The sequence below is a fragment of the Corapipo altera genome, unplaced genomic scaffold (assembly GCF_003945725.1).
Source record: "Corapipo altera isolate COAL_440 unplaced genomic scaffold, ASM394572v1 22b, whole genome shotgun sequence".
Lineage (NCBI taxonomy): Eukaryota > Metazoa > Chordata > Aves > Passeriformes > Pipridae > Corapipo > Corapipo altera.
The window spans coordinates 7,321,663-7,610,020 of NW_020884876.1; the positions used below are offsets into that span (position 1 = coordinate 7,321,663).

The following is a 288,358-nucleotide window of genomic DNA, read 5'->3' on the forward strand; positions in this document are numbered from 1 at the left end:
AGTTGGTGAGAGCAGGGTACTAATAATGCCAAGGTCATAGGTTCAATCCCCATAGAGGCCATTCACTTAAGAGCTGGACTTGATGATCCTTGTGAGTCCCTTCCAACTCAGAACTCTCTGTGACTGTGACTCTGTGAAAAATTCGTTATCCAACAATATGTATCAGATCTCTGGATTTTAGAACAACAGTAATAATTATAATATGGAATGACAGTTTTCATCTTTTAGACAGGTTTTTCCTGAGACTCTGAGAACAAATTCCCTCATTTTTTAAGTACTGTATTTTCTAAAATTACTAAATTTGTTCTTTATTTTCCAGATATTTTGTAGCTGTCTGTCTTACACTTTCTTTGTGCAGTTTTTGTTCAAAATGGGGTTTAGTGTATCAAATAAATTTAATTACATATCTTGTAGAAACTGAAGACTTTTTGAGGGAGTTCAAAGCCAAGTTGGAATTTTGTGATGTTGGTATTCTTTTAGCTCTTCAAATGCAGAGAAGATCATAATACCAAGTCACCTGTTAGGTACTTAAAGGGTAGCCTTTATTGGCATTTTTTCAGCATTGCAGATATCTAGCTTATGCTATCTAATGCTATTCAAAATTTACCTATTTTAAAAAGACATCTGCTGTGTTGTTTTGTTTAATGTTGCCAAGTTTGATTGCTAGCCAAGGCCTGTTTGTCCTTTAGTCACTGACGAATTCATGACTGTGTTCCAGAGATGTGACAGATAATAAGCTGCCTCATGCAGTTGGTAAAAGTTAATCCTGACCTTTCTTACAAATAATTAGTGTCAATTATACTCCCCACCTACATCCTTTTCTCCACTGTGGTGAAAAGAAAAAAAACAACATCATGCTTTTCCTTATTTTGTTCTAGTAATGTGAGTAGAATTTAGCAACCCAGTCCCAGAATTTTCTGCATAACTTGAGTGTTGAATTATATCAATCTGGGAAATTACTGTAGATTTTATTGTTTAAGCTTTCTACATCTTGCATGAATGTTAGGGTACTGATTTCTAAAAGGATAAGGTACTTAAAAGAAATACTATATGAGGCACAAATCAACTGAAGTGGTCTTGTGTAGATGTTGACTTTACCTGTTGATTATTGGTACAACACTTCAAAATTACTATTACACCAAACCAAGTATTTGAAAATAGTTTACTGAACTCATTTTATTTCATAGACGTTACCTGGGTAGCTCTGAAGATCCCAAGAATGTTGTTAACACATTTCTGAAACTTATCTTCAGACTGATGTTTCCATGATGTTTCCTTTTTATGATAAGCAAGAATGTCTTTGCAATCCTATTCTTGAAAAAGTCAGTTGCAAAGGGTAGAAGTCTAAATTCCTTTGGTTTTGTAATTCTAAATTCCTTTGGTTTTGTCCCTTGACATGTATATGAAACTGGATGCGTACAGCTGTGCTAAGTGGCTAATTAACTTGAAATTGGATTTTGCCTCCCAAGTAACTTTCATGCGGTTGAAAAGTCTGAAGTTGTACAATATATTAGATGTAGCCTGACATAGTACAGAAATATAGAGCTCATAAGGTTTTTCTGCCCTTGTTAAAAAAAGCCATTTATTGAACATAGGCTGCACTTAAATTATAAGCTTATGTTCTTTAATTTCTCAGAAATGATGATAAATGGAAGAATTGTATACAGAGTTTAGTCTTTCATGGGGAGGGGTTCAACTGAATATTAAAAACAGTTGGGGTCTTATGCAAGACATTTAGTATTTACTGTGAAAGACACCAATAAAGGCCTTGATCCAGATGATTTATAGTTCTACTTTCTCTGTACCGGGCATTTTTTGAATACTAAATATTATTTTTAGAACTGACATTGTCTTCTTTTGTCTTTCCTAAGCTCAAAATGCATACATTCTCTTTTCTGCCTGTATTCTTTTATGGAAAAGACAGTTATATCAACTGTCTCAATCGCATGGACAAGAAGCTATAAAAACATAAGCATTGCAAACCAATTGAGTCATCCAATTTAGCTTAGTGCAAAGCATGTTGCTTCTCATCTACTGTATCATATCTTTCCTAAGGGTCACGTAGGTCATTTATCCTGATCAAGGACAGAAATAATATTTGACACCACCTTTGACAGAGAGTGGTGAGCGCAAGAGGCACAACTGCATCAGCTGGTGTATTCTGTTCATCTTGGATTTAGCCTGCTAAAGAGTTGGAAGGCAGGCTGTCAAGTACCAGGGTACTTGTTTCCACTCTTTCACTCTTACTTTGTTAGTAGGGTAGTTTCATTAGGTCTTGACTCCTTAGCAAGTGATACTTCATGTGATAAATTGCAAGTTTATCAGTCCAAACCCCAAATCATCAGTTGGTAGGCAGTATCTGCTTTTAATTTCTATGTGATGCTGTCCTTTAAAATCCTCATCCTGGCTTTTTCCCTGCTTTGAAGTATATTAGTTGCTATGGAAACAACATCTGTGTTGTGAGCTTCTAAGTCTTGAATACATTTGAGGTGTCTTGTTTTCTTTCCTCTTGCATATGAATACAGCGATTCTTTTCCTCCCACACTGTATTTGCAGCTTATATCAGAAAGTGATGCTGAACAAACTCTCCACTGCTACTTCTCTAAAGTTAAATGCTAGGAGATCGTAGTATTCAGCTACTTTTATATTGGTGATTCTGTTATTACCTTTAGTGTTTCTGCTGATCTGAGTCTTATTCTATTCAGAGAAATCAAAGATACAATTTTTTTTCCCATAGAGGAATAAATATCTATAGTAATTTAAAAAAATGAAATTGGGACAATTGTTTTTTATTGTATCACAGATTGGTTGAGGTTGGAAGGGATCTCTGGTCCAACCCTTGTGCTTTAGCAGGGCCACCTAGAGCCAATTCTCCAGGATATGCAGAAATCTTTTGAATTTCTCCTATGACAGAGATGCAACACCTGGGCAACCAGTGGCTGTACTCAGTCACCCTCACATTAAAAACTGTTTTCTGATGTTCAGACAGACTCTTCCATGTTTCAGTTTGTGCTCATTATCTCTGGTCCTGTCACTGGGCATCACTGCATGCAACCTGCTTCAGTCAGAGTACACACCCTCCCTTCTGGAATGTACATATAGATGAGATTCTGGTCCCTGCCCTCCCACCAACCTCCTCCCAGCTTTCTCTGGTCTAAATAGTCACAGCTCTCTCAGCCATTCCCCAAAGGATGGACAACTCCCTGTCCATCTGTATGCCTGGTTTGCTGAACTTTCTAGTATGTCAGTGCCTCCTTGTACAGGGAAGCCCAGAACTGGACACAGTACTGCAGCACTACAGGGGTGGCCTCACCAGCACTGCACAGAGAAGAAGGATCACATTCCTATTTGAATGTTTCAGCTTTCCCCTCTCTAGAGCTAAGTCTAGTTGAAGTTTCTATGATAAAGTCTTAATGTAGATAGGGTACTTGATGGAAAGCTGGCAGCAGACATTAAAATAATCGTGTTTCATAATTTTATGCCTATTGCTAGAACACTGTTCAAGACCAAAAATTAAAACAGAGTTGAAAATCACTTCAGGATGAAAGGAAATGAGTGTTACATTAAGTTTAAGAAGCCCAACCATGGCTTAAGCTAGAAAGCAATTGGAATCTATTGTATTGCAATGAGAAAGCTGATTCACTTCCTAGAATAAAGGATATATTTGGCAGGTGATCTGCTAAAGTTCCTAATGTGTTACGTTACACTCTAAAGAAAATAAATAAGCTACCAAAAAAGTACAAGCTGTTAAGCTCTGAGTGGAGGTAGATGCTAATGTTATTTGTTTAAGCAGTTCTGGAATGCTTTGGCATTGTTTCACTTCCTAGCACAAAAGAAGAAATGACCTCTTCATGAAAAGAATGCTGTGGATAAGCTGGTTGGTACCTTATCAACACTGCTATTGTAGTTATGCCAGCCAGACATGTTAGTGTGACTTAGACATAGTCTGCTATGGTATTTATACTTTGTCAGAGGTGTTTTGAGATTGATTTGTGACCTCATCTGGGATAGAGAGATGCTTCCAAGTTCTCAAAATTGATAAAACGTAAGTCCTCTTCACAAGGAGTTTATTTAAAACTTCATGTCTTCAAAGGTGAAAAATATGATGGTTTGCTACCTTTGGCACACCTGTTTCCTGCTGATGCTCTCATTCATCTGCTTGTCCCAAATCTTGCTGCTTTTAACAAATGATGACCTGAAATACCATAGCTGATGGCATTTCTTTCAGATGCTTTTGAACTTAGGCTTTGAATAGTTACTTTTACAGAAGGATTGCACAGGCCATAAATTGCTGCATGCAAGCTGCATGAATTCTAACTAAGAAAGAGCAAACCCTTAAATGTCCTCTGGTTAGCTCTGAGGAGTGTCAGGGCTATCCCAACATGCTCCTTATCACTTAATAAGCCAATCTAATCAGGCAAGAACAATTCTTTTGATTTGAGAGCCACAAGTATGGTCATGTCTAGGGAATTGTTCTCTATTTTTAGTAAGCTGATTCTCAGCATCATGCAATGTTGAAAGTATGGGATGGGGGAACTGTAAAGAGATCATTTGGGGATGATTTTACTTAATTTCTTCTTTGTTTTTGCTATACCAGATTGAACAAAATTAGATTGGTTAGAGAAGTATATTAAGAAGCAGACTTATTGTTTGCTGGGTGGTAGTACAAGGGGTAGAAAAATACAACTTGCACGTGGCTGAAAGCAATTGAGGCTATAGGGGAAAAAGGAATACAGATACGGACAAATGGATTTTTAAAAAAAAAGGCAACAACCCACACTCTAATTACTAGCAAGAACTCAGCTGTGTCTAGATATTTCAAGTTGCACAGAACTAGAACAGTTTGAATTGATTCTTGTTGGTTTGGGTCTTTGTTCCAGGCAGGCCTGAGGTAAGATTAGTACGGGGGTCTGGGTGAGTTGTAAAAGCCTCTTGCTAATTGTGAGAATTTGGGCACCATGTGAAAATCTGCGCTCCTGCCCCACTTTCCCACCAACAAACTCTTCTTTGTGCCGATTTTTTTTCCATTTCTAGCAGTTGATATTCTATAAATGCAGTGATTAAATGTTAAGAATTGTTTCCCAAAATGGAAAAGAGGAGTGCCTGTCCTAATTACTAGAGTATGAAAGAGTAGTCCATAAGCAGTGGTGAGAAGGTGCATGAGAAGTGATATGAAGCAGGGTTTTGAAATGAAGGGACAGCAGTAGATTGCCTAGCTGGGGATACAAGGACCTGACACTTTCAGGCAGCTGCTGTCAAGCAGCTGAAGCAGTGATATAAGCAAGAGGAAGTGTTGCCAGTAGAGAAGACGCAGTTCAGCAGGACACTGGCAATATCACAGAGATGTGGCTTTAGGTTGTAGCCAAAAAGAAGGTGATGAAGAATAACAATAAAGGAGAAGGGGAAAGCTCTGGATTTATAAATTATAAATGGAGAAAAGAGGAGGCTTGGAGACTGAGAGCTCATCTTCTTAAGTACCTAACAGTGATGTTTGAGTACTAATATACTCTAAGTCTACGCTGTTGGTGTCTAAGCAGGAGGAATAACATTTTATCCTGGACATTTGTTTATTAGGAAACACTTACTAAGGAGTTAATAAAATTTTCACTTCAGAATTCTGTTTGCTCTACTCTTGTATAAAAGATGGGAAAACATTTCTTTTTCATCATGTAGCTATCAGTCTCATGTTTATACTTTTATATACAAGTGTAGACTATACAATAAGACTTTACAATGCAACCTGACAAGTTTGATTTTCCAATACATCGGGAAGCAGAAAATTTCTTGTAAAATTCCAGCTTTTTTTGCTGTAAGTTCTTAAAATTCTGGCACTGTTAGCATTTCAGGCCTCTGTGCATTTTGACAGAGCATTACTGCTGACACTGGCATCTGATGTTCACAGGCACTCAGGCTTATAGGGATCTCCAGTTTAGAATGGAGACAAAATTTACTTTTTGGTGGGTGCTGGAAACTAGATCCAATCAGGACTGGAAAAATTCCAAGTACAAATTCACCAGATAACTACTAATTATCTTGACAATATTCTTGGTATACTCTGAAAGCATAGTGCATTTTGGTAGCAGTTTCTCATTTTTCGTTTTGCTTTAGGTTACAGCTGATGTCTTGGTGATACTTCCAAAACTGGGAGGATGACTTTAAGATGCTCATCTGTGTGTTAGTTTCATTTTGAAGGGTTTTTTTTTCTATTAAAACTGGACATTTAAGCATTTATTTTTGGGAGAACCTTGCATATCGTCTCTTCATGAGCTCAAGTTTGCCTTTTTCTCTGAAATACTGTCGTAAAGATCTGAAAACAGAACATTCATCCATACTATGGTTCTCATGAACTGCTCAATGCATCATAAAATTTGATATGTTTTCTTGGAATAAGTGACAATAAAGTATATAGGTGTTATAATATATGGTATGTTAGTTAATCCAATTTCATGGACAAGTAAATAGAAAAGGAAATAATGAGTCTATTTCAGATTCTTTTTCATCTTACTTTAAATGTAGCAAAAAATAATCTAAAACTGTATAGGCAGACAGCTAAAAAGCAGCTTTCTATAATTTTTGTAGTATTTCATATTTGAGATTAGGTAGTGATACCTTCATTATTGCTTTTTTGCTAAATTACATCAGAAAGTAAAATATTAAATATAGGATAGGAAATAGTGTGGAAATTGCTCCAGGAATTCAGTAGCATCTTTAACACTGCTGTAAAACATGAGGGATCTAGTCTTATTAGGTTAAGATTCTTTCATCTCTAATTAATTACACAAAGGCTTCAGGGTTTCCTTTTAAAATTTTTAAATATTTGCTTTTAAGAGAATCAGAGTTACTTTTCTCATCTTTTCTCTCCTATTTTATGGCTGCACTACTTTTGATGAGTAGCATGTCTCAAAGGCTAACTGTGAATAAAAGAATATACTTCCTGTAATAAGACTTTTCCAAATACCCTTCAGAAAATGTTTCTGAAATGCTCATGATTGTTTTATTTAAATACATGACACATCTTAAATACTTAAAGTAACCCATTGCTCTATACAATCTAGATACAGTATTTTTGCCAAGTACCTAGCTGAATCCACAGTACAGAAAATTGATCCGAGTTGTTATTGGTGAGAACTTGAAAATACAAAGCCAACAACTGGGGTTGTACTCAGTGTTCAGTACCCGGAGGAGCTACAAACAAGTTTGACCCTGGATAATAGTAAGTCTTTATTCCAGCTCACTCTTCTACAGGTTGTGTCTCAGGCAGTTGATTATAGCAATGTCTTGGGAATCAGATATCAGAGCTTTTATTCACAGGCTTGTCATCACCTGGATCCTTGGAAATATTATGTTAACTAGTCTATACTTCAGCACATCCGCCTACAAATATTCATTCTATTTACCTACCATTTTGCATTTAAGCAAGTCAACCAACAAATATTAAAAAAAAAAATCATTATTTTTAAATTTGAGACCTTTGCTACATGATGACTTTTTTTTTTTATGATTAGAGCAGTCCAATTTGCTTTCATAATAGTCTTTTTCATTTCAATGTACCACCAAGTGATTACAAAAATTGAATGAGGATCAGAAAGGTCTGTAATTGTTAATGATATTCAGGACGGCTGAACAGTAGGTGTTTTCCTATCTAAATAGTTAATATATGTAGGAACAATTGCAATGCAATGCAATAAATAAAATGTTGATTTTAACATAGTAATTGCTTTCTAACCAGGATCTGGTCTTTTGACATTTCCTGTCCACAGAGGACAATGTCTTTTAATATTTTTTATGGTTCATGCTTTTAGAATGGTCTTAGAATGCAAATTTAATCTTCATTAAAAATGAATTTTAATGAATTGTCTGCAAATAACAATTCTTCAGTTAATTTAAGAATTAAATGTTGCCTTGATGGAGATTCATATTTTATATTCTGTAGAGCTGTTTTGAGACAGCTGGAAACTAGTTCGTGAAGGAAAGTAGGAGGAAGGGCTAAATTACAGTAGTGAATGGTCCGTTGATACAAGCATCTATCTACAGATAAGGCTGAGAATAATGCTTGTTATTTCTGTCTCAAAACAAAAGACTGTTAGTGAAGGTGAAGTATCGGTGAATTCTAGTTTTCTTTCAGCTCTGATGGTTTTGATGTGAGCAACTGTCCTCCAGGTACTACAAGTGAGATCAGGAAGCTCATTTGAATTAACGTGGGAGTAGGATTTGAGCAAAGATACCAAATGATGTGTTCTATTTTCAGCTCTGTTCTAACACAGCAGGCAAGTGGTTATCTTTAACCACTTAAATAGTCCTTGTAGGGTCAGTATGACTCTATGCCTTGCACTTAAATTTTTATATAAGGGGAGCAGGCTAGCAGCCACTATTTCAGCTGCCTGGTTTTGGAGCTTTCCTAGAAACACAGATATACCAGTGTAACTGAGCTTTGGGGGTCTATAAGAGGTTTTTCTGTCTTGCACCTGCACTGTGGGTCCAGTTCACGTCTTTTGATGTTATGATTTCAGTGGGGTTTTCCAGGAGAAATTTTATGACTGCAGAGCATGCATCAGAAACTGTTCCTAGGACTTCTGTGGAGCCTTTAGGTAAACTCAGACAGGTTAGCTTCTCACACTACTTTGTACTTTGTTTGCTGAATTGGAACCATAATCTGCACTTGGTTTAAAGCCTCTTCTAATTTCTGCCTAACCATTTATGAAACTGCAGAGAAGGTGGCATGTGCATGTATATTGTTAAGTCCTATAAGTGTGCTGCATGAAAAAGCTCCATCACCCTTTTCTGGATGGAAGTGTATCTGCATTACAGACAGTTCTAGATCCCTATGAACTTGTGATCTTACAAGAGGTTTTCTGTTAAAAGCAAACTTCAAAAACATTTTTATGAAAATACTGTGCTTCCATTGTACATTAAGATGCCTGTTTATGTATAGATACACAGATATGGGCAAACATCTTGAAACTTTTCCAAGCTCTAACCTATTATTTAAAAACTCTTTACCTTTGCTTTTCTGAAAGCTATTTTAGCCTGCCTGTGGAGAGTATTATGATAGTAACCACAGTTAATGCAATAAAGTGATAGAAAATCTCTTTGTGTTTTCCCTTACTGAAGAGTATTTTTTAATTTATTTTTTTTTTAGAGTCAGTAACTGTATCAATGCATTAAGAAGCAAGAGACTGGATGTGCAGTCTGTTTCATGTTGGTTATTAACAAAAAAAGGTAGTGAACCAATCATAGTGAAATGGTATTCTTGTTTGTAGTGCAGGCTGGTTTTGTTTTAACACCTAGTATGTAAATAATTACTTCAATAGTTTAATGTTTTCCAGAAAAAGGCTACAGAATTGGGTTGCCAAATCAGCGGACATCCTTTTTAGATCAAAAGGTACTGTTGGACAGTAATCACAGCACAGAAAGAATGTGTTTGAGTCGTGAGGGCTGGGGGTTCTTTTACCTCGTGCTAGCACAGACTTTTAGCCCCAGCTGCAGTTTTGAGAGATGTGGACATCTACCCATCTTTTTAAAGAAGCCTAAGTTAGGAAGAAACAAGACTGTAGAAGCACCTTAATTAAATGTACTTAAATGTTTCAGTTCTGACACCTCGGAAATCTTAACAGAATTTATCTACTTGTCTCCTGGTGAACCCCTCCCAGGTCACTTTCATAGAGCTCATTACTCACTTTCAGAGAAACGAGCCCTTACAAAAGAAAAAGAGGGTAAAGATTCTGAAGGAAGAAATGTGTAAAATCCCCCAGAGTGGACCTTAGTTCTCTGCCTGGGACTCAATGGTGAGACCACTGCCATTGCATGCTGAGAGCAGCAAACTTACCTAGAGAGGTGGAGCAGCAGAGCTTTGTCTACAAGCTGTATTCAGAGATGAAAAACCTGCTGTAGTCCTAGAAAAGTATGACACTGAACAAGGAAATGCCATGATTTGATATATGTACTAAGTCAGTCCCTGTTAAGGAATAGTAATTTCTGACCAATACTCAGAACTCTTGTCTATGAAATGCAGTATGCTTGGTTAGATATATTTAATGCTTCTAAACGATTTTCTGACAACTTTAGGTTGAAGAGTGCTGCATGTGCTTTCTGTCTTTTATTCCTGGCTCCTGGCAGTTGAGATACAGGCTAATGACAGCTGTTTAGGAGTGTTTTATAAGCAGTTTTAAATTGCTCACAAATATCTCCTTTTCATTTCTTGTAGTTGAAATGAATAAATGCATTATTCTAAATAGGATAAAATGGGTTTATATGGTGATTGCAATGCACAATCTTTGAAAGTCATCTAATAAACAGCAACCTTTAACCTACTAAAATTAAGCAATGTGTTTATAAACACTAGGAACTGTGATAATGTCAGGGGTTAGCTTTTTGTAAACGAGTGGGGGCTTGTGCTTTGTTGCTGGAAAACCAGCTGACTGTTGTCTAATGGTTATCCCTGATGGTTACTTCCTAAATAAAGACGATTATTTACCCTGAGTGCTTATACTCTGCCCTGTCAAATAATTTCGGCGCCTAAATTTGGCGCATCCCGAAGAGCTTCACTGAACGCATTCACACGGTAATTTGCAACCTCCGGGCCGGGTCGCTCGCAGCGCTGCTCCATCGCTGCTCCGGCCTTTTCGCTGTGCCCACCGTGGCCGGTGCCGCACGACCCGCAGCCGCGGGGGGGGCCAGGGCGCGGCGGCCCCTGGGCGGGCGCGGTGCCGGGTGGCCGAGCCGGGCAGGGCCGGGCCGGGCGGCTGTTGGCTGTTGCCATGGCTCCGGCAAGCCGGGGGAGCCCAATGAGCGCTCTGCGGCGGTGCCGAGGGGACCAGCCATTTTGCTTATGGGAAACAATGTGACATATTATGCTGTGCTGTACCGGGGAATAAACAAAAATCCCGTCGGGGGACACAGCAGGAGCGGGCATATAAGTGAGTAATTCCGGCGCCCCAGCGGGCCGGCGAGCTGCCATTTTGACAGGCTCGCGGCTGCCGCTCCCGCCGCTGATCGGAGGAGGTGGAATGCGGGGCGATAATGCTGCATATCTGCTGTCAGGCAGCGGATCGGGGTTTTGTCTTGTAAAGGCAAGGTTCCTCTGCAGTGCTGTCTCGGCAGCTCGCTAGCTGCTGCTCCGAGCGGGAGCCTGGGATCCAGGAGAAGGGTGTCGCCCTTCCTCCCGCCGCTCTGGTGCGCGGCTGGCGCCGGGGCGCGGGTGCTGCTGAGGAGCAGGTGTGCGAGGGCTCGGCCGGGCTCCCGCTGCGGGCTCCTGGCTGCGCCTTGGCAGGTTGGCGTGGGAGCTGCTGCCGCTGGACTCCTCCACAACAGGGAGCCGCTGTGCGCCTCGGCTGCGGGGAGAGAGGTACGCCTGAGTGCGGTTCTGTGAGACAGCTGAGCGCAACTTCCTGCGAGAAATATGCTCCTCTAGGTATCTGTGCGTTGAAAGGTTGGCTTTGGTCAGTGGCTGGTTCAGAGTGGTTGCTGAATTCATTGATCTGACTGCGTTTTCCTTAAGTGTTTCGATATGGTGTGTTCCATATGGTTGCTGATTCAGAAGGATATTTCCAATAGTTGATACAATTTTATGCCTACACTAAAAGGCAAGGATTATTTTTTTGTTTGGATTTTCATTGTGCTTTTTACCATCAGGATAGCATAGGTGAAATAAAATATCATAGAACTCGTGAGCACGTTCGAAAAGCTGTACATTGCTGGGTTCATCATTAGTGGATTTCCATGCATTGTGTTCAGCCTCAGCGTTAGATTTAAATTGTCCAACTGCTGCTGTGCAGTATGTAGGTCATAATAAAAAGCAGCTTTTTCACCAGCTTTCAATGGACTGCATGCCCCAGTTGTGTGGCTGATTAGTTTGTGGTACTTGTGCTGTTAAGAGTAATGGTATTATAGCTGGCTCACACCTCCTTTTTAAAGATATCGCACGTACTGTGCTAGACAGAGCACAACACACCCATTGTGTCCCTCCGTTTGGCGTTCAGTAAAAGGAAGGAAACGAGCACTCCACATGGAGCACCAGCACTTTAATAGCACAAGACGGTTAAACTTTTATTGAACAATCAGTGATTCTGACATAGTCTATTGAAGGTAGAGAAAATAAAAACATTAGACAAATGTAATGGGAGGGGTCTTCTAATAGGCACTGTATGTTAGTGCTGTAGATTTTCAGTGCAAAATTAATTGTTCTGAATAGTTATTAATCACAACACATCTGCTTTAGAGGTGAAAACTCTAGTTAGACCAAGGTCAATAAACCCACAATCTCTCCGGACCAACGTTTCTATTAAAGGTAGCATTTTCCAGATTACCAACTGTATTCTTATGCAGTAATGCAATTTCAGAATTAGCTAGTGCTGAAATGCATTAAATTATTCTGACAACTGAAACAAATTTTCTGATTCACCTTGCACATATAGAAAATGAGATGATATTTTGGTCTTAAGTCTTCTTTAACAATTATGTGTATTTAAATCACACTGACATGAGCCATTTGTTTGGACAGTTGAGTGGGCATAAAATCAAGAATTTGAAGTCTGATATCTTTATAGTTAAATTAGTAACCAGTGCTGTGTAACTAGGAGCCAAATTCCAATGTGTTGTTTCTGTATATATCCTGCAAAGACACTTGAACTAGCATGTTCAGCAACAATCCCCCAAATGAGACATTGCAGTATATAATTGGATTGCTACTATGCTTTTTTTCCATTAGGAAAACTCCATCTTACTTGAATCATTTCAGGATTTTGATTTTTGGCAAATGCACATCCTGACTTCTTTTTCTATACCTCTGGGTAGGGGTCACACAGTAAGTGGTTTAGAGAACTGCCTTTATCTGTGTTCTATAAAGTGGAATGTGCATTTGCAGTGTGTTACTATATGAATATTTATGATTGAGTCTGTTATTACGATGAAAATTATAAGCAAGCAGAGCTAGTATTTAAGATGTTGGTAAACCTTAAACAAAGAGATAGACAGCTTTTGTTACAACAATAAAAAACGTGAATAAAGCAATGTGCAAAAAGTGAAGGATCTTGTAGTTCAAGGTGGATGTAATCTCACTACGACGAATTTAAGGTGTTATGAAAACAAGTGAGGACTAGCTATGACTAATCATTAAACAGTATGCACCCATTAGGTGCATCCTATTAGTCTCTATTGTTTAAACCAATATTCTGTACTCTTTCCATTCTGCTTTTCTCCTTTTGTTGTTTTTCTCATATCAGTTCCCAGCTTCCCTCTGTTTCCTTACTGTCTCTTTGGCAACATCTGATCCCCTCAGAGCTATTTGTAAATCAAATCGGTGACTGTCAGTAATGGACATGGAGGTGCTGCAATAGAATCTGGTGCAGAGGAAGAATTTAAATGAGTTAGAGGTAAGAAACAGAACTAAGTAATGAGCGTATCCAGTATGAACTAATTCCACATGATGTAAGATATAAAGGCCTAGAATTGGGTCAGTGATGTAGAAATCAAGGGGACATGCAGTGAGAGGGACATTTTTCGTATCATGATGAATTGTAATTATAAACAGAAGGTTTACAAGAAGACCTTGACAATAATATGACATAAGACAAATTGGGTATTTTTGCACTTGAAATGGTAATATTGAGTTCCTGTTGAAGTCTAGAAGTTTTACTGGTTTCAGTGGAGCCACGGTTTCTATCAAGTGATGATTATACATTATTTGAAACCCTTTAGGTTATGCAAAGTCAGGCTCTCTCTTGGTCAGCAGAGATGTAAATAACATTAGCTGTCATGTTTTAAAATTACAGTCACTTCAAATATTTTTTTTGACAGATGACCTTAGAAGGTGACTCTGGGTCCATGTGTCACTATAAAACAGGATACTAACAAAGCAAAAGCAGGCAGTTGAATCCTTAAATGCAGTATCATAGGAGCAGGTGCAAACAGTGATAGAAGTAAGAGACCGGGATGACCAAAGAAGGTAGAATCAAGTGTAACAGCTTTTTTGGTATGTTGTTTGTTTAAAATAATTAGCTTTAAGCACACAGTGATAAGCATCAGCCAACCATGGGGTGTGTGGAGCACAGTAACCTTTATCTACCCACAGCCTATGGACTATTCTCATACTTACATATACAAGCAACCTGTGAGCAAGAATATAGATGGTATGTGCCCAGGGAAGACACTCAGGTATCGAATTAGGGTACACTGTATGATGTTACACTGTGGAATGGCTGAATGTCACTTCTGTACCACAAGGATCAGGTATTGAATATAATGCATCAATTATGAGGTTGCATCTGGAGTGCACATACTGCATCCGTCACATGTGACGTTGGAACAGTATTTCTGCTCCAGTGAAGCTGTCTGCACAAACACAGAAATAGAAGTTGTCAATTTCTGCTTGTTTGTAAACTAGAATTTTGTAAATGTATACTTTGATATTGTGTCCTTCTGCTGTGATATCGATCCTTTCCCATGTCATTATTTCATATTACATTAAGCATGTTAGTGCTGCCAGTCTGACTTTTCTTTTTCTACTATTGTATGTAGTGTCTAACTTCCTATTTGAGAGATGACTGTACCATAGATACTCTGTGTTCATTTTTCTTCAAATAGTCTGGCAAACATGAAAATGTTTTGACAGAAGCTGGCCTTTCTGAAATTATGAAGCTTCTTAACATTCTAGGGCTAAAACAAAAGCGAAAAAGACTTTTGAAGGCACTGATGTAATGGAAAACTTCATGTATGGGAGGAGAAAAAGGAGAGAAGTAAGTACTTAGAAGGGCAGCACATTATCTTTGAGTAAAGGCATGCTGGATAACCAACTTTTAGATCTACTCCTGCTTTTAGTGTTTTTAAAGCATGAAATGTATTTTTCTGTTCAGATGTATTGTTCCATAAGAGTGATACATCATAGCTAATACTGCTGTAAAGTAGGAAATTCCAAAGGTGGACCCTTTTCTTCTGTTATTTCTAACTTCTTTCCCTAAATAGATTGATTTTTTTCAACTTTCTGTACTGAATACAGATAGTGTTCTGACTCATCCACCCTTAAAAACCTCACCAACCACCATCAGGGGGTTGAATAGCACAGATGTGGTTTTGTGTCCTTAAGTAACTCGAGTAGCATAGTGCACTTTTTTAAGAAGTGATGCTGAAGATCCCAAGTCTCAAAGTATGCTGGGAAAAAATAAAAATGACAGGAAAAGCAAAAATTCTTCCTCTCAATCTTTTCTATGATCAAATTATATAGTAAACTTTTTCATTAGCCTTTTCAGAAAATAGCTTTTAAATAACGCTGAGATATAGAATAATGAAAACTTTGCTTCTTTTTAGAGAACTTGTCTTGCATTTTGTGTACAAGTGTTAAAGCAGTGTACAGCTGAACTGTTTTATGGGTAACTAAAAGCTATCCCTAGTTTAACAGCAGTGACCGATTAAATTTGTCTGCAAGCATAGTGGTTTTATTCTTTTGCTTCTTCAGGACCCAAAAAATAGGCAGGGATGAGTGATCAAACCAAATGGAAATGGAATCAGTAACTGCAGCTCTCATAGCTGAAAGTCAAATTCATCGAGGTTTGTAAAAACAGTAAAATGCATTGATTTCTAAAGGTTGCATTTGTTTATAGGATCAAGTTATGCTAATCAGAAATCAGTAGTTGTGGCTGAAGGTCAAAATAGGTGGAAGGATCTTTTTGTTTTTTTCAAATAGTTTAAGAGCAACAGGTCTGGTTCCTTACTGAATTTTTATTTTATTTTTCTGAGAAGTGTCAATAGGTGATGTCCCAGTTCAACTACAGGAAGACTGAAAGGCAGTTCCTAAGAGGCTTAGGGTTGGACAGTGTAGCCTCTGCTGAGAAGAGGTGAGAACTATGTCAGAAGCATGACATCCATAGAGTGTTCTTTTCAGCATAATGCTGTGTTGTCTGAGGACTCTGAATTAACTGTAGCCTGAATGTAAAACTTCAACACCACAGCGCACCTTGAGTGCTACCAAGTCTAACAAAGCCACCTATCTATCAGTGGGAATGACTTCCTGAAAGTTAATATTTTTCAAAGTTTAGTTTTAGCAAATGGTGGGGTGGGGAGTCTGTCCACGATTCAGTTATCTGGATCAATTCTGATGTCTGAAAAATGTATGAATCAGAAATTACATGTTACTACAGAGGGTGTCTGTGCATATCAGTAGTATTTTCACTATTTGAAGTGACCACGAGGAAAAAGTAGTGATTCAGGCAATGGAAGAAAGCATGGGGTAGACTGTTAAACTGCATGCTTTGAATGTTTTCTGCTTTTGAATGTTTTTCTCTTAGTAACAAAAAACGAGACACAGTTATAAAACCAAAAATATTTTCATTTTTGTAAAAGTAAAGGTGATCTAAAATCAAGATATCATTGGCATCAAGTTTTCAAGCAGGTGCAAAACGACATTTTAAGATACTAAACGCCTGTTTCTTGCTGAATTTTGTATTTGTTTGAGAACTTCAAATTTTCCATTCTGTTGAGCAGATAATATGAACTTTTTTAGTACCTTGGACTATGGTAAATAAATGAGAGTAAATAATTGGTATGAAGTGATTCTTGATTGGTGAGAATTATGAAGAGTAGTAGTTCAGAAAGGTTGTTTAGTAAATCTCTAGCAGGGTATGTGTTGCTCTCTGAATGAAGCAGTCATCCTGGGCCATCATAAGGAGTGGGTTAATGAATTAGATGGCCCAAGCTTTGGCTTGGCATTTCAGCTGCTGTTTTTAAACATCATGAGACATCTGTGGAAGGTTTGAATTTCAAACAGACTGTAGCTTCTGAGGCAATCCTAAACTCTAGTGATTGGGCTAGATGAAATATGTAATAAATAATTCCCTTTTGAATACAGAGGTCACACTACTGACTTTTGTGGATTTGGTGCTTTGCACTTCTCAAAATCTTAAGGAGTTATTGTCTGATTTAGGTATCAACACTGGTTTTTTTTCCTACTAATAGTAAGATTTTAGAGACAAACAATAGTAAAGATTTTAGAGACGAGCAAGCGGTAGAAACCCAAAGGGGTGCTAATGCATACATTACATCATACATACTCAGTATGTATAATTTAATTCGTATATTGATCAGGTACATCACGCTGCTCCTTCTAGCCAGTTATGCAGTTTGCATATTTTAATAAGCAAATTATGACAGAAGCCAGCAGTTTCCAGCACAAATTTAATTTAATTTATTTAATTTCTAGTGAATTTCTAATGAATGTCACTGCTTAGAGTTCTAGGGAACTCTAAGCAGTGACATTCTCCCAGATAATCAAATTCATGGTAATTGCACTGTTTTTCTTTTGGAAAAATCTGTATTTGTTAGTAATCTGGAGGAAATAATTATTTCAGTATGACTGATGCAATCAACTGGTTTATTTTGAATAAGTAAAATGTAAAAGAGGCTAATCAAATGAAGTGCTACTGTGTGAGAGTAAAGAGAGAGGCTGACAGGTTTGACAGTAGAATAAAGACCAAACCAAGGGCTTTGTTTTGACATACATGCAGATAATCAGGCAAATTCAAGTCTTTTAAGAGACCTCTTCTGTAAGGGTCACTTTACAGATACGGATCATGTAATCTGAGCCTTGCAGATTATCATTCTACTTTTAAACAAGTACAGGAGAGAGGTTTTTAATTCCTTATTTGCATAGCTGTAGATTTACACGTTCATGTGCTTTTGCCAGTGACATTTGATTCACAGATGACTGATTTACGGTCTTGAGCAAAGGCCAGATTCAGGACACACTTTGTCAGGACTGCAAAGTCTACAAAAATTGTTTGGAAGCCTGCACCTGTTGTATTCAACACATACTATAGTGAAGCAGTAGGAGGATGCCTTCCAGTTTGAGGCAGTACTTTTCTTATGAGCAAGGTAATAGTAATTTCATTATTTCTCTGTGTCATTAGCCAGCAGAAGAGAAATGGCAGATGAATTATTTCCTAATGAATGGATAAAAAGACTGTCATCTGAATTGCTATTTGAAAGAAACTCTTGTGTTTAAGTTATTGTTTTTATCAATATTAGATAATTGCCATGCAGAGAAAGGATTGGGGTCAAGTTCACTTTGCAATAGTTTCTGTACATAAAAAATGGAACACACCTGATGTAAAGGTAAACCGAAGAGCTGGTTTATAAACAGATGGCTTTGACCACTGCTTGACTATCATACCAGTGGTTTCCTCATTTCCTGTAGAAGAAGTGACAATTTAAAAGATGTCTGAGGAAAAAGCAAATAGTAGCTTTGTAGATGAACTTGGGAAATGTCCTTTTAATAAAAGGATACTGCTTCTTATGAATGGATGAAATGTATGTGGGAACATTTTAGCAGATATTGTCTACAGTTGTGTTGAGAGTTTGGGGAGTTGCAAGAGGAGACAGGACCCCTGTTCTGGGGTAAAGACAAGCACGGTGGCTTCAAAGAAAAAAAAAAAATAGACTGGTCTCATGAGGTGCGTCTTGCATAAATCAGAATGCACATTACTTAAAACTGTGGGCTCAGACACTGTAGGTAAATTGTGTGTTGCCAAGAGGCCTAAACAATAGCATTGCTGATGGGAGACCAAAAAAAAATTGCAAATCGGACTTCAGAAATTATGTGAAGTCAGTTCTCTGAGGAAAAGCTACAACACATGCTTAGGAGAGCGAAGGGGGAACAAGTGTGAAGAAACATGAGCCAGGTTCTTGAAGAATTCACGTTTGAGTATCCAAGGTTTTTTGTGTGTTTTTTATTAAGAAAGAAAAAAGAAGGGGCACATTTGCATTCTAGTCAGATTTCTCACCTATACACAGTGTGCCAGGGCAAGCCACAGATTTAATTTTTTTAATTGTTTTTTAGTCTTCATATGGACACTTAGGAGTTCCAATTGAAATTTGCATATTTGAAAAGAAATTGATCTCCTTCTTTTGGTTTTATTCTATGTGTAGTGTTTAGTTCTTGGGAGATGCAAATGGTTGAGTCTTGGCTCTTCATAAGCGCTTTAGATGAAGTGTTAGAAGTTTGGCCCATGGTTTCAATTAGACAGTTATGTGACCACCTGTTATGGAAATGGGATTCACTCTAGCAGTCCTCCACCAGCAATGGAATAGTGCAATTCTGAAGATAGGGGTCAGGCAGTAGGTAGCTTGGTAGGAAGTCTAACACTTCATAGAAGAAGAGGCTATGGTGCTCAATTTAGCTGGCCATTGTAGGAGGGGGAACTTGGTTGTCTGACTCTGAAGTCAGTACCTCAAATTATCTATGAAACTGCTATTTACACTGAGCAGTCTTCTACCTCTGCTGTGTCTGTATATTCATTGACAATTCTCTAGTTGTTGTCCTTTGGTTTTGTAACAAATTTTTTTAACTGGGCCTATTTTGTCCATTAGAATGTTGTTGGGATATCTTGTATGTTTTGCTGTATATACACGTGGATTAGGACTGCAAATCTGTTATGGAAATTGTCCGTTTCTCAGTGCATTACTTGATTTTCAAATTATCACCTGAGCTGGAAGCTTGGAGTGGCTTGATTACATTGCAAGCTTTCTTGTGGGTAGTCCTGTCAAATTAGTGTAGTCCTCTCATCTTCCATATTGTATAAATTGTAGTTAGACTTCTATGGACTTTATCTTCTAGTGCGTTTAGGAACAGCTTCGCTTTATGTTCATTAAAAGTGTGTTTTTCAAACTAATTGCAGATAGTACTCTGAAAGTTTTACATTCAATACCTAAAATTGTAAAAACAAGATAATAATACATGTAAATTAAATCTTAAAAGAAGCCACTGCATTTGAATTTTGGACTTATTTTCTCTAGTGTTGGCATGTGGATAGTTTTTACTGAGAACTTTTTTAAAGAGCTAAAAGGATTTTTAGCTTTTCTTTACCCAAAAGCAAGTAGTTTTCTTAATGAATGTTTTTAGGGATAAGTTTGGAACTATACTCTGAGGCCCCTACTGTTTTTGGGGGTATGGTATACAATTTTAAATTTTTACCCTTATATTTTCAAAACTGTGAAATCTAATTTTTTATTTCTCATAAACCTGAATTATGAGAATTCCTGCTGCAAGTACTGAAATGGTGATTCAAGTCTGAACTTGTAAGAATCTAGTCTGAGTAAGACTTTTATAAGCAAGGTCATGACTTCAAGGTAGTTGTTCTTCTGTAACTTACCTCAGACTTGGGTGTATATAGTATTCTTTAAAAAGATACATTCTAAAAAAGGAACTTAGAATTTATTTCAATGTTTGTGCGAAGAGATAAGTTTAGCAAAATAAAGCCTACAAATGAAATTATTATTTTCTGGTATTTTTGGAAGCTTTTGTTGATCTGTTTTCTCCCTTTGAAGGCAAAGATAGGAATCCTCCCTGAATTTATTAAAAATAGTTACAGTAAATTTGTGTGCTTTTAAAATGCCAGTGAAAAGGCCTTAGCATCCAGCTTTTTGCTATACTAGTTTTATATTCAGCCCAAAATGCCTGTAAATTCGTTTTGAAGAATATTGAAAAGATTTAAATAAAAGATGAAAAAAGTTTTGCACTTGTGTCTATTTTGTGTCACTTGAAAGAAATTATTTTATTATTATTATTATTATTTGCATAGGCATTTAAGTCCTACTATCATTAGTAAGATCTGTGCTGAAAAGGTTGGCAGCATCTTGAATGAATCTGCTAACCTTATTTACAGTATATTTATTGCTGGAAATGGCTTTACATATTTACATGCACACCATATTTTTGGGATGTTCTGATAGATAAATAGTTCTGCCTTTTAAAACTTGATGAACATCAGAAGTTACTTTCAAATTATGCTATGCATTTCAAGCTGGGATCCTACAAATGCTAACCAGATTTTGCAAGTTGAGGTCAATGTTGAATTGGTGTTTCATTATCTAACTTTCTGTTCTGTCTGTATCAGACACACCTGCAAGTTTGAAATGTCACCATCAAAAGCAAGGTAAGGGGTCACCTCTAGCTTCATGAAGAGGAGGAATCAGGAAACAGAGATATTGTGTAGTCATTTCAAAGGCAGCAAGTTTCAATATTGGATCATAAAAATATTGTGTATGTTGACTTCTTTAGGTGTGGATCACATAACAGCTTAGAGGTTTGTTTTGTTTATATTTCAATGCTATTTCTCTTTTTAAAAGTACTGTTAAAATGGTTTGAACTACTCAACTTAGGGACAGTTTAGACTTGTGTCCTTGACTTATGTGTTTTTAGTTCATGCCAACCATCTCTTGTTAGCTAGTTTTATTATAAATAACCAAAAGCTGTGCAGACACTACATAGAACTGTTAGTGATCCCCCTCCCCCCCATTATTGTACTCTGGTTTCAAACTCTAGTCTTCAAAAAAACTGTCAATCATCAGAATGCAAAGACTAAAAAATAACATTAAATGCTTTTCTAATGTTCGGAAGAGCAATTTGTTTAATGGCTGTAGGCATCAAATGTACATGAGCTTAAATTTTAAGTCAGTGGGTTCCTAGCAGAAGGCAAGACAACACAAACAGAGAAACAGTCTAATGTGTTTTGGACGCTAAATTTGTAATAATTAAACTTCTGCTAAAATATATCTGATGTCTACTTTTGATGGTTTTATGTACAAAGCTGTAATTTGACAATTTTTTTACCTCTACCTTCTCTTTCAGGAAGTAAAATAGAAAACTGTGATTAACTATCCTGTGTAAATTCTGTAGAGAAAATTCTCTTTCACTGTCTCAATTTTGGTTTTCGATATATGTAAAGCTTTCAAAGATATTTTAGAAAAAGAGGATACCACAAGTCACTGACTTCATCCTTCAGTTTTCTTAACCTTCGTTAGTCTATTGTTGCTTGTAGTGATCTTTGTCTAAGGGTTAGAATTGAGAATTTCTGTTTTGAACAGTAATTGCATCAAGGTCATGAAAAATTGAACAGCCTTGAGGGCACAAAAGGGTCTTTTGAGCTGTTATTATTAATAGGAGGATGAATTTGAAAAGCAGAGGATGTAAAAGTTCTGAGGAAGTAAACAATTTCTAGGAAGGGAAATCTGCCTTTCCATATGTTTATTTTTCAAAGAGAGGAAACTACCTAATAAGTGAAAAACTTGAGGGATACAAAATAGAATATCTACTTCAGATTATATTACCTTTCGCTTCCAGTTCTCACGTATCTTAAAAACTCCCTAAACGTGACTGTGATGTTTTCATTTCTGCTCTTCAAGTCTTCTTTTGTGTAACTTCAAGTGCCATGAATTTAGGTTTATGGTATGGACACAGGTGCTCCTTCCTTTACCCAATGTGCAAAGTATGTATAGTCATATTGTTCCAACTCTTTGTTGCTGTTTGAGAATATTTTCAAGGACTTTTCTCTCCACCTGTCTAGTTGGCACTGACCTTTGTTACATGAATTGGGATCCTTCAAAAGGCCTGATTTTCTTAAGTATACACTGCATCTCGAAAAAATGTGTGTAGTCATACTACACTGGCTACCAGAAGTGGAGATGGAAAGGAAGTCTTATGTTAGAATCATGTCTGTAGGCTATCTTCCTTGTGGAAGACTTTATCTGTTCAGGAAGAAAACCTTTGGTGGAAAACATGGCTGCAGTTTTGGATTCTTCAGTAATTAATGATGTTCACTGACCAGCAGTGAAAGTGTACTGATTGAGGAGAACTAGGAAATTTCTAAAAATCCTCTAAGTAATGTCACCCACAGCAACTTTGCTCTTCTCGTTGCTGTACTTGCCACTTAAACGAGGATCAAGTTCCACAGGCTGAAAAATTAGTTTTGGCCTACAGATAAGGCAAAACAGAGGAATTAACTGGCAACACAGCTGTAACATCCTGTGTTGCCTTAAACACCACAAACATCAGCTTGGCCTTCTGCAGCTAAGAAAAGCATGAATACAGCTCAAACAAGTGTTTCAGACTAAGAGCTGGCTCTGCAATTAACAGTGCTGTGGAGAACACAAATAGCAAACAAAAACGGTGGAAGAGCTCTCGTTTTCACTTAGCTGAAGCAATACATGATAAATGACTACATGACAATGTACTTCTGTTAACAAGAAGACAAAACAAACACAAGCTCAGCACTGATTTCCTGAGCCTTTCTCCTAGTGGGCTAGGACTAAGTGGGGTATAGAGTATCCAGTGGGGTGTTTTGGCAGCATGCTATAACTTCAACTTTGGAAGCTGAAGAACGTCCTAGAAACCAAGTCCTCCCTTGCCTCCAAGCTACTAGTGTGAGGAATTTCTGGGGAAATTATGATCTTCAGGAATAAAGAGAGTTGAACAGGAGGAGATCAGTTTTCTGCTTTAGGAACTTCCTGTTGAGGATGATACATCATATTACAGAAGAGAAATTGCCCACATGATTTACCATCACAAACAAACAAAACAAAACAAAAAGAAACCTCACTTAACAGCTTCCTCCTGCTATATCATTCCCTTTCTTAACATAATTATGAAACGTACATGTCCTCAGAGTTACAACTGTCTGTATTTGGATTGTCTGAAAATTACCAGTTTCAGTAATACTGCAATTGGGGTGCCAAGATTTTCAAATCCAAAAGTTCAGTTGCAAGTTCTCTGTGGCATATAACTTTCTTGTAGTGATGATACTTCTCTGACCAACTGCACTTGAGCTTACAGGTTGGGTCCTTACATTTATCTACCGATGTGTGAGAGGGAAAGAAAACATGAGGCAGATACTGTCTGCATCTCTGTGGGAATCATCAACAATGATACCTGTTAAAGCCTATTTTTGGCATCATAATTTATTTCATAAAATCTTGAGAACCTTAATGTTTCTAGCTAAGATATATGTTGATGCTGATCACACTCTGATGCCCTGGGTTTTCCATTCTGGCTCTTGCAGTCTTAGCGCTTTTGAACTTCTCTGCAGGAATCAGTTTGTGCTGTGTGTAATTTTTCTTTTGTCTCTCTGTGTAGGCCTAACTTCGTAGCTGTAGTCAGTGCTTGCAGTAGCATGAAGCCACAAGCTTGACAGGCCACTTCTAGCTGATTGGAGGTATAAGGGTGAGATACAGCTTTACTGTGCCTACTGAGCTGATTCGGGCAGTAGAATATGTGTGGTGTGGTCCATGGCAGTAATTCAGCTCTACTCTTGAATAAGGTGATTTCTAAATCTGCAAGAGTTTTTTGATTGGAGTGCCAATTTAATACAGTATTTTCTTTAAGTCATATTGCTTTCTTTGGCATAATCTGTTGGCTAAGCCTCACTGATATCTATGGCTACCTACTTGCAGGCTCTCAAACTTGCTGTGCTGTATGCACAATATAAAAAAGGTGTAGCTTGGCAGTTGGGCTGCTCTAGTTCTGCTTTGACTTGTTGCGTGTGTTTGGAATTTGAGCTTGATTGTGTGTATCTAAATCACCTGAACTGCTACATTTCACACTTAAATTACAGGAAAGGACAATTTGGTCCGAGCTAGAAAAAAACAATTAATGCTAAGGATAACTTAAGTACTAGAGTATCTGCATAAGTTGGGATATCTTTCTTGTTGGATGCCTTTTGAAACAGACTGATCAAATGTCATGACAGACTGATCAAATGTCTATCAGGAATGATACATTTACTGTTGATTTTCCTGTTGAACAAGATGACCTGGAGATCCCTTCTCTTTGATGGTAGAAGGGATCGTAGGAAAGCTGACTCAAATTGTCTGCTGCTTCTAATAGCATTCAAAGTCAGAATAGTTTGTGACTTCCTACAAGCTGATAGGGCTTGGTTTGTAGCCAGCTCTCTATCTCTTTTCACACCCTTCATGAATAATGAGCCTATCACTTCTATCTCATCAAAAATCTCTTCAGAACCAGTTCAGAGAAACAACTCCTGTGAAGGCCTAAGAGTATGTGGTAAAAGCACCAGAGTGGAGCAGAGGTGCAAAATCACCTCCATTAACCTGCTGATCACGATTCTTTTGATGTAGCCCAGGATAAGGCTGGCTTTCTGGGCTGCAAGCACACAATGCCAGCTCGTGTCTAGTCTTTCATTCATCAGTAACTCCAAGGCAAAAGCACATTTTAGGTCTTGGAGCTGCTGTGTTTGTCAGATAGCCTTCATGTCCTTAGACATGGCATGCTTGGGAAGGTCATAGGGAGTGGGAAACTCCACCTCTCGGGAACTGATGGTAAGGGATTCCTTGTGATGTGCCAGATGGCATGTTTTTCCAGTGAAACATTCAGTTATGTCATTGTGTGCATCAAGTGTTCGTGATGCCCATGGCCTTGATTAGGATACTGTTCTTATAATGGATTTGCTTCAGCACCTTGTACTGATGGATGCCGTAACTCTCCTTTCTGCTGTTCTTATGTTACTTGCAGCCCTTCTCTCAGGTTTCAGTGCCGGCATTAGTAGAGTTCTTGTAGAAGCAGGAGCTGGCTTGGTAGGCTCAGGCATTTTGGCAGCACCTTTTCTCACTGCTAAGCAACATGAAGGTGGGCAAAGGTGGAGGCAGCATAACTGCAAGTAACTTGAGTCTGCTGATGGTAGTACCTGAGCTCTTGAAATAATTACCTTCTTTGCACCCTGAAGAACTGATAACTGTCACGATTATGTGAAACTGTGAGCAGCAAACAAAGAGTTTGCCAAAGCAATTGTATCTCAATGAGATTTTGTCTGACTTCAGCTCTTTTTATGATGTCAATATTTATCCTATGTTACTATTAGAGGTAGGAAACCCAAATACAAATGTTGGGTTGTCCTGAAAACCAGATATTGCCTTTGAGATCAGACTCTTGGGGGGAAAAAAGATATCAGAAAAATACTAGACTCTGGCAGTATTACCTGGTATTCTAAAATGCTGAAAACTAATCTACACATAGCTGGATGCCTTCAAGGCTTAGCACAGTTGCTTATGTCTCTAGGTTGTGTTTTCCGTTAGGTGGATTGTACTATTAAAATGAATAAACTGACTAAAGGAATATTTAAGGAAAGATGGTTCTCTACACTGTTGTTTGACTTCTAGTGAGAGGTTTTGTACTCATTTGAGGTGACAATTACCATTCTCTCCATCCTAGGGTTCAGCGCCTGAAAGCTCCAGTTGCAGTAGATCTGTTTTTCCCTATCCTCTATGCTACAAGTAGCAGAAGATGTTAAAATTACTAGATTGGTAAAGCTAAGGACTGTTTTTTATTTAGGTCCCTTACTTTTCCATTACTAAATTGTCAGCTTAGGAAATTGGCAGAACACCATTGTGTTAATTATTGCAAAGCCTAAATTCCTTTGTGGATTTAGTCATGGTAATTGGAATAGAAGCTCAATACAGAGTGCGGAGGTGTAAAGCTGGCCTGGCCATAATCTGGTGGGTTAAGAAAAAGCAGAATGGCATTAGGCCTTATGTGCTCTGTAACATAAATCTTTGTGAAGCGGAAGGAAGGAATTGGGACCTGTGTTTCTTCTGTGGATCTCTTTTTCTTTGCATGGACTGGCTAGCTTGAGAGTGACAGCAGCACACAGGAGCATGCATGGCCCCAGAGCCTTGAGAAGGGAGCAGAGTTTTATCTATGGATAACTCTGGGAAGGTGTTAATATTTCAGAGTATAGTCTTTGGATATAAATATTTCAGAGTAACTGGAGGAGAGGCAGTTGCTTAAGTTTTCTTTTTCCCTTGGTAAATTTTCTTTATTAAACGAAAGAGAGAGCTTCATGAACCTTATTAAGTTATGTGATTACTCTATGAAAGATGGTCCAGTGTCCTCAAAAGACCAGACAATAGCATGACACTTAGTATTCTGTGTCACGGAAGTGGGAGATGTGACTGTAAATCCTTCTGGAAGTTTAATCCAGTTTTTCCATATCCATGGCAGATGTTTTAACGTTCATCAGTACAGTGTTTTTAAAAATAACATCTGGTGTGGTAATAGCATCTTCCATGGTTTTAATAAAGAGGGAAAATAACCTGAGAAAATCTTATGGATATTTGTGCCTCACAAGTTTGTACAGGACACCTGTAACCATGGTGGTTTCACTGTACTGAAGGTGAGACATTGCTTGTTTGGTAACTTAGGTAACTTTACTGTTAAAAGTCATACAGATGCTTAGAAATTTGGGCATATGTAAAACACGTATTTTAAAAATTGTCACTTTGAATTTGGGCTCAAAAGACCCTGTCATTTAAGTTGGTAAGTCACAATGAGCATTGCAGATTGAGAGTCCTAGCTTGTTTATATGTCTGTGATGCCCCCGGTACCCTTGCAGAAAAACCCAGAGTCTTACGCAGTAGTTGAACACATTCAAATAGAAAATGGGCATAAAAGACAAATAACCTTGTACAAAGTTCTTGAAACAATGGACTAGCGGTGTGTATCAGGAGGGAGATTAACAATAAGCTTCTGTTCCCCATTTCCTGAAAAGGCCTTTTCATATTTATTTCCCAGTACGTTTTTAACTGTTTACTCTTGGAACAGAGGATGTTAGTTTTACTAGCAAAATAGGCAGGCATATTATGCTCTTGGTCCAGTTTCAGAGTGATAGCTACAGTGACTGTAGACACTTTTCACATCAGTATTAGAGCAGTTATATGGTTTGCTGCCATTTATATGGAATTGGTTTAAGTGTTGGAATTGATTGTAATAGGTGACTATGAGGCTCTAAATATTTAGGTAATATGCTTTCAATAGTAGACTTTTTTTAAATGCATGGGATTTCACTTCAATGTCGAGACTATCCTTATGTTTTAATGTATTTATTTGGTGCTCAGTCAAAGGCGTTATAAGTTTTAATGGATTCAATATGATATAGTGGTGTTATTAAACACGCTAAAAATTATAGCATAGCTGCTTATTTACAAAATGTCTTTCACAAAAAAAACCCTGGCTAGTGGTTTCAGTCTTACATAATTGCAAAGTCAAAAATGAGAACTGAATATAGCTAAAGACAGTTGGTGACTTTTTAAAGACAATGCGGTGACTTTTTAAAGAGAATGCAGGTCTGCTGTTCTGGAGAACAGCAGCAGAGTCAACGCTTCTGCCATTTTGCACCAAGACCAGTTCATGCTAATAAAGTGAGAGCATGATTCTTTGTACTTTATGTCTTGATCCATGTCTTTCAAATGCATGAGTTATCAGTAAAACACTCCTGTGACAAATTCAGAAGGCTGGTTGGATACCCTGCTGGATCAGAAATTGCCTGATAACTCTTGGCTGGCTCTTGAGTGCTTTTTGAGAAACACAAGTCAGAAAAAATCCCACAATTCCAGGCTTCCTCTCTTCGGTCTTCCCAGTTTTCTAATGAGTTGTATAGGGATGAAACACTACTATACCAAAGCTGGAGAGAAAAATTTAGTAAGTTTATTATTAACCTAATTATGTCAGTGATGTGGGCCATTCACCATTGGTAGTTTGAAGGAAATTATGGAAAAACCCTCTTTAGTCAGGATGGAGCACTCCACTGTTTTCTAATGTGGAGAGTTATTTTGTGAGACACTGAGATACTGGAGAACAGAATTTCTTAGACATAAAACCAATGGGCTAACAGAGCAATAAAAGAAAAAAAAGAAAAGAATTCCAGAGTATGAACTTCAGTAAACTTCACTGTCCTTTGAAAGTTTTGTTAAAGATGAGAATTCTCTAACCATAGTTTCAGTGTGGGAATTCTGAAACCACAAAGCAGTGATAAATGTTGTGGGTGTCACTTCTATACTATTCACGTCGGTTGTAATTTATTGTCCCCAAGGCTTGTAGATAATTTCCCAGTTCTTGAAATGTCTTGACTCTGTTGACTCTAATGCCAGGGATGCTTGGACAGATAGGTTGTAAGAGCAAGACTTTGTAGCCACTTTGGGAGAATATTTGAACTCTTTTAACATAATCACTATTGAGGTAAGTTATTTTCTTTAGGGTTAGGAAAGTGTTAGATGTAACTATCACAGTAACTTGATTACCTACGTATTCTTTGTTGAAATGTTGAATCCTATGTTCTGAAAGCTTAAGTCAGTTTATTTTTCAATAGATGATCCACCTTTTTTGATGTGTAGCTCTAACGAAAATGTAGTAGAGAACAAAATTCAGAATTTGTTGTTTATATGGGGGTTTTAATGTAGAGGATTTTTTAGGAGTTCTGTTTTATATGATGGTCTAGAAAATTTTCAAACTACCTTTTTATACATATCTAACTAAAGAAAACTGCATGTGCATTTGTAGTCATTGTTACATGTGCTGTTGTTCTAATATGACAGTTCTTAAGCTACTACCATAACAGGAGGCTGACATATGCATGACAACATTGGGCATCAAGATGTATTTAGAAGTAACCTGGCTAGGATGCCAAGTGCATTTAATTATAGGGGAAGGGGCAAGAACTACTGATGTAGAAGACAGCTGTCTACAGTCCTTACCTACCTAAAAGTTTAGTATCTCTTAGTCCTCAGTCAAGTCTTGATTATTGTAGTTAATGGAAGTTTATCATGAGTTTTGATCAGTGCATAGTGCTGTAGTGAGAATTTAAGAAGCCATTATGGTTACAAGCCACTAGAAATTTGGGAATAGGAGAAAGAAGCTGACATATTTTTTTATTGTGACTTTTTGAAGAAGTTTATAAATAAAAATGGTGAGAAATTATTGGTGAGAAATTTATACCAGGTTTCCTGTGGTAACACATACTGATTTTTCGTAATATATTAAGTAGGAGAAAAAGTATAAACTGACCATCAATAAATAAGCTTTTAGTAGTTTTATGATAATTATAAATATCTTGTGTCAAATATGAGTGAAATAGACCAGAAATGTTCTAAATGAGATGTTGACTAATGAACCTTAATCCAATTCTCAAGAAACAGACTGTTCAGGTACATGTTCTGGCCAACTTGTGGCCACTGTCACCCTTTAATTCCTGAGCATATTCATACTGAGCATGGGTGAAAGCTGATTACAACTCATTTGATGATGCCAAACTTTAAATGCTAACATCTGTGTGAACTCTAGAAATTAAACTGATGTTGCTGGAGGTTAATCTTTTCCCACTTATTTTCATCCTTTGATTTTATAGGAATATGATGCATTTGTTTGAATATAGGCATTCCTGGCACTAGATTCAGTTAGCACATGCATTCATGTGTGGGTTTTTTTATGTAACATTATGTAGGAACCACCACAAGTAGTGCTGTATATGACATATGTGTAACAAGGTATTCCATCATGTCCAGGAGAATGGTCACACTTTTTCATAGCTACATTGCTTTTCAACAGTGGAAGCTACTGAAAGCACGCATCAGACATTGAAAAAATGTCTTATTTGTAAGATCCTTCAAGTTCATATACATCTAAGACATTTGCAAGACTAGCTGAAGTCTGGGACAAAACATGTGATTGATAACTTTCCTTCTGTATATAGTTTTTATCTGTAATCTCTAAAATACTATTTTCAGAGATCAAAGTGGTCGTCTCAAGAGAGACTTCGGCAAATGCAGAGTGCATGCATTGTACTTCTGTTCTCTTATGTTAAATTCATTTAATGTTATCTGTCCTAGTTCTGTTGAAATTCAAGAAATATGGTTATTTGGGAAAAAAATGAAAGAAATCTTGTCCATACTCCTTGTTTCTTTCTGAGGCAGGTAATGTGCAATTTCATTTAGACATATTGTCGTGTTACTAGAAGGTATTGCCCTACTATTAAAATATATGAATAGAATAATACAAGGAGAAAACAGTCATTACACCAGGCTGTGCGGTATTTATCTTGAAAGGTACAGAGAGACTTCTCAATCAGAGGATTCTTCTTCAGCCATTCCCTCTGAAGCTTCAGTGATTCAACTGTGTTTGAAAGGTTAGGTTTAGAAAAGGTGAGATTTCGTTTATATGAACCTGTGCAGTGAAGCGGGTATGCAACTCTCTTGTCTATCAGTATTTTAAACAATTTATGGTATCTCTTACCTGTGAAGACTTTTTCTTCTGGTTTATGAGAATCTCTGTGCTGTAGTGTGTGGTCATGGAGCTTCTGGAGACCTGCACTAAGTACCTACGTTAGCAGTGTGAACTGTACACTTCTATATCATGTTTGAATTGTTTAATACCAGCAGTTGATTAAATTGCACTGCAGTGGGCCACTAAAGAAATTATATTCTTGATTTTAATGTTGCTGATATCCATAAAATGAAAGAGATTTTTGTCAGTCTCTGAAAAGCATAAGGTGACAATCTTGGTTGTAGTGACATATTAGTTTGTTTTACTAATTAGCATACAGATATATTTCTCTTTGAGACCTAGATGGTATATATGATATTTCTGGCATCTAATGTTTCCTGTAGATAAAGATGATCTGATCCAGTAGTTAAAGTTTATCTTAGTATATACAGAAATAGTGCTATAAATACTAATTGGTAAACAGTAATTTACACAAATAGAGTTGCAGGGAGTGCATGAAGAAACAAGGTACCGAAATGGGTTAAGTGCTGATGTTGAATCAGCTAATGCTAAATCTGCTTTCTGAGAAAAAGCCTCAGAAAAGAAATACTGCACTGCAAAGCATTGTGTGTTATATTATTTCAGTCGTAAATTGGTACTGCTAATAATTATTTTAACACATTCTTCTAGTTTTGTATTTGTGTAGTATTAGTAATTGACATGTGGATATTTGTTGATTTAGCTTGTAACCACCAGATGAAAGCATTATGGATAGCAAGGTAAAGTAACATCTTTACCTTGGTGATCTGATAGATACAGGTTTTTATGTATTTGCAAACTATACTACATGTTTCACCTGTCCATTATAGCTCTCAAGCTAGCTAGAACTCACACATTATCTGAAATTTAAGCTATTGGAGTCCTTAAATCTCTTCGTTCATGAACCTCGAATTAAATATAAACTGAGCTTTTTAACTTCTCTGAACTAGTTTTGCAGTAAAATGGTGGTCTTAAACTAGAGAGTTGGAATGAAGCAGCAATAATGATTAATTTAACAAGTTGGTATTTAGAGTTTGTGGGGTTTGTTGTAGCTGCTCTTAACTGCAATAACACTAAAAATAGCTGAGATCAAATGGAAAGGATGCTTTTGAGCTAACCCAGAAAGAATTTGTGCTATATTTTCACACTCAGCAGCTTTTTCATTATTGTTATAAATGTTTCATAGCTAATGATTTTTTATGGGAGTCTTCAGGAAAAAAAAAAGTATGTTCTTTGTGTTTGTTTGTAACAATGAGCTTTGCTTTACTCTTTTAATAGTTTACTAAATAGCCTATGTGTCTGGCATCCTGTTTGATGTGTCACTGAAACTTCCAAATGTCTACTGTTCACAAATAGAACAGAAAATAGGGTGACCCATACTGTTTTAAAATGTTTTCAAATGAGTGTGCTTAAGTAGAATTGATTGGAAATGTAACAGATATTGAAACACTTTGTAATCTTGTCACACCGGCCTGTTTTAGGTTTTGAGCAGAGAGTAAGTCTAAGTCTCATAATTTTTCCTTGAACAGAAGTAATGAGATTTTCAGTGGCAGTGCCTAACAGTGTGATGACGTATGAGAAGTTTTTCTGATGAAGCAAATGGAAGTTGTGCTTGTCAGAATCGCTGAGATATCTAGTGGAAAGTTATATAGGGGGGATTTCTTGGAAACTTCTTCCTCCACCAGAAGGAGCTGCAAAAAATTAAATAACCGTGGTGATTTTCCACTGACTTATTTTATCTGTGTTGTCTTAAACTGCAAAGTAATTAACCTTTATGTACCCATCAGGATGTTTTGGGTCTTTACCTAGAGTCATTAATTTGTATTGATGCTTTCCGTTTCCCAGTATTTTTACACTATGGGAGGGTAAGCTGATTGGTTAGCGATGTGACAGAGAAGGGCAGGGAGATGCTTATCATGTCACTGAATGGCTCTGGCAGAAAAAAAATGGAGTGACAGCAGCTTCAGGTCACTAAGCTTTCAATATAGCACTGTTGCTGAAACTGAAAACTTAAAATGCAAACTAGAAACAAACTACTGGCTTCAGTCTTGGTAAACTGATTTGTTCTGTCCGTGAGTGATGGACTTAAATGCAAATAGAAGAACTTCTATCTCAGATGAACCCTTGTGTAAAGAAGGCAAAACATCTTCAGATAAAACCAGACTCAAAAGGTGATTTTCACATTAAAAAATATCCATGGTGATTCATTTTCTGAACTAAAGGTAATAGTCTTCAAGGTCCCTGATTTCCTTTTAACAGGTTTTTTTTTTTTGTTCATCAATAGTCATTGTTCCCTGTGCTTTCTGTTTCTTTAAATGAAAATTTGGACAATGAACAAAGTTTTTTTGCTATGGATTTCCTGATTTTCTTTGGCCTGAGTTGGGAGGCTGCTTATTCTGTATTGCATTTTCATTTTGATAGTAGGCAAGTCCGTTGCTGCTGAAAATAGCTCAAATGTTCTTAGAACAAAAACATCAGTCGGCAGCTCAGACTCTTTCTCTTCTTCTTTTCCAGACTCTTGCATGTGAATTAAATTAATTTCTCGAGAGAAACTTTCATAAAGGGCTAAATCAACAAGGTCTACACATACAGAAATTTCTTACTTCCGCTGCATTTGAGACATAGCTAAACTCGTCTGTCTGGTAAGCCATACTTTTTTTAAGGATTTATCTTTCTTCCTCTCCTAATGACTTGCATTCTTGAGTTTCTGGTTAGTGTTCCAAGAAAACCAGCTTCTGTTTGCTAGTAGTTCTGCTGCATGCTCTGTATCAAGTACAAAGACTAATCTCTTAAGGCATTACTGCACTGCTTTTTACAAACTTCAAAACAGTACTTTGGTGTAAGTGGGTGTTTAATTGTTTATGTAGTACTTTGTTTTTGGTTTGCAGTAATGAAGGCATTAAATGTTTTAAAACATAAGTGGTGACTGTTCTGTCTTGAAATTATTTACCTGTTTGAATGTTCTGTATTTAATTAACTTAGGAATTTGTATTGTAAAGTATATTCTGTGTCAAGTCAGAGTTTAAAAATAAGCTTTACCAACAATTCATTCATGTCTCATTGCTTGCTAGTTTCATCTTGTGTAGATAAAATAGGTTGATGTTATCTAATACAATGGTTTCTCTTTCTTGGTGATGTGCCTATTTCATAGGACAGTAAGCATACTTGTCAGTAGTCTTTAATTGATCATATAATTCTGTAGTGGTTCTGTTAAAGATATTTATGGCTTACCATTTCTTTGGGTTTGATTGTACATCTTGAAACAATTTTTTTTCCTTTGATTATGAAATACTGAGTTTGACCCAAACAAAAGAAAGTTTTGTCCTCTACCTTCTATTTTTATTCTTTATTGCAATAAAAATGAAGAAAATCTTGGAAGAGCAAAAGATTTTTTGCTCTATGCTGTGGCTTTTCTAAGCAGTTGGCTGGCATTAGATGGCAGCCTATATATACCTAGTCCATCTGATCACATATGCTGCTATGCTTTGGTTTACCACAATTACTGTGTACTAACATACTGCGTGCCCTGGTTCCTCATAGTTCATTTTGCAGGCTTTGCTATAGCCCAAATATCATATTGTTTCAAAAAATATATCGAAAACCCTATGTAATATTTCAAATTAGTCAAATATTTAATGTAAAACAGTAGTTATACATTATATTTTCATAGGAAAAAAACCCCAAACAAAACAGATCAGCAGTTTTACATTAACAGCTGTTTGGAGGCTTTCCAATTCATTTAAGTTTTAGTAAAAAGCTTTCCAGCGTATTTTTGGATAAAAGGAGGAATACTGAAGTGTATTTATACATTTCACAAAGCATATCTTCTTGTTAAAAAATACAGAAACTTTTGCAAAAAAATTAGGAATTTTCTTTAACAGTTCTTCATAAAACATAAACCCAAGTCTGGTTCAGTTGCAAAGTTTGCCATAATGTTTTATTCTGATATTTGAGAGTATTGATATCTGCTACTGTAATGTAGGTATCCACTTGGAACAATGGGAATTTCAGTACCAGGAATACTTTATTTGAAAAGAGATAGTTTCTGTTCTTCTTCCCCTCTCATTTTTTTATTGAAATTGTATTCCTCTTGGTTTAAGATCATTCCTAGTGTCTTGTCTTACTGTCCCATATAAAGCTGCTTCCCTAGTCCTGTAGGTCAGTCACCCTATCCTTCCTAAGTTCTTTTGACCACAGTTTAGAGAATACTTGTCTTATATTGATGAATTCATCACCTGAGAATTACTTAACTAAAACCTGACGCTTCTGAAGGAACTTAAGTCATTTCAGAGCAATTTAGAAATCTGTGGTACTTTAACATGTCCAAAAACATAACTGGAGGAGAAATTGCACATGATTAGGCTGCGTAATAAACAAAAATATGTACCAAGTATTTTCAATTAAAACAATCCTTGAACTGTTTAAAGTAAGGGCCAGTCATGGTCTATTAGTGATCATTTTTTAATTCTCCTAACACTGAAGTTACTATATACCTGGCACTTAATTTTTGACTGAGTAACAGAGCTGACTAACAGGAACTTGTATCCGGCATGCTAACACAACCCAATCTTTAACTGAGTGACCTTGGCACAAAATTCAGCTAAAGGGAGGAAATCTCAGGAGAGAAGTGGAATTTCTTTCATTGAGTAAGTATACCTCAGCATTCATGGGGAACAAACGGTAACATTTTGTGCAGTTTTCTGCTTTTGACAGTGTGTCTTTGTTCACTTCCCAAAAGGGGTGTCAATTACATTGAAAAAAATAAACTTCTGTATTTGGATTTTTCATTTTACTTAATGATATGGTCCCAAGGAACCTATTAAATTTGAGACTGCCTAACACTATTGTTTTTAATTCTTTGTGTGTGAAGAAAAAAGGCTCAATTAGAACAATTTTCGTTACATAAATGTATTCCTCCTTACTGTCTTTGTGAGCTCAAATAGAGGGGTGGGAGGCAAGTGTATCTGTAAGCATTTTATGATAGAATTTCATCGAAGTGTCTCAGAAAATGTTTTCTTCTTGCCAATATAAGTGTTTTCCAAGCAATATATGCTATTACTGAACTGTTACCTTAGGAAGCAAAAGATCATGATAGCTTAGATATCCTGTCAAAAGCTTTGTGCTTAGAAAGACCTTAAATTAGTATGTGGTTTAGTCACAATGTGTCAATGTTGCTTCCACTGCGTGGTCTTAAGTTCAGTTCTCTTATTGATGACAATGGGGTTTTATGGTGACTGTTCTGTATAGGATATTGATCTTTGATCTGAGTGTATCAGCAGATCATAATATTATGTTGAAACTGCATGGATTTAGTATGTGACAATGCTGGAACAGAAAAAGGTGTTTTGAAAACTGGAAAGCAAGACCTGCTGATACAGGAAGTCAATCTGAGTAAAAGGCCATCGTGCAGTCACCTCTTTTCTTACGTTAACCTCAGACTGGGAATATACCAAATTGGAGATGCTTGAGAGTATGAGTATTCATATGTGAGACCTGTGAGTTGTGTCTGCACTGGACTTAACCTGGCCATGTGACATTCTCAGATGGCAATAGATAGCTCTGGAAAAGTTTGTGATGTGATTCTGTATGTAGCTAGCTACTTTAGAGGGATAGAATTTTTATGACCTTGTGGTTATCTTCTGTCTGCAGTAATGCAAGATGGCAATGCATCTTTGTTGCCTCTGGAGCTTAGGCTGTGCTTAACCTTTTGATATATCCAAATGAAATAGGAACTGGCAGGATTCCTGGGTTCTCACAGTAGCCTCTGCTCATCATCCTTATTCTGTGATTTGGGGGAAGAGAGTAAAATTAATTAGTTTATTAATACTCAAGTACAGCAATGAGCATCTTTTGTCAGAATTAATAATTTTAAATATATTGTCCAAGCTGCTGGTTGCTTAACCTTTCTAAAATACTTACTGTCTTTTAGATAAAAACCCCAGTCTTTTAGATGAACATTTTTCAGATTCTGCAACTTGGAAATCATTCCTTTTCCATCAAAAAAAAGGAAAAGTTCACAGTCAAAAGCAAGTATTTTTTGCATATGAAACAATTAATTGTTTAATTTTCACTTCTCCCTCAAGCTTTGTTACATTTGACTCTAACTTGTGTTAAATCAAGTTTGAAAAATACTGATTTGGTAATAAAGTTGCATGATATATGACAGAGAATTTCCCTGTTTGGCCACAGAACCACAGCATGGGTAAGGTTGGAAGGAAGCACAGTGAGGTCATCTGGTCCAACCTCTCCCACCTGTGTGCTTGTACTTTAAGGAAAAAAGCGTGCTTTTAAGCGCTGTCTCGTCCTCAGTAATCTAATAGGTATGCTGTAATCTGTTTTCGGGTTGGCTCACATAAGGCATTATGAGTTTATGTATGTAAGACTGCATTTATCTCCATATTATTAGTGTCTTGAGAATTGGTGGGTTTCCTTAGTGGCTTATGTCCCTAAATATTTAATGCAATTTAGAAGACTGTGTCATTATTACTGCTGGATGTAACTTGGGCACCTAGGTTGCTTCCACACTTGAGACTGCTAGTGACTTGTTCCCCAGAAAGGTTCCCTGTAACAAAGTCATTTAATACAAATGCATTTAGAAAGGAACTATCCTGGTGCAAATGAGACTGACTCTTAACAGGACTATCTTCCCTAGTCTCTGCAGAAACAAGTGACAAATGTAGTAGCGGCTCCATCTTTTGAAGCTGAAAGTCCAAGCAACAAGTTCCTCTGTGCAAGTAGACTCTCAACTTTGCAAGTGCACCATGAGGCACCTGTATAGGATTCACTTACTTGTGTGATTCATCTTGATAGATCTAAGTGAGCTAAGAGATGAGGTTGCAGCTGGATGTGGTAGAGAACTGTATGTGTGACTCTGAATCTGTAACAGGTCTCTGAACCTTCTGGAAAGCAGTGGATTTCTTCTCCAAAGTCAAAGAAAATTGAAATAAGAACAGCAGAGAGAAACAGTTAATAGATCTAATAATATGCTGTTTTCTTATTTGCTTTCTGTGAGGGAAGGGAGCAGAGGGAGGTGAGAGTGGGAAGGTAAGCTATGTTGCTCATGTAAAGGGACAGTTGATCTGGAGAGCCAGTTCCTCTGTCTTGGTAACACTTAGTCTTTCAGTACAGTTGAGTTCTGACCAGTGAAAGGAATTTTTCAAGAGTTTTCCTAGCCTTCAATGTACAGAATTAGCTAGTTAATCTGTCCACAGTGATGATTAGCCAAATAAAGGCACTTGGAACTTGCTCTCAGAGGTCCATTGAATCTCCAAATGTTTAAAATCACCTTCTGGCTCCCACTTTCCCTCTGTATCCTGCACAGAGCCTTCCAGTGCTGAAAAGGGAAGCTGATTATTTTTGGGATGTTACAGCTCAGGCCCAAAGTAACAGTTTAAAAGTGAGACTAAAACTTCTGTAAGTCTTCGTAAAAACGAGGCTGTGAAATGTAAGTGTGCATTAAACAAAAAACTTAGTTTCTGCGGCTTAAAGTCTGGGGACATTGAAATTTACTGAAAGACACTACTTTTTCCTGTGACAAAAACAGTGATTAAAAATGACCTCTGGAAGCAGAATTTAGATAGTATTTAAAGCTTTTGAAAAATCTTCCTTAAAGTATGTTCTGACTGTATCTATAGACGTGTTTCTAGAAGCCTACCTGTAACTCAAGAAGTGAATGTTTTAAGCTGTATTACCATTTCATAGTGATACCTATTGGAGTAGGTAATAATACATTCATGCAAAGCATTTTACAGTAATGGCTTTGTGTACTATGAAAGAATCTTCATTACAACTGAACAGGTGCACAGTTTAATCTACTGTTTGAACTGGAATTCAGTTTTGACTTGACAGTGATGCTTCTGAAAAGCACCATCATCAATTGCTCTTTTTAAAAATAAACAAACAAAACCCTAACAAAATCCCAGAACCTTGGAATGAAAAAGGCTAAAAACGTATAACTAGGCAAACATCTGAATTCCTAAAAAGCATATAGATGTATTGCAAATGGGCTGTGCTGAATTACTTTGACCATGATGTCTTGTGAAGTTTGTATGTTCTAGGGCAAAGGTTGCTATACACTGGCCTCCCCACCCCATCTGATTTATCTCCTTTATGTAAATAGGATAAACCTAAATCCACTGACTTGGAAATAACTGTGTGGTTTTTTGCTTTGTAGCAGCTGACTGCATGGTGGTTTTCTAGCAAAACACTTAAATGACAGGCGGCAGGTCAGCATGGTGTTGATCTGTCTTCCTGTGATCTAGGAAGCCTCATCCAAATTACTTAAAGTGCCTAGATTTCTGTAGTGAGATGTGCCAAGTGTCTGGTTGTAAAACCAAATGATTACTGAAGAAAATTTACATCTGTCTTGATAGGTATTAAAATATATATAAATAATAAGGGATGTGTAGAACAGCTGAAATCAACTGAGTGCCAACGTCTAATCAGAATTTGAACAAAACCATCCAGCTTACTTCAGATTGAAAATACTGTTATGTGACATGGGTAAGGAGCATGCTTTTTTAAAATTTTTGGATCTTTGTATTCTTTGTGTCCAGGTAGAATGAAAAGCAAAAGTGTGACATCAATGCTCTAATATTTGCTCTTAACAATAATACGTGCTTGACAAAATGTTTACTTAGAGATGGAGTGCTGATTCCAGTCAAAATCTAGGCTACTTTAAGAGAGTCCTTTACAGGCCAGCAAGCACAACGGAGCAAGTTTGAAAGACCTTTTAGTCAGCTGGTTGAACTACTTACTACATGTTTATTCATTGAATTTACTAACTTGTCTGTCAATTATCTGACAAACCAGAGTGGCCTGGACAAAGGTTGTTCATACTCTTAAGGCTTTAAAGATTCATGTATATGTCTGGGCCAATTAAACTGTCACAAACAGCTGCTTCTATGCACTTGCAGAGTAATTGAGTATTCAGTGTTACAAACTCTCTACCTGTGCTAATACTTGATACCAAGTTTGCTAGGAGAACCATGCAAATCAGTGTCCTGCTGTGGGCAAGTGGAAATAAAGAAAACAAGCTCAAAGTTCAGTGTAAGATCATTCAGTTTAGACCATAGTAGCTGGCTTGGCCCTTCAGATATATCCGTGCTGCTGACATGAACTGTGACATGTCAAAGCTTAGGTTTTAAGTCAGTTCTTTGACAGCTATTTCATTTTATGCTGTTATTGGCAAAGTGCCTTTCACACTGGCATTGATAAAAGTCACTACAGAATTACTAACCATAGATTTTTGCATTTTAGTTATTAAATGTTTTGACTGTGAAGAATGTGTGGGGAAGCAATCAGGGCAAAACCCCAGATAATAGCATATGTAGGATGTATAGGTTTAGATTGCTAGTTTCAGTCTCATCCAGATAATTAATGATCACACATGGTTTAGGATAGCATAGCAATTTGGTCTATGTGAAGTCAGTTAAACGTTTTAGTCCATTTGACGCAGACACTTCTCTTCTGGCAAAGCAGTATCTCCTGAGATGAGACCTTGTGGTGTTCCAGTCTGGCCTTTTCTGTGTCTGGAATGAGCAAGAAATTTAAACTGCTCTGTCAGAGTCAGCTGAAGGTGTATTAATTGAAGCTAGGATGGTTTTGTTTTTGCACTTCATTCCAAACATTTTATGTGGCATAAATACAGGACTTTTTTTTTTCTCTAGGCAATCTACAAGGCATAATTTCAATTCAAAATTCAAATATATATTTACAAGATACATGTTGGTTTAATTGTGACAGGTAAAACTTCCCACTGGATTAGCACTCAATTGGAAGACGTGCAGGTAGAGTTAGTGTGAAGAATTATGCTTATATGTCATACCTCAAAATTTGCAGATTTTTTGAACCAGATGTCTTTGGGCTTTTGTAAATAGGCTTATTTCTGAACATAATGATCTGCATGAGAATTATCTGATTTCTGAATTAGAGCATAGATTTAACTATGGATATGGATTTATGGGAAGAGAAAAGGACAACAAGCTATAACAACAATGACAACAGAAATCTTTTTCTCCATAAGAATGGATTTATCTTGATAGTTAATTCAGGCTGCTCATCAAATATCTTTTTAGAATAATTGTGCCTTGATGGCTGTGATAGATATAAAACTGACAAATACTGGGATTTTTTGTTTTTCTTGTTTTCTAATGGACTTCAGAACTTGATGACCTTTGCTGAAAATAACTTAACTAGATAGAGCCATAACAAGGCGCAACTATTTGAGGGCATGTGGTGAAGGCTCAACTGTTTGGACGGTACTTATCATTCCACAGATATCATAGCTAAAAAAATAGAGGAGGTAGAAAATCGGTCATGAGGGTGCAATATAAAACTAAAAAAAATCATCCCTAAATAATTTTTTCTAACTAATGATGAACTTGAGGGATATTTTCACTATTAAAATATTGTTACTCAAATGCATGTTGCATTTTCTCATCTATATTGCAGGTACATATTGCAACTTTGATACTTTATTCTTTGCTTGTGTTCATGCTGAGGGACCAGGAGACGTCAAACTATGTCTCTAGATTCTCCAGTCTAGAGGAAAGTCAGTGCCCTAACTTTAGTGCTGACTTCATCATATTCTCCAGCATTACCATTATTGGTCAATGCTCAGTGACAGTTTTGGTTCTTGGGTTACAATTTCATTGCTTTTTACAGTTCAACTGCCAGTGAGGACATGTTTATTATTCTTTTAATCCTTTAAAAGGTTTCCTTTGCTTTCATATTTGCTATGCCTGCCTACTAAGAGTCCAGTGAAAAAATTTTCTTGGAACCAAGAATAATATACTGTTCTAATCAAGATTTTTATCAGAGACATTACTGCTAGCTGCTTTATTTAAATGTGCCAAACCACCATCATGGTACCATCAAACCACCATCATGGTACTGTCAAACATTCTGCTCGTTAATTGCCAGGATGCAATCTCGTTGCCTCAAAGGCTGGAGAACTTCATTAAGACTTTTGGTACAGTCATCTGTTTTGCTCTGTTGATGTGTTCTGCCTGTCAGCTTGAAAGCTTCCGAGTGGGTTTCCAGAGCTGTGCCTTGGAGAACACTGGTATGCTAGAGGCTGCCCTGCAGATATGAGAAAAGGCCAGCCACTGGTGTGCCTCAGGATACACCTGTATCCTCTAAGGGAACCTTGTAGCAACACCAATAGCAAGTCCTATAAATCCATCAGTAGGTGTAAAGGGTAAAGTTTGTTATGTGTGAGGAAAGCCTAATTGAAGGAAAGGAAGGAAGCAGGAAGTTGTCTTACTTTTTTTAATGGTGCAAATATTTTAGTGATTGTCAAATGGACGTTTAACTCTATGTGAACACAAGCGTTAAGCCAGTTTCAATCTTGATTGAATTTACTTTTCTGAAATTGAGGGCATTTCAGCCTTATGGTAGACATGGTATCATATCTGAAGGAATTTGTCAGATGCTTCAGGGATGCTTGGGTGAATAGGGATGCTGTTACAAAATAGACTTTGTCAGTGTAAGCTTTCAGTTACTTGGTTCTCAGAGGTGCAGCATTACTGTTTTCTGCCTGACCCTGTATTAGAAAATGTTTATTTTTCAACAGTATTCCCTTTCAGATTGACAGGTACATTGCTAATGAAAATAGTCCTTGTGAGGAATTTGTTCTGTTTAGACAGCATACTTGAACTCAATCTCTACTGATAACTTTGCATCTTAATTTCAAATTACCTTTCAAATTTGATCTTATTCCATTAATTATTATGTTTCCTGTTATTGTATTTTAGAGATTGGGAGTAGCTTTGATGAAGCAATGACACATTAGAAGTCAATACCAATGTAAAACTTGTTACTGTTTTGGCTTCCTGGAGAGCTTTTGATACAGAGTGTAGTGTTTGTAACAAATAAGGCAGACCATTCTTTGGAAGTAACAGGTGGATTTTAGTTCCAAGTCCGAATAAGTAATGTAGTTTGTCTGTGTTCTTAATGTCAGAATTTATTTAAATACCTACATTCACCTTTGTGACCATTTCTTAATCTCTTCCTTTTGCTCTTGCATAGCAGTAGGGATATTATTGAAGTTCAGTGTCTAGAGCAGTGTAAAGGTTATGTAGCTAAGAGCAGAATCTTTTTTACTGTTCGTTTAAAACTGAAAGTTGAAGAGCGTTATATTAGAAAAAAATTTAGAATAATCTGGCAGGAGATGGTATGAGGTGAAATATTAAGACAAACTGTCTCTTCAAATTATTCAGTGCTAGATCACCGTGTAAAGCAACTTATGTGTTTAGTCAGTTGTCATTCCTCAGCTTCCTCAGTGTGCCAACTCTTTGAAATGATGAAGTCCTGATCTAGGCAGAAGTACTAGATTGACAGCTGATACCAAGGTCTCAGACCTTGTCTGAGCTTGTCTGACTTGTCTGACTTGTCTGACTAGTTCCTTGTTTTTAAGAGTACAGTTAAGGACATTAGGCTAGAGGCACAGTGAACTGTTAGTCTTTGAACCGCCTTCCACATGAAGAGCATGTGAATTGCAGACCAAATATCCCTCCATTTTCCAAATAATTTTTAAATCAATATAGTACTTACCTAACTGAAAATATATATGCAAAAACAGGTGTTACTTTTTCGTCTTAGTTGGAGTATTAGTTCTTATTTATCCCGCATCAAGTGATCAGGAGAAGCAGAAGTACCAGGGAAAGGAGATGCACCTTTCATGTGGTGAAGGCAGTATCTTGGACTAAGTCGAGCTAACTTCAGAACTGTGTAACTTGTCCTTGGTAGCCTTTGGAGGAAATGGGGAAAAAAAAATTAGTGGTTCGTACATAGCGTTCAGATGTAGTATACACTAGTAGTTTCAGATCAGTAGTCTTACCACTGAATATGCCATTGAGTATAAATGAGTGTTTATTGTAAGAATCCTCAGAGTTGTACAGTTTAACAGAATCTGCTTCCTGAGTAATAAAATTAGATTGCAGTAGCATTTTTATGTAATTCATGCTGTCAGCTTTTATAGCAGAAGATAAGGGTGGTATTAACAAATGATAACTCTAGCCTACTTGGGCCATTCTCCATGAACTTTAAGGGCCCTTGCAACCCAAACCATTTTACATCTCTGAAAAAAAAAAAAAAAGCCTATTACAAGGCTATGTTTTATTTTTCTCTTCTGTCAAAACTGTATCTAAATCTTCCCCTTTCCCCCATATTTTTCGCTTATGTTTCAAAAGTAATCATTCTTAATATTAAAGTTTTGCTTTATCAGGAAAAGCTCATTTTGCACAGGGTAACTGCTTGTGCAGTACTCTGAATGCAGCTCATTTCAATGATAAGCTTATGACTTGATTTCATAGAAAGTTATGTTACATTAGTTGGGAAGGTGATGACTCTAGCACTGGAATTGGAATGACTAGAAAGGCAGACACCTCTTCAGTAGTTCTTCTGCCAAAATGAGTCCATTATTTAACTATATCTTTTTAATTCTACTTGGAGGATTTTTTTCCCAAAGGACTGTATTTAAGGATATATACAGTAAGTTGATTTCAAATAGGGTGCGTTTATCCCTCTGTTCTCTTCAGGTAGGATCTAGTTGGGTGCTGATGACCTCTACCGAGTGACCTACACAAAGATAAAATTGCCAGTGCAACTCCATTCTCCATTTCAGCACAAGCAACAACAAATCAGTCACAAGGTACAGGGTTACAGAAAGTCAATAAAAGCACACTGAAGTAGAGAAATCTCCCAGATAAACCACATCTCCCCATACTCTTGAACTGCCCTGTTCTTAATTCTGCAGCTGTGAATGAAGAATGATCAAAGTGATTGTGTTTAATATGAAGTACCTTTTTTAAGCTGCTCAGGTGAACTGTGAATGAACTAATATGGAAGAAAACCTGGTTTAGACTGTCATCTTACATCACAGCTCCTTAAAAATTAGTAGGGATGTGGTAAGTGACAGGATATTCATCACAGTAGGCAGCTTTCCCAGTCCCCTGAGCAGAAATAAGTATCCATTCATGCTTCTTTTAAGGTAACTGTATATTACCCCATATACTAGGTTAGTTACAAGGCTGCTGTTTAGTCATAAATGAGTGCTTAGGCTGCTTCCTTAACAAAATTTTTGCTGGATTTTATAGCAAATCCTGAACTGAAAGGGATACTAAGCAAGTTTGCAGAGAACGCAAAACTGGGAGGAGCTATTGACTCCCTTGAAGGCAGGGAGGCCCTGCAGAGACCTGGACAAATTAGAGGACTGGGCAATCACCAGCCATATGAAGTTCAACACAGGAAGTGCCAGATTCTGCACATGGGATGGGGCAGCCCCGGATGTTCGTACAGACTGGGGAATGAAATGCTGGAAAGCAGTGCCATGGAAAGAGACCGGGGGGGTCCTCACCAGTGACAAGTTGAACAGGAGTCAGCAGTGCCCTGGCAGCCAGGAGAGGCAGTCTTTAGCTGCATAGTTTCTTGATATATAGCTCTCTAATGCAATGGTAGGTTAGCCATTATTTTATTTTTTAAAAAATCATCACCATGCCTTCTATCACCCTAAAAAACAGAATGGGTTAAGAATGGGTTAAATATGAACTTAAAACCACAGAGATAGTAGTACATTTCAAATGCCAAATTAAATTTTACTGTACAGTAAAACCTGGAGAACAAGCTGCAAATTACTGTTCTGATAATTTTGCCACTAGAGTTTTAAAAATCAAGAGTGTTCATAGAATATAAAATATTCATAGCTTATATGGACTTCTGGGAATCCCTTACACAAATTGGGTACATCTTAAATTTTATTATACCATTTTCATTAAACATAGAAGTGACTTCACACATCATCTTTAAAGTAGTGTCAAATACTGATAATTAAAACTTTTAAAACTTTTACTGTGCATGTGGAATTTGCTTATTGGCATCAATTGTACTGTTTTCTGCTGCAGTCTTAAATGCTGGTGAGTTTAGAAACTTGGGATGCAATAAGTAAGAAAGCTGTTACATTCTGAAGTAGGTGAAAAACTTTACCTGAGCAGTGACACAAAAAAATAAGGACTTAAAATGTATTAATTGTATGAAACATCTGAAAAACAACAAATTAGAAGCAATTTGACGGTGTTGATTATGTTTAACCATAAAGATTGGATATTAGGATAAAATCTTCACAGAAAGGGTGATCAGGTATTGGAATAAGCTGCCCAGGGAAGTGTTAGAATCACCATCCCTGGAAGTATTCAAAAAATGTGTGGATGTGTCACTTTGGGTCTTGGTTTAGTGGTGAACACAGTGGTGCTGGGTTAACAGTTGGACTCAATTATCTTAGAGGTCTTTTCCAATCTTAATGATTCTGTGATTCTAAGATAATGAAGGAGATTCCTCCAACGTTGTTCCTGCTTGTTTTTTTTAGTTCTCCACAGGATAGTATCTAGGATGACTTGTATCCCATCAGGATCTCAAGTGCAAGAGGGTGTAGGCTCGGATTTCATCATAGAAACAAGTCGTTAGTAGTTATTGTGGAGGGCATTTTATTTAGAGAAAGCTAGCTTTAATTTTCAATTTTGTGAAGAAAAAAAAATTGAAACTGGTGTAGACACCTACCTTATCCTAGAGAGTAGGGGTAGGTTTTTCAGATATTCTGGCCTATAAACACTTACACTATTGTCCAAGAGATTGTCTCAACCATTCTCTTAAAAGAAGTCTCACAAAATTAAAGATTTGTCTTTTGATAGTTCCTGTGTCTTACAGGCTAAAAATTAATTACATGCTTCCCTTCCTCATACTGAAAAGGGACTAGTAGTCCTGTGACGTAACATTTTTTAAATGGTACACCTGAAATTCAGTATTGAAGCAAGACTCGAGTTTAGACCCACTGAACTTTAGGCTCTTCACTAATGTGCCAGAATTGAGATTACATATGGACTCAACAGCAGCCAAGTCAAAAAGAAAATTGATCTAGAATAGGTTTAATCACTTCTTGAAAGTACCTGTATGGGTTGCTCAGGTAAATAGGATTTCCTAAGGAAATTATTCAACTTTAGGTAAATGCAGTGAATCTAGCCCTTAGTCTCTGCTACCATCTCTTGTCACTTTGTGCACAAGTATTTATTTGTGTACCGTGAAGTCTCACTTCTGTCTCTCTTGATATTACCTGAGAATTTCAGCTTTGTTTAAATTTGAAATATCTATCCAAAGCTTGGAAAGACATTTCAATTTTCCCCGCATCAGAAGGTAGGTTAATTCCAGGTACAGAAGATACAGTATTTTGTTTTAATTCCTTTTTCATTTTTATTTTGAAGGTTTTAACTACCTTGTCCTAAATGCTGATACTGGCAACATTGCTGAAATGTGCTGTTTCTGCTATTGCTAGATGCACACATTAAAATAAATTAGGATTCCTGCAGGTGTCTGATGAAACAATTTAGAATGTTTCATTTAAACTAGTTTTAAGCACCCATTCCTGCCAGTATTACTTTACATAAGTGATTTAGAATCTAATTTTCATTTATGGGCTCAGCTTGAGTGAGGAATGTTTGCCTCTCATTTCTTCCTTGGTTGGCTGGAGAAATCTGTGTGAAATACACCCTCTTGGAAGAGGATTGAGTTCCCAAAAATAAAAGTTCTCTTGGGCAGCACCAGAGTTCACAGAAGCATATGATACTTTTCTGTTGGCATGAGACCGCTATGGAACATGTCTGAGGGGAAACTTTTTATCTGTGGAACCATGCAAACCCCTTCTGTAGTGGGGCTACCAATTAGTGCCAAATAAGGTGGCAAATCTTTTTTTCTGATAGCTAGTAAATAAGTTATGTACAGACAAATCCATTCCACAATTTGAAAAATTGTCAATACTTTTGAGAGAGGGAAGTATCAGTAATGGTTCAAAAAGAAAAGTTCTGCACCTGAGTGTGAGGTGTAAAATAATAGCAAAGGAATGACTGTGAAATAGTTTCATATATGACAGAATACTTTACTCTTTGGAATATATTTGATTTCAGGGTGCCAGAGCCACTTCCCTGGGAAGTGTTCAAAACAGTATCTTAGCATTTCTTTTCATAGAAAAAAGAGCTTTAGGCCTTGGAATTTCTTTCCCCACTGCTATCTCCAGCAAGCAGTGCTGGCCACCCTAAATCCTGTGTGTCTAGCTTGGTTAAATGAACTTGTTCTTCCTAATGATAACCTCCCTACTCCTAAGGGAAAACAGATGAATTTTGACAAAGGTGGAACAAAGCTTTTAATTTAAAAGACAAACAAGCAAACAAAAATGTTATGGAATGTGATGGATTAAACAAAAATGTTATGGAATGTGATGGATTTAAAGAAAATTAAAAAAACCTTTTTATATGCAATGGTAGAAATCTTTAAAAAGTAAACCTCCCTAATATCCTGATAGAACAGAATACTAAAAATTGCAAGTGAATGCTAAAATAAACTCCAACATTCCTTCCTTATTTAAAGAAAAGCTGGCAAAACAGCTTAAAATAACAAGCTACCTCTTCAGTTATAATTGTGTACTCAAGTATAGAATATGTAGAGAATTTATTTTATGTATAAATACTTAGATTTCAAGTGGCTCTGGGGTGCTAAGTGGCTGGCTCTTGGTTATTGCTTACAGTTTTTTGGTGACAGGGATGTATCTAATGTAGTTGTCTGGAAAGCAACACAGTTTAAATAACTAATGTTCCCTTTTGAGAATCTCTTTGTAGAGAAAACACTTTTTTTTTTCCATGTTCACTTGTCTTTGAACAGAATTCATACTAGGTTTGTTTTTAAATCAAATATTGTGCTAAAAAAAAGTTGATCTGCAGCACCATCTCAGAAGCAGAGAAAATCATTAGATTTAATTAGTATCAAATATTTATTAAGCACTGGTAGATGAATTGAGTCTATTCAGTAATGGAGAAATTGTTTGTGGGTAATTTGCTGTAGTAGTAACACATCGGGCATGCATGATTGAATAAATTTGCACAGAGACTTTTTTCCTTGTGGTTCGTTTTTCATCAAGAGCAGCAGTTTTATTTATGTAGTATATTTTTCCATCATTCTTAGATATTTCAATCAAAATTTATTTTGAAGCCTCTCTTGTTAAATTGATAGATTAAGATACCTGAAGGTATCTTATATTCTCATACATCCTTAAGTATCATTTTTCACCTGTAGTAAACGCAAGTATGGGGAAATTGGTTAGATGATGAGAAATGGGTTAACCTATGAAAGAGTTTGTGCTCTGCATTTTTAGTGTCTGAGTACAGTATTCTGTGATAATGTAACAAACAAGAAGCATCTAAGAATCCAGGTAAGAAAATTAAATAGGAATTATAGCCTAGGCTTTTTGTATTATAGCCAATTGGCTACATTGTGGCCCTAAGGAGATAATTTTCTTTTTGATTTACTGGAAATCAGTCACTATTGAGAATAAAACTTGGTTCTATAACTTCAGGATGAGACCTTGAATGTTTACAAAAAACATTGTTCTCTTCTTACTGAGGGCTAGAACTATGACTTATTCAGAATTGTCTCATTTTGAAGCTACAGTGCTTTATTGTGTCTTTACTGAACACAATTAGATAAAATCAAGTGTAAATGTATAAGATGGTACGGATAAGCTGAAGGGAGGAAATGCTTCAGCCAGCAGTGGTCTGGAGTTACTTATCAGCTGTATGACATTCTCTAGATGGATGCTAAAGTTTTACTTGTGTTACAGGATTTTGGAAGGAAGAATTACAATTAATTTTTTTTGAGTCTTAATTCTAGAATCAAGAATTCGTAACGTGAATCTAGAATCAAGATTCATAGCAGTAAGCACTAATCATAGGGCAATCTGACTTCTTTTTAGAAAGAAATTTTAAAATTAGGGCTGACCTTTTCCAAAGAACAAGAAGCACTGCTCAAAGGAAGTTAATTTCTGTGCTTAGTCTCTAAACCCCCAAAAATTATCTTTGCAAACTAATGAAGATAAAATTAAGCATTGTAGCCTGTGGCTCCTCCTTCAAAGCTTTAAATGTAAATGGAAAAATTGGAATTAGGTCAACCATTTTCTGAATATGTTTTTCTAACAGTGCTTAGTATACTACTGAAGCTACAGAAAGCAGTAATTTCTGCCTCTGTAAATTTGTCAAGGAGCAATGGAAGGAGAAAGCTGTTTGAGAGTGGTCTCATGGCTTTGAGTGCTGCATGTTGATGGCATTTCAGTCCCTTGGTCAGCTTTAAAAATTTAATGGAGTGGTTTCATCCCTGCTAGTAAAGTGATGAGTTCAAAAATGAGGGGATTCACACATGAAAGACACTGAAGTGCTAGCTAAGATCTCTGGGTAACATCTTTGTCAACAGCCCACACTGATCAATGCATCTGATCCCAGCAGTAGCCAGCCCTGTTCAGCATTTAAGTAACAAGTGAGAAGAGACTGCAGTTTTTCATTTTTAATAAGGACACTGTATTGTAACTACTGTCTTTTACTGGACTAATGACAATATGCACAAAGCCTTAGATGCTTTCTCACAAATGCTTTGTGTGGTCTGTGACAGCAGCCTAGCTGTTTGCACTCAGATCCCCAAATGCATGCAGTCTGGTAACTGATTTAACACAAGGACAGGCTTAATATTAGCAGAAGGTTCTTGTAAACAAACCAGACCTAAAGTGCTTTAGCAGTGTTAAGCCACTGAGAATTCTTTCTTAACCGAGTGTTCCCAGTGCTTTTCGTCCTGTTGTGTCTGATTTCTGAATGCTTTCCAGTTAATTGTGTTAACTTTCTCCTAGTGCACCAAGCTATTAAGATGTTCTCAGAACTAAATATGGTCAAATAAGGTACTGGCTAAAAAAAAATGGGTGTGAGAAATTTTTCTGTGGTTGTTGAAAAACGGTATTTCCAAAAAGTGTTCTGTCACGGGATGCAAAAGTTTTTATTAAGTTTTTACAAATATTATTCTACTTGTCAAACTAACTGAGGTAACAGCAGATATGTACTTTGTAACTTAGTAGTGATGCCACTCAAAACAGGGTTTGAGATTTTCTCTAGGAGACAGACTAAGAAAATGCAGAAGCTGCATGAATTCTGGTAGTAAGGGCAGAGATTTGTGTTTGGAAGTTTTTGTTGTGTTTGTGGATAGGATTTGGGTACTAAAAAACAGCAGTTACTCTGAAGCTTGCCACCTCTTCCAAGCCTAGGGAAATACTTAATGGTTCCTGGTGTCATACTCAGGATTTACTTTTACAGCCAAAAGGTAAATGTGTGTGTGGAAACACGAATTTACTGTTAGTCTGTCAATGTTATAAGTTCAATCAAAACAGGTTAGTGTAAAGCCTGTTGCTTTTAATAGTAATGGCAAGGATTTTATTTACTGACCTGTTCTGGATCTGGCAACAGAGGCATAGAAGTTTGGAGTTTCCTGTCGCTTGAAAAGCACCTTTGGTTTTGGCAAGAAGTGCCTATTAGGTGATGCCTCAGATCTTAGAATTTGTTGTGTGCATCTGGAACCTACTCCTCTTGGAATTATTGGCTGCCTAGTGCTGTATACAACGAGGTTTACCTTCCCTTTCATGTTTTCCAAAGTGAATCTAATAAGAGTTTTGTGTCAGTTATGTCTGTTAACAGTTTTCTGATTTCTTCAAGTGAACATTTGGTTATGAGGCCTCCAATTCTGTCAGTGGTTTTGGAAATAGTTCATTTCTAATTAATTTTTCAATTGAAACTTACTGTCTTTGCAGTGGAGTTGCAATTGTTGTGATCAGAGAGATGATCTCTGTGTAGGACAGTAATTCAGAGGGTAACGTAGTTACAGACCTTATACACTTACTATATGGCATCTATAAGTAGCTTTAATTGTATTGACCTTTAAAGAGAATGTGAGTTATCTACAGTTTTTACCAAGGAGAAAAAAAAAAAAAAAAAAAAGAAAACACAAAATAGTGTCCTCAATATGCTTTTAAGTTGAATTATGTACAGATAAATAGCGTTGAGACTGTTATTATGGCGAAAGTGCCCTTTAGTAGATAATAGTAATAAGTATTTGTTTATCAGTAGAAGAATATCAATTACACACTGGAACTGCACAGTCTGTCAAACAAATACTATATGCCTGTGTAAAAAGTTTCTGACATTGTACCAGTGTAGTGGGTTGACCCTGACTGGATACCCACTACAACCAGAAAAATGTGAGAATTAAAACTCCTGTAAAACTGAAAGCAGATGTGTCAATTTTTTTCTGCAAGAATGTCTTTTTCATTAGAAATATGGACTTAGTATCATGGCTACCCAACAGCTGCCGCTTAAAAACTCCGCTCTGAGGACAGCAGCTGAACCACTCACTGTGTAGACTGAATTGGAATAAGTGTGTCTGATGAGCATCTGAGAATGATAGCTGGAAGGCAAAACTCAGGACAGCTGGACCAGTGAATATAGACACTCATGCTTAGTGTTTTGCAAAGACCAGCAGTTGAGGTCCTGATAAGTAGAGAGGGAGCATAGAAGCACACAGAAGACACAGGATGCATTTTCAAACGTAGCCTATAATTATACGCACCATTTCATATATGAGATATTGATTGCATATATAATTTCTGGCATGCTGGTCCTCATGTATACCCAACTGTGGAATTTATATGTGACTTTCCTTTGTGTGTATACAGATTTTATCACTTATTCTTATACATAGTCATCTGAAAAACAATGAGGGCACATTGCTTTAGGCACCAAGGCATACTCATCTGTGGGCTGAGTCAAGGCTATCCCAAAATCATACCCAACCCTTCCAGTCTGGGAAGGATATGTGTTTCACTTATGAAAGAAATTATTGGGCAAAATATTAGTGTGTTCAAACCACAATATTTTAAATTATTATTTTTTCTCAGTTCTTTTTTATTCCAGAAAGAGTATGTCAGATACTGCATTGATTTAAAGCAGATTGTTCATCTAAGTATTGGTAACGTTCTGTACAATTCAATGGGGCTAATGAAGCACTGCATGCTACCTTCAGGGCTATAACTATGGTTTGCCATAAAAATATGACCTTGACATTCTTTGATCTACACAATGAACTGGTCGATAGGAAATGACTACAGTTTGTAATCCTATGTAGTCACAGAGTGAACACACATTATGTTCCCAAACACAAAGAAAAGTAAAAGCTGAAGAGTAAAGTGACATACCACTCTTAAAATGTCCAAGTAAGCTGCACGTTTCCATTTCCTATTGTACAAATACCCTTTGTTCACAAGTTATGTTTAAATTTACATGATTGAACAATCTTTTCAAGTGATTAATGGAACAGACACAATAATATGCTAGGTATTCTAATAAGACATGATTCTGGCAAGATATAGTTCATTGAAATGCCTTTTATCTTTGTGGGATAGCTTCCTGGTCATCTCAAAGGAGGTTGCTTCAAATTTGGGGGAAAAGAACAACTTTGATGTTAAAAATTGAGGCATCTGTATGTTGTAGTTATGTTCATAACTTACAGTAAACCATGGGAGCAACTCTGGAGTAGTGCATTAGCTTTTCATTTCTATTTTTTGTGAGAAATTGCTGACTTGTTCTAACACATTAAATCTGAAACAATCTTTTCACAAGTTCGGTTCTGAGATACTTTAGCAAATCAAATGGATAGTTTTGAAATAAACTAGATGGAACTTTTAGAGTATGCTTTTGTTCCTGAAATGACAGGGATTTAATAAATTAATTTTGGTGGAAATGTGTCATTTCAAACAAAATTCTTAATGCCACACTACAGTTTAGAGCTGAATTAATGTTAAATTCTTAGTGCTCAAGAATGATAGAATTCAAGAAGTTAAAAACAATATAATTTTTTAAAGAAAACTTGCCTCCATTTGCATGCCTCCCTTTAGTTTGTGTCGATGATTTTGATTCTTACCTCCTTTTCAAACTAGTAGATCAGTCAAAAAGACCCAGACACTATCTTCCTCTGTATGTTTCTTGTCCCCATTTTCAGACTTGAATGTGTACTTTGAATCTGTGCTGTTAGTTGAGATATCGGAGCTTGTTACAGTAATAGGAAATGTCTGTGGCTTTTGCTGCTGTTTTAAGTGTGTTATTTCTCACTGCCTTCTGAGTGGAAGCTTTAGGTCTGTGCGTTTTCTTGGCAGACCTTGGCTGTGACTCTTCTGCCCAGCTGGATGCACTTGAGGAGCTCTCAGGGATGACTGTTGAGCATGTGTAGGCTTCTGTTAGTTTCCCAGAGAGTGCTACAGCAGCAGGGCTCTAGCAAGGCTCTTATTATACTACTCTGTTTACGTCCCATGATGTGAAGTTCTTAAATGTTTCCTCTTTCAAAAGGGTGCAGAGGTAGCCCAGAAATATACAGGTCATGCCAAAATGTCTGCAGGTCTGGCCTCTTCATCAACTCTTTCCCCAGTCAACTTTTGTCTTAGGGTTTATGTCTGGCATTGCCCTTTTCTATCTGTCTTTTCCAATTTGTGATTTCTTTTATTCTTTAGCAAACTTCTTATTCCTCCTCTTTCTGAGATCTTGTTTTGTAAAAAAAGCAACTGAAAATGAGTCTCACTCTTTTCACCAGTTCATTAGGTGACCTATAACATTATTCATCACTTTTATCTCTGGGCATTTTGGAGTCAAAGAGAGGTTAATCCTGGGGTTAACCATACCAGGAAATTTGAATGCTCTCAGCTAAATGGAAGCCATCAGGTGCTAGTGACTGAGTGTTGTTCCTGGTCTGGAAGATATGTAACACTTTAGCTCATTCAGTGCTGTAAAAGTGCTAAAAGCTCAATTAGAGTTCATAATTGTATCCAGAGATTTCCTAAAGGCAACTGCAGACTTTCTTTGCTCCAGTACTATGCTACATGTGGCTTTGTCTTCTGAACACCATGTACATCGTAGTAGGTAAATCATGGCCTTGGTCCTGATCTTTCAGGCAAGTCTGAGATTGGTATGCTGTGTTTAGATTTACTGTTTATACTGTTTATATTTTCTATAATGCACGTTTCTTTTTTTAAAATATTTGTAAATGTTTTATATGCTTGTAGTTGCAGGGTTCGTGTAGAGACTGTGGTGAATATTGCATATAGTTGTTAAACACAAACTCGTTTTATTTATACTTTTTAAGGAGTGCAAATTAGAAACTCTAAGATAAAATCTTGCTGTATCAATCCATGGAATCATCCAGTAGAGTTTGTTTACATTCCCACATATTTTGGTATTTCTGCTTTATGCAGACAGGTGCACAGTTTTTACTTGCTTCAAAAAGTCCTGTAGTGTGAGAAGATGGATGAACCGTAGATTTTGATTGTTTTAAAAACACTTGTCCAAGCTCATAGCTTTGCCTTTGATGTTACAATCTTAGTAAATAATTTGTCTAGACATTGAACATCTGCATCATTAGCCTTAACAAAAAATGTAAATGAAGAGAAAAAGGAGCTCTACAATTTAACTATGACGCATTTGCATGCTTTTACCTCTTAGGCTGCTCTGACTGTTTAGGGTAGAGAGGCACTCTTCCCTGAATGACATCAGACAAACTGCTTCCAAAATGGTCTATAGCCAGGATCCAAGTCATAATTTACTTCAGTATAGAAATTCATACTGTTGTATTCCATATGGAACCTAGATAGCACAGTGAGCCTGAAATATCCAAAATTCCTTAAGAACCTGTGGAAGAAAAGTGCATGTGCAGTGAAGATTCAGGTAACCTGAACAAACCGTGTAGAATTGTGCTAGTTCCAGAACAGACAACATGTAAACATGGCACCATACCTGAGCTAATAAGATGTGCATGGGAAAATGTTGGAGCCTTGGTACTCCTAGGATTAAATTATCTTTTGTGCTTTTCTATGCTTTAGAAACCTAGGAGTTCGGAGTGATGCCAGCTTGAGATCTGTAAGCAATGGAAATTGAACGTTACAAATGTACACTTAGAAAGTTGGATGTGCTAAACTCAGCAGTATGATTATTATATGTCTGGGTTCTTCAGGTGATTTGGTATCCTCATGTAAAGATTTTATCCTCATTTTGTGTTTCTGTACTTACATGCTTGACCTCCCTGGGAATTCTGCAAGAAATCAGATAGCGGGTATTGGCACTCACACATATATCTCTTGTTAAGGAGAATTTACTTCTCAATGCTGTCTCATTAACAGACAGCACTGTACCTCTGTTACTATTAGCGAAATCTTAGTCAAATGCTTATCTGTTTACTCTTGTTGGAAAATTCATTTTATTCACCAAGAATTTTTCAGTGGTCTGTGTATTTGTTTCCCTTGGTTTCTCTCTCAAGCATAACTTCTATTTATGACATTGATCAGTTATAGAAAGCAACACCGAAAAAAAGGTACATAAATGCTCAAGTGATCCCCGCATTGTTTCTTAAAACACACAAACTGATACACAAGATAATGCTCAATTCTTAAATGTATAGGTATTTGTTTCCTTTTTTTAAATGAACAGTCCTTTTTGGTTTTATTTCTCTTCCTTGAGTGGCTAGTGAAATACTTGTATGCAATACAAAAATACTAGATATGTAGAAAGAGCTATGTTAATGTGCATTGTTCCCACAAATACTATATGATGCCTTCATCTTGTTCTCTCAAGGGCTTGAGTTTTCCATCATCTATATTTTATTAGTGTTGTTACTTAACCCATTGCAGAGGATAAAGGGAGGGGGGGAATGTCTGTTCTTGTAGCCATCAGGATGCTTGCTCCTCTCATTAAGTATTTTCTGCTAACATTTTGTAATTTGAAATAGCAGTCAGCATAAATGAAGTGTCTACAGAGCTTGGCATTTGAATGTATAATGAGCAATTCCTATATGTAAGATAGGAAGGACAAATTAAGACTCTGGATTAAAGTGAACGTATCAACAAAATCTGGCATTTGAAATTTATCAAAAGCAGAGAATATTAAATGTTAGCAAGCCATGCCTTTTCAGCCCTAAGGTCTTGTCACCTTGTCATTGATGTTTCTTGGTATTGCAGATACTTTGTGTGTGAAATAAGGTGGGGGGACGTTCTGAAGAAAATTATTTTCTTTTTTTGTCAGCTCTTCAAATGAGTCAGGCACCCTTATCTACATCTGCTGTCTTCTTTTCCTATTACCATAAATACAACCTTTAATATTCTTTGTAAAGCAGAAGTGAGGCAAAACCATGCAAACCAGTAACAAAGGAGTTTGGGTTTGAGAGGGTCTGGGAAAAATAATCTAATAAGAGTCTACACAACATGATTTCCCTTTATTTCCTTGTGTATGTTAGATGCTTCCCTTCTAAAACTACTAATAGTAGTTGTTTATCAGTAGAGAATAGCTGTAAACACATAAATAGCCCACAATAATCTGGCTTTAGAAACCATTTATTAGGCTGTACCATGTGTCAAACGTTTAATAGCATTAAAATAAATCACTAATTTTTTAATGTGTAACATTTTTATTACTCTGAAAGACTGTTGCACCCTTCTGAATTCAGATGACTTGTTTTAAATTTTTTAATTGGTCTATTCTGCAGTAGATGCAGTTTTTTAAATATTAAAATAATTTAATCTTTACCATAAGGCGTGATCAGTAATGCAGTGTCAAATGGTAACTGCCAGCTTCTTGAATTATTATTCTTCTTATTTAACTTGACAGCTAATTTGCAAGCTCTCCCTTCCCCCACCACATGTGATGCTACAACTTTTAGTATGGCTGAGTCTCTGACTCCAGCTGGAAATGCAAATTTAATGTGGATTAATTTAATCAGGATTCTTTTGCATAAGCAACCATATTCAGTATATTAGAGGCCAAAGATATACATGACTTCTCATTCAATGCAAACAGGAAAACAGAGAAAATAAGCAAAGGACAAATAATCTTGTGATTTCCACTCAAAATTTCTTAAGTATGACCAATCAGGTAGGCAGGGAAGTCTGACTTTATAGGTTCCCACCCTATAGGGTTTCCCCTTTGTAACCACATACCAGACAAGAAGGCTTTGGATGCTTTTTCTATATAAAGATATGTGCATGTCAAGGAGTTTGACTGACAGTTTTGTAAGCTGAAGTATTGTTTATTCTTAGAAAAGAAACATTTTGTGTCTAGATATGGAAAAATATTTGTAGTGGACATTTTTGGAATGAACTAAAGAAAAGAAATAGAGTGTACAAAATTGTTGACAAAGCAGAAAGTATAAAAATATCCCTGAACTTGCTCCATTGCAAAACTGCAGAGTTAAAGCTGCTTTTCCAGTTCCTACACTAGCCAAAAATTGTTTAGGTTGCTTTAAAGATAAGCTAACCATGTTCAGTTGACTGTGTGCAAGAAGAAAATGTATGCTTTCTAATATGCAAAATCTGGGCTAAAAATCTGTTTCATGTGATGTTTTTTTCTGAGGCCTAAATCTAGCAGATTTCTACAGCACATGGTTACTTATAGCTTGGGAATAATTCCATCCTTATACAGGAAAGCCTGTATTTATATCTTACAGAAGACTATGGATTCTATGATCATATATTAAGGACTTTGAATTAGAGCCCTAATATTTTTAAATGAGAAAGCTAAGAATGAAAACCTGCTACAGACCTGGTATTAGACATAATTACAGTTTCAGATATTTAAATCAGCTTAATTTCTCCACAATATGCACAGATCTATGTCTACTAAATACACCATAGCAATGTCTGTAACATGGAATACATCAACACTGCTGTCAATACAAAAAAATATATCTGATGGCAGTAGTTTTCCTTTGCCTTAATTTTCTTAATTTCTCAACTTCTTGCAGATTTTCTCATGTCAGAAAACTGTTATTATTTGAATTATATAATTCAAGGCTAAAATTGATAAGTAGGCAGTTCTTGGGCTGCTGGTTCTATTTAACATGTTGGGAGCAAAGCTCACCCTTGGCCGCCTTATTCTGTGTGCAGATTCCTCATGTTAAGCCTGAAGAATTGGCAACCACAGTGGGACTGCAAGACACCAAACAGAAGGTGCACAAAGCCCAAGATGGTCCTGCGTTGCTCTTTTTTCACAACTGATGCATCCTCAGTGCTGTAGTGATACTGTAATGTTGTGGCATCAAAATGTAACATAGCAGCATGACATAGGATTAGTACAAAGTATCCTCATTTGAGAGCCTGTGAAAATGAAAGGTTATTCTCGGACCTCTGCATCCTTCAGATATGGTTTCCAAGATGTGTAACAGCCTCATCTGTCTTAAGACAGCAGAGGAAACTTGCTTCAGGCTTTTCTATCATCCAGCTCTCAAGTACCCTTTTTTCCTACCTATCCTATTAGGGAAGGTTGGATTTTCACCAAAGATGACTGTCAGTCATCATCATGACTGGGCTTCACGAACGAAGATTTGGGAAGGACTCTACCCACATTTGCTACAAGCACGCTGGTGGCTAAAGAGGCCAGTGCGAGATAGACAAGTCTGGTTGCAAAAGGCACAGCAGAAAGACTCCTTGGTTGGTGTTGGCAAGACAGATTCTTTCTGCGCTGTCTTTTCTCCTCCAGTGTGATCCTGCGTGCATTCTCAAAAGAAGCAGCAGCGTTATAGATGCTGTGTCTCCAGGCCTCCCAATTGGAGGTCAGAGTAGACCAGTGATGAAGATCAATATGGCCAAGGCTGAGATGTTGTTTCAGGGAGTCCTTGTATCTCCTCTTTGGGGCTCCTCTCTTGTGGCAGCCAGTGGCAAGTTCACCATAAAGCAAGATCTTAGGGAGGCGGTGGTCCTTCATCCTTGAGATGTGTCCTGCCCAGCGCAGCTGTGTTCTCAGCAACATGGCCTCAATACTTGTGACTGCTGCTTGTTCTAGAACAGACGTGTTAGTCAGATAATCTGACCAGTGGATGTTTAGGATTGAATGGAGACAACATTGATGGAAGCGTTCTAGGAGACGCAGGTGGTGGCGGTAGATGACCCATGATTCAGACACATATAAAAAGTAGACAGCACTATGGCTCTGTAAACACTGATCTTTGTACTTTTCTTCAGGTGTTTATTTCACCAAACTCTTTTATGGAGTTTTCCAAAAGCTCTATATGACTTTGCTAACCTGTTGACTGTAGACAAAGCACTAATATCAGCTGAGGCTTCCATGCCTTTGAGAGGAGATAATCTGCCTGGGTACTGTGCTGCCTGAGCCGTGCAGGCTGTAGGCCTTTCCCTTCAGCTTACCTCTCTTTGGCCCGTGTGTCAGAAAGCATTGCATTGCTTATGAAAAATGTCTCATGAAGTGGTTGTATGCCATGAAAGGAAAAATCTGGAAATTGCTTCAATAGTTTTAAGTTATTCCATTATTTGAAGCAAAGTCAGGTGTCACTGTGTAGTTTCTGCAGTACTCAGAATTTAGTACCTTTTCTGTTATTCAGTATTTACCCTGGGAAGGAAAGCAGATTATAAAATAATAAGCATGCATATCTTAGCATGGCTACTAATCTTGCTTCTGGTGCCTTCCTCTACAGTGATTTAGTTTCTTCTTTCATGAGAAAGTAGAAATTCAAAACATGCTTCTCTTTTAAAATTGTGTGGGACTTGTACTTTCTGATATACCTTTCTCAAATATGATCTGAACAGTTCTTCTTAGTACATGCAGGATGAAAAGATTTTAATGAAAGGGTTTAATGAATCTCATGAAACAATTGTTTACATACAAAAAGCTATTTTCATGTATGTGGGCTGGGGATGTTTCTGAATAGGACCCACAGTCATCTAATTAGACACGCATAGTATTAGTATTAGTAGGCATTTAGTACTCACAGGACTAGTCCAAAGACAAGGAATCCCTGCTGAAAATTTTCCATTAAAAAGATAATTGCATAGCACAAGGCCCTTCTAAAAAGCCTGCCTACATTTTTTCTTGTTTTTAATTAAGTGCTGAGATCTAGATCTAAATGGACTGAAAATAGAAAAAGGTTTTATTTTTGTAGTTGGTAGAATTAATCATTCTGACAGAATCATGCAAGATTCAAAACAGAGTGCTTTGCTTGTACTTTTATGATGTGATGATCCTAGTAGATTTGAGTGTCTGATATATACTGATTAATTATTTCATATTTTTCATTGCAGTATGACAGACCTACATCTGGCTAGTTAATAGCTATGGTATCTTGGTGTATACTGCCAGTACCAGGAAGGTCTAAATGTTATTTTTTCTTAACATGAGATTTCTAGGAGTCTTAATTCTCCACCATCATCCTATTGGGTTCAGCTGTCTGAGAAGTTGATGAAGGGAGAGAACACTGTCCACTCTGGTATGCCCCTTAACAGGAGCTGATCAGAAAGGATGGCTGGTTTGTGTGTTAAGTGAGAGTAGTGAGCTCTATAAAAGAAAGAAATTAACCCAACACAGACCAAACATCAGTTACTGTGAAAAGGTCTGTTAAATTAATTAAAATGTTGTTATCACTGTGACTGATAACATCAGTGTGAGTTACTAAAACTGGATAAATAGTTAAAGAGGGGTTTGCACATTTGAGTCAGAATTGGAGAGCAACCAACAGAATGATTACTGAGGTATTTTTACCATGAAATTTAGACAGAACCTAAAAGGAGCACAGTGAATTTCAGCAAAGGCGGAAGGACTCTGTCTGTGTAGGGACTACAGCTATGTTGAATTAATGTGTTATTCTAGGTCAGCGTAATGAAGAAGGACTTAGCTGTAGCCTAATTATGAAAAAATGAGAGAAAGATTGTGTGCACGAGTTAAAGTGTTCTGTTATAAACCTTACATGGTTGTGAGATGGTAATACCACAAAGAAGAAAAAAAATTAGAATGGTTTTAAATATGTTTTGGCTTTTTAGGTTGCCTTTCTGCTGAGTGTGTAGCCTGCTTACTGAAATAATAACTTTCATTTTTTAAAGAGGAAAGCACCTCCAGATTGAGGAATGACAATGGATTTCAAAGTATGTTCAGCAGAATTGTAGGATAGAAACTAAATTTGCATCTCAAGGCCTTAGCAAGGGCTTGAAGATAAAAACAAAATACATTTGTTGTGGTGGTGTAGAGGTTCTCGTTCAAATGGTTATTGCAGGTTGGACCTAGCAAAGATACAGGGTTCTCCCACAAGAATGGCAAGTTACAAACATAGTACTGTTCCTCTTGGGCTGGGTTTGGAGAACTGGAAAGACAGTGTCTGGACTTTGTAAGGTCTGGTTCTTTCACAGGGAATAGCTGACAGCTTGATGATTCCTGCCACATGCTCATCCTTGCACATAGATCAGTGCACTTGTGTCAAACATGAGTTTGTGCTTGTTAGGGAGACCAATTCAGAAGAGAGCCCAAGAACAGAATAAAACTTTTGAGAATTACTAATAGTCTCCTGGGGTATGTTTGTGATTCCACAAAGGTTTATTCTGAAACATTATAAATGCACAGGGACTACTATTTCAAGATCTGTAATTAGCTAAAAATGCAGATAGCCACACACTGGGAAATTCTAAAAGTGCCTGTCCTTCCAGCAGCCATTCATGTCAATTTTCATGAGCTTTTGAAAATCGTAGGAAGGTATTTGTGTAAGCCTTATGCCATAAGAACAAATTAATAAATATATGTATCATTATTACTTCTTGGAATGTAGGTCCTTGCAATAGTTGACTCTTCCACCAATTTTTAGATATCAAAATATAGGTGTAAAAATAGAGATGTCAGGGAGATTTGGGATGGCCTTTGGATGTTAATTTTTCTCTCTCTTAAAAAAGCAGTAATCTTAGTCACAACACAAGAACACAAATGTAAAGACTGAACACACAGCAGCAAATAGGTCCCATAAAAAAAACAAATTAAGTCAGACATTGAGGAGCAAACTGATCCCATCTGGTGGGTAGAGGAACTGTTAGTTAAAGCATTGGACAATTCTGCTGAGGAACAGGAAGAGTAGGTAAACTGTCTATTTTTGTTCAAATGTATGCGATAGCCTCTTCTGTGTTAGGTTGTCCCTTAATCTTAATTGGTACGTTGTTTTAGCAGATTGGAAAAACATTACACACACACATTTCCCATTGAAAACAGGCTCTTTTAAAAGAGAGACAAAATTTGCTTCAGAATTAAGCTTTAGATGTGTTTATGGAAACGAAAGGAACAACTTCAAGCCTGTGTTTTAGTCATGTTTTGCCTTAACTCAAGCCTTGTATCTGTTTTCAGCTACCAGTTTGTGGTTGCGTGATGGGGTTTTTTTGCTACTTATATTAAGAACCTGAGAAAATAGTCACTGCAAAAAATCAATCAAGCTTCTTTCATCACAAATGCTCAGTGAAAATGTATAGTGAGAAGGTAGCTACAGTTTTCATATTCCTGACCATTTGCCTTTCTGTGTGCACTGTGAGTTGTTTACATGATGTGATGGATTTGCTAAGTAATAAATTAGCTATAGCTGTTGAACATGAGTCTCAAAAGCTAATTGCTGATGTGTAAGCATGGCCAATGTATTTTTGTTTCTTTACAGGGAAGAATGAGAATCTTTCTGAATTTACTGACTGGATATGTCTATCTGACCTTTCTGCCAGAAAGGCTAAAATACTAAAATTCCTATAATGCTCAGACTGGTCCAGGTAGGATTGTATGTGGTTGCAGAGGCCAGAAATAATGAATCAAAAGGTTAGTCTCTAATCACAGATCTTGAGTCTTCTATGTCATGATTTTTCATGGGCACCTCTATAGGAGGCCAATGCAAAAACAGCCCCCCCCAAAAATCACCATTTTACCTACAGTAGACTTAAGTTTGTGCCAAAAATGAGCTTGTGCATAATAAAATTGTGTCAACACACTATAAACAGATCCCAGTACAGATGAAACATAGCAGTTTATATGCTAAAGCTGAGCTACAGAAAATGCAAAGCTCCTTTACCTCTGCAAGATTCATTTACTGATGATACACAATGAGAAGTTGTTCAGGGATGCACTCCAGGGAATGGCTAAAACCGTTCCTCTTCCCAGGCTTGTTTGTTTCTGACTGCCATTTTCTTGGTGAGATAATCAAGGTCATTTTCTTAGGACATCTCATTACAGATCTCCCCATGATTTCAAAAGAGTACTCAGAAAATGCCAGTTAAGTTAATTTAATGGCTGGTGAAATAAAAGGTTTTTTTCAAAATGTTTTTTTCTCTGTGAAGAGCTGAAGTATAATTAAAACTGGTCTATACATTTAGGGTACTTGCTTATATTATCATGCACCTAAAATTGAGTAAGAACAAGAGTAAAAAAAAATCACTATCGTACTTTAACAGGTTTTCTTCTATGTATTGAGTAAGATTAAATTCTACTTGGACTCCATGTCTTAAATAACAGATGAAAGATTCAACTGTAGTAGCACATTTCACTAGAACCATGAAGAGAATCACTTCAGTCACAGGATAAATTAGATCATGTGGTACCTCTGGAGATCAGGTAGTCCAATGTCTTGCATAAAGCATGACTCATCTTGAAGTAGGTTTACACAAGACTTTGTGTGGCTCAGCTTTAACTGTCCCTAAGGATAAGGACTGCATGGCTGGTCCTGTTCCCTTGCTTGACTACTTTTGTGAAGCTTGTTTTTGCAAACACAAGATTCATAATCGTATGTGTTGCAACATGTCTCTTGGGCTTTGTCCTTTCACTCGCCTTTCCAAGAAGAAATCTGACCTTACTAGGACATGATATGAGGGAAATGACCAACATCCTTTACCTACCTGTGATACCCTTGCTAGTGTAGCTGATATGCAGGTAGCCATCATTGCTCTAAAGGCATGCAGTCAAGTTACATTCAGCTTGATGTTTGTCATGGTTCACAGGTCCTGTTTTGCAGAGCTTCTCCTTGAACTGTATCTGCTGCCTGGAGTTGTTTCGCCCCTAGTGCAGGACTTTGTGGAATTTCATGAGGTTCCTGTCAGCCTATTCCTCCAGTGTTTGAGGGATCCCTCCATTGTAACAGCAACTTCCCAAGTCTGGTGACCTCCATGCATTTGCATTTGCTTGGCATTAATGAGCTATAAAAGAACACTAAGTTTCAAGGAATGTTAATTTTTTTTAATAAAGAGCCAAACTTTTAAGACTGGTAACCTGTCTTTTTTTGCCAAATGTACATAAAATTCCACAAAGTTCAATACAAAAATTTCTGGCAGGCACTTTTTTCTTGTTCCCTTGCAGAATATTTTGTTTCATGTATTTAACAAAATGACACTGCCAGACTTCATATTCTTTGTTCTCAAATGGAGAACTGGGTCCAGGTACCCTGAGGTGCAGTCCAATACCTAAAACCTTGTGGTTAATTTACTCTTGACATCCTTTATAGATTATTTGTGAAAGGACACCTTATATTAATGTAGCAAAAAGTTCATTAGCATGTGCTCCACATTGTTGCTTGTGGCTGTTGTGAGTTAGTTCATGTCTCAAAATTGCCGCTTTTTGCTCTCAGAAAGAATTTTCCGGGCTCCTCTCAAATGCCTTTTAAAATGTCTCATCAAAAGCAGTGCAGAGAAAATGACTCTTATAAAACCACTGCCTGCCTTCTCTGTTATTAAACTCTTCCCATGTCTGTCTGCCTGGAAGCAGCTACAAGAACTGCAAAGATGAATCAAACACGCAATGGAGTAACACTTCTCAGCTAGTGGGATATTGTGACAGCTCTGACCTCTGAGTGACTTGCTAACTTTGCATCCAGTGGAAGCTCAAAACAATGAGTGCCTGTCCAGCTACACCCAGATTTGTTTCCTGCTGTCATACTTCAAGGAAGTCTGCTCTGTGTGGGACAGAGGTTTGCAAAATGTTCTACAGCAGCCAAACAGTAGCGGCGGAAAACAACGCAACTTGTCAGTGGTAATGCCCATTCTTTTCATGTGTGTGAGTCATACATACAGAACTGTGTGAAATGAAATAGTTGCTAAACATAGTTAGCTGAGACGTGTCGGAGTGTGGCAGCTCACCACTATTTAGGCTTATATTCACCTAGCCTAGCATTCTTGGAGAAAGAAGCAAATGGCTTGATAAACTTTTAGCCACCATGGGGATGAATTACAAATTCAAAGTCCTGTGGTGCATAACTTCTTATAAGAAAAATTTCAAAAGTATTGTTTTGGTAAAGGTAGGACTGCTTTTCTGAATCTCAGCATCTCAAGTTTCTAGCTTGGTAGATAGTGTGTGGAATTTTGACAGCAACTTGCTTGAATAGCATGTCAACTCATATATAGGAAAAAATTTTCACAGGTGAGAAATTGAGATCAGTGGAGAGGAGGTGTCTTCTTTCTCCCATGTCTTAGTTCAAGGCTTGAAAAAAAAAGTGCTTTTTCTTGTGTATGTGGTAATGTTTATGTAACAGGTAACAACATTGGTCTTCGTTGCTTCAGTAAAATAATATTTGTACTAGTGAAGTCCTCAAGGACTTGGTTCAGATAGGCTGGTAATGGTTAGCTCTTAAAAGGAGGTAATTTATATTTTAAACATAACGGTGAAGTTCTTAACATAAGCTGCTATGATTAGGTTTTCAAAGCACAGAAGTTGATGGCGTACAGCAGTGCAAGAATCTTGCTTATTTTATTCAAGTACCTACTTCTGCAACTGTGCTCACTGTGTTCACTCTTTTAGAATATAAATCTTTAGTTGTGGAATTATATATTTACTGGGGGAAAAGGAGTGACAGCTTTTGTTCTTTTGAGATAGCAGAAACAAAAATGCTTTGCCTCTGAATCAGGCTGTCTTCATGAAGTCAGGAAGCCATTAGATATACTTGGTGATATGGAAATAGTATATCTGTGTTGGGAAAAGATTAAAGTAGCATAAGAAATTTGCATGGATTTGATAATTGTTGATATGTACAATGCATTTTGCTCTTGTAAACTGTACTAAAAACTGAAGTGATGCATGGGGAAAAAAGGTGATAGAATTGCTTTTTGATAGTGTTGATAGTTACAGCATTTTTGACACAAGTCACTTGAATTTCATAATAAGGTGATACTTTGGAGACTCTTGCATAAAATTTACTACAGAGCTTGTATTAAATCACTGAACGTGTTCTGTGTATGAAAATTTAAGACAAATGCTGGTCCCTTGTTAAGTGTATTTATCACAAAACAAAATTGTGAATTATCTGAAATGGCAATACCCAAAAATTATTTTAGAGCCACTGAACAGATCTGCTTTGTGATGCTTCTACAAACAAGTCCTCATATGACAGCATTCAAAATATCACATGTACATTCAGCATCGACTTTCTGTAGATAGAAAGGTAAAACTTCTGTATTGTAATATTTGTTCTGTCCTCTTCCATTTACTGAATGGCAATAAAACAATATATATATCATTCTCCATTAATGTTGACAGGCCACTACAATTGTGATTTAGCCAAGAACATTAAGTGTAGCCATGTAGAGATTACCTGTAAGCGACTTGTTAATGCATAGTAGTAGTAGTTTGTAGTTACATAGTCTCTATAGGCTTATATTAAAAACAAAACAAAACAAAAAAAAGCAAGAAAGGCTGTATTATGTTCAATGGCATAAGTGGTGAAAGAAATTCTGTAGTCTGTAATGTCAGTTTACACAGGTCTTTTTTTTTCTGAAACATTTTTTCAGTAAATGTGCGATAATTAAGGGGTTGGATCCTAAACTAGAGTAGAAGGGCATCATTGACCTCAGTTCAACTGCACTGGTTTATAACAGCTGAGGGAATAGCAGGAAGTATTTGCATTCTTCACTATTTCCAAGACTGGAAGATAGAGAAAAGATCTGTGACCAGAGTACAAACAAAAAAAATTACAAGAGTGTTAAAGAAAATGTTACATTTCAGTTTGGAGTAGGACTCTCTTTTATTGCTAATATTATCCGAATAGGCATTTAGTAACTATGATGACTCAGTTTTTACTCTCGGTTCATTTAAGCAGTGCTTTAAATGATGCTGATACCCTACTCTTGTGCAAAACTTTGCAGGTCATCACGTTTAAGCACAGTTTGCTTGCTTTTAGCAGAAAAGTAGAGGACTTGGTGCTGCATGCTTACACTAAGTGCAGAGTTTCTCCTTGGAGCAGTATAACATGCAGCATTTGGTTCCATATGCTTATGGAAATGAAGAGGCTTTATGCATGCATAGGCAGCTTTTGACAGGGGCAGGTATGTAGAAGAGGTTTGACTGATTGTTGCTAGAAATGTGGTACATCACAGCAGCCTTCTACAGCCACTTAATTGTGATGGAGGATATGACTGAGATGCGTATTCATGTTTTTCTTACTCATTAACTAGGTCATAGCTTCATCTGGTGTCAGTATTTTAAAAATCTGCTAAACTGAAGCAAATCATCCAGTCCCTAAAGATGCTGGATAGAGCGGAAGGACGGATTGTGTTTGCCAACCAGCACTGAGGTCATGAGGGACAATAGGATATTCAATATAAAATAGGTATGCCAAGGACACAAAGGAGCAGTTAATCATTTTTGAAACCTACAGTTCTGGTTCACTTAATATTCAGAAGCATTTGCTCTTTCAGAGTTTGTGCACTTCATAAAAACTCAGTGTTTTTTGGATGACATGGCCTTGGTTACTAATTCACTGCTGATATATTCACAGGGTCTTATCTTCCCCTCTACTTTTTGTTTATGCTAATGTCACTCAGCTGAAGACAATGTGGAGCAGTCCTGCTCTAGAGCACAGAGACATCCACAAAGGGAATCTGTCCTCCAGCTGTATTTCACCTAGGATTAAGAGAAGTTAAAAAGAAAGACAAAGTAGGAGAGCATTGAAAAAGACTTGTATGACTCAGTATGACTTGTACAGTCTCCTCTTCCCTCATCTCCAATAAAAAACCAAATTCATCATCTGTTAGCACTGCAGCACAACAGCTTGCTTCCATCCTAGAATACTGAAGGGTGAAATGCAAATGCAAATTTTCCCATTATTTTCATTGTGAGGAAGATGTAAGACAACTCCAAACAAGCATCAGTGTATGCAAAGCAAGAATGCTGGTGCTTCCATCTAATCATATACAGTGTCTGTGACTTCACCTTAGAAGTGTTTTAAAGTAGGTGTAAGACATGGTTGAAGGGGTCCTTTCCCCAGTGTTTCCCCTGGATTCCAAAAAGTAGTAGCTTAGGAGCCTCTTATACCAGGTTTTGCATCTGGACAGCCATTTTTAATAACTGCTGATGGTTTAATTTTCAAATGTGTACTTATTGCATATGTAAATTTGGAAAAAATTATTATCTTCTGCACAGTTTTTACCCTCTTTTCATATTTTTATGCATGTGTGGTCCAATTTAATACACAAAATGTTTGTCTGTAACATAGGTTTGACAATATAGATTTGATTGTACAGTATACTTCTTTACCATCGTGATAACTTTTTGAACAATTGCAAAGTGTTCTTCTCTGTATCTAATGCATGTTCTACTGTCTTTGGTAAGACAGAATCAATGTTTTAAAATACCAAGCCTTCACACCACAGTAGGAATGTTATGCAGCAGTGTCGTTTGCTTTTACTAATGGATCAAATTTGATGGCTGTTGTCAAAGCAAACTATGAATGCATGTTATGGTTTAACTGCAGCTGGCAGCCAAGCAGCGCACAGCTGCTCACTCAGTCCCCCACCAGCAGGATTGAGGAGAGATTTGGAATAGTAAAAGCCCAAGAACTCATGGGTTGAGATAAAGGCAATTTAACAGGGAAAGCAAAAGCCATGCATGCAAAAAAAAAAACCAAGGAATTAATTTACTGCTTTCCATGGACAGGCAGGTGTTCAGCAATCTCCAGAAGAGCAGGGCCCCATCACACATAATGATTACTTGAGGAGACGGAATTACAGAATTACATAGTTCAGAGTATTCAGAATGACAGTGTTGATTTTCAAACTGCTCTCTGTTTTGTGCTATTAGCATTGGCTTACCATGTGATATAAAAATTTCTAGCAAGAATGATTTATCTGTTGTACTGTCTTTCATTATAGTGGTTGTGTTGAGACAGCCAGTTCTGTAAAGTAGTGAGCACATCTCTAGTAAGAAATAATAAAATAATTTTACTGAAAACAGTGTGACAGATACTTAAAAATTAGTTAGAAAATGCATATAAAGCAGCCATATAAACCCTTCCCCAAGCAACTAATGGGGAAGTGCTATATCAAAAAATACTAGACTGAAAACAATTCATCACAGGTGGAAGTCATATAGAAAATTTTTAAAGAGGAGGTATGAACATGAAGCAGCTGGTTTCAAGGAGGTATAAATTATTCTAAATAAGAGCAAAATTTGTATATTATAGATATATAGCAGAAGGGACTAGGAGAAAAATACAAGGCTTATCTTCAGTAGAATCTGGTGGTTGCCTCATTGTTTCTTTAAAGTAAGTAATATTAAATTAAAAGATGCTTGAAGGCAGGGCACTGTTCCTTTGTCAGTAGTGCAGTTGTGAGTGGTGAGTGCAGTTGCATGGAAACCTATTACTTTGCTTTACAGGAATTGTTCTGAATTTTCAGGAAGCATTCCTGACTTACTAAGCAAATCAAAACCTGAATGTCAATGTCAAATTTCTGTGAATGGAAAGACCAGATTAAGATAATTTTTTGAAACACTTAGTTTGTGTTGCTCTTCTGAAACAATTTACTGTAAACTAACTTATTTCTAAATAAAAGCTTAGACTAGCCAAGAAATCAAACATGTAATTTAAAAACAAATAAATAAATAAATTCAAAACACGATCTCTCAGTAATTTTGCAACTTAGGCACAAAATCATCTTCTAGAATTAGTACTCTTTTTTACAATCATTTCTCTATGTAACAGCATTTTTCTACAAAGCATTGGGTTTGGATGATAATTTTGACCTCATCAAGTTTACAAGTTTACAACATAGTGTTGATTAGCAATAATCCTATTAGAAGTGCCCATTCTTCAGCAACAGAGATAAGGGATTTTGAGTATGAGAGGAAGGCTTCCAAGGGATAGGACAGAATAAGATGAAATTATAGCCAAAATACTAGGAAACAGAGAGATGTTCACAGATACAACTTTGAGATTCAGTGACTTTATTTAGGAATGTCTGAACCCATGCCACTGATAGTACTTAGAGCAAATGGAGAAGAGAAAAATTACCTGAGATCATCTTCAGAAGTGAGGATAAGATGTCAGGAAAGTGAGACAGAGTGAGGTTAGAGACATTGTTGAAAACTGAAAATGAAAAGGATTATAGCACAGAAAGAAGGGAAGTAGAGAATTTCAGCAAGAATGTAGAATAGGAAGAAAACAACAGGACGTGCATCAGGTCATTTATTCTCTAAACCTGTTAGTTTCTCAAGAAGTAGATACTTTTTAGTTATTTGAAATAGAAATCAGAACACTAATTTGTCTTGATCAAAAAAATTCCTTTCAAAGGCAGATTGATTTCTACGTACTTTCCTTTGCTTAGCATGGACTTTTAGAATTAGCTCATTTTTTGACTGGAAGTACTCTTATACCATTTGATTTAACTGGGAGAAAGAATATCTTAGTATTTCAAATTTTACTGATCATCAGGTGAAGTACTTACATGCCCTGGGACCAACTGTAAGGTGATGGCTTTGTGGAGATAATAAAATAGCATTTTACATTTTAAAAATGCCTCTTTTTTTTAGGCATCTGGATTCTTGTATGCTGTGTTTAGCAAGCAGCACCAACAACTGCTGTAAGGAATGAAAAAGTAATTGTATTTTCAGTTTGTTGGCTTTATTAATTTGACAGCTTTTCACAGATAGCTATTTTGTGACTTCAGGAAATTTTAAGACTAGATAGTATAATTTCTTTACTGGAGGAAAAGGGTGTGTGTTTAAAAATAAATACAGTGTGAGTTTAAACCTTCTTCCCTTTCCTTCAGAAAGTGCAGGTGAAATTAAAGTCACTGAATTTCTTAGATATGATTTAATGTTTGTCCTTTAAATTTTGAGTTCTTTAAGAAAGAAAAAGCTTACTCCTCTACCCATCTGCCATACAATTTCATGTGACTATTTATGCATTTATGGATTTAAATGATTGTGAAATAGCAAGTTCTACATAATGCTGCTGTAAGGCAGACTATTAAATATAAAAATCATTAAAAAGCAGGTGAGGAATTTACTGATGAGTCCCACAGTTACCATATTTTCATGCCTATAGCCCCTGACTTTTAAAAGATGTTTAAAACTTTACCAGTCTTCTATATAGGACCACCATTTGTGAGATAATTGAAAATTTGCCTAGCGCCTCTGCAGATCTTGGCATTACTCTTCTGTCTACATAAAAATCTGGAAATGTTAACTTTAAAGATGCTGTACTCCTTTGTGAGGATCTCTGGGCTGCTGCCCAGTAACTTACAAGTAACTTAGGAGTGACGAGAAACATCCCAGAAAGTTGCTGTGGAAACCAAGAACTGCCAGAGCACCCTGACACTTCTTACTGAAAAAAATCTTGTGGGTTTTCTTATGGCTAAGCTGAAAGGAGAAGGTGACAGGGTGCCATGACAGTATTGAAACATACACTGTTCCCATCTCTCATCAGTATGTGGAACTTCTAAATCCTGTTTAAAATTTCTGATTTTTATACAGTTGTAAGTGAAAGCAACAGAAAGGTAAGTCTTACCCACGTTTCTCAGTCTCTCTAATTTGTTGATAGTGAGAATTTGTTTGCAGTTAATTTTTCATTTTTCAAGCTATTTGAAATAGCTCTTCAGAGGAAAAATTACTGTAACTTGTTGTGCCACTTAACAGTCAGTGTATTAATTAAAATGATGGAATGTCATTACCTTAATGATATTTTCTTCTTCTGAACACTCCTAAACAAAATTAGCATGCCTCCGTGTTAACTTCTACACATTCACATGAAATACATGTGTTAAAGCTGAAACCTGTCTCCTTGTCATGTGCTTGTGGGTTGGCATACAGTTGAAATCAGTTGTGCTCTACATAGCAGAGGAATTTAATGAGCAAGTAACAGTGGCTTTTGAAATGACACACTGCAATGCGCTGTATGGTAGGTGGCTGTAGTTATAAAACTATAATTAAGTGTGTGGGAACTGAGAACATCTGCTAAGGGAATGCCAGTTTAAAAGAAAAAACCCTAAAAATTCCTAGTGCTGTAAAACTAGCATTAAAATATTACATACACCAGATTAAGCTGAGGACATAATTTTAATAATTATATTAAGTAACCTGGGGAGAGTACGTGAAGGAGAATATTCTGCCATGCTGCATTACATTATCTATCCTCTTTTTGTTATTCACACTGCACTTTTTGAGGTTGAATAGCTGGTATTACAGCAAGGCATGTAACTGATCTACATGTTTTCATGAAACAGATACCATCTCATGTGCTAACACTCCATGAATTAGTTGAGTGACACTTACAATGCAGAACAATGAGCCCTAAATAGCACTTGAGATGGTGTCAGAACTGGGGCTGCCACAGGTACATTTAAATTAATCTGATAACCTCGATGTAACATTGCATTTGGAACCAATACTAAACCCACTCAATCCTGTTGGCATCAGTGCTCCTGGGAACGTACCCTTGGCAAATTTTCACTGGGTGTTTAGAAAGCAAAGCAGGCAATATATTGTGATAGCAATGAAAAAAGCCATGTCTTAAATCTATTCAATCATTTTGTTTAGAACTGCACTTCTGGTCTCTGTTAACTAGCTGGAGCAGACTGATTATCTATTTGACTATTTTCATAATTTCCTGGTTTAAGGTCCTGTTTCTTGCCAAAACTTAGGGTTCATGATTCTACAATATAATAATTTGGCTCTGGTCAAATTATTATATTGTTTAGCAAATTTTGGACTCACTGGGTGGAATACAGTGATAAACTTTAAAACAACTTTGTTAGGAATGTGATTTTCCCCTCCCATTACAAAAATTGTGCACCACTGAAACATCTCTTTGCAGGTGCGCAGTAGAGATTTGGCAAAACCAGAATCTAAAAATCTATTCCCAGTGCACATGAATGGAAAATTAGAACTGATTATTCAAATGCTTCTAAGTGTCAGGGGTAGTATAGGGGACGAGTGACATTATTCATGTAGTTGATACTGCAATGAATGCTACAGCAATCTGAAAATGAGGTGCTGGTATTTGCTATTCTTTCAGACCCACTATAGACCAATCTTTGCAGAGGAAAAGGCTGCGTAGCTTGAAGACTGAGGGAATAAGAGCAGTAGACTGTGACAAATTGCTTTTGGCAGGGGAAGGAGCAGTTTGGTTTGGAGGGTAGTGGCAGAAAAACTGGTTAAGTCAGTTAAACCAATGAAGATAAAACTGTCTAGGAAGGGAGCTGGGGCTGAGAGCTGAAAAGGCAGAGGTTTGTCTAGTGGCTCTAGAATTGGGTATCCCTGTGATGCCAGATGATGAGACTTCAGTATTTCTTCTTCCTTTCAGAAGGAAAGAAAATCTAGAAGGTGACATGAGAAGGAATTACATTAGCATTGTGAAGGCTGATGATAGGAAATGCCAGCTAACTCCACCTTTGCTGCTTCAGTTTGTTCCCTCTTTGCAGATGCAGTTATTTGAATAGTTTTATATTTACTTGTTTCTGCAAATCTGTGGCCTCAACCAGAACACAAACTGGATCTCCTCAGGGGGTGCAGGAATAGGTTTGGATAAGGAACAGAGTAAGCAGTAGACTCTTTAGTATTCTTCTTCCATTTGCTGACACAGCTTGCTGGTAGTAGGAAATTAAGAGACTGAAGACTTGTTCTGGTTTGTGCCCCTGCTGCTTTGTTTCTGTGGTAGTGGGTGTTGTATATTATTGTGGAAGAGCATGGAAAGCTCTCACCTGTGGGTAGCCAGCAGATAGATTCCATCGCACTGCATAGCTGTGCATGATAGGCATGTAGAAAAGAACCATTTTTTTCTCCTTCATGTTCTTAAGTGTATTCTGAGCTGCTTTGTAAATTCACATTTGCCTTCGAGTAATTTGTCAGCCCCTCAGGTATCAGGCAGTATCATTCAGGTTTGTTGTGTGCTTGCTTGTTCTTTTACAGCTGTTTCTGTCAAATACTGTTTTTCCCTAATTTAAAAATTATGTTTTCTTTCAACATTTCTGTAAAGACTGAACCCATTTTGCATGCCATCTCTCCTAATTGTTCCTATACCACTCTGCTTAATCTTTGTGAGTTTTAGTTTTAGACTAAATTTGCTTTTAGACTAAATTTGGGCTGATTTGCTCTAGGATAAGTAAAGGATGTTCTCAGTAGCAGAAATCTTAAATGTGCTGGTGAACAATTAGGAATTGGGAGGGAGAGAGAAAGATAACCCTACAAACTAAAAATTAACTAAATGTCTAGAACTTTTTTAAGTCAGATGGCAGATACAGGTAGTTAGTAATAACACTTCTTAGTTGCATGAGCTAACTGTGCTCAAACCACAGTGGCTAGTAGTTCTTTCTTTGGCTATTTATATTAGGAAGAATTGCAGTTTGTTGGGGTTTTTTGTGGTGCATAGCATTGAGGCAAGTTGGATTTCAGTAGGTCTGAAACCAGCTGACATGTGCATGTATTCATGTTATAAACACTAGAAGTTGCATTATTTTGATGTGTATTATGTGGACGAGTGAAGCTACATGAAATAAAAATTGGTGATTGTGCCCCTTGGGAAAAGGGTAAATATAGTATCAGCAAAACATTCAAATTAAAGGTTGCAAAGCTGATTATTCTGGTTTTCACGTGTTGTACATAAATAGTTTTCCTTTATTTTGAGAGCACATATTATTTATTGCTGCTATTAAATATCTTCTTTCCTGTAAACAGTTAAGTCTAATGGAACTACAGGTATGCAAGGTAGTGCTAAGATTCTTCAGAAATGGCAAAATATGCTAGGAGTTAATGAGACAAACAATATGATATAAGGAGGGCTTTATAGCAAGGAGAGAAAAGAGAAGTTTATAGCAATTGACTTGCTTTGAAGCCTCTCACTGAACAGTCATTTAGGTATGGAGGCATCAAAGCCCTAATTTTAACAGAAGCTGAAAGAACTTACTCTTCTAAAAGACAACCGTGACTCTTAATGAGTCTTACTGGTTCGTATTTAAGTACAGTGCTGCTTAACTGGTGGTCACTAAATTCCAGTATATGTCGGCATGAAGATTGAAAGGCCAGTAGTTCCTTGAGGAGCAGAACTGAAGAAACCAGTATATCTATTCAGATTAACAGTGAATAAATCTGCTCTAGCTTTTGCTTCATAACTCCTTAATCTAAACAAAATTCTTACTATCTTTCCCCACTTTCTTGCTCTTTAGTTCATGTCATCTTGGGTTCACAGGGTAGATCTGCAAATGCACCAACAAAGCTAAACTGGAAGATGGCACCCAAGGAAGAAGCCTGACATGCCTCCTCTGCTGAGAGGACATTGAAGTAGGTGTGGCATTAGTATTCTGGTCTGCAGGGCCAGAGTAGAGCTGATCTGAAGTTAAGACCCTCTATGGATGTCAGGCTTTGATACCTACCCTTTTACTGTAGAAAGTTATTCCTACTTGCTAATGCTGAAACACACTTTGGAACTGAATTACACCAAGGCTGTTCAGTGACTTCCAACTGTATTAGTCATCAGTGCATCCAGAGCTTGGAATGAATATAATGGGAAAAGCTTGAGTTAAGTTCTGCACCTTTTTAGACAGCAGAAATATTTTGGTTATTTTTGTTGTCTGTCTGGTATCTAACAAGGCAAATTAAGCTGGGGTCAGTGTGGAAGGGAGTTTTGTGGCTGGGATTATAAGCTATGTGCATTTATCCACAAAGAGCTCCTAATTCTTCCTTCCTGCATGAATTCACTTTCATCTGATAATGCTAAAATATATTGCCCATTTGACTTTGATAAGGTCTGTATTCTCCGTGGGAATTCCTCATGGAACTTGTAAGCTTTCAGTGTTATCAAGACCTCTGCATGTCTGCCAAATTTAGCCAAAATTGGCCACAAGTTTTAGGTACTCAGTAGGGGTACTGAAAGGTTTCCTGTGCAATCCCTTCCAATTATTATCTTAGCAAATAATAAGGATTGAAATGTTTCAGTTAGTATCTTCTTAGTTAGTCTTTTAAGTTATAGGTATTCTTTCTGGTTTTATGAGCATGTTACAAAAAGTTTCAAGTCAAATGCTGCTGCTTCAGCATACTTATAAGAATATATTAAGGAGTCTTACTTATATCACCCCACACACTAGTCTGACTCTGTTAGCTAGGTGTAACATTACCTAGTAGTTCAGGGAGGCATACTTTAATATGCCAGCAGAGGGAAACAGAAATGGATTTTTCTTTCATGAATTAACACTATTTCCACAGATTCTGTTGGGAATGACTTATGGGGGAAAAAAAAAAAACCCATTGGAAGGAATTCTCTTTAGGTAAGGATTTATGCATGTTTAGTCTCAAATTGATGCATATTATATACCTGGTAGAAAAGAGCAAGAATGCATTGTTGGTCATACTGTATAAAAACGGAAAATTAGATAATACTTGAAGTATTCAAGTGACCAGTAATATGCAAAGTGCTGGAAACAAGTGATGGAACTAAAATTTTCTTATGTTCCTAATACCTTTGGTAGCTACTGCAGTCTGATGAACCCAAATTTAACCCTCGAGTGATGTATTTTTAACAGAAACATAGTTCTAATTATATTTGTTGTTTGTTTTGAGAAAGATGAAGAAATAATTGGATAGTCTGGGAATATTTGGATCTTCTGGGAAATAAAATTTTAAAATAAAATTTTAAAGAATGCCTAAAAGATTTGACAGGTGAACTCTGGATACCATTGTTAAATATTGTATTTGTTAAAAGACAGATATTTCACCATGATGAAATGATTGGCACTTCCTAATGAGGCTTCTTTTCTTTCTAGAGAGCTAGTGTATTCCCATTAAGGAGAAAATTGGACAGACTGTGTATACCAGAATACTAAGCTAAGGGCCACAATGACCCCTATCTTCTGAGGTTCTAGATGCTGAAATCTTTTCCCGAACAGCTGTGCCTGAGCAGAACTACCTTGCTACACATCCCAAATGAAATAATATGTAAATGAATGCAACAGGCATCCATCTCCTATATGGGTTCTGGCTACCTGTCAGGGGCTCATTGGTGTGTCTGTGGCATCTAACTGTACCTGACAAGGGAACTTTCAGAAGGGCTAAGAAGATGCATAATGTGTTTTAGGCACTCTGTCTTATGGTGGAGTTTTTTGTAATTATGGGTGGGGACACTAATCTACTACGTATCTGCTTCAGTGACATGGTCTCATACGGTAGTCTTAAATCATTTCCAGCCTATGAAATGAGTTCATTTGAACAAACACAGTTCCTGTAAAACAAGAGCTAAAGAGGAAGCCAAAAGCAGGGAATGAAAATAACCACCACTAAAGGCTAGACATTTATGAGTTTATATTATTAAAAGCAGTAATAGATGCATGGGAAAAAGGGTAAGAAACGTGAATTGCAGTCAGCAAGTTAATGGAAATTTTCTTTTAACCTTTAGTCAGTTAAAGGAACTTTTCTCTTTTTTTGTTTACATTTAAGCAGTAAAAATAATTAAAAAATCACAAACACCACAAGCATGACTGGAATTATTAACAAAATTTTCTCTAGTGGTAGCGGAGGAGACGCAGAGTATAAAAGCAGTAGTTTGTCCTCCTCCTTCCTTTTGCAGCTGTAAAAATAACCAGTAAAATGTACAGAATGTTGTCAGCTTGAATAACTTTCTTGGTATCCTCTTATACTTGCAGTTACATTTTAGGAAAATGTTCTGCTATTGAAGCATCTGAGAAGTATTTTGAGATGACAGCAAGTACCTATTTAGAACCAAGTGCAGAAATTTGACTTAAGTTTGCTTTTCAGTTTGTAGCAAGTCAAAATATGTATCCAGTAAAAATCCTGCTACCAACAGGCAAAATTTTAAGCTTCAAGTCTTTTCTCTAGGGAGAAAGACTTAAGTTGTTAACAATTTAAATGCAAATGTTAGACCTTTTTCTACTGATGCTGTATGCAGGAACGAAGATTGCTGTAAGGAACAGTTTAGAAACTTAGTCTTTGCTTTTCTTTCAGAAATATAGTTAACTTTCTCTGTTTCGTGAAGAAACACGAGAAACGAAAGGATTATACCAGTTTCTCTTACTCTTGCATTTATAGCATTCTCAGAAAAATCACATTAGGAAAAGCATGTAAGGAAAGAAGTTCCTTATCGTTAGATTTATTCCCCTGCCTTCAGACAGTCACACTTTTCACATACGCTTGTCAAGTTCTGGATCTTAAGTCTGACCACAGCGCTCCCAGTAAGTGCTTCAGACTTCAACAATTGTCATAAATAGAAACTACCTTATGATTTGCAGCTTACATTTAAGATTACATTAAATGGTTAATAGGGCCTTTATTCCTCCCACTTACATTCAATCCCTTTATGTTCTTGTAGAGAATGATGATCCTGTGATGGGTTCTCCTGTATCTGATGCTCTTTGAACATTTGCTCATAGAAAGTAGAACCACTTCTGATTTTCGAAAACAAAATCTTAGCAGTACATTAAATAACAATGTTAGTATTGTATATACTGAGGAAATAGGCTCATATATGTGATATACTGGAAGTTAGATATCAACTTAAAATTGTTTGTTAGTAATAGTGTAGGCAGATGATCCAGAAAACAGAGCTTTTGAAAGGTTCTTGAAGAACAAAGTGATAAGTTACCTTGTCTGGTATGTTTCCAAATTTTTACAAATTTCCCTGGTCATGCATGTACTGCTGCTGAGTACAATGTGACTTACCTATTGCATTCCAGTAGAAGTTTATGGCCATGTACAAATTATTCGGGAATCCTAATTGTTTAATGACCTGATCAGTACATTTGCAGATAATGTGTGTAAGTAACATGTGTACAATAACACCACACTTAACATGAGGATGTCTTCACAATCCTGTAAGCAAAATTTAAAATGACAGAAACTATGATATCAGTTGTCTGTCTGTTTTTCTCTTTGATTACCTATCTGAAAACAATTTAATTAGAACTGGAGTATCCAGCTCCTGAGTATTCAGCTTCATATAGGGTGAGGCAATGTGATCTGGGACAAACAGTATTTCTGCTTATGTTTAAGTGCAGAAATAGTTCTGTGGGGCCTTCATAAAGCATATGCTTAAGCATGTGCTCAGCATATGCCTTGCTGGGTTGGATCTTAGTACAGACACCCTGCCATTTTGTTGTCTTCTTGTTGCATGGTAATGAAATTGAAACATGGAGGAACCATTTCCATACTTTCCCCATTTTTCATTATAGACACTGTCTACCTATGCTCCATCAAACATTTTTTCATAGAAACAATATATTGGCATATAAGCCTTCCTTCTGCTTAGGGGCTGGCAGCTTCAAGACAGTTGGTTTTTTGTGTGAGTTCTTGTTGCCACAGCCTAAACATTGTGGTGTTTATCAAGTTCTTATTGCATTCTCATTGCCCTAGTCATCCTGCTAACAGTAAACATCTGAAAAAATTGCTTTTAAAAACTGAGAGAAATAAAATAATCAGCTTCACTGTCCTTTCAGAACTAATGCTTCATAGTTTTTTTTACCTGCTTCACTGAACGTATGAGTTGGCATATGAAGTATACTGATCTATTGCAGAGGTAAGAGCAGGAGTGCTGTGTAGAGTCTTAATGATGTGGGGTAAAATAATTTACTGCCACATGCATATTTGGATATAGAATACTGCCTGCTAACAAATATGTGTTTGTAGATCACCTGCAATGTTTAAACTGAATAATCACAGACTGATTTGGCCTCTTAACTTTGCAGATATTTTCTCAGATAACTCTCTCTAGGTCAACCTGTGAAACTGGCAAACAACATTAATGAAAGTCTGACACTCCTTTTCACACAAGTCTGGAAAGCTCCTGCCTTCTCCAAATATCTGGGCATTGTTCTCTACCTAAGACAATGAAAATGTATCATTTTCCAGCCAGTCACACACATCTATCCTGCTGTTGATCCATCTGCACTCTGTGTTATAAGCCAATTGCTCCTCTCACCAAAGGTCCTTGGAGTAGAATTTATTACAAAAGATGGTAGCTATAAAGAGTACATGCTAGAATTAACTTTAGGATTAATATAAATCCTGTATCAAAAATACATCTTAATCCTGCTTTTTGTAATATCTTGTGTGAAATGGCAAGGAGTAAATATCAGGTAACTTAGAATCACAGAATGGGTAAGGTTGGAAGGGACCACGGTGGGTCATCTGGTCCAACCTCCCTGCTCAAGCAGGGTTGTCCTAGAGCAGATTGCACAGGATTGTGTCCATATCATTCTTGAATATCTCCAGTGAGGGAGACTCCATGACCTCTCTGGGCAATCTCTTCCAGTACACGGTCACCTACATGGTGAAGAAGTTCTTCCTTATATTCAGTGGAACTTCTGTGCATCAGTTTCTGCCCATTGCCTCTTTTCCTATTGCTTGGCACCACCAAGAAGAGCCTGGATCGATCCTCTTGTTACCCTCCCTTCAGATACTTACAGACATTGATGAGGTCCTTTCTGAGTCATCTCTTCTCAAGGCTGAACAGGCCCAGCTCCCTCAGCCTTTCCTCATAAGAGATGCTTCAGTCCTTTGTCAGCCTGTCTTTTATGTTCTGATTCAAAACAAACCAGACAAGGTAACTTATCACCTTGTTCTTTAAGAATCTTTCAAAACCTATGTAAGCAAGGAGGCAACTAGCATTCTAGACTGTGCCCCCTGTTGTTACACAGCTAGCAAGCCTGGGATTTCAAAGGGGTCTAGACTTCATGGCTACAGAGCAGGAGGGAGAAAGACCCTGAAAGTTATTCGTGAGCTTGGATGCCTTTGTGATGTGGCATTTAAGATTTCATAATATGTTGAGTTATTAATAAAGTTTTAAGTATTTTATTTTTTGGAGTTTCTACATGTCCTAAAAAAAAAAAAAAAAAGAAAAAGAAAAAAACCCACAATCTCCTTTTCTTTACTTCCCAGTTCTTTCCAAAATTTTACATAGAAAGAATATTCTAACTTCTGATGGCCCTCTATCCTTAGGTAGCTCTGGACTGTGGTTATCAACAATGATTAACAATTATTTGAATGAGGTGCAAGCAGGTAATAGCATGTTACTCCTTGTTTAGGCTTTGATTCCCAAAGTGCTTTCTCACATTTACTTAGTTGTTGATTTATTGGGTGTTAGAGATCCTGCATTAATGGCTGTAGGTGCTCTAACTTCTGATCAAGAAGGGAATTAAAACCCTAACAATAAAGACATGCATCTTGATTCATGAATAAACTGAGGGTGGGGAAACCTTCCTTGACTTCTCACTAACCCTTTTTATAGCTCTGTCTGAATGTGGAACAGAAGGGGTGACAGAATGCTTTCCTGCAGCACACCACACTGCAGAACTTACAGGAACAGAAGCAGCGACTACAAGCAGATATCAGGGTCTCTTGGAGAAAATAGACCAGGTGTCGGTGAGATTCCCATGAGTCTTTTCAGTAGTCTCTTGTAATGCAAAGTATTGCTGAGCTGAGGTAATCATTGTAGTGTTATCAAGAAATAGCACAGGGATATATATTATGTATTTAGCAAAACCAAATGTAGCAATGGTAACCTAATGCGACTGTGGTTAAACTCAGTGTTCTTTTACTTCAGCATGTAAGATCAGGTGTGAGCTGAGTAGAAAAATTGCCTGATGTATGTGACTGAATAGCAGTCTCTGATTTTGAAAACTCATGCACTTCAGTAGTGCTTTGTGTCTGCACAGTCATTATGGGCATTCCGTCGCAGCATTAGCTGTCTGAGAGCTGAGTATCTTAGCTGATCATTGGGCATCCATTTTGTCAGTGAAGTGTCTGATGCTTCCAGTGGAACGTTCATCTCACCTCTGTCAGGTGTCTATACGGCAAACCCATTCACAAAGAACAATTTTCAGAGGGCAATGAAGAAGGAATATAAGTACAAAACAAAACCAGCCCTTTGTTCCCACCCCCTCTCCCCCTTCTTGAAGTAAGGATCTTAAAGACTGATGGAAACAATGCTGAATAAAATAATTTCAGGCATATGGCTGTTAATTTCATTGCATTCCTTTGGCTCCTACTGCTGGTATCATTAAGTATTTGAATGGTACTTTGGCTCTTTAGAAGCAAGGAATTCAAAATAATTTTAGTATTAAATACAAGACCTGCTGTTTGCATGAGTGCAGTTTGGGTTGCCTTATTTACATGCTTACTTTTCAGGTGTGCAAGACTAATTTGTTCTGCAGCAAAATTAGATTAATGTGGAAATGTTAGTCTTTGTGTGCAGTTCCTCATTGAGAGTCAGCAATGCAGCCTAAGCTGTACAGAGGGAAACTCTTAGGAGGACAAAGCTGGGGTGCTAAAACTGAGTTTTGTCTTTCAAAACTTGAGTAAGAGTTAAGCATGCTTTAGGTAAATATGTCAAGCCACCTGCTGGAAATCATTTTGGCTTTGCAATGTTCCAAGTACTTGTTGGATCTGAAAATAAATACCATGTTGCAATTTGTAGCTTGTGGTACCATCAGTGATTCAGTTTCAAGCTAAAAGAAGGCTTGAAAATGGTGTCTCCTCTAGAAGACTGAAAACACTGTGGGAATTTGAGGCTGTAAGAATATTCTGTGGCTATGAAAAAAAATCCAGAATTTCAGTCAAAAACCATTTATCAAAAAATAAAATAGAATTTGCCTTAATTTTTAAGAGATCTTTTGGAAACTCTCAGAGGTAGTTTACTGATAGCTGCAGCATAAAAATAATTTAATAACACTTTATTCACTGCCAGTTGTCTATTTCCATAGTTCTCAAGAAGTTTGACATGCTTTTTTTTTTTTTTTCCACAAAAGTGACTGCATAATAGCAGCAGAATTCAGATAGTTTCTGAAGAACACTAAGTTTTTCAAGCAGTGGAATGTCTGACTTGTTATAAATACAAGAGAATACAGCAATATATGTGTTACCTCAGAGGTACAGTTCTTCAGACTTCTTGTAGAGTTTAACTGGAATTCTGTTTTGGTATTTTGTTTACTTGTATTAATTAGTACCTTGAGTCTCCCATTATGAAAACAGTCCCTCGTGCATACCTTCCAACTAACTTCAACATAGACAGGCAGTTTGTATTTTTAATTTATTTTTTGAAGCTGTATTACATTACAAATTCTGATTTTTCCCTTTGTTTTATCCTGGGCCTGATGTGGGAATAGTGCAGAGGGAGAATGACTTTTTTTAGCCTTCAGTATTTTGGTCTCCAGCGTGTCTGGCCACTTACCGAAGTAAATTATAGTGGGCAGTGTATATGTAACGATACAGCTGAGACTGGCTAATATACAGAATGCCATTGGAAACATTTTCTGTATCTATCTTTTTCTCTCTAAAAGAGCCTGAAAAGAAGAGGTATTAAAGCTTCTAATCCTAAAATAAAGCTATACCATAAACCAGTAGTAGATAGAAAATAGTGTCTAGTTTATCCTGTGACATCCATAGGTTAAAGTCGGCTCTTAATGTAGGATGTTGTGCTTTTTCTACAGTTGTAGTTTTGTTTATAGTGTTTTACTATTTGTTTGTTTGTAAGTACTGTATAGAGTTAGGATATCTAAATAAATTCAACCTTTGTGTGCACTTTACATAGTTTTGGTGCAAACCATTAAAAAACGTGTTGATGTATAGTGACTTGATTCACTACTTCTTGATTCCATTGGGAGTTTTGATATGGATTCCTGTGGATGCCAAGACACATGCCCTGATTCTGTGCATAGAAATACAGATAGTAACATTATGAATGTCATTGTTGTCTCTAGAGACACATTAAATCACTGGATGAAGACAGCATCTGCTTATAAACCATTGAAAAAGACCTGCTAACTTTGGCTGCTTAGAAAATACTTGTAGAGACCTACTCTTTACATTTTTCTGTTTGCACAAAGGAGTGAATAAACCTTATAAGCAGCTTTTAAAAATATTTCCACGTTCCTGTATGGGAATAATTTTTATTTTATAATTTCAAGACCGAAAGTTAATCACTAGTTTTTTATCCCAGAGCATATGTTTACAACAGAGATACTAAACAGTTGAAAATAGAGTGGCTTATAATGGAAGTGACAGCTCATCTTTAACTTTGGAAGGACAAGCAGTACCAGTTTAATTAAAGCTGTGTTAAAATAGGACTGCCATTTGTATCACAGTGGTTCTCTCTCCACGCCTCCAAAAGCCTTGCTGCCATTTTGTACCAGACATTCCTATCTTGTGCAAATTAATAGATCATTTTATTTCCCGCAGGAAATCTGAAGACTTTTATAGCAAAACCTCCAGTGTCAAAATGAACACAGGTATGCTGCATCTGTGAGATTTTTCTTTTATATGTTGTTTTGTGAGCAGAAAATCCCAAATTTATTCAAATTTTCATGAACAAATTGTATTTTAGTTGTGCTGTACTCAAATTAAGCAGGATATTTTAATAGTGTGCCTGCTTATGTGCATTTGTATTCCATATATAAAATTTACATACATGTTTTTCTATGTATGGATATATATGGATACGTGAAATATAAATGCATGTTTAGCCTTCTGTGCTTAAGTTAATATCAGTTTTGTGTCTTTATGTTTTATGTGAAAATACATAGTATAAGGACATAACATCTATGAAAAAATGGTGTTAAAGCATCACATTTTCCTAAGAAAATGCACATGCTTTAAAAATGCTTTATTTTCATTCTGTACTGTCACTTAATTAAGGGACATATAAACACTGCCCTTATTATTAGCTACACTTGTATATCAGGTGAGGATAACTATTTTGTACTTACAGAGGTTTGTATTTTCTCTCAAGTTGATGTGACAGATGTATTGACCAAATTAAGTACTCTATAGGAAGTTATCTTCATGATCTATGACAGCATACTAATATTTGCTCCTGAATTATTGAAGTCAATAGATAATGCTGCTGTTTGTGCTGAAAGTGGGAATAGGCCTCTTGAAAACAGACTGCTGAAATCCTGACCTCACTCATGTCAGGTGTAAATTTTCAGTTGCAGTCAGCTCTTTAGGGTCCATAGGTGAACTGTCTGGTTTGCAGATTAACTGTGATGCAAGGATAGACGTATCCATCCTTTCCAGACCAGTGGTTTTATCATTGACGATAGTGCTACACCATGACAGCTGACATGATAAGTGGGACTTGAGGACCTGAACTACTTTGAAGTCTGAATTTCAGCAGCATGCTCTAAATCACAGGGATTACCTTTTCCATGGTATAGGTTACCATTATACGGATCACTGAATTAATCAGGCTTCGTGGCTTCCTGTTGTCGCAGACAACTGGAACTCTGTAGGACCCTTTGTTTTAACAGATCTGTTAGTACGAAGTTAAAATGTATTGGCTTACTTGAAACCATGACATTTGTAAGTATAATAAGACAGAGAAAATAATTTTCTCAGTTGAGTTTGTGCATTTTTAACCCAAGGTTGTGGTTGTTCTTAATTATTTTTCAAATGCTAACCAGGGTGGTTAGAAATAGATGTAAGATTTAAATAATCTGTGGCTGAATGTCTTCTGTTGAGGATTGGGAGTCTTCTGATCACACAGGAGCCTTGAAAACAGACTTTAAAGACCTGAACACACCTGAAATCCTTTCCAGTTACTTAAGGATATCATGACTGTAAGCTGAACTTTAGTCTGCTCTGCACTTACACAGTGAAAATATTTTTCATTTTATGTATGCTTGATATTAATGTGCATGTTACCAGCTGCACTAAAAGAACATGTTGAGAAAAAATGTGGTATTTCCTCTCAGTTCTGTTGATGTAGATTGTTTCCTGACTGTAACAAAAAAAGAAAATAAAATAACCTATGAGTAGGTACAAAAGTGAACATCTTGCACCTATCTTTGCACCTATCTACAGCATCACTTTATTAAGGAAGAGAGTGACTCAGGTGGAAGCTGTTTTGCATGGTGTTCTGGTCTAGTTGTTTCTCTTTTTCTTTTTTTTTTCTTTTTACACTATGCTGTTTTTGAACATGAGTGCTACAGTTTTGGTGTGGTTTTTTTTTTTATTTCACTGCTTCATAACAGGAATTTGTGCGTGATGCAATTGGAGGTTATCAGATACTATTGATTTGCCACTAGTTTGTTTTAAAAATATGCATTTCATTAATGACTCCTGCAGATAAATGAGCACTCTGATGCCAGTAACTGGTGGAGTGGCAAAGCTAGTGTATATGCAGCTTTAAAAAGAAAAAGTAAATCTACTGCTTAGACTGGGTTCCTCTAATCCTGTGTTCCCTGTGGCTGCAGACTTGGCAGTCTGTCTCAGCAAACCCTGTGGAAGATATTTTTGTCTACAGAGAAAATGTTTTGAAGAGCTTTGGTTTTCAATACTCTACCATATATGGGAGGCATTTCTTACCATTTGATGTTAATTCTGTACCACATGTTAGGAAGGAATATTCAACAGCATAAGACAACGAAGCATTTTTGCAAAAGCAAAGAAATTAGAGGTAAGAAGAGGTTTTCAGAAGTATCAAAGGTACTTTGGGCTCATGCTTCCTTTTGGTGTTCAAATGCTGTCATAATTTAAAAATAGTAGTGTAGTAGAATGTGTACCTTTTTAAACCGAGACTAAGCAATCATCAACAGAATAGTATTTTAAACTATTCATAGGGGTTTTCTTCAGTAAATCTTCAGGTATTTTACAGGTTGATGAGCATCATTACTGTGGTAACTTGACTGACTAAATGACAGAAAACATGAGCCAGCCATGAAGCTCACATCTGATTAAAATGCAGGATAAATGTGCTTACTGTTCATTATACATATGTGCATGCATAGCTGACGTTGGGGAAGAGGTAATTGCAACAAAGTATAATAAATGGATACAAGTTAATAGGCTAAAATAGATTCTTACTGTCCATCTGTAAATATTTTGGCTGAATTTCACACAGATCATTCTTGATAAATGCATCTAATTTTAAAGGTATTAAACAAGATCACTGTTTGCATTAGATAAAGTACACAAAGAGCAGCCAAGAGTGAAAAGTATGCAATTCTGGAAGACTGCAAATATTTTCTGTTTGTTAAAATTATTAGTGGAAGTCATCACATGGACTAATCTCTTACATTTTGTCTGGGAGACAAGAACAGAATCTCTTGGATCCATGCAGAGTTCCTGAATAGATTGCAAAAGCACTTTTAGGTCGCTCAACCAAATTAGGTTGGCTTCAGTGTTCCAGGCATTCTACAAAACATTTAGTTTTTAGCAGCACCAGAGAACCAAATAATAGCAGGTTCACCTGTCAGTGTAGATCATACGATAAAAGTTTGTCCGCACACCCACAAAGGAGTTCAGAGAAACAGTGGCAGGAGGGGAAGCCCAAGTAATAGCCTGCCTTGCCAGGCTACTCCCAGGCCCCTCATAGGAGCCATCAAAGGCCTATTTCCACAAGCCTAGAGAAGCACAGGAACACAAGGGCAGGCAGGAACACAAATTAAGGAGACCCAGGGAAGAGAGGGCCTCCCTTGTCCAGGGCCCTCTCAGGGCTGTCCCAGGAGAGTCTGTGCCCTGTGGTCCAGGCATGGAATGAGTGGCAGACTCAGTGTCTGAGCCCCACTGCTGGAAGGATCCACCCTGTATATGTGTGCTATTCTCCCTAGTGGACCTTCATCCTGCTCAGCCAGAGAAGGGAGGGGGATGAGGCCATTGTGCCATCTGTGTTAGTGTGAGTGCTCGGAGCTGTGTGTCCAGCCATGTATGTATGTGGTGTATACATGTGTCTGCTGGGAGCACATCTCCAGTCTCCCTGCTGGTTGGACCTGGGGACACAGAGAGGCAGCGGCCTTGTCTATCTTGGACTTTTGGATTCAGTGCTATATATTTGCCTCAGGTCAAAATGCAAATAGGGAGTAAGAAGTGCTGGTCTAAAGACTTCTAAACTTGAATACACTGTGCAGAAAATGGGAAAGATGATACCATTTGCAAGTACAGTGAATAGAATAATAATCAGCAAACATTATGTTTGGATGCCATTTTTCTTTTCTTTGAGCTGTAAGAGCTTATTAAAAACTTCCTGCCCCAGCTCCTCTCTTTCACCTCTTCACACAAGATCACCATCCTTTCATTTTTGCCAACTTTGTTTATGCCACTGTTTTTACTGACTCTCTGAAACAGTCTTTTCAAGAAACCCACCACTTGTTCTTAAATGAAAGTGGTGTTGTTTTGAATTGGCTCCATCCTACTTTGGAGCAGGACCAACGAATAGACTATTTGTCAAATGGAGATACAGCTCATTTAGGGTGATGCTGTCTGTAGTGGGAGCAGTTGCTGGAATTATGAATTCAGGGGAAAATGTTTAAATGTGGAAAGAAGCAGAATTAAGGGAGAGAGAGAAAAAGAAGCTGGAATTGCATTTTAGGCAGCTGTTTTGATTGTGAGTTATTGCCCAACTTCATATTCTAGTATTGCTTGCAGACATTAGCTGGTTCAAGTCTCCTTTGCTTCTATATTAAAGAAGTACTTAGTAAGACAGGGCTCGTACCTGAACAATTTTTCAGGCTAGAAGAATTGTGAATATGTGTATACATATTTTCCCACATTTTTTTATATATGCATACATTTTATATAGATTGCCTCACCCTCATATTTTCCGTAAGTAACAGCTGTGCAGTATTAATTGCTTATAGTTTGCAAGTGAAATGAGCAGAACATCAGTCTCTCGTACTGTTTCTTAACACTCTGTACCCCAGACGTAGGGCTTTTTGGCGTTATTTGGACTTCAAGAATTTGGGTGAATATAGCTAGTATTTACTGGCAATTTGATGTACTGTGAAAAAGGAATACAGGCTTGAATAAGCCTCTTGAAGTTAAATGTGTAAGGCCATGCAGATAAGGGAAGCAGTTTGTAAACTGCTTCATTTGAGGCAGCATGCAGGTTCTTCTGATTCTTACTCTGATACAATGTCCTTGACTTAACAGGAGCCTGGCCTGAACAAAGATAGGAAGGTGAAGTCCATCATGCATAAAAATGTGCTTGGCCACACACATTCATATTCTATTAGAAATTTTGCACAACTCAATCTGGTATCAGTGTACGGTTATATCTAAATTGAGTACTAACTGGCTCTCATTCTTTTGTACAGCTACGGATAATTAATGGAGGTACAGACTTGCATATAGGCTTCTATATATGAATAAATATTGTATGCATCTATCTATATAGTAAGTTACAACATCTGTTTTATTTAACTTGTATGAAGCCACTTCAAACACTTTGCTAGATTATGGATCCAATCAGTATAAAACTCTGACTCATTTCAGTTACATTAAAAATTAAATTGAAGTAGAATTTCGTGAAGTTACCATAATTAAATATTCATTGTCAGCTTTCTTGTTGTGCTCCTTTCTTCCCACTTCAGTTTTTCTATCGTGAAATTCAGGAAGGTAGCTCTTGAAAAATTACAAAAAAGTATAACTTTGTTTTAATAAAAAATGTGACAGTATAACAGAATTGTTTGCTTGTTAGCTTGTATTAAATACAGTATGCTGTCAAAGTCTACCAATATTCAAGTTAGAACAGAACTTCAGTATCAACACATCATCAAATCTCCTTGGAATTACCTCTAGTATATGTAGATGGTAGGGGAAAGGGAATGCAAGAATGGAAACTGTGAATTTGATTACCATTGCCATTCTATATTTATGTAAGCAAACCAAAACAAATGGGCGAGATTTGATAGCCATTAACTGTTTCACTTGTACCAGGCTAGTAATTGATGGCAGGCAGTGTATTGTATTCAACTACTGCTGACTGAAATCATTTGGCCTTTTGCCTCAATCCTTGGAGTTGGCAATTGGTCTTTGATACTGCTTCTACCTGAGGCAGTGGCTCTGATGTTTGCCAATATTAACAACTACTTAATGTGTATCCTGCAGGACTGGTGGCCAGAGGGCTCTGCTATTTCAGGGGAATATTGGAATGAGCAAAGGAATGTCAGGAGCTTGCTTCTTTTGCAGATGTGGGTTAAAGATGGCTCTGTGGCTCACGTCATCATAGGAAATAGGTTGTAGGTCTTCTTTAAGCATAATTTAATAAACTTTCGTGTCATAGGTCACAGGAATAAAAAAGGCCTTTATAATACTTGTATTTCTTGATTACATACGGGGCCCTATATGAAATTTCAGTAATATCAAATATGAAAATTAAAATAATTATTATAGTGAAGAGCAAAAAAAATTCTTGTTAAAGGTAATATATAAATAGAGTAATATTTATTAACTTGCTTGTACAACTATGATAGAGTTGCTAAACTGCTAAGTTGTGGGAAAGGTGTCTTCTTATAATAACAGAGTATTTCTAAAATGCAATGACAGCTCCAGTGAGAGAGGAGCAGAGTAAGGAAAAAAAGACATGCAAGATCCAGAAGAAAGGGGTTTTTTTCATTCCTCAAACACAAGCTTAGTTTTTGAGTGATGTCTTCCTAATGCATACAATGAAATTATTTTGCAGTGCAGATTATTGATTAATATTACTCTGGAATGCTTAATCCTTTATCTTCATTACTTTGTTTTTACTAATTATCTGTAATTAAGCAGTCTTCAGGTAACAGAATGTGTATATTTCCCTAGTGGATTAAGTATTAAATATTACTTTCTTTGCTTATTTTCTGTGAGGTTTATTGTTGTTTAAAGCTTGTGAAATTTTATGTATTCTGCTAATCTGCCAAACTTGCAAATACACGCATTTCTGCAGCAGTTCCCTAACTGCATGCTTATTTTCATATACGTTTGGCATATCTCACACTGTGATTTGTTGCATGTGCTTGCTCCCTTTGTCTGGGGCTGCTGTCTGTATTGTTTTGTGCTTCCAGATAGCGGTGGGTGTGCTCGCAAACGTGCTGCAATGTCTGTCACATTAACAGCTGTGAAGAGAGTTCAGAGTTCTCCAAACCTATTGGCCTCAGGTATAACCACTAACCAGCGAGAGACTACTTCTAAATGGCTTTTTTTATAGTGTTATGTATTTCTGCCATGTTACTTTGAAAGGAGGAGAAGGGTAACCCTATTTTCTATTCCTCTGACAGATCTATTACTTCTACAATGCTCTTTAAAACTGGTCTTAATTTTCCTCTGTCAACGCTTAGTAGTCACTAATGAAAAAAAAATAGGAAGACTGAGAAAAAATCAGTTATTATAAATTAATTTTTCCCTTGATACGTATTTTGGGTCTCACGTCACTTGTTTTTTATTCAAGATAATATAGCATGAAAGAGAGGTTTTTTTTATTACAGACTTTTGATATTGAAATTTGATTTTAAAGCACTTCTCTAAGGAAAAGAATCTGAATGTTGTTGTAAAATGATTTTCAGAAGCCAGATTAACTTTTAAAGAATCATTTATCAAGCATGTTTTCCTAGAAATATTCAAAACAATAAAAATACAGAATATTCAGTAGACAGGCAGAACTGCTTCTTATCAATTCCCCTGTATGGTTTTGCAAAATTAATTTATTTCTAACACAAATTAGTATTGGATATTTCTTTTCCAGGGTCTGATTCTCAGTCTCCAGATTCAGGTAAATAAAACACTGTGTTATTTATGCATCAGTGCAATACCAGTTACAACAATCTTCTATTTATTTGATTTCATTACTCCATACTTCCTCATTCTTTAAGGAAAGCGCTGCTGAAACTGTAATCATAATTGCTAGTGGTTAAGACTTCAAATTCAGGTCTCATTTGAAAGCAGTTATTTCCTATAACACAGAATATGTTGTCAGGAAAATGAATCGTGTGGGAGAAAACAGCCTGCTAATTTGCCACCTTTAGCTTTATCACTGTGACACCATTCAGTGGTACTTGCTATTTCCTTTTTAGTGTCTTACTCAGGATTGCAAGTTCTGCCCACCTCATTTAGCAGCCTGCTCACATAATGTGTTAATCTTCCCAGCTTCTTACAGTATTTTGTCTTCAGCATCTCCCTCTATGTTTGGATGACGTCTTGAGGGCATCGCAGGTCTGAGAATAGAGAAAAAAACCTGGTTGGTTGGTTGGTTGATTGGCTGGAAAATTGAGGTGTCATTTGGATTTTGCAATAAGATACATTAGTGGAACAACTAATTGGGTATTGTGGTGAAATTTTGTGAAAATGCCATGACCAACTAAGTTTATATGAGCTGGGATATTTTTCAAAATCCAACACAGCTGTGAAGTTTGAGAACCTAGTCTGTGAAAGTATTTCAGCCTGCTTTGTACAGGGGCTGAAGCACCAGCATCCCAAAAGGACTCCCAAGGTTAAAATCTATAGTCCTATGAAAGTTGTGGGGAGCTCTCAAACTGCCATTACCCGCAGAATTTTCAGTTCTTGAATTTTCTAAATTTTAAAGACCAATATTTTGTAGAGTGGTAGCTTTTCTGTGTTCTTTTAACTTCCATGGTAATAACAGCAGCCGTGTCAATTGTGTAGTAGCTAAAGTTTTCCAGTTTGTTTAGTAGCTGAGTTGCTGTGTTGAGAGCAATATAGACATCTACTAATCACACACCAAAAAAATGGTTTGATTCTTTTTTTCTTTACAAAAGCTTGGAGATCTTACAATAATGGAAGTAGAGAGACACTGAATGGAGACGCTAGCAGTTCATCTCTTTCAGCAAAAGGTTTTAGGAGTGTGCGGCCAAATCTACAGGATAAAAAATCACCAACTCAGGTAAAACTGAACACACTGAGTTTCATGCTATGCCATTTGTGTGTGGGTTTTTCTGGGGGGACAGCAAATATAGATGGGATACCTCTATGGAACATTGTCCTGAAGCCTTCCAGATATGGGTCATTACAGACTAGTTTACTGCATAAATAAAGCATTCTCCACACAGGCTGTATGCCTCTAGGTTAATTACCAGAAATTGCTTTCAATGAGCAAGACAAACATCTAAATAAAAGTAGGTCATACACAAGTAAAAGCTTTCTAGGAGTATTCCCAGACTTCAAAGAGTATTTATTAATAGTTTACACTTGGAAAAATGCACCAGTCGCCAAAATATCTGAGAATAAGGGTTTATTAATTATAAGGTAGAAAATGCTTCTGCCTGTTTTGCAGAACGATGTAATTGGAGCATGCTTAAGTGAAAACCAGACTTGGAAACATATTTATCTGTCAAAAAAATATCAACTTACCAATTTTAATATTGTCTCTGTTACTACTTTAATTGAAAGGTTTAAGAGGCTCGGTGTGTTTTATATATGTGTCTTACCTGTGAATAATAGCTTGCAATTTAATATCATGGAGTACTTACCTACCTGAACAATTTCACAGTAATAACTCTTATGCAGTGTAATGATTTTTTAAAAGAAAATAGATGATTGTGGGCTCCCTTCTGATCCCAGTTTACCCTGAACAAATGGAACATCTGGCTTTCTAAACAGAAGCTGTACAGCACTGCACAGGAAAAGGTGGTGGGAATCTGACCATTTTATTGTCCATTGAATTGAGCAATGTTGAGATGAAGGCCCATAAGTTCCCAATTCCTTTATTTAAAGATAAAAGTCAAACTGCGTTGTATCTCCTGCTAACATTTACTTTCTTTCTGTTTCTTCTTCAATGTTATTTTGCTGTGTGTGGATGCTTTTGGCAACTAAGGCACCTCTGCCACCCCCTAGAAAAGCAAGAGTAACTAATCACAAGAATGAAATTAATCTCCAGGCAGTAACAGCTGGTCCAGCTAAATACCATCCCACAGATACTGCCTATTACACTAATGAGAAGTCTGTTCAGGAGACAATGTCATTTCAGATATCTAACACAAGTGTGTCCTATGCACAAAAAATCATTAAACCACTGACCTCAAACTCCAGTGCAGGCACAAACACAGTAGCTGGTATAAGTACTACTCTCCATCAAGGCCAGAGGCAACAGTCTCAAAAACGTAAGGTATCTACCCTGAAATTAACCCGGACACGTGACCCAGCAAGTAGCATTCATTGTAATTCACAGCAACAGCTCGAGCCTGTTGAAGAGCCAGTATTTCCACAAAGGCCTGTCTCACCTGCCTGTAACCCCATGCCTGAGATACACACAGCATCTCTTTCCATTCAGATAGCTTCCTCCCCTGACAATAAAGCAGAGCCTGAAATCCAAGAACATCCACCTAGTATTTCTCCAGACACTTCAAAGATGTCTTCAAAGGATTTGGGACAAAAGTCTACAGTTCTTCCTTCTTCACAGGCTGCAGAATGCCATGTGGTATATTTAATTTTTCCATCTTTTATTTTAGATCTTCGTGAATCACTTAATAACCATCTGTTTAGTTATACTTATATTATCAAAGTTAGATCTTATGTTTTCTGGGTAAAACTACCTGTCACATGGATCCAAACAGAAATGAACAAAACCTGAAGTTTTTGGAAGATTATTTTTAAAGGATTAATTATCTAGCTGAGCTGGGTGGCAGACTTTGTTCCTCTGTGAGTACTTTATGGAGGTCAAATGCACTATAGGAAATGAGTGCACTGTAGACAATGCATCTGCTTAAATGGCTCTTCCTAGAGAGGGTCTCATTAGAGCATTATGCTGCCATAGATGCTGGAAGGATCGAGTATGGATAGAAAAGGGTTAGGTTGGTTGTGGGGTGGAGTTCTACAAGTGCAGTTCTGCCAGTTTGCTAGGCCCACAAAAAATAAATTGTGTCAGTGGGTGCTTTCTGCAAGGCTAGGCACTGCCATGTGTCCTGTGCAGTTGTGCTCTTAAAAGAAAATGGGCTGATAAAATCTTTTTGTCAACCACCTCCATATGAAACATCACAGGGCACTGAACTTTTAAGTCCCTCTGTTTCCCCTTATGCCTACTGAGATGAAAAATCTTTGTTAGCTGTACTGACCTCATATAGGAGAAATGGGAGCATCAGGCACACAGCATAGGACCAGAGGAGTCTGAGCAGTGTTTATCACCATTCGGAAAGTCACTGAGTCAAATAAAATAAGCCTGGGACCAATAAAACAACAGTGAATACATACTAGTCAAAAGGAGAGCTCTGAATAAAATTTGTCATTTCTACTTTGCTTTACTTAGTCACGTTAAGATTTTGCTATTTAAAAAGTTAATTATTCTAGTATATCTACTAATATACCAGCTTATCTATGTTGGAAAGCCTTTAGCTGGAGGTAGAGATTGCTGTAGATCTAAGCATATGTGCCTCAAAGCTTTATTGAGTGAGGATCCCGTCATGGCATATTTGTGTTCATCTAGTTCTGCTGGAAGCAGTGAGGCTACTCTGAATTAAATATGGCACTGTTTTGCAATCTGAAAAGTCCATTGACAGCCCTGTTCTCAACAGTAGTAACACATCTGCTTTCCCAGACTGTTGTTCTTTCAGAGCATCACATTCGACCAGGTCTCTATTCTAGAAGCCTCAAGTATCTGCATTAGCAACAAGATAGTTTTAAAGTTGTAATATATCTGTCTTCCCCTTCAAGTCCCAAGTAAAAATTTTGATCAGAACAAAGCTCTGTGAAAATATATGGCAGCAGTCTGCAATACTCCTTTTGAATTGACTCCATTAAAAAGTGGGAGCACAGAAGGATTAATCACATTTGTCTTTTTCAAGACTAGACACAAAACTATCATTTTAAACCCTTCTTTTAGGCTGCATAAAATTTAGAACATTTTGAGAAAAACAAGTTGCTTTACCCTTTAGAAGAACCAGTGTGCTACTCAGTGATTTTTGTCGGGTAGAACAAGTCAGTTCAAGCAAGAGCCACAGTAAAGAAATCATGTCAGAAACAGTAAAGAAAGCAGAGCAACAGCTTTTTCTAGTAGATAGGAAGATTATAAAGGACAGGCTTGCAAGTCTTTTAAATATGGGCATCAGGGGATACTGACAGACAGTAGAACAGGTGTAGGTGTGTAGGTGGGGTCAATGCAACTTCTATGTCTGTTATGTCCTCATTTAAAAATAGTTTTTCAGTCTGTCAGAATATGATGCATTATAAATGCTCAGATAAATCAAGTTATCTCTCAAACAGAAAGTAGTTGTATGACAGCTAACAAGGATTAGGGGAAATACTTTTTATAAACAAGAGTAATTTCAAATATTCAAAGTCTAATCAGAAGGACTAAAAATTTATCTTCTATATACTTTTATTTAGGATTTTAAAAGTCAAAACATATTTTGCAGTTTCTTTTTAATTTAGAATCTGGTATGAGCTGAAAAAAATCAGAGAAGTAGCTGTGGCTTGTTTGGCAATTCTGCACTTATTTTTCTGCCTTCTTGGTTTCATTGTGTGAGAGGAACTATCAGAAATTTGGCAACTGGGTTGCTTTGAATAAAATGATAAAAAATTCAGTTATCACAAAGATCATTAAGGAATGTAGCCAACTTTTCAAGCTGTATCCCTTTATTGGTCTCTTGTCTGCAAAATTCAGCTGACATCCTCCATGATGTTCAACTTTGGAATAAATTCTAACAAAGACATATATTTGGCATCACAGTTGAGTCATGGAGCCAGTAGGTTTTGCTGACTGTGTTAAAATACCTATCTAAAACTAGAGTACAAATCAGCATATGAGGTGTGTAAAATTTTGCATCAGGGGAGGTTCCAAAATGAAGATGCTGTGAGCTAAAGTTAGAAATAAAGGCTGAAGCTGTATGTGTAAAAATGTTTCTTTTCTGACTCAAATCTTGGTTTGAAACCTTGAAAGTATTCTAACTAATGCCAAAAATTATGATTCCCTTTAGTGCTGTATATCATGGTATATCATATATATATATATCATGATATCAATTCACAATTTTTCCTCACATAGAAAACTTTCAGTATGCTATGCATGATAGTACTTTCATTTTTAAGATCGTTTTAGATTTGCAAGCTCTGCAGGACTTCGTACATGCTTTAAAATACTTTTGTACTTGCAGATCATATGTTTTATATATCCTCGAGGGATGCTCTCGAGTGTAAATTAGGCCTACCAGCAACGTTCAAAGCTGTCACAGAAACTTTCAAAAAACAAGTACACTCAGAAAGTTGCATTTCTCCTTCTGCATCTGGGTTTATGTATGTGGAGGAGAATGAGGCAAGATCAGCTAATCATCACTTCTTAAGAGATGGCAAATGAGAAATACTGTTCATCTGTGGATATCTGTGTGTAGTGAACATACACGTTTCTGTTATGTTACAAAGTTTGGAAATATACAGTCAAAAGAGAGCTTATATGGTCCAAGTCAATGTATCTTGTGCTCCTATTTGCACTTCATTTCAGAGCTTATCTGTTGAAACTTTAGGAGCAAGCAGAAGTGTGGTATGACTCACTGAATGACATTTTATAAACACTCCTACTCAGAGAAAGGTTAAACCCCTTAAAAGTATATATCAAAATAGAAGCATTCAAGTTACTCAATAATAGGGGTTTTTTTACATTATTACAGTCTCAAGAGATGCTGCTGCTTTGTACTGTACTGCAGATACAGGAGAAATAAGCAAATCTGTTTTAACAGAGAAATTAGTGTTTGTTAGTATGAGATGATCTCCATTCTTTCTTACAAGAAGTTTTAAACTAATGAAGAATTCTGAGCTGCATCTTCAGAAATAATCACTTGATATTTTTATGTTTATTTTGTTCCTGGGTTCCTAAGTTGCCTGTTGTTCTAAATACTGCTCTCTGAAATTGAGGATGCAAAACATTTGTCCTGTTATTTGAATTCCTCAGATGAGTGAACACTTGTTTTAGTCCTGATGTCCTGGAGGAATAAAAACTACTATAGCAGTGTTTCTTTTCCTAGCCTTATAGCTGTAGAAAAGTAGATCAAGGAAAATAAGCCTGGAATAAAAAAAATTCTGAATCACTTTATTTAGTACATTACTTTTTATTAGGTATTGACAATACATAGAGTGATATAGAGGATAGAGAAGACAGGTTTCAATATTGGGGACAGATGTGAAGTAAAGAAAATCAAGCACATAATTTTCATTTTAAGCTCTGCATCAGTATTCTGGTTTTAATCAAGGACTGAACTCCACCTCCATATAGTGAGTTTTGAATAAGAGGGCTAGGTATAAAAATGGGCATAGAAATAGAAATTGCAGTGTCAGTTTGGAGATTTGACATCAGCTTTTAACAATTAAAAATAGAGGTATTTTTACCCATTTGTGCAGATGTATGGGTGTAATTTGATTGTTGACTACTAAACTCTGCTATGTATTAACAAAATGGGTTTATTCACTTATCTCTGAGTCTCCTTATCTGTGTCTTGACTGTTGAAGCAAGGCCAGTACTTTGGTGTCATTAGTATTCTCATACCACTCTCCACAGATCTTGCATTAAAACGATAGATGACTGGTTTTGAAACCCATATTAGGGTCACCTGTCTACTTCATGTGAATTGGGTAGCAACTGTGTTCTTCAGGCCTAACATTTTACTATTTGAAGGAAGGGAAGCATTGCTAAGGACCATCAGAAAGCTGCACTTGAGGCCTTCAATTTACTTCAAGACTGATGGCATTAGTCTGTTTCTCAAGTGTCACTTCACAACCCAAGATAGTTACATAATCTAACTAGTTTTTCATCAATCTCATTAAATCCTTGTCTGGCATTTAATCTGTGTGACTGCTGCTAGCATTTCTTGTGCTATATCAATAACAAACCTAATCTGAAGCTTGCTGAATGGAACCAGTATTAAAAGTTTTCTGAAATGCATTCAGCCTTGTCCTTCTCATATTTTTTCACTGTGATATATATGAGATTTCATTCACAGTGAAAAATATGGATTAGTAGTAGCCAGTTACAATTTACCAAGACTGCATATTTTTTAAATGGTGTAAATCAGGTTTCAAAAACAATGCTGTTTTAAACAACAATTTAAACCACTTTTTTCCCAGAGTAATGGTTATACCTACAACAGAATTCTATAACCAGGCCGAGTAGAAGTTTTACTCTACAGAGCTGAGAAGCTTCATGTTGGAAATTAGTACCTAGAATTTCTGCATTCCTTCTACCCATATTGTAAGAATAATAACTTTATATTAAAGAATTTGGCTTGATGAAATCAGCTATTATTTGCCAAACACAGTGAATTAAATTCTTTAAAAACTCAATTTCACTAGCTCTCTGGATGCACCCTGAATATCTGTTCTTGTGTTGTCCATCCCTTCTTTTCTCAAGCATGCAAGCAATCTTCTCAGTTCAAAGCCAGAAGGTTTACTAGATTTCTCAACTCTTCAAAAATTCCTGTTATTTTAACAATATGAGATGAATTCACGTATTTTGGCTCAGTCATATATAACTTTTCTTCTGGGAGTGCTGAGAGGATATCCTGTCTCAGGAACTTCAAAGCTTCTTATTGACTCTGACTCATAATTGCAGCGTGATCTCCTGGTTTGTGTATTTTGCTGGAGATCTTGAATTATTACATAGATTTTGAAATTCATCATGAATATGATTCTGCCTTCCCTTTAGGTACCTGTGAAGTGAAATTACTGTCTCTTATATGTGTATGTAAATGCACACATCTGAAACTCCTGATATATTATGCTGTCTAACCATCTTAATTTCTCATTAAATTAATTTTAATAGTATTCCATTGTTCTTTTGATGTCTCCATTGGTAAATTAGATCTCTCTAAAAATTCTGTGCCCTTTTATAATCTATACACTCAATTATTCATATTTTTGATTAAGAATTAATCTGTTCAGATTTCCTCTATGAAAAGATCAAGTTTGAAGCGGTTTGTTCAACTGTAGATTTGAAATATTGCTGTGAATAAGATTTGGATTTTAAGCTGTTTGACTAAGTTTCTTCACTGTTTTAACTGCTGATTTTAACAGCAGCTTTTGGCTATTTTTGTGTACCCTAGAGATCCACTAATGCCAAAGATTTCTTTTGAATCAATTGGAACAAGTGATGGATATCTGTTCACATACTTAAGATTCTTTTCTGAAATGCTTATTCATAGGGATGGTCCCACTGACCTCATCAAGGTTATTTGTGTAAATTCTAGTTGATCTCAGCAAGAATTATGCAACTGGACCCCCAGTGACCTCTCATAAGTAGCATAATCTGGGTCGTGTTCCAAGTCTTCCATAAGGGCTTTAGAAGATATTTTCAGATTTTGGATTAAAATACCAAAATGGCATTTTAATCTGATGGTTTGAAACATTTTTTGAATGATTAAAGACATCTGCCTAGTCTAAGCATAGGAAATAACTATATTACTGGTAACAATGTGATATCTATGACTAAATGTTGCTTTTCAAGTAGTAATTACTACACATGGTATCTTATTGTCCTCTATTTTACATAAATTTAAATTCCCAAACACTCTTTCGCAGCAGCTATTCCAGACTTCCTCAGCCCTATCAAAAGTGAAACCATTAGTGCTGAAGTAGGCAGTATTTTGACATAATTCAGGAATTGATTGAAAGCTTGTAGTTAATAGGCAGTATAGAAGGATTTGTGCAGCTGTTTAACAAATATTAGATGCCAACATGCTTTTCATGTATCTTTAATTCAAAAAAGAGTTGCAGATGCAAAAACCCAGTTGCAGGGCTAGTTTAAACTCAGTGCGCTGTGGCTCATTTGAAATAACAGAAGAGAAAACTCACACGTTGTGTGGCAGCTCTCAGAAGCACTCATGAGGCTGTTCCCTTACATTTTTAAGGAACTATGCTGAATCCAAACAACTAGCGTGTTTTGTGCCAGTATGAAGTCATCCCTGTCCTTCTGCTCCCAGTCTTTGTTGTTTCTCAGATTTATACCAGTTACCCTAACAATCCTTGTGTCCTCTTATGTTGAAAAGTCTCCTATGCATACACCCTATAGAGTAGGTTGACAGGGTGCTTCCAGGGCGCTTGGAAATTCTAAAATCATCCAAATATTTTTATTAGAGAGGCAGTGGAGAAGATGTATTCAGTCACAAGAGGAAAAAAATTCCACCACCTATTGCTTTCAGATCATAGGAACATTCATTAGTAGTGTTTCTTTTAGCTTGCAGTCCTGCTTATCTTTATATTATGGTTAATTTCAAAATAATACCTGTCTTAGACAAAAAAAACCCAACAGAGTAACATTTATGGAAATCAGACTTCCAGATACATTTTTCCTTTTGAAAACAAAATGGACGTGACATTCTCTAGCCTCATATTTATGTGAAGTATAAAATAGTGTGAACCTTTTCTATACACAATGGAGATCATTAATATTTGCAGTACATTATGATTATTCATACTCAGCACACTATGGTTTCTGGCATTGCTTCCACTATTATCTTATGCATTCATTTCTTTTATGTTTTCCTAATCTAATATAGAGCGTGGTTGATTTATTTCCTAATCCATGTGAATGTGAACTTCCTCGGGTGGCTGAAAAACTTACACTTTTGTAATTCTCCTACACCCAGCAAGAGCCAAAGGGAAAAGGTTTTTGTTCATTTAGTAATCTGTTTCTTTTCTTATTTTTTTTTCCTCGAATCTCAGCTTGGAAACCAGAAAGTAACTGCCCCCGTGATGGAGGTAAATGCTTCACAGACACACAGACAAACAGCAACAGAAGCTTCTCCACTGCCTCTTCCTTCTCCTGTGGTACCAGTTAACAGAGCCTCTTTCTCACCAGACAGTAGCACCCATCTAGTACCATGTTCTTTGCCAACGCTTGATGATTTTTTGCCTTCACATTTTTATAAAACCCCAGCCCTTTCACAATTTTCGTATAAATGCCCATACCTAGCTTCTGAAAGTATTATCCACAGGAATGAAACAGCCTCTGTAAGCACAGATTCTGCCATGAGTGAGTGCTCCTCCCGCACAGTGAGTGAGTCCTCCACAGCCATTCTAGATGAGCTGCAGACTTGTAGCTATGATACTACTGACTGCTCTGAAACACCTTCCCCAACCTTGAGCCAGATGTCTGCTGTGTCAGATGGCACCACCTTAACCAACACTGCTGCCACTTCTCATGTAATTATGCTTCCTTTTTTCCTCATCCATTTTGTTCAAACAGGTTGTCAAAGGGGAACAAAATTCGAACTTGTCTGTTATCCTGTTACACATACAAGTATTTTGTTAGTAGTTTTCCATGTATGCAGTCTGACAGTGTTTTGCAACAGTTGTTTAAAAAAAATTATTGGCATATCAGATTTGGTAGTAGGAAATTATATTAAGTTGTCACACACTTGTGTGGTCAGCTAAGGTGTATCAAGCACATTGCTTAAAGTAAAAGAAGATAAGTTCAATAAATATCTGTTCCAAATGCATCAAAAGCAAGCAAGTACAGTTTGAAGAGATTTATTTAAAATACTGTTAGCAATATACTGACTTGCATATTTGTATATGTTTGTAGCCTTTGGGCTACCACCATTTTTGGTTTATACTGAGATACAGATATCAGTAATGTAATTTGTAAATTCACAGTAAATGTTGGCAACATTTAATGCAGTTTTTTCCCCAGCTGTGACCACTGATTGCATGAAACTGATTTTCTCTCCCCTAACTAACCTTTTATTCTCCTAAGCACATTTTCTTATAGGACTGAACTTCATAAATAGTCTTGTATTACCCAGTTGTCCTCTTCTCTTTGTTAAGTCAAGGAGAAAAACCAGTATGCAGTTAAACACTTCATGTACATTCCCTTTTCTGTATCTCGGTACACTCTTATATGTGTAGAAAGAAGATATGGAATTTGGGTCAAATCCAGATCACTTCTGATTTCTTTTGAGATTATCCACATGATTAAAATGAGTCAGAACAAAGCCTTCATTTAAATTGAGCAATTTGTTGCTGAATTGCAAAACAGAGAGATGTTCTGAATCCAAAGTTTTATTGGGTCACACCAGTCTTCAAACTTTGTACAAATGCTTCAGCATACTGTAATTTTCAAGTCTGAAAAGAACAAACAGTGCATATATTTTTAAAGCTTCATATTTATTTTACAAAAAGTATTTTGAGCCCAACCTTTCACGTAGTCACCTGGAAAGTCAATGATCTGTTGTCAGTGCTCTGGATGCTGCTAAAAAAGTAATATTAATAGGAGACATGTAAAAACTGTAATTCCCAACTCTTGTAATACAGCTCTGAAACCATTTTATTTTTTTTAGAATCAGTATACAACCCAGTAGTTGTAACCAAAGATACCATTATTAGTACAGACTGGTCAGACACAGTCACTGCATGACCATTTACGAGCTATGGGAAGCATGGAACATTTATATTTTCTTCTAGCCTACTTCTAAAATAACTACCTCTATTTGTTTTCTTTGAGCACCATTTTTTGCAAGCTAAAGCAAATGCTTGGTCCTTCTTTCCTTTTTTGTGTAGTCTCCCTGTAGAAGGTTATTTAATAATCAGATCTGACTACCACTTTGTCTTGTAGACATGGCAGGGATGAGCATAACAGTTGTTCACCACTGATAAACTGAAAGGATGAATCTCCCACCAAATCCACAAAAAGCCCTACGTCCGAAGAGCCCCACAGAAATTAAACTGCTGGCAAGACCCAACTCTGCAGTATAGAAAGTCTTCATCTCCCACCCTCTGTAGAGGAGGGCCAGATGGCTATAAATGCATTCATGAAATGACAAAATGGTGGGGAAGCTGGTAGCACACACATATATGTTGCTAGTGGCTCTGCTCCTGTAATGATCTTCATTCTCAAAGGAGATTGTTGTTGATTTTTTAGATGAAAACCACTGAGAGAATGATAAAAGTAATATAGGATTGGACCATCCAGCACTGTACCCACTTTCAAAGACTTTTCTGTCCACACTGGGGATGTTTCTTTACTGTTGAGTTTCTTAATGAGAGCTTAGGCAAAAAAGTTTTAAACCAACTCTTCTAAGAAGAAGCAGCAGTATCAGGAAGAGCTGAATCAGCAAAATTGCAAAATATTCCAAGCAAAAGGCAGAGCCAAACATAAATCTGTGGTTAATTTGCAATACCTTTAGTCACAGATCACAGATTCTTTGAAAACCTGAAGTATGAGAATTGTGATTCTTATTTGGACTTGTGCTTAGAATTGGAGTTAAAACGAGAGAACAGCTGGTTTTGGAAACTATTTTTTCTGATTCTATTCCAGTTACAGACGTTTTCCCTGTACTTTTCATGGGTTCTTTTTGTTTATGTAGTTTGAAATTATGGAATCTAATGGAAACTTGTACACATTAGATTTTTACCTCTTCCAAAGTTCTGCAACTGTTTTGATGTTCAAGAATTGATCCTGAAGATTTTAGCCTAATTCAGTGTCTTGAAGTCAGTGGTGTGCTGTGTAGCATTCTTGCACAGAACTGCTCAGACATCCGTAATGGGACCTCTTTCTCCTCGTTACCTGTCTCAACAGAGGGAAAGTTAGAAAGCAGATCCAGTCCCAGATGGATGCTTTTCTCTGTTCTAATTCAGAAATCCAGAGAGCTGCTCTTTCTAATGCTCAGGCAACCTACAGAAATTTTAAACCTGATACCTAAGAGGAATCTTTACAAGAGCTTGATTATCTAGCAGCAGAAGTAGGTGGCTCTCTACTAGCAGTGAAGGACAGGTTATGTATACTGGAGAAAAAAATTAATGGAGGTGCCTAGGGAAAGGAACATCATGAAACATTAGGATTATCTTCCCAGAAAGTTGGAAAATAGGTGCATTTTGGTGAAGTAGGTTTTTTTCTGTATTGTCTTATTTTCCCACAAAGTAGATTACCTAGGAAAGTAAAAGGTCTAATTCATGAATAGGCATCTTAAAGGATTTCACTTCCTTTCAAGATCTGGGAATAAGCTCTGTCACCTGGAACTAAAGCGTCACATTCTCAGACTGAAATGTCAGTAACTTCCAAATTATTCCAACAGAAGGAAAAGCCTTTGAAACTTTGCAGAACTATCTTTTGCAGCTAACCCTATCAACAGTGCAAGATGCATCAGATAAACAAATTGAATAGCCACCTTCACAGAAACTTTCCTCAGAGAGAAAGTCCTTAGGAACTAAGAAGTCATAGCTGAACTGAGATCCTCTCTAAAGCCTTTAGAAGCAAACCCAAAAATATTATATATGAACATGCCACATTTATGACTCTTGTCCGTCAACTGCTTTTATGGGTCCTGTTTTCGTAATGTTGTGTACTACTTAGTGAGCCTTACTATCTAACTGAGCTATTTGGTAAAGTCCTTCACAGGAATATCTCGAATTTTAATTACAGAAATTCATAGGAGTGATTTTCCAATCTATAAAGAACTTGCACTAGTTATGCTCAGAAAAACAAAAACCATAGTAAATGATTGAGAAGGCATAAGGCTCTGCACATAGTTGTTCCCTGCCTTTCCTAGAAACAAGCTTTCTCAAAAACACAATATATAGGAAAAGAAAATGGGTGAACCCCTGCAGCAGGGGAGAGATGACTGGCCTCATCTTGAAACCTGGTCTGAAAACATGCCTTCATACCTCTTGAAATGCTATGTTTGAGGTTATGTAGCTTTTCTAACAGCTTCAAGGGTTTTTTTTGAGGGGAGAATCGTGTGAGAAAAGACAACTTAGTTTACATTTTGGTTCTAGACTTCATTAAGAGAAGAAACATGTAAACACAAAAGTTTCAATGGAGACATCACCACAGCAGAAACTTTCCAGGTCACTTCTGAAAAAAGGCATCCTTAAAACCCCTGAATGTATCTAGGAGTTCACATGATGTCTGCATATGACCCAGAAATTGTTTTACTTTCTTTGCTATGGGAGGCCAAGATGTTAAAAATTTCAAATCAGTAATCTCCAAAATACAAATGTATACAAAAGGTCATGAACCATTTTATTTTCATATTTAAAAAAAAAATGCCTTTTGATACATTTTTTCCTTATACTTTGCTGCTTCAGATAGTCTCTTGTTTACATTTTCAGTTCTTTTGTTATATAAAATTGAGCAGAGTTTGGCTGCTGGCTGCTACATTGTTCTAAATTTATTCAGATTTAAATAAGAGTTCTACATTAACAGAGATGTTACAGAGAGCTTTCGTCCTTCTTCTGCTGAAATATTCACTACCCTCTTATTTCATTCAGTGCTTTCTCAATATCTCAGTTTTAATTCTTGCAATACTCCTCATAAAAGTGCTACAGACCAGATGCAGGGATTCTGAGGTACCTCTTGTGACTAAAGCCTAAATGGCTTTTGGTGCTTGCTGCTTTATTGCCAGTTTACTTAGCTTTCCCATTTTATGTATTTGATTTTGTTCTGTTGTTTTGTGGTTGTGGGTTGCTTCATTTTTTTATTGTTGTTGTTTATTTTTTTTGTGATAGGTTACATATCAGCATCCCATAGTCACTCCAGCTGACTTCCATTGTTTAAAGTAACTTTCACTCTTTTTAGCTAGTCCTAATGGGCCTTTTCCCTTCAGTCTACACAGAAGTTCCCATAAATATCAATAGTGCTTGAGCATGTGCATTAAGGATCACTGGCAGACAGCCTTTGTTCACACAAGAGGAACTTTTACTGCCATCTTCATTTTATATTGCTCTCAGACCTCTGCAAACTTTGTTTGTGCCATCTTCATTGCCCTGACTGTGATCTTTCTGTCACCTTCCTATGACAGCATGTGTCAGAGACAGCACATACAAGGAGAGGAGAGGGGTGGTACAAGGTATATAAGGAACACATTCTGCTCCCTTTGTGATAAGTTTTGTGTTTCAGTGAATGCAGATACCATTATGGCTATGTACCTGACAACTGGTAATTGTTGCGTGGACGACAGTCTTGCATCACTCTTTCTTTGGGATGGCAGTCAGAGGGCTTTGTGTGTAGTTTAATGGGTTATTATTTTGTCTCTCTCAGGCTCAGATCACAGTGAATGGGAATTCTGGCACTGCTGCCAGCCCAGTGAGTCACTTTCAAAGGCCTTTTTCCCCTTCTTCAGCTTACTCTCCACCAGCTTCGCTCAATTCCAACATTGTTATCATGCAGCATGGCAGGATGATGGGTAAGCCTCACACAGAATATTTGCTTTATACATTACACAGCATATTCCAATTCATGTGGCAAAGACTGCAAACAGTTGTGGAGTGCTTCACATCCATAATGAAGGTATTGTCTATTCATCTACCTTGGGAAATAAATGCAAAAAATAATAGCATTTATTGTTAGATACAGTAGTGATCCTGAACTGGAGTTGCTATTAGGTGTGTGAGTGTAACCTCTTGCCAACTTTCTGCTAGCTTTACTGAGAAAAGGGAATCTATCAAAATAGCTCAGCCTGTACAGCCCCTTCAGATTTTGCCTTAAGAAACCCAAGGACCAGCTTTGTACATTGGTCCTCCCCACAACTTCCATAATCTCCAGTAGAAATACTGCCAATAAAGGCGGGGCTCTGGGCTTTTGAATACCTAAAACCATGTCAATCTAAAATTTGTTTGTGTATTTTTTTAGGACATTGTTATTTTAAAAAAAGACTAAACAAAAAAAACCAAACCAAACATTATCAGCCTTAGAAAGGCTTAAAGGCTCTTTGCCAGTATAATCGAGTTTTGCCAGAAGAGTCATTTGCTTGCTGCTTTTTCTACCAGTGTTTTGCATATTCAGATAAGATTATACATGCAAAATAATTTGAATGTGATCCTAGAGGTTTTTTTTTTGTTGTGCTTGCAGGACAATTAGGTGACAGTTCTCACTCTGAAATTTACAGCTTAGACAAATGCTGCTATCATCATCATGATAAGTACAAAAACTGTATACGTGGATTTCTCCACATCCCAGAATTCTAGATTTTTTGACTGCTCCCAGTCTGACGATATAAGGCCTTATCAGTATGGTTGGATACACATGAAATGTGTATTTTCCCATAACTTTCACTCTTGCACGATGCTGAAGTTCAGTGTTGCACAGTAACAGCCTGATTTAATTCTCCTTACTCATGTAAAAATCCCCCTGATGGCCTCAGTTTGAGACCTATGAAGAATGAAGGATCAAATCCAAAATGTTTTCTAAATTTAACATCATGCTTTTTGGGAAAAAGTTCTGAATATCTAGACATTTGCCACACAGAGTTGCCCCTCGCCATATATGTGGAGCACTGGATTATTTACAGGATTTCAGACTTGAGTAAGTAGCTGAAACAGCCATGCCAAATCCAGCTCTGCAGTGGTAGTGAGCAGAAATACTGAATTTAAAATTAGAGCTTTCAGTCACCAGACCTCCTTTTGTTGATTCATATTACAATTAATTTATTTTTCTTTAGAATAATCAGTGGATGTTAATGTCACGTGAAAGGCAATTGTAGTTGTTACCACTGGTGTTAGAATGTATATTTTTACTCCGTGCATTCATTTATCCTGCAGTGGAAATGTCTCATTGTACCTGCTCTTGCAGAGTAGAGGCTTTGTCACAGCAGCCCACTAATTTACTGAAACCTGCTGCCTGAGGAGTAGGGCTCTTCTTGCTGTATACAGGAAAGAAGTGCATAATCTGCAGCAGTACAAATTTTCATGTCACATCCCAGCACTGAGGTGTTTTTTTGTCAAATAAATTACTCTGAATTTTAGAAGGACATGGTAATAGTGAGATATTAATTTCATTAATTATAAGGGTAGATATGAAGGAGAAGGGTAGAAATATTGCAAGTCACTACAAACCAGTAGCAGCCTGCACAGTTCACCTGAATCACTGTAGGTGGATCATCAGATTGCTCTACAGGTGCCAAGTTATTCAAGTCCATTTTTATGGATTATATGTAGAGGCACATAAACATATCAACATAAATTTATTTCTTACAAATATTCATACATCAAAACTTAATGTTTCTAAGCACATATCGCATAACTTCTTGTGCAGGGCTGTTTGATATACTTGCAGGGCAGCTATTTTCTATAGTTTGCTAAACGTGGGGGAGTGGAAGTTTTGAAATTATGTCACTAGTTTCCAAGGAAAGGTGCAAGAGTTTGATTTATAAGAGAAAGGCTGCTGCGCCTTTCTCAATAGATTCTGCTGCCTTTTGGGGGGGGGGGGTTTCTCTTTTTTGTGAGCAAGATGTTGTGAAAAAGTACTTCTAATCTAATAAGATCTGAGTTGAATAGCCTGTCTGGTCATTGTATAAATTTATAATTTTATTAATGGAATACTAAGTAGGGCAAAGCCCTAGTTAAGATGATATTTCTTTTAAAAATGTTGTATATGTATGTGATAAAGGTTGTCAGCCTTTGTACAGCATACTGAAATGGGGAAGTGTGTTTTAACTACCAAATATGATTATTGTGTCATCACATGATATTCTGTCATGTTATCTTTACAGAGTCCACAGAGACATACTCACAGCATGTTCAGAATGTTGGCAGCAGCACCACCACCAGTACAATACCAATCTGTAGAACCTCAGAAGAAGAAAAAAAAATCACAGTAATTAAAGCTCCACATTATGCAGGGATTGGCCCGGTAGATGAATCTGGAATCCCTACAGCAATTAGAACGGTAGGAAATTCTGGGAAATCTGTGTATGAACTCATACAATGAACTGATTGTTGGTAATGGGTTTTTCACATTCTTTCACTCTTATATAATGTGGAATACAGTGTGCGTAATCAGCGAGCTCATGAATATAATATTGTGTGTTGACAGAAAAGGAGAATGCTGATGGGAGCATAATTAGACAACCTCATGTTTCTAGTTTTAATTAGAAGTAGCCAAAATTTTGTGTCTTTCTTCTGTTTTAGTTCTTGCCTTTTGGAGATACATAATGATTGCATTTGTTTTGTTATTTCTAACATAAAGTTTATACATACTGTATATATGTATGTGTGTGTGTATGCAAGTATTCATATATTCATATGTGTGTGTGTGTGTGTATGTAAAAATATTATGCTTCTGCATTTCTTGGGCAGTGGTTCTTGTGTCATCAGGGTAGCACGGAAATGAACAGTTTTGTTCTGAAAGTAATCTGAGTAGCATTTTCGTGGGAGTGCAATAAATAATCATTGTACCCTTGAGTGGCACATAAACGAATAGCGTGGAAGCCCTTTCATTGTAACTAGCCCAATTTGATCATCTGCCGCTAGTCACTGCTTGAGTGGTCCCAGGATGTCAAACTGAAGAGTTTTGTTTTCACTATGCTGAAGCATTCTTTCCACTCTGCTGTCAGGGCAGCCTCTTCTGGCTGCTCCAGAGAGCACAGTGGCAGCTGCACTAGGTCTGTGAAGGAAGTGCTTACTGGCCTTCCCAGCCAGAGAGGAACTGCTGTACGGAGAAAGAGTAAGAAGAGTGGGAGCCAGGATGAAAGCAGCAGAGCCCTTGCAGGTGAAGTCTTTGTGAGGTGCAAGGATGTAGCAGCTGTTGGATATGTACTCTCTGCCAATACTGACATATGGGGCTGTGTTGTATTGCCAAGAACTGCTTCACTGGATTGAAAAATTAGGGGGAAAATCAGAAATTGATGGAGAAAAGCAATAGGAAAAAATCAGAATAAGTGGTAAGATCGGGACAATTTTTTTAAGAATGTGGGGGAAATTCTGGCATTTCTTGCTTTATTTTGGCGTAAAATGTAATAAGATCAGAATCTTTTAAAAATGAAGAAATTTCTTTGCAAAATGCTCTAGCTTCCTGCCCCCTTTTTAAGTAAATGGTCCCTATGATTTATAATGGATATAGTAATTGGTTTTGTACTTTTTAAATAGTAGATTTTTCTAAAAGAGTGGGTACTGATTATGTGAGATTATAACAGAAGTCCCCCTTAAGTGTGCCTAACCGAGTCAGCAATCTTCCAACCTATATTTAACTTTCAGGTTGTATGATCTGAGTCTCTCAGCTTTTCTCCTGAAAATATAATGCAATTTGAAGTACGTCATTTTTCCACTGGATTTGCTGGGTTTTGTTATGTTTCAGTTTTGAAATATCTTATAGCCTGTAATCTCAGTGTTACAGAAATAATTCTCACAGTGAGATATAAGTTAAAAGATTATGGTAGCATGTGTGTGTGTGTGTGTCTGATATGGCATTTTGTGTCCTTATTCTACTTCCTTAAGACTTAGCTGGTAGTAAAATTGTTTTCAAGATACTGATTTGAGATTACTTTTTAAATGTATCCAAGTGTATTTGACCCTGTGTACCCCAATCGTGCAAGAACAAACTTGGTATAGCTGTCAGCAAAAGACTCAAATATGCTGTGCCTTGCAAAATGCTAAAACTGCGTTTTCCATGAATAGGAGAAGGTAGGATAAATCACCCTCTCTTTCTCCAAGGTCAGTGAGTAATCCAAATAGGAATCTTCTCCCAGAAAGTTTAACCTCACTCCATCTGGAGAGAGAAATAAGTTTTCAAATTAGTTGAATTTATCATTTCATGCGGTTTAAAAGTTTCTTATTCTTCGATCCTTGCAAAAAATGGCAACAGTGTATCAAAAAAGGCAGTAAATGCAGATTCATGGTGATAGGTAACACACACACAGTGTGTTCCAAAATGCTATGCTGCTCAAAGTTAAACATGTAAATAAGAACTCAAGAGAATCTGTATTCCAGACTTTGATGGCTTTTCAGAAGCAGAGCAGTTTTTCAAGCTGTGGTTATCTCCTACAAGTCTGTTTCTACTCTCAGAACATAGTCTGTGACAGCTGTTTAGCCAAGGAAAACAGAGTGATCTCCTCTCCGAACCTCTCCGAACCTCCAAAGCTGCTGAGAGAGAAATGACTCCTATAAAGCTTTCCATTCTCTCAGAATGCTCATCCCATGTTAGCATGTTCCTTCTATACCACTTCAGCTCCTGCCAGGTCTGGGAAGTGCAAATCTGAAAATTCAGATCATTGTTAAGTTCTGCCGCTGTGCCAAGCCCTGCCCCAGAGAAGGTAAAATTAAAAATGAAGTCTTCAGAAAAGAGAGGGTAAGATGCTCTTCGCTCAGAAAAGCATTCAGTCAAATGACACCATGTTATGATCCAATTAATGAGAGATGCCTCTGCATGAATTAAGGTGCAAACAAGACCATGTGCTGATATCAATGTTACGGATTATATGTGACAGTAAATGTGAGGTAGAGAGATAGAAAGAAATAGAAAAGAGTGGGAGGGGGGAGGGAATAAGAGAGAGAAGAGAGAGAGAGATCAAGCACAGCAGAGTCACCACCCATGGATCCAGCAGCATCCCGTTGGTCCTTCTTCACCCTGGGCTTCTTGGTGGTGGAGGTCCCAGAGTTGTTCTTCTGGGGGTACCTCCTTTATACAGTCCAAGTTCCGGGTTATCCACAGGATGGTCACACATGCTATTCTCATAACTTGAGGTGATATGTGTATGAGCTGTTGCTTCCTTTCCCCCAGTTTGCCACAGTGGGAATTTTTCTCCTGATGGGTTAACTAGGATGTGCTAACCAGACCTCACCTCTGCCGGGCCTGGAATTAGCACTTCCTTTCTGTGTTTGTCTCAAGTTCCTACTGTGGTGTCTTATCTTATGGCAAGTTCCTTCTGTGGCCTTGGCAGTGTTTGAGACAGGCAACTGTGCTCTTTAGGACCTTACACACCACCAGAGTTTACTACCAACACGGTCCTAGGTTAAGGGAAAAACAGATTCAAGGAAAGCAGTAAGACTGTGCTGTTTTAGTTTATCCAAAATGATTGCTTTGTGGGTCCCTTCCAGCTCAACATATTCTGTCCTGTGATTCTGTGAACTGTCAAAATTAATCTGTAGACTGAAAAGGCCTCTATTTACTAAGAATGAAAAAAAAAATAATAAAGTCCTACCACGTTTCTTTTTTATACTTAGTGATGTAGTATTTCAGCTTGGGAAAAAGCCAAACCAAACCAAACCAAACAAAACCACCAAAGTTGCAGTGAAAGTCATAAATGCCTCCTTTAATTGCATATTTTCTGATGGATAATTACAATACCACAGTAATTACAGACTCTCCTAAGAACCAACTGCAGTTACTCCGTATCTCCTCTTCATGCTATTTGGCTGATTGTTTTTTCATATATGATGGTACCATGTTCCAATATTTAATTGCATCAGCTATAATGTATGCAAAGCAGGATGGCATCTGAATGGCTTGGTGCATTGTGAATACTGTTAATTTCTCAAACAATGCTGGTGTGTGGGATTAGTGAATATAAATTGAGAAAATGTACTTCAAAATTAATGTATTTCTTAAGTAATCCTATCTGCCTTATAATTTAAAGACAAATTATTGGCTGAGGCTTGAAACCCCAAGGAGAGGGATGGGAGGGAGATGATGAGAGAAAGAAATATTCAAATGTCCAGAAAGGTGCTGGGACACCTTCTTCTCTGGTCATGTGGGAGCTTCTCCATACCTGATCGCTATGTGGGAGCCTCTTGTATATTTGACAAGGATCCAACAAAGAGATATCGATGCACCTTTGTGACTTGACAAACAGTAGGGGCATAGTAGTAGTATTTATGCACTGTTTGCTATCTATTCACCTTCTGCTGATTGAAAGACTCTTCTTGGCCCAATACAATCAGAAAGGCAGTTGCAATGTCGTGGGACTATTTGTTGCAGGTTTCTGTTGCTGTGGGAAATGAGGAGTAGCATGGAGGTTGCACCCATCAGTGTGAATTCCTTCAGACCTCCTGGACTTCCTTGTAAACTTTTGAGTATATATGATCCTGGAGCACCAAACAGTATACTTGTTTCAAATCCAGCTAAATTACTCTTACCAGAGTTCCACTAGTATAGATGTTTAATACCTTTAGGGAAACAAGTTAAAATGGTCCAAATCCACTTCTGAATATCTTACTCTTGGCAGAACTCAGCAATATTGGTGAGGAAGGGACCTATCTTGAGACAAAGCTGTATCTCCTTCATCTCTATCTTGCAAGCAGGTCTATAAAAAGCATAATCCCGCTTAAATTTTTTTCTTACCCAGCAGATTTCCCAGTTCTTCAACTGACTGTCAGCTCTTGTTTTATACACTTCTAAAATGTTATTTAATAGCAATTTTATGAGAACTTATATTGAGTCCTCAAAATATGGGAGCATTTTTGCCTAGTCCCTTAATAGTAAGAGCTCACCACTGTTAACAAAACAGATGCATTATGTATAGTAGCTGTAACAAGTATTTAGGGTAAAAGTGTGATTTAGTAAAGATGACATGGAGCCAGGTGATCACTTTCAGATCTGTCCAGTATTCTGTAGGAAAGAATTTGTAGATTTTCACTTTTCAAGGTAAAGAGGAGTGGGCAAAGTGATTGCAGATTTAGTGTTAGCTGCTGCAAGATAATGCACTCTGAGAGGGGTCTTTTGAATTATCCCTGTGCACCATGAGGTTTGAAAATAATTTTGTATTTTTTGTTTGGTTGGCTTTGGGGGGGAGTTGAGGATTTTTGTTGCCCAGAGAAGCTGCGAATGCCCCATCCCTGAAGGTGTTCAAGGCCAGGCTGGATGGAGCTCTGACCAACCTGGTCTAGTGAATGGTGTCCCTGCCCATGGCAGGGGGGTTGGAACTAGATGACCTTTAAGGTCCTGTCCAACCCAAAGCATTCTCTGATTCTCTGCATTAAAGTACTTGCTTTTCTGGCTACTGAGAGACAAGTAAAATTTAAGGAGAAAAATACTGAAAACATATTTGCCTTTGAGTTAATTCTTTTCTGAAATATTATCATCCTACCTCAAAGAAAATGACTGCAAAACAGAAAATGCAGAAGGGTGAGAGATGAAAAGAAGCACAAGCAGATGTTGATATGAACAGAATTTGGGAATTTCGGAATTACTTAGTTTGCAAAAGTAAGGATAAGTATCATTTAATGAGTGATTATTGAAACAGAAAAATAAATAAAAAATAAGTTGTCTGGAAAGGGCATTTAAAACCGATAAAAGGACTACTCTTCGTTTACAATCCAAACATTAACTCTTAAATATAGTGTGATCTTAATTCTTTTTTCAGTAGCATTCCAGAGTCTTTCTGCATTATTTAACAATTAGATTTTGAAGGTGATTTAAGCTGAAAATTGCCAGGAGTTCAAAAGAAGCCCTTCTTACGTGCTTGTAATCATAATTGCTGAGGTGTTTTTATTTTCCTGTAAAGAATCTAGCATTCATCCTTGTCATATAGGGCACTAAGACTGTTGATGTTGATATTAATTCCTATGTTCCTAACCATTGTACCCTCCCAAGGTCAGAGTCCAAGACTGACTCGGTCTTCAGTGTCTTCCAGAATTTGTTACAGGAATTCCTAGATGAAAAGCATAAATACACCATTTGAAATACATAGTGTGAAAATTATTATAATAAACAGAGAACAAAATATAATAGACTTTCTGTCCAGAATAGCATTAAATGTCTGCTCATATCTGTACACACAGGTATTTTGATTTTGTTGTTAATTGTTAAAACTGTATTTTCTTTAGACAGTTGACAGGCCAAAGGATTGGTACAAGACAATGTTCAAGCAAATCCATATGGTTCATAAACCTGGTGAGTATGTTTTTGTTTTGTCTAGATGATTTTTCATTCATACTAAAATATGCATTTTTCTGCATTTTGATTGTCTGCTATGTGAAAATACAAGAGTTCACCAAGCGTCAGATAATGAATCAAATCTAATTCATAAATTCAGTGATAGTTTTTACTGTGGAGAGAGCTATTTTCCTCTGGTGTAGGCTGACAATTTCTAATGGGTTTATTTTATTCCTAGAACTAAATAAAATTAAAGTTATTAGGATAGGTATGCAACCAGCATGATTACCATCTCACTGGGGAGCTCAGTGAAGTGATCCTCATGTCCAGTTTTAGGGATGAGAAGTTGGCCAGTGTAAATCTCCTTTTGGAGAGCTCCAGTGCTAGAACAGCACAGGCTGGTTTGGGGATAAATTTTGGGCTTGAATTTAATTGTTTTCCTAGAATATCTTACTTGGTTTTGCTGAAATGGAACTTTGGTGACATTGGTATCTTTAAAGTTAATGTCCTTTATCATGGTTGTCACCAAGGATGTCAAGAAACTCTATAAATGCCAACTATGCTTATTACACCTCCAGAAGGAAGAAGACTTCGTTTGTCTGAGGCAGAATTAACATTCAGTATGGTTACACAGACTGTTAGTGGGAGAATAAGAAATGTAGGCAGGAAAATGTTGGCTTACAAGACCTATTTTGAACACTAGTCACATCGTAGATATTTGGGCTTGATTTTTGTGATAGGAACGACAATTAACAGTCTCTAGCAGAGGAAAGCTGACAAAACGAAGAAATTGAGCTTGGGGAAGGGAAAAGAACAAAAAAAAAATCTATAACTTGCAATTTGGTTTTAACTTAGTAAGTATGCAATGTGGGTAACATGACCAGAAGATGCCATTCTAGCAATAAGATGGTAAAAACAACCTATGGTAAGTATAATGGGGAGAGAGAGAGTCTTCCGAAAACACTTATGAGATGAGGAAAAGAAATACAGTGCTTCAGTGCCTCTGATCTTCTGTCTGTTTTTGCAAAAACAAAACTGCATTTCTGGGATAGACTGACGTGTGTGGCACTACTGTAATGTATGTATTTCTTTTTGTAGATGACGACGCAGACTTTTATAATACTGCATATGCATACGGTACTGGTAGGAATTATTCCCTGTTCAAAATTAGTCTTTTGTTAATGTCAGCAAGTAATGGGATAGATAACTCTTCATGCTTGCTTTTATAATGCTTATAGAAACACATTTTATTGTCTTGTTTGATCTCAGTTGTTCATGCCTTTTTCCCGCAAATGAAACAAGTTTAATTTTAGTTTAATTCTTACCACAGAAATTAATTGCAGCTGTGGGCCTCTCACTGCAGATGGAAAACACTGTAATACTGTAGTTTCTTGATTACATTGCATTTATTTTTCACTAGTGATTGTGAGTAACACAGCCTTTCCTTGTGAAAATGGAAAGGGAACTACTGTGTGAAAATGCAAATGCTAATTACTGACATGAAAGGATAAAAAGGACATAATGGAAACACCTTAAAAATATGCAGTAAGAATGCCTAATAAAACTGATTCTCTTTTATGATCTTGACCATTTTTGCTATTGGCACTGGCGTGAATGTTATTTAGCTTCAAGAAAAGACATTCATCTAAGATATAAAATCATTGTGTCTTTCAGAGGATTATAACCATATGGTAAAATTACTTACAAAAATAAACAAAAATGAAAGCATGAATAGACTATGTGCAAAAAATCCATAGTGCCTTCTGCAAAAATGCCATTCAGAATTTTTCCAGTTCGATTTTTGACATGCTCTCTGTAGTGCCTTTTTCCGTGCTGTTGAGAGCACTTGTTGTGAGTCAGTGGTTTGACATCTCTTTGTACTCTTGTGTTCCTCTTCAAGATATGCTATTGCCTCATTGTCCCAGACTAACTAATCATTAAAACAATGAAAAAAAGGTGTGTTTCCTGCCACTTCTCTTCCTGACAGGATGAGCCTGGGGCTTAATTACAGGCTGTCATTAACAGTTGTGGAGGATGGATATATACACCCATTAACTTCTCTTCCAGTCAAATTAATAATGAATTTATTTTAACTATACTGCACTTTGTCTGTGTGTTTGTAGTTTTATATAGAAATACGTACAGAGTTTTCTAATGGGCTACATAGTACACAACAATATACTTTTGAAGGTGCATTTACACATTTTGTAACCTTGCAGCTTTACTGAGTTACTGTGGGTTCTTATAACACATTCTGTGTTGCATTTTTTTAGAACACATTCTCATGCTATGACTGTTCTGGGTTTGTTTTATATTAGGTAGCTACAGTCCATCCTTCTCTGCTCAGGCACATCCAGCTGCAAAGACACAGACGTACAGACCCTTGTCTAAAAGCGCTTCTGACAGTAGCTCCGATGCCTTTAAGGTCTCGTCCCCTTTACCACCCCCACATGTGCCACCTCCAGTACCACCACATCGTCTGAGGCAAAGGTCTACACCAGAAAAGTAAGTTAGCATATTTTCAAAATGTGTTCTTGGTATGTATGGTATTCCAATTACAGAATGTAACAAAGGATAAAATAGCAGCTGTAGAATAATATGACTTCAAGAGCTTTATTCAAGGGACAGTCACGTGATGAGGCGTAATCTTCACCTGTAGTCTGGGCATCATGCATGGTGCTGTCATTTCTTCAGTGTGCTGAAGAAGTACTTATTCTTACAAGTGGTATGACCATGAGCATTTAACACTTTTGTTATTATTAGTGGGATTGTCTTGTTTGTTGTGTTTTAGTCTGTGCTCTAGCAGTTGTCTTCAATAGTTAGTTTCTGAGTAGGAGATGCCATTTAGTGTATCCAGCAGCGAAAACAAAGGATTGAAAAGATGATATAAATTGAAAGTCAAGGAAGAGCAAAACTGTAAAAGTGTAGCAGTCAACACACATTTCCCCACAGCTCAGAAGTATTTTATATCTGCATTTTTTTCAACCTCCATTTTGGTAGACCAAGATAGTGTAGACAGATTAAAAGTGTATTTCAGGCCTCTCATGGCTTTCCAGCTCCAAATGTGTTGCACAAAGCCAGATCCCTGTGGTTAGAGTCCAGTCTGGAAAAAGTTAATAATTAATAATTCAGGAAATAAGTGCTTATCCTTTTGATAAAACCGTGCAAGTGACCTGCACACAAACTCTGTAGATTTCAGCATATCTCTGGATACTAGCTCAAGCAAAAACCTTTTTCTTTAGTATTTACATTCATTAATACTGAATGTTAATACAACATTGTTATTATACATTTATGTGTGTATGTGCATGTGTGTGTATATATATATATATATATAAAATATATTAAAAGGGTCATTTTTTTTCTTTAATTTGTGCCTACAAGCCCACCTGTCTTGGTTACACTCAAGCAACAAAACAGAATTTGCCCATTTTTTTCAGCTCAAACATTATAAACGTATTTATATGTAGAAATTTAATTATATTAAGCAGCTTCAAATAGTAAGTAGTTTGAATAAAATATTATGAGGGAAGACCATACTAGGTGTTTAAAATTAAGACCATAACTATGACTTTTTGAAAACTTTGTAGGTAGTGGCAATTCAAAATGTAATTCAGCAGATATATTGCAGAGGAAGATGAGATTGCTTGATGGTTACTGATTTTGGCTACCCTGTTGCCAAGGAAAGATCGTCAAGAGGAAATGCTAAAGGTTAGAGTTGAGCTGCCTTCCAAAGGCTGTGACGTTTGAATTTTCTTAGCAGTTCATAAGAGAAGTGTAGATTTTTTAGCAAGGCACCAAAATGTGAATCTACTTAACTTCGAACTCTGAAGTTATATAAGTCATCGTCCTGTGCTAGGCCAAGTGCCTTGCTCACAGAAACAGAGGCCTGTTGCAGTTCCTTTTGTCGAGATTGAAAATAACTACTCAGCATTGAATTTTGCTCTTTAGCCTTCCTTTGGTCTTTCCCTGCATGATAAGAAAGGCAGTGGAAATCTGTGTTCTCCAGGCAAGAGGATACCAAACACGTTAGTTATGCTTTGCCCACTGTCAAAAGCTGTAGCTCATCACTCTTTTCCTGCCGTTGGTAGATTCAGTTTTTAATTGCCTATAAAGCCCGAGTATTTGAAATCTCACATAAGAGGCTTAGGTCCATATGTATCGCATATGTATAGCTGAGAGCAAAGATATGGTTTGCATTAACATTTGGGCTCAAAAATACAATCTATTCGGGATTACAGGCTGAACACTGTAAATTAGGTGAACTGAGTTTCAATTAATTTCAGTAGCATCCTTTTTTCTTCAGTGACTTGCAGTACATTGCAACTTGATCAGAACATTTCCATTTTCCTGTTCATTCTCAAAAAATACCTTTTCTGCTCTGAAAGTAATTTTTTTCCTCAGTGAATATAAACAATAGAGCCATGTAGAACTACTTCCCTTGAAATGTAGGGTGCTTTATAAATAGAGGTGTCCATGTCCCAGAAATTGCACTTGCATGTATGCTATAAACAAAAGCTACCCCATAGATTTTTTTAAGGCAGGTCACATTATGTCAGGTCACATCAGAAAGGCCAGTAGAACTGATAAAATTTAATCAGTGTGTACTCTGTCTTACAGTAAATAAGACAATAGCTGGTAATTTTTCCCCTTCCTTTTGCTCCATCCTTTGAGTTACTAGTGGGTCATTTTACTCAGAGCTAAATAAAAGTACGTGTAAGCTACAGTTTTCCAAATACAATGTAGGCAGGTATGACAAAAACTGCTATGAAAAGGTAGCTCTCACTGTAATTAGCTAACTACTCCCCAAAAATGTATAGGTATCTAGTAATATAAGATAGTAAATGATTGAAAAAAATATCGGAGCATGGGTTACTTTTTATTCTTTGCCTAGCACTATTAAATTGAAAGCAAATTTGTAATTATAGAGAAAATGGATACATTTCTGTTCCAAAGTCAACTGCCAAATTCTTCCTCATGCTTATCTATTCAAGTTTCTAGGGAAACAGTACACTGCTTGCAAGGATATTCAGGAGCAGTTCTACTACAGATCAGGATAATGAGCATCTAATAGATTTTCACACTGTCTTTTGGTCTCAGAAAATGTTATATTTTTTTCAATATGGAATTATTATCATATTATGTGATGCCAAAAATATCTACCACTTGCCTATATTAGTATAGTGCATAAAACAAGTATAGCTATTTGCAGTGGTATGCAATGCTGTGATATTTTGTTACAGTATGTCAGGGAAGTTTTTAAACTGATCTACTAGTTATAACAAAAATGTGAGTGATCACAAAGGCTAGACATCTCTGATATTTTTCCTCCTGTACTGAGTATACCTGCTGTAAACTGGTTAAGATGATTGGGATACTAGACTAGACATTTCACAAGTGAAATCTGGAAAGAGTAACCATTCTGAAGCTCATTGGGCTTTGCAGGTGTCTGTTGCACAAACTTGTAAAGTAGATGGTGATGACAGTAAATTAGCTCAATTGCTTGTGTTTATTGTTTAGAAATGACTGGGATCCTCCTGACAGAAAGGTAGATACTCGCAAGTTCCGTTCTGAACCAAGAAGTATTTTTGAATATGAGCCAGGAAAGTCATCAATCCTTGAACATGAAAGACCGGTAAGACATATAAGAGAAACGGGTAATTAAGTAAGAGATTTGGTGAGAGGTTATGTTTTCATTGCTTACTACTAATAATAACTACTTAGAGGAATATTGAAGGTCCTTTTTCAAATACAGTTTTGCAGCAATTTATCTTTGCTGTTATCTGATGGTTGTGTTGAAAATGTGGGTTTGGCTTAGTTGCTAAACTTAAATCTTCTGGTGTTTCCAAGAAAACAAACCACCACTGTGCAAATCGCATGGATGATGAGCAGAAGTATGAATTAATGGAAACTGCTTTTTTGAATTGGTATGCATCTCCAGCACTTATTTTCAGTAGTATTATCTGCTCTTATTACTGATTAATTAATGCATAGAAATAAAGTGTTTGCATTTTCAGGGTATGCTTAATTGTACATCTAAGGAGATTTTGGTCAAATACTGGTCAAGGTTGCCCAGAGAGGACTCACCTGAACACAGCCCTGAGCAACCTGATCTGATCAGACCTACTTTTGACAGCAGGTTGGGCTAGATGACCTCTGAAGGTCCTTTCCAACCTCAATTACTCTGTGATTACTGAGTGTACATTAACATATAATTAGAAGCCTTTATTCCTGCTTTCTGAATAATGATTGCAATTACAGAATTTTTCACAGGCATGTCTGATAAAGCTATGCTTAATGCTTGCAAAATAACAATGGAGGTTTTCATTTCCTGAAAGATACATTCACCCAGCCCTTCCAATTTACCTTTATTCTATCTTAAGACTTTCTTATTTTAGGAAAACTGTTATGTATCAATGGCAATAGTTTCTTTTCTTTGTCTTTTACTCTGAGGTTGAGGTGGTTGAGAGAGTCCAGTTTTAAAAAAGAGGTTTATGTAATCGGCACTGGATTATTATTTGCTTAGGTATTACATGCTTGTTCACTGAATTTATTTTGCCAGTTTAAATTAAATTAGGGAAATAATTGAATTTCAGAATATGTAGTATGTCAACAGTGAGAAACACCTTTTCCTCTGTTTTTGTGGTCTTTGCAGTAGTCTGATTTTTGTTAGCTAGAAAAACACCAAACTCTTTTTCTGTGAAATTAAGTTCTCGAAGAACTGATACATTTTTCAAAGAGAAAATTGGAATTTCTATAGGAACTGCTAATGAATCAATATAATTAAATGGAGTTTAATATCTGTTGTGCAGATGAATGTAACAAATAATTTTATTTAAAAGGCATTTTATCAGGCAGTTTTATCAATATGGAATTTCCACTGTTGATAAAGATGCTCTTTAGCTTTATGTATTTCGATACTTTCTTTGAACCATGTTACAAAAACAAAATACTTGGTTTCACTAAAGCACTTGCTTCCCCTGTGTTCATTGAATGGGATATAGAAAGCAAAACTAATAACTTACAGAATGATCAGCAGAGCAGGTCAGAAGATTTTTCTCTGTGTGTGTAGGAAAAGCTAACATCTCAAAACAGTACATTGGTTCCAAATTCAGATGAAAAGTCCAAATTCTCAACTGTGTCAGTGTTGCTTAAGTCTTCCATCTTGATAATCTCAAAAGATTTGATTTCTAATGTCTGAAAATTTGTTCTGATGTTACTGAAAGTATTAAAACATGGAATGTCAAATAAATACTGTTCATTAGTATTGCACAAGATGGACATTTATAGTATCTGAACTGAATTAGTTACTTTATTAGTTTTGTCAAAAACACAAAATCAAAGGGAGTTTTTATAACACTCCAAATCCTAAGTTTTTTTCTGAAATAAGTTAATTTCCACGTCCACAACATTTCAGTTTTGATGTCAAAATAATCTATTGAAATATAAAATATTTACAGCTAGCTTATATCATAATAAACAAGACGGTGAGGTTTGAAAGATCAGCACTATCTTTTTTGATGTAGGTACTAGATTGGAATCAGTTGTAATTAATGTGGAGATTAGAAACATGGGAACAATATAAGAAATTGAGATTCAATGCGAAATTTAGTGGGAAATATTATTCAGCAGATCCTCATTGATCAAAAGAATGTGAGAAATAATAAATCTAAAAAATTGACCTAGTAATAAACATTAAATGGATAGATTGATTAGAGATAACTGACTAATTTTGTTATGGGTAAAAAAGGATGAGTGTAATTTCAAACTGCTGTACCATGTAGCAACCTTCTGCCATGAAACAGGGAGTTAATGTGTTTTCTTCCATAATTTGAACTTTTATACTTGTGTATGTAAGAGTATAAAACAGCAACAAAAAGTAAAAGCTTGGGATTAGTCTTTTGAGATTACAGGTAAAAGTAAGTGATATTAAGGCATTAAATAGTCTTACAAGACATGGTGACGAAGTTCCTTTTTTTCCTATTTCAATAAGCCCAGAAAACATTACTATTTCTTCTAATATTATAACACTGGTAAGGTGGTACATAACTTGTTTTGATGTATATTTCCATCTCCAATGTCTGCAATTCAATTAAATGTTATTTTTCTCTAATGTCATCCAAACCATGGATTTGTTTCCTAAAATGCATGTTTAACTTCTGTAAATAAGTGTATGGTGGTGTAATAACTTAATTCTACTCCCATGAACATGAAGTTAAATTTTATTATTTATTAGTTTTTACCTTGTATCTGAGAAGAATTCCTTCATATATGTACATTTCTCTATTTCCACGGTAGAGCATGTAAGGAAGAATCATAGTGTTGCTGTAAAAAAAGACTTCATAAAATTGATACAAGCAATAGTTGCCTCTGTTTCATCAGGTGTTTTAGTCTAAGCATAGAAGTACACATGCTAGTCTGATAAAACCGAAAGGTTAAATTTTAGTTCTAGATTTTTTAATGTTTGTTCAGTATACAAATTTTCTACTGATCAGAATAAATTAAAAAAATTAATGTTTTGTCAAAGACCAAAAAATAGACTTGGCTTGTACTTCTGTTGGGTTTTAGTTTGGTTTGGTTTTTCCAATAGTGAAAAATTCAACATTTTCTTTATAATATGTGAGTTTGATTGCTTTTGACATCTTAAGCTGATTATCAGAATATTCTGCTTGGTAAGTTTTAATATGTCATTAAAAAAATACTTCTTTTCATAAAAATATGGAGAGACTAAGTCAATCCAGTAGTAGACTTGGAGCTATTTAAAAGTAGTCCAAAAAAAAAAGGCAAAAGCAAACTCTTTAGAGGTAATAAAATGACAAAATCAAATTGACAATAAGCATCTCAGCCCATTGTTCTAAATAGGCTTCAGTGTGGTGTCTGAATTTGCAAATGCAAAATATTGATTTGACCATTCATATAAGAACCATTTAACTCACAAGTTTAAATGCACACTTTCAGTTGTTACCTGTGAATGTCTATTTGTGCGTATCAAATCAAGCACAAGCAAAGCTTCATGTGACACTGCAGATGTAATGTTTTTCAAGGACCATGTTCTTCTATGTTCGAGTATGCTGATGCAGTGTTGTGTTGACCATCTCATGCAAAAGGAGTGAAGTTACTTGGTGGTCTTAGGTAGCATATTTTCAACAAGTAATCAAAATATTACTAAATGACTAGATGAAGGATAGTGTTGGAACATGACTTGGTTTGACTGACAAGTCATAAAAACGAATTTTCCTTTGTTGCTTTTGCCTCCTATTCCAGTAGTTTGGGAGATATTTTGTGAGACTAAGCCAACTGCAGTTTTTAAGGCAAAGGGATTCAAGTCTCTTAGAAGAGGAGATAATAGAAAAAGGTCCATCAGCAAAACAGAATCCGAAAACCAAACAAAATCAATTGCCTGTGTATTGATCTGAGTAGAACAGGGAATGCAGAGTCCTTTCTAGAACTGCCAGGCAGCAGGGAATTTGCGGACTTTAGTGCTCAGTTTCTTTTTGTTTGCTGCCCTCTGCGGTTTAAGCTGTGAATTAAATTAGGACTTGTGTGCATGGAGTAAGTTTTACGCACTTCCTTACAGTCTCATTTTATTTGCTGAATACCACACGAGAAGAACTGAAAAACTTAGAAACTAGTTAAAATACACTATTTCTAGCTTTATACAAGGCTTTTAAAGCTTGCAGTTAATTGTGAGAGTATTTGAATATGAAAAGGGAGCCAACTCCCATACTGGTTTTTGTCTCCTTGGCTAGCTGGGTGGAAGCCCAACAGATCTGACAGTCCGTTCTGCCTCCCTGCAAGGAGAGACACCGGTTCAGCAATGTGTGGGTGTGGGGCTGCTGCTCTTCTGGGCACCTTGAGGCTCACAGGGCTTATGCTCGCTATCCAAGAAAGTAATGTCAATAGGCCTGGATTTGTAGTGCCAAAAGCTCCACAATTTCAACCCTGTATGTATTTGAAGGGATTTTTTTATTTATTTAATGTAGATGCACCCATTTGTTGATATTAACATTTCTGTGAAAATTAATTTATTGATAAAATAGAAAGATAAAAGCATGCCATATTTCAACATACTGTAACTTAGATTGGAGAATGGATGAAAAAGAATTGTTTAGTACTGTTTTCTCAGGTTATTCAGATCTAAATTGTGGACTTTTTTTTTCTTTTAACGTAAGCGAAAAACCTTTGAATACACCGAGTGTTCTCTGTAATGGGAATCAAATTCATATATAACAAAATTATCTTCTGCATTGTGAATCTGTCATGTTTTGCTCTCATGCCTTTATATTTCTGTAGAAGAGAATCATGGTGTTTTTCTTAAAGTAATCATAGTCTCTATTAAATTCACAAATTTTTAGTGGTCAGTTCATGGAACTAATTTCAGTGGTGTTTCTCCACTAAAGACTTAGGTGTCTATAGTTGAGTTCAAACAGTTGTCATTAATACTGCTGAGTTACAGCTGTGGATGGTGGAAATAAAAGGGCGAAACTCCAGAGGAGCTTCACTTCCTAACCCTGCTGTGGAGCACAGCAAGTTTTTCATCAGCTTCATTCCCTTCCCACTCCATTCACACTCCCACAACTTCCCTTTCTTGAAAGGATATTTTGAAGATAAGTGTGTAGAACAACAGTTGGGGTCCAGATATTGCATAAACAGCTCATAGATATGTAAGCACCAAGGTAGTTCTGAAGGGTTGTTGGCCTTTCAATAGAGCAGAGTGGAGAGTCTGTCCCAGTAACATCAAAGTCAGCAAGTAAAGTGCTGTAAGATATTTAATTGTCTGAAATGATCAAGAGCACAATGTTATCTGTTGCAGAAAACAGAAATAGCTGTATGTGATTGTTTTAGCGTGTTGGTGACAGCTTGACTCCGGAGGAAAAAGTGTTACAGATTTGATTACCAGTGTTATTCTGTATGCTGCGCCCTGTCTTCTTTGATGACTGCCTTCTAGGTCACACAATAATTAGTGTCTGAGTTCTGATAATTACAGTTATGGAGAATCCAACTTTAAATTCAGAAATGTCTTTAACAAGAGGATTTCTCTGTTTCAGAGATCTTTAAGCCAACAGTTCACTGTAATTCTGTGCTGCATGAAAGCCTACATCGGTTCCTGCGAAGAAACTGGAGCTATTTAGAAAGTAATTAATGCAGCCAAGTTTACAGTTGATTAGATATCCCATTGAGAGCTGAACTGTTTTGCACTGTCATGTTTTCAAGCTACTTGAATAAATCTGTCAATTATTGTTCTGTTCACTGAAGACTTTCCTTAATGCTATCAATTGCTACTTTATCCCTTAACTGGGAGAATTTTCAGATGAAAACAATCTTTTTCACTGTGGGAAAAAAATGCTTCATTGCATCAACAAGGCTATACAAGATAAAGTATTACATAGTACTGCTGCAACAAATAGTATGGAATGCATAATTTTTTTGTTCCCTAAGTTTTGACTATAGAATTTAAAATATACAAGTTCCTTTTTCATATGCTGAAGTGGCTTTTTAACATAGTGATGCTTGCTTGATGCATATTCCTTATCTCTGCTCAGCGCTTGCTTCAAGACAGCAAGATCCAGAATTAACATGCTTTGTGAGAAGACGAGGAATGGCCAAAAGCAATACAGATAAAGTTATGTCTTTATTGCTGATTGGATGGGCAATTTCTTGCCTATACTGGAGATGAAAATCACTTAAACCATCTTCTTAACTAGGAATCTTTAGTAGAATTAAATCTATTTAACTAATACAATGATGTTTAAAGAAAAGTCAAAGAGTCCTCTTAGCTTAAAAAGTGTAATTTTAAAATGTTTAACAAGTTCCAGCCCTTGGAAGAACATCAACAAAAATAGAAGTTTTAAAGCTACCGGTCAATGTCAGCTCTTGAACAAGAATATTCTCTGTCTTAAATACCATCTTCATTCTTTGATTTTATTCCATTTCTTTCCCCATATTTGTTTTGTCTTTGTCTGTTTGTTGTTAAAGTGACATGGCATTTCTGGCACTTTGCTCAGTGTGTACCTTTTCCTTCCCTTTTCCTTCACAACTGCTCCAGACTGATCGCATAAACCCTGATGACATAGATTTAGAAAACGAACCCTGGTATAAATTCTTTTCAGAACTGGAGTTTGGACGTCCGGTAAGTGAGGACAGAATATTAATGTTTACACATTAGGAAAAAATATTTTTATGATGAGGAATTCAAATTACCAAATTCAGCAAATATATGGTAGTAAAATTAATATGAGAATTTTTTTTAGAAAGGGCGATAAATTCATCCCGTTTATTTTTTGAAATAATATTTTTTTCAAATAGACTCTTAATTTGCCAGAGCAGTGGCATTAGTAGCTTTAATATGGAGTATGTGTAAATATGTAATAACAAGATAAATTGCATGATAAACAGGGGTGCTTTCTAGTCTAGACTTTTCTAGTCTCCCTAAATCTTTTGCATTTGGCTGGATTATTTTTGAACAATCTTTTAGAACAGAAAAACATGTCAGTTTGCTCTAGGGATACTAAGTTACAAATAATGTATTTTACTTGAAGGAATGTATCTACATTTAAATGTAGGAAGCCATATACAAATTTCTTATGGCAGTAAATGCTGATATTTTTTTCCCTATTTTCCTCTCTTATATGCATATGTGCAGAATATGTATTTTATACTTGAACACAGAGATACTGGTTTCCTCTGTTTTCAGGCTGGACACCTGCTTGTACTGACAGACTTCAGTTCTGCTCCAATTTTCACAAGTAGCTGGTATCGATTAAAGGACTTGGGCAAACAGATGCTGCCTTAGTCCTACTGCAAACATTTATGTTTAAAATTATAAACCTGAAGAGTTCCATCTGGTTGAAACACCTAAAAATCAGAAATATCTCCATTTTTCACCTTTGATTTCTTAGGCACTTGCAAATCTGCAAATACCACAGGCTTAATTGTATCTAAGTACCAAAGGCTGTTTGTGTATTTTTTACAAGGGTAAAACAGTAGCATTGCCTTGAAGCAAGACTGAGAACTAGGTTTCACTTCCTCCCTGCACAGTGCCTCAAGAACTAGATTGAAGATGCACCTGCTCTTCCTTTTGCACACACCCTCTCTCACTCCACAAAGCTCAAATTCTTTCCTGTACACTCTAACATCTTTAGGAAAAGGATAGCAAATGCCTTCATCCCAGAAGAATGTCTAAGGGGATGGTTAGAGTATCTAGACAGGTGGAAAACAGGAGTTCAAATCCCCTTAGAAGAAGGAGGGAAGTAAACCCAATCATTCGCTCAGTCTTTTTAAGTATTCTGTTAGCTCCTCAGGATTCTCACTGTGATTTTTTACTTAAAAAAACAAAAGCATCTGCCCACAGGCAGAAAATTCCAAATAGACATGAACTTGAGAGTGTCAGAATTTAAAATATTCCCATTCTTTTCTTTCCCTGTTAGCCAACAATTCTCTGGAGGCCCCTCAGAATTCTAATTAGTGACATGCCAGGCTACATGAGGAGCCTGAGCAGTTGACACAGGGCCATGGAGGGCACTCTGGAACCAGATACCTTAGTCACTCTTTGTAGCTAACCATAAGCCAAAATCAGAACTCCCAGCTACTTCAGTGAGACCAGAATAGAAAGCAAAACTATATACACTCTTTTAAAAATTTAATTTTTTGACTGTAACATTTAAAAAAATTACCAATTGAATACCATCTGAAAATTTAAAAAAAAAACTTAAATGTACCTGGGTTTACTTTGTTGTCTAGTGGTCTATAATGTATCACATTTTCACTGATTACTTTTTATCTCCCTTTATCCAGCCATTCAAGCCCTATTGTCATTCCTCCCTCTAGGTGGGCAGAAACAGTGCAGATACATTCTTCTGATGAACAATATGTCAACAATAATTTATTGATAATGATAACTGTTAAGATAAAATAGATTGAGATTTCTCCAGCAGAACGTAACTCTAGTGCTTTACACTCTTCTGTCTCATCAGTATTAAAAACTGCTGGTATTTATTCAACTATCCCAGTTGTAAATTTTACCACCTAATGTTACTAACATTTATTAAGATAATTTAAAAAATATAATACGTTCATCCTTCCATTCTCCCTGTGTGTGTCACTCTTTGTATCTGATGCTGTCAACACTTAGTTTCTAACTGTGTCACCTTTTCCATATGTTTCATTCCTTGCTGCCATTGTTTCTACTCCATTTCATCTCTACACTTCTGCTTTTATGATGCAGCCACCTAAAAAGATTTTGGACTATTTTCAAGAGAGTTCTTCTGGTGTTTCCAATGAGGTAAATGAATGATTCTTTTTCGGATGATTCTCTTGGGAAGAAGGGTTGGAATGCTCACCATTTATGTCTTAAGTCTGTTCAAATTTAGTGGTTTCCTTCTGATAGCTATGAGACATTTTTAATTCACAATCATTGTATCTTTGTCTTCATATCTTTCCAGATCACTAGTGCAGTTGGATGTTGATCTTATTATCCTAGGAACTGTGAGTTCTTATCCCCAAAACTTCTCAGAGATTAACACTCAGAATTACACAACAGTCCATACGTCTCTAACTCTTTGACAAATTCCCACTTTTCAGAGTTGGGCAGGTGCATTGCACAATTAATCCATCACTACAGTAATATTTTTTAATTAAAATATCTGACTTCAAATTCTATATGTCAAGTGAAAGCCTTTGTGGCTAAGCTGTCATTTCTCCAATTAAGTATTTATGGCTACGGAGCTAATCAGATAAAAACCGCAATTAATAATCCTCTTGTAATTTAGAACTGTTGCTACTCCAAATAAAATTCATCAAGATCAGGTAGTGGGCTGTCGTTGCCCTACTCTGAGTGGGAGAGATTCAGGCTTTCATTCCTTTCCACTCCCTCCCCATTTTTACAGCATTAGGGCAAAAGTCAGTGACTCCTATAATGGCAACTTTGCTTCATATGGTGGCTTGTATTCGCGATTCACTCTCATCTTCTGTAGTCTCTCCAAAACTTTAACTCAAATTGTGGTCTTAAATTGTTAATTGTTTGCAAATTACTCTGGTTTGGTTTTAAGCTCTCTATATATTTAGAAAAGCCTCATAGTTAGGAAATTTGGGTTCAGTTCTCTGAAACAATAAGCTTCTAGGCCTTTGCTAGTTCTTTTTAGTCCTCTGTATATCAAGAAAGACAATTTAAAAGCCCTAACACGACTGTTTGAAATATTCCCATGTTCAGTAGGTCTGGGTAAAATGGCTATTAAGTAATATTGGTTTTCTCTTTAATTAACTTACAAAAACTTCTGTCTTTAATTTTGAAACTTTAATAATCTTTGAATATGATAAATCATGTTCAAAGTCTACAGCAACTTAGTATTTCTCAGGGAGGGTAGGACGGGAGGACAATATTCAAAATAACTTGATAAAGTATTAGAGCCATTAGGCAAACAAGCATGTTTTTTATTTACAACTTTTGGCTTCTTTTCCTAACTTTATTTTCGGTCATTGTTAAAGCCTTGATGCATGAAATTGCTAAAATATAGGCTTACTTTTAAATGTATATCTCATTTTTTTAGTAAAACCAAATCAAGCTACTAAGAAAAGTCTGTATTTGGTAGTTTGGAGTTGTCATCTCCAATATTAAATTATTTTTGTCAGATGGCTTTTATTCATGTAGGGCAGTGTTGAATATTCTGGGAGATGACTAATTAGCTTTGGAGATGGGGGATTAGGGGAGATGTGTTCAGTTGAACCACCTGAAAGTGGGTCAGTAAATACCTAAGAGCTGATAGGACAGCTACAGGCAGTAAAACAAGCAGTAAAAACCAATCATATCCACTGTTTACTTTCACCTTTCCCTACATGCCGTATCCATGAAGCTCTACCTGGGGGTAGAACCTATAAACTCCACACACTCTGTAAAGAAATAACATATGCCTGTGGTAAAAATTAGTATTGTAGAATGTGCAACATACAGTGTCTTTCATATAGTAAAAGCTTCAAAGGTGGCGTCAAATAAGGGTAAAAGGGCAAGTTACATTCAAGGTGATAGGAGAGTTAAAGGATGAAAATCAAAAGCCATACAGTAACCCAGCAGTCAATTTTGGCGTGACACACATTTCTAGACATCTTAGGCTGATCACTAACACACTGTTTATGGCCTGGAGAATGCTGTGGATAAAGAAGTTCCTTCTGGTGTGTTTTCCATTGTGTGATTTACCCACTGCCTTCCATAGGAGGCAGTGGGGATCTGTTCCACCCCTCTGAGTTACATCATGGTCTGTATAGCCCTGGAGCCACTACAAATGGTGGAAAGTAATCCCTGCCTCATGGCCATTTGGCCATCATGTCACAGATGGTTGCTAGTGGAAGTGGTTGGCACCTGCGCAAAAAAAACCCACAATGACAATCTACCTGAAATGTTTATGCCACTTCACACAACAGTCCTAACAGAGATCACCTGTGATCCCGAGTTTCCTTCCTCTGCTGGTTCCAGACCATAGCAGTGACTGATCAAAATGAAGATAGTTGTGGCCAGTTTTGAAATAAGACTCTGACGTTTTCCAGAACAGGCTCAATGTTTTATGGGAAGCATAATGTTTTATAGGGAAGCACACTGGCCTGAGGCCTTTGCTTCACTGTGGTTATACTGGCTGTTGGTGTGAGCAACTCTGTATCTGGCTTCTATGGTTCTATAGTAGACAGACCTCAAAATTGGCTATATATCTTAAAATTATTGAATTTCGATAGTGGTGGGAGAGTTGCCACAAAGTACTTTTCAGATTTCAGAGGATGTAAAGAAAAACTTGAAAATATGAACTATATGATCACTAAAGACTTGGGAATAAATACCTTCCTCAGAATGTATTTGAAAAAAACCAAATAGCATGATAGTTTGGACAGAAGAGGTGATCAGTAGTGCACTTGTCATGAACCCCATACACATTCCAAATATTGAGAAATAAAATAGGAAGTCTTTGAATTATTAACATCTTTTAACTGTTTACACCTCAGCTGCCATTCTTTCCAAAAGTCGAAAGGTTTCTTACCTGGTTTGGATGTGATTTAAATTAGAGTTAAAAAGTACTGAGAAAATTGGAATTATCTTAGCTCCAGTTTTAGATAACATTTGTTTCATATTGTGCTGTGTTCGTGTGGTTCTCCCCGTCCCACAGTGTAATAAATTTTAGTGTAATACAGAAATTAAAGCTTCAGTTAGTGTCTTAATGGGATCACTTGATATGTGATGCAGGTCTTAAATAACAAAGCCGACTGACAACTCTAACTGAACAACCGTATTGTTTTTATAGTCTCTCACCTGTAAAAGTAGTTTAAACAGTTACTCTTGAATGTCATTTAAGTATACAGTCTTATGAAATCTGTTCCCAAGTATCCTTAGACTACAGGTGACTTCTAGAGGTATACCAAAGTGTCAGTCAGCAAGTCTGGGTGAAGTTACAATTCATGAACTTGCAATTCAAATCACCGAGGGAAAAAAAAACATACTAACAAAAGAAAGCACTTGTACAGGCCATGAGTGCTATTACCTCTGCAGTCCTTGAATACGAAGTTTTTTCCATACAGAGTAAAAGTCAAGAAGGCTCTTTATAAAGGGAAAAACATTTCCTGCAGCTTAGAAATCTATATGATAGTTCTGTTTTAGTCCATTGGGTTATGTCTGAAATGACATGCCAGGAACTTGAAACAAGTTTAACTCTTGAACCTCACTGCTTGAAAAAATACCTCAGGGATTGTGCAGTTTGTTCTAGATTCATACCTAGTTACCAGAGTGTAGTATTCTGACTGAAGGCTTGAAATGGTTGATTTAAAATTTTTAATCATGTATGGTTGACTTTATACCGATTATAAAATTATGGAGCAGTACTCCATTCCATCTTGCACGGTTCGTGCAGTAGCTACTTCTGTAACTCCATGACTAATGACTAATGTTCTATGATAAGAACTGTTTTTACCAGGATTATAAGATGTGACTACAAACATCATAGGAATTACAAGTTTCTGGCTATAATTGATTGTGAGATTTTGGTGAGTAACTTTGCAAGGGGAGGAGAAGCTTTGCAGACCTCACTTGCACATGAAGGAATTATTTTCAGATTTTTATGTTTCTATAGTAGAGGTTTGTTTCAGCTGTTCTGTATCTGTTTTTGAAAAGTGCATGGAAAACTATGATTTTGGATCACTATTTAGCGGTGCTTTAACGGAAAAAACATTACTGAAGTAGAATAGGAAATGAAATCTAACAGTGCTTTTTAAAAACTGCATAACTGTTCTCATGAATATCGCTGTATCTATGCCAAAGTGCCCAGGATGTTAATCATCATGGTCCATTTTTATAGGATTTGTCACAGAGTAACAAAGAGTAATCAAACATGATAAGCAAAACTTGCCGCTCTTTTTTTCAAATACAAACATATAACAGGTCCATGTATTTGTTTTCACAGGCTTCCTTATATCATCACTATTCAACAGACAGAGGCCTGGACAGGCCCTGTAGGTAAGAAATACTATACATTATTTCAGCAATCACAGATTATCCAGCCTTAAGGGTCTTCTCTGGGCCCTGAAATCAGCAGATGTGAAGAGTCAGATTGTTAACACTCACCTTGTGAGAAAAGTGTTCATATTTTGACACTGATATGTAGATTTTTAGTTTTGCAAGGACTTACTCTTTACATTCAGAGTAAACTATACTGTGTTCCGGGTCTTTCCACTAACATTCCTGAGCTTCTGTCTCAACAGCAGTTTATCATTTAACCTTACTGCCTGCAGGACCCTCAGTGCTGTTTCCCTGAGCATGCTGCCCCAACTGTTCTCAGTCTCTTTTCCCTATCTTTGCACTAAAGTTCTAGTTCCAACAAATAGTCTAAAAAAACTTGATGCATTTATTTCAAAGAAAATGGCATAGTAATTTTGCATAAAACTTTAAAACAGTCAGGTGATGAACAAATTATCTTTTCTCTGTGAAATATGCTCTAAGATGTGTGAGACCAGTGTTTCATCACTTTACGTGGTTTTGATGTATTTGTTCTGGCATTTTTTAATTTATGAACCAATAATATAATTATGAGCTTCCTTTTTAAAATCCTAAATTCTAATCTCAGAATTAGACTGCTACTTATACTGCTTTTTTCTGTAGTTCTGCAAGTACTGCGAGTGACTTCAGAAAGCGAAGGAAGTCAGAACCTGCTGTAAGTCATCAGAGGGCACACAGTGATCAGAACGCAAACAGATCTAACCTGGGCCGTACAGACATACAAGGCCCATGTGGCACCCTTAGAAAGCCCTTAACTAGCTCGTCTCCTTCTTCCCCGTCAAGAGCAAAAGGTAAGAGGAGGCTGTGTTTGTCAGCAGAAAACTTCTGGTGATGTGTTGTACAATACATTGGTAGCAAATGAAACTGCCTGCTGTCGTTCAGTACATTTCCTCAGGAGATGTGATATGAAGCAACAGCTTTGGGCCTTTCATGAAAGGCTAACTTGTTTATTCTTATGTGTGTAATTTTAAGATGAAAAGCTGGATTTGTAACAAGTAACAGTTTCAACTGCTTATTCTAACAAAAGAAAATTGAGTAAATGAAGACTATGAATTCTACCAAAATATATAAACCGATAAATTTTTATTAACTCCACTACTGTCTTATTAGGTTATTGTGATTTTAAAACTGGTTTTAGTACATTGAGAAAGTACAAGAGAAATGACCTTGAAGACTAAAGATGTGTTTCCAGGATAGTAGGCGTTTTAAATCTATAGCTGATGTCTTAGACATTGTCAGTTATCAGGACCTAAGTTAATCAAGCAAACATCCATAGTCTGATTTTTTGTTTTGTAAATCCTTGGAAGTACTTAGTACAGCTGATACAACCTAATTAGCTTCTTTTTTTGCAAGTAACTTACCATTCTATTACTGTTTTTCACATCTCTTCAGAAAAGAGATCACAGAATCAGTTGTTCATTTGGGTTTGGTGGTTTCGGTAGATTTTTTTAGAAAGACAAAAGGCTTCCAGTAAAACATATGATGGAAGTAATATATAGAGTAACACTGAATACAATGTGTCTCCTTCTGCTGAAATTATTATCATTATTATTATTATTCACTTAATTGCTCTATTTTATAGCTATATTAATCAGCAAATCTCTGTAAAAGTAAACTCCCATTGAAAAGAACATAATATCCGGTCTGCAACAGAATGAGACAAAGAAAAGCAGTGAGGAATAGTAAGAGTGAAGTGGTGGAAAGCAAATGTATTTTAAACCTGGTGTTACAGTAGTAATTTTAGAAGTGGATAAACTTATCCATTTTGGTTACCAGGCCAGGGAGTAGAAAGTTTATAAACTCCATTTACCTGCATGTACGTTTGACTCCACCACCAATAATAAGCACTTACGAACACCTAAACACTTTCTGTGTTTGAAAATCCTTCGGTTCAGAATATCTACCATAGCTAATTAACTTTCAGAAGGTGTCCTAACTGTGTCACTCCATTGTCTCCCAGCATTATGACACCTGTAGAATGTTATTTTTTCTTGAAATTAACCAATTTTTTAAAGAAGGAGCACACTATAAACTGTTTGATCGGCATGAATTTTGAAGTCAAGTGTTTTGATTTCTGATCCAGATTCAGTTTTCTCTAGAAAGCAGATTGAGCTGTTTGAAGCATCCTTCCTGAACTGAATGTCATTTGAGACTGTGTTTGAAAGTTCAGTGCAATTATGAAAGACCACAGTTCCAAATTTGTCTCATCATGATTTCTGCATCTAGCATGCGCATAAAAATATATCTTAAAACTTGCTTGAAAACTCGGGCTTTGTTATGGAAGTCCATCTAAGGGTTATTGTTTTTTCTACATGCTGGTTAGGCTAAGTAAACTGATACATCTTCCTTTACACCTGTATAGCAATTCCTGAGCTGCCTTGTTCTGCCCTCCATAAGCTGTAGAAAGCACCACTCCCTTCAGTGCTATCACACAGGGAAAGAGTGGGCTATGAAAAACTGGGAGCAATTTCCTATTTGATCTTATATAAAGATTTATCTTTATCTTAACTATGTTAGAATACAGATGCTGCAAACTCTCTGAGCATTATAGAGCTTAAAAATTCTGAGCAGCTTCTTTCAGAATGCTGGAAAAGTCAATATTTGACTGAGGTCTATATTTGTTGTTTGGCTTCATCTTTAAAGCCTTTGCAGCTTTTATTTTCTGTTGACCTGCTTAAAAATTGGTATTAGTGCTTGTTTTCTTATGTTGCTTTGGTAGGGGGTGGTGCAGAGGGGATAACATCACCATAATTCATGAGGAATTCTTTTTATTGTTCAGATTGTCATGAGTGCATTTTTACAGCTGTAAAGTAACTTAATTATTAGCTCTGCTGTCCCAGGCTGTAGGAGACTATGTACTGACCTAAATTGATAGATGCACTAATTGCTATTTCTTTTCTAGTCTTTCTAATGCTTACTGATGCTAATTCCAACTTTCTGAATCTTTTAATTTCTGGCAATGTCTCTTTTTTACCATGCTGCTCTGTGGATTATAAAGGTGGGGATATTAGCAAAGTATATCCATCCCTTTTAAGTTATTCAGTGCACAACCACAACACCTCAAATGAATTAGATTACTGTAGCACTTACAGGCAACATTTAGCTGTTCCAAATGATTCAAGAAGGGCAATTAGCTACAAGAATGGCTGGCAAATGACTCGCCAAAATGCAGAAGTCTGGAGCAGCACAGAAGAAAATGCTTCTCCAAAGAGAAAATCCCGTAGCTGTGATGATCTGTTAACAGATGATCGTGATAGCTTTCCTGATGCACAGGCCAAGGCTGAAAGCATGGGCTCTCTGTTATGTGAGGAGGATTCCAAAGAAGTTTGCTCAATGAACTGGAACTCCCCATATGTTGAGGGCCGTGGTAGTGGTAGGTCAAGAGTTCGTCACAGATCTGCACATGATGCTCCAGGTTTCCTGAAAATGTACAAAAAGATGCACCGCATCAATCGCAAGGACTTGATGAATTCTGAGGTGATTTGTTCTGTGAAGTCCAGAATACTGCAGTATGAAAAAGAACAGCACAAAGGTATTCTTCAAGGCTGGAGAGAGTCTTCTACTGAAGAGGTGCCCAGAGACATGGTGCCAACCAGAATATCTGAATTTGAAAAATTAATTCAGAAGTCAAAATCAATGCCGAACCTTGGTGATGAAATGTTGTCAACTGCTACATTAGAGCCTCCTAAAAATGGCTTGTGTCCAAAGAGGCGATTTTCTATTGAGTCCTTGCTGGAAGAAGAAACTCCAGTCAGACATCCCTCTCAGGTACAACAGAGCTACAAGTCTAAAACCCTGGTGCCAATTCATATTGAAGTGACCAGTGATGAGCCACAACGATCACATATAGATTTTTCAGACAGTGATCAAGACGGAGTGGTTTCTGATCTCAGTGACTTTATCCAGATAGAGGGTTCATCCTTTTGTAGTGAAAGTGACTTCGATCACTTTTCCTTCACATCATCTGAAAGTTTTTATGGATCAGGCCATCACCACCACCACCATCACCACCACCACAGGCATCTCATTAGCTCCTGCAAAGGGCGATGCCCAGCATCCTACACCCGCTTCACTACCATGCTAAAACATGAAAGGGCTAAGCAAGAAACCACTGAAGATCCAAGGAGACAGGAAGCAGAATCTGGCCTCTCTAAGATAGCATTCCTGGTCAGTCCAGTGCCTTTCCGGAGGAAAAAAAGTGCAGCTCCTAAAAAACAAACCGAAAAGAAAAAATGCAAGTCATCTGTATTTGAAGCACTAGATTCTGCACTTAAAGACATCTGTGACCAAATTAAAGCTGAAAAAAGACGGGGAAGCTTGCCCGACAACAGTATATTGCACAGACTTATTACTGAGCTGCTTCCAGACATTCCAGAAAGGAATTCATCTCTTAAAGCTCTGAAAAAGAGTCCCATGCACCAGCCTTTTCATCCACTGCCTCAAGATGGTGCTATCCATTGTCCACTGTACCAGAATGATTGTGGAAGATTACCTCTTAGTGCCTCTTTTCCAGACATGGATGCAACTAACAACAACGATAGTGCACTGTGTTTCCAAGGTGGATTAACTTTCTTCCTCTATCCTTGTGATTGACTTATCCAGCCTTACTCCCTGTGTTTCCCACCCTTTCTCATTCCGTTTTTGTGTTGTCTGTAAGAAGCTTTCATCCCACAAAATTCTTAATGAAGAATGTCATTTTCACATAGGTGTTGAGGATAGACAAATTTGCTATCTATTCACAAACTACAGCAATCAGAACAACTGAAGTAACAGTGCATTTCAACTAATTGATTATTAGTTCTATAAATTACAATAATGTTATTAAGTATTGTGGGGGGGTTTCCCCAAGAAAAATATCCTACAGAAAGGGAATTCATGCATCATAAGATGGTGGTCAAACTGAAAACAATATGGAGATAATCCTTCCTTTATTAATTAAGAAAAAAATTTGCATCTAAAATGTGTTGTTATTTTGTTAAATGTAAGCAATTAAAATGGTGTTAATTTTGCCAGTATCACAGAAAGTTGATTCTGTTTTCTTATGAATCCAATGCTTTATATTACTTTTTGTGAATAGATGTTAAGGTCATTTTAGGAAGTTTCCATTTCCACTGTTCAAACAATAAATTTCCAATTTCTGTGGCAGCAAAACTAGTTCTTTTCATAGAATTTTAATGTATCTGTGAAGTTTTGAGACATTTCCTATCCTCTTAAAAGGGAAGTTCTCAATAATCAAAACTTGAATGAAATTGTCAGGGTGAGTATGACCAGTCTGTAGTTTAAGTTATTGCTTTGAGCTGTTTGTTGCTGTGCTGCATCTTTTTTTTCTCAAAAACATTTGCTTGAGCCTAAAGTGTTTTTAAAGTTTAACCTTTTAATATTAAAAGAAACAAACTAGATCCACAGCAGGAACTGTATGCTAGATGATTTAGATTAATATCTTGCAAGTCTGTAGTTTGTTTCTCTTTTTCAGTGGTACCATTTCTTAGTTTAAGAATTCTGCTTCTAGACAGAGTCCTTTGACAGAGTGTCTTTGAGAATTTAATGCAATTACAAAGCTATTCTTAAAATCACAAATGGATGTAAGAGAAAATGTCTTTAATATATTAAGCAATATTTGATCAGACCCATCTTACCTTTATTCTCACATCTTTTGTGTAACTTTTGCAAGTAGCACAGTAGTAAATATGTATTTCAAGAGAACTCAGAATTCAAGCTGTTACCGTCTCTTCTTAATTAGTTATAACAGATATATTTAGAATAGAAGATTTGGTAAAAAAAGGGCTACAAAACGCAATTGAGGATTGAATTAATCATACATGAGGCCTGGTCATGATTAACCCTGGCTGACAGTACTACATGATGAGAGTAAAGTTGTTGGAAATTGCACTGGTCACATATTACAGTGGACTTCTGATAGCTTCTTCAGCTGTGAAGGAGCCTGACATAAGGAAAGCGATGCACTCTGCCAACATTAATATCCTTAAAGTGGCGTGGAGAATGAGTAAAGCAGAATATTCCGTTGATTTCCATCAGCACCAGTCATGGCTGAGCTCTACTTCAAATCAAGTTTCCTGTTTGTTGGATCTGTGTGTGTCTCTTACAACCACCATCACACAGAGACCCCAAGGTCATAGCAAAAAACCACTAAAAACTACCAATATTGGCTGCATAAAGAGCTGTAGAGAAATAAAGGAAATTGTTTTTCCTAAAGCTTCTGCATTTTCACTCTTTTTCCATGTCCTTCTCTTTTTGCTAGAGAATAAAGAAAAAAAATAATAGATATGTTTGGAGGCATTGTATCTTTAGGTTTGTGCAGTGAGTATAGATCCTCATTCAGGAACACATGCCATATCAAGAAACCTGTCCAGAACTGGGACTGTGATATACTTGCTGGGAGTGACATGCTTGCAACCAATGGCATAAATAATACAATGATCTCATTTCTTTGCCTCCAGTATATTTATCAATAGCTTCAATTTTTTTGGTTTAGCCTATAGCCCACTAGAGACCATTTACATCTTTTTTCTGTAAGACCCCAACATAATGGATGACCTGCTTTCAGTTCCTTTCTTTTTAACCACTTATACTCCTTCGGAAATGTATGAACTTGGTAAGAACAGATTGTGGGAATGAAGTCAAAGAAGACAAACATTTATCACATTTTCACTAGCAAATATCACTGTGACAGTAGGAGACTAAAACAATAGTTCTCAGAAGTTGAGAGGCAATTCATTTCATCCTCTGATCTGAAATAGTTCTATTATATTTTCATTTCACATTGGCAACTTGCAGAGCTATAGAATGTGTAAGATTTTCATTTTATTCTTATTAAAACATGAAAAGATACCATCCTGTAATAAACATTGGTAAACTGTATTTTAGAGAAGCCTGCCACATAGATTGGTGAGTAATGATTTGTATTCCATCTCTTAAAACAGAGTTGTTTTTATGAAATAACTTCTTTTTAAATTCCCTTGTGCTGCCTAACATGTGCCCCTGGTAAAGTAGAAATGCATCTTAGATCACTTAGGAGGAAACAATGTTACTTCACTATTTCTCATTGAAGCATGCTTGAATCATGTTTTGTGCATGTAAATATGTGTTTATATTGTTGGCATTCTGAAACAGTGTCATGCAACCTGATGAAGTCCCAGTACTGCTGTCATGTCTTCCACTTGGCCCGGTAGGGGTCCATCCCTTTGTACAGTGAGGCATAATTTTGCTCTCTTGATCCTCTCTCATATCTTTTCTTCTGCTGTGGATCAGAGGACAGCCATTGCCTTTGCTTAAGAGTTAGTATCTTTTTTTTTTTCTTTGAAGGTGCACTTAACCATCATATCATGTGCTTTTCTTTCTATTAAAGGTAAAATAATAGATTTCAATATCTTTTCACCTCCCTAATGAAACCAAGAAGCATTACACATTTTAATGGTTTTGTTTACCGTAATTTCACATAATTTCTGTTTTCAGTAGACCAGGAGTCTCCTGGAAGCTATTCTTCTACTTTCACTGATGTGGGCCGATTTACTCCAAGGGAGAGAAGAGGAACTACAGACAAAGAGGTAGTGAAACAACAATGAATAACACAGCAATATCCATATGGGAGATCGGTAACATATTTGAGACAAGATTTGTGTTGGTTTTAAGACACTAATAATGCAGACCAAAGGAACAGTTACTTATCACATCATCAGATGGGACAGCATCTTCCTTTTTCATTAAGGAGGATTGGTACTTCGAGAAATTAAAATAATATCAAGCTTTGTAAAATAAACTGTGGACTTCCATTTACTATTAAATAGATATGAACATAAATTTACTAGTTATTGATAGATTCTGTCTAAGTTGACCAGAGAGGGTGTTTGGAACAGAGAAGAGCAGATGTGACTGGGGAAAGGCTCTTTTGAGATCCAAAGCATCACACAAAGAAACTGCCTTGGTAGTTTAAAACTGATACAAAACATCTTTATTTCACCATTATTTTTGTTTGGGAAAGGAAAACTACTGTCGTTGGTGTGTTAGACAAAACCACTTCTCCTAAGAGCAAACACTAATGTTTGTAACAGTTGGTGATGGTAATTATATACTGATTACTCATATTAGTGCTTTGGAAAAGGTTGTGGAAGCAGGCATACCACCATTAAAGTAACACAAAGTATCACTGAAAAGTACACTTTGAAAAATGAAGTGTATTATTTAGTATCTTAAGAATACTTATAGATGTAACTGTAAATGCACTCCAAACAGGCTTCAGGGATTTTATTCAATCATAAAGTACATTTAAATTAACCAACATCTACAGACCATGGATTGTTAACATTTTTGATTGGTTTTTATTAAAATATTGCACAAAATAATGGCAGCATAAGAGGGTACTATATTTTAATTGCTAATATTTAAGGGTTTACTCTGGGTTATCTACCTTGCTAAATGGTGGTACAGTTAGAACTGAATTCAGATCCGTTTACAGTCCACTGACATGTTTATATTGCTGCAATTTGATTAAGAGTCTGATTTCAACAAAAAAAAAAAAAGAAAAAAAAAGACTGCTTATTACAAAATAGAGCTAAAAAATGTTCCAGGAGCTGAGTTATGTGTTCCTTTTAAAGAATCTCATGACATAGAAAGTAATTTTTCAATTTGAAAATACATAAAATACTTAAATTACAAGCCATTTTTAAGATCACTGTAATTTAAAAAGATGAAAGAAAGGCTTCTCTATTTCCGGTATGTTTTGTAAAGTGCAAAGTATTTTGTATTTAATCAACTCCACTGTTCTTTTAATATTATCCTCTTTCTTCTGTTATTTGCTTTAGTAGTTACAGCACCAGCTGTACCAAAATCAAGGAAGAGTGAAAAGGGCTTAGCTACAGTTGATATGAATCACCTCCTGTCTAAAAGACTGTTTTTAACAACAGCAAGGAACAGGATAATGCTTTTAAATGTAGGCTTAGACCTGTAATGGAAAATTGTATTAGTATTACAAAATTCAAATAGACAGGACCCTTGCAATAACTTTAGGGACTTTTTTGTTATGGTGAAGACAATGCTCTAGGTATGCTAAATTTGCTAGCCTTTAAATTACAAGTACAGAGAGAACTCAGTCAAGAACATGTGGAATAAAAGTAAAATGCAAAATTTTCAAGTGTCCCTTTTTATTCCTCTCATAAAAAGATGCACACCTTTACATCCTTACAAGTAGCATCTCTCAGAAATAGCATAATCAGCTCATGCTAGTCGCTAGTATATCCTAGAGAGAAATTTTTTTAAATGTAGCAATCTTATCTGTGCAAGTACTTGCAGAGAAACACTGAAGAATTTCACCAAATACCCTCATGTAATACTGTTTATCGCTTCTGGCACCTTCCTCTGAAGTATCTGGTGACGGTTACTTGTCAACTGCAGACACTAGATGAGGGAGGCTGTTGGGCCGGATCACAGTTCGTGTTTTCAGCAGAGCTTTGAAAACAGTGAAAGTTTAAGTTTCAGCTGCACAGGTGAGGAGAGGTAGGGCTGTTTAACAGCTTTATTTTTGAAACAATATTGAGCTTGCATGTACTTTGTGATAGAACTTGATAAATATATGATAGGAGTGATATAATGTGATTGCCTGTAATAGCAAGAGAGCTGCACAGATGACTCAGGAGATCAACTCCAGTCCTGTGTTTCTCAGACTTTCTTAAAACTATGAATGTGATTATAGAAATTCAAAATATTCCCAGTAATTTCCAGCTGTCAGAGTAATTTCTCATATATACGTATATATAAGTGATACAGTATTTGCAATTGAAATTAGCCTAAAGGTAACAAGTTTAACAGAGAAAGCATCTAGAATACTACAGAATATTAGGTATGTGAATTTACATTGTGCCTAAAAAGCTAGTTGCCTACAAGTTACATTGGCGTTGTTAACTTTTTTATTTACTTTGGTATTTTTGTTACACATAAAATTGAAAAACAGTCTGTATTAAAATTTAGCTGCTATTTCTGTTTTTAGAAAACTAAGTCTCAAACACTTAACTACCTTAAAAAAAAATAAAAACCATATATTTAATGGACTATTTCTGCAAGAACCACTGTAAAGCACATCCTTTTCACTTTGAGTCTTGGTCGCCTTTTTAAAAGTTGAAACATGTTTATTATATAGTAATACTACCTGAATGTATTAATCACTTTACCTGCTTTTCAGAAACTGCCAGCTAGAGCTGTATATGACTTTAAAGCTCAGACTTCTAAGTAAGTACTAGACTTTTGTTCATTTAAGAATTCACGATTCAAGCAAACTCTTTCTGGAACTTGTAGCAGCTTAACTGCTGTTTAAGCCAGTTTCAACAGCAAATGCCATGCAAATGATGACCCTGCTTGCACAGATAGTCCCTGCATTAGCAAACTGTGTGAGAAGTTGCATCGTAATAAAAGTGTCTTAAATTATTATATCCTCCATTGTATCTGTTTGAACACATGAATGGCTGTGCATCTTCAGCCTTCTAGAGCACAGGTCCTGAGGGTCACCCACTGAATGCTTTTCATTTGTTGTGAATTCTATTAAGGTTACACAAGGTAAAGTGCTTACAATACTGACACAGATAATGGGGTTATAAAAATTCTGTATAATGCTTCAACACCTTCCTGTCTGTCTTAACATACATAGGCTCTCTGCAGGATGTAAGAAGTCCCATACCAAGACAACAGTGGTCCATAAGAAAGACAAGATCAGGAACCACTAATTTAGGATATGAGAGTGTTGAAGTAGAGTGCCCGTATTTCATTCCTGCTGTTGTTCCAATGATCCAGGGCATTTAAACAATATTCAGATATGGCCCAACATTGACACTAGAATTACATTAGCTGTGTCTGGGAGAAAACTCAGAACCTGAATTATCCAAACAGCAGCTTAGCTGTTGAAAAACCAAATGGATGATGCAGCAAAGATCTCCCAGGCCAGGATCTGAAAATATTTTTAGTGATTTCAATTATTCCCCTTTTTTGTTATTCAACATCAAACAGACTCTGAATATGAGAAATGGTGAGAGCATGATCCTGTGTTCTTCAGGCTTCTGAATAGCTGTCTTGAAAGAAAAATGTGTAGAGCAGAAGCTCACCATGCTCTGCTATGAAAAGGTAGTGATAGGCCATAGAGACATGGGATATCATGGCTGGGCTTCGCGAATGAAGATTTGGGAAGGCTCTATCCACGTCTGTTACAGGCACATTGGTGACTTATGAAGCCAATACGAGACAGACATGTCCGATTGCAAAAGGCACAGCAGAAAGACTCCTTAGATGGTAGACATGGGATATACTTTCTGGTTTTCCCTACTGATTTCATAAAGAACATCCCTCTGATGCCTGTCATAAAAGCAATACTTAAACAGGTGATCCAAAAGACATCATACTTGCATGCAGACGCTATACTAAGTGCTCTGGTAGTAACTAGCAATACTTCCTTGGAATCAAAGTGTAAAACAGGCCTGTATAACTTACAGATACTAAATGTAAAGCTATAAATGTGAATCACTTGATTTTATATGGTATGATCAACTGGTAAATGATCACAGCCATGATACTTTTTCTTCAAATGTTTGTTACATTCTGTTTCAGTTCCAAACTGTAAAGATCTCAGGAACTATGCAGGTAGAAGAATTAAATGTAAAGCTATAAACATCTGATATAAATAAATTTGTTACAGAGAGCTGTCCTTTAAGAAAGGAGATACTGTCTATATCCTCAGGAAAATTGATCAAAACTGGTATGAGGGTGAGCACCATGGAAGAGTTGGAATATTCCCTATTTCTTATGTTGAGGTTTGTTTTCTGTTTTAATTCCTTTAATTAATTTGGGTAATAAGTCCACAAACCACATGAAAATGATAAAAATCTGTGGGTTTTCTTTTTCCTTAGAAACTTTCTCCTCCAGAAAAAGCACAGCCTGCCAGGCCACCTCCCCCTGCACAGATTGGAGAGATTGGAGAAGCTGTTGCCAAATACAATTTCAGTGCAGACACAAATGTGGAGTTATCACTTAGAAAGGTACAGTTTAGAACTATCTTCCATCAAAACACCATGAAAGTGTCTACTGCTATACCAAATCAATACTGTGCTTTGGTGCACTCAGCATTCATAATTTGCCATGCACAAAGCAATGTCATGGTAAGAGACTACTAACATAATAGCTTGTTGGCTAGCAGTCTTTCTCAGCTACCTGAAAATAGCATAAATATGTTGTGCATGTAAATTGGATTGTGGTAGATTAGCATATGCAATCATCTGTTAACTGCCCACGTAAATATCAAGTTTTCTCCTTAGTTATCTATTCCTTTTTTTTAATAATTATTCCTAGCTGTCACTATTATTATGAATCTAGAATAAATAGAAAATTACAGAAGATAAAAGATACAGAAAAAAGGCTCAGAGATTTTTTTGTGAATGTATCAGTTCTTGCAAATATTTCTTTTAATAACAGTCTGCTTTTTATAACATTTTATTGCCATTCCTATGCACATCCTGGTAGTTATACTGTATTGCACATAAGCAAAATAACTGTTTAATTTCTGAAGTTTGTGAGACACTGGAATATCACCACTATAGAGAAACTTTATTATTGCAGATATTAAATACTCACGTGTAAGTAGTATGTACTTCTTATCTACTGGGAAGTTCTGCCTCATACATTTGGGTTTTTTAAAGAATTAGAGTTCATAAAAGCTTTTCAGTGGTTTATTTTTCTTTTGAAATAAAAGTAAGAATATGGTTAGCTGTTGCTGACCTAGAGCTTAATCCAGCATTACTGAAAATAATTAGTGTTTTTTACACATTAGAAATTAGTAAATGTCAAAGAGGTCTAAAAAACAATCGGGAATTGGAACTTAGAGAAATTATGGGTTGAGGGTAATTTAGTGATTTATTTCTTTTTGAAATTACCTTCCATGTTTATTGTGGTGGTCATAATCTTGACAGCCAAACCTGTTTTTTTTTTAAAAAGTGAACTTGCACTGGTTTTCTTTTGTTCTATCTCACTAAAGATAGTTTTAGTGAATTCCACCTATCAGCTACAGAAACAAATTTAAAGAAACCCAAAAGAATGCAAAATTAATAGGGAAGGATTTGTTACGAAAAGGCACGTGATAAAAAGCACATCATGTGAAACAAAGAAGGGGGTAGCTCATGAAGTTTCACTACAGAGAAAGATTGAGTAGAAAGTTGATGTTTTCCATTTCAATTGCTGAGCTTTCTAAAACCAGTAACTGAGCCACTGCCCAGGAAAAGCCCTTCTTTCTCTAATATTTCCCATGGACTCATTTTTTAGCTTTCTACCTCCACTTATTTCAGTTTTACTGATAACAGAGCGCTTGTATGGGTTTTATTGTTTAACTTTTATCACTTGGAAGGAAAAATGGACATAACAGTCACTGTTACCTATTATAGTTAGGGTGTTAGCTGGTAGTTTTGTCAGGAATTAAAATAGGTTATGCTCCAAAGAAAAGTGTTAATGTTATTCTCCCAACCAAGAGTAGGAGACTACATGAGATTCCCCTATGATAAAAGAATAGCGTTTTAGTCCGTGACTAGCCCCTCATTTTGCTGGAATTTTGCTGGTAGTTTTATACGTGGTTATTATAAATGGGAGTAGAAATGTGGAAATGGAGATGATGCTCAAGACTGATGGGAAACTGCACTGCAGGGAAAATGATACTATGCATTAAAATAATACCTGCTATTCACAAAATATACTTACAGTGTATGTGCTGATAACTCATTTTCATAATGCGTTTCAGGGAGACAGAGTAATTCTTCTCAAGCGAGTTGATCAAAACTGGTATGAAGGTAAAATACCAGGAACCAACAGACAAGGCATCTTCCCTGTTTCCTATGTAGAAGTCATCAAAAAGAATGCATCAAAAAGTGTTGATGACTATCCTGATCCTCCGATCCCCCAAAGCTATTCTAGTGACAGAATACACCATTTAAGTTCAACTAAGGTAAGGATTTCTTTTCTTTGCTCTCACCCCTAGAGTGGGTTTAAAAGGACTTGTAATTTTTTTTTAATACAATACATAACTTAGGCATTAAACATAGTATATTTTCTTTCCTGCATAGGTAGAATTGCATTACTATCTTATTAATAAAGTATTTTATTAGCCAAGTGTGTGTCTTACATTCTGCCATGATTTATGGTCTTTTCTTCATTAGCTATTATGTTACTGAGAGTAGGGCTAGGCAAAATTTAGGAAGAAAAATCAAGTCAACAGAAAAAATTTATTTGGGAATCTTAGCAAGAATTTGAGCATTAAGTATATATCTGGTAGACTTTTCCTAGTGCAGTGTGAAGACATTCCCATAAAACAGCTGTACTAAAAGCCTACGGTCACATAAGCATGCAGGACACAGCTTGCCAAGATCAGTTCTGTGCCTTTCAAAGTCAAAAAAATTATTAGTGATTCTGTACTAAAACCTTCCTCCTTTCACCATTTACAGTCAACAAGGAGGCTGTTGTTACATTCTTTGAGGTGGGACAACAGTGACAGTATTGTTTCATTTAGGAGTAAGGTGATTGTCATCACATTGTCAATGAATTTGGATTCAGACCTTTAAAGCTTTAATTTTTCACACCAAATGTGTGTCATAGGTTCTGAATTGTTTTCCTTCCTAGTCTAGATAACCACCACAAGTTGTACTGCAGAATGTTGCAGAGAGATTCCTGTGTTACTGTTTGTCATTCACTTGTGAGATTTCACAGTCACCTGTGCAGGGAGCATAACATCTTTGGCAGTGACAGAAACTAAGACAGTTTCTGCATACAAACCGTGATTAGCATTAACATAGTATTGATGATTTTGAAAGCTCAAGATGGAAAATTTTCTAAATCTTCCTCTTTACCTTTGTTCTTTATCTCTTCAGCATTGGACAGTGGGTTTTGTGTGTAATTATAAACATCTTATCCTGCTATTAATCTCTGTTTCAGTTGATTTTGTCCCCTTTTCTACTTTCCTATATTTGAATACTGGCGCTCATTTACATGCTTCAACTTTGAAATAAGTTCCACACTTATTTACAACTTTGGGGTTGTAAAAAGCTACCAGAAATGTCATTTATAGGCAACAGTGGCCTCTGAAAATATTGCTTATGACTAAACAATATTAGCTGGTTTGGGACAGTTGCTAGAACAGGTCTCTTCTGGTTTTCCAGAACATCTCACAACAGAGAACTAGATCCTCTCTCTTCCTTTCCAACAAAACTGCTGAAGTACCATAAAATTCTGTACCTGCCAGCTGAGGTATTGATAAGCTAGGGCCCCTTATTGTTATAGGAACCCAGAGGTACCTGAGGGCAAATCGAGAGTAGGAGGCAGCTTAGGTGCTCCATATTCCGGAGATGTCTCTCTGTGTTCAGAGGTGCTTCTCCCCGTTTTCTATGGAGCAGGCTTGTCTCTAAGGTGTCCTGCAGCTAAAGCTGGTGTTTGTGTAACCCACATAACCCTTGTTGAGCACAGGTGATGCTTTAGAGCATTTATATCCATATTACAAAACCATACTGCCACTATTATTTAGTTATTACTAAATTAGTTCTGTACGGGACTAAGTTGGAAGAAGCCTTTCTTGTAACATGCCATCATTGGGTTCTAGCAGAAGTTTAAAAAAAACCTCCAAGCTTCTACTGAAACTCTTAGACAGACATCTTGTTTCTGAATTAAACTGTATTCAGAAATGGCAATACCATATAATAAGACATGTTGTTCCTGACTACCTAGAAGAACTACAGGAGCCCTGAAGGTGTTCTAGAGTTCACTACACTTACTGATACCACTTTTGCTATTCCTTTGGAGTTTCTTACCACATATCACTAGATTGCTAGAGCAATTGCACTAAAGTTCTCTGGCCTAATGGCAATAAAATAAATAAGCAATACAAGTCAGGAGCAAGTTTTGCTGTCCTTGGCTTTGCCTGGTCCATCTGTATCTTTAGACCTAGTGCAGCTTGTAGCCATGGGAAACTAAAAAATCGCAATGTCTCTTGTGCATTATTATTGACCTTAATACCATGTTAGAGGCTCTTGTTTGAGAGGAAAGATGAGGTAAAGAGACTGAGTATTGCTTGTAACAGCCTAGCTCTGTTTTAGCAGGCTGTGTTGTATCAGTCTATACTGTTTACTTTGTTACAGAAGACTCTGTAACAAAGGTTGTCTGACTATAAAATAAAGCTATTTGCCTCAAGAAAACTCAAGCAGAAGGTAAGTAAATTAACCTTCCTATTCTGCCACATTAATTTAGACTTTTGAAATAGCACATTAATACTTAAAGTCTCCAGTAGTGCAGATAACTTGGAGATTACATCTAATTATTCTGGATAGTTGTAACAATGAGATCAAAATATTTTTCACTCAGTTTTAATTTTGAGGGTTAATAGTAACAAAAATGCATTTTCAGTATTTACTGAAGCAATGGATATCTACTGATGCTGTGTACGTATGACTCACCAGTCTCTCATTCTTAGAAAAGGACGTTTCTTTTACCAGAAGGATACTTCAATCAATATTGTGTAAAGATACTCAAAATATACTGCTGCATACTGTGCTGTCACTATTTTAAAAGCATTGTTGACTGCCTACATTCAGTTTGAATTGAATGTACCTTTCACAAATGTTAATGTCATTTTTCAACTAAGGTTACTTTTGAAAAAAATGCATTGTAGCTGTTCATGCCTTAATAAAAGTATGCAATATATTAAAGATGTTTCTTAAACATTTACCTGGAAGTATTAAGAAAAAGTAGAAGTATTAAATTTGAATAATTGGAAATCACCTCAGTTTTTATACTTTAAAATAAATACTTAATGACACCTGAAATGTACTTCTGCAAGTGCTATTCTCAAAATAATAGTAATAGTTCAGGGAAAATTTTGTTAATATTAATTGTATGATTTAATAACCTGTGACAGGCTCACTAACAGAGCACCATAAATAACATAACTTTAGCAGATCAAATGCAAGTTGCCTTCATGAATGTAATGATTCAGTTCTGTCTTAATGCCTGACATTTATGCCTCAAGCCAAAACCTGATACAGTTTCATGTTTCAAATGTCTTTCCTGCTGTTCTGATTCATGTAGTAGTGATTTCAGACACCCATGGTCACTGAAATTGTACCCTGTAATCCAGATGATCACACAGACATTTTTCTTTTTCAGTTTACATATATCCTAATTCTCTGTCATACTATTTATTTGAGTTCCCATGTTGTTCTTATTTTTGAAGTTGCCTTCCCAAGCACTGTCCCCACTTTCCAGACAACTTTCCTCCTCTTGGTCACACACTGATCAAAAGATTCTCCAGGCTGCCACTAGTGACTTGTTTTCAAGGACTGTTGGTGTTTCGCCTTCAAGCACATGCAACTTAACTTCTCCATCAGTTCCAGACAGTTTTCTTTGTGACTTAGAAGAACTCAATTCTTTGGCATTGTCAGCTTCTCAAACTGTAGCAATATCCCCAGGTAATAGCATTCACCAAGTTAAGGATGGTCATGTTATTCCAAATACAGAAGTGTCTCTCAGCTCTTCTACAGCTCTTCCTCTGTCCTTTCTTGTATCTGCCTCTGTATCATCTTCAGCCAGCTCATCTCATGACATAGCATATAAGCATGTCAGCAACAATACCAAATCAGGAAAAGATAAAGACTTGAGAGGTATAATTGACCCTTTAGTTATTGAAGTACCTAGAGACTTGTTAGATACTACAAGAGAAGGTGAACCTGTTGGTGCTATCCGTAACATCCCTTCACCATATGAAGGTGGTTCCATGTCCAGAGTGCTAGCTACAAATGCTGAAAATGAAGAGGAAATCTTTACTGCAGATCTGTCACTTAATGTAGAGGATCAGTCAAAGCCTCAAGAATCAGATTTCTACGAAGGAGAACAAGACACAACAGAAGAACTGACAAGACTCTATATAGAGGAGGATCTGGATCTGGTACATGACAGTTTAGAATTCCCAGTAGCAAGTGGAGGAGGCTCTATGGATTATTATGAAGGATACAATTCACCAAATATTGATAAGGTATTTTAATTTCTGAAATACCTGGGTTCTCTATTCAGATAACTTAGTATAAATATTCTCTGCCTTTTCTTATATTTACATGTTTGTATTGTGCACAGGCACAGCTTTATGCAATTGCATTCGATAAAATTTGAGCTCTGAGCAACGTGGTCTGGTGGAAGATGTCTCGGCCCATGGCAGGGAGGTTGGAACTAGACACTAAGGTCCCTTTGAACCCAAACCATTCTATGATTAAAAATTGTCAGTGTTAAGGGATAGTCCCTTCTCAGAAGCAAGCATATGCACTGCTGTAAATTCTGTAGTGTATCAGTTGTGCTGGTCCTTCTGTCCTTGTTGGTTGCCATTGAGCTTCTGATGTAAAAAGCCAGTGAACAGTTTTCCTCACTGTCCCATTACATGCTGCCCCTTTTGAGCCAGAAGCCCCCAGTTCTCCAGAGGGAGGGACATGCCTCCTGCGGAGACCCTGCGGTTTGTGCTTCACATGTGTCACTTCACCAGCTGATATATTTATAGCAGGCTCTGTTACGAGAACATGACTAATAATAACGGATCAGATTATGTTTGGCAGTTAGACAAATGCTTCCTCCTGAAACCCTCCCCAGTTCCTCTCTGGGACAGCACATCACTGAACTATCCCAAATGTGTGCTGGCCATTAAATGCCACAATACCGCTATTTGTGTGGTTTCTAGGCAAAGTTTTAGAACAGACTTTTTTTCTGTCCAGCACTTCAACAGACTGTTCAGGCAGTTGCTTTGGCTGTCAAGATGCAAATCAGATGCTTAAGACAGTATGTTTTTGGCCAAGTGTAAAACTAGTTAATTAGAAAGATTTTGCAGGCTACCTCTACCCTTATTTGACCTGAAAAACACAGGAGAAAAATGTAAGAATAGAGATGAAATCCATGGCCACAAATGGCAACATTTTTGTGATTTCTGAGAAAAGAAATCTCTTCCAGAAATGTAGACTGACTAATAATAAAATTAGCATGACATTTGTGATTGTTCAGATTAGTTACATGTCTCCTTATTGAGCATTTGACATCCTTTACAGCTGGTTTTATAGCACAACTTCTCATTTTTCTTAAACATTTAAGCCAGCTCTACTTTTTGTGGGAACATCAGAAGACTCTGATTCTCCTTTCAACCTTTCTTCTAATCTTCCACTTCACTCTGCCAAGGCACCTACTTTCCACTCCGTTCCTACAACATACCTGTCTGTTGCTTCCCTCCCACCTCCCCTCCTCTCTAAACCGTTACATCAGCAGGAGAAAGACTCACCACAGTTAAAGGTAACTGCACCTCTTGATTATGGATTGTTGCAAATCTTCATGTATATTAAATAACTGCAAGGCTAACACCGAGTTTGATCTTTTCAGATGTACTGTTTTGTTTACTAATATTAAATAACATAACACATGGAGTATTAAAATAAGCCTTCTTCAAATGAAACAAGGTAAAACTGTAACTATTATGATACAATGAAATGGCTTAAGGAGATACCACTGACAGGGAAGCAGAAAGCTTCAACTCAATTTCCAGTCAATACCAGGACAACAGATTAACTCATTTAATTGAACGGAACAGAATTGTATTCAAGTATGCAGAAACTAGGTAACATTTGTGTTTGTGTTTTCAATTTCAAGCCAATGCCTGGAAGAACAGTCATAAATTTCACAGGAAAGCATCACTGCAGAGTCATGTTCTAAATACCAATTCTGTTAGTCAAGGACTGGACAAAGATTATTCCCTCTTCAGGATTACAGCTTGTATCAGCATTGCAGCTCTGTGGCAGAAATATGAAAACTGAAGAGTTGCTCTAGGTAGACAAAGTTAATTTCCAGTGCTGACTTCCAGGGAATTCATTTGCTCATGAAAAGGGGAAAACGTCATGCAAAAAGAAACTATCCTAGAAGGCTGATCATTACATCTGTGCCAGAAATCCTGCCTTTTTTTTCTTTTTTTTTACTCTGTCCTGTCTTACAACGTGTATTCACAGAAAACACAGACATAATGGACTTAAGGAAATCTTAAGATCCACCAGATCTGTTGGGATTTTTTGGATATAGGAGAGACATAAGGCTTCTTTCCTGGGCATGAATCTGTCATGGGCTTAGGTACATTCCGCCTCAAATAAAAAGTAAAACAGAATACTGCACTTGTTTTTGCAACTTTTAATAATTTATCAGTTGGCGCAGTGCTTTTGATGCTTTTGCTTAGCCTAAGGAGCAAAATTCAGAAAATTTCTCACCTACACTGAAATTCTTTTTAGGTGACCCTCATATTCTTTGCTCTTGTTTGAGCAAGGTATGTTAATCCCATCTGAAAATGAACAGAAGGAATATCTGATTTGAGAGTTAAAATATCTGCCCCAGGGAACCTCCTAGGCAGTGTATTGCTCTTAAATGGACAAGGCAGGAGGCAAGACATTAATTAACCAAGGGGGATGATTCCATCTTACAGACACAAGAGCCCGAGTACCCAGAAGAACGGAAGGTCTGGGGTCTTGTTAGAGAGTTCTCAGCCTTAATTATTGTTTTCAAACCATTTCAAATCTGGATTTTTTTTTAAATCTCAGGAACAGATTCCTTTATAAACTTAATCAGTATATACTTACCTATTTGAAAATCTTCAAAATTATTAGATGCACTCTTACCAATGACAGATTTTTTTGTACAGTATTTCTAAAATGAGATAAATCTTTTCCTCCTGCTTAGTTGCCAGGCTGGGCTTGAGAAGACAGGACAGTTCCTATCCTCTTCTCTTTATGCATGTTGCCCATCATTAAGGTCTGCTCTCTACTGACACAGCAGAAAGAACATGAGATATTTTGAGGACTCAAATTTCATAAGTGAAGGGAGGTTCTTCAGAGAGTTCTTGAAGCTGTATACTGATACTTTTGTAATTTTTGTTGATGTAAAAATGCATACGTATACATACATATATGTGTGTACATAAATATATTTGGAATGTGGCTCAAATCTAAAGCATGACCAGGGATTTGGACAGTGGAATACAAGGAGCTATGGGTGGGAAATGTCACTTTGCACCATGTTGGTGGGAGGGTGTCCTCCAAAAGAAGAATTCTGAAAACATGTCCCAAGGAGAAATGCTGACATTTTTCTAGCTCCTTGGTCTCTCTTGGTATCCTTTTTTGTTGTTGTTGTTGTTGTTGGTATTGTTATTCACCCCTCTCCTAAGAGGAGGCTGTTTTTCTATCTTGTCACACTCTACTGACAAACAGTCACAAATACCAGAGAAGAGGTTTTCAGTATCATCACTCCACTCCCCTCACGTTCCCCCCAGCTGACCCCTGCCCCTGAGAATTCACATTTGCTGAACACACACCCCTTAAGAACTGAATTCTGACAAATATTTTTCTGATTTATAGTGATGCTAACAAAACGAGGATATTTTCTTGAAGTACCTTCCACCAAGTATTTACTTGCTTTCTCCATGCAAATTTAAGGGAAGCGTTCTGTTTAACAGTAAGGAATTACAACATTTGTTGTATACTGTTGAGCTTTTCTGTGTTACCAACTGAGCTGTTTCAGGGGTACACATGGAGTAACTGTTACATGTAAGGGCATGTGCCAGAGCAGCAAAACTTGGAAAACAGATACAGTGACAACAATAGAAATACTGTGTACTAGTAGTACTTATTTCTACCTGTAACTCATTGCTTTTTGTTATCAAGAAAAGCATGTTGGATTTGCATGTATGAATGAAGGAACAAAAATCCCATGATGCTTCATTCTTAAACTCTCACTTGACACAGTTTTTGTGGTTCTTCTAGGCTAATTTAAAGAGAGAGAGATTTGTTATGGGTAAACCTCCTCGTAGCCCAGTGATGACTAAGAGATCCTGCAGCTCACCTGTAAGAGGTCACAGCTATTCACACAGGGTATGGTGCTGGATGCCCAGTGTGCAATAACAGCATTTCCATGGACAAGGAGCTCAGTGTCTAGCAGTATTTTGCTTTTGCCCAAGTGTCTCAGTACTATCAGTATGCTCTGTTTTCTTCCTGTTGTGCTTCTATGCTATGTCTGAGTAAAGGCAACAGGTCTGTGTGTGCCAAAACTCATTATATAAATCCATTAGTGTATTGTATCTCTGCGGTACTGCATGGTATTTCCAGTGCTACAAGATGTAAGAGATCAAAGCTCTTTATATTTAGTCTGGTTTTATTAAAATTACTCCTCTCTTTCAAAGCATTTCTAGTTTATTAAAATTACAGCTTCCAAGAGTCGAAAATTTATACTCATTGCATATATATGGACTGAATTCTTAGGTTTGAATCCATGTCCTTATTTTTCAAAACGCTTTTTTGCTGTGGTATGATGTTCACTCAATACTGTTCTCTTTATCCAAGCAGTGTCATTCCAGCCTTTTATACCCTTTAACCTTTCCCTTCCTATCTGTAACATAACTGTAACATTTTTACCTAGTTAGAAAGTCAGGTTGTTTAGAGTTTGCATGGACTTTCCTCAAAAAGGTGATCTGTACTATGGAAAGGAAAAAAAAAAACCTCACACAACCTAAAATTTTGTGAGAATGAGAATTTATGGATTATATTTTACTTTCATTTTAGGACTGAATTATTCTTTGCATTGGTTTCTTAACATATGGCTCTTAAAGCAGTTAATAGGATGAGCTGTTTTCCACACTGTTCCTGCTGATTTTAGGTGATCATCTTTCTGGTGGCTCCCTTTTTAAAATTTGAATTTTAGTTTAACATATGTAGGATTGTGTAACTTTCAAAGCTTGGCTTTTTGGCAAGCCTATGTTTACTACCAGGTATGAAGGGATAGTACTTTCCTCATCAATGAAGAAAGACAGTTCAATCACAGATAGGAAGGCCAGGATTCTTGTAGTAGTGGACCAACACCATCTCACAGAAAGTCCAACTAGGAGTGAGATCCATAAAAAAGGGATTAAGCCCTATATTAATTTTGCATGTTCCTCCAGATTAATGACATGTAACCAGTATGTTAAGAGAAGTGTATTGGTCAATGCGTAATGTATTTATTACTTTAATTCCAAGACTACAAGAGCACAAATCATGCACCTAATTTGCATGCTCAGGAATGTACAGAACTATTATATGCAAGAGCGTATTAATCATGCATGAAAATCAGGGATACAACTGGGGACCATTGACTTGATTGCACATTTAATGTTTTTGGGATTAGATGCTGCAGTATTTTCCAGGAAACAGGATATTCTAGTAAACTGAGGATTAGTTGAAAACTAGAAACAGTCTTTGCAACAGTCCCCTATCTAGCTAATGTAACTGCATATGGGAATGAGAGCTTAGGGAAAGAAAACAGGAGAAAGCTTCTGGGTGTCGGCTGGGGTATTATTGTGGAATGTATTCAAATAGCGAGTGAGCTCCAAGGTCCCCCTCTTCAGACATAACTTCACCCTATTTTCACAAGATTGTAATCTTGTCAAAGTTTTCTCAGTGGCAATAACATACAGTTGAAAATCTTTAGTCACCTTGATTTTTATTATCTGTTTCTGCAGTAGTTAATTCATTTTATGAAGTATATGGAGAAAAAGAAGATAATACTGACCTACCCAGTTTCTTCCTGTCTTGGTATTATATTCAAAGCATTGTATCATTTTTAGCATTCTTTAGGATATTGACTTTCATTTTAGGAAAAATCCTTAACCTTAGTTGAGTTCTTTTGCATCTCTGACTATCTGTGGCAGTCAGCTCAGTTACAGACCTGATGAAAGATAGCAGAAAGTAAGGTCAGATTCCAGTCTAAATACAAAGCATTCTGCCAAATGGACTGTTTTCTTCTTGTTTGATGAGCCAACCATTGAAAGAGGTTTACTAAGAACTGTTTAATTTACAATCTTTACTGTTGGATTCTTTGGTAAAAATTGCACAACTTTTTGTACACCAGCAGAGGAGAGTTACATGAAGAAGAGAAGACAGTAAAGCGTATAGAAAATTCTTTTTTTTTACTTTGAAAACCTCTTTCCCACTTAGCATTCAATAATACAAATTAAAAGTCTGTAATCCTCCTGCTTGCATCTTTAGGAACCTTTTAAAAGTTACATTCCATAGACTGTAAAGATAAAGTGTAGACTGTTCACAATACTTTCTGCCTGTACACATACAAACTGATGAAAAGAAATTTAACTTCTTTAATGTCTTCTGGAGATGTTGAAAGGGAAAAGGGAGAAAAACAAACAAACAAAAACCAAACTACATAGAGTGTTCTTCTATTCAGTTTCTTTTATCAGACTCTGGGCTGTTTACTGCTGCCTTCTCTCATTGAAGACTCTATCATCTTCAAGAGTGAACTGAAATAAGCAAATCAAGAGAGAATCATGGGGCAATAAGACAAATTCCATGGCTTAAAGATCGGGTTACAGTTTGCTCAATTCATGAAAGAAAGTGCTATGAAAAATATTTGATATCCACACTTCTAAAACAGATATGGTTCCCAGACTTGTCTCTACATCATGACCTTAAGGCATCCTCAGTCATCAGCAAATCTGATCCCCGCTCACATCAAGAGCTTTCCCAAGCACCTGCTCCTGTGTTGTTTCTGGCCCCAGCCAGATTCTGATCAGTATAAGTCAATGACTTTCTGAGCAGGATATGGTTTCTGTAGGAGGTTTATATTTTTCATTTCCATTGCATCCAGATTTATTGAATATTAGTGGTGGGTAATGCTCCATTAAGAAGGGACATAGTTCCTTTCATAAAGCTTTGCACTGGAAATACAAACTACTTTTTCTGCTGAAGTAAAAGTGTTAATTGTTATTTTCACACAATTAAATGTGTTTTTTTTTTTGTTCTTCGACTCCCAACAGCCTGCATGGCTTGAGATGAAACAGAAGTAATTAAAGCATAGCATGTTATGCCTGCCAAGTTAGTACTCTGTGTGTGTGTAATGTAAATTGGTATGGTTTTTCTCTATCAATATTCTGGATTTTGCCATTAAGTATAGGAGATTTTCTTACTTCACGCAAAGAATGTACGATGTTCAGCCATTGCATCTGATTTTTCTAATGTTATTTCTGTTTCACAGTGAAGAGGCTGAAGGGTTCTATTCCAACTTTATACTGTACTATAAATAGAATGGACTGATAAAGTTCACAGTTTGTTTAGTTATTATTATGGCCTCCAAAAATCAGATCTTTAAACCTACCAAGATTTAGTTGTTTGTCATGTCTCTTAGGAATTTATTGGAGGGGGAACAGAATGGGCCGTTGTTTTACACAAGGTAGAATATGAACTCTTGAGCAACTGTGTGTCACACCTCTATCCAATTATTTGGACCTTAAACTGCAAATCTTTATTACATTTCAAATCATTTCATTTCAGCCACAGCGCCCTGTGCTTTCTCATGAAAACATACACAGTGGGGGGGAACCGTAAGTATACTTATTGTCTATTAAACCAAAACCTAGCATTTAAGCAATAGCCAGAACATCATCAGATAATTTGTTAACTTGCCAAGTACAATTATGAAGAGATTTCAGAGATTATTTACAGAAAAATGCATGAGGTAGGAAGATATCGAAGAAGGTCTCAGAGGGCAAAGCCTTAATTGTTTAATTTACATCAAATGCAGACAGACATGACAATTTACAGTTTCCCATCATCTATACTTAAAAGGAGTAATAATTTTGTAAAAGTAAAATTTGACTCTTCTTTATTCTCTCCATTTTTACATCTCAGCAGAATGACAGTTTAAGATTTAACATTGATTCAACTCATCTGCTTTACTGACTTGAAGCAAATTATTCAGAAACAGTTCTGGATGTGAATAGAGAAAAAAAAACCTCAATATGTTGATCACAGGAACACAGGCTCACACTTTTTGGTGTGATTTATAAGTGCAATTCAAATATGAGATACAGGAAAGTGTTTCTGAAAACTGAAGAACCTAGATCTCAAGTCTTATTTTCATAAACAGTTTAAATGCTTGGGATACTTCAGTGCTGACTGTTAAAATGCAAGTTCAGTGCAAGATTGTTTCAAGATATTTTTTTTTCCTCAAGTCTTGCATTTGGGTCCTGTTTCGAGGATCATTGAAACCAGGAGCCATTCTTCCTCTAGCATCAGAGCACTTCAGCATATGCTGAAGTTAGATAATTTCTCAGAAATGTAGCTAAGGCGTAACATCTAAAAATATTTTGAAGTTTACCTATTAGTCACTTGAAGACAGAAGAGAGTGGCAAAAAGTTACCAAACAGCTATGCCACAGATAATACATAATTAAAATAGGATGTTTTAGTTTTAATCTCACTGAAACTACAAGCTCCTGTTGGTATTGTTGAGCACACTGAAGCACCTAACTCAGTTTTGTAAGCAATAATTTTCTATTTCATTTTGTTAGATATTGTTTAAGTAGTTCATGACTGAAGTTATTTATTCCTAAAATTAAAAATAGAAATATATTTCAATTGCCAACCAACCATTCTTTGCTTTGAATATGTATTCTGTCAGTGTTGTTAATGACAGTAGAGTTTTCATACTTAAGAAAGTCTTAGATTAGCACAGAGAGAATGAAGTTAATACACTGGAGTTATTAAAATGGATTATCTGGAAATTACTAAGATTCAATTTCAAAAGTACAAAGAGTGCTAATTGGGACATCCTCGTTACTGTACTTGAGTAAGTAATTGTCTTGAATCCTATTCATGATACATTACATCTGCAACCGCTGTCCCCTTGAAAGCTGCATTTAATAATTTTTTGGAGTATCATAATAGCTCTGCTTTCCTGGAATGATGATAAGCATAATAGAAACTGTTATTGCCACTTAGGTTTTTGCACAGACTGTTGGTACTCCTGCTGCACAAATTACCAGAGGTAACTGCTTAAACAACCAGTTTTGTTCCATTTTGTTAGTGGGATTAAAATATAAAAATAGACTTTTCAGACTTGGGGAGATAACTGCCAGTCACAAGATATTAAGTTAAAATCTTTATTTTCTTGGAACAGTATCTTCATTTTTTGTCCAAAGCAGCAATGTGAAAAATAAGTGTAGTTTAGTCAAGACTATCATTAAACTAAACCTAGCACCACTCTATATGTAGGATTTTCAAGTTGGACTTTCAGGAACATCAATTTTTTACTAAAATAAACATCTCATTTAAGCCATGAAAACTGCTGGAATGATACAGAGCTAAATGAAATACTCAGTACCAACACATCAACTGGCAAGCTGTTTTGTTTTTATTGGGGAAGTGTAATGGCATTAAGGTTTAAAACTCAGTGAACTGTTGTTAAGAGGGAAGGAATGGATATGATTACGTTTTGCTTCAGTATTTTGAAATTAAAACTATTTCCTTTGTACAATTTCTGCAGTTGTACCCTGCTTCTTTATATGCAGTCACTCGTATGTGGGGCACAGTTGCTTACAAAAAAAAAGCAGATTCTGACTCTGCAGGACTCAGGGGCTTATGCAGCAATCTTTCTGTGGGCTATCAGCCCACGTGCCTTCAGTTCCCCCTAGTGAGAGTTTATTGCCATTCTTTCAATTCAAAAAACCTCAATTAAAAGCTGTCAAGGAATCTCACACCTCTTTCCATTTATCCACTAACATCTGCAAACTGCAGCTCCTGGCCAGGGGTGAAGACACAGGTCGGTGTCTGAATACCATTTAAGTTTCCATGCATTTGTCCCCTGATTTGATTCAAACCTCTTTAACCAGGGAACCAGGTTACCCCTGTATGTTTCCAAATAGCGATTATGCTCCACCTTCTCCATAGAGGAGGGCACCTCTTTTATATCAGAGCAAAGGCTTGCCACACCACTTGCAGCTGAGGAGCTCAGGGAGGTCCCTCAGTTACAATGACAGTGTGTGTGAACTGCTGTCCTGGGCACCCTCCTCCACAGACACCTCACTTATGCTGTTGGTACTTGCTTCAGAGAGCTTAAGTTTCAGATGCTGATCATGGAGGGTTACAGTGCCAATACGTCTGTAGGCTCCCCTCCCGTAGTCCTCAGTTTAGGTGACTCAACTATAAAATAATGCTAAAAAAATACATCTATTTTCAAAGCCACTGGTCGAGGAGCAAAACCAGTCTTTAGTGTCAGATCTTTCCAATGAAGTTTTTTTTAATTTACTGTAAATTCTTAACTCTCAAATCCATCAAGCAAAATAAATCCTTTTCCCGTCTATTAGCAAGAAGTGTTACTTGTTAATGTTTAAGCCAGCTCCTTTACTTCAGCAAAGGTGCAAGGAACTCTTACTTCTTTTTAAAATGCATCATTTGTCCTATTTAAGGTTTCAGGCTCTATATAACTATACTCCTAGGAATGAAGATGAATTGGAGCTCAGAGAGGGAGATGTCATTGATGTGATGGAAAAATGTGATGATGGATGGTTTGTGGGTATGTTTTAATTTGGTTGCTTTTTTTCTTTTTTTCCCCCCCTAACCTTTGCTACCCTCTTTGTTTAGTGTCTTTTAAACAACTAAATTTTTGTTATTCAGTGTAATAAACCTAAACCTGGCTTTATCAGGAGAAATCCCAACCAAAATCCACTGAAATTAGTGGGTGATTTTGTCCTTTCATCTTTTGAAGTTGGTGGACACAAATTGACACGTCTGCAGTTTGTTGTACAGCATTGTTGTCATTTGTGACACAAAATGGCCTATGTATTACTGTTCTCCTCATAAAGACCAGGTAATTTAAATCTTACTCACATGAATACATCTAAAGAATTGACTACTTGTGAGAACCAAGCATTACTGAACAAAGATTTCATAACCAGGCCTAGATAAAGTAGCTTAATCATTTCATAAACGCTCATATACATGTAGCTAACTTAATCATCTCACTAGTCCTTTGCATTTAAAAAAATTCAAATTATTTAAATAGACTTGATGTTGTTGAAATTAAATTATTTCTGTGTACCAAGAATTTTAGAACAGCTTTTAATCAAGACCTAACGATTTAATCAAATATGCCTCTTCATTTGCTTGTCACTTCCTGCATTTATACTTGGTTAAAACTCACAACTCACAAATTAAATTAAAAATATTTTTTTGAAGTTATAATATAAGAAACTGTAGATATTTCTGTTTGTGCAATATTAAACATAAAAATTTTAAGGCCATGCTTACATAGTGAATTTCTGTTGTTATTCCCATCTTTCATTTATTGCTTCTAATTTCAGGAACCTCGAGAAGAACCAAATTCTTTGGTACTTTCCCTGGAAACTATGTCAAGAGGCTGTGAAATTTTTTTTTCTACTTATTTATGCTGCATCTCTGCAACACATCTGCATAAAGCTGCTAGAAAACATGCTACGCTGGCCTTCTGTTTTCTTGCTTGCAGTCTCAAATAGAGGCCATCTAGTTCATCCTCATCCCATCCCACCCGCCAAACCGTTCCAGCAGTATTACAGCAACGACCACAGAGTGAATAACTAAGCTTTTCTGAGACAAGAAGAATCATTTCAGCATTTAAACACTCCCTGCTTTAAAGTCTTTTTATGTGAAACACAATAGGAAAAGCCTGATGACAGGTACACAGAGGAATTGCCATGGGGGGTGGGAGGAAGGGGCGAAAAACTATGCTTGGTTAGAACATTTGTGGTACTACCGTGAAGTCTGGTGGGATTTTTTCAGCATGCATGTAATACAGGGGAAAGTTGCTGTTTACTATTTTTTAAAAAATTGTTTGAGTTTCCACATTCTTACTAGCTTGGCAGCATTTTTTGCTTCCACTTGCTGTATCACGGGTTTGCCTATTGTACTGGTTTACAATGTATGACAAACTATAATATAGATTGTTTGCCTGCACTTGTATGCTGTAACATATGCACAGTGATTGTAAAATCTCAAGCAAGCATAGTGAAAAATGGAAGAACTGCAAGTGTTCTGAACGGGTGCAATGGTATTGGCTAAATCTTTTTTTTTCCCCCTAACAAACCTGTAGTGTTTTCTGTTAAAAGGTGAGAAGTGAAAAAGGCAATAAGACTTGGGAAAGAGGATTTAAGGAAGAGACAGACAGTGGTATAAGCATAGACAATAATAACCTGCTACTGATGTCTGATACTAAATGGTTGCAATCAAAATGTTGTGATAGTAAGCAACATGAAATGTGAGAGGTTAGTGTTTTTACATATCAGGAATTTTAATAAGCAGAAAGTAAACAGTGTTAGTGCAATGAGTTGTTGGGTTTGGGGTTTTTTTCCTAACATAGCCACCTGAAAAATATTCACAAGTATCATGTACTGATTTACTTCACTATATTTGTATATATATATTAATGAAACCCAAGTTACACATTCTTTTTAGGAATTTAGACAGAAAAAAAAAAGTCACAAGTATTAAAACTGATACATTTTAGAGGTGTTTTTTTTCTTTTTTTTTCCTGAATGAAACAAAGTATTTGAAAACATACATTTTCCATAAGCAAAGGTAAGCATAAAATTAGCAAATAAAATTAAGGCACAGGATGATAATGGCTATGGCTTTATAAAAATAAAAATTCAGATTTGGTTTCTTCAGCACCTTATAGATGGCAAAAGCTTCTGCTGCATTTCTCATGGGTAAAGGATCGAAATTATCAAAATGTATGTAGTCTCTGTAGCATTTTGTACATATGTTTGCTTTTTTTGTACAGAGCCATTTGGTTGTTGATTTTTAAAAAGAATAAGTTCCTTATTTGATCTTTGCCCTCTTTACATACAGAACATTTCAATGCATTTTTCTTTTCTTGCTCTGTTTACCATAAGTACATCTGGATAGTGCAATTCTGTAAGATAGCATTTTATGCAAAATTTTATTAATTAAAATATGGTTTACCAGCCAAATCTAAATGTACATATGTCTTTATTACTGAGAAATGTCATTAAGACAAAGGTAAAGAAACATCTTTGTGCAGCATACCTTTATTATTGCAGATTTCATGGCAAAAGCTTTATATTCAAAGGCTTTCAATTTTAAACTAGATCTGCATGCAGCTTTGCTGTGAAATTAATACCTATCTTTGATGCCATTTATGATTGAAGACTTAAATATCTGTTGCCTGTGATATTTAAAAAGTACTGTTTCTACTCTGTATCTGATTTTAGAAAAATGCAGGTTTTTCATACCTGACTTTCAGGTAACTGACTTTGAATTCCTACAAGCAAAAGGTCTCTGTGTTTTTTTTTTCTTCAATAGACTTCTAATAAATTTTGCTTGGAGTACACAACTGTTTCCCCCATCATTTCTCAAAGTACATGTAATATATTACTTAAGTATTGCAAAGTGCTTAACTCTTCAAGTTTGTATGCAAATAGTTTCTTGTTGTATTTTTTTTTCACCCCACCATCAAGCATACACCAGTTATATATATGGGCAACTAGCATTGGCCTCAGGGCTCTCAGCTGGTCCACTTCTATGTCATTATCCCCAAGGCAACTTGAGTGCAAAAGCATCATTATGGACTGTCTACATGGAGTGTGATAATTTGAGATAATTCTTCTGTTGCCAGAACAACCCTTCACTCCAGAGGCACAAAGGTAAAATACACAATGGTAACCCATTATGTTAAACTCATTATGCCTGGTGAAAGTTCCCACATCCTAATCCTTCAACAAAAGCAAAACAAGAACTCCCATGTAAAGTGACAGCATAGGAACAAGATTTAAGGAAAACACTGATATTGGGGGAACATCTTACACTTGGAATATCCGTCTGTCAAGGAACAATTGTCAAAAAAAAAGCTCAACAAGAGGCAAAATATGCAAGCAGCAGCTTCTAGGGATTGGGGGGGGGGAGGAATGGTGGTGTGGTGTTGTTTGGGTTTTGTTGGGTTTTTTTTTCACTGACTGGTAACACAGTTACTGCCAGTGCCTCAGAGTAGCTCTTTGGTCCTGCTTCACCACGCCACACTGGCTGCCATTGCCAGGCCGTCCCCTCCAAAATGCTGTGTGTGGTGTGTTTCTACCACTGATGAATCCAGTACAACAGCAACCTGCATTTGGACAGGAATAACCCATTTCCTTGAGTCCAATTCATGCTCAGTTTTGTCTTTACGATTGCTGAGCTGGAAAATGGAAAACAGGCAACACCTCTAAATAAATTGTAAGCGTGTAGCTGAAAGTGGGACTGCTGTTAAAACTCCAGCAGGAACTCCTTCGTCAGTATAAGAAGCGTCAATGTTGAGAGCGCTTTCAATCTGGACGAGTCCTAATTTAGTATCATTGAAGTAAATGTGTTCTTCCTATGCTAAGTTTGCTTAAAGTCACCACATGCATCTCCTCTTGCAGCCTGACAAGCAAATACAGGAATACACAATCAAATGTGTGGTTTGTCCTTTCTGTTTGCTGGGTGACCCAGCATGGGCTTCAGGACACCACTGAAGTACTGCTTTGTGCCAATACCTGTGAGAATTGTCAGAAATAGGAAGTACTGTGCTTTAATAGCCTTTTTTCTATAAAAACTAGCCTAATAACACCTGCTGGTTAATGTAGTCTCACTAATATAAATAAATTCTGGGTAGTTAAGGGTCTGAGTGTTTAAGGGGTAAAATAGAATCCTCTGCTAATTGCAAAAAGTGGATCAAAAAAGCAAAAATATAGACCATTGCAGTGAAAATAGCAAGTCATTGACACTTAAGGAAAAGAATGCAGTCAATGTTTAAATCAAAAAGTAGAGAAATATTTAAGTTATATCCATACAAACCAAATATATTCAATTCTACTGTGTCTGCTGAAATCCCAACTACACTATTTAAGGAACAAACTGAAGGATTTTTGAGTTTCCTTGTATAGGCCCTTATAAACTCATGAAGGAGACCCTACAGGACTACGTGGTGCTTTGTCCTTAAGGCCAGAGGAAGAGAGACCTGGGGAATTAGAGGCCACCCAGTTTAATATTTAGGAAGAGACCAGAATAAATGAATTAAAAGTCTCAGATATTCACAGATTTTTTTTGAAAATTAGAGATCAAACCAATTTCCTTTTCTCTTGTCAGCCCACATAGCCTGCATCTTAATTTCTATTAGGATTCTTTTTTTTAATGCTATGACTTAGCAGCTGTGCTAGCAGCCTAAGAAAAGTCAGTGCCAGTCCAATAAAATCAAGTCTGTTACAGAGTTGTGCTATATGACAGATGAATAGGTAACAAAACCACAGCATCCCTACGTCTCAGTGCCTACTCTGCAGTGAGCTGTGTATTTGCTGTTGAGGTAAAGGCTTCTTAAAACAAGAAAGCCCATAACATACCAACGAGCCAGGGAGACTAATGCATGAGCAGTTCAGGGTAGTGAGGTAGTATGTCTCAAACTAAGCAAAGGGTCACCCGAGCGGGTCTCACATTCTGTCACCCACAGAAGCAAAGCATGTTGTCATTCTGCAATGTCTGGCATTTACTAGTTGCCTTTTAAATGCTGATATACAGAACCAGGACAGGAACACGAGGTGCTTCCTGTGCATTTGAAAAAGCAGTGCGTGAGCCCATGGGGAAGCTGGAAACATGAAGTCAGTAGCTCTAGAAGGACCTTAGGTCATTGCTAAGTATAATCCCTTACAGCATTAATAGTTACATGGTGAAATCCTGCCTTCGCTCCAGTTAACAGCAAACTCCTTTGAAGTCAACAGATCCCACAGTAGTGCTAATAGTTTCTGTGTTAGCTTGAAACTAAAGTTGCACAAGAGAGAAGCCCTGAGCCAACTGAATGTTCAGTTTGGGTTGGTTTTGTTATATTGAAAAGTATGAGTGCAGGCAGAGAGCAGAAACTACTTCTTTAACTGCTCTCATGACAGAGCAGAGCAGATAGTTCCATTCTCTAGTACCTAACTGGCGAGTGCTGGTTGGTTACACTGTGCACCTGCACCTGGGACTCCCAGCTCCTGTTTCATTTGCATCAATGCAAATCCCATATGTAATGTATTAAGAATTATGCCTTTGAGTATTTAACTTCTGTTTCCTCAGGGGTCAAAAAGGAGCAAAGTTTTGTGGTAAGAGACTATTTTACATTTCCAGAAAGTAGAAAGCATTCTCACTAAAATAGCTTTAATGCCTATAACAACTATCCTATAGCAATTTTTTTAAGCAGCCTTTGTATAGTGACATCACAGTTAATTACAGATCAGGAGCACAGAGGGTTCCGCTACAGCAGGATGACATTACATCACAAGTGACACCAGGGTAGGGGAGGGAAGTGTTGACTGACAACCAGAAATGCGTTGCTAGGTTTATCCTCAGTACAGACACTCACATCTCAACAATTTATCTTTCCTGCTGCCAACACAAATAACAAACTTGGAAGCCATTATTTCATCACCCCCATAAACGAATAGCAAAGTAATCCTCCTACATTTTCCATTCATCAGATAAATCAGTAAACCACTTTAAAAACATCCCAAGAATAATGTAATTATTTATTTCTACCAGTGAAGAATTACCAGAGAGTTACACACAGTGACTCTTTATACTCCCCTCAGAAAAGGAGGGGATTCGCCTTTCTGTCACGAGCCACTGTTTCCCTTTGCAAGAGGGTCCTGTATTCATGTGTGTCCACTTTAGGTGCAGAGCTCTAGCTCCAAGTGACTGGAACACTAGTTTGTTATTTAAATAGCAATACTTTTTGGCTGTCTTACATTAAAATAAAATGGAGTAGTTTTATTTCAAGACTTTCTACAAGTGCCACTTAAGAACCAAAGATATAGACTGCTATATTAAAATAATCAAACCTTCACAGTCACTCACATCGAGATTTTTTTTCTCAACACTGTGCTAAGCATACAACTGGAACCAACACTGCAGATGGGGAACACTGAAGAGATTGAACATGTCATTCTAAGTGGGTCATCACACTGCTTCTGTCGCTGTGATTTGCTAGATAAACCCCAAGCATGCAATGACCCAACTCATGCTTCCCCGGGTTGATACTTCAAACTGTAATGTGAAACATGTACAAATACCAGCTGGTTTAATACCCACCAGAGGCTTTCCTTACACTACCACAATTTCATCTGTTATAGATAGGGATTTTTTTCACACGTAACTAGAAGTATTTGAACAGGTGAGAATGAACCCCTCCCTCCTTACACCATAAAAGAAGACAAATTAATGTGCCCAATATGTCTGGGGTAGTAAAGAGCAATACTTATGCCATGGAAGAGTTCAAGAAACTATTTATAGATTCACTTAGTCTGCTCCTACAGCCAATTCTAAGGTACAAGACACAAAGCAGCACTACACACCATCTGAAGCAGAAAGTATGAAAGCCATATGCCATCAAAACCACAGGGAATCATCTAGGACACATATAAAAACTTGCTTCTAGCCACCAATCCATACTTATGTTCTCAAGCAAGCATACTGCTACAGAGGGATGCATAATTTTTTTACCTACCATTTAAGTCAAAAGGAGTTTTAAAGAAGAGTGGTCAGAGAAAGAAATTGAGCCAAACTTATGTCAGCATCAGATAATAATTTCTGATCGTCACAGCTTTAATTACAAAACTGCTGGTATTTAAACTGTTACAGAAAACTGACTTTTCAGTTGCATACATCACTGATAAATTCCATGCACAGCATCCTGAAATTACTGCTAGCTGTCTAAACTTTTTTCTTTTTTTGCAGCATACGCTTTCTTTGTTTATCTGTTTCATTTCAGGGACACAAACAGTGCAGGCTTTGAGACAGGAATCTTCAAGACAGAAAGCCTTGTGCTGAGAGATCCTTGATCCTTTAAGGTCTTAACCATTGCTTTAGTGCAGGGGGAAAAAACTCCACTAGATTAAAATAAATTATGTCACTTATAAACACACATTATAGGCACATCCTGTACCTCAGATACAGAAATAGCAGATGTTTCAACCACGTCCTCTCAAAAAAAAAAAAAATCAAAAAACTCAAACCAAAAAAAAAAAAAAAAAAAAAAAAAAAAAAACACCAAACCACCCAAACACCTAAACCAGAGAGGTGAGGTGGTTACTAGAGGAAAAAGAGGGGAGACATTTGGGATGTCAGAGGCAGACAAGACCAGGGATAGCTGTTTCAGACCCCGGGAAAAGGATACCTGGCCTATTTTGTGGAGTCAACCTTGTCAACCTTCTTCCTCTGTCACACACATCCTGTGCTTCCACAAATGATAACTCCCCAGGAAAGCCTTAGAAAAGCAACTATTGCAGACCGGACTAGGAAAAGAGTAAGATCAACAGGGGAAGATACAAACATCTATGGCAAGCCTGACAGAAGTCAAGTAATTTCTGAAATCCTCCAAGCTGTATGGGCCTCCTAATGCCCTCCCTGAAGGGCGACCTATCCTACTTTTCCCTCCTGTTCTACCACCTTCTCTCCCTGTCAGCCCCAGAGGCAAACAAGCAAGAAAGGAAAAAAAACCACCAGCCTTCAGGGAGACTTATTTTGCATTTCTGAATGGCTTTTAGTTTTCAGCTTTTTTGGTGTTTGGTTTGTTGGGCGTTTTTTGGCTGGAGAGAGCTGGTAGTAAGGATTGTAAGCAAGACAGTTTCCAGGTCTTTATTTCCAGCGATATTTCATTAGGAGAATTTACTTACATTTCAAAACATTACCTGTAAATACCATGATTTACCTGTCTTCACCTTCTAGAGTGAGGATTACCCTTTGAAAAGCCGTGGAGGAATTACACTCAAATTCTGGCCTGGATTTCTACAATACCAGCAAACTTCAAAAGCAAAAATTCTCAGCTACATTATGAATTATATTAACTCCCCACATTCTGGATTATAGCAATAGGGGATGCAGGAATACCAGTTTTAAGACTAGATATGCATATCTGACAGTTGTCACATCTACCATTTCAGATCCACTAATTACATGTTGATAAAATGTGAAGTTTGCCCTAGTTAAGCTTTTGCTGGTTTTGTCCCTGCTGCACTTTATCCTTTCTCATGATACAGCCACTCTTTGTAAATGTTTTCTTAATCTTGTGCACTTACCCCAACATTCACTGAACAAAAGCAAGCAAAAACTCTAATGAGGACAAAGTGTGAAACACATAATTATTTGCTTCCATTTGGTATTTTCTTTTGCTGTTAAGAAACTAATTCATGGACTTGGACAAGCCACCAGTGTCCTTTCAACAAGCAGAAAGAAATCAAAATTTTAATGCAGAAATACTTACAGTATGAGCTACATTTAAGCCTTATGCCTGAGTAACTACAGTGTGTGTCAGGACCAAGGATCCAGCTTTGTGGCTGTCTACATTCTGAAGCTGCTAATCTCTGGCTCAGGGCCCACCTTATACTTAAAACAGAATACAATATTTGTCTTTCAGCTGTTGCTGTTTGTCATTACCCAATAAACATGGCTAACTCTTCCATAGCAACTGCTGTTAAAATGCTAAACCCCAGCCATAAGGTGAAAGAAAAATAGATGTTGAACACAGTACTTTATGGAATGTAAGACAACAATTGTATATTTAAAAAAATTCTGATACCTGTTTTTAAAAGAAAATTACTCAGGAGGCTTAGCACTTGAACTACGAAGTGACTGTGGCCTTACATGTGATCTCACATGTGATCTCCTCATTTGTTTGTGTATGAAGTCTCATCTCTTGGGAACCACAAAATAGGTCAAGGTATTGATCTAAAAGTTTGACACATGCTTTGAAGAAACACTTGACTGCTCTGTATTTAGAAAAAAGAATCCATGGATTCTTTCAGGCTTAAGGCAGAATGACCTTTTTTTTGTTTTCCCTTCCTTCTAAGCTTCCCAGATAGAGGTCTTGGGTCAGTAGACTGATATGGAAAAATTGTAAATACTTATTACTAAAGATATCTTTCTCTCACACGCACAAATGCACACAAGCTCACAGTGTTTGATGGAAAATCCTGTTAACTACAGTGATACAGGATGAACCACCATGGACCATAGTCCAAATCCTTACAGTCTTCTGTTGCCTACATCCCTCCAAAAACCTGTAGCAAGCCCAAGGGAAACACCAGACACATTCTCAACAGCATTCACACTGTTGGAGTACAGCTGCATATAAGCACTTTGCTCTGCTCTCTTATATCCGAGGAGCCCTATCAAAGAGCTCTATTTTACAGCCCAGGATAAAGACGTGGACTAAAAAGAACTGTTCAAAATGAAAACTGGGCAAAACTTCAGAAGAAGCCCCAGACATGATGAGCAGCTTTGCCTCCCACCTTTCTTCCCCCTTCCATAAGGGTACTTTGTAGATAGTTACAGCATTCCCAGACTTTTATTATATCTGTTATATACAATGTAAGGCATTTTCAATAAGTCAGAAGATAATAATTTAAAAATATAGACAGGAAAAAAAGTTTTAAAGTCTTAGAACAGGAGTAAAGTGCAAATCACACCTGTACAGGCATATGCATTTTCTTTTTAACCAAGAAATCACTATTATTTTCTTGACACTTCAATTCCAATCTTTTTCCAGATAAACTTGAATTGACAAAAATAAACTAGAAGAAGGGAGAAAACATACACACAAGTATTTCCATGGGGAGGGACACAGATACACTACAGATAGGATCTTGAGCTGACAGTTCTACCACTCCAAGAACAAGCTTTCTCTTGTCACCCAATAATTATTAGATAAAACGCTAATCTATTCAAAAAGCACTGCTACTACCTCCTGCCCAATGGGTTGCTCTAGTCACACAGGTTATACTATGGATCTGTTCTTAAAATCTTGAGGTTTTCAAAATTCTCTGAAATTTTTGTCACAATAAGTGCTACTGAATAGAATCAGCTCCTGCTACAGTAGCAGCATAGGTAATCTCAATACATTTATTTTCCTGTAACCTTTTATCTTGGTTAGTTGAGGAGTAGAAAAAGGTTAATTGTAACTAAATTTAGAAGGGATATACCACAGCATTTTGGGTCAGCTTTAGTCTCTGAATAGTGTGGATGCAGTAATTCACATCCCACAAATGGGACTTGAATAGCAATTACAAAATACATGTCTGAAAAGAAAGAATGCAATGTCTAAACAAAATGTACACAGCAGAAGCTGAGTGGGTCATACCTGAAACACAGTCAGCCAACAGCTTCTAAGTATCTGAAATTACTGCTCTTTCTGAATTACAATATAACATATTGCTTCGAAAGAGCTGATGTTATCTCCATCACTTCCACTACCCATTTCCCTGATCCTCATCACCTTACTTCCTCCAGAAAGATTGTCAGATAGCCTCTTCTCTTCTGTGCATTGCTAATACTTGACTTGGATCATGCAATCCAGCACAAGAAAAGATGTATGGTTAGCTACCACTGGTACACTGAAAGCTTTCATACGTGTATTTTGACGTACACGGACAAAAGCACACCTCCCATTTTCAGCTCACACACCAAGAAAAGCATAACAGTAGTCAATGCTCTACAGTCTCTGCCCTCCCAGGATGCCTGGGGTGGAGAAACAACCCCAACTGGTGCAAAGCATCTCAGACAAACTACTAAAACCACCAAAAAGCATTCCTATCTGCTTCTAACAGGGCTGAAAAGCAAGGTAGCAACATCTGCTTGTCAGTGGTATATGGGGCAATAAGCTGTCAGAACACACATTCATGCCTGTTCATAGCCACTACCAGAGAAAAGCTCATTTCACAAAATTACCACCAGCCATTGATAATAATCTAGTGGTAAATGGCTACCTTTTACCTCTAAAATTTAGAAAGGACAAGTGTCTTGATCCCACTTGATCTCTTCACTATTCCTTTAGTAAATATGATAAGCTTTTCTTCTGAAAAGACAAGGTTAAAGTTTCCATGTAGCATTAAAGATTAAACAGTTAAGTGCATAAAATCAGATGGGATCAAGAAATAGGACTAATTATTGTAGAAATACAAAATAAGACTTTACTGGGTGTCTGAAGAAGTATATTTTCATTCTTGTAGGTACATGTCATTACACATCTAATGAAGTATTTTGACTCTTTCCTGAATGTCGCTCTATAATATGCATCATGAAAGAGATTTTAGAAATCTAACAACTTCTGTGCATTATTTGTCCAGGTAATGTTGAATGGCAAGTACATCAGAGAGCTTATATTGTTAAAAAAAATATGTAAGTGCCAGCTTATTAATTTATGAAGCATACTGGACTTACCTGCTGGCACAGAGCCTTGCTAACTTCATTCCAACTTTACTCCTTTGGAATGAGCTTACTTCATTTCCAGTGCCAAAATGAGCTTTAACTTTAAATTCAAAAAGGCATCAGCTTGCCAAATTTGGAGGTGATGTTTGACTGTAGCTATTAAAAGGAGCAGGACCACTGATGAGTGAATGAGCTGAAAAGAAAAACAACTCCTTCCTCAGTCACCTTTAAGATTCTCCATCAGAACTTCTACAGGCTGTCAGAACAAAAGGGAAAACCCTTTTTCATACACAGCAGGAAAATATATCCTCTCAGAAAACATTCAACTCTCATAAAATTAATTGTAAAATTAGATAAGTGCATCAATAAAGCACAAAATCTGAGAAGCGCTTTACACCTTTTTTGCCAGGAACCATAATTAAAATATGAGCTGACATTACATCAGGCTCACAAGCAAACCAATGAAGGACAACAAATTTCATCCCTAGTCACAATAATATCTAATCACCTGTAAAAATTGGCAAAGTAGAATTAGTATGGCAGAAGTAACACTTCAGGAAACCAGTGCAGTTATCAGAATCTTAGCAACATAGACTGAAAGTCAGTACATGTATATGTCAGTTTGCAAACACAGAGTTGCAAATATAGATTATAGACATGAGTTTTCAAAATTAAGGTGAACAGTACTTCAATGCCTTAATATGAGATCAGCATCTCATTCCATTCAACATATTCTTTGGATTTTTTTTTTAACACTATTCATTATTTTATGTAGGTCCTCCACTGCTCCTTTTGGTTTTTTGAAAATTAAAAGGAAAACAAGAAAAAAAAAATCACACATGTAATGCACAAATAACAGAGAAGATGAAAGCAGAAATGAAAACCAAGCACATCTGTAATTAAACAAGTTGTGAAATTTGCTTAGAAGTTTATGAAACAGTTCTGAAATGGCACATTTCAGAAATATTTACTTTCCACTTACTGGTTTGTTATTTAGAACAGATCCTTAATGTAGGCTTCAAAGGGCTCTAAGACAACTACTTCCCATTTGTCAAGTAGGAAGCTTCTTGAAAAAAAGTGAGGTTTAAGTCTTAGTTTCTACAGTATTCTCAGAACAAATGAACCTTTGACAGATAAAAAATTGGGGGGGTGGGACAAAAACAAACAAACAACCCCAAAAACAAACAAACAGGACATTACTGGCTTCTTGACCTGCATATAGAAAAGTTTAAGAAAATACCTATCAGTTGCAGTTTGCTACTCAGAACCTAAATAGCAGAAAAAAGTACCAGAGCCATGTGAACATGATAACCAAATGTTATCAACAAGAGGGCAGTTGACCTAAATTACTGCTTCAAAGCTGGGGCAGGTGGGAAGGATTTGTAAGAATGTCCTCCACCTCACATGTATTTACAGCCTGGAAATTTCTAATGCCTGGGAGAGGAGTACAGTACCAGAGTCCCACTTCTCCTTTCTTTGCCAGATGCAAGAGAAGAATAACACAGCTGCTTGTCATACGACTTACAAGAAAAAGGAGAGAGGATTTCTTCTTTGCCAGGAAAAACTATGGGTACTGCTAATTTATCAGGCATCCAACCAAAAGCTGACATGAAAATTCACTGGGATCCAAATTATTAACCATTCCTGCTCCCTAACAATGCGATTAGGAAAAACTACAGTCTGTACATAAACAGTCTTATTGCTTTGGGAAACTGTTTTAAAATAAGTAGTGTTTATTATAAGAAAACGTCCTATATACCCATGAGTTTTGAAATAGAAAACAGGCTGTGCAGTTTGGAACACTGACCTTTCACCTCTGGAAATCCAGTTTCAGTACATGTTGTTCCACATGTGCAAGTGATTTTCAGGCTCCATTTAGTATCCTAGGCTGTTACTGTGTAATCTTCCCAAACAATGGCCTAGACCAATATTTTATTATGTTATAGATTACTAGTCCAATAGTTTACTGTCCTGAAATAAGACAGGAGGTTTATGGCTTAAAATACAGACATTGAAGAGGGTTTGCTTGTTTGTTTGTTTGTTTCTTTCTGTACCAGGGTTTATTCTAATTCTGCAGCCTGAAACAGAGCACTCCGTAAGCTTATACGAGGATGAATTGGTTTAAAACATTTGCCCCTTACAACGTTTTTTTCAACTCTTGGTCTGCCAAATTGACAGGAAAACAACATTTCCTTCCATCAAGGCAGGGCAATACTGGGAGAGAAAATAGGAAACTGACATCCAAAAATAATCTGATGTGAATTAGGAAGAATGCCTTTTGCTAGCGACATGGAAAACGATGGCATGCCATGGGCACAGGAGTTTGATTGTCCAAAGATAATGAGATGGCATCATATGCAATGATGGATTTGTGCACCGTGCTGCTATTCCAATGCCTAATTTGTGACCCCAGCTCCCAAATCTCAAAAAGTTTAACGACACAGCTTCCCTCCCTGCCCCCAGTCTTCAGGGGAGGAGGGAGGATGGAAAACAGTGGTTGTACTCTTTCACATTGCATTGGATAGAAAGATAATATTTGGCACAAAAGTCAAACAAAATATCAACCTAAAGAGCAGGTTGGGTGGGTAGTCATACTACAAACCAAAAGACTCCATTACGATTCTGAGGAAGCTACTTTATACATACATTTATAGCATGGCCGTTAAATTCAGAGGATGTATATTTGCAGGTAAAAAAGTTGTAACACCAGTGATCCTACAGTACAGCAAAATAAATACTTGTTTTCTTATATGGAAGCTTCAATGGCACACAAAAAAAAAAAAAAGGAAAAGAAAAATGTCACACTGCTACATATTTACAAAAAATCTATTTTCATACCTACAACTATTATGAAAGAAGATATGATGCCCTAAAACCAGGCAGAGGAAAAGAAAATAGCTTTTATTTTACTGAAAGTAATATGCTTTTAAGTGGATAAAAGACTCTGGCTTCAGTCCAGCTCAGCTGATCATTTTGGTACAATATGAAAGAACAGAAGTGCTCTAGGTAGATAAACCAAAAAAATGTACACATACTATGTAAATTGGTAAAGGGACTTTCTTAAAGGCAGTCACTGAAAAGAAACCAGGAAACAGCCCTATGTCAGAAGCATCAATTCAGTATTGCCTTTCAAATCTTTTATTTTTCTTCCCCTCGGTAATTTTAAAAAGAAGGAAAAAAAAAAAAGCTGAATCTGTGAAACATCAATAAAACAAGATCTAACAATTCCCCTCCAGAGCAACAGCACCTTGGAGAGCAAGTCACCCTTCCATTAAACCAGGCAGGGGGAAAAAAAAAAAGAAATTGAGCAAGAGCTCAGTTTCATATATGCGTAGTATTTCCATTGAAGAGCAGAAAAAGGTTAAACATGTCCTCCTCTCACATGTATCTAACAAGTTTAAAAGGGACATATGAACAAATCTCAATATAGTAAAGAAACATGAACAAACTTTACAGACACTTAAGCAACCCCAAACTTGAGTTTCTTAAAATAAAAATAAAAAAACCAAACCCAAAAAATAAGTCTGCATATTAAGAAAGAAATCATTAACTTAATCATGGGAACTTGAAAGGAATCTCTGCCAGTGAACAAGTTATTATACAATTATAATTTTTGACACTGGAAACTCAGAGCCTGATTATGATCTGAGTTTGACCTGATACTGAAATTCTTATATTTCCAATCATTTTCTACTGAAGTGCATTGCAGGATTGACTATTTGAAATTGCCAATACTCAAAGAAAAAGAAAATGCAAATTACACACAAAAGAACTCTTTAAATGAAAACATCTAACATGTTCTTCATTCCCAGCTACAAATCAAAACACATTACAGGATTTACTAGTAAAAGAGGAATAAAAAAAGGAGTAGCAAATATGAAAGGGATTTTCACTTGAAACAGATATCAAGGAGGAGGAGAAAAGAAACTGAAGTACTACTTGGTAATAAATTCTGACCTTGAACACATACAATGTAATCCATCAGGATAAACCGCATAGTGTCAATATATTAAAGGCATATACTGAACCAATCTCAAAACATGTTAGGACATACCAGAGTTTATACAGTACTCACAAGGAATTAGTGGATTTTTTTCCTGAACTTCAAAATATACAAAAATATTTGAGCTACCGAGACTGAGATACCAGTGACTGAAACACCTGCCTTCTTTCTTTAAATGTGCCTATCTGCCTTCACATTCCTAATGCAGGCCGTACCCCCACAAGCTGACGACAACTGTCACACGGCAAACTTTTTGTGACACAGATATCCTTTCTGATAGTTTACTTTGGAACAGTCACTACCACTGGTTTTGTTCTGATCCGGAAATGAAATAATACACTCTGAAAATAGAGAAGATCTTTGAAATATTCTGGACAAGAACACAATTACAAAAACCCACGATGAACACTACTATCTACTAACAAGCCACAAGTAAAGGACAACTACCTTAAAAAGCTAACATTTCTCCAAAGCAAAAAAGACATCATCACCTAATACTGCGTTTCTCTTCCTCAGTATGAGAAATATGTATGACATCAGTCCAGATTTTTCAAGGCATTAGAACTGGTGCATGCCATGGTCTCAAGTGACTATCTAAAAAAATGCAGCTGGAGGGCTGGAAGGACTTTTTAGTGCAACAAACTACTATATTACAAAGAAGATGTAAAACAAGACTTTGAAAGGGAAATTTCCTTATCAGAATTTCTGTTTACATGAAACAGAGTCACGTACAAAGTCAAAGCACTGCATTGCATGGCTGAATCAAGCACCAGCAACGTAATCAGCATGATATCAAATGAGCAACAGGGTAGCTTTAAGAAACCAGAAAGACTCTGCATCCTGAAGCTTACTGATTGTCTGGCTGAGGGGGACGTTGAAACAGCAGATAAAGCTGATGTATTTGCTGTAAACTTTCCAGCACTCAAACTGTATTTGTCTGAGTGTGATACTCCCCTCTGTGGGTGGAGAAGCAGAGGGACTGGCTGACGTCATCCGAAGGGATAAAGTGCAGTGCCCACAGCTTTGGAATGAGTAAAACTTCTTAAGAAGTATAAAAGGTCGGCTGCCCCGTACGCAGGTGCTCTGCTGACAGCAACCTTCCTCCTACAGCTCAGCTCCTCACACAGACCTAAGGAAAAAAGAAGAGTAGCCAAGAAAAAACTGTCCACAATGCCACAAAACGTTATTCTCCAAGGACCGTCACCCTGGGGATTCAGGCTCTCCGGAGGAATAGATTTTAATCAACCTTTAATCATAACCAGGGTATGTACTCTTTCCATTTCCTTTCTATTAATTCCATTTAATAGTTGCTGTAGATTTTTGCCCTTTCCTGGAGTTCAGACAAAACTGTGAGTAGATTAACGAGTGGCTGCTAATTCTGAAGAGAGCCAGCTGAAATGCTAACAGTTTTTACAAGTTTTGTGCGACAGGCTTCTGTAATTCACCTAAGATACTTTAACTGCACTTCTATTTATGCCTCAAAAATTAAATTCAAGTGCCTTGGCAGCAGAAAAAGGTTGGCATGATTTCCCAGGCATTCAAAGCTGTGTAAAGACAAGACCTCACTTTTATCCTTTTCACGACTAGCCTTTCAGATCACTGGAGGTGAAGACTGCTTGGCAGCAGCTCCTCATGTCTGGAAGTTTGTGCTTTGCAAATTAATCTGACTCTTATCTAATTAAATCAAGTTCTGATTATTGCCAGCAAAGGCAATAGCACCTGTTTTTACATATGTGAAGGTTTTCACTTCCATAAACATTAAATCAGTGAATTATGAGAAAGTTGTCCAGTCCTGAATATGAAAGAGGTAGTTATTTGGTGTTTTCTGTCATAGTTAGAAAACGAAAGTTTACCTACCTCTCTCACTCCCCCCCCAGTTAAGAGCAAGAATCTGAGCCTTCATTTTTTTCATGGATTTCAATATATTAACTAATATCTCAAATTTAAGAAACCAATTACTCAATGAATGTAGCATACAACACACTGTCAGCTGCCCTACATCTACAGACATGGATCTACTCAAAAGACAGGATACATATTTTGATAATTTTGAAAATTGTGTTTAGTGCACATCAGACCAGAATTAGTTCTCCCTATATTTTGCTGCTTTTCAGGACCTTAGACACACCAAGTATGTGTTCCACGAGCATCCAAATTGCCTTTTTTTTTTTTTTTAAATAAATCCCTGCACTATGACTCACTATATACACTATGCCTGGTATTGAGCAAGTGTCAAGAACCTTGAAGATGGATGGATACTACTGGTGATGCCTTGCAGTAAAAATGCTTCCAAACAATAGTCTGTAGAAAGTTTAAGGATCCACTTCTCACACATTAACTAGTAAAAATTTATAAATCTGGAATAAACGATTAAATTAAGTTAAAGCATAAAAAAAGTAAATCAGAATGCTATTATATTTGACTGAATGTAGTTACATGAAAAATATTCATAGGACATAGCAAAGCCTTTGGAGAAAAATGAGATTAAAACATTGATAAATAAAAAAAAAAATCTCTGAATGTTTTGAGGCCTTCATTGCCTTTTATGGTCCTCTAAAAGAAAAATAGTTTCCATTATCTCCAATGAAAAATATTTTAGCTGTGTCTGGTTTGTATTTTCTTTGTGTTTAGATTAAGTACAATGAAGTTTAAAACTGCAATAACAAAGGATGTTACTATAAATGTCACTTTCTAAGGAATAAATTACTTTGCAGTTGACTCATACCTACCAAATGCCTTACAAGACAAAAGCCATTGATTTCTGGCATACTACAGAAATGTTCAAAATCACATTTCAAGTAGAACAGTGAAATTATGTAGAGGAAAAAACTGACATGGTTAAGTTTACTTAGCTCAAATTCAAGTATATTAATGGCAGAATTGTTTCAAGTTAATATTTTTGTTCCCACAGCATACATTTAAAAGAGTACCTAAATAAGTATTCATACAATACCCCTTAAGAAATAGAGAACATTTCATAAGATTCATAAGTCTTGCTTCTTGGCTCATAAGTGTTCTTTTTGTAAAAGGTATCACCAGCAACCTGTTCACATTTGGCTTAACTGTCCTGACAAGAAAAAAAATTAAAAATATTTGCCATTAAACAATAAATAGAAATTATTTTCAAATACATTTTGAATAAAATAATTGGACAGGTGTTATGTTTGGTTGGCTATAGTCCTTGTTCAACAAGGAAAGCTTTTAGCAGGACTTGTCGAGAGAGACAGACAACATAAGAGACTATCCACCTGTCTAAAGAACAGATGTCACCTCAATAGCTCATCTGCAAATTGTTCTGCTGTTTTGACTGTTTCAAGCAAATGCAAAAACCACAGACCATGATCACTCGGAAAGAGAAAGAACAAGAGGGGACTATAATAGACATATTTAAATTCTATTATGGTCAGAAACAACAAATGAACTACGAATAGTGGAAACATTTATTGAAATACTTGGAACTTTGCACAGATGCAAAGAAATTGCATTATTGAAACTGATCAAAACCTTAGCTTAATCAAACTGAACAGTTTTGGTTTATTCTAACCAGAATAATGTAACATTTTGGATTAAACATTTAGAGGAATGCAATTCTAGAATTTAAGTTCTATTGAATAAAGCATTGCAAGAACAACTGACACTTTTAAAATTTGGAGGGAATGGTGAAATATTATCAACTCTAGATTTAAGTTCTATTTTAATATAGACCTTTACCAATCACAATGCTAGTATTCATATTAACTCAATTTTATATTTATTCACTCTGCAGACATTCATAGCTCTCTTCAGAAAACACAAAGCCTGAAAATTTATGATGCTGTAACACGATAAGTTTTGCAAGTCTATTATCAGATGCAGAGAGGTTGTCTTCAGTTTCATAGGAGACATTGACCCATATGTGGTTAAATGGTCTGTGACAACATCTGAATGATCAACACATATCCTTATACGTATCCAAATCCAAGCTACCTAAGATACAAGAGTAACAGGCATGCCATACAGGCATGTCCTGAAGAGCAAGACAAAAATTTTCCCAAAGCAACAGTAGAATCTACCTCACCTGCCCAGGTGAGCAAGAAACAAACACTAGTCATAACACAATTCTAAGTGTTCACAATACACGCTTAATATGTAACTAATAAGCCCTTAAGAAACAACAACACTTACGTTATTGGAGTACCCACAATATCAATATTATACCCATGATATGGTGGAATCTTGCAATGAATAACATGGTCTCTTTCTATAAAATGTAGGCCACTGTACTTTTGTCAGTCCCGCTTCCCTACGAGCAACAGTCAAGATTCCCCCCCCTCAACATATTGAGTGACACCCAGCCATATTCCTCCTGCTCCATTCTAGCAGCAGAACGCTGGCTCTTTCTGCCAAACCCAGGAAGATCAGATAAGGGAAAAGATCATATGAGGGCAGGTAGCTCTGCACCCAAGCAGGCTTGGGCACATAATGCTCAGCACCCCCATCAAGGTGTTAAGGCCCAAGAGACACAATTCAGCCAAATAATAGGAAATACAGACTCCTGGCCCTTTTCCTCCTTGCTCCCACCAACTGGTAATCCCATTCAAACATATAAATGGTATATATGCAGCTAGTGACAACTTATAAAATCCAGGGGATTTACCATCAACACAGAGTAGGTTAGGTCCTACTAGCAGCACAGCTGCTACAGATATACTGCTTTATAAGGCAGGATCATTATCTCGGTACATTGCTGCAGCATGTCACAGATACAGCAGATGATTTGTTGTGACATGTAAAAAGCATAATCTACTGAGTAACCTATATAAGGGTTATACAAGTTACCTTACCCTTGAGAGGGAACCAAGAACAGCTGGGTTTGCCCATTTTGGGTATTAGAGCATCAAAAGTCACATTGGAACACTAGGAATTCTGCTGCAGTTTGTCATTGCAGACATTTTCACAACATGCCAAGCAAAGTCAGGAACAATTCCCAGTGGAAGGGAGAAGCATGATCATTCTTCTAAATCCCCTGCCTTATTACAGTGATGTAAGGGGTCTTGATGCCGTTCATTTACACTTACAGCTGTTGAAGCTTGAGAAACAGACAATTTTGGAGATTTCAGACTTAGAATTTATAAGCAACTTCCTTGATCCATACTCAAACAGATTATTCAGGCACCTTAACACTTTGTTAAGCCCACAATACATTAGTCCGTTCTTTTGAAGGGTGAGGGTGGAAAAGCCTCCAGCTGGCCACAAATACCCATTTGGAAAGTCTGCCTGACTTGATAATAACATATGCATTGCAGTTTGTTACAGTGACGTCAAAAATAAGTTTACCTGCTGGAATGCAGAAAAAGAGCCCACAAAGCAAACTCTCATCAAAAAGAATGTTTCTACTTGGCTTTTATGTTGATAGTACTGTCACCTTCAGAGACAAGTCTGCCAGTTTCTCCAAAGCTGGGGTTCAGAAAATGCTGGAGCTACACTGGGCAGCTTAATCTCCTCGTTTCCTGGAAAACTGTGAAACACCAGAACTACAGAATGTCTCCATAGCATGTTTTCCAGTCCTCCTTAATCACTTTTAATAATTGAGATAACACTTGCTTTTGCTGTAGCAGAACCTACAGTGAGAAAAATTCTCTCCAATAGCTTTTTTACTTAATATGTGTTACAGATAAAAGAACTGCTCTTGTAAGTCACACTGTGTTGACATTTTTGTCCTTCACATTGGGATTCATTTACTTACAAATAAGCAACTAATGTTACTTTGGATGAATCAGTCTGTCCCCTTTGTTCTGCTATTTCAGAAGAGTTATGTGCTACATCCATCGATTTCATGTTGTTGTCTAGGTAATCAAAAGTCACCTAAAATGGCAATACACAACTAAGGGACCTAAATCCCACTCAGTGACCTAAGACCTGTTGTGTACGTGGTATGTGTAAGTGTTGTGGTGGTATGAGAAGTCACCTTTTGCATATAGAAACCTGCAACTCTAGAACAAGCTTCAGTAATGTCTAAGGTCATAGCCTCTCTACAAGAGTTATTTTAAAGCAAAATTATGTTGCATTTCAACTATTTTAACAGTCATGTAGAAGATTATCAAGTAGATTAAAAAAAAAAAAGGCAAGCATAGAAAGATAAGCTTAGGGCTATTTCTACAAATGGTGGTACATTTACATGAGATATGAATTGCACCACATGGATCACCTTGGAGGATCAGGGACACTGTTACTTAAATGTAATGGGACTTAAAGATAAGCACTTTAAGGAGTTCATGGACTGAATTAGACATGAATAAAGAGAAAAACATTATTTTAATATTATTAGCATATTTCTGATTATTTGGCAATACAACGTGAAAGGCCAGGCTAACAGAAACCATGAACTGCTGTACTTGTCCTTAAACACTGCTTTCTATATTATTCAGTCCAATGGCACATCATACCCATGAACATTAAGTAACACAATTTCTTAATGGCTCTTTTCTTCTGCTAGTGGCGTTAAGGGGAAAATACAACTTTTTTTTCCAAGCAAATTATATATGGCAGTTAAGAAAGAAGATTCAAAGACGAGTTACAGTAACTACAGAAGTCAGAGTGGAAACTTATGCAGAAGTGTAAAGATAAATGTTTTATTTATCATAACTTCAAATTAGATGGAAATTATTTGATGATCTTTCAAAAGAACTAGAGAGGGTCTGGTAAAATTAAGAATTTACTGTCTTTGTAGGCAATCATATAGTTGTTTACAGGCCCGCTCCCTGCCTTCCCCATCCAACAGAAAATAGGGAAGCATGGTGAAGTTTGTTTTCTCTATCATTTTTCAGGCATGCCTGGTGATTAAGCAGTTACATTTTGGTCTTTTCAGATTACACCTGGAAGCAAGGCTTCAGCCGCCAACCTGTGCCCTGGTGATGTTATTATAGCTATTGATGGTCTAGGCACAGAGAACATGACACATAATGATGCCCAGGAGAGAATTAAAGCAGCTACACATCAGCTTTGTTTGAAAATAGAGAGGTATGTGTACATGTCTGCTTATTTCTGAAAGAATATACTACTCAACCAACTGATTATACATTACAATTATTATATGGTGTAACTATTTAAAATAGTTTGAAGAATTTCATGATATCTTTAAAATTACAAGCAACCAGACTCACCCCACAAGGCTCCCCAGAACTCATCTTCATAGGTACAAAAAAAGTTGTTTCTCTCAGGTTACTTGCCACATGACTCTGCTGACTCCATAAATCCTATGTTTACCATCAGTAAGCAAGCAGTTCCTCATGTTTTGGGGAAATAATAAAATCCTCATCTAGCTGTCACTTGTTCAGTGACCACCCTACTCCAACACTTCCTCAGCCACAGGTGCTTATCATTGCCTCCTGCTCCCAAGCACAGACAAAGCTGCTATTATATCCTCCCAGTTAGGGAAAACATCACGTCAGGCATTCGTAAAGGGTGACAAAAGAGCAAGTTTAAAGCAAATCCTTTTGGTCACTACATATTAACCCAGATACAGGATTCTCAAATCAACATTCAAAACAAAACTAAGAAACACTCTCCTACCTAAACTGCAGGAGTCCAGAAACTTTTGTGTTCATTTCTCTCAGCTAGAGCCAGGAAGAGAAACAACCTGCAACTTCACATCTCCAGCTGAGTTTGCTCAGCCTTTAATCAGAATCATTTAGCACACTCTTTCAGCTCTCCCTAAAATTAGGACGGCCCTGATTGACCTGAGGCCTTCAAGGAAGCACAGCTCTTTATTACAGCTGAGCACAATATTTGTTTCCAAATACAGAAGGTGGAGTTGTTTTTGAAAGGATCATTGTCTAATTACTAGAGCACACACCATGGTTAAAAGCTCCCACAGCTAATTCTAGGTTCTGTTACAGACTGATATATGCCATTTAACAATTATCTTGGGAAGTCATTTTCAAGATGTGATAAGTGTATATATTACAAACAGTACTAGATTAGTATTTAACATTACTATTATGCTACTGTAAAATTAGTTGCCATATTTCACTTTGTCAATGAAAACAGAATTGTAACTGGTATTTTTGTGTTTGTTATCCCTGCCTACATGACTGAAAGAATCTTCTGTGCCACTTTGATTTACATTTGCACATACTTTGCATACTTAGATTGCACTTCTACATTTAAAAGCAGGCTTTGCATGGATATTGTTATCACAAAAAAAAAACCCTGAAGTTCCTGGTTTAGGATTATTGCTATCATATTCACTCACTTGTGTAAAATATTCTGAGGACCCAACATTCATTCTATCAACCATTAAAAAAGTAAAACTTTAAGAAGTTTGGTCAGCCCAGGTCAGAAAGGCAGTATTTTCCCTTTCCTTTTGCATTTGGAAACTATTAACAATTTGCTTCCCATTGTTCATAGCATACATAATTTTTTAAAAAATAAATACTCTTTATATATATTGATTACATATCATCAAAGGTTTTTTATGTCAAAACATTAAAAAAAGCATAGAAAAACCTGCATATTTCCAAGCTGCATTATATTTCATAGGGACATATACAACCCTATAGGAATTCAAAATATTTAAATTCGGTATTTCTCTCTTTCTAGGGCAGGAACTAAATTATGGTCCCCACAAGTTTCAGAAGATGGCAGAGCACATCCCTTCAAGATAAATTTGGAAGCTGAACCACAGGTATGAATTGTGAAAAGTTACCTAACCATTTCCATTTCCCTTTTTACATTATAAATTATCTCCCTTGTGGTCATTAAAATAATAAATAATAAATAATAAATAATAAAAATCCATTATCAGTTTAAGCTAATACGGACCACCATGAATATGACATATATGAACACCACTTTATCTGACAGAATGTTTTTGATTTTTCAGCTATAACTGAAACAAAACATTAACAATCTACAATACATTATCATATTTCTTTAAGACTGTACTTATCACCATCATTCTATTATGGAAATGACATATGTTCTTTTATTCTGATACAGTTTAAGTTGCTTTAACTCTTTTAGATATTCTTCATCATTTGAGGAAATGCTTCAATCAGGAATAAATGCCAAGTACTTAAGCGATAAACTCATCAGACCACATAATTCAATTTGATATAATGGTTAAATAGAGAGATCCATTAATGCTGGATCTCTTTATTTCCATACATTTTCATACTACACCACAGAACTGAAGTTTATGAATCTGTACAAGATCCATGCACAGGTCTTGTACAAGCAAATTCACCACTTCTGACCAGCAAAGTCTTGATCCTTGTATATGACCAAAGCAAATCCACTCAATTGACTCTCTCTTCAAGCTCTCTTCAAGCTTAAAAAGAAGAGCTACTATGAGTCAGTCTCTGTACCATTCATAGCTAATTAGCTAGCTACTGCCTACACCTAGTCCTTTATTTATTTGTCATTCCTTTTTAACATACACGAACATCTGGTGTTCTCCCAAGAGGGGGGAGGGAAGAGCATTCCACTGATCCTAAAACTCCAGGTTCAAAGCAACTATGTATTCAAAGTATTTATTCTGTGTTATCCTAGAAAATGTAAGTGCAGACTCCATGTCAATTAATCCTGTGCAATAAGTACTCCCACCAATCCAAAGTTTTCCCAGAGACACTTCCAAACATGGCATTTCAGTGTTTCATTTCTCTCTCTTCTTTCCAATCTAAAAACTTGTATTACGTGATACAGCAAACTTATTCAGAAATAACATAGCCTCTTCAGCAGCAGGAGATACTATAATGAAGAAATAAAACTATTTTAAATACGTATTTTTGTGGAATAGTAGGATACACATTAAATGAATAGCAATGGAACAAATTCACTAAAAAAACTATAGAGAAAACCATGCAGGCATGTATGACAGAAGAGTAATCCCTCTGCATGAAAGCTGCATTCCTAAAAAGGACAGTTACTTTAAAATAGATCACAAGATTTCACTGAGTGCTACTTGGCAGACTATTGAAAAGCAGTTTCCATTTGGCAATTAGAAAAACTGTTTCTCCTAGATTAAACCCAGCCTTTTCATTTTAGTATATCTCTCTTTCCTTCCTAGAAAAATCAGGAGCACTGAGTATATTTAATAAATAGTACACACCAGACAAGTAGAAATGCTTGCAAGCAAATATGCTATACCATTCCTGGGATGATTTCCATTTTAGATTAAATTCTTCCATCCAGGAGCATCCATCAGTCTGACCTCCCTGTGGAAAAAAAATAAATATAGCCTTTTGTTCTACAATTGCTGTAATTTTAAATTAAATTTTATCACATATTTTGTCACAACAGGAGTCCCAGCAGCACCGTATATCAGTAAGGAAAACAGTACAAAGTTTCTTTAATTCCAGATGACAAATATTTGCACAACCTGTGCTGTCTAGGTCATGTAAGAGTAAAGCCTTTGACACCTTCTCCATAACATACTCCTGGAAAAGCTGCAGCCCATGGCTTGGAGAGGGGCACTCTCTGCTGGGTTAAGAACTGGCTGGAAGACCAGACCAGGCTCAGAGAGTGGTGGTGAATGGTGCTGCATCCAGTTGGCAGCCGGTCACTCGTGGTGTCCCCCAGGGATCAGTGTTGGGCCCAGTCCTGTTTAATATCTTCACTGAGGATCCGGATGAGGGGATCGAGTCTTACATTAGCAAATTTGCAGATGACACCAAGTTGGAGAGAGTGTCTATCTGCTGGAGGGTAGGAGGGCTCTACAGAGGGACCTGGACAGGCTGGATATATGGGCTGAATCCAATGGGATGATGTTCAACAAGGCCAAGTGCTGGGTCCTGCACTTTGGCCACGACAACCCCCTGCAGCGCTACAGGCTGGGGACAGAGTGGCTGGAGAGCAGCCAGACAGAGAGGGACCTGGGGGTTCTAATGAACAGAAAGCTGAACATGAGCCAGCAGTGTGCCTAGGTGGCCAAGAAGGCCAATGGCATCCTGGCCTGTATCAGGAACAGTGTGGCCAACAGGACCACAGTGATTATGCCTCTGTATTCAGCACTAGTGAAGCCACACGTTGAGTATTGCGTCCAGTTCTGGGCCCTTCAGTTTAGAAAGGATGTTGAGGTGCTGGAGCATGTCCAGAAAGAGCAACAAGTGAAGGGCCTGGAGCACAAGTCCTATGAGGAGCAGCTGAGGGAGCTGGGATTGTTTAGCCTGGAGTGTAGGAGGTTCAGGGGAGACCTCATCACTCTCTACAACTACCTGTAAGGAGGCTGTAGGCGGTTGGGGGTCAGTCTCTTTTCCCAGACAACCAGCAATAGGGCAAGAGGGCACAGTCTTAAGTTGTGCTGAGGGAGATTTATGTTGGTCATCAGGAAGAAGTTCTTCACAGAAAGAGTGATTGGGCATTGGAATGAGCTGCCCAGGGAGGTGGTGAAGTCACCATCCCTGGAGGTGTTTAGGAAAAGACTGGATGTGGCACTTAGTACCATGGTCTAGTTGACAAGGTGGTGTTAGATCATAGGTTGGATCAGAGGTCTTTTCCAACCTAGTTGATTCTGTGATTCTGTGACTGATGTGCAGAAATGGAAAACCACTGAATTACATTTCCTCCATTTCTATAAAAATTAAAATTGCTCAAAAGGTCATAGATCTTATAAATGTAATTAGATTTTTTAACTCTTGCCAGATAGACTTTTTAAAATTCACCAAGAAAGTTAAGAGATGTCAGTCATTTAAAATGCAATATAAGCCAACTAAATAGCAAAAGCAGATGAAGACTTAACCAATATTCTTAATAAGTATCTAGTTTCTGTTTGTAGGCTAATAAAAGATAGTTAAAATGAGTGTAAAACCTATTTTAAATTTTTCATAATTTGGGCAACTATTTGGCCAAAGAACACTTACTGTATCTTCAGTGGATGAAAATTTTTCTACAGATGCTTGGAGACGGTTTTGTGAAAACTGATAGACAACTAAAAATCGTTCCTACTTACAGCTATGGAACAAGGAACCTTTATACAGTAGCAAACTTCTGTATCACGCTGAACATCTCCCAAGAGTCATTTGGAGACTGACAGAGGCAATTGTCAGAGCCCAATGAAAGCTCTCACTATTTTTAAACCCTTGGAAGAGGAAACTGAGGCAACAATTCCAACTTACAGCAATAAGTGGCTGATAAAAGTGACTCTTGAAAGCTACACATTCCCACATAAAAACCAGCCACATTAACTTTGTTAGTCTGGAGCAACCTATAGTGTGATGGATAAATAATAAGAAATAACAGACCACTTGATGAATTACTAATACAATCACATTGTATTCTGTATAAAAGTGACTTAGTACATGCAGTTCTCAATGAATATAATTAGAAAGATAATCTTTCACAAATGGCAAATTATAAAATTATTTTTAAAATCCTTTCTGCTATATTGTCAATGTAAAATAATGATGACCTGTAAATGTTTTATGTTATAATCCCTTTAACCTGATTGAAAATTATTTTATATTCATTACCACAATATCTTGAATTGTTTTTATTTGAGCTTTTCTCATTTGCATCTATCTTTGCCTTTGAACATTTTATTCAGTGAGACTAGACTTTTGGCCCTGAAGGATATTATACATTCCTGTGAGACACACGATGCACATAGATAAAAATCTAAGAAAAACACAAGCCACCCTTCTAAAAAGTAACTTTATAGTCTATTACCACTGAAAATCAACTTTTGAAACAATATAATTGTCCTAGCTAGTTTTGAGGACCTACCCCCTCTTTTTAACAGCATTTAAAAGATCAAGGGTTTAGCCACATGATACCTCCAAAATGTACACATTTTTGTTCTGTCACAGCAATTACCCCAACGAATGCCATCATATGGTCTGTGTTGGATGCCTTTCTACAGACTTTGGGAGCTACATTAATTCTATTCCTGATACCTATATCAATGCAAAACTGTAGCTAACCCTGCAAAAAGGACATCAGTCAGTTGGAAAAAAATTTAAGAAATTAAGTACTGTAAATCTCAAACATTCCTGATTAGGAATTTCAACAACTTTCAGTTCTCATTTAGCTTTTGAACTAAAAGAGGACTTTTTGCAGATTCGATGAGAAATAGTAAACACAAGAGCTGGACTATTTTTGCTGCTGTATGTTCTGTCACTGACCTTTTATGTGATTAGATGAGCTATAAAGAAAACAGTATGTAAGTCTGACTAACTGCAAATACTTGTTTCACAACTGTTACATTGTTAATATGCTATTACAGTACCTCATCTTCTATTCATTTCTCAATAGGAAATGAAAAAGGGGGATGAAATTACAATGTTCTCAGTTGGTTTTGTTCATTTTGAATCATATACGGATTTAAATCAATTTTAAGTACTTTGACATTAATATCTTTCATTAAGTAGCCATGATCCTAAACACTATTAGATTATTTCCATTTACTAATACATTTTGTTAACTGCAACTCAGTTCTATCAGACAGAAAGAAGGAATTGCAAGTAAAATCTTTGTGGTCATTTATCTGATTGCTGCTTTCAGTAGCCTCTTATAGTGCAATGCTGCTAAACATTTTCATTTAATAAAACTGCTTTTTACTGTTTGCATCTTCTGGTTGCACATTCTATATATCCATGACTTTTCCTTATTCTGATCCTAAATCTATTTCTGAAACTTCTGTACAACAGTTACACTCAAAACCAGAGAACCAGCAGAGATTTCAATGGAAATTGAAGTATTAATGACCCGTGCTATCTTAACATTGTAAGGTCCAGAAAATATCAATTCAGGTTGTAGACACCTATTTGTTAGTAACAAAAGCTTTTTATTCCATATGGATGGAAGTTCAAGTGCTCTCACAGCACTGTTTCCAAAGAGTGCTGCAGGACATCAGGGCCACAGCAGCTGGATAGGCTGCAGCAGCTAATGTTCTTCACCCACTAGGGTAGTACAAAAATAACCTCTCAGATGACAAGGCTAATTTTTTTGAAGTCTACTTCTGAGGCTTAGGGGTGGACCTGAGCCGAAAGGGACTCAAAAGAGACTGTACTAAATATGCACAATACAAATAAGTGAATTTTCACACAGTCAGTAGCCTTTATCATTCCTGGCCAACCACTACAGAAGAAGATTTTAAGTATCTGAAAGGTCATCAGAGATTTTACTTCCAGATCTTATCCCTTATGGATTCCACAACCGAAGAAAATTATCCTGGCCAACAATTAAAAATAAAATAATACTCCAGAAATAAACAAACATAGGAAGAAGGATTTCAAATTTATCCATTTCTGGGTTTTACTTATTTATGATGATTTCACATTATGTTTAAATTATACCAGCATCACAATTTTTGATGCACAAGTATGCTTCAAAGATTAAATATGTTCAGAAAAACATTCTCAGTCTGAGCTACATTCAAGACTATTTCTGTTAAAAGAAGTTGTTTAAAATCATGTGTTTTCTAGGTAAGACACTTAAATTAAAGTCATACTTTTGGGAATCCCTCTATCAGTATGTGATGAAAATGCAGAATCTAGAGATTAGCACTAAAGCAAAGCAGTCAAGCTAACTATCCATGAAATGTTTCTGAAAGAATGTAAACAGTGAAAAATCTCAAGAACAATACGAAAAGTCACTATAATATTCATTCCTCCCATTTTTTCTAAGCCTTCTGTTTGCCCGGAGGCAGGAAAATAACGCGTATAGCTTAAGTAGAATATACAAAATTCATGGAAAAATATAGGATGCTTGCACCAGTTAAAAAATCACAGAGTTGCAAAAGTAAAAAATGCAGATTAACAATACTGGTGTTGTCAGTTTTACTCATTACTAGCTTTGGTGTGCATTGTAGCTCTGTGTATTTTGTCTGCCTATCATGTACAGGAATTCAAGCCTATTGGTACAGCTCACAACAGAAGGGCCCAGCCTTTTGTTGCAGCAGCAAATATTGATGACAAAAGACAGGTAGTGAGCTCCTCCTATAATTCTCCAATTGGGCTCTATTCATCTGGCAATATTCAAGACGCGCTTCATGGACAACTGAGGGGTCTCATTCCTAACTCATCACAAAAGTGAGTACTAATATTTACTTATAATACGTGGTCATTTGTGGTATTTCATTATCTGTTCCATTTTCAATTTAAAAGTCCAGCTCTTGCTGTTTTTTCTGGGAATCAGGAGTTTATTCATTAATTTAAAAAATGGTGATCAGTAAAACAACTTTTTCCAACACAGAGAACTATCCATTCAGCTCTAGTAGCAGTGTTTGCAGGTAGCTAGCATTTGGACTCTACGTTGGGCTGCAACACTACCCCCTGACCTTCTCTCTTGTAACTGCACTTTACTCTGAATGTTCCTGAACACTATAGCGTTTGCATTTTGAGCACCAGGAATGAACAAACTAAACATGGCTATTTCATGGTTAAAATTTTAAAATGTTTTTAGCTTCATTTTAACTAGAAATAGGCATTTGTAGGCCAAAGAAAGTTATTTTAACCCTTTTTTCCTTACAGGATATGAACTACTTCGAACACAAGCATAATATTCGGCCCAAACCTTTCATAATCTCAGGCCGAAGCAGGTTATAAACTTTGAGTGCTGTGCTGGATTTGATGCATGGTGTTATTTTTTTTTAATGGATAGATACTCACCTTGACATTAATAAAGCATATGGATACATTTGAATTTATTTATAGTACTAGATAAGCTAATACCAGAACTAAAAACAAACAGACAAAAAAAATGAAATGGTTGACTCATAGAGCTCAGGCTTAGCATTCAAATTTCTATTTCCAAAAGAAAGCTGGTCTACACTTCCATCTCAGTTATACTGATAAGAGTCTGAAGTAAATGTATCCATGAACCTGATTCAGTTTACAGCATACCACCAGATATTGTATATTTACAGATCTTTGGCACTGTGAACTTTTTCTGTCCAAATGCAAATACATATAATTTGTTAGCTTGCTAAATAAAAGATAGCTACTTATACAGATTATAATCTAGGCCATTCAGAGATTTTAAGTTTGCATTTCAGCAGATCTCTTTCCAGAAAACAATCTAATGCTGAGCTAAAACAGGAAAACTGATGTCACAGACATGTAAAACTCCAATGCAGAAAATCTTACACATTTACATCCATCATTTTGATTTAATAATCCTCTGTCATAAGTGGCAATGAAATTTCCCACTATTATTTACGTTATTAAATACAGAGGAGGAAAAGCCAATTCAAACTGTGTGGCTAAAAACACAAGGAAGCTCATAAGGGCATGAGGGCTGCAATATATTGCAATATGACCCTTTATCCTTGCTAGCAGTAGCAGTTTTTACTAGTGGAATTAGTGTTCTACCTTTAATTCTGAAAAATTATAATGCCCGCATTTTAATTACACTAATTTAAGTCTGACAAACTACACCAGAAGAACAGGATGACAAATGATTCCAGTGTACAAAGGGCAATCTCATATTGATCATCAGTTTTGAGAGATGTCTTAAATTTTTCAGTCACCTGACTGTAGGAGATGGTCCCATCCTGCTAACAAGAACTATCAATGTAGAACACCACCACAGTGGAGAAAAGGTTCCCAAGGACAAAACAGTCCTTAGCAAACATCCATGGCTTCTCACTGTAGGTAGCGCTTACAGACTGTACCAAAACAGACTTTGGGACCACTAGGTCCCAAAAGGTTTTACATGTGCCTACTGGATTTATGAAAATTCAAATGAATGTATCAAGAGCCTAATCTCTTAATTCAGAAACCTCAATTACACACTGTTTTCCATGAAAATACTGAAGTAAACAGACATTTTCCAGCATGTCAGATGAGGAAAATAAAAAACTACCCTGCAAAAACTACCCTGATAGCGACGCAATAGGTTTCAGAACTGCAGTTGGGCAAGGTCTGTCAGCACTGGAGAGGTCTGCACTTGCAAACTGCAGAATCTCTGACACAGGGTGTTACATCTATGAAACCTTGTTGTCACAATGTTTGGGTGCTACTATTTCATCAGTTTGGCTCAATACATACCCAATGCTAAACACAGCAAAAAGCCACTACCTTGACTGTAACTATGCTTTTAGGACAGATAGCTGAGGCTAAATAGGACTTTGATTAAAAAAAAACCTGATTGTGGACTGGGGTTTGAACTAATGGGTTGGACATTGGCCAAAATTTTGGACTTTATTCTGGCAAAACTAACTGGAGATTACATTTAATACATAACTATATTTTATTTATTATTTACCTATAATTTATTGTAGTTTAACATTACTTTGGCTGCTCATAGCAAGAGTTGTGGTTTTTCTAGTCTTTCCCCACTGCTTTCCATTTATTAACACTATCAGCACTGACAAAACTTACCCTACTGCAGAATCTAAAGGTGGTCCTAATTCTTCTAAAAGAAAATACTGTAAATTCGTATGTTGCCCTGTGTGGATTTTTTGGCTGGCTCATGCTAGGTGATGATGCACAGTTTGCTTTAAGGCTTGCCTACCATTTCTAGAATAAACTATTTTTTTACTTGTCTTTGATAGTAAAGTGTGTATTTCCCTTTAAAATTTTAAGAAAGTGGCCCTGCACAAATTGCCCTCTGAATCAAAGGCAGAATTTTGGTTTGTCTTCTCCACCCAAGAGAAGCTACTGAGCAAGAGTACTGTACTATCAAACTGGGAAATAGAGCATTCTTCCAGGTTTACACAGAATCATCAGCTTGGAAAAACTAACCACAACTCTGACAGGAAGGTTGGAGGATGTATTTGAAGCATTTACTGTCTCACAGTTCTGAATATCACAGAAATTATAACCAATGACTGTGTAAAAGCCTTTGTTATGTGCTGTTACATAGCAACAGCAAAGAAATACCCCGTAACAAACAAAGCCTCTGAGGTACTATGGAGAGAAGACTGAACTGTATAAAACAGCGACACTCAGAAAGACTTCAGGCCTAATTTTTTTTGCTAATTTTTTTTGCTAATATTTTTCAAGGTATGTTGAATTGCACAGTAACTTCACTTCAGTAATGTCAAGCGAAATTAATATTTCTAAAAATGTACATCTCATTTTTTATATATAAATTTTAAAAAAGTCTACTTCGAAAGTAGGAAAAATTAATTCTCTGAATACATACCCATTGTTCTTGTGAAGGACCACTTTACATTTTACTGGAAACACTGTAATTTAGAAAAGCAAAAGTAAGCCTGGATGCTTTAGTATCTCTTCTTCTTTTTTTAATTGTTAAATTGTTTAATCTTTTTTTTTAATTGTTAAAGTAATTTAAAAATATTAATAAATATCTTATTGTAGAATTCAAGGAAATCTAGAAAATGTCACACCCATTATTTTACACTAATTTATAGTACTCTTTTCAGCTGTGGAATGAGATAGTTGTGAGGTATAGAACTGAAATGATATGCCTGGGATTTCAGTGCTGCAGGTGTTTATTCTATCACTGCATGGACAACTCACACAACCTTTGTATGCTACCGTTTTATAGATGTTAAGAATTACTCACCTAAAACAAAGCATTTTAGGGAGGCTTAATTAATTCTCAATAAAACCTAGCATTACAAATGTAAAGTGATATTACGTTCTGAATTATTCAATCTATCAATGGATTTTTACTATCTTTAAAGAACATATGCATGCCAGAATTTCAAGGACTGCTTTATAACTGGCATTGATAATTTTTGCAGGAAAACTCTTTTCAATGACTACGCGTACTTTTGCTTTTCTCTACTTTCTATACTTTTGCTTTTCTGTGTCTCTTCCATTTATGCTTTTCAGGCCTGTTAACATCACTGTATTTCTGTACTTTTGTCTTTATTCTCTATAATCCAATGCACACTGCACACTCTTCTGTAATGTGCCTATTAACACAGTGGATGCAGCACTCCTTCAGGGATGGACTGTGGCAGTGGACGCAGTACCCCCTCTTCAATTAGCACGGTTAGCTCTATCTGCCCCACAGAGCTGAAAGCAGTGTCTAAGATGGCCCCTAACATTCCCTTGGAAATGGAGCTTCCTGGTGTCAAGATTGTACATGCTCAGTTTAACACACCTATGCAGTTGTACTCAGATGACAATATCCTGGAAACACTGCAAGGCCAAGTTTCTACAGCTCTGGGGGAAACACCTGTCATAAGGTAATTAGAGTAGTATCTTTCATATTTATGAATATACAAATTTAAAATATGCCAAAAATCACAAGGTTTAATAATATCACTCTTTCTATGAAAAAGGGTGAAAGGGTTAGAGAGAAACTAAGTTATTTAAAAACATACAATATTTTCATTAAAATATTAGTAATTTCTATTTTCTAACCCAAAGTATTAGAGGACTCCTTCAGGATTTACAAATAAATATTTCATAGGTAATAATCTTCGAATTGTGGCTAATAAATAAAAACAGATTATACTACCTGGACTATTAGCTGGCTGACCACTCCAAATCAAGATTTCGATTCCCTCAAAAAATCAAAACTATTTATTACTATTATAATTACTTATCTGATAACAATTTAACAATTTTCTCTTATTAATAAGTAATAAAATATAATTAAATAAAATTTATTTCAACTGTTTAATTTCAGGTTAGGAAGATTAGGACATCTTGTAGATGTTTATACTGATCCAGATATTTAATTCTCATTCAGGACAACTCATTCAGTACAACTAGCTCTCGCACAAAAAGAGACAGAATTTACTGTAGGCCTACTAATCCATGTCCGACTTACGAATTTTATGCATTGCATGACTAAAAGTCAGGTAGGAACCTTATGTATATGGATAACAATTATGATTATACAATACAAGGTTTAAGGCACTATTCATTTTTTTCCAAGGGATCATTCACCAGTCACATTGCTTTATCTTTACTTTTGCATAATAGTAAATAATTTTTCTGTTTTACAACGGTACTTAAGTTAATAATTCATAATATGTATGGTGTAAACTAAAGCTAGTTACTAATATTTTAAATAAGCAATTATCATTGGCACCAATGAGCCTTCTTTCACACCTCGAAGAATTTGGCTGCTACTAACCAAAAAAGCCATATTTATATAGAAGTATTTAAGTTCACCCTATCTGATGAAAATAAAACTATAGTTTTCATGAAGTCTTTGCAGAGTGAAGTTACTCTAGTGCCTGAATATTTATCCTCAATCAGAACAATTAGAGAACAATAAAAGAAAAATTTGCTGCTTTTTTATTCTGAAATAATGGATTAAACCCAAAGTAACCAGATTTCACACTGCCTGTGACATTGACAGTTTGAGAACTGACTCTCTACACTTTTGAAATGTCTCTTTTGTTGTGGGATTGGTTTTCACTATGTACGCATTTAGAAATGTAATCTCACACATTTGTGTTCGGGGTTTTTTTGTTTGCCTTCTGTATGTAATTGCATTATCACTTGTTTGATGTTTAGAAATATTTTAGTTAAGAGGAGACAATTCAAGAGTTTAATTAACCATTGCCAAGAATTGTAAAAACGAAACTACTTTTATTCATTAAAAGCATCTGGCAAGAAAAGAAAATTGTAGTTTCTTCAACAGTTTAAAGACAACTCAAAGAAATCTACTGATGGATGAAGATGCAAACAATTCACATAAGCAACAGGGGGGTCACTACCCAACTGCTGCTGCTCTTACTGGGCCATTTGGCAGCTTGGATGCTACCCTGGTAAACAAATAAACTATTTAAAGCAAAACTCAGTCTAATTCTTTGTGGAATTAGTTGCTTAGTTCCAGTAGCAACTTACCTAAGATTTGACAGTGGAAGGCCAGTTGCAAAAGAAAATTTAAACCAGACATTTGTGTGTGTAGCAGTAAGATAATAGACTTCATCAAAGTAAATTTGGACCTTCCTAATTAGCCCCCGTATTAGTTTGAAATTTACAGATGCCGCACATTCAGTCTAATTCCTGCCAGTGCATATAGTCATCTACCTTTTCTCTCAACTACTTAGGATGTCATTTATCATGAACAATTCAAGACATTCAGCACAGTTTAAAATCACATGAAGTATTCTTAGTAAAATCTTCATCTTGCAGGTCATTTGAGATTTAACCACCAACTATTGTTTGGACAATAAATTACTTTATCTTTTCAGCATAAAATTGTCATTACTAAAGTAAACCATGTCTCATTTTTATTAAATCAAGAAATGGAACTTCCATTTGTCAGTATTCACCTTACAATGCTTCCTACTATACAATACCTATTTCTCTCTTTTATGTCATCTCCATAAGTTAAATAAATAACAATTTTCTTAACAAAATAATCACTGTATTATCTAGTGATCGAGCCAACTTAGAAGTCATATCTTCCCAAAAGATTTGTCTGCTTAGGTTTTGGCTGATCTTATGTAAAGGTATAAGCTGTGATTTTAACAACATTCTTGAGGCCAGGTGATGTGAAAAGGGAACTTCTGGCTACCCTACCAAAGAGCACCTGGTAATACAGCAGATGACTACAGGAACGAAACTATTTTAAAGTTAAATGGCCTATTTCCAAATGTCAGTAGAGCCAGAACCATAATTACGGAAATACTTTCATGACTTTGTAGATTTATTTTTGTAACAATTGCACTGTTTTTTTTCCTTTAGATAAGAGGGAGGCTATATAAATCAATGTTACCAGGAAGAAAGTCCTTCAGTAGTTGTTGAAACACGGTCTTTATGTTTGTTTCCTGAATCAGACTCTGTGCCTGGTAGAATCATTGCTTTAAAATTATATTTGTTAAACTGCTTTATCTGCTCTTCCTCCCTTTGCTACAGTGACCCATCTCCCAACTCAGTGACTCAGTCTGACGTGTACAAGATGCTCCATGCCAACCAGGAGGAGCCCAGTCAGCCGCGCCAATCTGGCTCCTTTAAGGTGCTCCAGAATTTAGTCTCCGAGGAAGGTGGTTAATAATGACATATTTACCTGTTCAAATAGTTTTAAAATGTTTGTGGGAAGGGGGAATCTAAGAATAAAGTAAGAGAGATCAGAGATATAAGCATTGCTGAAAGCCTAAATCATTCTGTATACACAGGTCTCCTGTCATTTCGCCTCCTTGCTTGTATAGCTAGCAGTCTCCTCTGTGAATACAATGGAGGTGTTAATCACCTTTTTCAGAATCTTTTCTCAGGTTTTAAGATCATTAATGTACAGTTGACTTTAACTGAATGATAAAAAGTTTTATATGAGAGGATTTTTGGGACAAGCTCCTTATACGCATGACACCAAGAAAGAAAACGCTCTCTTCCACATCCAGGAAAAGAGGAATTAAAACAAACTCTTAAAATCCCCTTAAAACCAATTCTGTCTTCATTCCAAATAAAAATTGAAGAAGATACTATAATTTACAGTCATATTTCCTTCAAATGAAGACATTTTGAAAATAAAATCCCTAAAATCTGCAAGTTTGTTATATTTACAATAAGCATAAAGATTAAAATAAAATCATAATTAACCTAAGAGATAAATATATAAAATTTTAATGTTTATGTCTCAATATTTACCAGAGAAGGGATAAATAAGTCTAATTGTCTATATATATCATTGTGGGATTTTGCTTGGCATTCTCTTGTATTTTGTTATTATTTTGTATTCATATCATGCTATTAATCATTCTTATTTTTTGTATGGTGATTTATATAAATAAGAAACTTTCTAACAACAGGTCTTGATTTTGTTATGTTGCTATGTAAAGCCTCCTCCCTCTCCTGCTATATTCAAGACCTACTACCAGAGAATTACATGATGTCCATGAGACTGAGAGCACTGCATATACGATCTCTTTTGTACTTGCTTTTTGGCTACGGCTACACAACACTTTTTCTGATTCCAGGGAGGTGGAATGTGGCCCACGAAAGTTCTATAGTGAAACAGCATTGTTTGTTGATATAAGTGAAAGCCCGTAAATACATCCAGTAGTATATTTACAGGAAAAGTACTTACTGCATCAGATGCTTTTATATCAGCCTATACATAACTGGGTTGTTTTGTTTCTCAGATGGGCGCCCTGTGGGTACAAGGAGTGTGAAAGCCCCTGTAACAAAGGCACCTACTGCCATGCCTGGTGTCCAGAAAGTGCCACTGTGTGACAAGTGTGGGAATGGGATTCTGTAAGTTGTTTCTTTTTAGTTTTAGAAATCTCTAGCTCAATAAATTTCTAAATCTCTAATTATTAACCTATACCTTCAACAATTTTGATACAGATTATTTCAGTTTTGAAAATGTACTGTCAAGGTTTTAATTGAGATTTCCCAGGACCTTTTGCAAGTCAACCATTAACACACACATAATCTAACTAGCAGTTTTCTGTGCTGTGTTATCTCACGCTGTGAATTCTCAAAAGTTTCTTGGTAGTGCAAAGCACCCTTCTCCCAACCCAGTGGGAGTATCCAGAAAGCTCTGTGAACTTATTTTAAAAATATGAGATTTCTACCTGAAAGTTCTAACTTCAGCAAAGAAGACAGATAATTATGAACTCAGAGAACACAATCACTAAAGAAGGGAATGTGGTTTTGAAACTCATTTTGTCACTATTTTGATAGGTTAGGGTGTACTTTCTGTCTTGTAACCAAACTAACATGTTTTTTAAACTCCTAATTTTCCAATGCACTAATGAACTATGCGATCAGCTCTACAGCATTTTATGTCACTTACTCAAACTCAGCATCCAAACTTAAATAATATAGTAGTTTCCAAAACCATCAGATGAACAACCTTAAATACATAGAACATTCTTTGTGTCATACTGTATCACAATCATAGTCATAGAATGGTTTGAGTTGGAAGGGACCTTAAAGATCATCTAGTTCCAACCTCCCTGCCATGGGCAGGGATGCCTTCCCTTGACCAGATAGCTTCAGTTTCTTCTCACTTTAAAATTCATATGAATTAATTTGCTTTTTTTTCTTTTCATTGTTTTCATACAGAGGAACAGTGGTGAAGGCACGTGATAAATACCGGCACCCAGAATGTTTTGTGTGCTCTGACTGCAATCTCAACCTGAAACAAAAAGGTTACTTCTTTGTGGAGGGCCAACTGTACTGTGAAGCTCATGCCCGAGCTCGCATGAGGCCACCAGAGGGATATGAAACAGTCACCGTTTACCCAAAATGCTAGTCTTAGGCTAACACACAATTATATGCATGCACACAAAAAGCCATTTCCAGCTTAGAACTGCAGTACAAGTGTCAGGACTTCTGACTAAATCCAAAGTAGCAGCTTTTAAACCTTCCCTTGAGGGATTCTGGGGGAGGTGGAAGCCACTATTAGCCAGCAGTAGCATATTATACCAGAAAAATTCTGCTAAGATATTGTCTTTGAAGTTGTCAATGTAAGTCAAGGAAGTATAAAATAAAACAGCTGTCCTGGACTACAAAAAATGAAACACGAATGCTACAACATACACATAAATGCTGTAAACGAGACATTATTTCTAACATAAATTAAGTATCTATGCAAACACCAACACCATCAAAGTCTTAGAGTCTGCAAATGTAAAGGCTTGACAGGTCATTAAAAAAGCAGCTATTTTACATGGATAGTACAAAACAAGCAGTTGTTCATGTCTGCTTCATGTCTATTATTCAACCAGCATTAATGTGCACCCCAGATAGATTTTGCTTACTTTGCTTTGAATTTGGGGTTATAGTGCCTTAATTTTCTGATTCAGCAACTGTGATAAAGAATAAATGTCAAGTCACATAATAAAATGGCTAGTATAATAAAGACTGGTTAGTATGAAGCAAAACAAAAATTCTATGTTGTCTTAATGATTTGCAATGGCATCATCTTTCACATAACTTAGTAAAAAATTGTTCTGAGGTATGAACACACATACATTGTTTTCTGGAAAAAAACCCCCGCACTCTAAGAGAAACTCACTGCAAATTGAGTTTGAAAGTAAATTTTAAAATATTTCTGCAGAAAATTATACTGGATTTTTGCATCTCCATCTTTTAATTTCCATAATAGAAAAAAAGGGGAAACATCATCATAATATCTTTGTTGCTGGAAAATTAAAGCTTGGACAACTTTAAAAACAATTGTTAATTAAAATATACAAAGGAAAGATCTCTTACAAAAAAACTAGTGAAGTCCTAAAGAAAGAAAAGGCTGAAAGAATACATTTTTGTCATCAATTCCTGGAATTTGTCAAGGGCTACACTGCTTTCAGGTAGCTGCCAGCTACATAAACACACCTAACTGGCAAACCAAACCTTAGCATTTACAGATAATACCAACACAAGTCAGAAATTATTTATTGGGGTATTTTGAACCCAATTTAATGTAGAATAATCTACAAAATTTTTTATCAAGTCTACAAGACTAACAAAAATAACATCATATACTTTTCCCATTCTACAATATAAGAAGTTTAAAATGTAAGTAGAATATGAAATCAAAATAAGAAGCTGTACATACTTAAAATTTATTTTAAAAATTCACAAGTCCCAAAGATTGAAATATAACGTCCATGTATTCAAAGACTTTTCAAAATGTCTTAATGTATTATTTCAGAGTTTAGAAGTTTTAAAAATGAGTGTGTCCCTGACTTTATTATTTACATTTGTATATCATAAGCAGACAAAAAAGTGTTGCACCCTTGCCAAAGTTAGTTCCTGAAATATTTTTGGGCACAAAACATAATTCTGCTCTTCAGGTATCATGGAGGCTATGTATAGTATTAATATTTTCCCACTAATAAAGGACATAAATCTGAAAATCCTTTTGGAAGTGAGAGTGCACATAATGTCTATTTTTACAAACTTAAAGTGTCATTGGTGTTTTAAAATGTTTGTTTAATGTTTCTGTCTTTGTATGTAACTAAAGGTAAAAATAAATCTATTACATATGATAAATATTCCGTGTTTCTTTTCAAATGGTATGGAAAATGAGAAACTGTGAGTGTCAAGTGACTTGACAATACCAGAAGTTTGGCATTTCACCCTGACAGAGCAGTTTGCTTCAGACTTATCAAAACCCTGGCAAGAACAAAAGGCAATTTTTGTATTAGGCATTTGAGTATATTACCTGGGCTTTCTAAAACAGAATGAGACCACGTGCCTTCAAAACTAAACACCTAAAACTGCTCTAACACGCCAAACACGCCAGTTACAAATGTGGGAAAACTCTTGGAAATGCAGATACAAGGACTGTTATGTTACAAGGAAGTCACAGAATGTGACCTGATCCTAAAACTTTGGGGGAAGTTCAGTGGTATTGCATCATGATGTAGTGCTATTTCGAGATGTTTGAGGTTGGATGTGACTTTGATAGAATCAGAAGGTAAGCCTATCTAATTGCAAGTACCGACCTATAAGAAAACCTTTACACCAATGTAACATAAAGGAAACTACAATTTTCAGTTAATGCAGATTCTGAAATTCTTGATCCTGATAGAGGAGAAAAATAGGAAATCTCATCCTACAGTCACCTCAGTCTGGGAGAACTGAATATAGAGTTTTAAATGTGAGAGGAAGATACAATTCTTTCTACGACGTGCTCAAGGCCAAATTCTTTATCTCAGTAGGATTTCAGAGATTCATGGCACAAATCCTTAACAAAGTGTCCAGCTGAAGAACAACCCACTTTATCCTCTGGCTTCAGAATGACACAGCCATTCAATCACGACAGCTCAGTGCTACCATGCCTCTCAGCTGCATCTAGACTTTTCTTATATATATTACAAGTCAAAGGCAAATATGGTATTTATTTTTAGATGGAGAGAGAGGTAAGAAGTGTGACCTCATATGCTTGTTATCTCGACTTTTCAGATATTGATCAACAGATGTGAAAAGCTTTCCTCAGTTATGCTACTGCTGCATAAACAGCAGGGCTGTTCTGGGAGATGCTAAAAACTTATATGAAACTGTAATACTCCACACGAAAAAGCCGAGAATTGCCTCTGAAAACACACATATTAATTTATATGGTACTTTTGTATCACTTGTTACATGACAAATTTGGTTTTTTGGTCTTTCAAGTAATTCAGTGTTGCCAACGATCTGGATCCTAAAAAAGTTCTCTAAAGCAGTTAAAAGAAACTACACTGTTTCCACCAACTAAATAGCTTCTTTCATTTTTTTCAACCACATTTCATCACTTAAAAAATTAGACTAGCACTTTTGTTCAGTTCAGAAGTATGCTATTGAAATAAACTCTGTGTTATTCCCACTGACTGTGTTTTGGTTCACATCACACAACAACTTCAGAGTGCACAAAGTGGTTTCCTTTAGGATGAAATTCTACCAGAATTTGTTTTCTGGGAGCACTGCTAATGCATATCAACCAGTAATGGGAACTCAATCCATAGAATCAAAATAGAACTGAACAGACCATCCCTGAAACATGTACAAACAAAGATGTCAGGTCCTCAGTACCAACTGATCTCCTCCTACTGCATCACGATGCCTTCTAAAGCACACAAAGCTTGAAGCATTGCTTGCAAGTGTTATAGAGTAAAGGTTTCTTAACAGAAATTAAATTACCAATTGCTTATCCAGTCTCAGAATTCGAACCAGTTTCAGAGGTTTCAGTGTTCAGAGTTGTTTGATCAAGACTTCTGGTTCAAATTTCTATAAACCATATCAAAGGGAACAACTGTGCAGCTGTGCAGATCTGACTTGCTTGTAAAACACATGCACTTGATTTAAACTCCATTTTAGGGAGCTTTTACACAAGTACAAGACCATTATTTACCTAGTGCATTCATACATTTATAAATAAAATGGTGGGAAATAAAACACGTGTTGGCCTGTATCCAGCAAATTTTATCTGTAAAGGCAACGTACTCTGCAGATTTGCCTGTTTCTGTTTCTTTTTTTAACTTCTGTCATCCAAGAAAGCTATTCAGATAGCTTCTTTTGAAATTTCCACAGATTATTCCTTTTTTTTTTTTAATGCATGAAGTTTTGAAATAAAATGCATACAAGTCTTCAGTTTATGGTCAGTGGCACCAACTAAAATCTTTGCCTCCAGAGCATATGCTGGATAAATAATATGATTTACACAATGTCTGAGTTCACAAAGGATTTTGTTTCTATATATGGTAAAGAACACATTCGTTTCAGCACACTCAGTGAGCGGTTTTAGTTACACGCACCCTACCTAATCCTCTCTCTCTTGGCACACCAGGGCAAAGACCAGTAAAGGTTTTAGGAGAGTCTAGAAAGACTATATTATATTACTCTGGAAAAAAATGCTCTCTTTGGCACAGGCTAGAACAGTTGTCCAAAATAAAACTTGAAAGAAACACTGTTTCATACAGTTCACGTGCTGACAAAATTACAGGAGTGTTAGAGTGACAAATCACAAAACACAGAAACTGTAGAATAGTTAAAGATTACTATTTATTACTCAGAAAAAAAAAAAATTCACTAAATACCAATAGGATTCTGAGGGGGAAAATATTTTGCAAGGTTTTCACAGTTTTTCTTTTCATGACACTGTTCAAAACCAGATTTATACAGATGTCTCATTCTCTGGTTTGTTGTTGGGGTTTTTTTTTAATCTTTTTAGTATATATTTGATTTAAGAGGTTTTTAATTATCCTGCAGTTATATAAAGTTAAATAGTTAAAGAATAGTTAGACCAGATATACTGAAGAGATATGACTGGAACAATATGTTCAGTGGCAAAAAAAAAAAAAAAAAAAGAAAAACAACAGGTAATACATGCAGCCAAATTGTCTCCACACATTCAGGCCAAAATCAAGTTTCTGTATCACAGAAAAGAGAAATGTTCTGATTTTATGCAAAGCCTATAGGGCATCAGTATTTGACAAGCAGCACGAGGCACAGAAATATTCAGTCACAAGGCACAAAAATATTCAGTCTGTTTGCATAGAGAAAGGAATCTAAGTGCCCCAGCACTAGCTTTGCAGCCAGGGTAATTACAAGGTGCTTGCAGACTGTGCAGATACAGAAAGCACAAGCATAGGTAGTTTTCTGTGAGGAGGAATAGATCCCAAAGAGAATCTGTGATTGCACAAATCACAGTCTTTTGCTCCACTTATGGGCAAAATAACCTTTTTATATATTGAACTCATTCAATTCAGCAATTATAAATGAATGCTATCTATTTACTAATCATATTTTGGAATGAAATTTCTCTCATTAGCAGTGTCACAAATAATTCTCACTACTGCTCTATTCTGTGGAGTTTGGACTTCTAACATTTTTGCTTCTACATTTTGCAGATTTAAGAAAGTTGAGAGTGGGATAAAACTGCCAAATATGAGACAGTTAAGTAAGACACTTCTATTTTGGCTTTCTAATATTTTCCAAGAATTGCATTAATTTCTGCTGTTTTACTGTTGCAAATTGCTTCAATTTAATTTTCCTTTTACTGCAAGAATACCCCTACCTTCCAAATCATGGTCAGTTTTACAGAGAGCCCCTGTTCACTGCTCTGGACCTCTTGTACCTGTTCAAGTAAGCCAGTTCAAAACCTTACACAAATAGGATGTAGGAGGTGAAAACTATATTTGTTTCAAAATTAAATTCTCCCACTGTCTACCTTAACTCATCCTATAAGAAAAGCATATCTTACAAGAACACTCAGAAGCAGGGGTGGTACAACTATACCAGCCACTATACTGAGAATAAAAAAATAATTGGTAGCATACAGTCTAAAATTCAGACTCAGCAGGCAAGGCAGTTACAGTATGAAAGGGAAAGTGGCATGATGCCTTATAAACATTTTTCCACACAAAGTTGATGGAGGTTGAAATAAAGAAGCTCTAAGAATCACAAAGTGAAAGAAAATGCATAAATAACCAATCATCAGAAAGAAAGAACACAGAGCAAGACTTGTGAAAACTAGTTACACACCAAGACACCAGCAAAATCTTTTATCAGCTCATCTACTTGCTGGCTCATAACAATTTCTCTCTTCCCTAAACTCAAATGAATTGGAAAAATGAGAAACCAGGTAAGGATCCTGCACTGTGTTAACGGGGCTAGTTCTTTAAACTTCTGCTTGACTACACAATCTCAGGGATGTTGAGAGATTCTTTGATCTTAATACAGGATTATAATTCTAAAAATGATCAGTTGTTTCTTCTCTGGCTCATAATTCATCTAACCTTTTCCATTCTCACTCTGGCTCATTATGAGATTCTTCTCTACGAGCACATATACCACCTGGCTCTGATAATTGCCTTCTCGACATACTTCCTCTTCTTTGCTTACTAACTACTGGCCTTTTTGAATCCAAAGCTACTTTCACCCTTGACAGAGTATGGAAGTGTAGTGCTTCAGAAATGGTGCACTGATGCATAGTGCTGTTTTTCCTTACAAGTCCACAAAAATGCCGAAGAGGTCAGTTCCCTTATTAAACGTGGAGTTTTAATGACCTTGTTGACATTGTTCTTTGAAAAACACACCTAAACACAGATGGGGATTTTGATATCTGTTAGCAAAATTTGTAACAGTTATTGTCCTGCTCTAGGCAGAAGTAAGGATTGAGTAAAATATGCTTTACACTGGTAGCATCTGGGCCAATAACAGGCTGTCAAATCAATCACGGCTCTACTCTGGCATGTAAGGAAAAAAGGCAAAACCTTCGAGGCATTCAGAACGCAGTGTTGCACTGGATCTCACTGCTTATTGCCAAAAGGCTTTTCATGGCAATTAAATTTCCTGGAAACAAGGCCACCTCCTGAATGCTGAAAGGGCTCAAACTCATGTTCTCACCACAATACAAAAGATAATACAGTGATCTGAAAGTAGGACAATCTCTTTTTTCCCAACATTCCAAGGTCAGACAAAAACGCTAAATGTCTGACTTTATATTTAACTCACCAATAACAGAGGACACTGGATACATGGTAAAAATTCATTCACAGAGTAGAACAATATGAATAGTTACACTCATACAGATTCCTACATGAAAGAGGGTAAGTTTGCAGCAGTTGTGATAACAGAATCCTCTTTTGAATTTATATCTTAAATGCCCTTGCCCTTGATACTTCAGACATCCCCAAAAAGGTCAGTTTACTTAAACTGACAGCTCTGACTCATATGTTGCTTTTCAAGTTAGAAACCAAACTGACATTTCCAAATATTTAACAGATTTTGTCTCTATGATCACGCAGTCAGATCCCAATGTCCCACATACTTGTATAATCATGGTTATCATGTTTCAATAAACTTGTCTAGTTTGCACCTGTTCAAAGGTTAGGAACATGTCTACTCGTCGCCTCACAATAATCAAGAAGTGACAGCTGTCCCTGTAGCTGATGCTAACATTTCTATCATAATGAGGGACACAGACAAATTCCATTTGCTGTTCATATTTAGCCCATATTTTCATAAGAAAATTCATGGGGCTATAAAGACCTGAGTCATGTACTCTCAAGACAGATTGACATCTGATATCAAAGATATGAGAATGACGGACTGTTTCCGGATACATCTCTTCTTTCTTTTTCCTTTTTTTAAAACCAGTTAGTGAATAACTGTTGCTGACTCCTTTTGTGAAAGTTATTTTTAGGGAAGAAAAAATCAGTGTCAAACACCAGTTAAGGAAAATACTAGTAATCCTTGGCACTTCTTGCACCTTCATACTGAAAGAGTAATGCCTGCCATTTTCCTAAAGCTTCGCATTAGATTATGTTGAAGTGTTTTGTAAAATAAATAGTAGCTTCGTAATATTTATAAGGGTAGAGAATGTATTCAGTGTCTTTTTAAACAGATGCCAGTTCTGATTTTATTAAAACTATTAGCCTCTAATCATATCAGCTTATTGGAATCATCATAAAAAAGAAAATTAAAAAAAAAAAGAAAAGAAGCAGGGAAAGGACAATTTTCTTCCGATCTTCAAGAAAAAAACAATTTACTTTCATCTTCAGAGAATGTCTCTTCCCCTTTAAAATGACTATTTGTAAGAAGTAAGGGAAAGTATTAACTTATAGATTTACAAAAAAAAAATACATTGAAATTTCTCTTTTATCAGAACTTGTTCTACAATTTATATATTCTTGCTGAGGCCAGGAATAAATAATCTTTATTAAAAAAAAAAAAAGTTACTGACTTTATCTATTCAAGTTTTAGCTCCACATCCAATTCACTTATCCACAAAGCAGAAATTATTTTCTATGAAGTGACCAAGAAATTATACACTTTCATCCCACAACTTTTTCTTTTTTTCACCAAAACCTTTAACATTAGGTTCCACACTCACTTGCTACAGCACTTCCCAGCTTAGAAGTGATCCGGCAGCCCTCAGCTCTTAAGGCAAATGGTGGGGAATGAGACAAGTGGGACACTAGGTACACACAAGCACAATGGCCTCTGCGTTGTCCCATTCAGAAACTAACATTGAAACCATCTCCTGGGGCACACATGGGATATCCACCACTTGTATACAAAGCCTGGGATTATGTCACAAGGGTTCTGTTGAGAAATTTCTTCCTTGTTCTGGCCTTGGTGGCCAGAAACGTCCTGGTCCAGCAAGCTCTCTTAAAGTCTTTAAACTGCTAGTACACAACAGGATTAACTCTCTCTCTCTGACTGAGATTCACACACATACTTCCAGTAATACTAACTTGATGTGATACTAACAGTTCCTGCATGTATCAGTGGCAGAACTCACTGGTTGAAATGGTTGTATCTTCACTAAAAAAGAAGATGCAATATTCTGAGAAATTTCCACGATTTGGATGGCTTATAATAGGCACTGATAAATTAATTTTACATTTATTCAATTCAAATGGTGAATCTTTCTTGCATCACTAGTTCATTCTTCTTCCTACTGCACTGCTTGGAAGCAAAGTAAAGCCTTCTGCTGTCTCCCAGATCTTTCATGGTATTGTATGGTTTTTTACAACTTAGCAAACATTTTGTAAGCTATTTTTGACTAAACAGCCCAATGTAAAAGAAAAAAAAATCCTACTTGATTTGCTAGCATAGCTTAATGACAATTTGAAATGCCTGAAACAAAGATCAAAACCATTAACTGTTAAATAGCCATTCCTAAAACTGTTCATGGAAAAGCACTGAAAAAAAACCTCTGGAGACAATGTCGCCACTAATCTTAGAATAGGATCCATAAAACTCTCTGAAATTGTAAACAGGACCTATTACAGCGACAGATTTTATGCTCTATTAATTATGGATTGCACACATAACCCAAAATTTGTTTTTCCCCTTATGATGCCACAAAAATTAAAAACAAAAATAAATTTATTTCTCAGTTGGTAAGTAGCTAAATATAAGATTTGTGTTTCTTGGTGTTGTGTAATACTGCTGGCCTAATTCCAGACACTAAACTCCTCAGCTGTCCTTGACAGGTGTAAAGTGGTTTCACTAACTTTGTACTTCTGCAAAAACACGTTAGAACTATTCAGAGATCCTGGAGACCTTGAGTATTACAGCTATGCCATTTTTACAGACTGAGAGTCATGACCACACCTTAACTTTCTTACCTACATAACTGCAAACTACCTACCAAAAATGATGTTTAAATAGGCAATTATCAATGCCTTTGTCAGTCTGCAGAACTGTGGTCCTCTGATGCTATAAACACATGTGTAAACTTTCAGCATAAGCACTGAATGACAAGTCCCATGACTGAATATTAAAAAGGTCAAATTTCTTCAACATGTCTCATCACTAAACATGTTAATGAATTATATTACAGAAGCCCGAGACTGTGCAACAAGGGTTCTCCTGAGAGATCTCTTCCCTGTTCCTGCCTTGGTGGAAGCAGGAACGTCCCAAGTCATTATGTTACAGAACTTTAATTTGAATGTGAAATAAAAAGGTTGAGTTTGAATTTGTTCTTCCACCAACAAATCCTGCCAGATCTTTAGCTTTTATGCAATATAGGGTTCAAAAAATATCTCTAATGTCAACCAATCAACTGTCATACAAGCTTTAAGAAGGAAGGAAGGAAGGGAGAGAGAGAAAGAAAGAAAGAGAGAGAAAGAGAGAGAAAGAGAGAGAGAAAGAGAGAAAGAAAGAAAGAGAGAAAGAAAGGAAGGAAGAAGGAAAGAAAGAGAAGGAAAGAAAGAGAAAGAAAGAAAGAGAGAGAGAAAGAAAGAAAAAAGAAAGAAAGAAAGAAAGAAAGCTAGATAAGGCCCTCAGAGGGCAGAGCGGGACACGTTCAGGGGCTGCCTCCAGCACTGACGGCGGCGGGGCAGCAAAGCCTTTCCGTGCCTTCCCTTCCCGGCCTTCCTCCGCCACCCTGCGGGCTCTCGGGCTAGTGATCCACAACAGGCTCCGGGGGAAACCGGCCTCGATGGGAAGAAAAGATGACAGAGAAGGGCTGTCCCGCCTTCCTCAGGGACCTTCCCAACACTAATGCTTCTCTTGATGATCCTGTCCCGTGCCAGGAACTGCAGCAGGACTCAATCCAGAGCAGCAGAAAGAAGCAATTATGTGCTTCCTCAGGCAGAACAGCAAGGCTGAATTCATAGGATATCCTCTTGGAGAACATGGCAGCAGTTATGGCTGTCAGGAAACTGGGGAAGAGGGGTAAATAGAGATGACGTGCTGGTAAATACAGGTGACTCACTTCCTAACAGTCTGCTTGTGGTCTGGCTTTGAACAGTGCTTGATATTGGTCATTTTGAGGTCAACAAAATCAAAAATTACATATTTTTAAAACTGTTCTTGGACAACATAGATGAAATAAAGCACAAGTTGTAATTCTACTAAACGGAAACAATCACAGTAGTTTCACTGTTGGCCATATGTGGCATAACTTGGATAACACATACACTGACATTCACTTTAGAGCAGATGCACTTCCTACCACTGCAATACATAGTCAATTTGCAAGCCAAATTGCCCATTAGAAGGTATGCTTTCTAAACATACCTTTTAAAATTCCAGCTAAGCAATAAGATGAAAATGTAAATAAAAATACAACATCAGACTCAATAAACAAACTATTTATTATAGCTTTATATTTAGAAACAAAATATTGACATTTCAAAAATTAAAGAGATTGGATTGCCCTTTATAGTTGAATTTCACTTTTCATATTTTATTTGCTTTGTTAACAGTTTAGAATCTAAAAAAGTATACCCTTCATTTCACCTTTTGCACCCAAGAAGATGTCAGCTCTATAGTCTTGGGGTTCTTTACATTCAATGATGTGAAATGAAAATTAGGAGAAACTTACTGGATTTTTGTAGAATATCACTGTAAAAATTACCAGAGTTTTTGCAAAAATAAAAAAAAATGTGGTACACCCTGTCCAGTTTAAATTTAAAAACTTGCATCCTTGTAAAGTCAAATTGATTTCAATAGAGCTCTGGGTGAGAGCAAGAATCTACACTAGCAAATCCAATTATAGGATTACGGTCCAAATATCAGAAGATAAGCTTTCCATTGGAAGCTACATAAAGAACTGTAATTCAGCGGGGAAGTAGATGCTTTGCAAAATGTCTTACCACGTTTCTTAAAATCTATGACCTATGAGCTTCATATTTGTAATAAATTCAGTTTACAATTCCCATTCTGTTAACCCTAGGAATAATGAACCAAAAATGAATATATTCTTTAAAATTCTTAGGAGGGAAATAGTAGTGGAGAATTTTACATACTAGTTCTAATTTCTCTCCATGGAATTTATGTTGGATATTTTTAACGAATCCATCGTAACTGCATTTGTGAGCACAGAGTGATAACGCACAATCAGTACCACCCTTTCAATTTTGAAACCTACTTCCCACACAGTTGTGGGTTTTTTCCTAATAAAAGTATTTAGTCTGGAACATGAATTTTTATTCTGTTGATAAAACAATAATACAAACAATTACACTGATAAGAAGGTTGCTCAGACCAATATACCATTCTTTTTCCCTTTTACACAAGTGTATAAATGGCAAGTCATACTTCCTTCCATCAGTGCTGGTAGTTTTGGTGTACCAAAAAATTACTTTTAGTTCTTTCTTACTTTCCATTAGTAATGATGTATTGGATTTACATGATTAGGCTTTGGTGGAGGAGGGGGCAACAAGTGATGGCTTCTGTGAAAGCTGCCAGAAGCTTCCCCTATATCTAATGGAGCCAATGCCAGCCAGCTCCAAGACTGAGCCCATCAGCAACAGCAGTAAGGCCTGAGGGCTAACATAGTTAAGAGGGGAAAAAAGTTATTGTGCAGAACCAATTTCAGCAAGTGGAGAGAGAAGTGAGAATATGTGAGAGCAACAGCTCTGCAGACACCAAGGTCAGTGCAGAAGGAGGAGGAGGAGGCACTCCAAGTGCCAGAGCAGAGGTTCCCCTGCAGCCCATGGAGGTCCATGCTGTACCAGGTATTGACCTGCAGCCTATGAAGGATCCCACATTTGAACGGGTGGATGCCCAAAGGAGGCTGTGACCCTGTGGAAAGCCCACACTGGAGCAGGCTCCTGGCAGGGACCTGTGGACGCATGGAGAGAGGAGCCCATGCTGGAGCAGGTTTGCTGGCAGGACTTGTGACCCCATGGGGGACCCACACTGGAGCAGTCTGTTCCCGAAGGACTGCATCCCATGGGAAGGGTCCCATGCCAGAACAGTTCATGAAGAACCGTAGCCTCTGGGAAGGTTCATGGAGGACAAGAATGACAGAGAGGCTTTGGTGGACACTCAGTGTCCAGCCAAGGTGCACCCACCACAAGTGTAAAGCAATGTGCTTATCTCCTATATACATGCACTGTGTTCTACAAATCTCTCCTAACATTGCACAGTGACATGTTCATAGTTCAGGATCCTTTTTGAGTGCCATTGTTCAAAAGCTTCACAGGCTTAAATTACCTCATGTTATGTCTGCCAGTAGAGGGAGCCAATCTTACTCCATAAACATAAGGGAAAACCAGATGTTTTTTAAGAGGAACACTCCTGGTCTTTTTACATTTTTCAAGTCAGAAACTAATAAAACCCAATAATTTTTCAGTGACATCTGTATAGCATGATTTCAAAGGTCTCTGTGATCCATATAGCCCTATAAAGTAACCTGAATTTGCAGAAGAGAGTAGGAATGAATTTGAAAGCCAGGTTCCTCATACAGGTTCTTACCCTTTTTTCAATTATTCATTTATTCATTTATTCAATTATTTTATACAGCAATAAACAGCTATGCTAATCACTTTTGATAGACAGCACACATAAAACAAGAACTCCAATTAAAGCAGCTTACTTTGTCACATTCAAAGTTATGCTTGTAGTAGATCTGCTTTTAGATCCAGAAAGATGATGAAAAATCACTTGTTCTTAATTTTTTATGACATCTTTAGATTTTGATCAGCAAAGATCAGCAGAATGCCTTAGGTTAGGATCAAATGTGCCTCCTTTCACACCACCTGATTGAAAAAAAGACCTTTTTGAACTGCCCATTTATAATATAACTGAGTTAATCAAAATATTTTTCATGCAAAAGCAAGAAGAATACTTAATAGCAGACTGCATTATATTATATATATTAAAAAAAACCAACAACAACAACAAACAAATATTCCTTAAATTTGCAATGTAAAAGTTTAGGAAAATTTTAGTTGCTATTTTGATGAATCACTAGTTTTAAATGTTCTTTTCTTTTGAGGAAAGGATCTTAAAAATGTGACAGAAAAAGTAAAAACATCACTCTCTAAAATGAGATGCGTTGAGGAAAAAAAAAAAAAAGAAAAAAAGGAAATTCCTGTGTTAGTTTACTAGTACACCTCTATATCCAGTACCGGTATAGGGATTGTTACAGACAGCGGAATTTCAGCATTATTATCAATAAGCTTCCTGACATACAGGATTGAATGCAGCTTTGGCTTTTCCTGAAATAGTGTGTCCACTAATACTACAAGAGTGGCAAGCTTTAGTTAAAAACCATGCAGAGACCTAATTAATTCTTTGCAATCCCAAGTACAGCTAGATCCCCTAGTCTGCTGAGGCTGCATTCCTGAATAGTGCAGCAGTAAGCAATTCAATCAACAATAAAGCAGTTTTTCTTGTAATAACTCACATGGTAGAGAAGGAAAGTGCGCAGTATCTTAGGAAGTACATGTAATTTAAATATTCAGAAAAGGCATATATGGTGTGAAGGACAGGGATCCTGGTGCTTCCCATGGGAGCCATGGGATCACCAGTACTTCAGCCAGACAAGGTGCTGACTTACTAGCAGCTAACTTTTCTGAGCAGATTTCCATTCTGAAAGATCTCAGCTGCCTCATCTACGAGGCCAACCACCCAACACCATTATTAGTGTGTAAGTATTTTTGCTTTCTCTTTCAGAATAGTTATATTTTTCTTGCTATCATCATCTTCCTCAGATGAATCAGTGTCAGCCAAATAAGTCAAGGGTGAAGGACATAATAAAAGGAAAATAGTGGTTAGCACTGCACGGTATTAAATGAATAATGACAGAACTCCAAACTGAAGAGCTGAAAAGTGACAGATTAAAGGGTGTCACTGTATTACTTACCAGGAATCACTTAATAGAGAGATATTTATACATTGTAAATCCACTTCAAAGTGAAATTAAAGTTTAGTCTAAGGACAATGGCATCCATTTAGTATCTCGTCTCAAAAAAACTGTATCAAGATGGAATGCTTTGTGGAATGGAAAAATATTCATTTAGATTTTAAGAAATAATGACACTAAGCAACTAATGGACTGCATTGTTATATATACCTAATACTAATTCCAGGCTTTATTTCTTATGCCCTCTAAGCCTATCCACACATATTTATTCCTATCCTTCTCATCCTTGTCTTCCTTTTCTCCTAAACACTGATGAATTGGCAAATTCTAAAGCAGCGTGTCTGCTGAAGGACAAGCAACAAATAACTCCTGTTTATTCTGTTTATTCTGCAACCTTTCCCTGAGCAGAGGGATTAACAAGGGTGCCTACAGGGAAAGGGATAGGGACAAGGGACAAGGGATGCTGCTTTTAGAGTCTACCTATAAAACTTACAAGGCTTACCAATATTAGAAAAATAAAAAAACCATTAGGGGCTTAAGGCATCACTACCCATGGGAAGCAGTGAATTAATTCCTTGTTTTGCTTTGCCTCTGTGTGTATCTTTTGCTTTGCCTAATAAACTGTCTTTAACTCAACCCACAAGTTTTCACTTCTCTGATTCTCCCTAGTTTTGCTGGTGGGAGGGTGAGCAAGTGGCTGTGTGGGCCTTGGCTGCTGGCTGGGATTAAACCGCATGAATATCCAACAGAAAGCTCCAAGAGATTCATATCACACATTAGCCATGTCAGTCGTGGGTGCAGAGCAGAAAAGCCGCAGCATCACAGCGGTGGAAATACATCTAATAAAATAGATTTTATACATTTTATTGTAACATGTTGGAATACTGTGTACAGTGGAAGGTCTAGGCACATTTTGCTTGTGCTAAGCACCCGAGATAGACAGTATGCAGAAGTTTTAAAAAGCTTGAAGTTTTGGGGTTTGTTTTTGTTTTGGAGTTTGTTGTTTTGGGTTTTTTGGGGGTTGGTTTGTTTGTTTGTTTGGGGTTGGTTTGGGGTTTTTTTTTGTTTGGTTTGTTTTTTTGCAATGTGTGGAGGTTCACACAGTGAAGCTTCATTGGGTAACCTCAGTGCTGTTCTTCGAATGCTGGTAGTTAGAGATGCTGGGTGAGGAACCCAAGGGCAGGTGACAGCAGAGAAAGAAACAACCACAGATGACAGAAAACTGACCTCTGCAGACCAGCTGAAGGGTTCTGTTAAGAAGCTAGTTGGCATTTCTGAGGAGGAGGATAGGAATAATTTATCGAAAATAAACAGACCTGGAATTAAATTCTACAGCGTAACACATAGAGCACTGATGGAGGGATTAATGGGGAGGATTTCTGGACCTCAGCAGCTTGATGCGACCGAGAAGGTGGATGCGGACAAGCCTGGCCTGGAAGCAGCAGTAATGCAAAGCAGAAGGCGGGCAAGAGGGATTTTGGAGCGTCTTCCAAGGAATGTGCAGAAATAGTGAGGAGGTACCACAATCTTCCCGCAGACGCACTGGGCTCAGTGCCCGAGCTAAAGAAGGCTCAGCTGTAGGCACTCTGTCGCAGTGCCGGGAAGCCGGGCAGGAGCGCAGGGAAGGGAAGGGAAGGCGGGTGACTCCATAGGGAACCGTGCAGCACCGCGGCCCGTCCTGCCCGGCTGTACGAGGCAGGGCCTGTGCCGACAGCCGCAGCACGGCGAGGGCACTGCCCCGTAGGGCGGGGGCGGGGGCGCGGCCGGGGAGGCGGGGACGCGCCGGCAGCGGGAGCTGCTCCCCGCCCCTTACAGGCGGGAGCGCGCGTGCGCCACGAGGATGCGCCCGCGCCCGGGCCCGGCCCCCGCGGCGGCTCTGACGGACGTGGTGAGTCCGCCCCTCCCCTCATCTCCCCTTCCCTGGGGGTAGGGATGGGTGGGTGGATGGGTTAGTGTTTGTCCGTCCGTCCGTCCTCGGCGGGGATGGGAGTGCTCCCGCCGGGGCTGCCCGCCCTGTGCTCTGGCGGGCTGGGAGCTGTGTCCCCACTGCCAGCTGGGTTTGGCGGCGGCGTTTGGGCCTCCAGCCCCAGGGGCACCTCGGAGAGAGGTGTCGAGGCCCCTCGGACCCCTCTCCGCAGGGCCTGGCTTGTGTCAAACGGGGGCAGCGGCGCCTCCCGCGCTGCCGCCTCCTCCTCCCCGCTGGCAGCTGCTGTTCCTCATCGCCCTGGGGGTCTCGGTCTGCGTGGCTTTGGTCAGGGATTTGGCGGAAGACATCATCATGAGAGAGCCAGGCTCTTTTCGGTGGTGCCAAGCAATAGGACAAGAGGCAACGGGCAGAAACTGATGCACAGGATGTTCCACCTGAGCACGAGGAAGAACTTCTTTGCTGTACAGGTGACTGTGCACTGGAATAGGTTGCCCAGAGAGGCTGTGGAGTCTCCCTCACTGGAGATGTTCGAGAACTGTCTGCAGGCAATTCTGTGCAATGTCCTCTAGGACGACCCTGCTTGAGCAGGGAGATTGGACCACGTGACCCACTGTGGTCCCTTCCAACCTGACCCATTCTGTGATCATCCATGAGGAACCACTACCAAAAGGCCAGATCCTCTCTTCCTCCTTTTGCAAAGCTCTGCTTCTTATTCGTGAATGTTATTCTTGCATAATAATACTTCAAATAGAAAGGTCTTTCACGTCAACCATGCAAACATTCTTTCAGGCACTTGTGGATCCCACACTCCAAGACCCTATTAATGTAGATAACTATATTATCTAAAATACTTCACAGTTAGGCTTCAGGAACCTGAAAATCCTTTGCCCACAACTAAAAGTGTAGTAGATGATTATATTTTCATCAGGTATGCATATCTTGCATATTTCTCTTTAGAATACTTTTAATGGAAAGAAAGTCCTATGTTTTGTTTCTTTCATGAATAACACTAACATTGCACCTGGAAGTCTCTCATACTTTGTAAGTAAACAGTTATGTGATAAGGCTTTCCAAAGGGTCATAGTGTAATTATTGTTATAGGTGCTTGGTGGGGGGGTTTAGAGCAATTAAGGCTGTGAAGCATTTCTTTTTGGACTTAGATTGAAGAATACCCACACTCATCTGGGCTGTCACCTTTTGTTCCTCTCTGCACTGCCACAGCTGGTTTTGTACCACTGTGTTGAACGTGACTGGGAATTGATCTGTCTTCTGCCAATAAGAGGATGGGTTTCCATCTGCATGAGTTCTCTGATGAAGTTCATGTTAAAATGTCTGCAATGAGCAGTCCTGAGGACACAAAGTGGGGACTTTGGAAGGGGGCAAACAGCTGGGTGATCTCTATGCTGGCATAAGTGGCTCTCCTGTCAAATGTGAAACTTGGCCGTAGTTCTACAGGTTGTGTATGTGTCTGCCCCCCTTTTTTTTCTCCTTCTAAAGCTGTGATTTCCTAACCAAGATGAATGCATACTTACAGATGTGCCTAATTACCTTTCTGCTTAGAGCAGTCCTTGGTTTACTTGAGCTAGAAGAAGACATATTATGGGAAATACATTTGGATTGAAAAAAAGACATTTTACCCAAAGTATTTCTAAATGGTAGAAGTATAGAATTACAATTTTTTTGTTTAGGCAGGAAATGTGTTCTAAGGACTGTGTTTGTAGCAGTACTCATGTAATTCAGGTACTGACTCCAGCAACTGTGTGTTGCTGTGCCACACACTTCCCTGTTTATTCACTGGCCTCTTGTAACCGGAGCAGTTGCAATAATTGCTGGTGTGCTGGCATACTGTGGTAAAACAGCAGTCAGTTGTGGCTCGAGAGAAGACATGTTGAAGTGGCTATTCATTTTCATTGCTTCTTTTTTCTCCTTAGGTAATTCTAGAAGCTATGGATATACTCTTCAGAATAAGAGGAGGCTTGGATCTTGCATTTCAGCTAGCAACTACTGATGGTGTGTCTATTAGACTAATAGATTTCTTAGTATTTATATAAACTTCTATTAATAAACTGGTTAAGATATTTATTTTGTTTGCATTTCACCAGCTGTTAAGTGCTTCTTCCAAAACCTGTAACAATTAAGTACGCAAAATGTTATTCTTTATCTCCATAAATTTTCTGACAATCTTTTTCCATCATGTGTTTTTTATTTTCAGCTTGACTCCAAAGTTGACCCTGAAATTCTAAGCAGACAAAGAATAATTTAATGACAATGAATTTGGTTATAACAAGATTGTATTAATACAGTTTTGGGACTGTGGTCCAGTCTTCCTAGAGAAATAGAGAAGGGGAATAAATCAACTAGTCAGCCTAGTGAATTTAGGTGGGATTGGCTCTGGCAGTTCCAAGTGATAACAAGGGACTAGTCCATATGGTGTTAAGGGGCTCCTCTAGTCCCACACTGTTACAGTAATGTGACATCCTCTTCAGAAAGTCAGCTCAAAGCTGTCAGCGACCTATTGAGCTGTCATAGGGCAGAATGTGGAAGGAGGTTGTCTTTAGTTCAAATGTCCCTCATTCTGCATTTTAAAAGACAAGTCTCTACTAGAGACACTGAATTCCATGTTAGTGAACCTTGAAAAGGAATTTGGGCTTATTTGAGGTCATGATGTGCAGCAGAAGTGTGGAATAGATTGGCCTAATGCAAAGCAACATTTTGTGAGTTGCATCCTCAAAGAAGGGCTGTTTATTTGGCTTAATTTACAGTGTAATGAACTTTAACCGCAGTGCAGCGGAGTGGTATTTGAATTGTCCAGATGCATGGTATTCACAGCTCTTAATGTGTAAATATGACACACCATTCTTTTTGAAGGCAGTAGGTTTTTCTTTTGGAGCAGTTTTCCTTTGACTTTTCTAATACTGTAGTTTTTACATACTTCTAGTGCAAAAGTTATCTAATGCTTACCAAATTGAAGTTAAAGGATTAAAGATATACAGTATAGTCTTTGGTGACTTCTTAGGCTTTTTTAACTTTTTGTATTCTAAGCAAAGGTCAGTGAAGAAAAAATGTGGATAATGTGCAAAAGTTGCTCTGTCATGTGCAGTATTGGTTCAGGTTGTAAGGTGTGGATAAAAGTTAAATAGTCAAGTCAAGCTCTGAAAGCCAACTGTCTATACCAGTAATAAAGTTTAAGGCAGACCAGGGTTACAGCTGCAGGTTTATTTTGGCCAGAACTTGGTCTTCAGTTGGACTATAGGCTCTGCTTTTCCAAACATTTAGTCTGTTTGTATTTCTGAACAATGATATGAAATCAGAAACATGTGACTCAGGTTGAATCTTTCCAGGATTTAGTTCAAAGTTTGTCTGTACGTAGAAGTTTGTTTGCAACTGTAGGCTTGGTTAAGAATTATAGATGTGAGAATTGACTGCAGAATAGGTTATTCTGTAATTCATTCAGCTCTTCGTATATGACATCTGAGAGAAAAGAGAACTTTTGTTCAGGGAGGTATGAGTATGAATGTTTGAGGCAGACCTGCTAAGGGAAATCTTACATCAGTTTTTGTTCACCTAGTCATTTTTCTCATCCTAACGGCATTTAGGTTTTTATTCCAAGTTAAAACTTTTTTTTTAATGTATGCCCAGCAGCTATAAAAAAAAGAGCAAGGGAATTTTCTAGTCTAATTGTATCCTTATTGTGTTTCAGAGGCATCAACAAAAAAGGCATTAGGATATGTTTTCAGTGATCTTGCAAACAAATTGTCCTCAGAGGTTCTTGTATTAAGAATTTGCCACAGTTCAGTGTATGTGTGGCCTAACAATGGTATGACCACAGTTCCAGATCTGACTGATGAGTCTGCGTGTAAGGAGATAACACGATTTATCCAGTAAGTATATTAAAAATTGGGGGGAATAGCAGATTAATTTCTTATTATAGTAATTTCTCTTTCTGTTGATACTTCAGATTTGATCAAGATGATGAGACCAAACGAAAGCTTGGCAAAAAGAAGGATAAGAAGTTACAAGATACGGTATGTCTCTCACCCCAGTAAAAAATTATGTCAGAAAATTTATCATTTAAACATTTTCAGACTTGCCCTCCCTGGGCTTTTTTGTGCACAAATAGACATTGACATGAGTTAAAAGAATCATTTTAAAGTCATTGAGACTCAATGTGAGTGCAGAGGTCCACCTATGGTAGATCAGCACATAGAAGTTTGATGTTACTAGCTTTTTTTTAACCCAGGTATTTCATTACTGAGTTTGATACCAAATATCTACAATCTTTCTTTTGCCTACTTGATGCATGTGTAGTTGCAGATGTCCTATTGGTGTCTTTATTCTCTGCAGCAGCAGATAGTCAATGTAGACCTCATGTTGGAAATGACATCTTCTTTAGCTGCTTTGGCTCCAGTCATTGAAAGGGAAAATAAGGAACACCACTACATAAATATGACATTACCAGTTGATGTTGTTGTATCTGTTTCTCCAGAAGAAACGTGGGGAAAGTAAGTGTTATCCTGAACTTGCAATTTTCAGCTTAATTTCTGCTTTTTCTTGAAATAATGAAGTAAAACTATATCATTCGTAATTTTAATGAAAAGTATATAGTATTTTTAGAGTGGAATTTTAACTGTGTAAATAATAAAAGCTCATGTAGACAGCTGTTAGCTTTACTAATCTTGAGAACAATCCTTTTGCTGCCTGCATCAATGTCTGATAGATTTGATAACTCATAACTATTACTTAGCAATGAGAAAGGCAGGGAAATGTTCTAAAAATTCTTGTAAGTATGTGAGGTGTATAAAAGTGAGAGTTGGGGTTTATTTGATGAGTCTTTCTAATCTCAGCCCTACACTAGGGACTGCAGCTGGGTAGGTGCCCATGGAAAACGTTTGAAGCTGCCTCTGTATTTTTAACTTGTATTTTTCCCATAGGATTTGACTCTGAACAATACTAAATGGGGTGGATAAAATGGAAAAAAAAAAAAAGAGAGAAAAAAAAATCCCAAACCAAACCAACCAAACAAAAAAACCCCCATGTAGTCATATATGTAATTTTTATTTTGGCAAATGCTCATAATGGTCGTGTTTCTGATAAAAAACAGCATACCTGCACTTTGGAGGATTGAATCACTAGGGACTGGTTTCTGTGTGCAGACATGCCTTGACTAAAGCATGGTGAGGCTCTGCCTTTGCCTGTGGGAGCAGAAGCAGGAAAGTAGTACATTCATCTGACCAGGTGCAGATATGCATATAAGTATTGCATAACTGCCAGAGCTATGAGAGAAAATGATCCACCATCGCTGCTCTGCTTTTTTAATATTCTCCTTTGGACTTTGCAGGGTACAAAATCTCCTCGTGAAAGCAATTCATGGGCAATTAGATGACATGGAAAGATGTATCATGAAATACGTGAAAGGAACATCAATTGTGGTACCAGAACAATTTCATTTCATGTTACCAGGAAAAAATCATCTTGTAACAGTCTCATATCCTACAGGTATTTCAGATGATCAACTGGAAAGTTACAGAAAGGTAAAGCCAACAAACAGTTTTAATTTTATTTTTAATTGTTGTAATTGAAGCAGTGGTAAAGCTTTTCATTTAGTCAATGTAGAATAAATACTAACAGATAATGTTATTTTTTTAAAATTTATTTTTATTGTAACCAAAGCACCATACTGAATGTGGAAGCTTGATTTATTAGAAGTTATTTTATAAAATATGTGCCAGATCTCATTTTGGTAAGAGAACAATAGAAACTTTAAAAGTACATAAAATTTGGTTTAGATAGATTTTATCTATCCCGTACAATATTCTTTGAGTTTCTCCAGTTCCATGATAGAATATCAGATTATGTGTAGCGTTTTTCTACATTCAGGCTTTAATTACACATGTCCTGAAAGGGTTAATGCTGGGAGGGTTTGTTTGTTTTGGTTTCTTTCTTGGTGTTTGGTGGGGTTTTTGTCTGTTTGTTTGGAGGGGGCTGCTTTTTGTGGCTTACAGCTGACCAGGCTTAGCTAGCTTTTGTTTTGTTTTTGCCTTCTGGGTTGGCACATGTAGAAAAAGGAGGATGAGGTGGAAGAATGTTGTGATGCGGCAGAACCTTCAGATTGAGACTGAGTTCAACCAGGTCACACATACTGAGAGCAGCTTAGAGATGTAGAAGCTGTGGTGATTTTTCATTTTCTTCTGTGTGAAGCATTACTGGGTCTTTAAAACCTAATCTAGCCTTGCATTTGCAGAGGCCTCAGGCACTGGTGCCACACTGTCTGTCCTGCTCTCTGTCTGCTGTTCACTCTTACCCACTGATGGAAAGTGTTACCTCTGCCTAAAATGTATTACCTGTGTTACACACATTATCCTAGATGATCTCATCATTCCTTTCACTTTTAAGCTCTGTGAAATAAGACAGTATATCTCTTTAATTGTGGCTGCTGTGTTATAAACAGGGCTTAAGAGATTTAAAAATAGACCGAATCTGCTTGAGCCATAAGCTCAGTATCTTTAGTTTGTCTCAATACAAGGTATTTGTGTGTCTTCAGTATCAGTTAAGATTATAATTCAGTGTGTGTATCTATCTACACTACTACATAGATAAAACTGTAATTCTTTTCTGTGATGTATTTTATCATACTTCCATAACAAACTTGTCACTCGTGGTATCTTCAGTGGGGCTCCAGTGGCAGGCATTATGTAACAGGACTACATAAAACAGTGGGCCCTTTAGACAGGAGGTAAGCCTGCATGAACTTCCTTTGAGACGTGAGATCTAGTAGTAAACGTACATGCTGAATGTTTTGTTAAGCATATTTTAATAATTTGCTAAGCTATGCTGTTAAAATTATATATATGTCTTTATTGCTGCTTACAATTTGATCTTTCTTGTAATCCAAAGTTTGAATTGTGCTCTTTATTTTTATTCGAACTTGCATGTAGGAATTGCATGGGTTATACAATCTGCCTTGTGACAGACCATATTTCAAGAGAGCAAATGCTTATCATTTTCCAGATGAACCATATAAAGATGGATATCTCAGAAATCCACACTTACATCTTAATTCACCTGGTATGGAGCCTGGTATGGTAAGTTTAAGTTGAACATTTGTCAGAAAGTACTTTTTCTTTTACTTGAGTTTGTTATTAAAAGCAGTAACTTAGATCGTCAGTGTTGTGTAGATGAGAAAGTGAAATAATTGGCCCAGCCTTTTAAATCAAAGGGCTTCTCTGCGCAAAATGGCATTGCTTTAGGTTGCTATATTTGTCCCAAAGAAATTGGATTTTCTTGGAAAAGGATGTGCACATTTTTAGCATGTACTTTAAAAGTTTCTTAGAACCCGGACAAGAAACTAAAACCATGAACAGAGATGTTTACGAGACAAAACCAGGAGGAGTGATCATGTGTGAATAATGGCCCTTTGATTCTTCCAAAGATTTGCAGCTGAAAACTTTTACAGTGCAAGTGACAGGTCATATGACTTCTCTGAAAACTGATGCAAGTGTGATCAGATTCTTTTGTGTTATCTCTTTCTGTGCAGGTTTATTTAGTACATGGTGTGTATAGTTATCACCACTATATGCAGGATCGGACTGATGACAGTGGTTGGGGCTGTGCCTATAGGTCTTTGCAGACAATCTGCTCTTGGTTCAAGCACCAAGGTTACATTGATAGACCTATACCAACACACAAGGAAATCCAACAGGTATAGACCATTTAAGGAGATTCATTATTTTATGCATATTTGTCTAAAGTATTTGTGTAGATTATTTTTTAAAGATCCAATCCATATATTTTGATTTGTGTGATATTTTTAATTTATCTCTTAAATTGAAGTAGTGGTTCTGAGTTACTGTTTTTAACAAGTTTTATTATAGGAGATCTGTCTCCAAATGTTTATCACTGTTGAATGACATTATCTGTACAAATAAGACTCCTTAAAATAGTCTTTTAAATGTTTCCTTGGATTAATGTTCTTTTAGAAGCTGAGATTATGACATTTTCAGTGTTTTTGCCAAATGAAAAGAGAACAAAGAACCCAGTGTGTCATACTAAAATCAGTTTTAAAACTGACTTTTGTATTCAGTGACAGTTGGATTAGTCCCCAGATGCTATGCATGAATTTATTGACGCCTTTTGCAAATTTGCCTTTGAGAACAGCATGCTTTTCCTGATTTTTTAACTCTCCTTCACTTCTTTTTCTGTTTTGAATCCAACTACATACCTGAATGTGTTCATTTCTCTTAAGAGCACTGAAGAAAAACTGTAGGCTTGGGTAACTAATACTCTGTGCCTATCCAGAAATACTGCAATTACCTTCCATCTTCTAAAAATAGTTCTTTGTGTTCTATTAGTTAACCGAACATCTTTAGCAAAGTTTAATCCAGTTCATAAAACAACTTTCATCCTACCTAGCAAGGATGTGAACACTAAAGGTAAAACTGCATTTCCTGAACATTGCTCAGACCAGATCTAAAGCTAAAAGCTCCTGAAGTCTCTGCACTCCTGTAATATTTTTAGGCATCTAGAAGAGAGCAGTAGCCTGCAGGAGACTTTGTGGGCTTTGTATCCTGAGCAGAAAAGGACCCTCTCAAGTGCTGCATGTAGCATATAAGCCTCAGAACAGAGAAGAGTTTAAAATAAACCACAACTTTTGGTGTATTTCAGTGGCCTCTTTCTCAGAGCACTATTTTATGGATCCTTTTCTGAGATGCTTTGAATCGGCATCCAAGCCCTTCAGTCTATGAAGTGGCTTCTGCAGTGTCCAAATGATGCATTATTAGACAGCTCAGTGTTCACCATCCCAGCTTGAAGTCTGCCTGTGGACCTGGGTTTGTAGTCTGTGCTTATGGACACTGTTCTGTGTTACTGCTTAAAGGGACATTTCTAAAACAGAACCCCAGTGAATGTATTTGATACTTATTTTCTGCTTTTGACTGGCTAGGTTCAAAACACATTTCCATAAATATAAAACAACTTTATTCACAAAAATGTGGTGGAATTCCCTACTATATGTTGTTGCTGTTTGTTTTTCTTCTTCATCATGATGTTGCAAAGGCACTGGTTGATGCTGGAGACAAGCCTGCAGCATTTGTTGGATCACGGCAATGGATTGGTTCAATTGAGGTACAGCTTGTTCTGAATCAGCTTTTTGGAATAACATCCAAGATATTATTTGTCAGGTAAGAATCATTAACTGTTTAGTAGCTCAGTAATTGTTAAAAAGACTGAATGCCATAAAAAGCAAATTATGATTACAGTGGTTGGGAGAATGGGAATAATTAAAGAGATAAATCCTTTAAGGGTTCTTTGTTTATAAGTCTTATATTCCCCCTTTATTTTTTGCTAAATGCTTACAGATAAAGGTGGTGTTGAATTTCTTGCAGGCTTGGGGTTTCAGTTTCCAGTTGCTATAAATTGCTTAAGGATATGCCAACTGCCCAGTTTCATAAAGCTACAAATGCGGCTCCCATTGGATGTGCTTAATCCTATAAATTGCCTAATGATATGCAAACTGATATGGAACTCAGCCTGTTCCTTTGCATCACATTTTTGAAGCAGACAAACAGTCCAGTGGCCACAGGGAACTGAATGCACACTGATAAATTATTGCTGTGTCCACAGAGCTAACTCCTGAGGGTTGAGGCGAATTGCTGAGCAGCCTGGAAATAATGTTCTCTTTTTTTGGGTTTGTGTGACAAATAAAACAAGGAATCTGTTTTCATTCTGACAATCTGATCATCTTATAGACAATGAACGACCCTACAAAGATATTTTTGGACAAAAAGAATAATGTTCAGCATTTATCAGAAGTAAAATTACCAGATTTTTATCACAGAGGCAACACCAAGCAGACTAACAAATCCCTGAACATGTTGTGATAAATAGAGTCATGAAATAAAGAACATATACCAACACAGTGCGTATGAAAATTCAAGTCAAAATACTATTCGTGTATTTAGAGTAAATTCCACTGTAAATATTCTAAATAAGCATGGTGATGGGGATTCTTAATCTTAGGAAAATAGCTCAGTTCTTAAATATCTTAATCTTTGTTTCTGTTCCAGAGCTTGTATTTGCAGATGATCCAGCTATTATTTATGATAGCTGTGACAGACCCTGCCATTAGGAAGATTTTTATTCCTGTATATAAGAATATAGAATAAATTCTTTTGTGAACTGAGTAGAATTGCCTATAGTGTTGCCCCAAGGGAACACCAATTTTTTTCAGGATTATGAAAAACCAACATCAATACCGTGCTGGGAAGAAGAAAATATTATGCATCTTTTTTAGCTGGTCACTGGCAGTGGATGACATTTTTGTCTTGGGTTTATTTCACATAGCACCTCTAACCTTTAATGGAAATAAGACTTCACAGCTGCGCCAGCAACACTAGTACTGGGTCCTGGATCCACTATCATAAATGCACCATTTCCCAGTTTTGTATTCTATCTGCATTTAATCCATCTCTCCAGGAACTTGGGAAGTAGGTGTGCAGGCTTTCTTTGGGTTTTAAAGAAGTTAACCACTCTATGAAGAACTATAATGACAAGATATTAAATATATCTGTATTAATTTCCTTGCCTAGCTTTTGTCACCACTTTTGGGAGTACTGTCAGTCTTCTAAGAGGAATATAAGTCTCCATCAGACATATGTCTTCAGCTCCAAATCCTAGAGTATGTGCATGCATTGTGTGCACACCTTTCTCTTACATCTAGATTTCTTTTGTTAGTGGCTGGTCTACATAGTTGAAAAAGAAAGCAGGGAGAATGTAACAAAGCTAAGTTCAGTGTTGCTTTTGAACAGATTACTAATGTTATTTGAGATTTGGTTTTCAAAGCCAACGTGGGTATGAATATTGCAATTGCTTGTGCAATTACAGTAGAAACTTACCTTAAGAGAGGTAATTATACGCATCTTTATCAAGTCCTTATTTTTTTGTTACTTCAGACTTCCCCTTGTTGACAGATATGGCCAACCTCTTTTTCAGCCACTTGGAGGGACCTCTTGGGGTTTACCAGCTGTCCCCACTGTGAGAGATGAGCAGCAGACACTTTCATAGAGGCTGGGTGACTCCAGATGCTCCACAGTGGCAATGAGGCTTACAGCAGATTCATTGGTCCAACCAGGATCTCTGAGATGCATTAGAAAATGTTTTTCACATTGTCTCAGGAAGTTTACACAGTAATAATCCAAGTGACCCTCTAATCGGTTACCTATGCAATTAACAAGTATAATGGATAATTAGAGAATTAAGCCTAGTGAGAATGACAAATCTATTGTTGTTTTTCTTACCTAGCCAGGGTTCTGAACTAGCATTGCAGGGAAGAGAGCTTGCTAATCATTTCAAGACTGAGGGAACTCCAATTATGATTGGTAAGTGCTTGAATATTGAAGAAAGCCAGTGAAAGTTCATGGCCTCCCTGTGCTGAATTGTATTTCAATTAGAACCCGTTCAATTTACTGTACAAGAGTTAATCAAAACTGTAGATGAATTAAAAATTATGGTTTCCCCAAGGTAGCTTCAAAAATGATACAATTTAGTCTGTCTGGTATCTTTTAATTCAGTATTACTCCCAAGCTCAGTATTAAACATGGTAACAAAAGTCAATCTAAATGGTGTTTTTGTAAATGGCTGTTAAATCATAACTTGAGAGCTGACTTCTGCTCTCTAGAGGAACAGAAGATCATACAGTTCCCCAAAACTTCCCCTCACAGAAGCGTAGTGTTTCTCTTGCTTGGAAGAGAAGTTTTTATCCAAATTTTTTTTAAGACCAGTTTTAATAATCTGAGATGTTGTTAAGGTAAGTGCCACTCCTAAGAATACTGTAACTTTAATTGAACTATTTCCAAGCTGTGGTTTATAAAATTAGTAATATTGATATTATTATGTTCAGCTTTAATAAAATTAATTTTAGCAGTTTTTACAATCCATATTTGATACTCCACAATATAGTGTTACTTTCTCAAATTAGAGGTCCCAAAAGTCCAGGCTTTAGTATGATGATGGTTTAGATTATATATTAGAAAGAAGTGAGGGTGGTGAGGCACTGGCACAGGTTGACCAGAGAAGCTGTGGATGCCCCATCCCTGGGAGCGTTCAAGGCCGGGCTGGGTGGAGCTTTGAGCAAGCTGGTGTAGAAGATGTCCCTGCCCATGGCAGCAGGGTTAGAACTAGGAGATATTTACGGTCCCTTCCAACCCAAAGCATTTTATGATTCTATGAAATATTCTTTGTCTTTCAGCAGCCTTTTTGTCTGAATTTCAAGAATTTAGAATCCTGTATTGAAAAATCTTTTAGGCTGTAACTTATTTTTCCCTGTAATGCTCTCTTGTAGGTTGGTTTAATTTTTTTTGTTGTTGGAGGTATGGAGATTGGCTGTTTGGGGGTTGTTTTTAGTTGTGTTCTTTTGCAGATTTTGCAATTCCTGTCTGTTGTGTGGAGTCATTACTACAGTATTGCAGGGGCATAAACTTCTCATGTTACCTGAAAGAAACGTGCAAGAGTTGATCTGTGCCCATCTCATCAAAATATCCCTTTTTCCTGTTTGCAAGCTAGAGAAAGTCAGAAGTTACTACTCTGCCCCTAATATCCATTGATGTAAATTAGTAGAAAACAGCAGATAAACCTTATCCAGCAATTCTGATTTCTGTTCTAACTTTAGTCATTTTACAACCAGGAAGTTTTCCAGATTTCTTTTATACAGTTAAGTTTCTTTAAAGAAAAACTGCAAAACAGATGTTTGAAATACTCTTGACTTCATCTGGTGAAAGTTTTGAGGATTTAACCTGCCTTGCTGACTTGCAAGAAATTTGAAAAGTAAATTCTTTACTTACTACAACTAATCTTCCCTAGTTGCAGTAAAGATATGTTATTTAATAATGTGTAGAATCTTATGTAGGTCAGCTTCAGAATCATCTTGATAACTAAGCTAATCTGTTAGTAGAAAGTGTTGATGTATTTTTATTTAAGCCTTGCCCATTTGCCAATCTCAGTAAAATAAACGTAGCAATTTGTGTTTCTCCTGTTTTAGGTGGAGGTGTTTTAGCTCACACGATATTAGGAGTGGCTTGGAATGAGATTACAGGGCAAATAAAATATTTGATTCTAGACCCACATTACACCGGAGGAGAAGATCTGCATGCTGTTTTGGAAAAGGTGAGGCTTCATGCCTATATATACACACATATTTATGTACATACATAGATCAGGTAACGTACGGCCAAATACGAATTAGCCATTATACGGCTTCTCGGTTCCTTATGGAGGAAGTGCTGATCCCAGTTAACCTGCATACTACTGTATGGTACTTATTGGCAGTTTCTGAAACTTAGTGTCTTTGGAGATGTATCAGATCAGCAACTGTTCTTCATTTTATCTGAAGTAACCCATCTCCCTCTTCTACTCTGTAGTGTATACAATAACTGTGTTTGGTATTTTGAATGAAACAGAAAAATCTGTTCAGCCTGTAAAATGCTGAAAATGAAGCAGAGAAGATAGCAATTTATTTTAAATTTTAAAAATTATTTTAAAAATCCAACACTAAGCATTCTCAGATCAGGCCTTGAACTATGTTTAAAGGTCAGGTACTGAACTGTTTTAAAAATGTGGGAGAACTGTAAAGAAAAAACCTCCGAAGAGCTAAAGGGTATGTAATATTATTTCCACATTTAAAGCCACTAGAAGGGATGACACAGCGCATTACAAAACAGTAAATGTAGTGTCAGAAATGTAAACTGTGAAAAGTGGATAAAATCTCCTGTAGGTGTTACATAATCAATTTCTTCTCTGTTCTTCATATTAAGTTGCAAATAGTAACTTTTATTTTGAATCTCTGATATCCATGTGTGGGGCCCAACAGAAAAAGCTGTTTTAAGAAACATTCTGCTGGACTGTAATTATCAAAGCTTGACATGAAAACAGAAGCAGTTTCCAAAGAATGTGTAGGACCAAAGGCTGTTACAGCTACAGTTGTTAAGAATGGTCCAGGAGGATAGAATACATGCAGAACCTACTTTCCTCATCAAAAGTGGATGGGGAGGAACTGAGGTGGAGTGGACTGGCATTCTGTAGCTGTTTTCTTCAAAAACATCTCCAATAATTCTGTGGTACTCTGCAAACTTAAGAGCTTTGTTAGACTGCTTTTTTTTCTGCAGAATCAGGATGAACAGCACAGTTTCTGATATTGAAAGCTCTGCTTGGGGCTGAAATATCAGCTATTACCAAAGAAGGCAAGGATTCAGGATGAGAAATGGGAACCGCAAGAATGATTTTAGAATAATACTAATCTCTCTGTAGCAGCAGAAGAGGTAGCGGGAAGGGGGCATGGAGTGCAGGAGATGATACTTCTAGGAACTAAGCTGGGGAGATAGGAACAGGGAGAGAGAGTCTGCTATAAATTTTCCATTCATGTGTTTCCAGGCATGTAGGCAACTTTCTGAAAATTGTCATTGCATTCCATAGGTATCTGAAAAGAATTCATACAGCTTAGTAAAATGATTAGTAAAATAAATCCAATAGAAGTAGGTAAGAATACTAGAATTCATAGTAGATTTAAAAGCTATCTTGCTTTTCTTGGACAGGGCTGCTGTGGATGGAAGGGCCCGGAGTTTTGGAACAAGGACGCCTATTATAATCTGTGCCTACCTCAACGACCAAAAGCTATTTAAATTCCTCTCTTGTGCTGGAACATGCCACGCCAGACTACTAGCTGATCTAGATAAAACTGTCCTGTTATTTATCAAAAGAATGCTTTAAGTCAATCAAAATTCAGTTGAAATAGAAACGTTGCTGGCGTAATTTAAATTAAGAAACTTTTTTTTTAAATGAAACCTCTAGAAATAAGAGTTATCTGCTGTGAACTGCATTCCTTACAAATGCATTTATTAGGCAACTAATATCTGTTCTTTTCCCTAAGGCAACTTTATGTTTATATAGCATTTTTTGCCACGCTAAAATCTTTACAGATTAAATGCCCAATCCTTTTATTTTATGGATTTCTTTCATGACGAAAAGATGAACTGTCCCCTGCCTTTCAGATTCTACACAGCCAGCTGTCTTGTGCACTGTGAATCTGTTCAAAGGCATCGTTTGCTGCTGGTACTGTCAATGACGGCCTTTTGGGAGTGGGAAAAAAGTGGCTATATATTGAATTTTATGAATTCTGCTCTCATATTTACACAGAAAAAAAAAATCAAGATAATTAATTGTCACATGCTCATTTATTTATAGCTGTATGAATACAACTATTGGGGGGGGAACCACAACATTCTTCTGTAAGAAGTAACAATAAACAAGCTTTCCTCCTTCTCAGAAGGAGACAATGTCCCAGCATACACATCTGGCTGCTCAATGTATCATCCAGTCATGTTTCTTCAGACTTTGGATTCCCCATATTTCATGTTGGGATTACAGGCTGTTTCTTCTGGCAGCAAGGAAACAAGATCTGTCATCTGAATAAACAACAATAAGTCTGTAGCTTCTACATCAGTACAAGTAAGAGTACCTATTTTTTTCCCCTTTGTTAAAGTAGTCGTTCCACTGGCATTCCCCATGCACTGTCCGTTTCCAAGAAGACCATAACCTTAACTACCTATGCAAGTTCATCCTTACTAGCAGGCTTCTATATCTAACTGCTGTGTGTCTAAAACCATTTCCTTGGACGCTAAAAACATTTAGAAAAATATTCTGAATTGTATTAAACTTAACTGTGTTACACACCATCTGATCTTCTCCTCTTCCTGCTTATGGATCTGCTGGTTTTACTTTCTTGTTTCTGTGCAGTTGGATCCTCTCTCAGCAAGCCATGTTTGTCACTTAGCAAGTAGCCACACCGTCCTTTCAGTTTCATTGTCTGAGTGTGCTGAATTGTGGTGAGGAACTTGGCACATTCCAGAAAGCCATAAGCAAGTGCAAGATCTGCTGCTGTCTGTCCACTGTTGTTGCACAAGCTGAAACACAGAGTTAACAATAACCAATTACACTGGCATATATATTATGAGCAACCACTGATTAAGGGGTATATTTAGACAGATGTATAAAAATAACTACAGAAAATCAATATCAAGAAGGTTTGTCAAGGATAGCATGGGGCTCATACAGAGGGCTGGCATTAAATACAACAATAATTATTTTAAAATAAATTTGTCATCAGACTAGGATTGGCTTCTCATATCAGAAAGGCAAGAAGAAGATGAGCACAGCATTGGAATGGAAAACTAACAACGAGAGATTATGATCAGGAATATTCTCTCAGCAGTTATTACAGAGGTATTTAACATATAACAAAATAACAGGATATGGTCCATGCTACTTTGGTGCTTATCTCAGTTTTTAATACTCTTATGCTGTAGTCATGCTATATTTGCAGCCTTAGCATGCACATCATGAACAAGCAGAAGTACTGTGTAAAATACACATCCTTTGATGCTGTTACTGAAATTAATAAATGTAACTCAACTTACTCAATTTTGGCATCACCAGCAACAAGGAGAGCGAGACATTCCAAACTTCCAGCTTTTGCTGCTTTATGAATTGGGGCTTCTCCAAGGCAATCCTAAAAACACAATTTACATATAGCAGTCATTTGAAGAAGGGGAATGGGATAAACCTATCTTGTTCCTCAAAATGACTGTGTATATCAGCCTGTTGAGAGCGAGCGTACTTGATAACTGCCATTAAATGTTTAGTGTATTCGTCACCACAAAGTAAAAACGCTGTCCCCTGCAATACTAATTTTTTAACCTTTGCCTTCTAAAAGATAATTTACACAGAATACACTCTGTACACTGATTAACAGCATTTTTGAGCATCATTCAGGGATTGCTGTGACCAACAGCTTTCTACCAGCTCAGAGGTATAAGTAAATTAAACTTTGCAGCTAGAATCCTTATGTGTACTGGAAGTACAAAGGACAAAATTTTGGAGGAAAAATAAATAATCATTTGTGTAAAAGAATTAAGTTCTCTAGAAATCTGCATGCAGCACTGTGTGAAAATTGCATTATTATAGCAAATGAAATTGCTAACACAATATAGACAGGATTTCTGGTTCATGCTAGAGCTTACTCTAAAATAAGTGACCCTAGGTACCTCATGCCATACAACTGTTTATAAAACCTCTCTTAGATAAAAAGTATGTAAATAATATTAACTGGAATTACTAACATACCAGATTAGAAGTGGAAGAAATGAAACTTATGTATTTTTACCTGTTGGTTCAAATTTGCTCCTGTCTGTAGTTGCCAAAGTAGGAAAAAAGCTTCACCACCACAAGCAGCCAAGTGAGCTGGAGACTGACCAAAGGCATCTGCAGGTGCGTTCACACCGGTTCCTGCCTCAAACAGATTGCTGAAACTACCAGACTGAAATAAACAATAAATCAAAAGACAAAGAAAAAAAGGAAAAGAAAAGAATGTTACTGCCAGTTTAAGCCACAGCAGATCTAAGCACACTGCATTATGGCAGGAAACATCCCCCTCGCAAATCGTCGGACCTTCGTGTTCCTTGAAACTTCCCTTTAAAAAAAAAATAAACAGCTCCAAGCATGACTTTTTTGGCTTTTAATCTCATAATCGGAAATACCGATCGACGGCGGCAGCGCCCCAACATTCCGAACAGTTCCAGGTAAAGTACACTTCACCCTGTTCCGTGTCTGGGCTCCCGGTAAGACAAAGGAACAGACCCACCTTCCCCAAACCTCACCTCTAAACTGCAGTCCAGCATCAACATCGCCTCCCTTTGCTGAGCGCGGCGGGCTGGCGGGGCTGTGGCGGCTCCGCGGCTTTCGGAGCTCCGGGGCTGTGGCGGCTCCGGGGCTGTGGCCGCCCACCCCCCTCACCAGCCGCGCGCGCAGGCAGCTCCGGCCGCAGCCCCCGCCCCCCGCGGCCGCGTCACGTAGGCAGCGGCAGCGCCCGCCCGGCCGCCATTGGCCGCCCCGGGGGCGCCGCGGGGCCGGGGCGGGCTGCCGGTGGCTGTGCGGGCAGCGGCGGGGGCGGCCATGTGGCGCGGGGCGGCTCGGCACGTCCCGCACACACTCGCAGCCGCGGGAGCGCCGTCCCGCCCGCCATCCCACCGGTGTCCGCCATCCCACCGGTGTCCGCCATCCCGCCGCTGCCACTCCCGAGGAGCCTGACACCGGCTGCGGCACTGGTCGGGAGCGGGGGTCTCCGGAAACCCCTCCTGCCGCTGGCAGCCGGGAGCCCACCGAACCATGTACGCGTCATACTGGTTTGCTTGGTTTTGCTGTTGCTAAGCACAGCCTCCTGTGAGGTTCTGCCATCTTACCTTGGGGTACTGCTGGATTGGGAAGGCAAAACCAAGGCAGACTTGGATCTAGGAAAGAAAGCAATAGAGGATTAATTTAGAATTTCCCCCGAAAAAAGTTGAAGTCAGTATAAAGAAATCCCCTACGCAAGCTCTGCCACTAGGCCAGGGAGACTGACCAGACCTGCCACGGTCTATGAAACCCCAGGCTCCCTTTCAGTGTACACACAGCAAGTTCATCACCAGTCTCAGCAGGACTAGAACTGGTGATGGTGGAGGTGGACGCAGCTACCTGTTACATCTCTGCTCAAAACACATTTGCAAGAAGCACAGATTTGATTGTCACTGACCTGAGTTCAAAATGTCCTAGACAGGGTCAGACCACGTGAGCCAAGGTCGCAAACAGGCTTTCCACCCATAGACTTGTCTGTGCTGGAAACCAGAACCTGCCACAGCCATACTCAAAGGCTGTTTCCATCAAAAAGAAGTGCTTGGAATCTGTTTTGACCATGGTGCAGTGGCATTTCATGGTGCAACCTGCCTTCCCCTCACAGAGCTGTAGTACTCGGTGCCCATGGCAGCCAGGAAAGGCAAGGGTGGAAGGGCTTAATGCCTCTGCGCAGAGAAACCACAGTCGCCATCAGTGACTGCTTTGAGTTTCCAAAAACAGTTGCATAACTTCATTTTGCATGGACAGCCTTTGCAATGATTATGTTTGAAAGCAACTGCCCTTCCTTTCCATGCTGTAAAATCCAATTTGACAGAAGATTCAGTTAGTACTAATCATGCTTCACAATTAAAAGACTGAAGACCAGAGCATACTAACCCAGTGTCCAAAGGTAAACGATTCTGTTTCCTTAACACTATTTTTTTTTTTTACTTTTTAATACCCTAAAATGTTTTTTATAAAATTTAAAATAACTAAAAAAAAAAAAAAAAGTAATGTATTAAAAAAATATTATTTATTGCATGGTTTTGATAAACAGAATTAGAGGAAAAGAAGCCTAACAGGCTTCTACCCTTTAGGGTACATGTAGTTCTGAAATGAATGCAGAAACGTGATGACAATTACCTCTTGTTTTGCCTTTGGAAAAGAAAATATAAATTACTTAAGTAGTGGAACATAAGCATATACAGTATCACTTTTAAAGGTGCAGAATTCAGGTAGATAGGCGACGTATCAATTCAGCAGAATTATTTCAGTACTGACAGATTTTACCTCTCCTTTCATATGGAAAGAAATACACCTGTGTAATTACAAAATGTTGTGGGATTTTTTTCCCCTGAACAGCTAGCCAAGAAAATTAGTGAACAAACAAAGAAAATCCCTACACTTCTAACTATTCATTGTTAGGGAATAATATGCCTCTGCACAGATGCCCAAAATCCACAGTAATTTTTTATGCAATTACAAAGACTCTTCTGAAAACACACATATCCAGAATTAGTTTAAGACTAAATAGTCTTGGATTGCCCAAGAGGTTTGGACTTTTTTTTTTTTTTAAGATCTTTCCTCCCCTACATTACCTCCACAATTTAGAGGCTTCAAGCTGCACCCAAAGAATCCTATCTTTCCAGCCTAACCACCTACACAAACTTTTTTATCCAGTCAGGCACAATTCTCTTCAAATTGCTGCTATTAATTAGTTCTTGAGCTTCAGGTCACATTTTGCACACTGCATTAGTGCCTACAGAACTCTTCTGCCTCTGAATAACTGGTATGTGTATTGATTATAAACACAGAAGCAACAATTCTCATCTATTTTGTATAGCCCAATCCAAGTGCCACTTAAGAACAAGACTTCCTGGCTACAGGAAAAAAACTTGCTAAAAATTCCTCTGCACTTTGTATCTCAAACCACACATCTGGCTCAGGTATCAAGTAAATGAAGTTGGAAAAATCGGTTCTAATGAATGTATGTAAGCATTGGATAAACCAAGGTGTACTGGTGAATCTCAAACCCTTCAGCATTACAAGCAGCTGCGCAGCTCAATGTTAATTATTTTTGCTGAAGGGCAGTGTTGCTTTCACAAACTGTTCTTCACTCTGCCTGTTAAATCAAGTAATTTGTTGGTGCTTTAAAAGAAAAAGTTTGTTTTCCTGTAGGTCTCTTAGGCTGTATCATATACGTAAAATTAATCAGGATGAATTTTAGGTATTTTTTGGTACTTAAAGTCAGTTGGGACTGTTGGAAAATGTGATGCAGAGCCTACAGGTTTAACCACACAAATCTGGAAGCATCACTCTCCTGTTTTGACTGTTATCTCTGTCCCTGTTGCTATAGAAACAGATTGCACTGCCAAAAATGGAAGAATGATAATCATCTGGAAAAAAAAAGGGAAAAAAAAAAAAAGATGGGAAAGCAGCTAAAGATTATTTTGAAAGCACTCTTGCAACATTTTGGTATTATTTCCCTTTCTTTAAGAGAGGCAGCCAGAAGTGATCAACAGAAGTGAAAGCAACGCCTTACATTTCAGGAGAAATAGCGTCAAACAGCATTTTCCCTCAATTATCCTTTTACGTTTTTTAGTATCTATATAGGGAAAACAAAGTACATTACAACAGTTTCTGATCCCTGGAAGTGCTGAAGTCCCGTTTGCTAGACTGAAGTTTCGTGTCCTGGTGCCTTTTTCACGAAATTGAATTCAGAGTTTCTGCTCCTTTTGCCTGTAGCCCCATTCTGCAGAGCAGTTTGAGCTTCTGCGTTTAATTTCGGACAGGATGGGCAGGAAGAAGGAAAGGTCCGGTGTGTGCCCAAACCGCAGCGTGTCCTGTCACTTATTCCCACGGTTTGGCATTGGACAACGGCCGGAGGTGGAGCAAAGACCAAACGGAAAGTGCCATCGTTACAGTCCCTGCTTTCCTCTTTCTGCCTCAAAGGCCGTGGGACCCCAGCCCCAGCCATGGAGCGGTGCCAGGTGCCGCCACAGGCCGGGCTGGGCCGCGGGGGGCCCCGGGTCCGCAGCGGGGGACGCTCCGGCGGCGCGGGGAGCTCGGACCCAGCGAGGGCCGCGGCGGCGCCCCTGAGACACCGTGCCCCGGCCGGGCGGCACCGGGCTCCCCCCGCCCGGCGGGATCGGCCCCAGCCCCCTTCGGGCGCGGGGCTCCCCGGAGGCTTCGACCGCCGCTGCTGGATGGCGCTGCACAGCGAGCGGCTGCCGCCGGACTGCAGCGCCCAGCCCGCCCCCGGCACGCCAGGTACCGCTCCCAGCCCGCCCCGGGGTACCAGGTACTGCTCCCACTGCTCCCAGCGCGCCCCCGCCATGCCAAGTACTGCTTCACCTTCGCCGCTTCCACCTGTTCAGGTTCGCTTTTAAGCTCTTCCAGGACAAACTTCAAGGTCACAAGTTTGTGAACAGGCTCTATTCACTGAATGCTTCCTTCAGGCTTTTAGTGAATTTTTGCTTTTTATAACACATCCCTCTCTTCTAATCTTAGTCTTTTAAAGAATGTATTAAAAAGGGGTCCCGGCCAACTTCAGACCTTAGGTGTGCTCACTGATGCTGTTCCATCTCTTTGGGGACAAAACCAAATGCGCGTCTGTTTTTAAGGAGATGACCGCATCTACGCTGCACTGTTTGCAAAACTGAAGGAGTTGCTTGTGAGGAGGGCATCAGATGGAGATCCTCCAGCACCTTTTCAGGACGGACAACGGTACTATGAACAGGTTGTGCTTTCCTTCTCTTAAGTAAATATTACAAAGTTGACAATTTTCAATACCATTTCAGTGGGAAAAGAGACATCTTAAAAAAAAACCTACAAGAGGTTCTTATGCCTGTTTGTATCCCATTAAAATCCCACCAGATTTTCCCCCTACGTTTTTTCTGCACTTTCCCCAAGCATCTAGTGATGTCTTCCAGTTCCCTCTCAGGTTTCCTTAGGACCAGATGAAAAAGAAGCAGCCTATCCTTACAGTTAACTTTCAAGCCAAGTTGTTTTTTTTGGCCAGCTGACTGGCCAAACACAATGCACTGTGTTTTCAGTTACCAGGGGTACCAGTCCCTGACCCAGACACAGTTTTTGATCATTGTTCCCCACCTAGCCACCAGTTTTGATGAAACTTGTTGAAGCATGTTGTCTTTGAGATTCCTGTCCTTGCTTGCTTCAGCTAAAATTGGTCGTCCATATCTTTGAAAGCAAATGCTCTGGGAACAGTGTAAGACTGGCTGGCAGGGGAACTTAAACCTCAGCTTCTTGTGAAAATTAGAACTTATTTCAGGAGCATGAAAAAGAATGTAGTGCAAGTACTGATTCAGGTATTTTCCAGTGTGATGTGCATGGATTCGGTACTGTTTACACTGCAGCAGTGGCACAATGTAAATCAGTCAGGGTTTGCAGCAAGAAGATAATTAACTCACTCAGGGTTTCTGCTTTCTGGGCCCTGTCCTTAATGTTTTCATTAATGAATTACCTGATTTTGGCATGATCAAGACTAACTCCACGGAGCATAAGACCTGTCTGTTTCTTGACAAGCTGGCTTGGATGTCCATGATATATATATATATATATATCCCTAAATTTATTCTTTGAGCCAGTTTTAATGTTCAGATTTTTTTAAATATATGTCTGCAGTGCCTAAAAATGGACGTGCTTATAGTACTGCACTTTTATATGTTAGAAAAAAACACTGCCTAATCAGAGCCATATGTCTCCTTCTTATAGCACTAAATTCTCAGGAAATGTAAGAATAAGTGTACCTCCAGTACTTCTTTTTCTGATATTCACAACAGCTAGTTGTGAGAAGGAACTGTCTTTTTTTTCCTCCCAAGTTCTTTAAAAAAACAAAGCCCACACAGTCATAATGGGTAGGTCCCAAGACAATCAGTGGTTTAGACAACAGCTTGGACAGTATTAACAAGGGACAATTTGTCATTGTGATGACATTTGACTTACTGTTGAACTATTGTTTGGTTTTAAGCTTTTGCAGTCTGACACTGTTTTATCAAAACATACCGAAAATTTGAAGGAAAAATATAGAGAAGAACATTTTAATTTCAATATTGTTTTTACTTAGTATGCATGCATAAAAATATTTTAGAAAGGACATAAGGCTTAGTTAACTGTTACACTGCAGTTGTTTAACAGTATTTTTAGTTTCTTCTTAATGCAGAAGCAAATACTCCCTGATTCTTTCTTAGAAATGAAAGTATCTCTGCTGCTGCAGTTGATGCCTTCGTAAGAAATGTGGGGCAGACAGATGGGTCCGTAAAAGTCTTAGACATCTGAGTTTATTAGTCTTTGTGAAACCAACCCTTAGTTGAGATGTAAAAGCAGACCTAAGTTAAGGGATGTCAGATAGATAGGGCAGGGACTCTGAATTAGATTTTATCTCCTTAAACTAAAAAGATGGTGTTTTGGACGAGGGCAGGAAAATTTTTCAGAATGTCTTTTGGTTATCCAACTTTCTTGTGGCTGCTGACTTACTCTGTTTCTGTTTTCTGCCAGTTCTATGGTTCAAATTTTTTGTTTTTCGTTCATGAGAGAAATGCTACAGGTTGAAAAATTGTAAGGCTGTATATATTGGAGAGTTAAGCTGCTGTATTAGTCTTCATTCTGTGTAGTTCGTTGTTTGATTTGTCTTTCCCAGGGGTTGTATGAAGAAGCATTAACGCAATTTAAAAAAATTGAGGATACAGATTTTCAAGCCATGTATCAGCTTGGTGTAATGTATTATGATGGACTAGGCACTGAAAAAGACCCTGTGAGTAATCTAGCTGCACACTTTTTACTTTTCTTCTAATATTAGCTGATAATTACTAAGAGCTTCTTTGTAAGCATGATTATTTAGTTTAAACAGCTTTTTGATTTAGAATTAGTTTCATTAAGTATAGATGTTTACAGAGCATCATTAAAAAGAGAGGGTTCTGGGTTGAGGAAGTTCTCAAAAATGGCTATAATAAAATAGATGTATCTGAAAAATATGGTAATTTGTATTTTAAAATGTAACTTCTAAGGGCTTGATTGTACATTGTGTAGAAGCTACATTTAAGGATTGCTATTTGTTACTTTTTAATAAGCAGTTCATATAAATGAAAACAAAGTCCGCAAAAATGGAAATCAAACAATTATATTTCAAAATGTAAAACATCTGTTCCATAAAGACTTTTTTAAAGTACTTTCTATTCTTTTAGCACAGATGCTAAAGATGATTGTGCTTCTGTCAGTGGTTGACAGTAATATTTTTAAATTAGACAAATGAAAAACTACATTTGCAAGAAGTTAAGGAATTCAAACTGAATAATTATATTACAATAATTATATTACAAAAGAATGATTTGCTACATTAAGAGTTAATTTATCAGTAAAGGTTAAAGAGTGGCATGAGGAAAGAATACAAGCAGGATGAAAGAAAGGGTAAATTACAAGAGAGGAGGCCAAAAAAAAAAATTAACCAAACAGTACATTAACAAATGGGACTCTTGTCTGGTGCTTACAGGATAGTCAGCAGAATGGAAAATATTCTGCTGGGGTTCAGAGGTGGTTCATTTGTTCTGTATGCCTGCATAATTACCACATGTATTTACTTGCAAATAAACATTTTAGCAGAGTTTCTTCCTTTTTTGTGTATTACAATATGGAAGTTGAATAACTGAGAAACCTTTTATAACGCACTGTTTCTAGTGTATTTAAACAGGGTGTCCATGCTAAATCCTAGCAGTGTAAATCTTGTTTCGAAAATACTTTTGAGGTGCAGTTGCTCATATGCAATGTTCTCCATTTGTTTATTTAAGGGTATCAGGTTTTGTCCTTTATGAATCTAAGGTATTTTAAATGAAGGGACTTGAAAGTGTACTACGTATCACTTTACCTTCTGTTAAGACTGTTTTATGATTTCAGATACATTATGCAATATGAAAAAGTTCACAGAATTCTGAAATTGGAAGCGTTGCAAGTTTAGGATGCAACATGCATTTATGTAAGCAAAATAATATTTTTTAGAAAAATTTTATCAGTGAAGAAGAGTAATATAATACCAGATGAACATTTATGAGGAAATATTTCACATTAAAAATATGTTGGGGTCAAAGATCTAGGGGCTATTAACCAAAGATCAGTTCTGCTTTGGTATGAACTATTTTCCTACCAGTATGCCTCAGCCTTTCTTCAGAGTGGAAAAATTACCTTTCTTGCAGAAGTTAGTGTGTTCTCAGATTCTTTGTTTCATCCTCTTCACAGTCTGAACATAATAACTTCAATGGCTCAATTTTAGGAAAGGGCAGTGGAATACATGAATAAAATACTCAACTCTGATTCTCCAAAAGCAAGACACCTGAAGGTTGCAGCTGCATACAATCTTGGCAGGGCGTATTATGAAGGATGTGGTGTTAAGCATTCAACCGAAGAGGCTGAAAGGTAAGGGCAGTCAGTGATTTTCCTGACAAATTATAAGCTTCTGTGTTACTTAAACTTTGTTGTCCCCATTTTCTTAGGTTGTGGCTTATTGCTGCAGACAATGGAAATCCAAAAGCAAGTGTAAAGGCCCAGAGTACTTTAGGAATGCTTTATTCTATGCCAGTTCTAAAAGATCTGAAGAAGGTAAAGTCCACTTGTACCTTTTGAAATGAGTCCAAATTAATTTTTAATTTTATGGAAATATTACAGTGATATATTTGATTCTGAAAGATGTATTTTAAGTAATTAAGCAACATTTAGCATTATCCATTTAAGCCTGTATGAACAGATGGCCAGAATCCCTCATTTTGACTCACTTGACGCTGCTAGCCAAGATTTATTTATATTTTTTTTTAGTGAGAGTATCAGGAAGAATGATAGAATGGATTAAAGTTTTGTCACCTTTGGTAACCTTCAGCGATCAAGCAGGTGTCACTGATTGACAGCTCTGACAGTAAATGGAGCAAGTTTAAAAGCCTTACAAGGATTCTGCTTTCTTTTATGTATAAGCACTTCTTACAGGATGTTTGGTATAAAAGATTTTATGGAAACAGTATACAAGGAAAGCAGCTAAAGTAAATATATACTGCAACTTTGTGTCTCATTTAGGCCTTTTTCTGGCATTCAGAAGCATGTGACAATGGAAATCTGGAATCACAGGGAGCACTTGGCATTATGTATCTCTATGGACAAGGTATACGTCAAAACACTAAAGCTGCTTTGAAGTGCTTGAGAGAAGCAGCAGAACGTGGAAACATCTATGCTCAAGGCCATCTTGTAGAATATTATTACACTAAAAAATTTTACTCAAAAGCTGCTGACCTAGCCAAAAGGTGAAGTTAATTTTGCTTTATTTTTCATTATGGTTCATGCAAGACCACATAATCCAGATTAAAATTATTAGTAAATTAATGCTCGTCTTTCAAACTCAAGAGATCTTTGAGATAATGAGTTGCAAAATCTCACCTTTAAAGATGGAATAGCCAATCACAAAATGAATACTATAAGGTTCTCAATTACTCAGTATGGTTAAAATTTTTTTCCTCTAAAGCAAAACAGCCTTGAACTAGAATCCAAAGTAGATGTCCACACACAAGCCTGCCTTTCTTGTCTCTTCAGTCCATGATCTCCTCTAGGCTCCTGCCTTCACCATTCCCTTTAAACGCCTACACTTATAGAATCCTCAGGTTGGAAGGGACCTCACAGATCACCTGGTCCAACGTTTCTTGGCAAAAGCACGGTCTAGACAAGATGGCCCAGCGCCCTGTTCAGCTGAATCTTAAAAGTGTCCAATGTTGGGAAATCTACCACTTCCCTTTACCTGCTTTTCCATTTCTGCTATGCTCTCTCTTGGTTTTGAGCAGTCTCAGAAGCTCACAGTTTAGCCAAGGGGGTCTCTTGCCCCACATACTTTCCTTACCCTTAAAGGGAATGAATGATTTTTGTGCTTCCAGGAGAGCATTCTTGAAAACCTTGTCTTAGTACTAACTCTCAGTGAGCTCAGCAGGATCCCAGATCCACATTATTGTCATCACTGCAGCCAAAGCTATCACTAACTGAGATATTACAAAGCAGATTTTCTTGGTTTGTCAGGAACAAATCCAGCAGTGCCTCATTCCTAGTTGGCGCATCTGACATTCGTACAAGGAAGCAGTCCTCTACTGCTCCATGCCAGGAACTGGATGGATGTTTTGGGAGTTGCTGTATTCTTCCGTCTAATGTCTGGGTAGTTAAAGTCACCCATAAGAACCAGGTTCTGTTACCCAAAATTTATTAAGTGACCCAAATGTTGCCTTGTTGGTCTCATTGTCTTGGTTTGGAGGTTGGTAGCAGATGCCTGATGCAAGATGCCTCTTGGAAATGACCCCCCTGATCTTGACCCAGAAACATTTGATAAGGCTTCTAAAATTGTCATAGTTCTCCTTAACACAGAGCATGATTTCTCCTCCTCCTCTTCTTCCCTTCCTGTCTTTACAAAGCAGCTTAGAGCCATCCATTGTGATGCTCCTGCCAGTGAGTTGTTCCATTACGTTTCAGTTATTCCTGATTGCATAGCTTTCTGACTGGGTGCAGAACTCCAGTTCCTCCTGTTTGTTCCCCAGGCTGTGTGCACTGTATACATACACTTGAGGTGGTTGGTCTTCTGGTTCACGTCTTAGGAGGCAACTAAAGAATATTTGTTGCTGCTCTGGTTGGCTTAATTTATTCCCCATTTGGTTGGAATGGCACAGGTGCTACCACTTTGAGTCCAAAGTGCCCCCAAGTCCTTCTCTTTAAAGCTTGCCTCACCAGGTTAGCTAAAGATTCCCTTGCCTCTTTAGCCAAGCAGATCCCATCCCTCCCTAATGGGCTGCAGTCAAAGAATGCCCTGTTGTCATAAAATCCAAAACAGTCATGACAGCACCAGCCAGAAAGCCAGAAGTTTATTTGTATTATATGTCTGGTTTTGGCCGCATCCTTCCACCTAACTGGTAAAATGGAAGAAAAGGTAACCTGGCACAAATACTTTTTGTGTACACCTCCAGACCTTTGTAGTTTTCCTTGATTCTGTGGTGTCCCTTGTGCCCACATGAGAGAGTAGCAAAGGGTCTGTGGCACCCTCTTGAAAGCTGTGGCACCCTCCCAGCAACATCTCGGACCTCAGCTCCTAGACAGCCACATACCCCTCGTGAATCCCCCTCAGGCTGGCAGATGGGAGCCTCAGTGCCCCTTCATAGAGAGTCACCCAAGCACTCCACAGTGATTTTTGTGGTATCCACTGTGAACTCCTGGTAGAGTTTCTCCTTGCAGACTTTGCTTTCGGGTATCTAGAGCATTTAAAGCTTCAGATCTGACTTTGGTTGCAATGCTGCAGGGTGGTAAAGTCCTGCTTTTGTAGATCACCAGGGTCCAAGGTGTCTCATTCTCTGTGGTGTCCGCCACAGGAGCATGATTCCGAAACCACTTATCTGTCTCAGCATTTCTAATACAAAGAACACAAGTATTCTTCCACTCTCCACCTACCCCATCTCAATATAATTTCTATCCACTGCCTCCCATCCATCATTTCCTTGCTCTGTGGCTCAGTGTGCTTTGGTCTCATTCAGGAAATGCAAGCATTGATACTGGTGGGATCCTGCAGTAAGCACTCTCAGCAGCACTGCCTGGGACTTAGAAGCAGCCGCTGCACACAGTGCCAAGTTATCACCCTTGAGCTCTTCATCAGTTGCTGCTTACGAGGATGCATACTGTACAGGCACTTTTAAGCCTGTACCACAAAACAGACATCTGCAGGCAAATGGTTTCTGATGATTATCTTCTTACCTAAAGGTACTGGTCTGAGCCCCAGTTAGGCAGCACTGACTGGCCTTTTCACAGGCAGTCACTGTGGGACTCACTGCTCTACCTACACGTTCCACAGTGGCTTGTGTATTGAAGAAATAGCGGCTTTTGTGATAGGCTGCAGTATTTAAAATAGTCTGTGTCATGTTTCTGTATCTTGAACTAGTCAGGGAGAACAAGAGCAATGTTGGTGCCAGTTCTACAGCTGATAAACAGCACATTTCTGTGACAAACCTGCAGAGCTCAGTGTATAAATTCAATCTGTCAATCAGATTATTGATTTGCTGGAAATAAGCTGCAGATAGACAGACTACTTGCACAAGCTGCACACAATAGCATTCACGCCTCTTGGGGTATGTTTATGAAACTGCTGCTGCCTGGCAATAAACAAATCACAACTTACCATCTTAAAGGAGCTGCACCCTGTATATGCCACCACATATACAGCTCTGGTAATTCATAAGTTCAGCTATGAATGCTGTTTGCTATACTCTTTGCTGGAAGGGATTGTTTCTCTCTGAATTGCTGCTTTTCTTTCTTTTGCACTGTAAGTAGACTGATAGCTATTCAGTCTGGTCTAGCCTGTCTCGCTTGGAATGAATCCCCTCCAGTCAGTACTGCACAGTAGATTATTCAGACAAGTAAACTGTGCATTTCATCAGCTGCAATTGTGATTGCACAAAATAGCAATGAAATCCTACAGTACAGTCAGAAGTGACAATTTCTGAACCAAAAGATACTGCCACCATTAGAATTGCAGTTGGCCTCGAGGCAAAAATCTCAGCAGTTCAACCAGTAGTATCAAGTACCAATACCTTTTCTGCTAAAATTTGTCCTTCTATGTTCATACCAACTACATAGTTTGTTACATTATGTACAAGCATACAAACATTATGTTATTATGTACAGTATAACCTTGCCTAATATTTGAAGTCTGGATTAGCTACTGATACTTCACTTCAAACAATTTAGTTATCCCATATGGTTCTACTTACCCATTTCTGCGGTATGTTCTTGAAGTCAGCTGTGATGAAAGTGTCTTTGCCTGACTTGAGTGATATTGTTATCTGCATCAGCATCCTGTGCTGTATCTTTTGGAAAGGAAGCAAAAATGCTGTGCATCAGGAAAGATGAGATAATTGGTTACTGTTGTCATATTTGAATGTTCTGGCTACTATGAACAGTTGTGTTACTGTATTTGTTAATAGGACCAAATTAGGTGGGAGAATGTTGCTCTCAACACATTCAAGTGATTTAGCAGGCACTGGCTTGAAGAGGGCTAACTGGGAACAATATCCTAGTAAGGACTTGGAATTTTAGAATCGTTGAATCATGGAATGATTTGGGTTGACCCTTTATAGATCATCTGGTGGCAGCCCCCTTGCTGTGGGCAGGGACATCTACCAGATGAAGTTGCTGAATTACAACTGCCTTTCTTCCACATATAATTTCCATGAAATAATTTAATAGGAACAATTAGTGTAAAATACACTGCCTTTTATAACCAGTATGACTATAATGAATGTGACTTCAAAAGTTATATACTTGTTTGCTGTTTAATATCACCATATTCAAATAAGACTAAATCAAATACCGAATAGAAAAAATCCTCATAAGAGGCCGAATACATGTAAATTTCAGCTTATTTTGGATAATACCAGAAATGGAAAGGAAGCATTGTCAAGGTTATATATGGTCAACTTTAATTATAGTTTGAACTAGCATTATCTAACCTAATGCTCTAAATTCCACAATAGGACTACAGAAAACAATGACATCAATATGCTAGCCAAGAAAGCTGATTGCCATCCAACATATGTAGCCAAGGGGGTTGCTATGGCTGCTTTCTACTTGGCTAGATGCCTCCAGCTTGGCCGAGGCATAAAGCAAGATCAAGATGCTGCTAAAAAATACTATTCTAAGGTAAGTTGAGAAAGTCTTACAGACTAATTTATTTATATCTCATGACCTTGGATTTGAGTCTTTCAACTTGCTGTTCTGTTAAAAACTCCAGCATTATTTGTATTAAAAAAAAATCTGTGCAAGAAAAGGTATAGTGATAAAGTATATTGAAAACTACTAAAAATTGTCTTGAAAGGATGCTATCTGGCCACTTGCTTAAGGAAACAAAGCATTCTACAAAACCAACAAAAAAAATCCATGGTAATCACCACAGCAAAGAGCTTGGTAACTTGAAAGATAAATTAGCTATAAAAATTTGAATAATTCTATCCCAAATCAATTTGCTTTCTGTCATTCTCTAAAACTGAAACATCATTACTTTTCCTCTACTTTAGATTCTCTAACAATTATAACCTTCATTAACAATACTTAAATTGGCCATAACTGGTTCTCATGCTTATTTTTATAATTACATTTTTAGCAATAACTGAGGATCTACTGCTTTCTCTGTTCCCTATACACAGGGAAAAAAAAACAGTCACATTTTTTCAACGTTTAATCTTGGAGTAAAATTTATTGCTTGAGGAAAAATATCAGTAATTGCCTCTAGAAGATGAATCTGCTAAGTAATATCTGTGATGCCTAAACGTACATCAGGGCTAGGTGATTATATCAACTGAAGGGAGCATAGAAAGTTTGCATCTGTGCTTTAGAGAGACTATGATTTCTGTGCATGTAGTGACCATTTGTTTCTGCAAGTAGAATACTTTGATTTCCAGCTTGATGCAATCTAAACAAATGGAGAGTTATGTAAATGATAAATTATCAAATAATTTTTGTGGCTCCTGACTCAGGGAAGCCACTGGTATGAGGGTCTTAGCAAGGCAGGTGATCTTCTGAATACAGACCTTTTAAACATTTTTGTTCTTCTGCTGTGAAAAGTGTTATAGAGGATAGGATAAGGAAAGGAATCTAAGCTGAGGTGTTATGAACACTGTAGTATTCCTAGCTACATCTTAAGGCATCAAAGAGGTCCATCAGGATTAAATTGCAGCATGGCTTTGTGGGAGCCATTGTCTCCTTAAGTCTAGCAAAACCATCACTACTGAAAGAAGTAGTAAGCAGATTTATGTTTCTGACTGAAGCCAGCACAGGCCATGCCAACAGAATTTAAAAAAATAAACCCAAGATTAACACTATAGTCAAGTATGCTAATTTTAAATTTTATTGTAGCTATAAACCAGAACACTTGTATTCTTTGTTTTCAAAGGCATGCCACCTGGATCCTGCTGTTGCCTCTGACCTTGAAGTGGCAGCTAATCTTGGGAGAATTTAGCACTTCCTTTAACTATGACTGGTATATAAAAGTATTTCCTACAGTAAATCATCATTAATCTCCAGCAATTACAGACTGTGCCTTACTTACTGCTTGTTTTCAACTTTCTCTAAATTCTTATTTAAAGCTATTTCCTGATTCATTTCATCTAAAATAAAGAAAAAAGCTAACACTCTTTCTTTAACTGAGATGAAGCCAAGGCAGACTTTTTAAAATAGTATTAAAGACTTAAAGTTTTATTAAGGACATTTATCTGGGAACAGATATATTTTCTTTATATCATACTGCTATATAGCACATGAATCAAATCAAAACCAAATAAAAATACTTTTTTCCTTTCTGCATATGTAGTGTTTCTTTTAATATTCTGAAAAGTTTCAACCCAAACTGGTCTAGTTTTCACATACAATCCATTCCCAGGCTATGGCCATTTTTAAACCTTATCTTTGTTAGCGGTATGTATACTTTCTTTCACGTGCTTTCTAATGCATCCAGATCTACTTAAATGTCTTTACACATTTTACTCTTAGATTGCAGAGATTTGAAGTTGGAAACTGGCCTGTAAGACACTAAGGTTTACAGTTCAAGCCATGCCAGCTTGTAAAACTAGAAAATACTACTTACAGAACTATGGGGAAAAAACCTCCAAACATGAGTAAGGAAATATTCTATATACATTCTCAGCATGAAGCCTGTTTTCCTTTATCCTTCATATTGCATTTACATTGCCTCTGTTTGTGTTAGAAATTGTTGAAAACCTTTTGGCTAGGAGTATGTCTGAGCAATGTCATGCTCAATCTTTTATCGAAAGATACTTTGATTAACCACTAGTAAAACTTAATTGCTATGGTAAGCTTGCACATTTCTAAATACCCACTTACTTATAAAACGTTTTAAGTGCTGAATTTGGCTTGCTTCTTAGGACTGCCATGACCTGAAAACTTTCCTGAATCTGTTGGAACAGAAAGCTAGATGTTACTAAATTGTTGATTAAATATAGAATACAGATAGTGTGTACCTTACAATACAGCCAATTTTAACTGCAAGTAGTTTTTCTAAGAGCACAACTGTACTGAATTGAAAAGACAGTAATGAGTGTCACCTTGGGATTTCTGATGATGTTTAATTATTTAGATGTGCATTAAGACCATATTTACATATTTTTACATAAATAAAAAAAAAAAATAACCAAAAGTAAAAAACCACTGAAGACAGTTTCCTCTCCTGGTATAAAATAAGGGAAATATCTGAAGGTTGTTTGAAAGTGGGGTATTTGAATAAAAGAGCCCTGAGTAATATCAGGGAAGTTATTAGAATGGTTTAATTAAATGTCTGCTTGATCATTCATAGAAGCAATTCATAAGCAGTGATCTCTGAACTAACATTTAACACAGGCATTCTGTTAGGACATACCAGTTTACAATACATAATTTTGACACAGACTTCAAAGCAATGTAGATATTTCTTATGAAACTAGTGCTGTCAAACTCATTCATTAGTTGTCAGTACAGCCTCACTATCAAATACTGCAATCCAGTTGTGATATTTATTGCTTACAAATGCTTCAAACTACAGAAAATCTTTGGTAAAAACAAAATTGATACAATTTTCACAATAGCTTTACATGTAGTATTGCACAACAAGGCTTTTTCAATACACAAGAAAAAAAAGAGGAATGCTCAGATCCTCAGTGAGGAGATTAGAACTGTACAACATTCATTAGTTTTCCACTATAAGCAAAATTTCTTTTCATAAATGTTTAAAATATTTTCTGGTTTCTTTCAGCATATATGAACATTTATTTTTCAATCTATATTTGAAACAGAAGAGTAGTCAAATAGAACAATTTAAATAAAAATTGGCAGCTATACAGCATTGTTTTGTCTACCCTACTACAGCATCAGATCTTTTCAAGTCTGTTTACTTCACAAAAAACTCAAGAGGAAAGAAAAATGCTAAAAATAATCATAGTCCTCAGCCCTCTATGGAAAAGAGGAAAATAAGTTTCATGTCTATTATCGAACATAGACATTTCTCTAGTGGTCCAGTTGTGCAGATTCAAACCTAAGTGGCATTAAGCTGCTCTAAATGAGCTCTCAGCTCAGGACACAGTTCAGTTAGCAGCAGTTCCAGCAAAACCTGAAAAAGAGAAACAAGTTAAGATGATGTAGGTGCCAACCAAATGAGAATTTGTGCTTCCCTTCTGTCATGTTTAGAGCATCACAGATAACAGAAGCATGTACATTCCATTCTATTCATCATTCATGCAACTACTTTCCTTTTATCCTGAAGTTAGCACTTGCCCTAGAGAAAACATGGGAAATGTCTTAAGGCTGAAAGGAGGCAAGTGCAAAGGGCAGCTGCTTTCAGATGGCGATTTCCCACCCAGTATAAACTGTTGCTGTTCTGCCAAAGACTCTGCAGCATGATCAGCAAGCACCAGAGCCTGCATCTCATACGTCTCCTGAACAGGCTGCATCCTCTCCAGTGCTAAGGCTGCACTGTGTGACGGTTTGGTGCCCAAAATGAGCCAGAAGAGACTGACTGAGCGTGAAGGCATTATACTTAGATCCAGCTGCATGCTCCAACATAGTCTCACCAACAGTTGAGGAGTGGGACTTTTGGAGTCCTGTCATGTCCTAACTACAAGCCAGTCCTGGAGCCCTCCTTCCCTAGGATTCTGCAACATAAATTTATTTTTCTAAGATGTATGAAGAAATTAGTTTGCACCTTATGAAGTCAGGAAAGTTGGACGTGGTAGAGGATCTCTTTTAGATAAAAGCAATGCTGCTGTTAAACAGCCTTTTGGTACATTTTCCTCACTTATTTTAATAACAAAAGAAGTTTCTTGCACACAGACCAATAGTTCAAACTAAATCACTGGCTTTAATACTGAGTAAATAGAGCTCAGCAATTAACAAGATCATGAAGTTAAAAAGCTACTTTTCTGGTTACTTACATAAAGTAGATGCTTGTTAGCCTTCCTTTCTTGCAACGCATTGAACACTTTCACTACACCATGACGGGCATTTTGTTGTCCAACAAGATTCTGCAGAGTATCTGCAACAAATGTTACTTCAGCTTATATTGCTTTACTCCTGCTAGGCAAAACCTCCAGCCTATACTACTACCCAGAATCACAGAATCGACCCCATCAGGGTTGGAAAACACTTTCAAGATCATCTGGTTCAACCATAAGGACCCATAAAGGAGGGGAAACAAAGCCACTGCACTTCAGTGGCCCTTGGTTACAAGATACACAGTGTCTAGTCAACAACATTTTAAAAACACGGGTCACATCTTGAAAAGATACGTATCCTTATTCTCAAGTCACCCAAGTTAGATAATAGTGTGTGAATCTCAGTGACAATGCTTTACATGTTTTAACATGACATATAGTATGCTTTTTTGGTAGTTCACCTCACAGAGTCAAGTTTAATCTCATACATCATCTCATATATCACTTAAATTACTTTCACCAACAAAGACAGAATTCCTACAACAGTTAAAAAAGATTTAGCACTTGAATTGCTTCTCAATCTTCACAGAGAATAACTTCCCACAAGTAAGCAGTTCAGAGAATTCTATGTCAATTATTTACATTTCGGATTAAATTAGAGAATAAATAGTGATCCAGTGCTCCACCATTAATCTAAGGTGCATTCAGCTATGTCCTGTCATATGGCTCCAAACTCAGAAACAAACAAACAAAAAAAATCAAACAAAACCACAAACTATGGAAGGCTATCTAGATAAGTAGGTAAGTACATAACACAGGGAGTAAATGGAGAGTTGTTTACACATGAAATAAATATTTTGCATGCATACCTGCTGCTTTTTTGCAGTAAAATTTCATTAAACAACCTAATGCACAGAGTATCTCAATGAAGTCATAAAAGAGCTCATCTCTTCAGATGAAGAGGAGATAAAAAGCATTCAAGCTATGTTTAAGTGCATTTCCAAGTGCTAAAAGTAATGATATTGTTTCTTCCCAGTTAGGAGCCTTTGGTTTGCATGATCTCTGAGGAGTCAAAAATATATAACTGGACTTCTGGTCCTGTGAATGGGACAGGATGGAGCATCTCAGAATGCTGCCCCAGAAATGTGCTGGCTCAAGAGGAAGCTGCCTAGGCTTGGGAGATAAGGGTAGGCAAAGGAGAAAACCCACTCAGTCGAGGATCTTTTTCTGTCCAGGCTGCAGGTCACTCTAACATTCAGCGCTCTGAAATTTCTTATCAGAAACAGACAGCAACACACAACCTGACCTTGTGGGTAGACCTCTCTCTCCAACTTCGAAATAAAAGAGGAAGAAGTAATTAGGGTGTGACTCTCCTATTTGTCACGTACTTCCAGGTAGCAGAACCACCTGGTATTTGCTCACAGAGAACTAGCAGAGAGAAAGTCTCAACTGAGGTTCCTTAATGAATATTACACACAGAAGTACAGCAATACGTGATTTTGCATCCACCAATATCTGAATTCATGCCCTTTACCAGACAGAGAGGAGAGGCAAAGAATAAGGCCAAAATTATCCTTATTTATGCAAATAATCATGATTTAGAACTCTAAAGGAAAAATAATTTGATTAACCTTACTAGCTACTCAATCTGCGACAAAGCAGAATAAAAGTGATCTCACCTGGAATGTTTTCAAGCAGTTTTTGCTGTGCTCTCTGTTTTGTCTCTTGCTTTTGTTCATCGCTCTTGGCTCTCGGTGGTGGTGCTAACTTTCCATTTGGCCAAAAAGCATCTCGAAACACACCAATGTAGTAAACTAGCATTGGTTCACTGAAGATCCAGTGTACAGTGTCACGGATTTGCCTGTAAAGAAGTGTTGAAGGGAGCTCATCAGAGTTCGTCTTTCATGTTTTATGCAGATTTATTCTTTTTACTTTTAAAACATACATTGGAACTACATTTCAGGGATGGGCACTACAAAGGCTCCACAGGGAAAAGATGTAAAAATCAGGTAACTAAATGTAGCAAACTCCAAACTAGTTGCATGCATAGATGTGCCTGCTAGGATAAAGACAAAGTTTTGATAGAAGCACAGTAGGTTCCCTCACAGATAGCAAAAAGCACATTACTGAAGGGATTACAAGCAGAGATAGCAACCTCCTCCTGGGACTGCAGCAGTCACTGTAGCCTTCAGCACCAAGAGTCTGAGGTAGAGAGCAGGCACTACTGCTGTGCCACACTACAGCCAAAACCCTTAAAATCTATAAATGTAAAAATTCAGCCTACATGTAAAAAGCTATATAGCAACTTCACATGCCTGCTGTGCTCACACACTCTGTCCCTCTCTGTCCTCTCTCAGACATTGTCCATCTTAGCTATCAGTAGTGTATACAAAAATGAACCAATCAATTTAAAACTCACTGAGTGTATACTGTCAGAGACCACTCCAATTTACTGCTACATAACATACATAAAAGGCTTTAAAAACCACACTGGCATGTGCAAATTTAGTCAATGACTGGACAAAGAATAGGTTGTTCTGCTGGTAGAATACTTTTCCAAATTTTTTCTGAAATAAAAATTTCTGAAGTAAAAATACAGCTTTCCAAATGAAAGTGTGTGTATAGACAGGCAAACTGACTTCATAGCCTCATCCAGGCCTCACTTGACAAAGATAATTCACATATCTGTGTTTTCTCTAACCAACATATTTGTAAATTGAACTGTGTAAAACAAATGCAGATTATCATATAAAACAGAATGTCCCAATTATTTTTTTAATAACTCTACTCTCAGCCTTTTTTCCTAGAGCAACAATGAAGGTTCATTTAAAGAAACAGCTACTTACTTGTTGATAGTTCTTCCAAAAGTGACTTGTACTAGTGCAATTAATGTTTTTCTGACCCATTTGAACACTAGAACAATGAAAAAATTATGAAAAATGATGACCAAGAAGTTAGTAACGTTACAGAACCCATGATCATGTCCAAAACCTTCCCCCTGTCACCCTCAAACCAAAACCAAACAACCTATCCCTACAGTAAACACATTGTGATAACCCTTTCTAAGATTTCATTAATTGTACAGGTCTCATTTTTCTTGATTGCTTTCCTTGTAGTGTTTGCTATATGATTTTTAAATCTTGCAGATTACATAAATATATATAATTTGCATTTTAGGTTATACTGTAAACTTTTATGTTTAAGAATATTTCAAGTTTATGGAGCCATACAACTACTACCCAAACCCCTTTTCTGCCTACAAAAACACAAATGTCTTCAAAATTCTCACCTTTTTGTACCTGCTAGTATAATGTACAGCAGCACCATTAAAATTCTGAGAACATTTTCACTCAAATAAAGCAAGCAGTCAGCTTTCCATTACTAATAAAGGAAACAAATGTGAGTGCTTCCTAGTAATTACTGGTTAATCTTTCTTTCATGCTGTTCATTATCAGCACAATAAAGCCTATATTTGGAAGATACATCTGCCATTTTTGGAAGGTGCTGTATTTTGTAATAGTTACCCTGTAAATCATTTTATAGAGCACCATGTGTGGCTGCACATTCAAATAGAAACAAAAATAGTTTCTTTATTACCATCATTCAGTTACATAAAGGAGAAAAAAAAATTCTAGCATTTAAAGATGCCACAATTCTAGCATCTTTTCCATTATACAAATTGTAGAGCTAAAGTGCATACATAATTCACTTTAAATGGATATTAAAATTGTATTTCTTTGCCCAAGACATGTTCTATAATAAAGCCATCATTCCTTCCTCAGAATTTATATATTCTAAAAAGCATCCTATTTACAGAAAACATGCTACTATTCTTTTCTGGGTTTTTTCCAGACTTTTTTTCATGAAGAACTTAATTCTAAATGCAAATGCTCTCCCCTACCAGCTATATTTTTATTACTATTTTATATTGGAATTTCACTTTTGAATGAAAGCTCTGAAGTTATGAACTACTGAGGAACAGCTTGGTTCCAAACAAACAAACTGGCTATAGAGGTTGCAAGAACATTTCCACTTATTGAAACAGCAGAAAAATCCAAATTACAAAGTGCCACAGATTTCTGAGCCAACAGATTCCAATAGCAATTAAGCAGGTTCACAGCTTACTTCCTCGCAGTTCAAAAATCTCTCCAATCAGCATGAAACATGGTTCAGCAAGAGAGTCCTTTTTCCCATCCACCTCCTCTCCATAGTCCGACAGGTCACTATCCTCTTCTGTTTCTTCCTAGAAAGAGAGGCACAACATGGGTATGCACTGCAGTTCCCCATCCTTCCTCTAGAATGGATTTAGTTACTGCCATGCTCTGGGAAGGAGCACAGCCAGTCATCTCACAAAAGGGCATTAGGGCCAACAACTGCTGCTGGCAGGATCTGGCAAACAGGAACCTCGCTCGGGATTTCCTTCACGAAGCCTAGCCATGATTGCCATCAATGTATTTTAAAAAACTCTTTTTATTGTCACCCACATTTCTGGCAGCTTCAACTCCAGCTGAGCTTTGGCCGCACAGATTTTCTCCCTGCAGTGGCAAGCAGCATCTCTGAATTTTTCCCATATCACTTGATCTTGCTTCCACTGGGCATACACCTTCCTTTTTTGCCTTACTTCCAAGAGAACATTCCTGTTCAGCCAAGCCGGCCTTCTGCCTCGCCTGCTTGACTTCCGACATTTGGGAATTGCTGCTCCTATGCTTTTAGGAGGTCACGTTCAAAACTTGACTAGCACTGATGGACCCCAGCATCTGCAAAAACATTATCCCAGGGGATCTTACTTACTAATTCCTTGCTTTGTTTACTTATTTTTTCTTTCCCATATTTCCTAACTATTTCCTCCTACATGTTCACATAATACAATATACACGCAGCCTGGCTTTTGTCTTGAGGATGTTTTTCAATTAAATAGCAAAATACAAATAGCTGCACACTTCTATGCTTTTATGCTACTTCTTAACAGTCATTTTAGTGAATGCACTTTTGGTTTTAGAACTGCAGTACTTCTACTGAAGTCCAAATCTAGTTTTTTCAACTTTCTTTATATTTATTACTCTGAAATGAGGCATACGCATTCAGCATCTAGATGCAAACAGAATGTAATTTTGAAAAACGTATATAGAATTTTCTTATTTCTGAGAGATGCAAGACCACCTCTCTGCCTATTAAGAGGCTAGAACTGTACCTGTTCCCCAAACTCCAATTATCCTGCAGAAAACCCATCCACTGCAGACAAATACAGCATGTAAGAAATTAATTATTTCATATGAATTTTGTATAACATATAACTAAAATGGGGAACAGAAACAACTCCTTGAAGGTTGCATATCTGCGACATGAGCAACACAGAACAGAGTGCCATGGAATTATGGTTGATTCTAGTCAATAAGCTATTTCAGTCACTAATCTATTATTCATTGCATTTTGATAGATGTGGGTTTTTATGGCTTAATATCAAATTCTCCAAGTGGTTTGCCCACATAGGTTCCTGCCTGCATTTCCAAATTCCCTCAGTAAGCCTGCACTACTTGCCAATGTTTTTGGTCAAAACTAGCTTTGCTTCAGAAGTTGTCATAGAATTATTAAGGACACACAGCTCCTGCCAAGAGAATCTTCCCAAGAGAGAATTATTTTTACGTGCCAAAGCTCCTCTGAAATATGCATATCAAGACCTCAAAAAAGAGGCAAATTCTGCTATAAAAAAAATAAACAATCCCACATGGACTACAATTTGTTTATTTGTGACAGCTTATGCATTTGCCTATATGCATTGATCAAAGGGCAGGAAACTTATTTTGTTAATAAACACCTTTTAAATTCATACATAGCTTTATTTTTGACTCTTCGTTCACTTCCAGTAAATTACAAATCAGTTTTGGAAATGTCTTCCAATATTACCTACCATTCAAACACTAATAACTTTCCCTGCTTACTTTGTATAAGTAATTAAATTTAGGAAGATTACTTTTCTACTGCTTACCTCCTGATGAGAAAACAAATCACCAGGAAGTCGTTCAAGAAATGAGGAGAGTGAAAAAGATGACTTCTTTCCTTGCACATCAATAACTTTGAGGTGCTCTGGGGAAGGGCTCAAGAAGGCATAAAGTGCTTCACTCTGGCAGAGTCTTTCATCAGAGAGTAATTTCTATGAAAGAAAAATAATTACTGAAACATGTCAATTAAACATTTCTTGTTAAGGAATAAGATGTGTCAAGCCATCCACTATAACCAAGTAAGTCATGGCTCAGAGGCAGTGTGAGGAAAAAAAAAGAAATCCATGTCTCACAAAGATACTATAACAAGCTAAAGTACTGGAACTATTAAGATTGAAGTTTTTAATCTTACAACTTTCTTTTTTTAATAAAAGTTCTCATTTTTAAGGAATTTGTTGAGAAGTGTTGTAGCTAGAAGTGGCAACTACAGGATTCATTACTTATGATTTCTTAATTAACTGAAGTTTAAATTAACTTACCACTGGAGGAATGGTTACTATCAATCAAACTTATCTTAACTTCAGGCATTTTAGACAACTTTGACATTTATATCAAACCTTACATCTGACCCATTTGTTCTAGACTCTCTCTTTAGGCAATAAAGAGACAACATTCTCTCAATTCTGCTGTTTAGATATCTGTTGGTTTTGGTTTTCTTTTCTTACCTGCAGGAAGTTATTAAGCTGGTTCTTGGATTTCTCCATGAATTTCTGGTCTATGGATTTGAAGGGCAGCTTGCTGAGAGAAGGCAACTGAACTTTTTTTAATGATGGAAAACACTGTGTAGGAGAGAGGAGAGCTCACTTAACATGCATGTGGAGAAAAAGACAACTGGTTCAGAATGGAAATGAAGAGATTCTTTTGTACTCTCATCTCCCTTCCACACCCCTCTCAGCACCCTGAAAAACACCTCCCTTACCCACTAGAGGCTTCCCTTCCCACCACCATCATCTATCCCTTATCATACAGAAAGGTTAAAGCGCTATAAAAAGAAACATTCTCTGTCCCCAAAAGCTGTCATTTCTAATACTTCCCTGGAAGCCAGAGACAAAATCTAGTTTTTACAGTCAGCTCTTCCATGACAGTGAAGAACATATAGCATTCTGACACTGGGTTAGTCCAGTAAAACATTATTAAGAAGGAAAAAAAAAATTATAAAAAAGTCTTATAAGCATCTCTCTCTGTAAGAGACCAGAAATATTCAGACAGAAAACTAGCTCTAAAAGGGCTAAAAGCCAAAAGGCTGCATTAAAACTGGTAGTATTAAATTTTTATCATTCTGACAAATTTTAGAAATTTGTATCTTCTTCTTCCCTTAGCTGAGATTCATACCTCACTGAGTTTGCGGTGTAGGTTCTGAAACTCATTGAGCTTTCTGGGAACAGTCCAGTTCTTAGTTTCAGCTCCACCAACTTCTTGTAAACTCACCATGACAGAGTAACAGGGCACTTGTTCTCCATTCTCTTCTAAAACCTTGTGGGGAAGAAACCAGCAGATAAGCTATACTACATTGAAACTAAAACAGCAGAACATTTGAGCTGCCAGATGACTGGCTTGCAAACTCAGTCATCATCAATCCCATGCTTCTCTTGAGATTTGAAAGCTACATATGGAGCAACACCCTTAATGAACTAAACTTCACCCAAATGCTGTGCCAGTCCTGAATCAGTCCTCTAGCTAACCACTATAGTACCTCACATAAAGCTTAGCAATGCTGTCCACCAGCAATCAAATCTCACTGACATGTCTTATTCAAACAGCTGAGTGTATTATTTCGGTTTTTAAGGTCCCTATCGTATAGCTTTCTGATTATCAATACTCCATTCTGGTTATCAGTACTCCATCTCTCCTATCTGCAGTTATCTGAGTGTTCTCCCTTTATTCCTACGCTTCCTTCCCAGTGCCCTGTTGAGGCTTCTCCACATGCCAGGCCCAGCAGCTCTGCAGCTGGGCCCTGGGACACCTAGTGCTGTCTCAGTGATTTCTCTACTCACTTGAGCCATTCTGCATGCATAGAGGATGTGGTATCCATGCAGTGTTTATGTCTGAGGGACTCACAACTTTACAAAAATACTAATAAATCAAACACTACAATCCTCAGTCAGAGGAACGAGAACCAATTAACCACATTGTGCAAATGGGAAAACTATAGCAAAGAAGTTAAGCAATTTTTCTTGAGACCAGAGCAGCAGTGTGACCACATTATTTCTTCATTTAATGTAAGAACTGACATAAGAATTTCATCCTTTTGTTCTATTCGTAAAAGATTTTTGTTTACTTATTTTGAGGAGACAGCTAAATTGATTATGAAAGGCAAATAAGGGAAATGCATAAAATACTTAACTCTAGGAAGGCTTTGTCTTTACGTACATGCAAATAACTGAAAGGTAATTATAAAATACCACTTTCACAATCTTTTTGAGGAAGTTATTTTCAAGCTTTTTCTAAAGAATAGTTGAACTAATCTAATTAAGATAAAAATAAACTTTAAAATTCATACAATTATGACACATATTCTGAGAACCCTGCAAAGGCTGTAAAGGTCTGACAACACTTAATGCTATTGATGGATAATTTGACAAGTGACTACATTACCATTGTAAAAGACATGCAGCTAAAATGTACCTTTATATTTTTAGGCCATTCAGAGCTGTACATGGAGAATATTCCCTGTGATTCCTAAAGCTGCATATGGACAACTGGGAAGACAAATCTGAGGCCCAGATTTCACATATCTGTGTAAAAAAGCTGCAGCAGAACCCAGACAGAATACAAAGCACCAGCCTGAATGCCTGAAGATATGCCTGTTTCTCAGTGCAGCTATTTGGGGAACTGCCTATCTCCTGCCAGAGAATTGCAGACAGATGCTTGAACAGCCTCCAAAATACAGGTTAGAGAAACACGGCCCAGAAGAATTGGGATTGTGTGGGACAGTCTCTACCCTGTGTACCCTGAGCTAGATTGGATCTGTGCTCACCTACAAGCTGCAAACACCTCCTGGCTGCAACTTTTGAATACTGGGAGATCAGTGCTGAAATTGCTGATAAGAGTCATGCCTATCATTCTCCATTCTGCATTTGTTCCCAGGGCAGGGATTTGCATGTGTGTAGGGTCACCTGAACTGTAATTGTCAGGAGAGAGTCACTGCTCTAGAAGCATATTCTCAGAATGAGAGGACTTAGTACTCCTGCTTCAAGTTAGGATCCATGTGCAAAATTATTTAAATTCTGATTACTAGATGGAGACATATTACAACTTTCTTCAAGTACCCTCAAATACTCTTATATAAATACTGAAAGTCTTCAGAATCTTTTTAGAATGCAAAATTCTTGATCAACTTATGTACTTGTGCATTTGTTTTTCCAAATTAATGAGTCAAATGGAAAACATAATGATGGGATGTTAGGAGGTCTTCTAAACCAGGAGAACTAGTCCTCTGCTGTTAACAGGCACCATCTCATACAATTGCTATCATGAATAAATTCAAACTAGAGAGCCCTATTCCTCTGATTCTCTCCCTTCTGCTAAGTTAAGCAAATGAAAGTGCTTTCAGAATCACTTCTCATGGGAGAAGTTCCTCACTCAAGGTCCCCAGGCCTTTTTCCTGGGCAGCTTTCTAGTCACCTCTTACCTGGGTGTGGGGTGTGGTAACAGTAAGAAATACGCAATTTTTTCCCTCTTATTCAGATCTACAAACTTCATTCCTTATGAAAGCAATAGATTTTTTAAAAAGATGTTAAGCTCTGAAACAGTCATTCTTTGGACAAGGGAGACATGGGGTTTTTTCAAATCTTAGGTAACTATTTTTTTATGTGCTATCTATTAACTGGCTTAGTAATCAGTTTAAAAGATCAATGACAGACTATTATACTTTCAGCTTATTTCTATATCCAAATCTACTAAGCTTTACTGCAAAACAATAGGGCTACCAAGTTTTTCTCTCTCTAAAATCACAGAGGTACATCCTGGGATTAGCAACAGCATATTTTGCAGATAGGAAGACAATGTCATCTTCTCATTCCCCCTGAAATCAGCTGCAGCCAGAATATTCTCAAGCAATTAATTAACATAGGCTGGAGAAAACATGTATGTTGTAATTATCTATCCTTTGAAGCACAGAGACACAAACAAGACAACTAATGCAAACCTACAGTTCATTAGCTATTCCAGTACTCCTTATAAGTTATAGTTAAGGCAGTAAGTAATTAGAAGCCTCTTCCAACCTCCATCTTATTTAGCCAAACTACACTGGACAGTTGTGTATGGTGCCCCTTACCACAAAGCTGCCCTTCTGCAGTTTTGCTGCACACAGCATTGCCAGATTTTAAAACTATGCTTCAAAAGCTACAGATAACTCTTAAAAGACAACTTAAGAGCTTCTCAACTCTCAACTGTGTCACTTGCAAACAGCGTTAAAACAAATCCAAATCCAGATGTTTGCACATGGAGAAATTTGGTTTTAAAAACGTCACCTTAAGTTTTTAACCCGTTGGATTTATTTCTTCTTTTACAGACAATGACTTTAATTGTTAACAGATCTATCACTAGCTTACAAGAGCTTAAGACACAACCAAATAAGCTCAACAGCACATACTTTTCCTTCAACAAAAAGTTACCTCAAGATAACTACTTATATTTGTTTCAGGAACATTTTCTTAATGACATAGGAAGGCAAGCCAGTAGAGACCAAATTAATCTTTAATTCTCTGTAGGGATACTGTCAAGAAGATTGTTTATGTTCCTGTTACGTACTACATAACAGGCAGTCGCTGATTGGCAAGTGTTAGAGAGCTAGGAGATGGTAATACTTGTTTTCATTACAAATTTTTTTACATTCATTCTACAATTGTCTGCTTACGTCCAAATGGAAAAGCAGAACGACACACAAAAAAAAAAAGTAACTTCATCTTACAGATATAAAGCACTTTCTTTCTGGGTATTCTAGTCCCCTGAAACTGTACTGGTATTAAATATAATACTACAAAACAATGAGTGCGAGTACTGCATCTTTGAGACACAGCAGAGACACAACTGCACCCAAGTGCGATAGCATGGTAATATAACAATAGACAGTTCTCATGGAAAACAATGCCTCCAAGATAGCAAACTGTCAAAAACAGTTTATGTTCATGCGGGTAATTTTTATAACTCCATTACAACTGTGTTTGAAGAACAGAAATTTTGTATATGCATCACAGTAGCCACTGGGAAACAAGAGGAACTCAGAAGAGGGTTCCTTCCCCCACAAGTCAATATTAAGTATAAACGGTGTACACAAAGGTATAGGGAAAGTAGCTACACATTTTTCCTCCACTTTTCATGCAAGCTTGAACTGACTCAGAAGACAAAAAGCCATAAAAAAATCCCATACCTCGCCTGAGACAATGAAGGCTTTCCACATGCCAAGATTCTCACACCACCAGTCCGTTCTTGCAATGTGCAGCTGAAGGTCACTGTGCTCTCTCTCCATCAGAGTAATTTCATCTTTCAGCTTAGAAACAATCTGAAGAGGAAAGTTTATTGCTTACAATTGGTAAGAAAAAGCTCATGCAACATGCCTAGTTGTGTCCTTGGGGACAGTGTTCATAAAGAAAAGGTACAAAAGCAGGGGGAGAACAATTCACATGGATTAAAAAAAAAAAAATGAATCAAAAGCGATTACAAACAAAACACAGACTTTAGAATGATACTGGATCCATTTTACTATTCTGTTCCAGAAAGATATATATTTTCAAAGACAAAGAATATTTTAGAAACAAAAACATACAGGGAAAACCCCACTACTTTAGTAGGACTACAATCCCTGCCTCCCCAAGAGCTTAAAGTATAGAAAGAATATAGCTATTATGTTTCAAGAATGCAAATGGAACTTAGAAGTGATACATCCATGTGAATGAAACAATATATAAAGGTTTAGTCATACAGAATGATAGAATGGCTTGGGCTGGAAGGGGGACACCCCAGAAGAGCTGCAAACAGATTTTCGGCTGTCTGCAGTAACCTCTGGCAGAAGGAAGATGTGCAAGGGACAGAGGGAATAGTTAGCCAGGATAGCCTCAAATGCTAGTGCTCACATCTTTCTCTTAGAGGTAGTTATCCTCAGAGGTGGGGTGGCAGAGAACGAGTCAACTTCTATTCAGACCAGCATCTTACCATTCACCACGAGCGAAGGAACAAATATACGAAAAATCCAGCTCCTGAGCAATGACTAATGCCCAGGTACATTTCTGTCACCCAAAGCAGGAGGTCATTTTAGGGAGATGCCTTGGCTATTTGTTGGTCTCACCCACCGTCTACCATTTGCAACCAAGCAGTACACCTGACAAGCTTTGCCCACCTGCGTCTGAACAACAGTCCTGTATCACCCCCGGTAGCAACACAAATGAGTCGGCCTAAGCCATATGCAAATCACTTGCTTCTCCTGGAACACTGTCTCAGACTGCTTAACTGCTTCACTTCACAAGAGAAAAGGAGATTTGTTTGTTTGTTTGTTTTTAGCCCAAGTCCAGAGTGCTGAAGTTTCATATCCCTCAGAATTTTTCATCTGGTGACAGTGTGCTTTTTCCTAGTTCCTAATCAAGGAAATCAGTCACTTTTATAGGTTTGGGGCTTTTTTTATCCCTTTATTCGACCAAATCCGTCACAGCTGGGTTATGGAGCTGTGCTGTGCTCTTCACAGCCAGCAGAGGGCGCGGGAGTTGACCAGCACATCCCTCCGCGGCAGCGCTGCAGGAGAGGCAGGGACAGGACACAGGCTGCCACGGACTCGGCAGGGCAGGGAGGGAAGGAAGGAACACTATTTCCCACTGACAAAGCAGCAAGACCACTAAGAGAGTGGTTGTTATTCCATGGCAAACAAAGCAATATAAATCATATCTGCAATTTTAGTTAAAATAGCTTTAAAAAAAATTGAAAAAATAAACAATTAAAACAGCTCTGATTTCACCTCCTATTTAACAACTTGATTGAAATAGCAATCTGACCTGTGCAAAGTGTGACAACTGGATATTACACAAACACACACATAATATTTTAAAAAAACTCAAACAAACTAAACCTGAAGACAGTAAAGGTACTTACCTTTTTGTCGGGTTTTGGTGAATTACATATGGAATTTAGAGCCTGTTTCTTATACTCAAGCTTGTCATTTAGCTGGCGAAGTTTATTAACAGCATAACTGGCCTGTTCATTAATTCTTGTGCTGCATTCTTCAGTAGCTTCTTCACAACCTTGGCTCTAGAAAAAGAGAATGGGGGTAATTGCAACATTAATATAAAAAAAAGAGACAGTTATTAATAGAATGATAGAATGTATGGGCTAGAAGGGACCTTAAAGGTCACCTAGTTCCAATCCCCCTGCCATGGGCATGGACACCTTCCACTAGATGAGGTTGCTCAGAGCCCCATTCAGGCTGGCCTTGAACACTTCCACGGATGGGGCAGGGATGGGTTATTATTCGCTTGTTAAGCATTTTATGTGTAAGAACACTTCTTGATGTAGACAAGAATGTATGTATAACAGATATCCCAACAACCAGATCCAACATGAAACATCAGTCTGTTATAAAAAACCAAACCAAATCCCCAAAACCCCAACAGACAACACCTCATTACCATTCCTACTACAGTTCTTTGGCAACTCTTGCCAACTGTGTAAAATGACCTTCAAGCTAAGGCTTTAGTGTAAGTGAGAGGTAGAATTAAAGTTTATTTTAAAAGCAACAGCTTAATAGTCATGATCAATATTCAGAGCCAGATAGAAAAGCAAATACTTAGCTCTGAGCTGAAGGATAACGAGATGGGGTAGTGAGGAACAAAACCAAAAAAATTTCACAGTTCTAACAACATTCCTCCCACAAATCTTCACAAAACAGATTTGTCATCCTGCAGAACAATTTAAACCAAGTCCTTTTGCTTCATAAACAGATTTTAATGCTATTTTTAGAAGTGCTAATAAAAATGTGTTAAAAGCCCATATGCCTTACCCTAAACTCATAAATCATTATCATATATTCATTCAGACAAACCAATAGCTTTCTCTGTCTTGTGTACTACGGGCATGCAAAAGATAGAAAACTTCACATCTTTATGTGACATTCTCTTTAACATCTTTTGGCATTTGCCTCAGTCTCGCCTTCTTACTGTACATCCCCAAATAGGCAATGAAGACCTTGAGATACAGCAAACACAGCACTCAGCTTTTATTCTTGCCACATTCAAAGATCATTGAGGTCTTTTTGTGACTGGATATAACTAAAGTTATCTGTAGGAAGCTGAGTTTAATCTCATGGATAGGAGCTCCATGTTCTTTAATGATATTCCCACTAAGTAAACTATCTTCATATAATTAACAGAAAGGTAACAGAAGGAAGTCTCATCTCTACTAAATTATTAAGTTTTAGAGGAGACAATTCTACTGTAAATTCCACTGTATTTTACATCTTAGTAAAAAAAAGTCTGAAGAGATACAGTAGCAACAATAATAACTGCCTTAGTGTGATCCTCATAGGAGAGGGTAACATAATGCAGAAGTCAGGAGTTCTAGGCTAAGAAATCCATGCCCTTTCCCAGCTCTGCATTTGCCTGCTATGTGTCTGAGTAATAAACATTAGCTCTACGCCCTGTCTTTTCTTCTGTCTATTCTGCATGGACTGTAAACTCCTCAGGTCAGAAAACTGCCCCCAAGCACATGTACAGACCTCAGCTCATGGAAACCTGTTGTCATCTCCTGGAACTACAGTAATGCAAATAATAATAATTAACAATATTGGCTGTTATTCAAAATGGCTTTCTTTCTAAGAGTGATGCAGAACATAGACTTCAGTCTTATTTTAGCAATGCAGCACCAATGCAATCCCCAGACCCTCTTTCCTCAAAGTGCTGAATTCAAGCACTGCTTGCTTCTGTCTTTCTACTTGTGACCTTCTAATCAAGGTTTGTCCAGGAAACAGAAAGTGGTAACAGACTGGAAAGAAGAAAGAGCTTGTTCCACTTGCAGCAGAATGCGCAGTCTGGCCTGGTCCTGATTCCTATCTTGTGACTTGATTTTCTCACGTTTAATCAAGACTCATCCTTTTGTCCTCGCCTCCATGAGTGCACTAGATGACTTTTTACCTATCCAGCTACAGCAGTGAAATATATAGAAAATTAAGAAAGGTGACTCCCACAGTGCCCCAAGAAGTAAGGATGTAGACCCAAAACCCAAACTAAGCCAAAACCAATCACTACTTGCTAACAATATGTATCCCTCCAGAAACATTTGATTTCTGAGCTGTTGTTTCGTATACATGGGGAGGGAAAAAATCCCAGAAATGTATTATCCAGTACTGCATTTTTGCCAACATTTGAAAGACCAATGGAAGCTTCAGAGAGAATTTCTTATAATTTTTTTTCACCTCAAAGACCCTGAAGCATGGCACAGTGCCATTAGAACTGCTCTATTCAAGAGATACTCTATCAGTATACACACCTTCACATTTAATTAGTTGTTAAAAATTAAAAAAAATACCTCAGCTTTAATCCTATTAGGAGACTTGACAATATATCAATCTTTAAGATTTCAGGGCAGACACAAACTTCAAATCTGGCACATACACATCCAAGGACTCAGAGGAAGGACAGATGATACTGATGTCAAAAATCTAATTTTTTGGCAGCTACAGTAGATATTATCTGACAGATATCAGCTAGCCCTAAAGTGTTGTCAGTTTTCTTAGAGAAATGGCTATCCGTGTCAGAGACTGAATAAAGCATATGAAGAGATTAAAAAGCACAACGTTTAATGTTTTAGAAAGTACTGGACAAAACTGGTAAAGACACACAGTCTTTGAAGTACCTACCACCCTCAACACACAGCTGAGTTAGCAGTGAGAAAACTAGAAAACATGTCTGGGAATATTCCATCAAGGGAAAGAATAGAGGGAAAAAAAAAACAATGAAAAGATTCAGCAAGCTCTAAAAGCACATCTTGGAAGTAATTTACTTATAACAGCTCATCTCTGCAGATTTGCTGATATGCAGAATACAGAGATTATAATAACTCACCTACAGAACGAAAGCCATATTTAAGCAGTAAATACAAAAGTCTTATGTTCTGGAAAAATTGTTTCTAAAGGGTAGAATGTAGATCACCACTTCTGGATTCTGCTTATTGTTTATTTAGATCCAGTTTTAGACAAACTGTTACATTTCATTGTGTTCTGAGAAAGTTCATAAGATGAAGATATCCATGCTGGTCTGAAGCAGCAGCCTGACCGAGATGCACTCACTAGTCTGAGACTTGCTCTTGTCAAAATGTTCTTAGATAATTGCAACACAAGTTCCCCTGACATGACTGATTTACACAACCCACAGAAAAAACCCACCCCAAGAAGAGTTGTCATTGGATTATTGCTTGTGACATTTTGAATGCTCTGGTTCAGTATTTAAGAGTTCTTGTGCTAGATTTATCTTCTAAAATGGCCTATCAATTTATTTTCAACTAATTAATAAAAACCACACTGAGATTATATTTTTCATTCCTTTTTCTTCTCTTTTGTGCAACTTCAATACCTACGTAGTATCTAGGAAATGTATGAGAGACCAGCACAGACAACACCTGGGCAGAAACCTACTGATGTTTCAGTGAAATTTTCTTCACTAAAAAGCAGACCAGCTGAGCTTCTATGAGGTATGTTTCGCATTCTCTGTTACTAAGGAGCATAATGAAAGATGTGAAATACAGAAGGCTTGGAAATCTGAAATATCTACCTTAACTAATTTTAAGTAGTCAGTCATTTTGTACCATTTTGTTTCAAAGAGCTTGTAAATATCCAAGTGTTAACAGATGAAACTATAAGAGCGACGACACTTATACCAGGAAAAAAAGAAGAGCAGTCCAAAGCTCAAGGACAGAAGAGGCTACTATATGCTTTTCTCAGGATTATCTCTCAGATCAGCTTAAATAAAAGCGAAAGGAATTGTTTGCGTGACTCACCACTTCATCTTTGTCCTCAGGAGTCAGCTGAGCAGAACTTCTTTCTTCTTCCTTCTTGACTGATCTCTCATATAAATCACTGACAATGAATGAGGGGTAGTATCTGTCCTTTAGAGTTTCGTAAACATCTGCCTGAATTCTGTAGAATACTTCAATGCCTTTATTTCCCACAAGACTTTGCTGTATTTCTTTATAAAGGGATTTTTCCACAGGTATTTCTCTGCTTTCCACAAAAAAATTCTGATAAATTTCACTCACCAGCTGAGGTATTTCAGGCTAGGAAGCAAGCAGGGAGAGGGAGGGAGAAAAGAATAATGAAAACATGTTAAAAATATCAGGATGACTCAGGATCCAGGTGCATAATTAGAAGGATAATCAAGCTAATTTCCTATCCAGATGATGAGAACACAGATGTGAACCTCTTACTGAGAACAAGCTTGCTGTCTGCCTGTGCACCTATGCTAAGCAGTCAATTTTACAAGCTAAGTATTTATATTTGTCAGGACAAAAAACAGCTGTGCTCTAAAATTGTCATAGCTTCCCAACCCACTGCTTTTAAAAGTATGCTCCAAAAGCTGGTATTAAAAGGAAGAAAAGTGCTAGAGCAACATTGTGGTCACCGCTTTATGTTTAGATTGTAAATCTCAGCTGTATCAGCTCTATCTTCTGCTGAATAGGATCAATTCACTTTATATATGACCATAATTAATTTCAGAGACAAAAGGGAAAAAAAAAAAAGAAAAAAGAAAAGAAAAAAGCACAACTGAAGATATATTTACCAGTACAAGAGGCTGGGTATTTTCACGGAGCATAGGATTGAACTTTGCATTAATGAACGGGAATGAGGAAGTAATGCAGCACAGCCCATGATCAGATCTCTAAATCGTCATCTCCCTAAACTGATCTGAACTAAAAAGGCTTTATCCACTCCCTCAGTAAAGCACAATGTTCTTGTCTGCCTCGTCTGACAATATCACAGCCACCTGGCTGCAGGACATTACCTTTTTGTAATCAAAGCTGCCCCTGTAGTGGCATATACATACAGATACATATATGTATACATATAGTTTTGAAAGCAAAGAGCAAAATCACAGCTGAAAGGTCATAAAATTATTTATAGCATCTTTTCCAATCACAAGCAGTTTCCAAATCAAAACTGATTTATAGAACTCTCTTCACAGCACCTGACAAACCATTTTTATGAACACTCTCTAGCTTGAGTTGGTTGTTAGTCATTTCTTCTGTTTGTATCAATGGGTCACTCCTCACATTCAGCAGTTTGCCACTTTGTTTTCAGGATGTTATTTTCCAATTAACTAGAACCTTTATACATAAGAGGGCAGTAAAATTACAGTGAATAAAAAGATACCCAATATCAATAATGAAATTCGTATTTCATGCTAGTGTGAATCCTGGAGGTTTAATAGTCTCCCCCAAAAATCCACCTCACTGCTCACAAACTGCAAATTTGTCCTCTACTCTTGCTATACAGCAATGGTTCAGGATACTTCTTGCAACTTTAACCGGTATTTCCTATCCTTGTTTTATGGTTCTTATTCCTACTTTATTTTAGCACAAATTACAATATAGCAGTGTTTCTTCCCTCTAAGAATAGTGTGGGATTCCTGGAGAAACTTACCTGCTTATATATAGCAACAGAATATGGAGAGGTCTTTCAAAGCAAAACCTCTTTTCCAGAAGGATTTTAAAAACATACATACACATGTTTACACTGTTTTGGATTGAATGGGCTACCTGTAATTAGCAAGATGAGAAGCTTATGTACAGACTATCCCATGGGAATGCACTTCTAGGTTTCACGTGAGCTGATACAACTAAAGCCAATATATTACTGCGAGTTTACTCTCTGGTGGAGGGGGAAATAATTGTACTACTTTTACATATAAACTATCCCTTTTATGGGATGTTGCTACACCAAACAACAGTAAATCATCATCGCAACAGCCCACAAATTTTAATTGCAATATTATCTTCTAATATTGACATGAAGTAGTAAAAAAAACCCAAATTGCTTAGCACCCATCCTATGTTATTGATATTTTAAGAAGATCAAGAAATTTCCTAACATGAAGAACACAACAAGCAGAGATTGCTGTTAATGTACAAAGCCATATAGGCTTGCAATTTCTCCCACCTTGTTAGCACTCTTCAAATTCTCCACAGACTCCCAAAGACCGATCAAAGCCACCTTGTCCATCCTTTCCATATAGATTCGGAAGTGCTCTCGGTATGAAGGGTTGGCCAAAATTTCTTCGAACTGAAGAATCTGAAGAAGGAAAAACTAAGAATAAAAACTGGGAAAATGCCTAACTCTAGCTTCTCTCCATCCCTTATGGGGAAATCTTTTCACTTGATGTGCCCACGGAGCACTATGAATTCCACAGACATGTACTAGATCCAACTACAAAGACCTTCTACAGTAATAGTTTTGCTTCATTAAAAAAAAAAAAAAAAAGGAAGTTAAGTACTTAGAAGATAAATGCATCTGTGCTCTTGTCAGACAGTAAATATCTCCACATCTTTGTGACCAGGAAACAAGACTACATTCCAAAGGAATAAGATGGCATTTCAAGTCACTCATTAAATGCTATTGTCAAAAATTTAACTTCCAATGTTCCTGCAAAGCAGAGGAGCCAAGCTGGAAGCAAACTGATCTGTTCTTTACTTCTTCCAAGCAAAGAGTAACACCACAGGCCACAGAACTTTGAGATGTATCTCAATTATTACCAGGGACACAGAGAAAGATGGAATACCTTGGCAGCCAGGGCATTTGCTGGCCAGTTGCCACTAACTGTTATTGAAAAACATCTATCAGAAATGCAGCCAGGAAAGAGTATGTTCTGTGATAAAATGCTCAGGAGTTCTCCTGAGAAGAGAGACAAGGGTGTACATCAGGCAGAACAGGAAATGAAACACTTCCCATACCCAAGCAGATGCTGCAGCCATTAAGATGTTGCATAAAAAGGCAATTATCACTTCCTTATCCTCTACTATTTTTGTGAATCTGAGCCTTTTCTTTAAGACAAATACCCAAAAAAAACCCCTGACAAAATGAACAGAACTTCCCATGATGAACAAAATGAACAACCTTGTCTTTCTTTGAAAAATAGGACCAATTTTCAGAACATCTGATCAAAACCAAACACCCCTTCCTCTTCAGCTTTTCAGTCTTGCAGCTGAACCAGTTTTCATGTCTCTCATTTAGTGCCATTACTTATATTGCCAGGAATCCAAATACACCAACCAGAGTGGTTTTGGTCTCTTGCTTTGTTACTCAATGGCACCAACCAACTCACACCCTTTTCTTTGAAATGAAAAGCAGGTCCTTAAGCACTGGGGCCCATGAGTCTTATCTTCCTATGATTCTGCATTTTATAGTAAAGTTCATTGGTATGGAGCAAGATATGAACTCCGAGATTGAGGCATTAATAATTTCTCTATTATGGGTTTTCCAATACCTTAATAATAATACAATTCAGGTCATGTATCAGCATCTCTTTATTTTTGGGAAGACAACTAATTTTTCTAAATCTAATACCTGTGAGACTCTAACAACAAGTTACATGTAGGAAAAACAGTTTCCTGGTCTCACATGGGCACACACTCAATTACTTCCTCAATGAACCAAGTTAAGGTGGTTCTTTAACAACTGCAGCCACTTATGTTTTGTCTGAAATAGCTCCCCCCAAATTATGGGCAGTGTTTAAGTAAATTATATTTGTCTCAGCTGAAATGCTCATTTTCATCTTCAAAGTCCATGTGCCATTCTTCTCTTCATCCTTTACCATACCAATATCTCCTGGACATGACTTACTCAGGTATATGAACATCTGCCTTTCAGAGCTCACTCTATAATCCTCACTGAATGACAGAGTGCCTTGCTTAAACCAGGCTTAATACAGAAATGATGATCAGGCTGTCAAAGAGAACAACACAGAGATGACAATTTAAAGGCCAATCTGTGGTTTAGCACTGCTGTGTGTCATCATACTTTCTATGCAATCATTTTACCAAGGACAGTGATTTAAAATACAAGTGGGAGAGGATCTTCCAGCCTCTTGAACAGATGTCTTCATCTCAGGGACTGTCAGCTCTGTAAATAATAGCAGGAGTAATACACCACAACAGGGAGTATGTGGTGTCACTTCTTGAGTGAGAGGTCACCTTGGTCTCTACGCCTCTATTATCCACGGTATCCCCACTCAGACTGCCAGCAAGGAGGGTAACTAACAAACCTCCCCTCTCAGAGGTAACTGGGGTTAAGTGCTTCTGCAGGGAGCAAGGCAAGTGCAAACATCTCTCTTGCCTAGAAAGGGCCCATTGCACCAGTGCGCCGGGGTAATCAAAGTGGTGGTACCTAATAACAGTTTTACACAAATCTCCTAATAGTAACCTAGCAAACTAAAACACTTTAAAAGCTAAATTAATGGGCAGAAAAGCCTATTTAAATTTTTTTCGCAGAAATGAGACGTCACAAATGTTTTCTTGGTTTTTCTTTGTTTAAGGCTAGACTATCCTGGAATTATTTAATATGTTTCAAATGCTGTTCTAAAAACATTATATTACAGCTTCAGTGACAACAATGGTAGACACAAGAGGTTTTTAGTTTTGAGGTGGAAAGTTATCACAAAATGCACGTGTGCTGGTTTTGGCTAGGAGGAGTTAATTTTTTTCCCAGTGGATGATATGGGGCTGTGTTTTGGATTTGTGCTGAACACAGGGTTGGCAATACAGAGATGATTTTGTTATTGCTGAGCAAGGCTTACACAGAGCCAAGGCCTTTTCTGCTTTTCATACTGCCATGCTGGAAGTTGGGGGTGCATGGGTGGTTGGGAGGAGACACAGCTGGGACAGCTGACCCAAACTGACCAAAGGGATATTCCAGACCATAGAACATCATGCTCAGTATATAAAGTGGGAGGAAGAAGGAGGAGACGTTTGGAATGATGATGTTTATCTTCCCAAGTAACCATGACATGTGATGGGGCCCTGCTCTCCTGGAGACAGCTGAACACCTGCCATCCCATGGGAAAGGAATGAATTAATTCCTTGTTTTGTTTTGCTTGTGTACATGGCTTTTGCTTTCCCTATTAAACTGTCTTTATCTCAATCCATGAGTTTTCCAGCTTTTACCCTTCTGATTCTCTCCCCAGTCCTGCTGGTGGGGGAGTGAGAGTGCGGCTGCATGGGGCTTTGTCAATGGCTGGAGGTTAAACCATGACAGTCCTTTTTGGTACCCAACCATTCTGTGGAGGATCTTTCCATGTAAAGAAAGAGGTTCTGTAGTAAGTTGTAATCCTGAGCAAAAGATCATTTTATAACTCAGTATCACTACAGATTAGAGTACAAAGCTCTAAGCTATGCTGGCACATCTGCAGGCATTAGGGCATGTGTACACACCCTCAAACCTAATATCCAGTTAGCAGATATAATCTTAGAATTATTAGCCTCAACAGCAACCCTTCAAATCCTTTTAACTCAAGAGCAGCTTCTGGGTTTGGAAAAACCAGCTGCTTTACTGCTGCCACATCAACTCCCTGTTCGAACAGGAAAGTAACTAATATACCACAGCTGGTCACAGGCTCGGCCTAAGACTAGGAGGGGTTTAGTTTTTTTATTTTTTTCCCCAAGCAGGCTGCTTTAACCAGCATCCCTATCATACGCACACAGAAGAGCCTTGTTCCTGGCCCTACAAAGCAGATACTTGGTTCTGGCAGGCCCCTGAAGATAGACACAACCTCTCTCTGTAGAGGAACACAGAACAACTAGCTAATTTGGAAGGGTCTCCATGGCCACCCCACATGGAATAGATGCATTGTACTATATTTCTTTGCAACACACCAGCTTCCAATTCACTACAACCACATTGGCTATAATGAATAAACATAATAAATCTGATAACAGTACTGCAGATGGTTGGGATGAACAGAATTTGGGTCACTAGGGGAGATTTTCTGATGGGATGATGGCACACAGACAGACTGCAGGACTTCTGGTTGCTGCTTTGGATTTTTGGTAGAAGACAAGAACAAGTGGAATGTAAAAAATAATTCTGGAAAAATACGTCTGTCTTTCCAAGTTGCATTAACTAATGCTTTGTCTGTATACTGACTAAAATTACAGCCTATGTTCATCTTGTTATGTTTTAAAAAGAGGTAAGTCATCAGAAGACTGTCACATAAAGCAGTAGCTGAACTAAATGTAATAATTAGTTACATATCAGCAAGTACATGCTAACTACATAAGCTACCTAGCTATTTTACTGCACATACACTAATGTAAAATCCCTGTCTTGAGACTCACATGTTCACGAACATACTTCTGTCATAAGAAATCCCATCTTCAGGCAATAGGGGAACAACAATTGAAGCTTGTTTTCTTAATATTCCCAAATTCTGTAACATGACATATCCTGACATAACATGATCTTACAACCTGAAGCTCGGAAATCACAGAGAAAATTTGGTAAGTCACCAGTTAAATCAACACCTATCCACAGACGAATGGAAGCCAGTTCTGCAGGAGTTTCATCTTAGTCCTCATCACTGGATTGTGGACATGAACTGGTTCCACCTCAAAATACACTCAGACAGTTTCCTTGCTATTTCACAAGTAGTTAAGGATCAGATCCCCAGATCTCCTCCTACAATTCATGATTCACAAAACAGTTCCACTACAAAGATGCTGTGACTCCATATGTCAAATTTCACAGACAAGGTGGTGTGGCTGTTGTACTGAACACGGGGTGGGGGGGGGAAATTGCTTGCTGAATGAACACAGACAACAAGAACTCAATTACTGAAGTACTGTGCAGGCCTAGTTTCTAAGAAAGTGGACTGAAACTGCACTGATCACTAAGAAGAGATGCTTCATATACTAAACTAATTCGAACCGTATTTTCTCTGAAAACAAATCTAACATCATGGGCAGAGTACAAACCAGTATCAGAGCTAATGACAGGATTCAGATTCAGAGAGTAGCTGTGGTTTGTCTGTTTGTTTCTTTGCTTATAAGCATTTGATTATAATTCACATATTCAGGATTTCCCTAGAGAATGTGGATTCAGGAAAATGAGGTGAGTGAAAAGTGTACTAAGTCAAATGAATAAAAATCACAACACTGCATAATCAAAGCAGAAACTGACACTGTTTTGTAATTATCTTCTGCTGTGAAAGAAAAAAAAAACGTATTTCAAAGCACATAAATTCTGTTTCTTATATCTGTAAGAGGAGAACGTTGACAGCTCCAAATAATCCATCTCCATGCATTTTTACCAGCAATGCTATTACTCCCCTACTACTGCAGTAAAGAGAAAGCTTTCTGTAGGACGCATAGCTGAAATCAAAATACTAGTTCACTAGTCAGTTCTTTGTTCAACTAGTATAAAAAATTCCACAGAGTTTATAACATATTCAAGTTTCTGTACCACATTTACATAAAATATTAATTCAAAACACCACCAGTAAATGGCCATTTCTGACCTTTTTCATGCAAGTTGAAGAAAAGAAAGCAAACTTAGTTTCTTCTGCACAGACTAGTTATTCTACAAGTTAGATGCTACCTTAACAGAAAAGCTGACACAAACTCTAAAGAGAAATTATGGGCCACCAGCAGCAACATACCAAGATTATCTTATCTACTAAATCCCAAACAATGCCTTTCCCTTTTGCCTAGAAAAAAGCTTGAATGTTCAGTCAATACTGCCCATATAGGAGGAGCCAACATTCAAAATAACACTGGCTGCCTTGAAATGAGAATCCAGACTGCAGCTGCCTCAGTGCTAAAAGAGGATGGGAAGAAGCAACAGTGAAGAGAGACTGCTTCCTCAGCTAAGCCTTGGGCATTTTTCTGTGCTCAGAAGGGGACAGCATAGCCTCTCTCTCATCTGGCCTTCATTCAACTTCCCTCAGCTTCTTTCATGGCAACTGAGAGTTGGGGACAACAGAAGAGAGAAGCAGTTTTCCTATTTTCTAAACTGACATGGCTATGGAGGGGGTTCTAGGGCTTCATCACAGAAACACATCAAAAGCTTAGAAGCAGAGCTGCCTCAGATCCCGTTGTTTCCACCATCACTACAACAAATGCCTGTGCAAGGAGTCTTCATTTCTATTAATAGTACCATTAACTCAGTATGGAGCTGCTCATTAGTATATTTGCAAAATATAATCCCAGGTCAGAAAGTGCCACCAAAAAACTACTGGTTTATAAAACATGCAACATGAACTTCATTAATTCCTTTGATCCTAATTATAATAATATATTTTATTATATTTCTGGCCAACCCCTACCCCTATCCAGTGCAACTTCACTACTGGACTCCATTCCTGAACAAAGTTCGTAAGATCTCAGCAGGCACCAAAAGTGGCATCAGTGGCTCATGCAGAGCTGCCACATGCTTCCCTCTTTCCTTTTCTCCTTGGCACATCTTGCTACACCCAACTTCAGGAAAGAGATCAGGACTGCCTTGGCACAATCTAAGACAGACCATCTGAAATCATGGTTTAAGGACAAGTGAGGAGTAGGGAATTGTTCTGTTTCAGAATCTTGCTCAAGAAAAACAAAATATAAATAGTAAGAACTATTTCTTCATCATACTACTTTTTCTTATATGCTAATATTAACATGTAACAGTACACGTTACAATTATTATAAGGACATAACAAAAGTTAAAGATCCCTGCATGAAGAGAGAAGTTATCATCTACCCAAACGAAAAACATAAAATCTTCTTTCACATTTGAATACAGCAGCTTTGCCCAAAGGGGGCAGAGAAGATTACACAAAGTCGTCACTAAAATTATTAAAGTTTTGCAAGACTAACTAGAAATGATTTTATTTTTGTAGATGCTGACTAGTACAACAGTAGTTTTTTCTAATTCCAGACTATAGTGATATTGAAAACCAGCATTCAGTCAGCAGCTTTACCAGAGTTTTTCTGCAACAACTACCCTGGATTTTGTCAGCTGCCTTCCATAATTGTTAGCTTTTGAATAATTTAGTATTTCCAAAAACCACAGGTATTTCCTAAAGTGAATACAATCAGGGCCAAAGAAATACTGCATGTATGTTGGCAAACTTTTACTTGAAAGCAAGTTGCTACTTTCAGGAAGGCTGTTACCATGTCCTTATTAACTCCCTGTATGCAGTATATCTGAAAAATCACAGATGCTTACAATCCACTCAGTCCTTTACGAAGTTTCACATTTAGCTACATTCCAAGCTGAGAGATCAGTAAGTCATTTTGGGTACTTCAGTAATCTTTTCCCAAGACAAATAAACTGTGCAGCAACTAATTTGTGCTTGACTCCTGGGGGAAGGGTGGGATTAAAGACAGTGAGGTAATATGAGCCAGTGCTAACACATTTAGAATAACCTTCAGACAATGCAATTTATACCTTCTGACTCTGCGGGCCGTCACCTTCATCAGAAATGCCATCTTCCTGCTGATCATAAGCAGGCCCTCCCAGGAGCCTTATTCTCTTCTCACATTGCTTCTTTGCCACCGTCAGCTGATTAATATACCTCTTCACATTCCGAGCCCTTAGTAGGTCAGCTTTCATTGCTGCAGTTTCTTTTCCCTTTGAATCTAAGAATAAAGCAAATCAGAGACAGTATTTTACAACATGAAAACATCATTGTACCATTGCCTCTGTGGCCTGTCTGATCAAAGCATCTGTCTTTCAGGAATCAACTATGCACATGAGCACAGATACTGGCAAGTTTGTATTTGAAACAGAATGATGATTTTGAAACATTCTCCAATGATAACTCAAGGGTTTATACAAAATTGTTCAGAAAAAGTCCTTATTCCAGCACAAAGCGAAACCTGACCCCTCCAGCTCTCTTTCCATAGCTTGTTGGAAAACACAGGCACAAGACCTCTACTACAGAATGTACATGTTGTTAGGAAGTTACCTACAGCCACGGCATATGATAACCCATGGAGATGATGGCTTATGCACCTTACTGAACGTAGCACTGACTGCCTAAACTCATGAGAAACTGAGTTCTATCCCCTCCAGCCCAGCATGACACATTCCCACACATCTTATTTGCAAATCCAAATTTCTTGAGCCTGACCTTCTCCAGACAACACTGATCAAAGTTCACTCAAATGACTAAGAAAAAAATCTTATGATGTCATAATGTCAAGACTGCACAGTACTGTTAGAAAGTGAAGTAACATGAAGATGATAGCTGAATTAGACTTAGTAATAACTGGTGTAATATTTGTGCATTCTACCTTCCAGCCTCTTCAGCTATTTACCAGGGTCTAAAAAAAGCAGCAGCAGATAAAGTAGATATAAACCCCTATTGTGTTGAAATCAGGATACAACTGATTCACATTTATACACTGATTTTATTTTCCTCTTGTTCAATGAAAACACTCCTGTTTTTTTGGGCTGCAACTATTGCTCGGCAGCAAAGCACATGAGTTGTACTTGGCTCTGGATTAATTGATTGCTCAGGGATAAACAGTAAAGATCTATTCTACTATGTTTTCAAAATATCAAATGCTAATAAAATAATTTAGATGAAAGCAGCATTCAATTCTCAAAACAGTTGCTGTTAAGAAACAACCACATAGGTTTGTGAATACATACACAGCAAAAAGGAAGTGTCTCAGAAATTATTTAAAATATATATTTTAAACACATTTCTAATACATTAGAGTACCTTCTCCTTTTAGGACTGTTTTCATTCTTTTTTTTCCCCCTCAAAGCCACATGTAACCACCACATGCAACCGTAAGTTTTGTCATTTGCATACTTAAGGACAACTCAAGGTACATGGAGCTCCCTGAAGTTCTACATGTAAGTCCAGATATTCTCCCATTATCTTTTCCAATACTTTCAATCTCACTTTATTTGCTGCATGTATCTATCTATGTTGGTAAGGATCCTTCCCAATTCAAATACTGTTAGTGTTTTAATGGATAAGCATCATTTGCACACGAGCTGCCATATAATAATGAACTACAGAGATAATACTCACTGAAGCAAATGATAAAATTACTTTACTAGGAAAAAAAAAAAAAGCCATCTGTTTTCCTGGCATGTTATCTCCACAGGGAAGTCAACAGAGCACTTAATTTAGTGTTTCAGTTCCCTGACCAGAGGTACCAATATTAATGAGAGAAAAGGAAAGGAAAAGATCTTAGGACAAAAGAATGCTCTCCCTCAATTAAAAACATTTACAGCTATTACAAATACATCAACAGTAGTTTAAAGTGAAGATTAAACCCCAACATTTCCCTCCTGCACTTGACACTAAGATGATTTTTAGAAGTTCTCAATTCTTTCAATAGCTTAAATGCTTTGGGCTTAAATGCATGCTTGAAATCCCACACTTTCAAAAACCCACAAACAGTACTATGCAATGATCATTCAGCCTTCTTAAAACAATAAGTACCCTTCCTGGTGAAAACAAGGCATTCTTGGAGGGTTCTCAAAGCAAGCATGTCTACTTTACCTGAAGTCTTATCATCCTGTGATTGCAGCAGGCATCCAGGAGAGATTAATGATCCCTACATCCCACCTGCTTCCAATGATTAATTACTGTATTAACAAAGACCCTTCAAAAACATTTACCTCAGCTCTTCATATCCATAAGGAGCCACTCCACCTAAGAAACGCTCAGGGCAGGGATGAATATCACACTGCCAGCCTGTTTCTGATCCATGGATAAACAGGGCTTTACAGTCACTGTAAAGCCTGGCAGTGACATCTCTCACAAATAAACAAGAGCCTGATGAGGAGCAGCCTATCATGGAATGTGGCCAACAGTGCAGGAAAGACAGCACGGAAGCGTGCACAAACACTGTACATTACTTCCCTCTTCCACATCACAAAATATAATCTAACAGAAATCTGGAGGAACATTTTTAGCTCAACTGAGGAAGGTTAGGTGGATCACTAGTTTTCTTCAAACCCTGATCTGCTTTTGAGATTTTGAGGTGCCAGTAATGTAACTGTGAGCATGGGAGTCAGTTTGTACTATACAGTAAAATAACATCCACTGCGTACAGTCTCTGTCTGTAAGTCCTTGCATCCCCTTTGGTCACATGTATCAGCAGTCAGCCTCTTCCCTCCCTCTTCCATTGATGAGCACCTCTCCAAACCAACTGTGGACAAGACGCATTACCCTCAGTAGCACACACAAAGAATCTCAGGAGCAGAAAGAAAAATTTCCTCTATAAAATTGATTTGAAGGTCACAAATCAAAATAAACAAATCTACCACAATTAGAATCTGTAACCTTTACCCTCATCCACATGGATTCCCTCCACACTAACTGCTTGAGCATGAGCTCTTTAAGCCTTGCCGGAAAGCTATTCAAAACTAATTGCATATGCATGTTTAACCCTGTATGGTGGATGCAGCTGGGGGGAGGAATCATAATACAGTCTTGTCATAGTTAAGTTAGATGGCATCTGTAATGCACTGAAACACACAAGTATCCATTTCATTTCACTCTAAATTATCATCTTGACAAAACCCACACATCACAACCCACACACCCATGTTAGCCTGGAGCACCAGTTTCTAAAAAAAAAAGTCCCTTTTTACAGCTGAACGTTCAAGCCTCTTCAGAACCACAGTACCTGAGAGGCCTAACCAGACAGTTCTGGTTCTGTGCTACTTGTCAGCTTCGTTAATAAAAGCAAATATCCAGACACCCAGCGGGAAGGCTTATCAGGAGAAATCTACTGCAACGAAGCAGATCTCTCTAAAGAGAAATGGCTGCTTATTTGATCTGTCTCACAATCCCTGCTTGAAAAGGAGTAGTTTTCTCAACAGGGATGCCCTGGGGTTGATTACACTGTGGTGTCTGAAAAACAGTCCCATTCAGTCATCCAAGGGTGTTTTCCAGTCATGTTGTGAAGTCACATGTCAGGTAGAGGGCAGAAAAAATTAAGTGGCAAATCGAACAAATCCCTTTACAAAAATGCCTTGAAAAAAAAAAGAAAATCTGTTGAGAGCTGTGCTCTGTGTTGTCCTGAGACAAGGTATGTGACTTCACGGGGGTATGGCTTTGTTTTAATAACAACTAGTAATAAGAAATCCTTACTAAAATTCTTGTAGGATCCTGTAATACAATATCAGTATGAGAAGAAACAAAAATGTGTTTTAAAATTAGAACTAGTGTATTTAAACAGCTTTTTATTCATATTACAGCAAATATCAAGTTGTAGCAACTTACTTTTGTTGCTATTTCATGATTGGTATGTTTGAAACATTTTCTTTACAAAAATTAAGATTTACTCTTGCTTCTAGAAACTCACATCCTCTGTCATTCATACTACAATGCCCAATCCATGTATTTGTCTTCTTACAAACGACTTTAATAGATCAAAATGCAGTAAACATTTTCAGATAAGCATTTCTAGCCCTTCAAAATCTTTAGTAGATAAACTCTGTAGAAAAACAAACAAATAACCAAAACACCAAACAAACAAACAAAAACCCCACAAAAAAACAAAGGAAAAAAACCACCCCAACCAAACAAACCAAAAAAAACCAAAAAAACACCAAAACCCTGAAATATCTAAAATCTAGCTTAAATTTGGTTCAGTACTTAGAAGGAATCCTTATCAAAACATAAGAAGAGAAGAGAGTTTTATAGTTAAAGATGTATAAAGATGTGATTCTTCCATAGCACATGTGACTATAGAAGAGTACTCTCTGAAAATATCAATAGGAAGAAAAAACAAACACAAATTAAAAAACAAAACAAAACAAAAACAGAACTACCACCAAAACCAAGCCTTCTAGCCTTCTCCTACAGTCACTGCTTTAGTGATTGCGATCATTTTGGAAAAATATACATAGGAAGACAGTTGGAGAAGGAAGGCAAATACACAGATACACCAGATTCTGTGCTTTTGTACCAGTGTAAATGAGGAAAGCAGTGCAGTGTCAGCATGCAAGGTAACAGCTTCCATTTACAGTGGCCTGCACTGGTCCAAAAAACCTATAACGTGCCATTTTTTAACTACAAAGGGTTTAATACAATGATGCTTAGAAGTACTTTAAAGTATTTTCTGATTTTATTAGAGGGCCCTAACAGCTAAATATTTTGCCAATAGGTGGCACCAGCACTAGTTAAATCAAGTGTAAAGAATGCTATCCTTACTGAGGAACAAGCCTTCCAACAAGTTTCCAACACTGCTGGGCACCAACATTAAACACGTACTTTGGTATCACCAGATAAAAATAGTAAAGAGGTCATATAACTACGTAGTTCCTATGAGAAGTCATCAGTCTGAAAGCTGGTCCTCAGTCTACTCATCCTTTAATAATAGACACCTAATCCTTTTATAAAAGAAAAATTTTGGTCAGTTTTAGAGACTTAATTATGTCTCCTCAACCAGTAGCAAGGGTACACAATCCTGCTCAGGCATATTTATTGCTAGTCATGCAGTTGCACAAAGCTTCCTTGGCTAAGCAAAGCATAAGTAGTATAAACAGTAGCTAAGCACTTGATGCTGCAGAGTAATGGCCACTTAAGTTGCACTAACTACTCCTCAGTTTTTTTGCTGTACCTTTTTCTATTGAAAACACTGCCTCAGAAAGCTCCCATGGCTCAAAATGATAGAGGCTCTCATGTGGGACCCCACCTGCATTCAGCTCTGGGGACTCCAGCACAGGAAAGACATGGGCCTGTTGGAGCAGATCCAAAGGAGAACCATGAAGATGATAAGAGGGATGGAACATCTCTCCCAAGAGGAAAGGCTGAGAGAACTGAGGTTGTTTAGCCTGGAGAAGAGAAGGCTCTGGGGAGAGCTGATTGCAGCCCTTCAATACTTAAAAGAGACCTGTAAGAAAGATGGGGACAAACTTTCTAGCAGGACACCTTGCTATACGACAAGGGGTAATGGCTTTAAATCAAAAGTGGGTCAACTTACTTAAGATAAAAGGAGTAAGTCTTTTACAATGAAGGTGGTGAAACACTGGAACACGTTGCCCAGAGAGGTGGTAGATGCCTCATCCCTGGAAATATTCAAACTCAGGTGGATGGGGCTCTGAGTAGCCTGATCTAGTTGAAGAGGTTTCTGCTCATTGCCAGGGGGTTTGAGTAAATGACCGTTAAAGGTCCCTTCCAATTCAAACCATTCTATGATTCTATATCCATGTACATATTATTCTATGCTTGCTCTACTCTTATAGTTTGAGAGTGGACATCAGGCTCAACAGAATGCTGGCCAGCCAAAGTTCAGCTGGCTCTAGCTGAACATCCAGGCACTAAAGAAGCAATTACATTTTCAGGACACTACTTTGCCATAGGAAAAAGGAAATAGTTACCAGTAAGACTCTCTCTCACCAGCTGGAATCAAAGCTAAGAGATGTCCACGACACTAAAAGCAAGAACTCAGTTTACCAGTAGGAAAGGAGAGACTTATATACCTCCAACACCCATGCTCACACATCATTACAGACATGCACTAGGTACTGTGGCAACAGATTAAAAAGAGAAAGATAGAATAAGACTGTGGAAACACACTTCCATTTTGCATAAAGCTTACATTTAGTTATTCACCATTAAATCCAGGGGTAGCATTATGCTCTAGCATCCAGAAAGAGAAATATCGAAAGGTGACATTTAAATAGTGCCTGTTCTCGAAAGATTTCAACAATCTTTGTATTAGCAATGACCTGTGCTAGGGTTTTTTTGTTGGCTTTGGTTTGTTTTAAGGAAGGTAGCACAGCTCTTTTCTTTAATCTTTTCTTCTTAATATTCAGGAACATATTAGATTCATTAGCATATTATGCAAAATGTCTCTATCTACTTCAGGAAAAACAAGACACAGAACAGCCTTCAGGACTAGATTTTAACCCCCTACAGTTTTGATAGCCCTCTTGAAGTTTATTGTACATAGATAAAGCCTGAACATTTTTGATAGATGAAAACCTTAGTGGAATAACTGAAATGGCTTAGAAATCTGCCCTAAATACGTGTGAATTATAAGAAGATTGTATTGCATGCCTCTGTTGGACATACTGTTCCACATGTGTCAAGCAAAAAAATGTCACCTTTTTCTTGAGACACAATGTGAATTACTATTGGCTATTTAATAAATCAAAGGTTTAGCCACAATAGTCCCACTGGCTAACACAGCCAGCAGTGGTAATCAACCCTTAAATGACATAAAAGGTTGCCATAAGGTTGAACTAATAATAAAAGTCCATACCATAACACAAAACTTCAATGGACCGGTTAGTGCAATTTCTGTTGGATTTTTTTTTTTAAATATGGATAGAAGTCAAGAACCCATAAAAATGCAGAATCAATTTCACCTCAGAATAAGTGGAACCAAATCTATAATCTTTTTGTATCTATTCTGCAGTACCAGACACTTGCAGCTTCAGAAAAAACATCTTCTGTTCAGGGTTTAGAACACTGGATAGTTAAATAGATGAAATCAAGTGAGACAGAGAAGAGTGAGACAGTAATTAATTGTAGGAACCTAAACTGTATAAAAATATTCCCCAAATCAATTCTTGTCTCAAAAAGACCAATGGCAGCACAAATGGAAATACAGGCTTAGCAAGATTGATTTTTCATAATGTACTCAGAGTTAACTTCCCTGTTTTCATTTTATTACTTTATGAAACAGACTTTCATTAAGTTAACTTTCATCTGAGAAATATTAATGCCAATATCTATAATGTACACTTGAATTAAAACCAGTGCCTACTTTTCCTTTTATCTTAGTTTGCAATAAGCAACATATCCTACTGGAATGCACATCCAGTTCTATTTTAGAATGTAAACAAAGTCTATTTGTCTAAGCAAAAATCTGGTCTGTAATTTTGCCATTAGTATCATCCCCTGAAGATATACCACAGTTTTGCTACATTTCGAGAACCACAAAAGCAGTATATATAATAAATGTAAGTACAAATATAAGATGCATGTGCTTTTAAAAAGGCAGATATTTCCAAAACATTATGGAAGGATTTAAGAGCACTCTTTATTGTAACACAAAAATGAAGAGTCAAAATAAAGTCTGACTGAATTATGTTGTACCATTCCTTCTTCTGTGCTTTGAAAGGAGAACAGACTGAAACTTTGAAGAATGGATTGTATGAAAAAGAAAGAGGAAACAAGATTCTCAGCATAAGAATTTGTAATGCCAGAAATCCTAGCTGCAGTAAGCTGTAAAAAAAAAAACCCAAAAAAAAAACCAAAAAAAAAAATGCATCATAGATATGACCTTTCTCATGATCCATCAGCTTAGATGAAGACAGGGTAGGGGGATAATCACACCATGGGAGTTTCTGGAAGATTCAGACAAATGAAACATGTGAAATACTAAAGACATAGCATTCCTAAAATCTGTCTAAAAA

General features: G+C 37.2%; 6 protein-coding genes and 1 long non-coding RNA gene across 33 annotated transcripts in view; 4 read left to right on the forward strand and 3 right to left on the reverse strand.

Annotated features, from left to right (window-relative positions):
- The first annotated feature begins 10,814 nt into the window (after positions 1-10,814).
- Positions 10,815-165,721, forward strand: SORBS2 (sorbin and SH3 domain containing 2). 19 transcript variants are annotated; one of them, XM_027636302.1, is made up of 29 exons: positions 76,340-76,344; positions 84,946-84,995; positions 91,527-91,619; positions 92,204-92,230; positions 93,234-93,358; positions 94,289-94,891; positions 102,112-102,147; positions 107,426-107,570; positions 109,875-110,050; positions 115,924-115,990; positions 117,071-117,115; positions 118,291-118,477; positions 121,493-121,607; positions 128,019-128,102; positions 130,197-130,253; positions 134,404-134,456; positions 135,099-135,286; positions 137,494-139,053; positions 141,969-142,060; positions 144,688-144,734; positions 146,188-146,302; positions 146,399-146,527; positions 148,273-148,476; positions 151,747-152,544; positions 153,639-153,833; positions 156,338-156,445; positions 159,890-159,939; positions 162,804-162,910; positions 163,698-165,721. In XM_027636302.1, exons 2-29 carry the CDS (start codon positions 84,986-84,988, stop codon positions 163,757-163,759), a joined length of 5,478 nt encoding a protein of 1,825 aa, XP_027492103.1. In that variant the 5' UTR covers positions 76,340-76,344; positions 84,946-84,985; the 3' UTR covers positions 163,760-165,721. The 19 variants fall into 19 exon arrangements, with proteins under 19 accessions (XP_027492105.1, XP_027492106.1, XP_027492107.1 ...); XM_027636304.1 differs by lacking the exons at positions 76,340-76,344; positions 151,747-152,544; positions 153,639-153,833 and adding exons at positions 10,815-10,916; positions 33,359-33,486 and having other exon boundaries at positions 92,183-92,230; XM_027636305.1 differs by lacking the exons at positions 76,340-76,344; positions 151,747-152,544; positions 153,639-153,833 and adding exons at positions 10,815-10,916; positions 33,359-33,486 and having other exon boundaries at positions 92,183-92,230; positions 162,834-162,910.
- Positions 147,514-172,119, reverse strand: LOC113943917. Its single transcript, XR_003526503.1, has 4 exons — positions 171,632-172,119; positions 158,118-158,273; positions 148,233-148,364; positions 147,514-147,546 (listed from the first exon to the last, which is right to left on the reverse strand). It is a non-coding gene; the product is annotated as an uncharacterized LOC113943917 (long non-coding RNA).
- A 7,479-nt stretch (positions 172,120-179,598) lies between these two features.
- Positions 179,599-204,375, forward strand: PDLIM3 (PDZ and LIM domain 3). 3 transcript variants are annotated; one of them, XM_027635881.1, is made up of 8 exons: positions 179,601-179,839; positions 185,424-185,575; positions 187,157-187,241; positions 194,026-194,093; positions 197,394-197,657; positions 200,293-200,420; positions 201,516-201,627; positions 202,444-204,375. In XM_027635881.1, exons 1-8 carry the CDS (start codon positions 179,747-179,749, stop codon positions 202,631-202,633), a joined length of 1,092 nt encoding a protein of 363 aa, XP_027491682.1. In that variant the 5' UTR covers positions 179,601-179,746; the 3' UTR covers positions 202,634-204,375. The 3 variants fall into 3 exon arrangements, with proteins under 3 accessions (XP_027491684.1, XP_027491682.1, XP_027491683.1); XM_027635883.1 differs by lacking the exons at positions 194,026-194,093; positions 197,394-197,657 and adding an exon at positions 193,397-193,584 and having other exon boundaries at positions 179,599-179,839; XM_027635882.1 differs by lacking the exon at positions 197,394-197,657 and having other exon boundaries at positions 179,602-179,839.
- Positions 204,376-218,736: 14,361 nt separating this feature from the next.
- On the forward strand, positions 218,737-234,562 carry UFSP2 (UFM1 specific peptidase 2). 4 transcript variants are annotated; one of them, XM_027635981.1, is made up of 12 exons: positions 218,737-218,804; positions 220,775-220,853; positions 222,544-222,724; positions 222,802-222,868; positions 223,188-223,345; positions 224,182-224,374; positions 225,779-225,925; positions 226,378-226,542; positions 227,895-228,019; positions 230,139-230,215; positions 231,874-231,998; positions 233,423-234,562. In XM_027635981.1, exons 1-12 carry the CDS (start codon positions 218,757-218,759, stop codon positions 233,507-233,509), a joined length of 1,452 nt encoding a protein of 483 aa, XP_027491782.1. In that variant the 5' UTR covers positions 218,737-218,756; the 3' UTR covers positions 233,510-234,562. The 4 variants fall into 4 exon arrangements, with proteins under 4 accessions (XP_027491782.1, XP_027491783.1, XP_027491784.1 ...); XM_027635982.1 differs by having other exon boundaries at positions 223,191-223,345; XM_027635983.1 differs by lacking the exon at positions 218,737-218,804 and adding an exon at positions 218,826-218,967 and having other exon boundaries at positions 220,773-220,853.
- Positions 234,043-236,675, reverse strand: ANKRD37 (ankyrin repeat domain 37). Its single transcript, XM_027635990.1, has 5 exons — positions 236,543-236,675; positions 236,050-236,202; positions 235,304-235,395; positions 234,561-234,790; positions 234,043-234,292 (listed from the first exon to the last, which is right to left on the reverse strand). Exons 1-5 carry the CDS (start codon positions 236,567-236,569, stop codon positions 234,249-234,251), a joined length of 546 nt encoding a protein of 181 aa, XP_027491791.1. The 5' UTR covers positions 236,570-236,675; the 3' UTR covers positions 234,043-234,248.
- A 3,244-nt stretch (positions 236,676-239,919) lies between these two features.
- LRP2BP (LRP2 binding protein) lies at positions 239,920-263,402 on the forward strand. Of its 4 annotated transcripts, none has more exons than XM_027635985.1 (8): positions 239,920-240,302; positions 240,656-240,771; positions 242,692-242,805; positions 244,315-244,457; positions 244,535-244,640; positions 245,106-245,329; positions 249,575-249,740; positions 262,653-263,402. In XM_027635985.1, the coding sequence occupies exons 1-8, from the start codon at positions 240,008-240,010 to the stop codon at positions 262,728-262,730; spliced, it is 1,242 nt and encodes a 413-aa protein (XP_027491786.1). In that variant the 5' UTR covers positions 239,920-240,007; the 3' UTR covers positions 262,731-263,402. The 4 variants fall into 4 exon arrangements, with proteins under 4 accessions (XP_027491786.1, XP_027491790.1, XP_027491788.1 ...); XM_027635989.1 differs by lacking the exon at positions 262,653-263,402 and adding an exon at positions 255,051-255,362 and having other exon boundaries at positions 239,921-240,302; XM_027635987.1 differs by lacking the exon at positions 262,653-263,402 and adding an exon at positions 251,593-251,689 and having other exon boundaries at positions 239,921-240,302.
- Positions 252,359-288,358, reverse strand: part of SNX25 (sorting nexin 25) — a 71,887-nt gene continuing 35,887 nt past the window's right edge. The window contains exons 7-19 of the mRNA XM_027635976.1: positions 280,403-280,593; positions 273,143-273,274; positions 270,988-271,263; positions 267,094-267,249; positions 265,385-265,516; positions 261,346-261,486; positions 260,679-260,792; positions 260,001-260,165; positions 258,140-258,257; positions 256,861-256,927; positions 255,694-255,875; positions 254,015-254,115; positions 252,359-253,194 (exon numbers count right to left, since the gene is read on the reverse strand). Coding sequence (XP_027491777.1) covers positions 253,120-253,194; positions 254,015-254,115; positions 255,694-255,875; positions 256,861-256,927; positions 258,140-258,257; positions 260,001-260,165; positions 260,679-260,792; positions 261,346-261,486; positions 265,385-265,516; positions 267,094-267,249; positions 270,988-271,263; positions 273,143-273,274; positions 280,403-280,593 — 1,850 coding nt within the window. The 3' untranslated portion in view covers positions 252,359-253,119. The remainder of the gene's footprint in view (positions 253,195-254,014; positions 254,116-255,693; positions 255,876-256,860; positions 256,928-258,139; positions 258,258-260,000; positions 260,166-260,678; positions 260,793-261,345; positions 261,487-265,384; positions 265,517-267,093; positions 267,250-270,987; positions 271,264-273,142; positions 273,275-280,402; positions 280,594-288,358) is intronic.

What these genes read in the sequence shown, in the direction of transcription:
- SORBS2 (XM_027636302.1), top strand. An exon ending in GAGGAACTACAGACAAAGAG is followed by an intron (nt 142,061 to 144,687) that starts GTAGTGAAACAA and finishes CCTGCTTTTCAG; the next exon opens with AAACTGCCAGCTAGAGCTGT. An exon ending in TTTAAAGCTCAGACTTCTAA is followed by an intron (nt 144,735 to 146,187) that starts GTAAGTACTAGA and finishes AATTTGTTACAG; the next exon opens with AGAGCTGTCCTTTAAGAAAG.
- PDLIM3 (XM_027635881.1), top strand. Translation starts at nt 179,747, where the DNA reads ATGCCACAAAACGTTATTCTCCAAGGACCGTCACCCTGGGGATTCAGG. An exon ending in AACCTTTAATCATAACCAGG is followed by an intron (nt 179,840 to 185,423) that starts GTATGTACTCTT and finishes TGGTCTTTTCAG; the next exon opens with ATTACACCTGGAAGCAAGGC. An exon ending in ATTTGGAAGCTGAACCACAG is followed by an intron (nt 187,242 to 194,025) that starts GTATGAATTGTG and finishes TTTTCCTTACAG; the next exon opens with GATATGAACTACTTCGAACA.
- UFSP2 (XM_027635981.1), top strand. Translation starts at nt 218,757, where the DNA reads ATGCGCCCGCGCCCGGGCCCGGCCCCCGCGGCGGCTCTGACGGACGTG. An exon ending in TCAGCTAGCAACTACTGATG is followed by an intron (nt 220,854 to 222,543) that starts GTGTGTCTATTA and finishes ATTGTGTTTCAG; the next exon opens with AGGCATCAACAAAAAAGGCA. An exon ending in ATAAGAAGTTACAAGATACG is followed by an intron (nt 222,869 to 223,187) that starts GTATGTCTCTCA and finishes TATTCTCTGCAG; the next exon opens with CAGCAGATAGTCAATGTAGA.
- ANKRD37 (XM_027635990.1), bottom strand. Translation starts at nt 236,569, where the DNA reads ATGTTGATGCTGGACTGCAGTTTAGAG. An exon ending in GAGCAAATTTGAACCAACAG is followed by an intron (nt 235,396 to 236,049) that starts GTAAAAATACAT and finishes TTGTGTTTTTAG; the next exon opens with GATTGCCTTGGAGAAGCCCC. An exon ending in GAAGAGGAGAAGATCAGATG is followed by an intron (nt 234,293 to 234,560) that starts GTGTGTAACACA and finishes TTGTTTATTCAG; the next exon opens with ATGACAGATCTTGTTTCCTT.
- LRP2BP (XM_027635985.1), top strand. Translation starts at nt 240,008, where the DNA reads ATGGAGCGGTGCCAGGTGCCGCCACAGGCCGGGCTGGGCCGCGGGGGG. An exon ending in GACAACGGTACTATGAACAG is followed by an intron (nt 240,772 to 242,691) that starts GTTGTGCTTTCC and finishes TGTCTTTCCCAG; the next exon opens with GGGTTGTATGAAGAAGCATT. An exon ending in CTAAAAAATACTATTCTAAG is followed by an intron (nt 249,741 to 262,652) that starts GTAAGTTGAGAA and finishes TTATATTTTTAG; the next exon opens with GCCATTCAGAGCTGTACATG.